The 272,399-nt window shown below is 46.8% G+C and overlaps 3 protein-coding genes across 12 annotated transcripts; 1 reads left to right on the plus strand and 2 right to left on the minus strand.

Annotated features, from left to right (window-relative positions):
- Window positions 1-25,101: 25,101 nt before the first annotated feature.
- Window positions 25,102-144,897, minus strand: SUFU (SUFU negative regulator of hedgehog signaling). Of its 3 annotated transcripts, none has more exons than XM_065552660.1 (12): window positions 144,554-144,897; window positions 139,518-139,652; window positions 105,297-105,433; window positions 78,660-78,802; window positions 76,820-76,905; window positions 73,704-73,776; window positions 65,379-65,535; window positions 63,651-63,762; window positions 48,252-48,386; window positions 46,221-46,359; window positions 33,266-33,334; window positions 25,102-29,498 (listed from the first exon to the last, which is right to left on the minus strand). In XM_065552660.1, exons 1-12 carry the CDS (start codon window positions 144,715-144,717, stop codon window positions 29,409-29,411), a joined length of 1,440 nt encoding a protein of 479 aa, XP_065408732.1. In that variant the 5' UTR covers window positions 144,718-144,897; the 3' UTR covers window positions 25,102-29,408. The 3 variants fall into 3 exon arrangements, with proteins under 3 accessions (XP_065408732.1, XP_065408731.1, XP_042701123.2); XM_065552659.1 differs by having other exon boundaries at window positions 65,379-65,532; window positions 144,554-144,862; XM_042845189.2 differs by lacking the exons at window positions 105,297-105,433; window positions 139,518-139,652; window positions 144,554-144,897 and adding an exon at window positions 86,024-86,400.
- Window positions 144,898-148,915: 4,018 nt separating this feature from the next.
- Window positions 148,916-171,698, plus strand: ACTR1A (actin related protein 1A). The gene is made up of 11 exons (XM_005303476.5): window positions 148,916-149,073; window positions 155,190-155,254; window positions 155,984-156,059; window positions 157,723-157,848; window positions 158,804-158,928; window positions 160,381-160,597; window positions 162,926-163,018; window positions 163,988-164,162; window positions 165,861-165,922; window positions 166,332-166,372; window positions 167,139-171,698. The coding sequence occupies exons 1-11, from the start codon at window positions 148,969-148,971 to the stop codon at window positions 167,239-167,241; spliced, it is 1,188 nt and encodes a 395-aa protein (XP_005303533.1). The 5' UTR covers window positions 148,916-148,968; the 3' UTR covers window positions 167,242-171,698.
- Window positions 171,699-175,099: 3,401 nt separating this feature from the next.
- Window positions 175,100-199,016, minus strand: MFSD13A (major facilitator superfamily domain containing 13A). 8 transcript variants are annotated; one of them, XM_065552638.1, is made up of 11 exons: window positions 196,538-199,016; window positions 195,846-196,440; window positions 188,293-188,510; window positions 185,847-186,119; window positions 185,030-185,109; window positions 183,848-184,297; window positions 182,151-182,268; window positions 181,114-181,210; window positions 180,003-180,174; window positions 178,934-179,127; window positions 175,100-178,288 (listed from the first exon to the last, which is right to left on the minus strand). In XM_065552638.1, exons 4-11 carry the CDS (start codon window positions 186,009-186,011, stop codon window positions 178,035-178,037), a joined length of 1,530 nt encoding a protein of 509 aa, XP_065408710.1. In that variant the 5' UTR covers window positions 186,012-186,119; window positions 188,293-188,510; window positions 195,846-196,440; window positions 196,538-199,016; the 3' UTR covers window positions 175,100-178,034. The 8 variants fall into 8 exon arrangements, 5 of the variants coding, with proteins under 5 accessions (XP_065408710.1, XP_065408711.1, XP_008178004.2 ...); XR_010589348.1 differs by lacking the exons at window positions 188,293-188,510; window positions 195,846-196,440 and having other exon boundaries at window positions 175,100-175,756; window positions 177,844-178,288; window positions 196,885-197,023; XR_010589347.1 differs by lacking the exons at window positions 188,293-188,510; window positions 195,846-196,440 and having other exon boundaries at window positions 175,100-177,463; window positions 177,603-178,288; window positions 196,885-197,023.
- Between the last annotated feature and the right edge of the window lie 73,383 nt (window positions 199,017-272,399).

A 272,399-nucleotide genomic window follows, 5' to 3' on the forward strand; every position in this document is an offset into this window, starting at 1 on the left:
AGCCGGCGTTTGACGCTATCCAGCACTGCACCCCAGGGCTAGCAGGTCACGGCGGTCATTAGAGAAGATGCACGGCAGGGGAGGGAAACCAGCATGCAGTAAGAAAAGAATGCCAGCAGGCCCGGGGCAAGCAGTGCGGCCTAGTGGCCAGGCTGCCTGCAGTGCAGTCTAGAAACCCCATACTGAGCAGAGGAAGAAGCAGGAGGGGAGCCTCTCCTGCCTACAGGCAAGCCGTCTGGCCACACCCCCGTGCAGCTGCCAATCATGGAGGCAGGCACTCACAGCTGCAGCCAATAGGGGAAAAGAAGGCCTGCTATAAAAGGAGAGGGCTCAAAGCCAGAAGAGAGGCAGAAAGGCCTGGGAGAGCAAAGGGGTAACAGTCCAGCAGCAGGCTGCCTCCAGAAACAGCCCAAGGGGACTGACACACACCACTAGGCCTAATTAGGGGCCTGGGCCAAGAACTGTCCTGACCAGGGGCTTTCCAGAGAAAGCCAGTCAAGAGGCAATAGAGACCCCCTGAAAGACCACATCAAGGACCAGTGTCACTGCTGAATTAGGCCTCAGGAGACCAGGGGGTGTAGTTCCAGCTGTGCGCCCTTGAGCAAGACACATCTGCTTCCGTGCCTCAGTTTCCCTGCCAACTTTTGTCTGTCTGGTTGATTTTGCTTGGAAGTTCTTTGGGGCAAAGACCCTCTCTCCTGCTCTGTGTACTGCACCTAGCCCAATGGGTCCCCGGAGCTCTTTTGGGATTTCTACGCACTCCTTTAACACAAACCATCATCCGCTAAAGTGCCAAGTTCAGACTGCAAGGTCTGCTGATGGTCCTGGCTGTATTTTCAAGAGAACTTGGCATCCACTGTGCAGAGCTATTCTGCAAATCTAACGGTGTACTCTGGCGCTCTCGAAAGGCGGGCGCTGAGCGTGGGTGTCAAGCCCAACCAAACATCCTGGTCGATGTGTGTCTATTCTGTTCAGAGCAAGGTGGGAATTCCCCTTACTTCCAGGCCAGGGATTGAATGGACCAGAGAACCTGAAATCAAGGAGGGGGGAATCTCTCCCATGTGACACACACTCCATCAAGGTTTCAGCCTTCGGGCCTATCCAAGCGGCTCCTGAACTGAGCTAAAATCACCCCTCGCCTCGCCCCGCCCCCCAGCTGATTTTGTGCAAATCCCGAAGCGTGGCAGCCCGCTCCTGCTTTCCCAAGTATTGTCCTTGGGATGAGGCAGGTGAACGGAAGCGGGCTGGGGCCAGGAGGTAAATAACAGGAAACAAAGAAAGCATTGGAGCTGACCCCAGCGGCTCAGCCTTCGCCTGTCTCTCGCGCTGTTTGAGTTAGAGTGAGTGATGAGGTGTTGTGGCAAGACAGAGACATTTTTTATCCAACACAAACTTTGCTGGACAGATGGAGCCGTTGTTATGAAAGATATTCGGAGAATTCGTCATTGCTCCAGCTTTTGGGCCTATCGGCGTCTCCGCGAAAGGTTTCAAGCACAGCGGGGGGAAGGGCACCAAGCACTCGGTTCAGGAGGGCGGCTGTGTATGGTTGTTTCATATGCAAAGCCAGCGGGCAGGCCAGGGCTCGGTCTGGGTTCCAGGTGCCCCCCCCCGGTCACTCCCTTTCAGAGGCGATTAGGGTGACCAGACAGCAAGTGTGAAAAATCAGGACGGGGGTGGGGGGTAATAGGCGCCTATCTAAGAAAAAGCCCCAAATATCGGGACTGTCCCTATAAAATCGGGACATCTGGTCACCCTAGAGGCGACTGACCCTGCAGAAAGGAAGGAGAGGGATCCCGGACTCAGCTGCCGGGAGGTGGGTGCTCCTCTCTGCCCCCCCGCACCATGTGAGCAGTGGGTGTGGCCTCGGGGGGAAGCAGCCACCTGGGGGTGGGGCCTCAGGGCAGAGCACGGGCCACAGGCAGGGCCTTGGGGGGGAAAAAGGCCGAGCATGGGCAGGGGAGACGGAGCAGGGGGCGGGGCACACAAAAGATGAATCCGGCCCTGTGGGTGCTGAGCACCTCCTTTTTTTTTCAGTGGGTGCTTGAGCCCCGGAGCACCCAGAGAGTCGGCGCCAATGGTCACAAGAGAGAGAATAGGGCAAAGGGGCTGAGTGCAAGAAGCACGGGCCTAACGAGATTGTGCCGAACTCCCCACCCCTCAACCACCTTGGTCCCCTTCCCTCGGTGGGTCTAATCCTGCAAGGTGCAGGACACCCCCTGTTGGTGACCGAATCCATAGGAATTGAGGACACCGAGCGCCTCAATTCCTATGGACTTAGTCACCAATAGGAGGGGCCCTGCAAGCAGGATTGGATCCCAAGATTGTAATATTTACTGAGCAGGGACTTGGACTTCTTCACGTCCGTACAGCGCCTAACACCCTGCTGGGGCTACCTGGACACGCCGGGGGCTCTCAGAGTGTGGTCTGCACAACCCTGGCTGGTGATCCCACAGGCAGTTGGCTCCTCCTCCTCCTCGCCTGTCCCAACAAACGGCGGCCGTGCAAGCAGTTCCTGTGGTTGGCGCGGGGACGTGATGCGACGGGGTGCCCACGAAACAGACCCCACATTAAAACGCGGCCAGGCTGAGAGAGAAAGATTCCCTTGCAAAGAAGACGTGGCTGCTACTTCGGCCCCCTGCTGATTTACCCCCGGGACGGAAGATGGGCCAAAGGGATGGGGATTTGCACTGGGATTTTCCTAGGAGAATTAATGCCCAGCTCCTTAACAGTAACACCGAGGCCTTCTCTAGCACCTCCTGCCTGAGCCCGCGTCCCTTTTGGGTTCCCCACAGAGAAGAGGTGAAAGGGCCGTAAAGGGAGGGGTGAGCTCTGTGTAATGGGGAGGAGCTCTGGGTTTATTTGATCCAATTGGTGTGGGGCAGTTTGGGCCCATGTGTACCCACTAGCGTGACCAGCTGTCCTGATATTAGGGGGTTTGTATTATATAGGCCCCTAGTCCCCCCACCCCATCCCAGTTTTTCACACTTGCTAACTGCTAACCACACAGCAAGCCGTGGGAGCATTTTTAGAACACGGGGCAAAAAAAAAAAAAATGTAATAAGCACTTTGCAAAGCTCTGCACAAACCTTAGCTGACCCCCCCCCCCCCCCCCGGCAGGGAGCATAAGCCCCACCGAGCAGAGTAGACGGGCGGTGGGGGGGGAGGTTATGTGCCCCAGGCCACGCACCGAGCCAGAGGGCGGGTCAGGTTTAAAACTCAGGAGGCCCTGGGCTTCCAGCCTTGTGCTTTGGCCACTACACCGTGACCACGCTGCCTTTAGACACAGAACAAGGGCAAGCTAGGAAGCACTGCCCAGTGCGTGTGGCCCAGACATAGGGATGAGAGCTTGGTCCATGAATGAGGAGCAGCAGAGGGGGAGGCCATGAGGTGACAGCTGAGCGTGGGGTGGGGGGGAGGTCTCAAGGGAGGCGGTTTTGGAGCGCTGAAAGCAGGCAGAGAGATCCTGGGATCTGTAGGGCAGTTTTAAGGCCCTGCGGAAGTACATGCCTCCTTTGCCGGCAGAGAGACCCTGGGGGGTTTCCTGTCCCTTAGCCCAGAAACTATAATGTCACCTGCAAAACAAGTGAGCGGAAAAGGGGGCCAGGGCAGAGGCCAGGGTGAAAGCAGAACAAATGAGTGAGAACGGGCATCCCACAGAGGTCACCTGACAGGGAAAGGAATTCGGTGTAAGCAACTGGGGCAAGGTGGACACCATGGCCAGGGAATGGGTGCACTTGTCCTGAGCAAACCCAGCACAGACTAGCGCTGGCGGGGGTGGTTCCCCAGGAACTGCCTGGCCACATGGACGTGGAGAACTCTCTGCGCTCAGGGACAGCGACAGGACGCCTGGAATCCTCTGCACCAGCCTGGGTCACGCCGCTACGTCTGCACGCGTTCAAACAGGAGCCCGCAGGCGCGCACACACACACACACACACACACACACAGAGCGGTGCACAGAAGAATGTGCATCAGTGACCAAAGCAAGTCCTTGCACGCCGAGATCCAGCCACAAAGAGGCCCGGGCATGTGACGGCAGCCATGTTGGATGACGCACCAAGGACCTGCCAAACTAAAAGCAGGAGCTGCTGCAACTTGAGCTAAAAACGCCAGGCTGCTTAGCTGAGGCTGGACCAGGCTCATCTCTTCGGTGGGTCACTCACAGAGGGGCCCCCAGCACACGTGCCCCAGCGGGTAACACACGCAGTGCAGACGGTATCGTCTCCCTCTCACACACAGGGTTTTGCAACCTTCCGCAGGCTGGCCTGTGATTTACCCATCACCTGTGCCGGATCCTGCAGCTTCCAGCACCGCCTGGGACTGACAGTTCAGAGCAAACCCAAGTTGGGTCATTTCTGGGTTCCAAGGTCCCAATCATCATGTTCTTCCTTAAGGCAAACCAAGGCAAATCCCACCTCCCTGGAAAGCGAACAGCCCCCTGGCGCTGCCAGTCCTGCCTTTATCCGCCACATGGCCAGAGATCTCCTCCCCACGGCCTGCTCTCCCTGCCCCAAACATAACCCGCTTTGCACCTGTCACAGCCTGGTCGGGAAATACCATCTTGGCTGGAAATAGCAGCCATTTCTCCCTCTTCCAGCCACCTCCTCCTCCCCCAATTCTCCCCCCAGCCCCACCCCCCCAGATCTCCCATGACTGTTACCATCTTGCCATGGACGGGATGGGTCTCCGCGTTTGGAGCCAAGGTTGTTCCGCTAGCCAGCCAGCGAAGGGATCGTGCTGCATAACGGGACAGAGCACTCCCTTCCCCCACCAAGTCCCAAGGCTCGGAGGTACAATTGGCGAGCCCTGTGGCATCAGTGAATCAGAGCTGGGCAGAGGGACTTGAAAGAGGCTCTTCCCAGGGGACTCCGAAGCACACGTCAGACGGTAAGCTCGTCGGGGTGGGGAACTGCACCTTCCTTTGGTTTGTGCAGCACCCGGCACATTGCGGGCACTGCCGGAAACGAATAACGAAGCCAAACTAAGCCCAGAGCTCGACCTCCTAAGTCGCTCCACAATCCTGTCATGAGCATTTAACAAACAAACGCTGACGTTTACATAGGGCCTACACCAAATCAGTGTCTCCAGGAGCAAAGAGCTAGTTGTCTCCTGAGGCCGGCGATCTTGAAACCGACACTTGGATCACTTCAGGATGACCAGGAAACCAGCCCAGCTTGTTCGTTAGTGTTAGAAGTTCACCTCTGGTGAAGGGCGCCCTGGAGACCTCAGGAACTCTGGAATATCCTTAGAGGAGGAACAATGGCAGGACAAGCCATTCCCGCCACCCCGTGCCACAGCCCGGGGCCGGAGGGGCCACAGATCGGACCTGGGAGAAGTCGGTCTCCGTGGCCTATTCAAATCCATGCTGAGGTTGCCAGCAAAGGGGCTGGTTAGTGAAAGCTCCTCAGACACCAAACCACCATCACACTCTGGCTCTGGGCTGTGAACCGGCAGCCTGCAGGGGAAACGCTCCCTGTCCCATGGCCAGTCCCTGGACCAGCCCGATGCCCCACCCCCTTCTGTTCTTTCCAAGGCAATGCGGCGGGGGGGGGGCAGCAGAAAATCCCATAGCCTGGGGCCAGTCAGAGAAGGGAGGTGGCTCACTGCCATCCCTCCACCCTGTGGGCTGGGAGAGCCGCTGAGAAACTGAAAGGCCCCCTCCTTTGGCACCAGCGCCAGGGTGGGGAAGGAGCACTGCCCTGTTCCCAGCTGGGTGACTCTGCATCTCCTGTTACGGTGGCAGTGGCATGACTCAGAGCCCCGCAGGAGTTCAGGGTGTTAATGTGTCAGCTCCTGCACGGGCGGGGAGGCATTCCTGAGAGCTGAGCCGCCGCGGCAGCAGACCCTGGCGCAGGCCCCTCCAGAAACACGGTCATAAAAAGCACAGCACACAAACTGCGGAGCAGACCCAGCAAGGCCTCAGCCACCCGGCCTGAGCAGCACGTCATCTGTCCTGTGCCGAGGGCTGACGCGTGGCCCCACGACACCACCGAGCCAGTCCGACTACCTCTTCTGCCCTTCTCTGGCGCCTTCCATCCAAGCATCTCAGAGCACTTGATGGACATCAGGGGATTAAGCCTTGCAACATCCCTGTTTTACAGGGGGAAACTGAGGCACGGGGTGGGGACTGGTCCTGTCCACAGTGCACAGTAACGCCGTTCAGTTCTAATCAGATTTTAGTACCTTCCCCAATCCCAGTATCTGGCCTACATTTATTGCCCTAGGGCAGAGCAGGAGTCGAGCACCTCCCGGGGAAATCACAAAGTCAGTGCCTCTGACCCTTGGAACAATTTACTAAGGGTTGTGGTGGAGTCTCCACCACGGACAGTTTTTAAATCACGCTTGGATGTTTTTCTAAGAGATCTGCTTTAATGGAAACAGGGATGCATTCAGGGAAGTCCTACACGTTATAGGGGAGGTCGGACTAGGTGCTCACATCTCTTCAATGTCTCTAGGAGAGAGAGAGAGTGAAATCCACGGCCTTAGCTGCTAACAACACGCTGATGACGCTCAGCCGTATCTCTCATTGACCGCGCACGCATCCGCTGCTACTGCTAAGATGTCAGCATGCCCCCAGGGATCAGCTGACCCAGACAAGTCTAAGGCTGTGCTCGTGGGAGGACATGCTGTGACGAACAGCCAAGAAGACTCTGTCCCCATCTTCCACTGAAGACGCCCAGCTCCCACCCATCGGCGTAGGGTGAAGTCTTGGGATCCTGTTGGGCTCTTCATTAAGCTGGAATGACCCTCTGCACGTATCCAGACCAGCCAAGTCAGGCGTCTTGGATTTTGTCAGCCACATCACAGACTTTGGACGTCCGTCCTAATGCGCCAGGGTCTTTGCTATTGTTGTTGATTTGATGTGGAAGGCGCACAGAGTCTACAAACCTTAGACCAGAGGTTCTCAAAGTTCATTGCACCACGACCCCCTTCTGACAGTAAAAATTACTACACGACCCCAGGAGGGGGGAACCAAAGCCTGAGCCTGCCCCAGCCCCCCGCCCCAGGTGCAGGGGCGAAAGCCCCAGCCTTGCCGCCTTGGGCAGGGGGGCCTGTAACCAGAGCCCTGCCACCCATAGCCGAAGCCCTCAGACTGGACTTCAGCCCCGGGCCCCAGCAAGTCTAAACCAGCCCTGCGGACCCCATTAAAACAGGATCGCGACCCACTTTGGGGTCCCGACCCACAGTTTGAGAACCGCTGCCTTAGACAGACAGGATCTCATGGGGGATCATTTTAAAGTTACCTTTTCCCCTTCCACATCATTAGCAGTGACATGGGCCCAGCTGGGGTCCTGATACCAAGGGAAATAGTCAAAATGGTTAGAAATCATGTTAACCGGCTCCCTTGTCCCGTCCTGAAACGGGGAAAAGGCCCTGGCCTGGGAGTCTTTTCAAAAGCAGCCCTTGTTCTTGTTGAGGAAGCAGCTCTCAGAATCAGACTTTAACAGCAGAACCTGTCTCAGGGCTTGTCTACACTTCCCGTGCTGCATGGGGAGGGCTTCTCGAGGTCGGAGTCGGGACCAGCCCTGAGAGCTGGTATCTACATCAATAGGAGACGCTCTCCTGCCAGCATAGGGCTCTCTACGCTGGGGGTTGTCGAGATACCTGCATCACTCGGGGGGGGGGGGTGGATTTGGATTTGCCACCCCCCTGAGTGACGTGTTAGACTGACAGACGTGCGTCGCATAGACCAGAGCAAAGACAAATGCACCAGGAGGGAGAGGAAAGGAAAGCAAGAGAGGGGGAAATGCAGCTTCCCTCTGCAAGGTTTGCAGTTCCGCTGCTAGACGCTCCCAAGCCTGGCACGACCTCACAAGCCACTTCTGGCCCTCGCTCTATCCCTCTCGGGCTCTGGTACATTGCTTTGACTTTCCCCTGTCCTGCAGGAAACAAACCATTTTCTGGAGCTCAGGAATTGTTTCCAGTCGAGCAAAGCGTTGCAGGGGCAGGTCCTGTTGTGGCCAGGGAAGTGGGACTCTTCTCTTCTACACACTAACCTGCGCTGGGTTAAACTGGTTTAGTTAAGCCAATGCAAGCACCTGCAGGAAGAGCCGATTAGATCAGGTTTAAATTGATTCGTTATCTGTCTGGCAGCAGCATCCAGGAGCCCCAGTCACAGACCAGGACCTGATTGCGCTAGGCGCTGTACAAACCACACCACGGTGGTCCCAGCCCCGAACAACGTATTCACTTTAAGGAGTCCACACACAAAGCGGCACTGACTAGGAACGACACACTGGCAGGAACAGCTCCGCACCCAGCCGTGGAAACGGGGCTGTTGTCCAGCTCATCTGGTCAGACCGTTGTCCCGGGTCGGGCGGAAGGCAGACCCCAAGGATCTGACACCCGGAGAAGTAAGGTAATGAGGATGCTGCGGCCAGTCCATCGGCCGTGCTGCGTAATCAGCCCCAGGGCTCCTCAGAGAGGGCCCAAAGGGCAGTAGAGATCACCCCAGCCAAACACGTTTGCAGCAGTTCCTCCGTGGACGCGTCCTTCCATGCAGGGCCCGCAGCAGAGCCAGGCTCTGGGCAGCCTAAGGAACAGAGCACAGCTGGCTGCCTGGTTGCAGGTCGGCAGCCGAGAGCGGTCGCCCACAGCCGCGTTTGACAGCACCTGGACCTGCTTGTTCCCAGCCCTGCCTCACGCCAGGTTCTGCCCCGCGGGGCGGATTTCTGACTCCGGCCTCTGACCCTGGGCTCGGATTTCCTCCTGCTCCTGCCACGGGGCAGGACTGCCCAGCTCCCAGTCACTGACCCGGGCGGGGCTTGGCCTGGCTGTGGGCTGGGGCAGTCTGACTGCGGTGGCGCTGGGGCGTTGTGTGGCAGGCCCCCCCACCCCCGAAGAGAGGCCCAGGAATCCCCGTGCGCAGGGCCGGGAGGCTGGTGTAGATCTGCTAGCCATTCCCTATCCCCACGTCAGGAGGAGAAGTGGGGCGGGGGGAACGCAGGAGCAGCATGGGGGATGCCTGCCCCACTGAGCTCCCTCCCAGCACACAGCCCTTGTCATTCAGGCCTCAGCGTGGCCTATGGGGCAGGGAATAAAGGGCCGGCTGGTCAGTTTGCCACTCAATCAAGTTCCCTCTTCTCCTCCTCCTCCGCTCCCTGCTGTCTCCCACGCTTCAGTGGGGCAGCCCCAGAGCGCGAGGGGCAGTTCAGAGCAGGCCTCTAACACCCAGCGCCAGAGCAGCCGGTGGAGGGTTTCCTGCCATGGAAATGGGGGAAGTGCCCCCCCACCCCTAATAAAGTACACGACCCCCAGGGAGCGGACTCTTAATTCCGCCCCATAGGTGGCTTATCCCAGCCCCTTGTTATTTACATTCCAGAGATAGGAATATTTATTTTGCTGATTTAAAAAAAACAAGCCACATGGCGGGGGGCTGGGGAGGAGGAGAAGGACCCCAGCTTGGCAGCTGCTCTGAGCCATTATTAATTAGAAGTGCGTCCGTTAGCAACGAACGGCTCCTAATGAAGATCAGAGCCAGGAGGGGATCTCAGACTCCTTTGTTAGAAACCTTAATTAAATTCGCCGCCCAGAGGTGGCTGTCTCCGGCCAGAGGACGCGTCAGGGAGGCAGCAGACATCTTAGACTGACTCCAAGAAAGGGAACTCTCCACTCAGGGAGGGGAGGGGAAGCCCTCAAATTCACCCAGGTGTTGGGGTGGGATTCCTCCCTCGGCCTCAGACCTCCCGCCGAGGCAGTGCCAGCTGCGAACCTGCCCGTGTCGAAGGCCAGCACTTCAGCGGCCCGTCAGGGAACACGTGCTAATGCGGAGGGATCTACGAGGCTGCGGCTCGGCCTTCCACGGGACGCCTACGAACGGGCCAGACCCCCAGCTACGCTAGGACAATGGTTGTCATCAATGGGCCCTCCCCTCCCCATCCAGGATCGCACACATGCTTTGTAGGGTGGTGCAGGAAATATTCTGGACCAGGGCAGTGAGGGGGTGGAGCAGAGGCAGCCATCTGCCAGCGGGCCACTTCCTAGCACGGACGGATGCTTGAGCATGGACGAGGACTGTGGCCCCTGCAGGACTGGAGACGCTCGGTAGGTCCCCCAGGGCTAGTGCAGGATGTAGTCAGTTCAGCCAGGCTTCCTGCCGTGGGGCTGGGAAGTGTTTGGGCCAATTGCCGGGCCATGACCCCATGTTACGACAGGAAAGGGCCCCATTATTCCCCTCCCAAAGAGGTAGGACATGACCTCTGAGCTAGCCCGAAAGCAAGGGAGGGTGGTCCCAACCCTGGGGACGTGGGATGCCAAGGCTTGAGAACTCTATGGGTTAAACTAATCGCATTAGTTGTGAAGGGTCTAATGATCATTATCAATAATATGTCCATTTCTTTCCCTCGACAAGGTGAAGAGAAAAGGGGATTAAATAGCCAGGGATTGCCGAAATCTTCATTTCCCCGCCTCTTAGTCGCTACTGTTGACAAAATTCCTTGCTCCCTTCCCATATCTCCACTGTGGGGCTGTGTGAGGGGAAGCCCCTAATAAAAGAGGTTTCCAATAAGCATTGAGTGTTTGTGCTTTTAAGGGAGGCAGTAGCAAGGTATAGGGCAGATAAAACTAATAACTAGGAGTTGTGTAAGAAAGATTATTAGATGGCCCCAAGCCCCACAGTTCCTCAATCAAGGGGAAAAAAGGCTTTAGTCGGTTAAAAAAACCCACACCCTGGTTAAGATGGGAAATGAAAGCAGCAATAAAAAACATTTAAATCAATGAAAAAAGGAGGAAATTTATAAAAATGGCTAAATTAGCAGTCATAAAATGCAGACAATTGATAAGGGAAGCTAAATTTATTAATGAAAAAAATCTAAGGCCAGTAAGCTTGAGGAGGAAAGCTAATGTGCCAGTATTTTTAAAAAGTTAACAGGATAATCTGGGTAACCCTGGCCCAGTTGCCTGACATCAATCTCAGACAAAATCATTGGAAGGCTACCACAGGATTCAATGAGTGAAGAATTAAAGGATGGAGCATAAATAATTCCAGTCAATGTGGTTTCATGGAAGAAAGTTCTTCTCAAGTAAACTTGATAAAGTATTCAGATGAGATCACAAGTTTGGTTGACAAAAGATAACTGTGTTGACATAATATACTTGAATACTGTGTGCAGTTATGGTTGCCCCACCTCAAAAAAGATATATTAGAATTGGAAAAAGTCCAGAAGAGGGCAACAAAAATGATTAGGAGTATGGAACAGCTTCTTTATTAGGAGAGATTAAAAAGACTGAATCTGTTCAGCTTAGAAAAGTGACAACTTGGGGGGAATATGACAGAGGTCTATAGAATCATGACTGGTGTGGAGAAAGTGAATAAGGAAGTGTTATTTATCCCTTCACATAAAAACAAGAACCAAGGGTCAACCAGTGACATTAGTAGGTAGCAGGTTTAAAAAAATAAACATAAGGAAGTACTTCCTCACACGCTGCACAGTCACCCTGTGGAACTCCTTGCCAGGGGATGTTGTGAAGGCCAAAAGTATGACTAGGTTAAAAAAAATTAGTTGAGTTCATGGAGGATAGGTCCATCAATAGCTATTAGCCAGGACTGTCAGGGATCCAACCCTATGCTCTGGCTGTCCCTGAACCTCCCAGAAGCTAGGACTGGATGACAAGGGATGGATCACTCAATAATTTGCCCTGTTCTGTTCATTCCCTCTGAAGCATCTGGCACTGGCCACTGGTGGAAAACAGGATACCAGGCTAGATGGACCCTTGGTCTGACCCAGTCTGGCCGTTCTTATGTTCCTACGCGTTGGGAAGTGTGATTACCACTGTGTACAGCGTTAGTGAGATCATAACTAGAAGACTGCGGCCGGTTCTGGTGTCCATGCTTCTAAAAGATGGTTGACAAATTGGAAAGAGTTCAGAAAAGAGCTACAAAAATGATGCAAGCACAGGAAGACGTGAGAGACTAAAGAAACAAGCTATTTAGTTTAACAAAGAGAAGGTTAAGAGGTGACTTGATCACAGTCGGCAAGTACCTATCTGGGGAGAATATTCTGATAGTAGAGACGAGAGCACGACTACAGCTACCCTCAGTTGTCTTTTCAAATGAGCAGGGGCTGGGTTAGTCTAATTCCTGTTGACACACTTGAGGTTGAGGCACATTAGGTGTCAGGCATCTGTACTCACCTAAACTTAGCAAACAAAATCCAGCGTGAGAAAGCAAGGTAGGTACTTGTAAATGTACATGTTATTTGCAGTGGTGGTGTATCCGTGCTGGTCCCAGGATATGGGAGCGATCCCGTGAAAGCTTGTCTCTTTCACCAAGAGAAGTTGGGCCAATAAAAGGTATCACCTCCCCCGCTTTGCTCGCTCCTGTACGTTAGACAGCTAACCACCTATGTATGGTGCACAGCTGGATGAGATCAGTGCAGAGTCAGCGCACGCACCTCTCGGAGAACATCCGTACGTTACAAGGCCATTCGCTGATTCAAAGGTAAGAGCAGTCCCCACAGAACGCTGGAGTTGCTCCTTAGGCACCTCCCCGTCCAGGTACCAGCCTGACCATTACCTTTCTTAGCTGAAGTCATCAGACAAGCTCACTGGCCAACGTAGTGTGGCCGCTTCCCCCCGACCAAGTCTCTGTAGCCTTCGCATGGTTGTCTGGCTGTGCAGAACTGGGTTTTAACTGTTTATTTTGCAGAAGCAATAGGGGATCCAGACATCCCGGGGTGGGAAATGGGAGGCTCTCTTGTTCTCCAGTTTGCTCTGTTGCTCTGCTGGTCACTTCCAAGCAGAGGAAACACTTGGGACTGAAATTCAAGGGGGTCACATGAGACCCCCCAACTCAGTGGAGAGGCACAACGGCTGAGTAAAGATGACAACAAAAAGGTAAACAAGGGGGAAAATATGCATCCAATTAAATCTCCAGCAAGATACAGCAGCCAGTGGTGCCCAGTGCAGTTAAACGTACCCTCGCCAGGCTAATGAAGAACCCACCATCCATGAAGCAGGTGGCTGGGAGCGTCCTATTAAACGCTCTCTGCGGATATTTACATACACAAGGAGAAGGCAGAGAGCTGCAGGATTCATGACATTAGGACTCAGTGTCCCCAGGGCCTGCAGCTCAAGGAAGCGTCACAGGTCCATTGGGCTGGGCGTCTGTGCTGATACTGTTAATTAGCCCACTGACATGTTGTGTTTGGAGAGCAGACAGGACTAACCTGAAAGAAGTGACACCTCGTTTGTTCGACCTGGGCAATTAAGGGAGCTGGTTTTTCCTTCCCAATTTTACTAACAGAAACCATCAAAGTCCAAACTGAGCCTCGCAGTACAGCCTCCAATCTGAATACCAAGGCAGGCAACCTCTGCCAGGATTTCCTCTGCTACATTTTTGAGATGCCTTGTCCAACGATCCACGTGTCTTCCCAGGCACAGGGCATCACCATCAATAGTTCCTTCCTCTCTCTCAGTGGATCTTGGATTATGGCTTGAATCTCTTCTCTCTTGGCAGGGGTTGGAGCTGGAATCGGTGTCCCTGTTGACAGTTTGTTTCCTCTTTAGGGATCTTACTAAAACAGGCTTTCTACCCATAACTAACTAACCACGGCAAGCTATTCGAGAAAGCAATGCTCTTGCTTTTCAGCATCACCAGGCATTTCCATTCCCTGAAATGACAATGATCAGTTTCTGGCTTCTCAACGGGGGGTTGCAAGCGGGTTCCATCAGCTTGTCGCCTCCCTCTTTATCTTTATGACTAGATGGGAGGGAAGGGATCTCAAAACATCTGTTGTACCAAGGCCAAGAATCACTGGACTAGCTCATTCATCTGGCCCACCCCTGGCAAACCCAGATCAAGAATGCTGCCTCCGGATGGAAGTGGGATTGCGTTCCCCACCTTCTGACGACATGACGTAGCAAGCCAGTTGCTACATAACGCTCCCTTAGGATCGTTGGGTATAAGGTGATCTATAGCTGCTAAGTATAATGGCATATTCTGCCATAATTTGGGAACTCTGTCTACATACAATTGATTAATTCGGTTTATTATGAGCTCTCTGTAGGGTTAAGCCCTTATGAGTCTGTCCTGTCTTCTCGCCTCATTCTCCTTGTGCTAAGGAGACAGGGAATGGTGCCTGCGTGTCTCTCTAGGGTACTGGTGTGGGTTGAATCATCCCAGTAATGAGCCACATGGTTGAGTGTCGTTGTGTGCCAGCCAATTTGATGGGAGATGAATGGAGCCAGACCGGCGCACGGTGGTCTGCTGCAGAGTACCAGAGGGCTAAACCAGTTGGTTGGAGACTTTGAGTGTTTGCTCCCCGTGAAGTCCCAGGCAATTTGCGTAGAAGGTTGTGACACAACCGCACCTTTGCTGCTGTTTTCCTCAGGCGGTTAAGATGTATGAATGATCTATCTAAGGCAGTGGTTTTCAACTTTTTTTTTTCCCATTTGCAGACCCCTAAAAAATTTCAAATGCAGGTGTGGGTCCCTTTGGAAATCTGAGTCCGCAGACCCCCAGGGGTCCACGAACCACAGGTTGAAAGCCACTGTTCTAGGGTTACTCCAAGGTGGGCTGGGTGGGATTTGTGTTTCAAGCGATGTCTATTGAGAAAGATGTTCAGTTCGTGGGCTGCTCTGGCACGGTCAGATACTCAAAACCATCTTGGTCACATTTGGTTTTATATACCACCGACTACAGGATTCGGCCACCTTAATCAAGTCAGCGTTTAGGGCAGGGGTGGCCAACCTGAGCCTGAGAAGGAGCCGGAATTTAAATTAAAAAATTAATTATATTAAATTAAAAATAAGGCACAAAAGTGTGGGTGGATAACCATTACAATGAACTACCCAGGGAAGTGGTGGATTCTTCATCTCGTGATGTCTTCAGATCGAGACCGGATGCCTTTCATAGAATCATCAAATCATAGGACTGGAAGGGACCTCGAGGGGTCATCTAGTCCAGCCCCATGGCAGGACTAAGTATTATCTAGACCGGGGTGGCCAATCTGAGCCTGAGAAAGAGCCAGAATTTACCAATGTACATTGGCAAAGAGCCACAGTAATACGGCAGCAGCCCCCCATCAGCACCCCACCCCCCACTCCAGGGCCTCCCACCCACTGGAAGCCCTGCCCATCAGTACCTCCCCCTCTCTCCTCGCACATCCCGATCAGGTGTTTCGTGGCGAGCAGGAGGCTCTGGGGGGGAGGGGAAGGGGGGAGGAGCGAGGGAACTACAGGCTCAGGAGAGGGGGTGGGAAGGGGTGGAGTGGGGGCAGGACCTGTGGCAGAGCCAGGGGTTGAGCAGTGAGCACCCCTCGGCCCACTGGAAAGTTGGCACCTGTAGCTCCAGCCCCGGAGTCGGGGCCTATACGAGGAGCCGCATATTAACTTCTGAAGAGCCGCATGTGGCTCCGGCCACCCCTGGTTTAGGGCACCTTCAAGTTCTGGGCATGCCCATGCTTGGATCCCTCACCAAATGTCTCCTGCGTGAATGTGCAGGACTGGGAAGTTATTTGTGTACAGGTTGAGAATCGCCCGCACAGAGCCTTGGGATAGATGGGTGGCTTGGCTTTTCCATGCACGGTCTCCCACGTACGCTCGGAAAAGTCTGTTGCAGAGGAGATGGTCAATCACGTTGACCACCCAGGCTGGGAGTGCTCCTGACAATTTAATTAAGAGCCCCGTGCGCCAGTCCATGTGATATCCCGCTGCCAGGACCAGAATACGGCTCCCATCTCCAGGTTTGTCTGAAAACCTTTTTTCGATGAATGCTGTCAAATCTAGCATTGATTGCAGGTGCTCTGAGCTCTCGGAAAGCCTGCTTGCTCAACGCTGAGTATTGACTCCACTTCCGAGGAGATACACTGAAGAATGCCTCTCCAGCACCTTAAACAACACAGACAACAGGGAAATCGGTGGATAGTTTGCAACATTATATGAGTCTTTCTCCAGTTTCAGGAGAACAAGGAGTTTTGACATTCGCCATGTCTTCGGAAGTCACTCTTCATTGACCCACTCGTGTGAAGAACCGTGTGAGCCACTGATGAGCACAAGTTCCAAGGTGCTTCAAGAGCTCTGGCGATATGTTGTCATAGCCAGCAGCAGCGCCGCTCCTATCGTCACTCAGAATTTTGTCTAACTCTGTGGCTGTGAACAGCTCTCTGAGTGGCGTTTCTCCGATGGAACCGACGCATTGCTCATGGACTTGTCGTCTGACATGTTTCTCATTTGGGGCCTTTGACACATTCAGCAGACAGCTGGCCGCTTGGCCTGGCATGACAGGTGGTTGGCTTAGGGTTGGTGGTTGCTGAGCTGTGCCGAGATGACGAATCAAATTCCAGCATTTCCTACTTGAGTGAGTGACGTCTCGATTCCAAGCCGTCTCTTCCCATTGTGCCCATCTAGCAGCATCTAGTGACTCGATTAGGCGATCAGCAATGTCTGGATCACCAGAGGATTCAGACTGGCTGAGCAGTTTAGCACGTTCACCATCAAGGCCCAGCGTGTAGACCGGATGGTGCCTGCGCAGTATGGATGCACAGACAGCTTTGAAGATGGCTCCAAACGCAGCAGCACCACCAACAAAGATGAGATGTGGGGGCAGCCCTTTGAAAAAACACAAAGCCTGGGTCAGTCAGATGGACAAAATAAGCTTGGGGCAGTGGACACAAGCTTTTCTAGCAGAGGGGACCTTTTGACTGCTGGACCAGCCAGGAAGTGGAGGACACTGACCGCTGGAGTCAAATACAGGGACTCCCTATTCCAGAGGAAAAGCCCTTCATAAGATGGTGTCGTGGGGTAGAAACACTCCATTGTGGGATGGCGGGTTGAGGCAGACAAAGGGGTAGCTACAGCTCAAGCAGCCCCGGACCTTGCCCTTGGGGTGGTTCAGCCTAGAGACCAGAGTCCTTAAAGCTGCCCTTGGGCAGTTGTGTCCACCGTATGGGCAGTGCCTGCACCTAGCAATAGGTGCAGAGGGGGGCAGGGGGCCCGGGCCCACCCTACTCCACTGGGTCCCGACCCAGGGCCCTGTTCAACCAGTAGTTCTGGGTTCGGGCTCGGTTTCCCATTTCAATCTTCATGTTCCCTGGGCCGCTTCCTAGCCTCGATTCCTGCTCTGTCAGTTCTCTTACGGGTAACTCCTGTTGCCCTCGTCCTCCGCGGCGAGGGGAGTTCCGGCTTAGATTCCTTCAGCCTCAGCAGTATGGAGCTCCAGCAGCTCTCTGGTAGGAGCCTGCAGCGAGCATCCACTCTCCTCCTCAGTCAGTCCAGACTGAGCTGGGCTGCTCCCTTTATATCCTGCTTCCAGTTAGAACAGCGGTTCTCAACCAGGCGTACCCGTACCACTGGGGGGACATCCATTCATCTAGGTATTTGCCGAGTTTTACAACAGGCTACAGAAAAAGCAGTAGCGAAATCCGTACAAACGAAAATGTCATGCAGACACTGACTTGTCTATACTGCTCTCTATACTGCAGACTGAAAAGTAAGTACACTATTTATATTCCAATTCATTTCTTTTATAATTATACGGTAACAGTGAGAAAGTCAGCCATTTTTCAGTAATTGTGGGCTCGGACATTTTTGTATTTTTAGGTCTGATTTTGTAAGCAAGGTCGTTTTTAAGCGAGGTGAAACCTGGGGGTACGCAAGACAAATCAGACTCCTGAAAGGGGGACAGTAGGACAACCACTGAGTTGGAGCATGCCCAGCAGGGGCGAGGGGGTGTGGTCTCTTCAGCCCACGGTGTGTGGTCAATCCTAGGTGAGCCAGCGTGGGGTCACAGAGGGCTAAGAATTCTCATTATTACATGGAAAGGAAGCCAGCTCAGAGTGGGGTGTAAAGTGATCAGAATGACCAACCAGAGGGCAGCATCAAGCATAAAGATTCTTATCAGGATGAGTCACAAGGAGTTTTTTTTAGCCCCTCTTTAGAGGCAGCTAGGCTCTACCGGACTGAGCACAGGGCTGGATGGAAGTCAGGAGACCCAAGTTGTCTTCCCAAATCTGTCACTGATTTACTACAGCCTTGGACAATAGTTTAATCCCCCCACCCCCGAAGTAATGGGATGGTGATGTTCAACCCATCTTTGTGTTGTGCTTTGAGGTCTATAGGCAGAAGGTCGGATTGTCAGTGCCAAGCCGTAGTAGAGCAGGAAGGGAGGGGTGAAGGGGATTAATCAAGGAATCAGTGTGTCCCCTTCCATCTTTTGAACCCCTTGTTACCACCGGAGGAACATAAGAATGGCCATACTGGGTCAGACCAAAGGTCCATCTAGCCCAGTATCCTGTCTTCCGACAGTGGCCAATGCCAGGTGCCCCAGAGGGAATGAACAGGGAATCATCAGGTGATCCAGCCCGTTGCCCATTTCCAGCTTCTGGCAAACAGAGGCTAGGGACACCATCCCTGCCTATCCTGGCTAATAGCCATTGATGGACCTGTCCTCCATGAATTTATCTAGTTATTTTTTGAACCTTGTTATAGTCTTGGCCTTCACAACATCCTCTGGCAAGGAGTTCCACAGGTTGACGGTGCCTTGTGTGCATACATACTTCCTTTTGTTTGTTTTAAACCTGCTGCCTATTCTTTTCATTTGGTAGCCCCTAGTTCTTGTGTTATGAAAAGGAGTAAGTAACACTTCCTTATTTACTTTCTCCACACCAGTCATGATTTTATAGACCTCCATCATTTCCTCCCTTAGTCCTCTCTTTTCCAAGCTGGAAAGTCCCAGTCTTATTAATCTCTCCTCAGACGGCCGCCGTTCCATACCCCTAATCATTTTTGTTGCCCTTTTCTGAACCTTTTCCAAGCCCAACGTATCGTTTCTGAGCTGGGCCGACCACATCTGCATGCAGTATTCAAGCTGTGGGCGTATCATGGATTGATGTAGAGGCAATCTGATAGTTTCTGTCTTCTCTATCCATTATCTATCTAACATGCCACGTCTGGGCCTCACTGAGGGGTTAATAGGAAGCAGGAGATCTGTTGCTTCTGGCTTGTCTTCACTGGAGGCCGCCCAGAAGCAGCAGTTGCGTTTCCTTGCAACACAGAACGGTTTCTCCCTTAAAATGTCCAATCCGCAGCAAGGCAACCAGGGCCCTCTCCCCCCGCCCCGAGGAGCCGAACGTCATGCCAGATGCTAACCTCATCGGGAGGAGACCAGGCCAAATTCTTTGTGCTGCCCAGAGCAGTTTATATGTAATGCATTAGTCTATGCCCCTGGCTGGGGTTTGCTAACAAGGCAGCGTGGGTAAAGGGCCATCGAACCAGTAACTTACTCATCAGCTCTAGGATGCGAACAGCAGCACATCCAGAGTCTTTCACCGTACCCCCCAAGAGAGCGCCACAGACAGTGGCTCTTGAAGGGCATCAGCTTGTATAAGAGAGACCCAAAAGGGGCAAAAAGACTCTGGCTCCCTATGTCTCGGGAGACAGAAACCCCGCCCCGGCGAGGAAGGCGAGCCCAGCAGCTTGGTTGTAGTTAATCGACATGTAAACTCCTCCTGGGTTTAAAACGAGCCTAAGCAGGAAACCAAAGAATGTGTGGGGGCCCAGCAGCGCGGCTCATGGGTTCCAGGAAGTGTTACTGACTAATCTGGTTAAGTCCACACTCAAACAAAACTTGTGTAGGCAGAGTTCAGCGAGCAGCTGAAAGGGAAGAAAGCAGCTGCTGCCGCTGCCTGGCTCAGGGGCCCTCCCAAAAGCTAGAACACAAGTGGGGGTGGAGATGATCTTGACAATTCCTTCCCGCCCCCCTAAGAAGCCAAGTCAGAGGCTTGGGGTTTTTCGGGCTTGAGCTAAGGCTGTAACCAAAGCAGCACATGGCTGGCCTCCCCTACCCCACCTCCGCCCATTCCAAAGGCAGGCTTTTGGTGACACAGGCAGACTTTTCCTTTCTGACCGGCCGCCTTCCTCCAGTGTTTGCACCTTCCCCACTCGCTGCTGTGGAAGGGTAGATCATAGCATCACCACCACACGACCAACTCATCAACGCTGTTACCCTGTCTTATATTTAAGCAGAAAACGCTTTGAGGCGTGGCACATCTTGTCATGTGCCTACACACACAGTGGAATGAGCACAAGGGAGCCCTGAATGCTGCTTCGGGCCTCTGGGTGCCCCCCAATACCGGTAACTTCCTTGGGGGTCCCAGTTTATTGGCAGGGCTCTTCAACAGAAACAAAACCCCAGCCACACCTCCGGGCACATCCCCTCCTGCAGCGTCTCAGCCTGAAATCCAGCCAACCTGATCGGAGCAAGACACGTTGCATGTCTTCAGAGCCACCTGCCCTGGATTCTGGTCAGCCCCCCGTTCTCTCGCTCCCTCCCAGATTAGCCCAGCTCCTTGAAAGCGGAGCGCTTTGCGATGCTCGGCGCTATCTCGTTCCCCCGCTCACGGACATTAACCACTGGAGCATCTGAAACCCCGATCGGATTTAACCCAAAAATCCTAATACCATTCAGGATGAGCAGTGGAAACAGGGTAGTCAATTTTAGTTTTTTGCCACGGTCAGTTTCACTTGCTGGTTTTTCTCCCAGTAGCAGGATGCTGCACTGTTTATAGGACAAAGGTTATTCCTGTAGAAATGAATGGTTTCCACGCTCAGACTTCAAAAATAACCTCATGGAACTATTTCTGCTGACAACAGGATACTTGTTTCCATTGAAATTAAAGGGTGAGTGGGGGGTGGGGAGATGTGACCCAACAGTATCTCTTCAAGGAGAGAGAGAGAGAGAGAATCTAGACTGAAAGTGGATTTCTTCTCCTCATCCATCTTTCTCCCTTCTTTTGTAGGCTGTCATTTCCCCTCTCCCAGGTCAGATATTCCACCCTCCCTCTCTCTGACCTTAAAAGAATTCATTACTGAAGAGTGTAAAAAGATGACTGCAAAATCATTCTGAATTACTGGGAAATCATTGCAACATTAGCTCAGTAATATGTTTTTCATAAGTGTTCTCTGGGCCATCTCTCCTGTCCCCCCCGATTTACTTGTTCCCTCCAAACATACCTGCAAATTCCCACTGAAGCCAAGGGGCTGATGTACCTGAGGACAGAAATTGGCCCTGAAGTACTTAAGTTCTCTTCTCCTTTCTAACTTATGGGCCGCCCTAACAGTTTAGAACAGGAGTTACCCTCCATAGATAAGACCTATAGTCTAGCTAATTCTAAGACTAAGGAGAGACTGGTTGATAAGCAAGGAGCTAACTGTAGCTCTGATAACGAACGTGAATCAATCCATCCCATTTTCTTTCTTTTGCAACCACACCGAGAAAAGGACACAACCAATTATGCAAATATGTTTAATGCACTTAGAATACACGTGAGAAAAAATGTTTAGTGATTCACAAAAATATTACAAAAGTCACGTGCAGGTGGACTGCACCGGCACTCCAATAACAAAGTAAGAATTTACATTAGGAACTAATATAAAATATTTAAAAACCTCTGCTAGTTTAGCTTTCCATTTGTAATTTTTTTTTTTTTTTGGTTAAAAAAAAAAAAAAAAGTCCAACTACAAAGTACTGACAGACTGACTGCAGGAACACAGGCTCCTTGCAGATCGATTCTGCAGTGTCCTTAGAATTCTAATAAGAAAAATACACACACACGCACGCAAAAAAGAAACAGACGAACTACAAAAACGTTCACCTCAGCTGATGGCTGCAAAAGCCACCCCAGCAGTCCGGGTTCTGTCCGGTTTATGTAACCCACAAATAAATGCTCATTTTCTCCTAGGTTAACCAGCTCAACAGCCTTCCAACAGTTAGTGTCGTCAACAACAACAGAAACAAAAGCTCTATCCCTTTACAAAAATATTTATAGGCAAGGAAAAGGACTTGGTAGCCAACCCGGGCCCTAGGGATATAAAAGAGTTTTGAAAAAGCAAGTCAATCCCTTCGTTGTGAATATGGCTAATCATTCCTTTAAACATCTCCTCCTCTGCTTCTGACTCCAGCTGAACCCAAGCCCACCGGGGCTTTATTGGAGGGTGGGAGCTGGATTTGAATGGATTTGGGCCAGTGAAGAATCCTGCATTTGGAACGGCAGGTTCCTGTGCACAGGAACCAGTCTGGTGCCAATGAGCTGTAAATTGCTGCTTCAAGGAAAGGCAAAAGGACAAAAATAAAAGGGCAAAATCCTCAGATTCTGTGATCAGTCCCTGCTTGAAGGACACAGTCGTTTAAACTCACTTCCCCTTTCTTCTGTCCCCAATGGGCTTGACATTCCGTAAGGCAGGTGGTAGCTTGAAATTCTGTATGTTGTTACAGAGGAAACTGGCAAAGGCATCTTGGGTCTAATCTGGACCTACTGGTATCAGGAGACTATTATACTGTGGAATATCCCCTGGATTCTAAACCACTCCACTGTCAAGAAACAACAGCCACAACTGTTTATGTAGGACCTACATCAAGGCAACGTGTTGCTCCCTCCACCGGCTCTGCAGCAGACGAGTATTTACAGAGCTGCGCTTACAACACTGTAGTTGGGCTTTGGGGAAGGGAACAAAAACCATTTTGCTTTAACAGCCTCCCTAGCAGAGAAGTGCAGAGAAGGAAAAAAAAAAAAAATCAGTGTTTGCAAAATAGAACAATCAGCAACAAAGGAAATTTTACTCCCGCTTTTAAGAGGGTGTTGAAGAAAAAAAAAAAAAAAAAAGGAGAAAAAATACTTTTAGGTCATTTAAAAAATAAAAAAGCATTTGACAGTGTCCTTTTAACATTTACCACACAGTGATTTCTGTATTTATGTAACACTGTTATCAGGGACCTAAAATTTCAACCGTGAATAATGAGGCACACAAGATTATTTAACACTTTTACCACCTCCCATTATCTCATGGAGGGAAGGAAATAGGCACCTTTATGGCAGACTTGAAATGACATTTCTAAGCTAATATGCCACTTTTTATGATTTTATGGTCTGTGAGCAATTTTAGGAGAAATAGACTGGTACTAGAAATGAATAAGTGGTGACGTGTATTACACGACAGGTTAATTGCCTGAGAGATACAGGTCAGTATGCGGGCTCAGTTTAAAACACACCGCCCGCCACAGGCTTATTCTCGGTTTGAAATTTTGGACTCGCACTGAACGAAAGCTTTACAAAAAAGGAAAGAACGAGCATATACCATTATGCTATGGAAGAGTCACAAAAATGATGAGCTGTTACAGATCTCGCTGGAAACTGCAATAGTATCGGAGACCTAAATTAGGCTTAAAATGTTAGGACGTGATGACTCGGAACAAAAACGTTCAATCCGGATAGATTCCTGCGGAAACATCTGCTCCCCATTCATCCCCCACTTCCCTTGCTTTTATTAAGCAGGGAGGAGATCTTTGCTGCTTAACAATTAATCTGCTCCTGTCGTTTAACTGAAACTAGAAATAAGGTGCATTTTATATACAAGTGCGGATGATTAGCTATTGGAAAAATCTACCAAGGGAACTAGTGGATTCTCCATCTAATGTCATCCGGCTAAAAGATGCTTCAGACACATTCAGGCTATTGGGCTCAGTGCATGGGTGACTGGGTGAAATCCTGTGGCCTGGGTTATACACGAAGGCAGACTACAGCAGGGGTGGCCAGTCTGGGACTCCGGAGCCACACGCGGCTCTTCAGAAGTTAATATGCGGCTCCTCGTACAGGCACCGACTCCGGGGCTGAAACTACAGGTGCCAACTTTCCAATGTGCTGGGGGGAGCTCACTGCTCAACCCCTGGCTCTGCCACAGGCCCTGCCCCCTCTCCACCCCTTCCTGCCACCTCCCCTGAGCCTGCCGTGCCCTTGCTCCTCCCCCTCCCCCCCAGCCTCCTGCATGCCACGGGAGGTGCAGGGAGGGAGGGAGAGGTGCTGATCGGTGGGGCTGCTGGTGGGTGGGAGGCACTGGGAGCCGGGGGTGGGGAGCTGCTGACGTATTCCTGTGGCTCTTTGGCAATGTACATTGGTAAATTCTGGCTCCTTCTCAGGCTCAGGTTGGCCACCCCTGGGCTGGATGATCTAACAGTCCGTACTCATTTAAAAAGTCTATTCATCTATTTCCCGCCCCCTGAAGTTACAGTCCCCACCCCAGTTGGGAGAGCAACCCTTGCTAGCAGCTAGTTACAAGGCAACAAAACGGGGGTTATGACTTTGGATGTGAACATGTGAGGCAGGAATAAACAGCAGGTGCAATAAACAGCAGGTGCAAGACGAGCTGTTAAGCAACAAAGATCCCTTTTCCATACAGGCCTTTCGGAGTAATAAAAAGGCCAGAGAAACGCAAGAGAAGACATCGCTTCTGCCCACCACCGGAGAAGAACGTGAGCGGCGGCCATGTCTCTAAATGGAGTGTCTGAAAGAGTTTTCCTTGGGAGGCGCTGCTGACTAGCTTGATGTGGTAAACGCACAGTACCTGAGTAATGAGAACCAAGCTCATTGAATTAAAGAGCCTGCAGAGTCACACCAGGGGATCGAGAGAGAAGCAGCAGTAACTTCTGCAAACTGTTAATGATTAGAACAGACTAAGAAGCAGCCACGTCATAATTTCACCTTCCATTTGCTAACAAGACAGCCATTTGTGGACAATGTCAGAGAAAACAAATATGACTATTTGCTCTGTCTATTATAAATGAAACTCTTGTAGATTTAAAAAATTCTTAATTTGCTGTTTACGTCAAGTGGTTACGCCTGGCGTTGACAATCAACACAGCCCGAGGGCCAGTCTCCATGCGAGCAGACCCGTGTGCCTGGCTCATGTCAGTAGGACTGAGCATTGGAACAAGGATTTGCTCACATGGATCCCGTTGCAGAATTGGGTCCCAAGTCAGAGTCACTTTCGTTTTAGTTAATTTCACTGCCAGGTTTGCTTGCAATAGCGCAATCTGCAACACTTGGGTCACAGACACTGCAGGTCAATGTCTAACAAACTGTGCATCAATTCATTATGTTGTTTAAATTCCATCCTCTAAGTACTTCTACTGGTCTCAAGTTTTGTAAACAAATGTTTATTTCCTCAAAGACAACCTTGTGCCCTGTGACCATTCAAGAGCTACAGATTATTTAAAATGAAGGGCTTTAGCCTGCCGTCTCAAATCATTCCTGGCAAATCTGTGTCCAATCAAACCAACCTACCACTGTCCTCAAAGCCATTACACATAGCAGATATTCTAGATCTAGGCCACAGAAAATATTACAACAGGTCACGCCAATTGCAACACTTAAGGTCTCTCTGGTTTGCTGAGAGCCTAGTTTCTTTAATACTGTAACTGTAATTTTTTTTTTTTTTTAAACAAGTGTGTGAATGGAAGAGTGTTTACAGCTCTTGGGATTTCCCTTGTTTGAAGGTGGCTGTCCCCATGATAGACTTTCAAGGCATCACAGGTTTGCCATAAGGAAGTATTCCTATCTATCTGCATTGGAAGATTTCTCTCTTTTTGGGGGGGGTAGGGAGAAGAGAAATCTCTACACACTTATTTTAAAATGCAATTTAAATCCAGATCGCTGCTTCCACCCAACACAAATTGCATGGCTTTGGTTTTTGTATAATCCCTGTTCAAATCTCTGCCAGCCTGAACAAATCTAAAAGCAGCGTGAGTGGAACTGCCATTCTCAACAACACTGGCCTGGAAAACCACCTTGGAATTAACATTTATGCATTTCCCTTTTCAAGCCAATTACTCATTTAAAAATATATATATTCAAAAGTTCTCTTTTTTCCATGTCACCCCTCCTCCCCCTGCCCAAGACAAAAACTAGAAAAGTATCAAAACTCAAGATCTCGTTTAGCTGCCAACTGAATAGTCTTTGGCACGACTGCAAACTTCAACTGCACACAGGAAAAATGTTATGGGTGACGAGTTCTCTAAATATTGATTAATGTGCAACTTTCTTGTTCTAAAAGAACAGAGACAGGAGTGGGACAGAGTCAAAAGGTTTCCTTTCACCAGTGAGTCTCTTGCAGAGAGGCTGGCAATAGGACGTAGATTGCTATTGTAGCAGTGATTTGTTTTGTTTTGTTTTTATTTGCTAAACTAATTAGGAAGACCCGACTTCCTTCCCTTGAAACAAAATGTAATTTGGCAGCCAGCGAGGCTTTAAGAATAGGGTTTGTGAGAAAGTGTCTTACAAATCAAAGGTACCTATCTTGCCAACTGGTCATAACTCAAATACTGATGACTAGATATAAATACATGACATATAAACAAAAACACATGGGTATAGCTGGGATTTCCAAAGCACTCGGGTCATGTCTACACTACAAAATTATGTCAACTGAATTTATTACGGCAGACAGCCACCGGAGTTATTAAATCACTCGTGAGTGTGCATTTGTGTTGGCAGCACACATCCTCCCCAGGAGCGCCTGTATAGATTGTATTGTCCGTGTGGGGCATTGCAGGACGGCTCCTGAAAGCCAATAACAGTAGACATAAGCGACACAGTGTCTACACTGACATTGGGTCAACCTAATGACATTGACTGTGACTCTACCCTGCTTGGGAAGGTGATGTTAGTAAATATGTGTAGACAGCCACTTACATCGTCAGGAGCCAAACTGGAGCGAAGACACTTCCACAGCTAGGTCGACACAAGGCAGCTTACATCGACCTACCTGTGTAGCGTAGGCCAAGCCTCAGTGTGGTCCCTTCACATCCCCCTCTGAAACCAACCAACATCCAACCCACAGCGATAAACAGGAGTGAATGCAGAACGGAAGAACAATCATGGGAGAGGCAGATTTGGAGAAAAATCCTGCAGAGAGAAAGTATTTTACCTACAGTCCGGCACTCGCTCATGTGTCTCGTGGGAAGGTTTCAAAGCGTCTCAACTCGAGTTAGGGCAGAGAGACAGAACTCAGATGGCCTCCTGGTCTCTGCCCCTTTGTGACTTCTGTGGGAACAGCAGCAATTGCTGACATGGACAAATCACTCTAGGAAAGTCCTGTGCTTTCAGCTTCTCTTAATGAGACTTCGCAGCTGGAAAGAAGGAAGAGGAGCCGGCCCTGTGGCAATCAGCCAGTTCTCCAAACACCACTGGCAAGTGTTTGGTTCATGGGCCGCTCTTTGAAATCTGTGGATTTAGGGCAAAGTCTTCATTGTCCGCTTTCCTCCTTTTCTGATTGGCATGATGCCACTATTTCTTCACAGTGAGGTGAGGAGGGGAGTCTATTTTGTGCCTGGGTTGGTAGATTTGCATGCCAATTTTCAGTCTCTCTCTAGTCCACTGGCCCCTGGAAATGCATCTACAACTCCCACCAACATTAAGGAACAGAACAGACCGGCACTGCATACACATTTCATACTAAATGGGACGCTGCAAGTCAGCCAAAGATTCTCCTGGATAAATGCAGACTGCCACAACACAAAAATCACTCTGGCTGGCCCGGAGATTGGAAACTCTGCTCTTAAAAAATATCATTTCAAGATGATCCTCTGAGTTCAGACAAAATGACAGACTAATTTACATCGAAATTGCTTTCATAGCTTTGTAAAAAGGAAGCTGTTAAGCAACGTAGGATCTGGATTTGGCTTTCCTTAAATAATAATAAAAATAATGGTACTTGTACCTCCCTCTGAGAATCTTGGTCCACTTCACAGATGCTAATGGTCTAGGCATCCCAACCCCCCCCCCCCCCCCCAGGAATATTATCCTCATTTGCAGAGGAGGAAGTGAAGTGATTTGCCTACACTCACACAGGAAATCCAGAGTCAGACCTCTCGGCTCCTAGATACATGCCTCAACCACAGGACTATACATCCTACAGCAACCAGCTCCAAAATAGATTTTAAAAATCTTGACAAAATCCCACTTTGTTGGGAAGAAATTAAGACAACAACAACAACCAGCTTCTGTGAGGTATGGGCCAGTTTTAGCCATTGCGGTTTGATCAAAGGCAGTCAGTTGTTAAAAGTTGTTGCCACAGCCATGTTAAGACCACTGTATTGTGTACAACCAGAGACGAAGAAACGGCCATGTTAGCTTGTGAGTGGGAAAGGGTGGGGGGAGAAATCTGCCCCCACATAATTAGAAGTGACTGTATTCCAGTGTGAATCTGTCTGAGAAAGCACTGGTGAATCTACTTTAGAGAACAATCCAGGATTGGCAGGGGAAGGACTCAAGCATGGGGTAGCCTGCAGCCCATCTGCAATGCACCCACCAACGGCCTGCTCTTCGGTACCAGGATGCAACCTGCAGAGACAAAAGCTCTCAGCACACATGCTCCATCTTGGTCTAAGGGAGGCCACTGGGACCAAGAGGGAGTGTCATGTTGGAAGCAGAACCTGAAGCTCATACTACAATATAACTTGGGGGCCCCGGTTACAGCCTGCTCATCCCCCAATCGTTAAAGCAAGGTTCAAATCCTTAGCACATGGCTACGGTCCCATGTGCACACAGGTTGTCGAACACAGAGTCTGGTAAGATGGAACTGTGCTAAGGACAACTGTGCTGTAAGCGGGTCCCCAGCAGGGTTTGTTTTGTAGTGCAGGTAGGGCTTTCTTCCAGGACTCTGCTGGTGGCTCTCTCTGTTGATGGGGAGGGTGGATCCGATCTCCATATTAAACAATTTAGAGCAGCCCTCTGGTTCCTGGAGCGTGGCCCCTCGGAACATACAGATCCTTTCCCACTTCTAGGATTCAAAGGGATTCTGTACAATAGCAAGGAAAAAATACTTGACAGCATCCCTTGAAAGATAAACATTCGGTAAACAGGAGATCTCCTCCTCTGCCCCGGTAGTCTCTCTTCCTCCTGCTTGTGCAAAAGCAGAGGTCACAACCTTCTCCGGGGCTCATGCATACATTCATACGCTAGGACAGGATGTGCAAGAAGAAAGTTGCCTCTGTTTGCAGCGATACCAGAGCTAATCAGACCGAGCTCAACACTCAGACCTTTCCGAATTCTAGCAGCAGGGAGGGTTTGGGTTTGTTTTTTGACTAAACTTGAGAGTTCATCTTTAAATGAAGCGTGCGAGCTTCTGGCCTCGTTAACACCATTCCGTTTCTGAAAAGACAAAACAGCCCCTGGAGGAATAGTTCTGCAGTCGGTAAAAGTTTGGCTAACCAAAAGGATTCCAAAGTCATGTAGAGAACATTTAATCCATGGGCTTGCACCCTGGCAGAGTGCGTATGTAAATATAGGCGTACAAGGTATCTACACCCTGGGCGAAGACTGCAGGGATATTTGTAGCCAGCTAGAACAGGGAAAAAATTCTTACCACTACTTTTCATAGTTAAATATTTCTCACTTGCACTCAAACATACGCAGGCTGTTCCCGGAGAGTTCAGCCCAGGAAAGGATGGGGAAGAAATGGCCCAGCACTGTCCAGTTCTGTCTGGGTTGGTGTTGTGTAACTCCTCTTCTGTTTGCAGTGGTTGTGCAGCAATCTACTTTATTTGAAGGCATAGTTCTTACTGCATTAATTATCCTGTGAGTCACTGAGCAATGTACAGTCACTTGGCTCTCCCAGATGTCAGAAGGGTGTAATTCAGCTCTAATGCAGAGGGTTGTCAAACACAGCATCTGGTAAGATGGAGACTTTCAGTTTCTTTTCAGGCCAGCTGTACTCTTTTGGAAGTTTAAACTACGAGGCAATAAAGGGAGTCAGTTAATGCATTTCCCTGCAGCCTAACCCGCATTAACCCAAAGCTATTCTGAAAGTAGGCAGCCCTCCATTTAAGAGCTAAGCTTTTTTATTTTTATTTTAAAGCGAAGGGCCACTAAGAAAGCGTTTCCCCCTCCCCCATCAGTATGTTTTGGACAGCAGTGGACATTAGATAATGCGGTTTGTGTCTCTGCTGCCAAAGTAAAGTTACGAGGTTCCAGCCCAAGCGTTGTTCGTTTCATTCGGTGAATTCTGCCAGGGTTACTGTTCCCACCACCATTTTCCCTCCCCTTCCGCATCTCAGTGAAAGTCTGCAATTTGCAAGAGTATCTCCCTTTCCACTTCACTGTGTTTCCTCCAACTGTCCCCAGGCCCCACAAGCCCCCTTTGTTTGCCTTAAAGCAAGAATCAGACAGCGGCTTTAAGATTCTCTGTGTCATGTGATATACGTGAGGCTGTATGGTTCTGTATGTAGCAGGCAGAACTGGCACAATGATTCACATGGCTAGCAGCTAGTCATGCTGTTCTGGTGGAGGACAGCCAGTGTTTCTGAATACCGTCCTTGGGCCACTTTATTTATGGCAAACCCCCCCCCCCCCGGAACAAACCCCTTGACTTTGCAGTGACTGTTCCCTGGCTCATGTCCACACACACAGCTGCCCTAACTATTAAGAAAGTGTTGGTTGCGATACCCAGCGTAGGAACTTGAGCTCAAGTCTGATTTTACACACCATTGCTTCCAGTGGCTACTTCTTCATGTGGAGGGGACGCCACGAATATTACAGCTGGTTCATCCAGTCCTAGCTCCACCCCAACACACAGACCCTCCTGTTGGAAAGTAACCCCAAAACTCCTGCTCTCAGAACCAGCGCTGGGCACTCCTGGACAGCTGTCTGAGGCGTCCTTAGAATGTACTGGGCTGACTGTGACTTTACCATGCCCGTGCCAGAATAGCTCTGTCAAAAACAGTTTTGCTGTGGGAAATATTGAACTGTTGCAAGGAGAAACAAGACGACGGGCCTGCTCAGAGAGTCAGTGTCCCTGCCTCAGTTCGTCTGAGCAGGAAGCAAATGGAAGGGTGTCTGCACTAAGGGTAAGCTGGGGGGCAGCGGGGTTTAGGGCTATCATGGAGTTACAGGATAAGCGTCTCAGAGGAGGAAAAAGACCCCAACTCAGTTTCATTTTTGCTCCCCACTGCTGGTTTTGCAGAGGAAAGTCAGAGTGGAAAAAGGATATCAAGAACAGAAAGTGGGGGGGGGGGTAGAGGGGGGAGGACGCAGGGCTGATTAACACTGCAAATGCCTAGATGTGTACAATGGCAGCCTATTTATTTAAAGCTGCCTCTCGTGTTTTAGGGCTTGTCCGGACTACACATTTGCCCCATTCATAAACACGCAAGGAACTGATCTTGAAAGTTGTTCCAGGGAATAGGATTGTCCCAGTCACCCCCAGCCTGTGCAGACAAAGCACGGGAACTTCTGGAAAATGAACTGCTTTGTTTTTAAAACGTTGCTGCACGCACAGACTAGCACCAGCTGACGGAAGGATTTGAACAGCAGCATCTACCCGGGGTTCTGCCTTGACTAGGGAGGATCGTCTAAACCAGAGACGTTCAATTCAGGACTAGTGCAATGAGTTCCTTTCCCATGAAAGTTCTTGGGCCAAATTCAGTGATGACACATGTGCCCATGTAAACTATGGCTACGTCTACACTGCAGCCAGGCGTGAGAGTAGCGGCTCCCACAGACTTACCCACAGTAGCTGTACTCCAGCTAGCCCGCTAAAACTAGACGCAAGGACGCCGTGGAGTGGGCTTCAGCATCAGCTGCACAAGCAATTGCTTGTCTATGAAAACACGAGCTGCCATTCCCCCCACCCCACCACAGCGGAGACTTGCCTATGTCTGGTACAAGTGTGTTGGAGAGTGGGCATAAGCAGTAAAGGAACCCTAAATTGCCCTTCCACCATTCCAGTAATTGTATTTTTGGGGCATCTGCCCCCTCAGTTCCTACGTGGACACTCAATTTTACTCCTCTAGTGAATAAAAACTGGTGCAAGTTACACTACTTTGCCAACCGTTTTATAAACCTCCGTATAACCTGCACCCATATTTTCGGTCACTATCTGATTTAGCCTATGGGCCCCCCTTCCATCTCTAAGGTCTCATGCACTTAACAAACAATCATTCTGACGTTAATGAAGAGACACAAAGACACAGCATGAGTTTTTGAGGTGCTCAGCCAGACGTGTGTGGTGTTGCAGTTGGTATTCATTTCACCTTCACCTGGCTCATTACACCATGAAGGAGGGGTTCTTTTCCTAGAACCCAAAATTGGATTTTCATTACCTAGCTGGATACCGGCAACAGCCGAAGGAAGTCTCTGGGGAATGTATAAAGTTGACCCAAAACTCTTTACAAACAAATCCTGTGACTTACGAAGTCCTGCAGGATTCTGGGTGATGGAAGACCATAACCATCTACAGTATCCCCTGCCCCTTTTCTTTTAAACTGGGAAGGTTCCAAAATGGTCACGTCAGAGAAGAATACGTCAGAGAACATTTTAAAATGAGTAATGTCAAAGCAGCGTGGAAGCCAGTGTCTCATCCTTTGTCTGGCACTACGTACTTCCCAATAAAGCTAGGGAACACTAGCCCTGGGAAAAGGGACTCAAAATGGTCATTTCTGTGCTAGCACAAATGATCTTTGGCTTAGGTTTAAATGGTTAAGAGCTGGCCTGAGAATTCACTACACTGCTAGCGAGGTGCTTGATCGCCTGCTGCGCTCCTTCACAGGGCATAGATGACCCTGGCATTATGTCAGCTCAGGGTTCAACAATCAGAGCACTGAGGTTTTTCTGGGAGGCGAAGCAGGGAGGGACGGAGGGACAGAGGGACAGGAGGGCTACTTTACAAGCCTAGGAAAGTTTCTTTAGAGTCCGCAGGGAGCTGTAAAAAATGGGATAAAAATATTACATGTCACGGCTGCTACTGCTCTCTGAAGCGAGGCAGGATATTTCTGTGGAGTGCAGGGGAGAGCTGGTGTTAAATGCGACTGGGTCACACGATGGGGAAAGTCCATTGCCGTGGTGCGTCCCCTGCTGCTGGGCTCAGCGCTGCCAGGCTGGCTGCGTGTATCTGTGCACCACACTCGAACTTAACAGAGTTTGGGAGGGAAGGGAACTAACAAGGGACAAGCAGCAGGTATGAAATAGCCCCTCCCTCCCCACCCACCCAAAAGCGGCTCTGAAGTGCAATATGAAGTGGCAGCAAATATGCTGGGTGTTCCGCATTGCTCTGCAGGCCAAAGGGGCCCTTCAGCCATGCTGCTGCAGGGGGCACAGGCTGCAGCCCAGTGCAGCGGCCAGGGCTGCCGCACAGCTCCGCTCCGCTGGGGCTTTGGCCGGGGGATGGCATTCCAATTGCTGTCGGGACCCCCGCCAGTGGAGGCTACCTGGGGAAGCGTGCCGAATCAGTGCATTCCGCAGCAGCAGTGGCCATGGCCTCCTCGCTAGCCAACACCCCCCACTCTTGGGGCAGTGTTGGATTAGCTGCAGGTCCCCGATTGCCTCTGCAGTCCCTTCTCTTCCAGGGGGCCTGGTTTATGCCAGCAGGCTCAAAGGGTGGCTGAGCCCTGAAGCTGTGGGAAGGGCTGGAAGCTGCCAAACTCCAACACTAACAAAACAAGCCAACTGTGCAGCTTCTCTCTCGGCCAGTAGATGCCAGATATGGGAGCAACGCAGCCTTACTTCCTCTGGAGAAGTCAGATCTTCTAAGTCTTCCAGCATTCTTTCTACGAACTCTTCAGTCAACAGGATCTGCAAGGGGGAGACACTAGTTTACTCTTTTACACTCCAAGCTTTATATAATTGCCAAGCAGCAGACCCCTTTCTTCTGCACAGAGGGGAGACTGTACATACTTTTCTTTGGCGACACAAAGGTTTGAGGCCTCTAGCTCCTGGCTTTACTCCCCCCCACAACCCCAACCACTGCAAAAAATGCTAAGATTACAAGGCAATCTTTTGCTACCATCAATTATCTTCCTACATCTAAAATTAGAGGCTCAGCTTCAGAGAGGAAGGGGGGAGGGAGGCAGGGGAGGGCAAAAAGGGGTCAAGCAAACAATTGCAAAGGAAGGCAGTGGGAAACAGACACTTTCATCTGGCACAGTGGAGTTAAGTCTCTAGTATAATTGGGCTACAGCTGGTGGAGGGGGACAGGGCGGGACAGCCTGGAACCTGCACAGAGTCTGCATTTTGGGCACCTCGAGGGCTCTGATCTGGAGACCTGGCTTGTTAAATGGTGTATCATTTAGAAAAACCACAGATTCAGCAGGGGAGGCATTCAGAGAGGTGCCCAAGCCAGGAGCAGGAGGGTGTGGGATATACAGCATGGCTCTCGGACTCGGCTCAGAAAACCAGTCCTTGGTCCTTCCCAAATGTGCAACTCCCCCCGCTCCCAATCAGAATTGCTCCTCCCTCCCCCCAGCCTTGCTAGTCCGCATGAGAATGTAGGGGTGTGGTAGAAGGGGGAAGGCTCCGGCTTTTTCCAGGAGAGGACTAGCAAACGTGAAGTTCCTTGGACAATAACTTCTGACTCCATGCCCCCCAAAGAGAGAGGGCCAGATCCCCAGTCAACATACTCCACTGAAGTCACATATGCCCACTGACATCAGCTGGTCCTGAATATTAAGTGGGGAACCAGCATCTTCCCTCGCCCTTTTCTTAAAAAGAAACGTGCCGTAGCAGAAGGTGCCCGCGCACACAGCTTTTAGAGGGCCAGAGATAAACGCAAGCCCTGCTGAGGTGGGGTAGCAGTCAAGGACAAGGAAATCACCTCCACACATGGGTCCGGTGAGGGGTGCTGGGTGTGGTGTTGCAGGGTTTGGGTATACAGCAGGCTATTCATTTTGCAAATTGCAGCTCACAGCTCTGTTCTTTCTCTGCTTCTCCTGGTGTTCCTTTTTCCTCCCTTCACTCCACCCTTTCCTTTTACAGTCTGTCTCCAGCACCTCTCCATCCTATAGTGACCGGCATTCCCGCTTCTCTGCTCTGCCTGCATTGCATTCTCCCTCCTCCCCTGCTCACTCCTTACTCATCCTCTCCAAATCCACTCACGGTTCCCCCACTTCCTCCCCTCCGGCCCCTCAGCTCTGCATTCCCTCTCCAAGAGCTCAGGCAACTCTCCCCAGCTCCCAGTGCTGAAAGGGAGCAAGGCCAACCCCCAGTTCCACCCCTTTTCGGCTCCCCTCCAGTTCCAAACTGGAGCTCATCTCAGTGCTGCTTGTTGACAGCCTCCCTTGCAGCACGGAGCTCGCTGGGGGAAGCGCATAGCAGCGCTGATGCTGCAGATTCCCTCGTAAGTTCTGATCTATATACTAGGAACCCATGGCTCACAGTCTGAGAACCCCTGAATCGGCTAGATGGACAGAAAAGGCACTGGCCACTCAAGCTACTATCATACATGGCAGTGGCACTGTACAAAAAGGAAGACCCTGTCTCTGCCCCGATGAGCTTTCAGTCTAACTTAGAGTTTAGATTCAGTCCCCAGTTTGTGGTGTGGCATGGAGCCACTCCTGAAGCCCAGCGGAAGCTGTGGCAATGTAATCAGCGGTATCACATCACAGACTCACATGCTTCACGAGGCTTTTTGGCTACAATCAGATGATTCCATGTCTATTATTGTCTATGTTGGGCCTTAGACGATCACATCTTTGGCTGGCACACTAAACCCAAACATCTATGAGCACTATAGCAGGGCTGGTTTAGACTACAGTGGGCAAGTTCTTTGGCAGAGATGGTAGCCCTGGCACACGTTGAACTGGAAATACCTGTGTGTCAATGAAAGGTTTGAAGAACCTAAAGGGTTGCTTACTCAGAAATACAACCAAAGCCATCCATGCTCAGAAACAGAACAGTCACCTGCATGGTTAACCCAGAAGATGGTGCAGCTGGCAAGGGTTGTCTGGGGAGGGCTCTGTATGTAGCAGATCAGCTTCTGTTCAGGTGTAGCCTGGCCGTGAGTGACAGGGCAGTGGGTGGAGAGTGGAAGACAGAGGATACGGCAGACGTAGCAAACTACACAGCAGTAGATAAGAGGAAGAAACCAGCACCCAAAGCAATCAGATGAGTGGGCAAGGAGGAAATACATATTCAGCAGTGACACAGATGAGCAAAAATGAGAAAAAAAAAGGGGAGTGGGGGGTGGCTATAGGGCAGTGGAGATGGCAAGAATGATAAAAATCAGATGTAGCAGTAGGAATAAAATCCAGGGTTAATAGGGAAGGAGCCCAAGGGACATTTCTAGGGTGTCAGAGGAGAGAAAGGAAGGAGAAATATATGCACAAATGAACCAATCTCATTGTAGGCCAGAGAAGAACAAGGTGGGGAATGAAAAAATTCAATGGGGGTGAGCAGGGAAGGATATTTACAGAATAAAGGGCAGAAGGTGCAGCCCCTAGGGTAAACCACCACGGTTTGGATCCTGGAACAAACGTATGTGGAGTATCTAGATTAGCATTTGCAATTGTGTTCGTTAACGTCAGTTAGCCAGCAAACAACTAACTCCAGTTGAAACAAGCGCATAAAGCGTCTAACCAGCACAGTTCTGGTCCTGGGTGAACAGCGCCTCCTTCCCTGTGAAAGAAGCTTTGGAAGCCCGGAGCAGCCAAATGGATAGTGTGCCCTTGTGTCTCAGGAATGCTTGTAAGCCAGCTTTTAAAAAATGGTTTGCTAGACCAGGTAGCTGGAGAAAATCTTCACCATCATACACTCTGGAGGGTGCTGGGGATAGGTACCCGTTACCGTAGCATTTGGGCACATCTAACTGCTGAAAAGATTTAGAGGCTAAAGATACAACTACACTGGATACAGGCTGAAACCAGGTTCCTCCCAACAGAATTAGCCCAACCAAAATGTAATAAAGGCATCAAAGCAGGAAGGCACAGACCACGCGGATCCAATCCTTGTGATCAGCAAGTAGATCTTCGTACAGAAGAGAGCTCTCTTTATTCTGATACTTACAAAGAGCCTGAAAATAAATTAAAATCAGTACCAACTGCCCTCTCACACACAATACTTCCTAGGTTTTTAGTCCTCTTAGCATGCCCGTGCCTGCAGATTACCGCATTAACACACACACATTAGATGTGCATGGTATTAAAGGTGACATTCCAGCAAATAAACAGGACAGACCGTCGTAGCTCTAGGCATCTAATTTAATTTCCTTTGGGATGTAAACCTTAGAAGCTCACACTGAACAAATAGGCCCTGTTCTTTGTGTATTTCAGACCTGAACCCAGAGTTTTCCTTTGAGAACGTTAGCAGATCTTATCAACAGGATACTGCAGGGAGATCATAAATGATGGAGCAGCTTATTCGCTCTCCAAAGAATAACACAGACTCTCTGTTGTGATGCAGCTATGGGAAAGTCTGTGCAATCTGGAGGCCAAATTAAATGGTTTTCTGCATATTCAAAGCTGGACGTGCCTCTCCTCAGAGCAGACCTTTCCTACGGTGAAATCTTTGGGCCATGACTGGGGAAGAAAACAAGCTCTGGGGGACCTGTTTGTGTTCACTCTGATGTCAAAGAAGCCCCATAGATTCATAACCTAGGATTTTCATAGTTCAGCAACTGTGTGCAAACATTCCACCCTATGGACCTGCTGCAACCAGTTTCACACACTGGAGTGTAGTTCTGCCTTCGTAATGGCTGTTTGCAATAGTCACAAGCAAGAGCTAAAGAGTCCAGCCGGGGTTTGCAAAACATTTCCTTCAACACCGCACAACCAAGGACATGCCAGGTGCTTTCTGGGTCAGATTCCCGCCCACAACTTGCAGCTATGAGGATCAGGCTCCATTTTATACACGTGCTGCGGCTCTGCAAATCCCTTGCTACATGGTTACACATAGTGCTTGCAAAACCATAGAAGAGAAAATCCACAATTTTATCACTAAACTAGGAATGTCAAAAGTGCAACTGCAGGTCCAAAGTTTGGCAACCCCTGTTGAAACTTGTGTGTGCCCAGCCGTGTTAAAAATGCTACATTATGTAAGGATTAACATCGCTATGGTTATGTAATGCACTGGCTTTGTGTGTGATGTCTCCCTCTAGAGCAGTGATTCTCAAACTTTTTTTTCCCACGGACCACTTGAAAATTGCTGAGGGTCTCAGCGAACCACTTAATGAACTTTCCAAATGTTGTTTGTACCGTTAGCTAACTATTGTAAAGTGATGGATGTGCCCTCTCCCCCCTGTCGTGGCAGCCCCCGAGCTGGGGCGGGGAAGGAGGGGGGTCTCGCCCTCCCTCCCCCCCCAGCAGCCACAGAGCTGAGACTGGAAGGGAGGGCCGTCTCCCCAGCTCCAGGGCTGTGGCTGCCGTGGAGAAAGTCGCTTTTCTCTGGCCGCCGCAGCCCTGCACATCCCAAATCCCCCCCGCCCCCTCTTCTCATGCCACTGCCTTCTCCCACCTACCCCCAATTCCCCCCAAGGCCACCACTTCACCTTACATGTGCGTCTTCTCCAGGGTCCAGGCACCGAATTAGTGGAGCCATGCCTGCGCAGTTCCACTAATTAGGTGAGTGGCCCTTCATTCTCTTGAGTGCGGCCATCCAGGCACGCACCTTAGAGGGAACTATCCGTGGACCACCTGAATGGAGCTTGCGGACCACTGGCAGTCCACAGACCAATCTGAGAACCTATGCTCTAGAGGTTAGCCTCAGCAACTATAACAGTCTGCTACTTACTAAATTAATGGAATTACTCTCATAGCTCAGGTGGGAGGAGGTTTGGGCTTTCTATAGTGAATGCCCAAGGTTTGATTCCCCACTGATGACTGAGCCACCTACACTGTTAGCATGATTTTTTTGGTACTTAACCAGTGATGGTATGCATGAACTGTATATCGTGTGTGTTACTTGGTGCCCAACATCAAGATTCAGTCTATTAACCACATCTGTCAAGTTGTACTTCAACCTACATACGACAATGACTGGCACCCAAAAACCACGTGAGACTAATCTAAGGCTATGATTTTAAGTCTACAGGTGCAACTGCATGACTAATGCACCATCTCTCACTTCAGGGGTTCAAATCTATTGCAAGGGCTTGAAATTCTTAACTTGAAACAGGCTGGCTCTGACCCCAGGCTACAATAGTACATTTCACACAGCTGTTTATAGTCTGCCACAGTTGGTAAATCTCTGATCAGGAAAGAGCCCCCCCAAATTCAGCTGGCAAGCAGACCACAGCACCTTTCATCTTCAGAATGCCTGGCTTGTAAAATGGTGTAATATACCCCAAAGTAAGTTATATAACAAGCCCTTAAGAAATCCTCCATCCATAAACCTGCTGCTTCTAGACTGGATGAGCCAGCAGATCCGAAGTTTGTGGCCTACTTCCTTTCATCAACAACATGGCTAATTTCCTGCAACTCTTGGGAGCAGACGGCACTGAAAGTGTGCCTGCTGAATTCCTGCCGTTAATACTGTACAGCAGAAGGAGGAATTCCTTTAATTCAAAATGCACCTAATCAAACTCCTTGTAAATAGTGCTCTGTGCCATGAGCAGACCCCCCCTGCTCTCTCATCTACCCTCCCCCTTTCATTGTGCTCTCTCTCATTTAGATTGCAAGCAGCTCAGGTCAGAAGCCTTGTCTCCTTATTTTCTGTGAGGCAACAGCACGATATGAAAAAGGACATGAGTTCTAACACCGTGCTGTAAGATTTCCATGATAGTTTTCACCAGAGTGTTACACATGTAAGTACTGTGAACAAACAAGGGGGATTTCTCTGGGGGGTGGAATCCCATTGCTATATTCCAAGAAACTACCAGGCCTTCCCTGTAAAGGAAAAGATAATTACCCCTGCCCCGGGCACCATATTGCTACATTCAGGGATCTTACAATTCTGCTGGAAATAGTACATGAGGATTCGAAATGCTATCTCCCAGGAGGATCTCTATGCACACTAAGGAGCTGCTAGGACTCCCCAACTCTGTTTCATCAGCTTTAAAACTCCACCTGGACTGGCCCTTGTTCTACCGATCTTCTGGATAGGATCACTGCTGTGTGACTATGTACAGCTTGGCTCAGCGATGACAAGGGTCTGAAGGGAGACAAGCTAACAGTCCATGCATTTTAAGGGGGCAAGTTTTAAGGAGGGAGAGGACTTCTCTAGGGTGCTACCCATGGCCGGGAGAAAAGCTAGGGAGTAAAGACCTGACATTAATGGATAACTTAGACTGATTGGCAGGAAAAGCTTCCCGACAGTAAGATGCATTAGGCTGAGGGATAGTCAGTTTCTCTAGGAAGTGGTAGAAGCATTTGAGTCATCCACAATGAGACTGGATGAAGCACTAGAAAATGTACCGCAGGAACAATCCTCCATTGGCCTCTAGGGGAGGATCTAAATCAGTGGTTCTCAAACTTTTGTACTGGTGACCCCTTTCAAATAGCAAGCCTCTGAGTGTGACCCCCCCCCCTAAATTAAAAACACATTTTTATATATTTAACACCATTATAAATGCTGGATGCAAAGCGGGGTTTGGGGTGGAGGCTGACAGCTCGCGACCCCCACATGTAATAACCTCGCGACCCCCTGAGGGGTCCTGACCCCCAGTTTGAGAACCCCTGATCTAGATGACCTAATAGCTTCTTCCATCTTTAATGTATGATCTTAATACGGTCTCATTAAACAATGGGAGGTGATAATACAATGTGCTTCATGGTTTGCTTGTACAATTTTATCACTTCTATAGTACTAGTGTGATGGATGCTCTAGACACAGTACTATACACGTTATATTACAGATACAGCTGGTAGCCATGGCGAGAGTTAAGGTTTCCTAATACTTATAAAGACCCTGTTTTCACCTGTTTATAAGTTGGCCACTCTAAGCATTCAGACTGAAATTTCCCATGCCAGTATCCGTGCCTCACTGGAAAGGTTCCAGCAAGAATGATGCCGTCATTTCAGAGAACAAAGTTTAGGAGCAATACTTTTTGACAAGGTTAAAAAATTCTTATCCTCGTTCTGTTGAGAAGCCCTACTGACTCCACGCTTTGGAGGAAGCACTAGAAATTTAGCAGGAGGTTCCGCTGGGTTCAAGGATGTGCCTTTGCTGACCCCGTGAAGATGTGCCTTTGCTGACCCCCCTCTGAAAATCGCCATTTGTATGTTTCGAAGAAGTTTATCAGTCACTAGTAACAAAATTCTCTGAAGATTCCATCTTCATTGAGCATGCTCCAGCCCCACAGAGCATGCTCCAGCCCAAGGATACTGGGGCTGGGCAGTACTTTTCTTGCCATTATACCTCCCTGCTGTGGGGGCCACGGTGGCACCAGAGCTGCCCACACAATATTAATTCGGACCTCTTGTGTACACATTATGATACGGTCTTCAATTACAGCAGAACCTCAGGGTTATGAACTCACCGGTCAACCATACACTTCATTTGGAACCAGAAGGATGCAATCAGGCAGCAGCAGAGAGAGACACACAAAAAAGCAAATACAGTACAGTACTGTGTTTAATGTAAACCTAACAACAAAATAAGGGGACAGTTTAAAGAAAGATGTGGCAAGGTAAGGAAACGGTTTCTGTGCTTGTTCCATTTAAATTAAGATCACTAAAAGCAACATGTTTCTTCTGCACAGTAAAGTTTCAAAGCTGTATTAAATCAAGGCTCAGTTGTAAACTTTTGAAAGAAAGAACCACCATAACATTTTGGTTTGGTGTGTTGCCTGGCCCTTTATTTTTTATTGCACACCATCTAAACCCTGCGCTGAATCTCTCTCTTAGATATGCAGATAGCCTCTAGCACCAAAGTATTGGAGCACCTCACCATCTGATGCATTGATCCTATGAAGTAGAGCAGTGTTGTTATTCCCCCTTTTACAGATGAGAAACTGAAGCATAGAGGTACTAAGGCCAAAATTGTTAGAAGTGTCCACTAATTTTGGGTGCCCAACTTGAGACTCTCTTAGGACCAGATTTTCCAAAGAACTTAGCATTATATAGCACTTTGAATATTCAGAGGACAGCTCTCATGGACCTCAGGTGCAGGTTGGGATGCTGAGTGCTTTTGCAAATCAGATCCCAAGATAGGTAGCCAGAAAATTAGGAACATACAATTAGTGACCACATGTGAAGGTTTTAGTTTAAGTGACTCGCCCAGCACCACACAGGAAGTCTTTGGCAGAAGCAGGGATAGAATCCAATTCTCCAGGGCACTGCTCATCTGCCTTCACCAGGAGACCATCCTCTCTCCCCACCTACAATCCCCTGCTTCATTCACTACACGCCTTCCGACTCGCGGAAACAAATGCTGCACAGGTCCTACAGAAAACAGCTGCATTCACTACACAGCCTTACTTCATTCCCAGAGCCTGGTCCACACGGTGCAGCGAGTGAGACGGGGCCCAGTGGAGAAAACCTGATCATGTAATTAGAGATTGTATCAATGTACATGCATAAGGGAGCCAAATTAAGGTTGTACAGGCAGTCTTCCTTCAGGCAATTCCTAACTTCGGGGTGCTTGACTGCAACCTAATGGACATTTTTACCATAGTGTTTTTTTAAATGTACTACGTTGATTGGCTTGTATGTTTAACAGGTACTGCAGCAAACGCTGATGGGTAACATTTACAGTGTGCTTGATCAAAGGCTCCCTAGAACAATGACTGCCCAGAGCAGCAGGAGCAGAAATTATCACCATCACTCACCATCTCTCTGGAGAGAGAAAGTGCTCCAAGTAAGCAAGACAGGGGTCAGGAGAAGTGTGCCTTGTGCTGGGCAGGTAGGGAATGCCATGGTAAAGCTGAAACATTTTGCATAAGCAAGTCCTGACTCCCAGCGTTTGAGAGCTGAGGATGGTAATTCCCAACGGCCGATGCATGCATGTTGACTAGCTTTGACACAAGCTATCCTAGGATAACATTAATATGTATTAAAGGTTCGGGCAAACTTTATTGGGACAGATTAATTTCAACAGTGAATCTCCGCACATACTGTCTAAACATACACCACTACCTCAATACAACGTGACCCAATATAACAGGAATTTGGATATAATGCGGTAAAGCAGTGCTCCCGGGAGGAGGCGGGGGGGGGGGGGGGGGCGCGGCTCTGCGCACTCCGGTGGATCGAAGCAAGCTCAATATAATGCAGTTTCATCTATAACGCGGTAAGATTTTTTGGCTCCCGAGGACAGCGTTATATCGAGGTAGAGGTGTACTCCAGTAAAGAGGGGGGGGAGCATATGTCACTCTCACTCACCTTGAGCAGGTTTAAAGATAGACAAGTGAGATTTCCAATGAGAGGTTCAGCACATCCAGACAATTTGTCCCAAGAACCTTTAATATATATTAACACCATCCCATATTAATTGTGTTGAAGCCGGTGGGAATTACCAGCCTTAACTCTCTAACCCTGGCAGTCAGGATGGGCACCTCTTCCTTATCTTTTCTTTGCTCACCTGGAGCATTTACTCTCCCCAGAGGGGGAAGAGAGGTTTTGCTCAGCATTATGGTCAGGCTGTTGTTGCTGTTGCCTTGGGACAGCCAAGGTGAAAGGGGAAGGGCCAAAAAGCCTTGTGGAAGTCTTTGGTCACGCGCAATGTTAGAGACTGGCACAGTAGCTAACACATAGCCGAAATCTCTAGTGTTAAAAAGCAGGACTTCAGGAATACGTCTGTACTTTTGTGAATCAAAGTAATTTTTGTATTCAATAATACAAGAGAGTGGAAGAAGCTAAGAAATAACCCAGCCTGACATGATAGACCTTTATGAGAATTTAGCTTTTATAAATAATTAAAAAGTTACTTTCAGGAAAAATATGCCAAGTGTTTGGGATAGGTTCCAGTTTGACAGCTCCGGGAGAATGAAATAACCTAATCATCCCCAGAGTGTGGACAGCAGCAGGGCAAGCTTCCCCATGTACTCCTCCCCTACTATGCCTTAAACCTGAGCTGGAAGGACGACTTATACAGGGCCAGCTCCAGGCACCAGCCGAGCAAGCTGGTGCTTGGGGTGGCAGATTGTTCGAGGCGGCATTCCGCCCAATCCTAGGGCGGCACGGCCGCTTTTTTTTTTTTGTTCCGCTCTGGCCGCCCTGTAGGGGTCAGCGGCGTGGAGGACGGGAGCGCCCTGCAGCAAGCCCGGCAGGGCAGTCCTCGTCCTTCCTTCTTCGCCAACCGGAGTGGAGCCCCCCCAGCAGGCGGTGGCGCGGCGGGAGGGGCCGCGTGGCAGCGCCCCCGCTGTAGCCCTGGCCACCCCCCTTCTCTCTCTCTCCTGCCCGCTCCCTTCCCCGCCCTGCCGCTAGCCGGTCCCCCTGCACCCACGCTCCGGCTACGCCGGAGGGTTTTTTTTTTTGCTTTGCTGTTCTGGCCGCCCCCCCCCCCCTTTTTTTTTTTTTGCTTGGGGCGGCCACAAAGCCAGAGCCAGCCCTGGACTTATATAAACTGTTCCTTCCCCATGGTATGGAAAAAAGTCACCATCAAGAGAGGCTTGCTGCTTCCCTTCCTCTCCACAACCCCCCAGTTTATACTCCTTCACAACAAGCCGTCACACCACAGTGATCTGCTTTCAGCCACCGACCTACCCCCTCTGGAGCCCGTCAATGCCTTTGTGTGACTGAGGTCTTGGCAGCATGATGTGAGGATTCCCCTCCAGGATTTACTTTGATGACACCAGTGCTCTCAAGCCCTCCTACTCCAAAAGCTAAGAGGAGAAATCCAATTTGGAAACTGCCACTATGTCTCTTGCATACCACAACTTCTCTTGCCCCTTAGGCTGAAGCCAATGGACTTGTCTTTAGGACCTCGCATCTTCACTCCCAACCCCTCAGCTGCTGTTCATTCAAAAAGTGATCCTTCCTTCCTTACATTAAGGCAAGAGTCTCAGGCACCCCACCAGCTCTACACAATGTTGGCGGGCCTGCCAGTGTTCCCTGCCTATCTGCAGTCTGACCACCTTACCTCTGCTGACACTAAACTAAGGGACAGGGCAGTGGCCGGCAGCAAGGGGAGCAGGTCCCAGCAGAAGTGAAGACCAAAGAAGTTCCCCAGTGTAGGAAGCAAGGTGGGGACTTGCTCCTGCAAAGGGCCCCACCCTACCTCCCAGCCACCAGAAACCTTCCTTCCTTCCCAGCAACCCCATGTGACCCCAGTAAATCTGCAGGTCCTAGTAACAGACGTTTGGGAATTAGCTCGTTCCAGAAGGATTAATATTAGTTATATGCCTGAATGATGGCATAATTATTGCCATTCTCCACCCTTTAGAGGCTACCTGGCAGCTCTACACATTAATACATTTCAGGACGTGGTGTAAACTCAAACAAATACTGTTATGTTTGGGGTTAACACAGTCACAAGATCTTGTGTGTCATGTGTTGGTGAGCACAAGCAAACAGTGAATGACCCACCTCTTAAACCGACCATTCCCTGTTAATCATTGTAAGAGTGCCGTGCTACCCAATCAGCTCCTTTAGGAGTTACAGATTTGCATGCCTGGTTTCCTGCACATTTGTGAACATATACATTGTGATGCCTTGAATACTAGCCATAGCCAGCTTAATTGTGATACTGGAACAGTAGGACCCTAAATCGTGTTCAAACAGAAGTGCACCTTGGAGGAACAGTGTACAATAAACAGAGAGAGAGCGTGCACCAGGCGTCTAATTCTTTAGAAAGGGAGCTTTCCTCCCAAAGCTATTTTATTTTTGCTTGGCCATAAACACGACTAGGAAAGGTCTATGACATCCCACCACTGGTGGTCTTAAGCTAACCAGGTTTGACCCTTGTGAACATGTGGATGGGGAAACTCCAAGGGAAATCCAGGGTGCTGGTGCAAGAAGTTGTGTGGGGATTTGAGGTGGTGAGGGGGCTATAGGATGATGTGCAGCGGTTAGTGCCCTGTTTTGGGGACAATGTAAGACAGGGTTCCGGAATACTTCCAATCACTAAAGAGCCTATAACTTTTCCCAAAGATTAAGCTGTTCACCCTGATGGCCCTGGCTTGCTTCGGCAGCACATATACTAAAATTGGAACGATAAAGAGAAGATTAGTTTAGGTAACTCCATTCTGCCTCCCTGAATTCCCCTATTAGGTTTCACCCCTAAAGTATTTGCACTGTTGTGGCAGGAACCACTACAGTGGGGGGGAGGGATAGCTCAGTGGTTTGAGCATTGGCCTACTAAACCCAGGGTTGTGAGTTCAATCCTTGAGGGGGCTACTTAGGGATCTGGGGCAAAATCAGTACTTGGTCCTGTTAGTGAAGGCAGGGGGCTGGACTTGACCTTCAAGGTCCGTTCTAGGAGATAGGATATCTCCATAAAATTTAATTTAATTTAAAAAAATTTTAACTTTTAAATTTAAAATGTAACCAAAATATGTAGAATTTGTAAAGTGATCCGGGCCTCTGAGAGATGAAAATTGCTGTATTCATTTAAGAAATTAGAAATTGCCAACCAACGTTTTATATTTCAAATTCCATTCCCCTAACGAGGACTAGTTCTACGTTTTTAATCATTTCTGGAGCTACTGAGAGTATCATAGGAATCAGGTGTTGATGGTCAGGAAAGCTGCAGCAGGATTTCTAGCTTTGTTGTAAGATTTGTAGGCCAGAGAAAGCTGTACACAGGGATTGTTTTTTGAAGGAACAGAAAAGGAAGGAGGTCAAAGAGGAGGAAGAAAAAAAGAGGCTCTTACTTGTAACCAAGGCCCATGGGCTGCATAAGGATGCTCCTCGGTAGCAAAGGCTCCTTCTACTCCTGTCGATACAAATGTGATTGCTGTATCCCCTGTAATACTTTTATATGTAAAGTGCCGTCCATGTAACAGCCTGCCCCTGGAGAATAGAACACACATACATAAACGGAGGTCAGAAGCAGGTCAGTACAGACCCACCACAAGATATACACTGGAGCATCCGTGATCACCCTTAGGAATACGTCACACCCCAGTAACCACTAATTCTCAGTGAACGTACGAAGGACTTTCACAGCCTTGTCCCTTAGTGCGGGTCACAAGTCTCTTCTGGAACTCTGGAAGTGCACATGTGCTCTCACACCCTCAATCCCAAGGCTCCACTTCCACATTACAATGCTTCTAGCCGAGGAAGACTGATTGGGACTTTATTAGTATCCCATTTGCACCAGTCCCTGCCACTGATGCATAAGGCACAGTACTCCCAACTCCATCAGCTCAGAGAACACCAGCAGGACCGAGTCCAGAATCCACATCTCTTCTGTGGTGGCACAAAGCAGTCCCACTAGGATAATAACTTCTACAAATTAATAGCTCATGTTATATATTAATCCATTACCTTGTAACTTATTAAATTTAGTCTGTGCCAGTGGACTCATGTTAAATAAAACGTTTAGGAGAAGAGATACATGTTTGTTCATCTATAATAAATAATAATTCATTGCGACGGTGCTTTCCGTGTGGGAATCTCAAGTCACACCAAAGGCATTGAAGTTCACAGCCTCAGGGAGATGTGAATATATTATCCCCATTTTACAGCTGGAGCTAATTAAGGCACAGAGAAGTTAAGTGACTTCCCATGTGACCTGGTGTAAACAACTAGGGATAGAATCCGGATCCTATTCCCAGCCCTGTGCATTAGCCACAAGTCTATCTTTCCTGGACATCCAGGAAAAATAATCTGAATTAACAATAGGCGTGAATTTGAAGTGGATTAGTTAAATCGTATTAAATCCCTGCATGGCTGCTATTAATTAGAATTAAAGTGACCTTAATTCTGAAGGAGGGTGTTTACACAGGTGTTTAATGCGGTTTAACTAATCCTCTGCAAATTCACACTTTTTGTCATTTGGATTAACCTTCCTGGATGTACCCATGTAGACAAGTCCTTAATTTATGAGGTTGCACAATTCAAATCATAAATATCTAGTGATGTCAGGCTGACCAGTACATCTGAGAGAAAAGAGTTTAGAGGCAAGTTACTGCATCCTTTATTGCATTTTTAATTTTAAAAGTAGTCAACAAAAATTATTATTGTTAACTCAATAAGAATTAGTGGCCTTCAGTTTACTCTGAAACTCAAAGACCAGAACTCTCTTACAATTTCTGTCAAAAGCATTTAAACAAAAAAGTCACTAGCTGAATTTTCTGGAGATTTAGACAGGTCACTGACTGGTCAAAACCCTGATCCCCTCCTTAGGTGCAACTTCTCAAGATACAGCCTTTACAGTACAAGTGCAGGGCAACATGTGGATTTAGGGATACCAATGACAGAATTTGCATATACAAAACTGTGTGCACAACTGATGGCAAATGTTTGTCCTATAACTGCACAAGTTAAAGTTAATGTCTTAAGGGATTTATGTGACAGGACCGTAGGAGCCATCCCTTAATTTGATAAGATACTTAGCAGCATTAGTTTGATCAAAAAACTCTGCTGTTTCAACCCCCAACATAAAACATGGGAAACAATTTTGGCATGATGAACTTATGTGCACAATAGAAAGACAAGGTGGATGAAGTAATATTTTTCATTGGACCAACTTCTGTTGGTGAAAGAGACAAGCTTTTGAGCTACACAGAGCTCTTCCTCAGGTCTGTGGATAGTGTCATCTGTTTCTAATGTTTTTGGCAAAGAGTCTCAGCTCTGGTCTTTTTAAAATCTATATAGGATCATCTGTATGAAGAAAGAAGGCCACAAGGCAGAATTGCAGCCATTAAAGCAGAGCTCAGAAAGAAACCAGCTCCTCTCACCTTAGACAAAGTGGAATCAGTGCTCCAGACTCCTGGTTGAATTTCAGGTGCACGCTCTCAAGCTGTCTTGTGCGGATTAGCTCGTGAGGAATGATAGCTGCTGAGCTCTCGCTCTCTAAACTATCCTTACGGCTTCTAAGAGAAAAAACAGTGTACACCTATTTAGAACCTGAGACCCACGTTCCAACTATTGTCAGCCTTGCGAAAAGACAGCAGAAAAATTCAGTGATTATTTAGAGCAGTTCCGTGAAAGCTGTCTAACGGAAGGACACCACAACAGCTTGCCAGAAGGACATAGCTAATCTGCAAGCCACCCGTGTCTCCATTTTACAAGTGTGGCCCACAGACTACTGATCCTAGCATGCAATGCTTCATTTTGATCTAGTGACCTTAAAAGTTCTGGAAATAAAGTTTAATAAAGAATGGGAGTAAAATTACACCATGAAGCCAGAAGCATGACAAAATGTTCTATAAGGTACAATGCTGCCTGGGCAGAGGCAAGCCTGCGGGACCTAGCAGGTCCCCCCACGCCCCATTTCTTATTCTTTAAGAAACGGGGCTGTCCAGAAAGCTCTGTGCTGTCCTGACTCACTGTTATAGCAGCTTAGCGTTAGAGACCTATAGTAAAGAGACAATCTGAATCAACCCAACCCTTTTCCTTCATCAGACCAACCACAGGCTTTAGATGTTGCATAACCAGTTCTTAAACCCTCTAACTTCTGCTAGCATTAAGTACAATATTCAAAGTACAAAAGCCACACACAATTCACAGAATATTTGTAGACCGTTTTCCCTTTGAAGTAGAGCTGCTTTAAAACAATGCAGTCTTTATACTATATTTTACAAGGGCAGGACATTACACACGGTAATGTTGTTTAACTTAGAGGTTACATTCTGCAATTACGAACTTCACAAGACAGAATCTTCAGTATAATCAGGTAGATATCTCAAAATACCGGATCATAAACTAAAATACTTTATATGTTTAAAGAGTAGCATTATAATTCCTTGTGTGTTTGTAGAGAACACAGGAAAAGATGGTGCCTGATCCAAGGATCTTACATGCAATAGGAAAACCCCTCCCCCCAAAACACATCAAACAAAAAGCACTGAGTGAGCAGAAGGACTGGGATCAAGGACAGGAAGGGGTGGAGACAGCAAAGAGGCCAACTGGCTGGAAAGGGAGGCACATATCGAGTGCCATCAACTTACATGATGTCAGCAGAGACAGGGTTTACATTTCTCTTATCTGTCAATCTTGGTTTATAATATATGGAGAGATACCTATCTCATAGAACTGGAAGGGACCCTGAAAGGTCATCAAGTCCAGCCCCCTGCCTTCACTAGCAGGACCAAGTACTGATTTTTGCCCCAGATCCCTAAGTAGCCCCCTCAAGGATTGAACTCACAACCCTGGGTTTAGCAGGCCAATGCTCAAACCACTACACTACAGAATCATTGTATTTGGTTGGGGAGAGGAGAGGAGAGGAGAGAGGATAGGGCTACCATATGTCCGGATTTCCCCGGACATGTCCGGCTTTTCGGTCTATAAATAGCCGGCCGGGGGGGGATTTTTAAAAATCTAAAAATGTCCGGGATTTCCACCCGGTCGGCTATTTATAGACAGAAAAGCGACGGCCAAGCGCCGCTGGGCACCCAAAGCCCCTTCCCGGCTCCCCCCATCCCCTGCAGCCTTACCACACTGTCCGGCCCCGCAGCTGTCTTCCCCCTCCTCTCCTCCCCTGAACGCTCCACCCCCTGCTCCTCCCCCTCCCCGCGAATCAGATCTTCGCGGGAAGTCTGAAAAGAAGCAGGCGCAGGTAGGAGGCAGCAGCAGGTAAGCTGGGGTGGGGAGGGGGGGGAGGGACGGGGGAGGAGAGCTCCGGGAAGGCACGGCCCTGGCCGAGCGGCGCCCAGCGGCTCCGGCCCAGCTCGGGCCCCAGCGGCTCCGGCCCCGGTTCCGGCTGAGCGCCTCAGCCCGGCCCTGCCTCCGGCCCGGCTCGGGACCCAGCAGCGCCGGCCCTGGTTCTGGCTGAGCGCGCCGGCCCAGCCCCGGCCGAGCACGCCCGGCCCCAAGCCCCGCAACCCCCGGACGAAGCGCAGCCCGATTCCTGGGCTCTTTAAAGCCGGCCCTGGTCAGGGGACAGGGAGGGGGGCGTTGGATGGGTTGGGAGTTTGGGGGCGGGGGGCTGTCAGGGGGGCGGGGGGGTGTCGAGAGAGATTGGGACAGGGAGGGGTTAGATGGGCCTGGGGTTCGGGGGGGGGGCTGTCAGGAGGGCAGGGGTGTGGAGAGGGGTTGGGACAGTCAGGGACAGGGAGCAGGGGGGGTTAGATAGGGTCAGGAGTTCTGGGGGTCCTGTCAGGGGGGTGGGGAGCAGTTGGATAGGGCATGGGAGTCCCCAGGGTGTCTGTCTGGGGGCGGGGGTGTGGATAAGAGTCGGGGCAGTCAGGGGACAGGTAGGGTCAGTAGGGGGGTTCTCAGGAGGGGGCAGTCAGGGGACAAGAAGCAGGGCGGCTTAGATAGGAGGTGGGATCCTAGGGGGGGCAGTTAGTGGCAGGGGGTCCCAGGAGGGGGCAGTCAGGGGACAAGGGGCGGGGGGGGGGGGGGGGGGTTGGGAGTTCTGAGGCAATCAGGGGGTGGGAAGTGGGAGGGAGTGGATGGGGGCGGGGCAGGGGCGGGGCTAGAGTGGGGCTCCTCCCCCCCATCCTCTTTCTTGCTTGTGGAAATATAGTAACCCTAAGAGAGGAAGGAGACTGGCTGACAACACTCCAAGCACCTGTCCCTGACAGTTAAAACGTGCTTCTAATTTCATCCTGCAGGGCAGACCAAACAAACAATGTTACCATGTCACAGCACAGTTCAGGAACATCATTAAAATATGGCTTGACCCTTTCTACGCTGCAAGATGGAGCCTTGTCTCAGATGCAGAATGGGAGAATCATGATGTAACAGCTTGTCCACCAATGATGTTGATTTGGGGTGTGTCTTCGCTACAGAGTTACCCAGGGCTCTCACGCCCCGCCCCATCCACATCCCTCTCACCCGAGTTTGATGATACTTTAAACCCGGGCTAGCTGGCTCAACTAGGGCTATCAGCTAAAACCTAAGTGAAGCTTTCACAAGGGCTGGTAGCCTACTCCCACTCTGCAGTGAGGAAACAAGCTAAACCACTTGAGTGCTGACAGTCTTCCAATGCCTTCCAAAATTCTAGCCCGCCCACCGCCCTCTTGGGCCCAGAAGGGCAGACATGTTCTCCCAGGTTATTGGGAAAGCAGCCAAGCAACACAAAAGACCATGGTATGTGTCCCCTGCAGCTAGGGTGACCAGATGTCCCGATTTCATAGGGACAGTCTCGATTTTTGGGTCTTTCTTACATAGCCTCCTATTACCCCTCACTCTCTGTCCTGATTTTTCACACTTGCTGTCTGGTCACCCTACCTGCAGCCCTAGTGACACACACATGGGCGAGTGCAGCACTGGTGAGGACACAGGAACTGGGCTTTGCTAACCAGGTGTTGATCATCTGAAGGCCAGTCACCAGATTAACTCTGCAGTGAAGACACATCCCTTTGTAGGCTACCTGGCATCTAAACCTGAGAGTTTAAACTGGTTCAGCAAACACATTTTACAGCTCCATATAGGTGGGGCCTTAAAGCAGTGGAATGGGCCAGACACTGAAGAAAACATTTTACAGTTTGATTACCCAAGAAGTGCATGGTTGATTAATGATCAATTGACCTTAACCTAAGGTTTACCTGAACTTCCTTATCAGATCTTATATACACATTATGCTGTGGGAAAGTTAGGCTTTGTCTACACTGCCAATTGAATGACAAAACTTTTGTCTTTCACAGGTGCTTAAAAAAGTCCGCCTCCCCCCCACTCCCCAAAGACAAAAGTTTTGCCGCAGCGAGTGGCAGTGTAAATGGCTCGTTGTCGGCTGGAGCGCTCTCCTGTCCACAACGTGAACCCTGGGGTGCGTGTGGAAGTATTTTTGTTTACACTGCCCGACTTTTAGCGACACGGATGTAGTGTAGACAAAGCCTTAGCCTGTCATCTAGAGTTTCCAATTATTCGTTACCAAGCCCCCCAACAGGATGTCAGCCACCAGAAACATGAGAGATTTTAGACTAAGTTTATCAACTCATACGTGCAACTGCAGAATTTGTGTACATGTGGGCATATCCAGAGTTATTCAGCAATTTAGTTAGTAAAGATGAGAGACTGGGTATTGGCCCTTTTCTACCCAGACTGGTTAATGTTTTTTACAGAATAGAATTCCATAGAGTTTGCCACAAACCTAGAGCATGCAAGCTCTCTGCGGTTGGGGCTGTTTTTTTGTTTTGTTTTTAATTCACTAGTTGGTACAATGCCTAGCACAATGGGACTCTGATTCCTGATCTGCCCCGACAGGCTCCAATATAACACCACCACAACACTGTGAAGGCAAGGGCTGGACTTTGTAGGTCATATCGAAAACTCTTGTTTTTAAATGGCGAATGCTGCTTGTGCCTTACGTGCTCACCAGATGACACTAACGTACGTATAACTTGGAAATACAACTAACAGTTTTTTTTCAGACCCTAAATAGTTAAGACTTTACATTAATTAGTAACCAGCCATTCTGTTAAAAAGGTGAATGTGTGAAGCAATATGGCAGTTAACACTTAAGTAACATCAAATAATTAGCAATCCCTTCAGCTAAAAGCCTTTCCAAAATAGTGACCACTGCCATGTTTGTTGTTTCTTTGAACCGTGGGTTGTTCCTCTGATTGTGGTCTGGGGAGGGATCTGTTTATGTTAAAAGAGTAAAGCTGGGGTAGCTGAATCGAGGTGTAGGCGCTCTCTACACTGAAACTTTCTGAACACTTTGTGACATAGGTCGTTCAAGACATGTGTGTCCACACATGAGGTAGTGAATACAAGTCACTAGCCACAGTAGCTATGTGGCCTACATCACTCTATTCCTAGAATCAGGTTGTAACATGCCTTTTGCTGTATAGATGTAAACCCACAACTATGAATGTGTAGCAGAGCTTGCCTATCCCCCTCCTTGCACAATAAGGTACCCCCAAGTGCATTGCCCCCAATGTGGATACTGCTGTTGCTCTGTGCACGCATCCCCAAGGCACTAGCGGGGACAGTTGCCCAGATAGTCCCAAAATGCACTGATACGAACACAGGTAGGCAGCATGATGGGTGCAGACATTGTGGGGGCTGGGTGACAAGGCAGCTACACTGAAGACACAACTCAACCACGGTTTGTTGTAACTGGGTCAGATGAAAGTCCCGGCCTGTTTACAACACTCTAGGAAGTCCATATGCATTTCTAGCAATGGTGCAGCTGCACCGATGTAGTGCTTCTAATGTAGACCTGCCCGCAGTTCTCTCAGTGTAAAAACCTAGTGGATGCACAAGTAGTTTTTACCTTGCTGTAGCTAGTGGAGGTAAAAAACTATCCATGTCTCATCTCTGCTACGGTTTTACCTCGACATAGTTAACTCAAGGTACAAAACAACAACAAAATGCCTCACCTTTTTTGCAGAGAAAACAAAGCCTTGGATTTCTTTTTAAATTCTGTCTCGGTTTTCCCATCTGAGAAGTGGAGCTACCTCCCTCAATTGCAATAATTAACAGAGTGGTGTTTGTAAAGTTCTTTGAGATGCTCAGATGGAAGGCGCTACAGAAAAGCCAAGAATTAAATCTGACTTTCAGATTATCAAGTGTGCACTGGACACACAACTCTGCAAGAGACATTAGCATTCTTTCAGCAGGAATGGAAATCTTTGTTCTGGCCCGTAGAAAGGGTGACGGTCCAGATGAGAGGTTGATGGAATTGCTGGGGCGTTATTAAAAAGAAGTTCATGGCGTGGCTTTCCCTGCCATGCCTAGCTCGTAGTTTCAAATTTTAAAGGAGAGTTTAGAAACACTTTGGTTTCTAGCACCAATATCTCCAATTGTTGTTTACCCATAACCTTTCACTTCTCCACCCATCACCAAATAAATCAGGAGCAAAGGCTGGTGTAATTTTTAGTGTTATGACTTAGATCAAGCTGACTACTACGTACATTGTTGCAAACTTGGTCTATTCCAGATTTAATACTTCATCCAACCCACATAAATAATTCTTGTTTCTCTATGTCCAGAAAAAACAAGTCGGCAAAAGCCAGGGCTGCAGTGTTTGGAAAGGCAGCACATTTAAATGTAAGCAGTATACCGGAAATGCCCCAGTTTGAGGATTGCACATCTAGCATTTTATGAAATTGGAGGGGAGTTGGAGGAGATTAAAGCACATTTCCAAGTGATTGAAGACTTGTGGGAGGTGTGAGTGTGGGCAGTTGTCAAATTAATTCTTTAGATGATTAAATTCTTTTTGTTTCTTTAAAGCTGTTTGTAGCTGGGTTTGATGTCTCCTTGTTCCGGGTGAGCGTATTGCAGCAGTTACCAAGGTGACTTTAGCTGACTTTTAACTATTTTTTCCCCCCAGCTTCAGTTTCTACCAACAGCCTGAATCTGTTTTTTTCTTTTTAAAGCTTGTGAATGAAGATTAACAGCAATAGTTAGCCAAAGCCACGTCAGATTTCTCAAGCTGGGCTTCTGTAGCACGAGTGGCCAAACACAGATTGCAGTCTCATCCTGCTTCAAGCAGGGAGAAGACGCCTGGGGGAGATGACAGGTTCCAGCATGCGAGGCTCCATCTTGATCTGAGTGGCCATGAGTTGGGACCTGTAGTCGCCCCAGGCCCTCGGTCCAAATTAAAAAGGGGAGGGTGACTGCAATCTGCTTCAATTTATGCCAATTAGCAACCACCCTTCGGGCTCCCAGAAAATGGCCAGTACAATCATTGGGTTGCACAAGTTTGGATGTCCCTTCTTTATGAAACAAGTCATGTTTATAGCAACCTCTTCTCAAGCTGTCCCAATAGCTATTTTATAGGTTTGGTTGGGGTAAGGGGACTTTCTCTGTGGGACAGCAATGCCTAGTGGATTGGGTGCTGACCTGGGACTCAGGATTCATTCGTGGCTCTGTCACTGACCTACACTATGACCATGGGCATGTCCCCTCAGCTCTGGACTTCCAGTGCCCCTCCAACCCTTTGTATGTCTTGTCTATTTAGACTAAGTTCCAGGGCAGGGACTGCCTTAGTATGGCTTTGCAAGGTTCATAGCATAGTGGGGCCCTGAGGACATCAACCGAATGCAATACAAGCAGCAACAAGCCACCCCAATCCCCAAATCCACTTTGAAAGTTGTATGATAACTCTGTTAATACACTGAGGGTCACTGATTCTCCCTGTAGCTAAAACTAGACTGGAATCAGGAGATCCAAGTTGTATTCCTGGAGCTGCCATTGACTCCCTGAGGGATCCTGAGCAAATCACACAACTTCTCTATGCCTCAGTTTCCCCATCTGTAAAATTGAGACAGTGCTTCCCACACAAGAATGTCATAAGGATTAGCCACTTAATGTTTGTCAAGTACTTTTTGATTCTCAGATGGAGCGAGCTATAAAAGAACAAGCTATTATATCGGTGACAGCAATATACTACAACAGGCAGTGCATTTCCAGGTGTTCGCTACACTATGTTGCTAACTAGTCACTCCATCTTCGGGCCTATGCCTGATGATACCCCTGAAATGTATTAACACCCCAAAATGCACCTGCTTCTGGTCTGCGCTGCATTCATTACTCAGGCAAGACTCTCACTGAAATCGATGGGAGTTGGGTTAAGTAAGAGTAGTAGATTGAGAAAATAAGCTGTGAGATCATGGAGGACTTCAATCTGAGTGACATGCTAGAGGACTCACGCTCCCAGTACTAAAGCATCCTTGGAGTGCCTAAATATTAGAGATGACAGTTTCCTAACTCAAAAAGCGTTCCAGCCAACATCGGGGAATCCTGTATTAGATCTCCTCTTGACAACCATAGAGGAACTGATCACAGCACTAAAACATTAATGGCAGCTTAGGTACAAACGATTATGACTTGATCACATTTATAATGTGCAAACAGAACGAAGTCCAGACGTGTGTGTGTGTGTGTGTGTGTGTGTGTGTGTGTGTGTGTGTGTGTGTGTGTGTGTGTGTGTGTGTGTATCCACACACACACACAAACTCCTGTAAAGAAAAGCTGAAAACAATCAGCTGGAGGGACAATTTAATCAGAAAAATGTGAATGGTAATTGGGTATTGTTTAAGAACACTTTACTAGAAGCCCCAAAAACCTCAATCAAGGAAAAAGGTCATGCTGGTTAAAAAAAAGTGCAGGTTACCTGCTGTAACTGGAGGTTCTTAGAGCTGTTGGGTCCTTATCTGTATTCCACACATGGGTACGCATGCATGCCGTGCGCCCAAGTCCAGAAATTCTTCAAAGCAGTGTCCATTGACCCGCACATGCACAGTAGCTCCCCTCATGCTCCCAGCCAAGGCTATAAGAGGCAGTGTGGGTCAACACCTCTCCAGTTCCTTCTATCACCGCACATCCAACAGGATCTGAAGTACAGGGGATGGAGGACAGGTAGTGGAATACAGATAGGGATGACATCTTGAAAAACCTCCACTTCTTCAAGTGCTGGCCCCTAGGTGTATTCCATACATGGGTGATTGGATTGGCAAGCAATGTTCAGACTGGAAGAGGGTGTGAGGAAGATGGCAATAAAAGATACTTGCAATACTGCCATTCCTACTGCTGCATCCACAGCCAATGTATCCACAGCCAATGTCGCAAACGTGTGGACAGAACTCCAACTTGCTGCCCTGAAAATGTCCTGCGGTGGGATGTCAGATAGGGATACCATGGAGGCAGGTTGTGCTCATGTGGCATAAGCTGTGATACCTGCAGGGGGAGGGATTCTTGCGATTTTCTAGCTCTCTTGGGCCTGGTCTACACTAAGGTGGGGGGATCGATCTAAGTTACGCAACTTCAGCTACGTGAACAATGTCACTGAAACCGACGTACTTAGATCGACTTACTGTGGTGTCTTCACTGTGGTGAGTCGACTGCTGCTGCTCCTCCGTCAACTCCGCCTGCGCCTCTCGCGGCGGTGGAGTACAGGAGTCAACGGGAGAGCGCTCGGGAGTCGATTTATCGCGTCTAGACTAGAGACGCGATAAATCGACCCCCGCTAGATCAATCGCTGCCCGCCGATCCGGCGGGTAGTGTAGACGTACCTAAGAGGCATCCCGAAACCCATTTAGAAATCTCTGGGAGGATATGGCTTGCCCATCTGACCTTTCTGCTATGGCCACACAAAGTCTCCGATTTCCTACTGGGATTGGTTCTGTTCAGGTAGAATGCCAGGGCGCTGGACGGCAAGGGAGTGAACCCTCTTGTCTTTGGAGGAAGTGTGGGGTTTCAAGAAAAACACAGTTAAGTATAATTTGATTGATGTGGAACTCAAACCATCCTGGGGAGAAATTGGGGGTGTAAATGAAGAGAAAACTCTCTCTTTGTGGAACACTATACAGTTGGTCCGCCATGAGGGCTCCTAGCTCACTAAACCCTCCAGGATGAAATGACGTCCACTAAGAATGCAACCTTCATGGACAGGTGGGCCATGTCACCATATGTTCAAAAGGTGGACCTATGAGTGTTGACAGAATGAGGGTAAGGTCCCATTGAGGCATAGGTATAAGGACTGGCGGGAAGGTCCCGATCAAGCCTTTCATAAACCATACAGTAGTTAGGTGGATAAAGATGGAATGTCTTTCCACCAGAGGAAGGAAGGCATTAATCATTGCTAGGTGTACCCATAGTGAACTAAGAGTGAGACCTGAAGCCCTCAGGGACAGAATGCCTGCAGAATCTGGAGAATGTTGGAGGAGTCGTGCCCAGGCCAAAAGTCATCTCCATTTGGTTGGGTAGCAGATTCTAGTAGAATCCTTTCTAATTTGGATAAGGTTTCCTGAATGGGGGCAGAACATGAGCCTTCTAGTTCTGATGCCCATCCAAACACCAGGTCCCGAGGTGGAGTGAGCCCAGGCTGGGACGTTTGATTTTACCTCTGTCCTGGGTTAGGAGATCCAGAAATGGACAGATCCTGATTGGTGGGTGGGCAGACATTGTTAGTCATTCCATGAACCAGATCTGTCTGGACCAGATGAGTAAGTAATGTAATGATGAGTAAGTGAATATACAAACGGTTTTTCAAAGTCAAAGATACATGAACAGAGTACTTTTCCTGCTGCAGTGAGTACTGCTGCTCTAATTCTTTATGCTATTTAAGGTCTCTGGATGAAGAGAGCTAAACCCAATACTAAGGAGTAGTATAGTCAGGCAATAATTCAGTCTCAGTAACAGGATGCCTCACTCAGTTGCTTAAACCTTTGTTGAGAAATGGGTCAGATCACTGGGGAATTGGGTGAAAGGTATCGGAGCACTGGCACAGTGAGTTGTAGCCAGCAGTATTTTTAACCTTAGCGTGTACATTTCACTAGCTGTAGATTTATATTCTATCCCTTAGTTGACGACTTCCCCAGAAGGGGAAGATGATTGTGGCTAAGGAGAGGAGCGAGAGAGGGGCCGCAGAACGAGTGATTGAGGCCAGGGGCTGAGTGATCACTGGACAGAGCACAGACAGCGGCGAGCGAATTCCCCAGATGAGCCACAAGAAGGTGCCGCCAGGCAGTGAGTAGCTGACCCTGTTACACCCTCACATAGGGAGAGTGATCTAGAGGGTTCAGGAAGGGGGCTAGGAATTAACAACTCCCAGGTTCCAATTTTGGCTCTGCTTAGGACTTCTGGCCTTGGGCAAGTTAGTTATCCTCTATTTCCTCCTCTGTAAAGTGGAGAGAACACGTACCTACCTCCCAGCGGTGTTGTGAGGATTAATTGACAGTGCTGTTAAGGTCTCTGCCCAGGATCTATTACGTTAGGAAATTAAATAGAAAACAAAGCTTGACTCTACGAATGCCACTGATCTTTTAGATCAGGAGTCTGAGCAGTATCTGGCTCCTGCACGGATTCCTTGCGGCTTTGATTGCGAACATCATGGAACGGGGACCATCCCTTCTTGTCTGTCCGGAAAGCACTTACCATGCTGCAGGTCCTAACCAGCAAATAATGCACACTAATGAATATATTTATGCATATAAGCCCCATTTTCCCCAAGCAGCACAGCAGAGTATTCTGTTATCATGGTCCAAATGACAAAACATTTCCGAAGATTACTAGACACGTGTTTATTTAATTTCTATGAACTGATTAATGGGTGTTTATGAACGGAACGAACAGTCATTTTGAGAAACAATTGTTCAGTGCACTTTTAAACCTCCGGAGTGTTTTCAGTCATATCTTTAGAAGAGGAACTGCACCGTCTCCACTAAGAACTACAAAAGAAAGTCCAGTCTTGTGACTCGTGCTACAGCTGCTCTGAAGAGTTTAGACCGAAACCAATTTTTCCCTGAGGAAGCTTTTCTTAGGACTTTGGGACAAACTGAACTGGTATTAAAATCAGTGGAATTACTCACATACTTACAATTAAGAACGTGCTGTGCTGGATTGGGCTGCAGTGCTGAGCACACTGCAGGATCAAGCTCTCTCAGCAACCGAAAAAAAGAGTTACCTTTTCTGTAACTGGTGTTCTTCAAGATGTGCTGCTCATGTCCATTCCATAATAGGTGTGTGCGCTCGCCACATGCACCGGTGCCAGAAGTTTTTCCCTCAACAGTATCTGTAGGGGCTGGCTCTGGCGCCCCCTAGAGTGCCACACGCATGGTGCGGTATAAGGGACGCTGCTGGCTCCCCCCACCCTCAATTCCTTCTTGCCAGAAACTCCGGCAGTGGGGAAGGAGGGCGGGTCGTGGAATGGACATGAGCAACACGTCTCAGAGAACACCAGTTACAGAAAAGGTAACTTGTCTTTTCTTCTTCGAGTGCTTGCTCATGTCCATTCCATATTAGGGGACTCCAAAGCAGTACCCCTGGAGGCGGATAGGAGTTCACGGACGTGTAGATTGCAACACAGCTCTGCCGAACCCAGTGTCAACCCTGGGCTGCTGAATGATGGCATAAGGAGCAGTAAATGTGTGGACAGAGGACCACATTGCGGCTCTACAGATGTCCTGGATAGGGATGTGCGCCAGGAAGGCCGCCGAAGACACCTGCGCTCTCGTCGAGTGGGCTTTGACAATTGGCAGCTGCAGAACCCACGCCAGGTCGTAACAGGTCCTTATGCACGAGGTGATCCAATTGGAAATCCTCTGTGAGGACACCGGGTGAGCCTTCATCCTATCTGCTGTAGCGATGAAGAAGCTGAATTGATTTATGGAAAGGCTTGGTATGTTCTAAGTAAAAAGCCAAGGCTCTCTAGATGTCCAGGGCATGAAGACGCCTCTCCTCACTGGTTTTGTGTGGTTTGGGACAAATGTTATGACCTTAAAGTCTGTGGACTTCAACATGCAAAGTGGATGAGATACACTTTACCCTGGCTGAGAGAATACTTCTGTCACGTTCCTGAAGAGCCCCCTAAAGCATTTATCCACACGGCTTTCAAAAAAGCCACAATTTGATATTTTACGGTCTGGGTAAACAGTGCAGTGTATGATCACACACTAGTCCCATCAGTGTAGTTTCTGAGGACCCTCACAATAGTCAATATATCTAGCCTCACAATATCCTTGTGAGGGAGGGCAGAGCTACTATTCCCATTTTACAGATGTGGAAACTGAGGCACAGAGAGGCTAAGGGTATGTCTACACAGGAAAAAAACCTGCAGCTGGCCCGGGCCAACCGACTCAGGCTCACGGGGCTCTGGCTGTGTAGACTTCTGAGCAGAGGCTCTCCCACCCTGCCGGGTCCTAGAGCCCATGCTCCAGCCCGAGCCCGGAAGTCTACATAGCAATGAAACAGTCCCGGAGCCTGAGCCCCACAAGCCCAAGGCAACTGGTGCCCAAAGTCACACAGGAAGTCTGCAGAGAACCATGCACCCTGTCTTTCAACCTTGCTGTTTATGCCAGTATCTTAAGTGACAAAGACTGGATATTTGATTTCATCTACACATGCAAAAAAATGGAACTGCCACCAGGTGTAGCAGTTTTATATCAATGCTGAAGCTCTTCCCACCATTTGATCTAACACTGCTCAGAGTCCAAGGACACTTTGTGATGGTCTCTTAGGGCAGGAAGTTGCTCAGTCAGGTGGATTTCTTTAGCCTTGTCTATACTGGGAAAATGTGTTAACTAATATGTTTTAACTAGCACAACAATAAACACAACTGCCCCATGTCTTAAATGAGATTTACCATTGTGTTAGTTAAAATGTATTAGTTAACATTTTCCAACATGAGTCATTTTCCCAGGACAAAGAAGACCTAGTTGAGATTTCCACAAACCTAGGTGATTCGGGGAAAAAAGCAGCAGCAGCATGAAGTGAAAAGCTCCGCTTTATAAATCAACGTCTAAGGTGGCAGCAAGAACGCAAGACGTGGGGGGAAGCATATGGCTGTTTGATGTGGGGGGTGGAGAGCTCTTTCAGCACTGAGGGTGCTAGCTATCATCAAAGTGACTCCAGGAAAAAGATACAGCATTCTAGAAGCCTAATGAGATCCGCTATTCTGGAAAAATAGGGTCGCTATCCGTTTCCAAAGTGGTAACTATAGTCTGAGCAAAGCAACTTATTGATCTTTCAGCAAGCAGATACTGGGAAGCAGTCATTCCCTATCTTTTTCGCTTTGGGGAATTACTGATAAGATAAGGAAATGAGATACATTCATTACAATGGGCACTGTCAAGGTCAGGAGGTTCCATATTTGATTCACCGTCCTCCTTGCCTTGAGCTCTTAAAAAAAAAAAAAAAAAAAAAAAAACACATGTCAATATTTATGCAGGTGTTCCACCTCTCACCCTTGTTAAAGTCCCCCTCCAATGCTTCAGTGCTCTGTCTTCAGTAGAGCCCTGTTTATCTGATCCCTGAATGCCTGTCTTGTCCGAATTATAGCTGCCGTCCCGTATTAGTGCTTGTACGTCAGACACTTTCTCAAACTGACAATGACCCTAAATATTTTGCTGTCCCTGAAAAGTTGTGAACATAGGAGATGTACTGCCTATTTAATTCCACACCAGTAGCACAGCACGCAGGAACAATCCTGTAACAGATCAGCATACATGCATGATGGGGGAAGATTTCTGGTAAATTTCAACCTTCCAAGGAGCAGTATCTTATCCCACAAGTAGTTTAAAAAAAAATTTAATTTCTGTGGGACCACTCTTCATGGAGCAAGATATTACTCAATATCAATAAAGATGTCAGAATCTGGCCCCATAGTATTATTTTATACTGAATCTAAGAATGATTTTTAAAATGATGAAAAAATCTCAAGTGCCTTTTTAAAAAACAGCCACACCACATCTATTTCATGTTACTTGATATTTACATAGCATCATGAATTAAGAGAGAGACCCATCAGCCGAACAGGGAACAGAGAGGAAGAAACGGGAGAAAGGACGAGAGGACTATAACAAAGTATTAAGAATGATATTACATTGGCTACGACGCATCAGTTAAGAATGAACTAGCACAGGAATGGCAGCGAACAGTGGGAGGTGAAGGGAAAGGAGCAGTTTGAAGGACAGTGAGCATTTCTGACACTATGGAAAAAGGAAGATTTCATGCGACCTCTACTCTTTGGACAAAAGCATCGAGTCTGAAGTGGGAGAAGGGAAAAAAAAAAGGTAACAAAAAGATGAGAACTGTGCAGTAAAGGTTAAATGTAGATGACAATCCTCTCCCATTATTTATTGCTTTTAATAGCTGCTTTAGAAACCCACCCCCACCAGCCACGCCCTGCCCCCTCCCCCTAAGAGAAAACATGCACTGAGTCCAGAAAGTGAGACCCTCCAGATACAACCATTCAAGGTAGGTAAACTGTGGTGCTACTAGCTTGACAGCATTGCTAAACTGTCTTCTTCCACTGCTCTCTCTCAGGGCAAACAGTACCAATGGTAACTGAAAACGAGGTCTCACGTTCAGTGGGTGGGAAGCCCTCAAAAGGCAAAAATGCACATGCTGCACGTCTGAGCAAGTAGGCCATTTGCCATGCACTCACCAACTCAGAAGTTACGTAGGAAAAAGATCTACAGTGTTATCTAGTCCGGCTAACTCTCTGGATGATACTGCCGCTTTGTTCCCTACAATACATTCTCCGGTGCTTTTTCCGGTCCCGCTTCAAACAACTTAAGCGAAGGGGCTTCTTTTGGAACACTACTGCACAGTACAAGATCTCTCTTTATTTACTATGCCATTAAACCACCCTGAAAAATTCATCTCCCTCTGCATTTCTAGGCAGCAAGTACCCACTGTTACCCTTTCCCCTACTCCCCATGCAATGGTCCCACCAAGCCATAATCTTGTCTTCTACTCTCCCCTTTCCCCAAATCTGAAGAGCACGGGATCCTACTTACGGTGCTCGATCATAGTTCAACCCATTCTGTCTTTGTGCGTTTATTGGAGGTAAAACAGGTTTGCTGTTAATCTCAAGCCCTCTCCGCAAAGTCTCCCTGATTTGCTCTGTATCTGCAAAGAGAGTTTGTTTGAACGTGGTTTAGTACACACACACACACACACACACACACACACACACACACACACGCTAATGAGAACCTGAGGGAGTCAGCTTCTTTTGGTGTCTGTTTCTATAACAGGTATTCAACTGAGCTCACCCCCTTTGCCTGGGTGCAGAAAGAGGTGCTCTCCATGACACCTCAGGCTTATGAAGTTATTTCTCTGCAGTCCATTTCAGTTCTTCCATTTTGGTGTCCCCAATGTATATCCAACCTTCCAGCAAGGAAGGATGGAGCCTTTGGCAAGAACTCATCCAGAGGGGGAATGCTGCTAAGCAATTAGGTATCTCATCCACCCTTTTTCATAGGGAAAGGGTTCTCCCAGAACCGCCTGAATCCAAGACACATCTAACTCTTTGATGCTGAGAATTTTCCCAACCAGGTGATACAATGGAAGTTTATCCCTTTATCAGATTAATTAAAGACGACTCCCATAACTTCTACATTTGCCTTTGCAAGCCTGTCAGTTAATTTAAACACACTCATGTGAGTGGGCTCCAAGAAAGAAAGGAACTGAACTGAATTTTACACAGGGCAAAAGTTCATCCTGAAACTTAATTTTCACATTTAGCTTCATATACACTTTAAATGCAGTCCTTAACCTTTACATTTTTTCAATAATGTCTGATAGACAAATATATTACAGGGAAATTTGCATGCAAGCTTTCCTAAGAAACTCCCACTACTTTTGTGAAAGGTTGGAGTGAAATATTCTATATAAAGCATTTCAGAATCATCTGAAGGGCATAACATAAATATGACTTTGTATAGATCTCCCAGATTTTTCATTTGGGGGACCGGGGAGGAGGGGGGGAAATGGTGTCTTATGTACTGTGACTTACATACCCCCAAGACTGCATTTTTCAGTTTAAAAAAATTAAAGACAAGAAAAATATTAACTATGTCTACAGAAACCATCATTACTTGCTTTTAATGTCAACTCCTATAAATCAGACTTCCCCACATTTTATTGTAATAAATCTACATGGATTTGAAAGATCTCATTTAAACAGGACTTAAATTACACACACACACACACACACACACGTGTGCACCACATCTACCCCACTTGTAACCCAAAATGGCACCTCACTATAAGGTCTCCAATGTTCTCAGCCCGTTCTCCAGAGCCCCTTATTTACAGGTACCATTTGAGTTATTGTTGCGACAAGCAATGTCAGTCCAAGTCGACAGCCAATACTTGGAAATATTATATTAGAATTAGAGCCAGGTGGGGGAAAACAACTATAGTACACAGGTGTCTGATGAGCCTTTTTGGTTTCATGTGACATGGGCTTGCTTCCTGAGTTTTACTCTGGACTTTCAGATTGGAATTAACCCCAAAACAAAGCTAAACTCAGACAGTCACCTGAAAGAATAAATTCCCTCCTTCCCTGAAGAGGGTGAAGTTGAGCAGGGTTGGGGTTTGCAATGAAGTTTGGGCACAACTTTAATGTGACCTTTCAAGCTCTATAGAATAGTCCTAAGGCTATGCAAACCAAGTGCTTCAAGTACATAGGGAATGTCTTTGGGGGAGGGGGGAAACTGACTCAGTCAAGTCCCTCTTACCTTTCCCAGACAGCCGTCGTGGCTGCGTTCCAATGCAAATGCTTCTACTATCTTCGTCATCCTCTGGGGGCCGGCTCAGATCATCCCAGGCACATTTGGCGCTCACTCCACTCAGGTTCGAGCCATCTGTCTCAATCCCTTTATCGACTCTCTCCTGCTTGAAAAGATCCCAAGAGCCATGACTTTTTCGGGTGTGGTTTGGATCTAAGCAGCTGTCAGAAGCACAGTCTTGCGGTCCACCTGTTACCAGCTGAGTGCAAAACAGCTCCTTTCCAAATCAGCTCCTGGGTGACTAAAGCTACGATCTCTGACACGCTTCTAAAAGACCCAAAGCACAAGCAGCATGGATATACTATCTCTGCAAAATGACCAGATTACTTCCGCTCTTCATTCAATTCTTAACCTTGTATCAATGTTACAAACCACAGATAAACTCAACGAATGTAGCAATGAGCAATTACTTTTTGTGCAATCTTCTCTGAGGTTTTGCATAACCTCCCGTTAATTACAAACACATGAATGCCGTGCACCTCTGGAGTCAGAATTTCCCAGCACACAAGAGACTACTCTGGTGAGGTTTACACAATGGGTATGTCCACACCTGACTTTTTGGACATCAGATAATAAGTGCTGACTAACACTACTGTTTATTCTTAGACACCACAAATTTTCCAGGACACACACAATTGTTGCTAGCAATCTTCAAACTTTGAGCCGCAGCCAAAAATTTAAGTGTAGGCCTACCTAGTGAAGGAACTATTTTTAGTCTAGATTTCCAGCTTTCACCACTAGGGGATGCTGTTAAGCTAAACCACTTTGAGGTTTCAGAGTGGTAGCCGTGTTAGTCTATATCAGCAAAAACAATGAGGAGTCCTTGTGGCACCTTAGAGACTAACAAATTTATTGAATTGGCCTAGTTAGCACTGACCTCCCACTTGGTAAGGCAACTCCCATCTTTTCGTGTGCTGTATATATATATATATATATATATATATATACACATATATACACATATATACATATATACATATACACATACACACACATACACACACACAGCTTACTGTATTTTTCACTCCAGGCATCTGATGAAGTGGGCTTTAGCCCACAAAAGCTTATGCCCAAATAAATTTGTTAGTCTCTAAGGTGCCACAAGGACTCCTCGCTGCTTTCACTTGAAGGTTGAAATACAGAGATGAACTCCGCTTCTATTCATTGTACGCATTTGAATGCAAATGTGGAGCTTTCTTCCTGGTTTCAATTTGTACACAGTAAAAGTGACAGTTTTTTCTGCTCCACCCACGTTTTAAATAGAGAAGTTTTTGCTTCAGTGTACTGACTCAAGCATGCTTGGATGTTAGATGATCTGAACTTTGTATTTCAGTCATCAGATTTTAATGGAAACGTACATGCGGTATTTGTATCCTCAGAGTTTCCAGATTGTCAGTGCAAGCCCCTTTGCCGTTGCAGTGGTTTAAAAGGGGTGGTTTGTTCAACATCTTTATTAATGGAGCCTGTCTTGTTCAACAACTTTATTACTGATCTGGATGATGGGATGGACTGCACCCTCAGCAAGTTCGCAGAGGACACTAAGATGGGGGGAGAGGTAGATATGCTGGAGGGTAGTGACAGAGTCCAAAGTGATCTAGACAAATTGGAGGATTGGACCAAAAGAAATCTAATGTGGTTCAACAAGGACAAGTGCAGAGTCCTGCACTTAGGAAGGAAGAATCCCATGCACCGCTACAGGCTGGGGACTGACTGGCTAAGCAGCAGTTCTGCAGAAAAGGACCTGGGGATTACAGTGGACGACAAGCTGGATATGAGTCAACAGTGTGCCCTTGTTGCCAAGAAGGCCAACGGCATATTGGGCTATATTAGTAGGAGCACTGCCAGCAGATCGAGGGAATTGATTATTCCCCTCTATTCATCACTGGTGAGGCCACACCTGGAGTATTGCATCCAGTTTTGGTCCCCCACTACAGAAGGGATGTGGACAAATTGGAGAGAGTCCAGCAGAGGGCAACAGAAATGATTGGGGGGCTGGGCACATAACTTACAGGCTGAGGGAACTGAGAGGTTATTTAGTCTGCAGAAGAGAAGAGTGAGGGGGCATTTGATAGCAGCCTTCAACTACCTGAAGAGGGGTTCCAAAGAGGATGGAGCTAGGCTGTTCTCAGTGGTGGCAGATGACAGAACAAGGAGCAATGGTCTCAAGTTGCAGTGGGGGAAGTCTAGGTTGGATATTAAGAAAAACTTTTTCACTAGGAGGGTGGTGAAGCACTGGAATGGGTTACCCTAGGGAGGTGGTGGAATCTCCATCCTTAAAGGGGTTTTTAAGGCCCGGCTTGACAAAGCCCTGGCTGGGATGATTTAGTTGGGGTTGGTCCTGCTTTGAGCAGGGGGTTGGACTAGATGACCTCCTGAGGTCTCTTCCAACCCTGATATTCTATGATTCTATGAAAAGGCTGACTCCAAGCTAAAGTAAACATCAACCACCAGTGTTTCTATCCAGTTTTACATTGCATTACTTACGTACCCCATCCTCACCTTCAGAGGTACCTCAAGTTTAATGTCTGCAATTACCAAATTCCTGCTTATGTTGCCAGGTCCCTGCATGCTCTGGACTGGTGACATAAGGATCAGGGCTACAAGTCAGCTCAATAGGGGGAAGGTCATTCTATTTATAGGCAAAACTGACGCCATCTCTAAGAGTTCCACTAAACCAGAGCAAATTTCTCAGCACTGTGTAAAGTCAGGTTCACCCTTCCCTTGCTAGCATCCTTCAGTGGTGCTACCAACGCCTCTGCTTCAATGCATACCTCAAGGACATCTCAATAGGAGCGAGAAGCCTAGCAAACTGTGAAGCAGCGACTTCAGGCATTCAGTGAAAAAATGATTCTTCAAGTGGTACATACACACTCCAGTATCAGCAATGACGACTCCTTATCTCTACCTTAGAGCTCTGCTCTAATCCTAATCTAATCTAATCCTGCTAGGTGCTTGGCGTACTCAACTCTCATTGACTTCAGTGAGACTTGGAAGCACTTAGCATTTTGCAAGATTAGTCCCATAACAAGAAGCATCTCTGCTAATCCCTGATGTACCTCTGTCACCCACACTCAACTGCATATGCTGTAACCTACAGTGTGGACTGTTCTTGTGATTGTGAGATGGATTCAGAGTAGTCCAAGATCCACACAACTCAGCTGGAGGCAACCAACACTGCTGAGTATATAGCTGTCCTCTTAGGACCAAGTTCAGCCCTGGCTTCACTGGGCACAATGCTCATTGACTTCAAACAGAAAGCATGTCTGCTTATGCCAGGGCTGCATTTGGTCCCAAGCCTGGCTAAGACATAGTTGTCTGGAAGAGGTTGGGAACCACTGTGCTAAAGACAAACCTCTCCTCCCACACAAGACAATGCAATCTAAACACAAGCTAGACCCCTCATTAGTTACTGGGCAGCTGGGCATTACCAGCTCTCAGGAAAGTGGGGAGGTTTTCTCCCGAGAAACATTTCCAATCACTGTCACCACCCAATGCAACTTCAGCCTCCACACCCCCATTCTGAGTATGTAGCTCAATGAGGCCCACCACTTGCTGTATGTGTCATAGAATATCAGGGTTGAAAGGGACCTCAGGAGGTCATCTAGTCCAACCCCCTGCTCAACGCAGGACAAATCTCCAACTACATCATCCCAGCCAGGGCTTTGTCAAGCCTGACCTTAAAAGCCTCTAAGGAAGGAGATTCCACCACCTCCCTAGGTAACCCATTCCAGTGCTTCACCACCCTCCTAGTGAAATAGTGTTTCCTATCTAAATCTATCCAATCTAAACCTCCCCCACTGCAACTTGAGACCATTACTCTGTGTTCCGTCATCTGGTACCACTGAGAACAGTCTAGATCCATCCTCTTTGGAATCCCCTTTCAGGTAGTTGAAAGCAGCTATCAAATCCCCCCTCATTCTTCTCTTCTGCAGACTAAACAATCCCAGTTCCCTCAGCCTCTCCTCATAAGTCATTTGCTCCAGCCCCCAATCATTTTTGTTGCCCTCCACTGGACACACTTTAATTTTTCCACATCCTTCTTGTGGTGTGGGGCCCAAAACTGGACACAGTACTCCAGATGAGGCCTCACCAAATGTTGAATAGAGAGGAATGATCACGTCCCTCGATCTGCTAGCAATGCCCCTACTTATACAGCCCAAAATGCTGTTAGCCTTCTTGGCAACAAGAGCACACTGTTGACTCATATCCAGCTTCTCGTCCACTCTAACCCCAAGGTTCTTTTCTGCAGAACTGCTGCCTAGCCATTCGGTCCCTAGTCTGTAACAGTGCATGGGATTCTTCCTTCGTAAGTGCAGGACCCTGCACTTGTCCTTGTTGAACCTCATCAGATTTCTTTTGGCCCAATCCTCTAATTTGTCTAGGTTCCTCTGTATCCTATCCCTACCCTCCAGCGTATCTACCACTCCTCCCAGTTTAGTGTCATCTGCAAACTTGCTGAGGGTGCAGTCCACGCCATCCTCCAGATCATTAATGAAGATATTTAACAAAACCGCCCCCAGGACCAACCCTTGGGGCACTCCGCTTGAAACCGGCTGCCAACTAGACATGGAACCGTTGATCACTACCCGTTGAGCCCGACAATCTAGCCAGCGTTCTATCCACCTGATGGTCCATTCATCCAGCCCATACTTCTTTAACTTGCCACACATGAAACATGGGCCTGACACGGTACTCAACACAGCAGCAGCCGCTTATGCCTGTGCAGCCCTCTGCCAAGCCTCTGTTCTGCAGCACAGCGGGAAACATACAGAAGCAGATGAATGTATGCACCTGCATAGGACAGGAGACCCGACGATGTAGACTGTTTATACCCAAATAGATCAGGGAAAGCACAGTTAGAGCCTGATGGAAAAAAAAATAGTACTTCTACACCTCAGCTTGTCATGGCTGACTTGCATGTCAGGAAGTTCGGTTCCCACCCCCAAACACACTCTTTTACTTAGAACCTCTATGAACAAACATGTGGGCACTAGGGGGCACTATTGTGCAAAGAATAGTCTAGCACTGTCTCAACATGGAAAGCACAGAGAGGTAGAAACTAAATATTACAGACAAGCTTTTAAAAGTAGTAATCAAATCTTGCTAGCTGGAGTGGAAGAACAAAAACAATACCGAGGTAGAACTATACTCCCATACTTCAGGCTGTGACCTTTTCAGATCTTGTCAGCCCTGATCAGCACTTCATGGGAGGCCAGGATAAAAGGGTGCTGGAAGAAGTTGAGTTTGTGACTCAGTAAAGTGGCATTCTACCCCTCACCCTACCAAGTTAATACTGAACCAACACGCCAGCTTGGGGTTAACCGTGATGAGCTGCTGGTAGTGTTGTGGAATATATAAAATGCAAATCTGAAGTTCACTTGGGCTCATTCAACATCCCATGGCATTTCCCGTATGAGTAGGGGTGTTAATCTTTGTCTTGGCCCAATTCCTGTTTGGTTCATTTCATCCTGCCTCTGTTCTCTATAGATTCTAATGAAAAAGGATTCTTTACAATCTGCCATAAGCTTCTGTGTAGTGTTGCTTTCACTGTTAAACATCTAAGTTTCAGCCATGCATTTCCATGGTAGGAGATTATGTATCTTTCAAGGTTTTGTATTAGTGCCTACCGCTGTCAAATCTGAGCGCACAAAAAAACCACACGAGTTTGTTGGATTTGTGGAACTATGTTTCTGCCAGATTTTGATTAGGGTTTTAAATGTACATGCCCCTGGGGAAAAAATGAATATAATTTGGTTTTAATATACAAGCTTTCACATTAAAGATACTGAAAAGTTACGTAGAACAATTAGACACAGATGTATGGACCATAAGACAAATGGAATAGCCAACGTAAAACGTGTTATATTGGGCCAAATCTTGAATTCTTTACTAAGGCAAAATTCTTACTCATGTCAGAGAAACACAGAATTGTTATATTGAATCGTATCTATGGCATAGCTAGTCCAGTATCATGTGTCTGACAATGACCAGTACCAGATGCTCCAGAGGAAGGTGCATCAGGGTCTTTTCCTGATCTCTAATAGTTAGATTGGCTTAAATCCTGAAGCCTGAGGTTTAATATCCTTCCAAATTTTGTTTTACAACAACTTTCTTGATAGTCTTGAAATCCATGTATCAGAGGGGTAGCCGTGTTAGTCTGTATCCACAAAAACAATGAGAAGTCCGGTGGCACCTTAAAAGACCAACAGATTTATTTGGTCATAAGCTTTCGTGGGTTAAAAAAACCCACTTCTTCAGATGCATGGAGTGAAAATTGCAGATACAGGCACAAATATATATTGGCACATGAAGAGACGGGAGTTACCTTACAAGTGGAGAACCAGTGTTGAAGGCCAATTCGGTCAGGGTGGATGTGGTCCACTCCCAATAATTGATGGGGAGGTGTCAATACCAAGAGAGGGAAAATTGCTTTTGTAGTGAGCCAGCCACTCCAGTCCCTATTCAAGCCCAAATTAATGGTGTTAAGTTTACAAATGAATTGTAACTCTGCAGTTTCTCTTTGATGTCTGTTTCTGAAAATGTTTTTGTTGAAGAACAACAGATTTAAAAGTAGCCATTGAATGTCCAGGGAGATTAAAGTGTTCTCCTACTGGCTTTTGTATGTTACCATTCCTAATGTCTGATTTGTGTCCATTTATTCTTTTACGTAGAGACTGTCCGGTTTGGCCAATGTACATGACAGAGGGGCATTGCTGGCACATGATGGCATATATCACATTAGTAAATGTGCAGGTGAATGAGCCCTGATGGTGTGGCTGGTGTGGCTGGGTCCTATGATGGTGTCGCAAGAGTAGATATGGGGACAGAGAAGGCAACAGGGTTCGTTACAGGGATTGGTTCCTGGGTTAGTGTTTCTGTGGTGTGTAGTTGCTGGTGAGTATTTGCTTCAGGTTGGGGGGCTGTCTGTAAGCGAGGACTGGCCTGCCTCCCAAGGTCTGTGAGAGTGAGGGGTCGTTTTTCCAGGATAGGTTATAGATCATTGATGATGCGCTGGAGAGGTTTTAGTTGGGGGCTGTACATGATGGCCAGTGGTGCTCTGTTATTGTCCTCGTTGGGCCTGTCCTGTAAAAGGCGATTTCTGGGTACCCGTCTGGCTCTGTCAATCTGTTTCCTCACTTCTCCAGGTGGGTACTGTAGTTTTAAGAACACTTGAAATCCATATCCAATTTTGTTTTGAATCTTTCTAATTTCTTGGCCTCAATGACTTCCTGCAGCAATGAGTTCCACAACCCCAGTCACATGTGAGAGTTTCTTTTATTGGTTTTGAATGTCGTACACTGAAACTTAATTGACTGTCCCCTTGTCCTTGTGTTACAAAACAGAGAGATAAGAAGTTCCCGATCCATGTTCTCTATACCATGTGGATCATATACTTATATCCCCTCTTATTCATCCCCTTACTAAGATAAAAATCCCAAATTTTTCAATTTCTTCACATACGAGTTTCTCCATGCCCTGGATCACTCTTATTACCTTTCTTTGAACCCTTTTCTAGTTCTGCACTACCCTTTCTGAGATGGGATGACAGTACTGTCCACACATGTCCACACCACTGATTCACATCAAGGCATTGTAATATTTTCCACTCTTTTCCTTAGGTACCCTAACATCTTGTTTGCTCCTCCCTCCCAAAAAAGCTGTACATTGAGTAGAGGACTTCAATGAGCTGTCTACAATGACATCCTTTCCTGAGCTGGCAACTTAATTTAGAATCCTGTAAGGTGGGAGAATTTTTTACCAAGACAGTACTTGGACAAACTGAGTAAGGACTTCAGGATTTGGCCCTTCATCAACAACTGTAGCACCTTTTATCTTGAAGGATCCTAGAGCAGTGTTTCTCAACAACCAGCCTGTGGACCAGCGCTGGTCCCTGAGATCTCCCTGATACAGTTTAGGAAGGTAGCAAGCCGGTCCCTGGTATCAAAAAGGTTGAGAAACACTGTCCTAGAGCATTTTACAGCGACACTTAAAGGAATCAATTCATTCATGTCTGAAATGCAGCCATCTCTAGGGTGGAATGCAGCAGTTCAACACTGCACAGCAACACTAAACAGATATATTCAATTTTGTGCCTGACAACAGTTGATCATGAGAACTACTTTTCCTGAGAGAGAATGTTAATGAGGACACAGGAATTATCCCTAACTAAGAAGTGCTGTGGGACGATCCACTTGAACGAGTAGTTCAACTTCATAGAAAATGGGAGGGGCTACCAACAAAAGGGCGGACTATATTTACTAACTAAAGACATACTTGCAGATGCGGATCAATCTCAAATATGGTCTCTCCTCTTCGCATATCGGTTATCAGCCACAGGCCTCCAGCACTACAAAGAAAGAAAGGCAGTGAACCAAAGTTACTCACCCCGACCAGGAGCTCCCACCATTATGGTGCTTAATCAGAACAGGTGCCTGGACGAAACAGGTAATGGACGAACTGCTTGTAAGACCCGGCGTGCCCAGTCACCCTTTAAATCCACGATTACATCATGAAAGTTCGTTACACTGCATGTTACTGCATGGCTGTGCTCAACACTCCTCAGCCTTGCATTGGAGACTCTCTCCCATTCTTGAATCCTGCTGAAGTGTTCCAAAGTTCAGAGCTGCTGCACAGCTCAGGAAGACAGTTAATATGGTTTGATCCCATTTACATTGCAAGACTGAATTAAGTTTTAGCCTTGCTAGGCACTGAGTTGTAACCAAGTAAAATTTCAGTGTTTACACATAGGCTACATTTAACAAGATCAGGGCCCAAATTGACAAAAATATTTAGGTGCCTATTTGCAGCCTTAGGTGACTAAATACCTTTGTCAATCCATCCTAGATCAGCAGAGTCACATTCAGTATCATAATTAGCTTCCTACCGTGGCTAACGTTCCTTCATTTTGCCTGGTTAGTATCCACGGTGCACATAAATGGTTCCGAGCAGCCTTAGCTTTTGTTAGCAATGAGGGTTGAAAGGCTCAACACCTCTCCTAGCAGAGGTGACAGGAGACAGTTTATTGCAAAAAGAGGCACCCTGAATTTTCACTTTGGGTCACAGGCAGCATAGATGGACTACGTCAGTTCAGAGCTGTATTTTTGAACTGATTTACTAGAATTGCTCATCGAATATGTTATTGCAACCAAACATCTCTTCTTGCCTTAAATGTTCACCTTACACTTTCCTTATAAACTAGATGTTAAAATGGTAAAAATTAGTATTTCATATTTTCTGATATGTATTGGTGATCACTGGTTTATCATATCACTTTGGGATTGGCAATTGTTAACTACAAAGATGCTATTCACTGCAATCCCTGAAAATTGTGATACTACAGATGCAATTCCTGATTACCTAAAATCAAGGCAGCTTTTGGCTTCAAAACACGGGTATTTCTTGGTTTTTGCCCTATCCTTGGAGATATATTGAAAGAAATGCCCACTCTGGTAGAGCTGGTCAAAGAATTGCACTCTTTGTTTTGTCTTTTTGAGTATTTAACAAGGAGAATGAAACCGCTCCACACAGCCTTTGAGCAGTCAGGGGTCAGACACTGTTTCAGTGTCTTGGGGTCATAGGAAAAAGGCTTGCATCCATGCTAAAGTTTTCCTCCCTGGGGCATCCGCAGGGACTGTCTGCACCTGTGCTGAGAGGAAGGGTTCAGAGTGAAACAGAGATATCAGCCTAATTCTGGACTGTCCCAGATATCTAGGCTGGACTTTTGAAAATAAAGCACTTTTTGGGGGCTAGAAAAGCCTGAGAAGTTTAATGGAGCCCTGGCATGTGCATGCAAAAACATTTAATATAAAACCTTTTGATCTATTACTATACCGCAACACCTTCCTCACCTTTAAAGATACGAGAAAAAGGTTTGACTAAAACGTCCGGTGACGTGTATCCTAGCAAACAAATACCGTAACAGTGATCTGCTGCTAATTCTTATATCTTTAAAACCACATCTTTCTTTGCCCAATACTGACTGTTTTTTTGCAAGAGGGAAATTACACAAAACCAGTCTTACTAGGAAAATAAATACCATTCCTCGTGTGAATCAGCCCACCTGATCGGACTCAAATAGTTCATTTATAGAGATGCAGTCCAAACTTTGCTAGTACTCTAGTAAACTAGGCTCCTTCCCTCTTATTTTGAGCTGTATTGAAAGGTCACCTCAGTAAATTATTCTGGCTTAGCATCTGGTTCTTTTAGGAAGAACTAATGAGAAAATGCCACAGGCATAAGAGGAAGGAAATTAAAAGTCGAATATCTCATTCTACAGTAACTCCCCACTTAGCATCCTCTCGCTTAACGTTATTTCGATCTTACACCCCTGCTCAATTACAGAACATGCTCCATTTAAAGTTGTGCAATGCTTTGCTATAACGCCGTTTGGCTGCCTGCTTTGTCCACAGTTGACAAGCCCCCATCAGCTCCCCTATGCCCCACCCCCCCCTGCAGACCCCACGGATCAGCGCCTTCTCCCTCCTCCCCCTGCGGCAATCAACTGGCTTGTGGCATTCGGGAGGGAGGGGGAAGAAGCGAGGACTTGGCGCACAGGCTCCCACTCCCTCCCCTGCCTCCCAAACGCCGCAAACCAGCTGATTGCCACGGGCAGCAGGCAGGGGGGAGGAGCGAGGACTTGAGGCACCTCCCCTCTCCCTCCCCCTGCCTCCTGCCCGTGGCAATCAGCCGGCTTGCGGTGTTCAGGAGGCAGGAGGGGGGGGGAGGAGCGAGTACATGGTGTGCAGAGTAAAGGGGGAGGAGGAGGGGAAGAAGAGGCGGGTTACGGGTGGGAGCTTGGGGGAAGGGGTGGTGTGGGCGGGCCGAGGGTTGAGTCCCCCGCCCTGGTGCTTGCAGAGTAGGGGAAGCTGCCGCTGCTGCTGTGCAACGTGCTTCTCCTAGCCTACAGCACCTTCAGCCTCCTTGCCTGCCTCACTGTCTCCAGTGCCATGGACTGTGCCTGGGTGGGGTAAGGCGGGGGCACCTCCCAACTATAGTACTGTACGGGGGGGGAAAAAAAAATTTCCCTGGAACCTAACCCCCCCATTTACATTCATTCTTATGGGAAATTGGATTCGCTTAACATTGTTTCACTTAAAGTCGCATTTTTCAGGAACATAACTACAACGTTAAGCGAGGAGTTACTGTACTCTATTCTGAACAAGTGGATTCTCACATGTGTTAATAGCCATCTCAGTCTCTGCAGCTAAGGAAAGACTTGCACTGGGCTCTCACCTCCCACAAAGCACGTTTAAATAAACAATCTACACGTTACAAATAAAAAACAAGTGACAACATTGCCTCCTATTGGGCACCATTTCTGCCAGGCTGCTTGGGGTGATAAGCATTTATGAGCACTTGCTTCAGAAGTCAGGTGGGGGTGCTGTACTTACACGGGCACAGTCCGAAGCAACTCCAAGATCCCCTGTCCATTCCACTGCTGTGCTGCATGCAGCTCCTCAGTGCAAACCCCAACGATCTAGAGCAAGAACAAATGGACTAAACGCAAGGCAACAGGTGCCAATGGAACGAGTGTTGGCTGGGTAAGATATGGGGGTGCGAGGCTGGTCCTTTAAGCTAGTTGTAGCTATAAAACAAGCCTGGGCTTGTGCAGAAGAACTACTATGCAGCCCTTTAAGCTGTCGCCCACATGAGCCCTGATGGCCCCCGCCACTCTGTTTCAACATGCCCCTCCTACATGCCCTACGACAATTAAGCTTTAAAAACAGAAAAGTATCTCATTAATTTCTTCATTTTCATGATAATCTTTTCTTATGGATCAAAAGAAAACCACAACAATAAACCATCATACAAATGAAGGGGAAAAAATAAATGTTCTCATTGGGAATAGGGTTGGAGGGCTAGGATCCATGAACGTGGGGAGGTGGGCTGTGTACGACAGAAGGGATAGGGGCTGCAGAGCAGTGAAGAGCAGGGAGTTAGCTAGGAGCTCTATTGCTTAGCCTTGCTCCCCTACCCCCATCTCACCCATGACCTTCTTATTGATCCCCCCATTATCTATCCCTTCCCCAGCCAGTCTTCCTCTTATACAGGAAAGCCCAAAAGTCAAGTCTTAATCTGACAGACTTCCTCAGGCCCATCACATGGGGACTCCCTGCTGATGAACTTCAGAGATAGCCAGTGCCTTTGCAGCAGAGTTGCAAGGTGTGGGTCTCTGATTACATGGGCTTCAACATTAGGCTTCTCTTGGTCTCATCCTGGACCCCCTCCCCGTTAGTAGCAGGGGATATGGACAGGAAGGAAGAGAGCTCTTCCTACAGGAGAAGCTGCTCCCTGTAGCATGGGAAAAATCAGAGCAGCTGGTGGGTCTGAGCAGCAACTAGTTTTACTGGCATAGCTCAGTTAGGATCTCCTGAATAAGGGGAAGAACTGTTTCGATTTAAAAAATTAATAAGTGATCTAAGATGTGAGCGAGAGAGACGTTTGGTGAAGGGGGAAGACTGTTGATTAGCTAGAACCCAAAGAAATGAGATTCAGGGCTATGTTTCAAGGAGTCTTTTAAAAAAAAAAATGTTTCTTTTGCACATCAATACTTTTCTTAAACATTAGCTTGTTAGATGGAAAATTTCACTGGCCTCCGAAGAGCGTTTTGGATCAAGTTTGCAGACTAAAATTCAACCATTAAGTATAAAATTAAAATTCAACCAATAAGTGTCTTCTGCTTTAAGTGCAAATCTCAATGCAACCTTAACTACGCTGCCACCTACTGACGCTCCCATAATATTTTAAATATAATTTAGGACACCAGTGTAAGCAAAGCATACTTTGTGGAAGTATTTTTTCTCACTGTGTTTTATTTTCCCATTGATTTTCCAAGTTTTATTGGACCAAATACGTATTATAGTTCGTTCAACACCTGGCTGCATTTCAGTGGGTCAAATTACTTTTCTATCAGCCCCAGAAAGGGGACAGCTCCACTCCTGATCTGAGAGCTAGAGTGCAGGGGATGATACCTCCTGGTTATAAGCAAAAGAAGAGTGAAAACCCAGGTAAATCCCCATCTAAAAACCTGTTGTGACTCCTCAGTGACAAAACCTCTTGATCATCAAAGCTGCAGGAAGAAAGGTGGAAATCAGACAAATAATCATCATTAAGCAGAAGATGCTGCAGAATGGTGCTATTTATTATCAGGGAAGAATGTGAAGTCAGCTCTGTACGGTAAGTATTAGTTCCCAGAAAATGATGACCAGAACAGCCATTACTTTTCTATACCTGTAGGAAATTAACAACCCCAAAAGGGGTCTGTACTGGTTGCATTTGAGGATCTTCAGTCAGCAACATATGCTGGATTCTGGATTCACTGTTGTCCAAAGGACTGTGCCATGATACATGGTCGCCACTACAGAAGGTATTTTCTGTGGAGGGGGAAAAAAAACAAAGATATTTAGTAATAAAACTGCAGCCAGTATCCACCCATCCAACTCATCCTTAGAGAAGGAAGGTTATCTAGCAGGCATTTGAATTTACACTTAAAATTGATCTGTTTCTGATCACAGACCTGCTGCAAGAACAGTGCTCTGGACTGACCACCACCACCACAGGAAGACAGGCTAAGAGCATGTGTCTTGCTTCCATCTATTATTATATAACCCATTTAATTTCTCTTGGAGGGACATACTAATGAGAATATAATACACGAAGACATCTAGCTATATTGTATGATTACTGAATGGCAAATCATGGCCATAATGAAGAAAAGATGCCAAATGGCAGATGAAGTTTATCATCTGCAGAAGGTCATAGCTAGGCTGTTGCAAGTCTGGCAGGAAAGCTAAAATCATCTTCTCCCGCAACTATATGTTTTAACTACTCTGGTGCTGCAATTTGAATAGCAGAGTGCCCTCTGACCTCACTCCACAATGGTGGAAAAGCCTCTAGATGGCTATAACCGTCACTGTATGCTGGGATAACTGAAACAGATTAGGATCCAGAAATTCCTCCTTATCCTTCCCTGCTATGAGTGTGTGACAATTTCTCTCCTCTCTTGCTCAGACAAAAAGAGGAGGAAGAGAGAAGATTAGCTCCATGCACTGTGTATCTGGCGGCTGTTAGGCAAGGTATTCCAGGGGAGTGGCACAATGGAACCTATTTATATAGGAGAAAACTTCACGGTAAAGGTGACACGCTTGCGAAAACCAGAGTGAAGTTCCCTGAAATGCAATGACAACTCAGACATTTTCACTTCAATAGAAGCAGGTTCCCCTGTGAATGCCACCAGAGGTAATTCTGTACCTTTTGTAAACTGAGGACCCTATGTTTGGTTCTCGTCCTCATCCCATGCTTGTTGTTCTCGGTACTTTGACAGTAGGTACTAATTAACATTCCAGAGACCAAGTTCTGTCCTTTAACGCAAATATGGGGTTTCCAATCTAGTCAGTGGATATGGGCACTGTGTGCATGCCTCTGAAATCACAGTCTATCACACTGCCTTCCCTTTCTTGAGGAATGTTTTATAAAGCCAGCTGTCCCTCAAAAAGTGGGGAGCCTGCTGTCCTCACAATGGAATGTTCTAATGTCACAGCTGTACCAGAGGTGAGAGGAAGTGTTTCCCTTTGTAATTAAAAATCACACAACACTAATCCTGCAGAAAGGAAAACGTGAATGGTTACTATAAAGTAGTGTTCCATCTGGGATACTGCCTGTGGGATCAGAGCGTGATCCCATTCAGAAGAGGGGTGTTGTCTGCTCTGAAGTTCTCTCACCCCCACTATTAACACAGGCATACCTTTTTGTACCATTAGTGGTATCCACTCTCTACCGCACTCTCCAGCTGCATGACCACCATTCTGAACATTTCCTTTGAAATAAATATCTCTGTGGCTGACCTCTCAGCTCTTATTCACTGAGCAGTCCTGCCGACTTCTATGGCTCTCTTTGGGTGGGTATGAATTAATCCGGTTGAGTAAAGGATGTTTGCTTGTAATTGTGTCATCAACTGACATTAGACAATGATGGATTGAAGAGCTCTGGACTAATTTACTGTGACAATTCTTAGTTTCTCCACCAGATGTCCCCACTGTTTATTCGAAAGTTTAGAAGTCATCTTTTACAACTGCATTTACTGATTTGATAAAAAAAAAAATCAAAATAAACTCCAAGTACCAAGGGCAACTTGGCCAGACAGGTTGGGTGTGGAACAGAAGTGTTGTAATAAGTAAGGGAAAAGATTTCACACGTTAAAACTAGAGAAGGAAAAAATGCATCAGATAAGAACTGCTTAAAAACAGAGTAACACTGTACACAATAAATTAAACGCCCTGAGCTCTGCAGCTGAAGGGAACGAGGGATACACATTTTAGTGCCTGGCTCTCACGTCCCTTTCTTTTAGGGTTACTGAGACAACAAGAAGATTGCAAAATAAAAATTAAGTAAGATTTCCAAGTATCAAAATTCAATGCGTTTATTTTTAACTATAACTTGAAATAAATAGTGTTTACAATTTCATGAACGAGCCTTCCAATATTTTCCAGTGAGCCAGCCTATTAACCGAGATCTGGCCGATTAACGATTTTTGTAATGATAAAAGCCTTTTGGTCACAGTTTTCAGGCATTAAACAAAGCCACAAAAGAGCTCATTCTTGGGCCCTGTCTTTATGCCACAAGATTTTGCACATCAAGTGCTCACTCAATTCTATGCTGATCGATCGCTAAGTTTCACTGCTGGTACTGCTTCTCCTGGGAAATCCCAGTCCATTTAGAGCAGGTTTTCAAATGCAAATGTCTCTGCTGGAAACCCACCTGTTTATGTCTATTCGAACTCTGAACACTTAGAAAATGTTTTTCTCTCTCTCTCTCTCACACACACACCCCACAAAATTCACATTGACTGCTCAATTAATCCACAAAAAACCTAATGTGCAAATAACATGATCCCCAATTTAAACCCACAAGAGCCAGGAAATTCAGAGTTTAGCCTTGAAACTCAGCTCTTAATTCACTGCACTGTAATTGTAGCCCATGCGAGATGAGCTCTTGTACAGAAACCATCACTATACCTAGGCAAGTTTGAATTAGAGAAGTTTCAACAGCATGAGCAAAGAAATTATAGGAACAAAAGAGGGCCAGATACACCATCTAGGTTCACTTCCTTGTGTGGAGGTAACAGCTGATGCTACCAACCTTCTCCCCTGGCCCCCTTCAAACTTACCACGTTATGAAAAAGTGCAAGAACAATGAAAGTCTTTATTTGTGTGAGTTTAAGATGGACAAGATTTAAAAAAAACAAAAAAAAAACAAAAAGCCCTACACCACACCTAGAAACCCCAAAGCTTGATTCTCCAATCAAAAGTTAAATTAGATTCAACAAACTAAGTTTTGGCACAGTCATGGTTGCATCAGAACACTCCCTATCACCCAAAACCTTAAAAGTATGGAAATAAGAAGTTAAAGGAAAAAGTCCGCTGCATCGTTTGCCCCCCTTCAAATGGCCTGTAATACCACTGATGAGACACTCCAACACTTCATAAGCCTTCTCTCCCCTCTCCAAAGGCATGCCAAAAAAGTGATACATACGCCAGCTTCATGAAGTGCGCATACTCACGCAAACCCAAGTGGGAACAGGTCACGGGCACTACACCAGGTAAATGGGAAACACATGAGGTGCAGGTTTCAGAGTAGCAGCCGTGTTAGTCTGTATCCGCAAAAAGAAGAACAGGAGTACTTGTGGCACCTTAGAGACTGTGGGAGAAATACCTTTCCTGCCCAAATGTGAAGTCTTGCATGCTTGAGGGGTCTGCCTCACAGAATCCGAAACCTTCAGGGAGGGACCTTGGAAAGGTCATCTACTCCAGCCTCCCACACTGAGGCAGGACCAAGTAGAAGAGTAAGGGAGCTGACCTGATACCCGCTCCTTTGGACCGAACAGCATCTTTCTGCTACAGTGCACTTCCATTGTTCCCATACTACAGGAATCAACGTAAAGATGCAGCAATTCATCATCTCAAAGTCATTTTTACGATCTTTGGTTTGTACTCAACTACATCTCTAAGAACCTTTTCTCAAGCTGGCTCTCACCAGACTCCCTCCCTCGGCCAATTTTTGTGATTTTGCAGCCACCACTTCCTATTCTTTACATGTTTCTCTCCATACTAGTGTGTGACTGACTTACTATACCAGACACCAGCTATACAGGAAGTGCTGGCAAATGCATAGAATAATACTGCAAGAGAAAGATTTTCATAGGTGTTATAAACTACAGCAGGCAAATTTTCAGAAATAAGTGAGTTGTTTGGTAAATCATTGATACCTCTTAAGCAGGGGTTGCCATGTCCTTGTAGATTTTCTGGAAACTTCCATATGGTTGAAATAGTCATTATATTGCACCCATTGGCATGATATCTAGCCCCTCTAACGTGCTCTGTCATGGCTCCCTCTTAACCATTGACAGGCTATGCAGATTAGCATTATTTAGATATACTTTTTCCTATTTGGGTGGTTTCAAATTTTTTTTGCAACTGCTGACTACAACATACCCTAAGGGGTTCTTTCTTGCATCTTGCAGTTTTGTTTACACATGCTTCCTAACAAGGCAAAATGTAAGAAATATTTATTTGGGGCTGGAACCTAAACGATAGATGGCGGGGTTTATAATAAAAGTGGGGAAAAGCCATTAGTTACCACAAAGCAAACGCCTCCTTGACTACCACCACTAGAGAGGAAGCCATCAATCACAGGACAGTCATACTAGCACTGAAAGCTAGAATCATGGTGGGATTGCCGTTTCTTCTTTCACCTTCCACTTTAACTCTCTCCCTACAGGAAGCTAACAGGAGCCCCGTTGTGGCCAGAGGAAATAATTGTATATAGCAGGTGAGGAATTTGGTCTGCACTTGCAGTAAGAATATTTTACTTAAAGATTGTCCTGTCAGTTGGAAAGAAGCCAGTTGGAATGTTCATGGCCCAGGAGATTTTCTGGAGGCTTCTTTTTTTGGGGGGTGGGGAGGATTTAAATGGAGGAAAGCATCATTGGTTGGCGCGACCATGTGAGGTGTGCCAATTGTGTGGGATGGGGGCTCAATGAGCTCGGAGACACAGATGGGAAGGAGGGCAGGGGGATGGGACTCAAAACAGACCAAGCTTTAAAGCAAGACGGCTTTTGCTCTCAGTAATTCAAATTGTACATGCAACACACCGGAGATTTACCTTGGGTACAAATAAAGAAGGATGGGGATGGAGGAGTGTTCCAAATGCTCTGTTCTCTGCCAGCACTATATGTTTTAAGCACATTATACAATCCACTGACACATCAAAAACAGCTAATTTACAAAAGAAATTTATTTAACTTTAACAAAATAAAATAAAACTAAGTAACCAGAAAACGTTAGAAAAGTCTCTTTAAGGATGAATCAAAGCTGCGCACTTAGAACAAAGCACAGGAAGGGTGCTGGGAGTTTGTTAAATGGAAAGCTGTGGCAAAGACCCAAAATACTTTGCACTGGCAGGTGGATTTGAATAATGAATGGGGACTGGAAAGAAAACATTTGTTTAAAACTGGAAACCAACATTTCATGTTAGTGATTTGGGGATCTTGGAAATTCCTGAGAAACCATTTAACAGAATAATTTTTATACCAGGCTGGAATGTGCTCAATTTCTATTAGGTATTTGTATTGACTAGAGCTGGTTGAAAGTGTTTGGTGCAATGTTTATTCTGACAGAAAACACTGATTCTATGAAATCAGAACACTTTCTATCAAGTCCAAAATTTTTGATGGGAAATCATCAAAACATTTTATTTCAATAAGGTCAAAACATTTCATTCAACTTTATAATATAATATAAAAATCAAACCATTTTGATTTCATAATAATTTGAATGTTTCAATTTTTGTATTATCAATATTGACAAGTTAGAAACATTTCAATACGGTAGAAACAAAATATTTCATTTCACAAAAAATTCAGATAGTTCTACTTTTCATCCCAATTGGGACAAAACAAAATGTTTGAAATTTCTATTTCCTGTGGGATGGGAATTCCCTTTTTTGACCAGCTCAGTGTTGATGTTTTGCAATGTCTAAGACAGTAATGCCAGATCTACCCCACCTTTCTCTATATCAGCGGCTTTAAATTATCTGTACCAAACTTGGTTTTACAGCCACATTAAGCAATTGAACCCCCTTTTTGGAACAGTGGTCATAATTCAGGGGTTTGGTCTGTCATATTGACACCATGCAACAGCTCCACAACTAGAGCTGGGAACATAATTCACAGTGAATTGTTCCACACCTTTGTTTTTTGCCCTTGGTCATTAATTGTCCTTGAAGAAAATTGGTGATTTTTCTCCAATATATGTTATTTGAAATTAGCCACAATTTTACAGGCAATATTAATGCCAGCAGAAACAATTCAAAGTCACAACTGTGGCTTGGCAATATTTTGTCAACAGTCTGTTGAACATATTCAACATTTAACAGGTGCCAGTTCTAAATAGGAAACAGGTAGCGTCATTTCAAGTTTGCTTTTCCACACCCATTCTTCTGGATCTGCTTAAAAAAACTGCCATTTCCACAAACACTCCGGCTAGTAAACCTTTTTCACTAGAATATTCACATAAAGTAAGTACAAAAGGAGAGGAAACTCAGCTGGTGCAAAACAAGTGAATAGAAAACTTGTCAGTCTAATCTAACAAAAAGCTTTAGAACAAAGAAGTGTGGTGCTTTACACAGAGAAAGTTTCAATCCCGGGAAATAGATTTCTACCCTGCCCTTCCTCCCAATCTTTTCTCAGCCACCTCCTCTTAGGAGTTTTAGATTGAGAGCTGCAACATGATTAGCAGCTAGGCACTAAGGATATACAAAATCTCTCATTGCAATTAGTTGAGCTGTCAATTGCATTCAAATCAGTAACTCCCTCCTGCCAAGTCAATTTAATAATGCCAGCCTTGTAGTACCGCTTGTCATCAGGTGATACTATTTCAAGGAGACTGAAAAGTTCCCTTTACACAAGTGTAATTGGCAGTTAGATCTTGGAAAAGCTGCTGGGATAGTTTATAACGTAGTTCGTTTAAGAAGCTGGTGCTTTGAAGCAAGTCAAATGTTTGTCCGCTACCTGAACATTTCTCACTATAATAACTTTTATGGTCAAAGCTACTGCTTATCAGATACAAAACAGAAATGTCACATTCTGCATTTTATTGTTCCTCAACGACAGCCCCGTTGCGGGGCTGATACACCCCGTCACTCTCTGTGGGTGGGGGAGAGGTGCATTATAGCCCAGAGTTGAGGCTGTAGGGCTGCCCCCAGTCTCAGGCTGCATGGCCCTCTGGCCTTAGTTCGTAGCCTGGCCCTTGCGCTCAGAGCAGTGCGGCCCAGTGGCCAGAGTCAATAGTGTAGGGGAGCTGGGCCACCACCCCGGGGTGGGCAGCGACCAGAATAGGGAGACCCGGACCCACGCTCTCCACCGGGTCCCAACCCATGGCCCTGTCGGTGGCGGGATTGTGCACCACCAGCTTGCAGGGAATCCTACCAAAACTCGCAGAGCCTGTCTCCGGTTCTACAACCGCTTCCTCGCAGTTTCCCTGGGTTGCTTTCTACCCGATTCTTTGCAGTTTGCCACCTCTGGGTCTCCACAGTCTCACCTCTCTGCGGTGTCCCGAGCCGGTAGTCAGGGTCTACCTCTGGCTGGCTGGCCTCCGCGTCCTGGAGTGCAGATGTTCCTCCCCAAGGAGTCAGCAGCGCACCTCCTTCCTCACCAGTGGTCAGCCCAGACTGAACTGCTCTGCTGCCTTTTATATCCAGTCTCCAGCTGGAGCAGGCCCAGCAGAGCCAAGGGGGCGTGGCCTCCTTGGCCAAGAGAGAAGGGTTAACCCCTGCTGCACCAGTGTGGGTCTGATATGCCCTGTTACACCCCCACACTTGCATGCCCCTCAGTGTCACCACTGCCTAATCTCTACTAGTCTCCTGCGCTCATATCCTTCATTCACCATGGGCATGTTTCACAAAGACATGAGAGGAATGGAGAAAGTTCAAGTTAAATTTAACTTTAAAACTACAAAGTGTATAAAAACCAGAGACATCAAGGTGCCATCCAGTCACCCAACTGCACAATCTTACACTGCCCTTTAGCCTCCTTTCCCCCTTCCGCTGTTCTCTCTCATCATGCTTATTCTAAATTTAGACTAAATTCTGCAGAACAGAGTATCTTTCATTAGTCTAGAAAGCCCTGTGCACAGTTCTGGTGCTGAATAAGTGTTGCTCAATTAGTCACTCTTTGCTTTTATTCAAAATTGATGGAAGTTGGTTGAAGGGCAAAAACATTCCCACCCCTTTTCTACAGGCAGTGAGTCGTTTCTCCATGTACTTAACAGGGTTAAGGATCATCTATTCTCCTTCTACTTTCCATTTTCAAACTCTTTTTAGGGTCTTGGTCATAGTTGTGATGGATGGACTTTTTTGAAAATAATCAAACCGCACTTAGAGTCTCATAGGGCCTGCTGTTGAGTTGCACAGAACATGATTGCTCGTCAGGTCCTGAAAATCTTTGAATTTTCAGCAACACAGGCCAATGATAAATTTGTCTTATATTTTGATCTCTAGATCTAATATTACTTAGTTAGAGTTTAGCATCCTCCATTTCTTTGTTGTCTTAGTCTGGGTACAAGACATTTATAATAAATATATGTGATGGGGTGTGGTAGCGATGGTTACAAGATTACCACATTCCTCCCAGGGGCCAGATAAACACTGTCTGTATCACAGGAAAGTCTGGAATCATCTCTCCAAAGTGTGTGTGTGTGGGGGGGGAAAACATGTTTCTAGTTCTGAGTTGGGACATTTCAGTGGGGACTAGTCAGGCACCTGAAGCCAATGTCACTTTGGGAGAAAGTCCATCTTTTAGGGAGTGTTGAGGAGGAAGTATTGTGGCAAGATTTTAAGTAGTCTGAGGCTAAGACATTGTGGAATGTTAAATGGATCCCTGATGCATGAGAGCAGAGTGCAGGTGACGCAGCCAAAACTTGAAATTAAATGCAGTTTAACATATAGTTGCAGAAGTAAAGGAATTTTTCACATTGATCTCACCACCACTACCACCCAGAATGTGTCATTTATCTCCATAGAAGTGGCTTTTCTTGAGCATGGTTTTAATATTCAGTTTTGTTTTGTTTTTTTTAAATGTGGCAGTTCTTCATCTATAAATCAGATTTATTGTAGATTTTCAGAAGCGATTTGCCGTTTTGAACAGCTACCACCATTTGGGAAGCATTAAGTACAGATGAAAGGCGCAACTCTGTAATATGTTAGCCATAATTTAAAAAAACAACCTGCACTGTATTTCCAAGTATGCTCACTAATAGATTAAGGATAATCTTATGACCACACCTGATATATGAACTAGACACCTAATATTAACTCTAAAACAGTTCAGCAAACACAGTCATAGCAAATTGTTACTCAAAGGTAAATAAAACTGTAGTATAAAGAATAAAATCTCTTTCAAGTCCATCTGATGGCCACACTAATTTAAATAATTTAGGGATGATGAAATTAACCCTAATGATGGTACAATGTATACGTGGCTGTCTAGCATTTAACAGATGGACTGGTAAGAGGGAAAGCAACAATGTCATCTGCAGGGTTTGTTGGCAGCATTGGTCTATAATTCCATTTTCAGCTTGAGTTGAATGTATTTTGGGAACAGCTCCCACAACGAATTAATAGAATTTAAAAAACATGATGTATGTGCATTACGTAAAAAATAATGAGAGCTCTCCCTCCAGTGTGTTTCTCTTCTGCAGTTTGGTTTTGCACTCACCTTCTGTCTGGAAAATGGAAACAGTAGGGAACTGCCATAGCTTAGGGAATATAAAGTGGTACAAAACTGCAGAATACGTCACATTGTGCTGCCTGCCAAAGACATGCACCGTAGACAAGATGCCTTAGGAAGAATTAAATCCCAGGAGCACAATTAAACAATGCCTCCGCTGCAGGGATTCAAATTGGGCTCTTAGAAAGAAGGGGGCCTAGACAGAAGGTTCTCTAAGAAAAATGTGTGAAAAAAACAGATCAGCAGTACCATAAGTACTGCTGGGCCTTTGTGGTTTGAAAACTGAGTTCCTAAGGACAGAACAGTGACTGATCTTGTATTTTCAACCTGCTGGTCAACTAAAAAAAAAAAAAAAAAGTTCTTTATTGCACAGCTCAAGCTTAATGACTTCAGAAGTCCAGTCTGTTTTTATATCCAAATTATGTTTAATGAGCCTTTCAATAGAGTCCAACCAATTCATACAAATTAAAGATTATAAAGACCTCGCTGATCATCCAGTTCGCCTTGACAGCAGGCTCAAGGGATAAGGGGTGGGCCCTGTAATACTCTACCAGCAGAAAGAGGATTCAGGCTTTCCCTCAGCATTAAAAACTGTCATTCAATTCTACTCAGAGTAGGGTTAGGCAACATGGGAAAGCGACCGAGGCGGATTTATATTATAGCTTCCATGGGTAGACAATTAAAGATACTAGTTTTTCTAGTGCAGAGTAAGCTCTAGATAATACGACAACTTACACATTCCTGGAATAGCAGTGATAAGAGTGCAGCTAATATATTCTAGCATTCACATCTATTCTACTGTAGAATTTTAACCATTTCCTAAATATATTAAAAGTAATTGTCTTTGCCTCTGTGCCTCCTTTACCCTTTCTCCTGCCTGTCAGATCTTTTATTTCTTTGTTAAGCATCTTGGTCTCTTTGCTGGTTTGTTCATTTTTCCTTCTTCCTCCAACCCTGTTCCTCTTTCCCTGGCTTGTGTTTTCTTCCTCCTTCCCATACATGGTCTATCTAGGTGCTTTTACAATCCTGCATCGCTGTAGCATCTGATCACCTCCCATTTCTGGATTTATTCTCACAACACCCATGTGAGGGAAGAAAGCATTACCCCGTTTTACAAATGAGGAAACTGAGGCACTGAGAAGGGTAATGGCTTGCCTGAGATCTCAGAGCAAGTGTGACAGAGCCAGGAACAGAACCCGGGGCTAGACTGGAAACCAGAAACTGAATGACTATTACAGGAATACCAAATGTCTGCTGATTGGAACACTGCAACGTCCCTACCCGAGCCACTGAATTTAGCATGCCATCAAAGTCGGATTGACACAGTGGAAGCTGTGGACTTCACTCACTCACATACATGTTGGCTATTATTGTGACAGCTTGGGGCTGCAAACCCAGTGAGACACTGAAACCAGGGCCGGCGCTACCATTTTTGCCGCCCCAAGCAAAAAAACCACAAGCCACCCAGACTAGGCCGCCCCAAGAATGGACGGAATGTCACCCCTTAGCGTGTGCTGCCCTAGGCACGTGCTTCCTCTGCTGGTGCCTGGAGCCGGCCCTGACTGAACCCCTCAAGTCTCAGCTGAGACGACTGCAAGAGCACTTTATATGAACTCAACAGCATCGGCCCACTAACCTTCCTTCACCTCCTGCCCTGTTCCCAACCACCACCTCCATGCTCTGTCTTCTACCCCAGCCTCAAAAGCCACTCAGCCTTACTCCTACAGGCGCCTCTGAGTTTGTCTGCTCAAGTGTCCTTTGCTTCCTACCATCTGGGCTTGGGGATATTCTCTCATCACACACCGCTCCCTAAAATAACCAGGTGAAAGGGGTTGGCAGGACACCGTCCCCTCTCCTTTCCATGGACAGAAAGCGAGGCGTCTGGCGTGGCCGCAGTTAATAGGAGCCCTACTCAGGCTCAGACTCAGAGAGCACTTGGCTCCCCACTCTCAGGCAATGCTAGTCATGCCTATTTGGCGAGGTGTCCTGCAGTGCACCAGCACTACAGCAGATCCATAGGATTTCCCACCGGTGAGCCTACAGGAAACAGCTGTGCATTGTACAGTTAACAAGGCAATATACTGAGGTCATGCTGTCACTTTTTATGTACCACTTTACTTAACACTGGACCTCGCACCCACTGACCAGCTGGGGGGCTGCAGGCATTTTGCATCTGCACTATTTGGAGAAAGAATGGAACATGTTTTAAAGTTACCCCTAAAAGGACAGTATTTTAATGTACTAATTAAGACGTAAGGACTAAACCGCCTCTCTCCGGTGGGAGAAAAAAGGGTAATCCCACATGAATCCCTTAAAAAAAAAAAAAAAAAAAAAAAAAAAAAAAAGACGACTGTTCAATTTTACATTTTTCTTCTAGTTTTTTAAATAGATTCTTTGGATTACATGGATCAGTCTCTCTTATGTCTGCAACTTAGGTCTGAAGGAACACACCTTTTTTCTGATCTAGGATATCCAATGTTGAAAATTATAAAGCGAGTTATAAAGTAAGCTGCATGGACACTTTTCAAAGACGCCATAATAGAGGCCCAATTTAAATGTATACCCCAAATTAAAAAACACAGTAAAAGAACTAAAGAAGAGCCACTGTGGCTTAACAGCCATGTAAAAGAAGCAGTGGGAGATAAAAAGGCATCTTTTAAAAAGTAGAAGTCAAATCCTAGTGAGGTAAATAGAAAGGAGCATAAACACTGCCAAATTAAGTGTAAAAATGTAATAAGAAAAGCCAAAAAGGAGTTTGAAAACAGCTAGCCAAAAGCTCAAAAGGTAATAACAAAATACATCAGTAAAATCAGAAGCAGGAAGCCTGCTAACCAACCAGTGGGACCCCTGGACGATCGAGATACAAAAGGAGCACTTAAAGACGATAAAGTCATTGCGGAGAAACTGAATTCTTGGCTTCAGTCTTCACGGCTGAGGATGTTAGGGAGATTCCCAGACCTGAGACGGCTTTTGTAGGTGACAAATCCGAGGAACTGTCACAGATTGAAGTGTCACTAGAGGAGGTTTTAGAATTAATTGATAAACTAAACAGTAACAAGTCACCGGGACCAGATGGCATTCACCCAAGAGTTCTGAAAGAACTCAAATGTGAAATAGCGGAACTATGGTTTGTAACCCGTCCTTTAAATCAGCTTCTGTACCCAATGACTGGAAGATAGCAAATATAACGCCAATATTTAAAAAGGGCTCTAGAGGTGATCCCGGCAATTACAGACCGGTAAGTCTAAGGTCAGTACCGGGCAAATTAGTTGAAACAATCGTAAAGAATAAAATTGACAGACACATAGAAGAACATAAATTGTTGGGCAAAAGTCAACATGGTTTCTGTAAAGGGAAATCATGTCTTACTAATCTATTAGAGTTCTTTGAAGGGGTCAACAAACATGTGGACAAGGGGGATCCCGTGGACATAGTGTACTTAGATTTCTAGAAAGCCTTTGATAAGGTTCCTCACCAAAGGCTCTTACTTAAATTAAGTGGTCATGGGATAAGAGGGAAGATCCTATCATGGATTGAGAACTGGTTAAAAGACAGGGAACAAAGGGTAGGAATAAATGGTAAATTTTCAGAATGGAGAGGGGTAACTAGTGGTGTTCCGCAAGGGTCAGTCCTAGGACCAATCCTATTCAACTTATTTATAAATGATCTGGAGAACGGGGTAAAAAGTGAGGTGGCAAAGTTTGCAGATGATACTAAACTGCTCAAGATAGTTAAGACCAAAGCAGACTGTGAAGAACTTCAAAAAGATCTCACAAAACTAAATGATTGGGCAACAAAATGGCAAATGAAATTTAATGTGGATAAATGTAAAATAATGCACATTGGGAAAAATAACCCCATCTATACATACAATATGATGGGGGCTAATTTACCTACAACTAATCAGGAAAAAGACCTTGGAGTCATTGTGGATAGTTCTCTGAAGACATCCATGCAGTGTGCAGCGGCAGTCAAAAAAGCAAACAGGGATTTGTAGGGATTAATTAAAAAGGGGATAGTGCATAAGACGGAGAATATCTTATTGCCCTTATATAAATCCATGGTATGCCCACATCTCTAATCCTGCGTACAGATGTAGTCTCCTCATCTCAAAAAAGATATATCGATATTAGAAAAGGTTCAGAGAAGGGCAACTAAAATGATTCGGGGTTTGGAACGGGTCCCATATGAGGAGAGATTAAAGAGGCTAGGACTTTTCAGCTTGGAAAAGAGGAGACTAAGGGGGGATATTATAGAGGTATATAAAATATAAAAATGTGGAGAAAGTGAATAAGGAAAAGTTATTTACTTGTTCCCATAATATAAGAACTAGGGGCCACCAAAATAAATTAATGGGCAGCAGGTTTAAAACAAATAAAAGGAAGTTCTTTTTCACACAGGGCACAGTCAATTTGTGGAACTCCTTGCCTGAGGAGGTTGTGAAGGCTAGGACTAACAGGGTTTAAAAGAGAACTGGATAAATTCATGGAGGTTAAGTTCATTAATGGCGATTAGCCAGGATGGGTAAGGAATGGGGTCCCTAGCCTCTGTTTGGTCAGAGGGTGGAGATGGATGGCAGGAGAGAGATCACTTGATCATTACCTGTTAGGTCCACTCCCTCTGGGGCACCTGGCATTGGCCACTGTCGGAAGACAGGATACTGGGCTGGATGGACCTTTGGTCTGACCCAGTATAGCCGTTCTTATGTTCATGTCGTTCTGCTCCCTTATTAACATTAAGAATGGCCTGAGAGCCCCCAGGAGCGGCGCCAAACATGTTCAGCCCACTTCTGTTCCCTTTGGACACTCCTGCCTCTTCAGTTTCAGCTTTGCTGTTACAGATCCAGGGAAGAACACACACAAACTGAGCATGAGACAGGAAGTGTAAGTGACTCAACTAGGGCTGGTTAACAAAATTAGGTTTTCAATTAAAATAAAATATTTTGACCCAAAACCCAAAAGAATTTTGGTTTGGAAATGCTTCCCTGGCACATCATGGGAGCTGTAGTTTGGTTACCAAATGTCCCTACTCTCCACCGTGTGTCAGGCTCCCCAGATCGAGAACATCTTCCATCATGCACCATGCTAAGACACTCCCACTATATATCAACTCCCCTTTCTAAGAGGGGAAACCATGGTGCACCATGGGAGCTATAGTGCAACCAGGGGCTGCAGGGGAACATGAGCCTGACACACACAAATTACAACTCTTACAAGGCATCACAGCAGCCTTTCCAAAAAAATAAATATTTTTGGTTTTGGCCAAAATGTTTGTGATTTCAAGTTTCCACAGAAAAACTGAAATCTTCCAAGGGAAAAAACAAACATTTTTTAACCAGCTCTACTATCAAACCAGAGTGTAGCTGTCTTCCCACCAAATTCTTTCAAAAAAAGTCTAAATATTTGGGATTAGAAATTTTTCTAACTTTTGGTCAGCAATGTTTTTAAAATGGCACACGGTGAAGGTTCATCCCTGTAGAAATCGAAAGAACTAATTCTTGAGCCTCCCTTGAAGAGTAATCAAGCAGATTTAGGATTTTGCTCGTTGTTAAAGTCAAGAAAGATGTTTCCATGCAATTATAAACATTAAATGAAACCAGATTTAAACAATTCTGTGCCACAATGTTCTGCCATTAGGCTTGTGCATAAGAACCTGAAGTTACCAGGAACGAGAAACTATAAACAAAGGTGCACGCGTAAGAGGAAATGCAAGAAGTTAGTAGCTGTGTCAATGAGATCTAATTTTTTCCTGTTAATCTGGTTGATACATAAAAATGATTAACCGGACCACAAAATATCCTTTGAGAGTCTGTCCCAAGTGTCCTAAAGTTATGTCCACAAGCCACTATTAAAAAAGAAAGCAGAAAAGTCCAGTTTGCATTAACTCTGTGGTTACAACCTCAGAACACAAACTACTGCAGTTTCTCTCTGGATGAGCAAAAAGAACGAGGAGTACTTGACTTGTGGCACCTTAGAGACTAACAAATGTATTTGAGCATAAGCTTTCGTGGCCAAAACCCACTTCATCGGCTGCATGAGGATGGATGAAGCGTGTCAATGCAGACTAGCAGTTTTTCAGGGCTGCTGCTGCCACCATTTGCTCAGTCCCTCAGTTTCCTGGTGTCACGGAGTCACCGGCCAATGCTCTGGAACTACTCCATACGAAGCCAGTCAGGACTCTGGGGGAAGCATGCCTCCTCTCTGTGAGCATACTGTCTGCAGGGCAAGAAGCTTACGCAGCTTCAACCTTCCTGGGCCTGACCTTGGAGCATTCACCCCTTCTCACACCGTGCGCTTCCCACAGCGAGTCCGCACAGGCAGGGCTCCTGGGAAAGCCAGAGGACCCTGCACCCCCAACTTCGCAGTCCAGCCCCCTGCCTTCACAAGACCAAGTACTGATTTTGCCCCAGATCCCTAAGTGGCCCCCCTCAAGGATTGAACTCACAACCCTAGGTTTAGCAGGCCAATGCTCAAACCACTGAGCTATCCCTCCCCCTATTCTGTGTTGTAACTGAAATCAATATATCTGAAAATGTAGAAAAACACCCAAAAATATTTAAATAGTCTATTAGAAAAATTAATCGCGCGATTAAACAATAATCACTTGGCAGCCCTAGTTTAAACCCTGTTTTTACACAGCTCACTCATTAACAATATGATCTATTCTACACCCTTAAGAAGGGTAGGAAGTGCTTGCTTTTTTTTGGACCTGTGGCTTTTGGAGTTTGCTACATTTACCCCAAGCAGGCTGTGAGCAGTTCTCATCTGCTTGGGAACCCTTATACTCCTAGTCAATCCTTTCCCTGGATTTGAGTGGCTGGCAAAGCCTCAACACACCAGTTCAACTCAAAGCCCCAGGTATTGGCAGAACGAAGACTCACTCAATAATGTCCCTGAAAAGCTGCTCCTACTGCCTCTTGGACTTGACTTTATGCCTGCAGGGCTTCTCTACTGCTGAGGCAGAGGGAACCCCCTAGAGAGATGCGATAGTGGAGGACCCAGAGGGTCAGAGCTTCAATGCTCAGCTGATTCCTCAGCTGAGAACGGGAGGAGCAGAGCCAGAAGATGAAAGGACCTTGCTACTGCACAAAAACAAATAAAAGTTAAAACTATAAAACCAAGGGGCCGAGAGAAGTTGAACTGCCAACTTGTTCTACCAATGGAGGTAGAACTTCTGGTTTTCTGAGCTGATGGGTGAGTTTAGAGTCCTGGAGCTTCAAGCAACAAGACTGGTGCCCCCCGGGTGACAGGCATTACCCACTTACTATGAATGAGGGAAGCTGTGCAGCAGAAAGTGAACTTAATCCAAAATCCTTGATAGTTTAATTCAGAGGTCCCTAAACTGAGGGGCATACCCCCCTAGGGGGGCACAGAGGAGTGTTTGGGCAGGGAGGGGGCACAGCAGGGGCAGGGTGCTCCGCTCCCAGCTCTGCTCTGGCCCCGCCCCCAACTCAGTCCCCAGCCTCAGCCCCAGATCGTGGCCCAGCCACGGCTCCGCACTTTTCCCTGGCCAGGTCCCAGCCCCACCTCCAGCCTAGGCCATGGCTCTGTTCCCGGCCCAGGCCCACCCCCAGCTGTGGCCCCAGCCTCGTCCCCCTTACTCCTGTCCGTCTCCTGTCCCCCCACACCCCACAAGCCATGGCCCCACTCCCGGCACGGTGTGGACGGGGTAAGGAGGCACATGAGCCTGAAAAGTTCGGGGACCACTGGTTTAATGGCATTTATGCTCTCAGGAATAGCAAAAGTGGCAATATTGCATGAACTGCAAAATTCTGTGAGCAACATTCTCTGTGTAATCTTATACAGTGTTTAAATCTATATTTGTTTGTGATTTCCTGATTAGCATCTGACTAAAGTCTTTGAGATGTATCATCAAAATCAATATGCTGCTGTAAACTAGTCATGCTAAATGAAACAAGAAGGATGGCCCAGCGGCTAGGGCGCTAACCTAGGACTTGTGGGGCCTGGGTTCTAAGTCTCAGCTCCACCACAGTCGGAGATCCCTTTGACAAATTGCTTAGCGTCTCTTTGCCTCAGTACCCCATCTGCAAAATAGGGGATCAGCATTTCTTTACCGCCCGGGGTGTTCAGATGATAATTACAGATTGCGAGGTCTTCAGAGAGTGAATTGTTTCATATATCATGTCTAGAGGTAACTCAGAAGCAGTCCCTGATATTGTATTTTCTGTTCCAGGCATGACTGTTACGATTACCTGTATTATGGTAGTGCCCAGAATGTGCTATGTGCTGGCTGCACAAAGAAACAGTCCTTACCCTGAAGAGTTCACAAACTAGGAAGGAAATCTGACAGTTGTCACTGCCATTGCACCTTCTTATCTGCCATCTCTTCATGGACAGTGAGACCAAAAAAAGCTAGAAGACTACAATTGCATGGGGAGAGAGGAGGGGCAAATAAATAAAAAAATTTTAAAAAGCAGAGCTGTAATAAAACCCCCTTCGGTGCGCTCTTCCCAGAAAATTCACAATGTCAAAACAGTAGAGAAAAATGTTTGATATCAAAGACTAAACGCAACAGTAATAAGGCTTCATGAGAGTCCTATAGTAATTCTATCAGGGAAGCAGATAGGTGTTTAGCCCCCTCCCCAACTCGGACCTCTGTAAAAAATAAATAAATAAAATATGCAGAACTGAATCCTGGGACCCAAATAGACACCCTAAGGCTTTACCTACTCTCAACGTTCTTAGTTTCCCCACCATTACTACGGCAGGGCCAGCTCCACTGGTGGGGATATTAACATAGCTAAGCCTGTGGTGTTTTGACCACCATCTCATCTAGACTACTTCGAGCAGGGTTAGATGATTAGTTAAAATGCCAACAGGCAGTCTTTTCATCCCTGGAGCTTCATGGGTAGTTGAACCAGTGGGAAATTAAGAGAAAAAGCTTAGCACAGACATAGCGTAAGTGTATTGTATATGTAACTCTTGGAATCGTTTATTTTGGGAGAATGCACATATCCATCCTTACAAAATTTAGACTCTGAATCATTCTACATATAGCCAAATAATTTTTCTTTAGTCTTTTTAACGCTGTCTGCTTGATAACTCTGGAGGCAGAAATGCTCTATTCTAGATCACTGGCAACATTAACACAAGCTTCCCTCTATACTACCACACAAGCCTAGTCTCATATATGCAGGGAGCGAGAGGGTAGTTCTATCTGCATACAATCAGTGTTTGGCCATCTCTCCTGCGAGTCTCAACAACGATGTCAATATAGGATTTTTTTTGAGGGGGTGGCGGGCGGAGAGATGTAAAACGATCCCTCTAACAGGAACTGGGCTTTGACCCAAATGATTTCACATGGACCACTACATAGCTATCAGTAGGGCAGCCTGTGCAGGGGCTCAAGCCCCCACTCCCCACCCAATAGTCAGCAGGGGCACAGAACTAGCTCTCTCGCTCTCCCCGACGCAGCCAAGTCCTTGTGGATACATTTGTTGAGGTGGCTCCACGGCCCATGGCTTTTCGTTGAAATGGTGAGTGTACTGCTGTTTACTTCTATGCATATGATGTGATGTACGTGCGAGTGTTGATATGGTTTAATGTGTATAGTGTGTGTGTGTTTACTATGCCCCTCCAAAAGCAGTCAAATTTAAATTCCTGCGCACGCTCCTTGATTGTGATCGGTTTTGGCCATGACCAACTTGGGCTAAATTGGAAACAGGGACTTTAACTTATGTTTCCACACCCCTTCACAGAACTGAACCGTGGAGTCTACTTACACGGCTGAACGCTACTCACCTAAGGCAAACAACTGGCCCACAGTATATTTTATAAGAACTTCACTGTGTAGAAATTCCAATGTTTATGTGCAAAGTTAACTGCATAACTGGTTTGTTAAAACAAAATGTATAAGTAGATTTATTCTTTTGTGGAGTTGAAACACAGCTAATCCCCTCCATTTCTAATCTAAAATTCTGAAATACTGCAGGGAAGCCAGGGCCAGTTCTACACTGGAAACTGAATATATGTTTCAGAACCATAGCAACCAGTAAAAAATGATAAATGAGTCTGGGGTTTATATATGCCTTTAAAAAAAAAAAGTCAAAAATAATACGAATAATTAGGCAACTCTTTGGCTTTATTCATCCTACTGGGAGGAAATAAACATTTTATAAAAGCTAGACAAAACTCATTTGTATTCAGGGAAGCACCATTTTACAGAAGAATGTGCCTGCATAAAAGAGCATTTAAAAACATGCATGTAAGGACCCAGTCATTCGGACAGAGCATAGACTTGTAGATACTAGTGACTATGAGGGGAAGTGTCTAGTGATTAGAGCAGGACTCTAGGAGCCAAGATCTTATGAAGTCTGACTGCTTTAGGTTGTATGACCTTAATCAAATTACTTAATCTAAATGAGTCTCTTTCAACAGTAAAAATTAACATGCCCACCATAAAGCAGGTTGAGATAGTCAAGTGATGTTACTACTCATTGGAATTGGGATGAAGATGAATTTGGGCAATCCTCATTTTAGTTGTATTTGTTGTTTTTAAAGAGATGCTGAGACAGCTCCCATTGACTTTAACACAGTTGTAGGAGTTCTGCACCTCTGGGGAAAAAAGAGCACCTTACATTATACCTAAATAGTCACTCTATTCAGATCCAAACAACAGTGATAACTTCTTAAACCAGTTACATGCACAGAAGCAAAATTCTCCACCTTGCTAGTATGAAGCATGTTCTGCCAGGCAGGTAAGTGCCATGGAAGCTCTAACTGTCAGTTCCTCACATCGCAACATTTGTTACCGGCAGCTCAGAGCCACCCAAAGCTGTGAAATTCTTTCCTACAGTAACTTTGGAAAAGGAGAATCTAATAAATTATTTCTTAATCTTTTAAAAAAAAAAAAAAAACACTAAAAAGGATGAAATTCTCACTGATCACTAGAAACAAGGGCCAAGACATGTCAACAGGATAGGGTTTTCTGAATCTGAATTCCTTTGTATTAATTTTTGTGGTAGTCCGGATGACACTGTTATTGACATGTGTGATTGGTATGGTAGAATCAATTCTATGTAGTACATTTTAAGAAATGTAACAGTTTAATACATATCAAAGAATAATTCAGTGACAACAATAATCTAAGTCTTAAGAGACTAGAGCTCTACTTATAAAAGCAACTTCCCTCCATGAGGTAAATTAACAACCAAGATCCACATTAAACTTTAGCACAGAAGCACAGGCTGCCCTACTTAATCAAAGTCTTCCTTTTTATCATCACTTATATTAGCCTAGGAGCCCCACGCATGGGCCAGGACTGCAAAGTGCTAGCCGTTGTACAAACACAGAAAAGACAGTCCCTGTCCCAAGGAGCTTACAACCTAGTGTTTATTGCAACAAAGAGCTTGTACAAAGAGACATACTTTGTCCATCATATGAATGACTAGATACATCATAAGTCTTAAATACTAGTGTTCAATATTTAAAATAATTATTTTAAAACTGTCATTTACAGATATCAACTTTCAAACAATTGGCAAGTAGGAAAACCACAGGGAAAGTTTAAGTGTGCTTAATCCATAGAGGTCTCCCTTTTAAAAACCTGATTTGCTGCTAATATTTTTGAAGTCAGTTTGATTTAAGAAACTGACAAACATTCATTGTTATAAACTTCACAGACAACTAGTATGATGCATGCTCTCCCTTGCTGTTTTTATGTTGTGTTTATGGATGTACCATTTACTGGCAAATCTTTCCAAAATCCAACTGCTTGCATGCTGTAGGACTATCAATGGTTTTCTCAGGCCAAAAAACATGGAAACTGTACAAGTTCTCAGATAGCCAATAGGTTAATCTTTGTGCTACATGAATACAGTGCTACTTTCATGTGGCAATTAGGTAGATTATTGAAAACAATTAGACTTGACTTGAGAATGAAGGTATTGCATAGTTTCATTTAAAAAACAAAATCACGTTCAAAACTGGTAAACTATTTTATAACTGCAGCATAAAGTTAACCACAAACCTAAAAGGCCTTGAACAGATTTTCCATTGGAGCAGTGTTCCCTCCTCTACTCCCCCTCAGTTTGGACTGAGGCATAAATCTGTTCTACCATGAGATATTCCCAATGTAGCCATGAACCATGACGAGTTAAGGTCACTGAATGGTGAACAGTTTCATTTAAAAAAACAAAAACAAAAAATCCTAGAAACTTTGAAACTAAAAATAACAGAGTTGGAATTTGTGGTCATGGTCAAACAGTGATAAAATCAAGAACAGATAAAGCCACAAATAGAACTAAGATTTGCAGACTTGGTTTTGTTGAAGCAGGGGAGCCAGTGCTATTTAATCAGAAGCACAAAGCATCAAGTGTTTGTTACAGTGAACAGAAAAGCCAAAGCTTGAAGAATTCTAAAATTCAGTGCAGAAGACAGATTGTCTAAAGTAATGCAGAAAAAGTAAAAGAAACAGAGAAGTGCGACACTTGTGTGCTTAAAAGTGTTCATCACAAAATCTAATGCAACCCGGGTGAGAGCACAGGTGCGAGCACAGGTGCCACCTGTGATAGGTGTTCTAGAATCACAGGTAATGTGGCAATGCTATTTTAAACAGTAGTTGGTTGAATTTTTCCCCCTCTATCCTTCATATGAAACTACTCAGGAACAGTGAGAGTATAACATCATCCCATGCCCCCACACCCTATAGGATGTGGTAAAGTACACCTAAAACAACAAAAAAACTAACTTTTATTCACAGGTATGATCTAGCGTGTTGTGCACTAACATGCCTGTGGGGACCCTATTGGGGTCCACAAAGTTCCCTAGTGTGGGTCTGAAACATGACTGCATGCACAAGGGCCAGTTAGCGTGCACTAAAATTTATATCCCTCTAGTGCAGACGAGCCCTAATTCATTAACTGGCCCAATAGCTTTGGAGCCCATTACCAGATGTGGCTTTGAGACCACCATCCATACCCTGGGCTAGTTTTCATCTTTTCTACTTATTCAGAGAGTGAAGGGCGGAGCATTAATCAAGTTGTTTTGGTTCAGCAAATGCTTTAAAAGGTCATTTGTAAATTTAAAACCTCCATAGGTTTACAAAGTACTATTAATTTGATATCCAGGTCCTTACCCATGCTGATCCCAGTGGCATTTGACAGCCACACCATGCAACTGGGTGGGCAAAGAGTTCTGAGTAGGAAACATTTGAGCATAAAAGAAAATGCTGTTAGTGCCATAACGTGCCTCGGGCAGATTGTGTTTCAAGGAGAAAAAACCTACTCTGAAATGAGTGTTTTAATATTCAGTGTATGGCATTAAAGTTTTGCCCAAGACCAAGGAAGGGAGAAAAGCAGGACAAAGCAGAATTATCCATTTCAGCTTTGCAAAGTGATCAGGACAAGCTGAATATATTCTCATTACCCAGGGGGGGAGGGGGGGGGGGCAGCGGAAGGACCATTAGTGTCAGTTTCCCGCTCCTCCCCAAGCACCACAGAGGAGGCTAGAGGTAGGCTAAACGACACGAGATACAGCTGCTCTGAGCTGCCAGTCATCATTATTTGTATTATCATATCGCCTCGGAGTCCCACAGAGGAGGTGGCTGGTGGGACTGAAGCAAAGTACGGAGCTGTATCAGGTGTAGGGGCAAGAGACTGAGCTGAGAGGGGAAGGGGCGGATGCATTTAGATACACAAGTAATACCTGGGGAGACTGGTGGGAAGAAGAAGAAATCCACCACTGAGCATGCCCTATGCCAAATCCATTTCAAATGTGTCTGTCAGCGCTCTGACCTGATGTCTAAGATTGAGAGAGATGGGTCTGAGCTTTTCAGCTACAGTAAGGTAATTCAGAAACCGTTATTTACGCCAGAAAAGCAAGCGATAGACTTTGCAGAACAAGCTTTGTAGCAAAATAAACTCTAGTTTGATTACTCATTGAGCAACACACAATTTCCTTCTATTTTGGGAAAGGGATGGCCTCTCTAATGCTTAGTTATAGCCTCACAATTGCAAGCTTAGCTGCTACCACGAGGGACCGTTTACTTTGCAAGTTAATCCTTGATTTACATAGACAATTAAAAAAAGTAAGACCCCCAAACACAGTCTATTAAAAATATTTGAAGCATGTCTGGAACACAAGTCATGAGGGCTATAAAGACAGCACCAATCTGAATCAACACAGGATAATGCTGTTAGTCTGTATCTACAAAAACAACAAGGAGTCTGGTGGCACCTTAAAGATGCATCTGAAGAAGTGAGGTTTTTACCCATGAAAGCTTATGCCCAAATAAATCTGTTAGTCTTTAAGGTGCCACCAGACTCCTTGTTGTTTTTACAGGGTAATACTGAATGTCATGGACCAATTAAATGTGAAGTACGTGGCAAAGATGAAAAACAGAAATTTATGAAGACATAAATGCTCTTTCCAGAGAATACTGAAAGCTGGTTTTATGGTTTCAGGTCTGAAAGATGGAGTTATGTCTCTTGCAGAAAGCATGAGAAGTCCTCTTGTAGGGAATCTGTTCTAAATGGCTTACCACCAATTACACGTACACAAGCTGTCTGCTGCTCACGCGAAATGCACAGAAACAGAAAATGTCACTTTGTCCACACGAAATTCCTATTACTGGATTGCTCCAAGAAATGCAACATGAAGAGATTCAGAAGTTTGTCTCTTTGAGTAATATGGTTTACATGGCCAGTAAGTATTTTTTTTTAATCGTGTCAAAACACTACTGTGCACACTCCTCCTGGGGAGAGAATAAGAACAAACAAGTGACGGCTATGAGTCACATGACTTAATGCACAAGTGAAAGCGCTCAGACACTACACTGATAAGCATGGTATGAGAACTTCCAGTGTTTAGGGATTTGAAATGCTGCAAAAATGGCCTTAAATCTTGGACCAAATAATATTAACATCGATAAGTGAGACATTAGAGGCAATTGCAAAGTCAGAGGCAAACATCTCAGAAATGCACGGAAAAAAAAGGTAGTCTTATTAATGCATCCCCTGACAGCAAATGCTTTAGAGTTGCGTATATCAGATTTAGGTAGGGAATCGTGTACTCTGACCCAGACTCTGAATCTGGGACAGCTGATGGGAATCACATGGAATAAAACTGCTTTAGGAGTTGTGAGGAACCAAGGCAAAAAATCTCAACTAAGAACAACTGGACCGGAATTTCAATGGCACAACAGTGAAAATGGGCCCGCACACCTCTTCAATAGCCAAATTTAGAGACGGTGTCTTCATTCCACCCGGCATCAAGCAACATTCTTAAGATCATGATAAGTGATTTGTGGGTAGATTGTTCGGTTGAGTCAGCATTTGAAAGAAAGCGACCATGTGAGTACTGCCACTGAGTGCAGGGGTGTTGCACTCATGATCAGCAGCAATGGAGTTAACGGTGATCATATTTTTTCTGGACTCCTCCAACTTAAAAAAGTCACTCATCTGACTGAAAAAACAGCACAGAATCAGAGAAGTTACTGAGCAATTTATTAACTGGCAGAGAAACAGTTACAAATCTGTGCGTGCTTAGCTGCTTTGTAATCACAGATTTAGGAAGCTACTTTAACAGGGAAGAACCCCCAAACTGGATCAAAAAGGCAATCACTATTTGCACAATCGCTCCACAGAATCACATGTATAAACACAATGTGAATTAATAGTCTACCATACAGGCCATTCGTAGAACTGGAAGGGACCCCGAGAGGTCATCTAGTCCAGCCCTCTGCACTCATAGCAGGACTAAGTTATCTAGATCAGGGGTTCTCAACCTTTTTCTTTCTTTCTGAGCCTCCCCCCCGACACCCCCCACACAACGTGCTATAAAAAATCCACGGCCCACCTGTGCCACAACAACTGTTTTTCTCATATCCAGTAGATTAAAAGACAGGGCCGGCATTAGGGGGCAGCAAACAAGGAATTGCTGGGGGGCCCCATGCCACAGGGGTCCCCACAAAGCTAAGTTGGTTGGGCTTTGGCTTTCTGCCCAGGGCACCAGTAAGTCTGATGCCAGCCCTGCTTTCTAGTTTATTTTGGCGGACCTCCTGAAACCTGCTTGCAGCTCCACAGGGGCCATGGACTCCCCGGTTGAGAGCCGCTAATCTAGACCATCCCTGACAGGTGTTTGTCTAACCTGCTCTTAAAAATCCCCAATGATGGAGATTCTACAACCTCCCGAGGCAATTTATTCCAGTGCTTAACCACTCTGACAGTTGGGAAGTTTTTCCTAATGTCAACCTAAACCACCCTTGCTGCAATTTAAGCCCATTGCTTCTTGACCTATCCTCAGAGGTTAAGGAGAACAACTTTTCTCCCTCCTCCTTGTAACCACCTTTTATGTTAAGTTCAGTTATATTGTACAACATAGGAAAGTTGACATTTCCTAGGAGATCTTCTATATCACTGACACAGCCCTGAGGATTTCCATTTGTCTCAGCTTTAACCCCTGCCTCCGTAAGACCTCATATCACAGCCATCTTCTTCCATCACTGAGCAGCTCCTCATTTGTCTAGAGGAGTAACTAAAAGGTAATCCCAAAGACTCCCTTTCCTATCAAGGCCTAACCATTCTGTACCTTCAAGCAGCTTACGGCAGGGGGAACCTAGATCACCTGTACAGTAGCACAGAGATCTACCAATAGGCTGGTGAAAGCAACACATTTATTTTGACCAAACAGCATTTTCACACAAGACCGATCTTGAGACTAAAATGGCAGAGATTTACTTGAATAAATACAAGATTCAAATCCAGCACTTTGACATTCACGTAACCCATCACAGTTAGGGTATGTCTACACCCAGCCGCTAGTTCGGCGGCTGGCAATCGAAGTTCTGGGTTCAACTTATCGCGTCTTGTCTGCACGCGATAAGTTGAACCCGGAAGTGCTCGCCGTCGACTGCGGTACTCCAGCTAGACAAGAGGAGTACCGCGGAGTCGACGGGGGAGCCTGCCTGCCGCGTGTGGACCGAGGTAAGATCGAACTAAGGTACTTCGAACTTCAGCTACGTTATTCACGTAGCTGAAGTTGCGTACCTTAGTTCGATTTGGGGGGTGAGTGTAGACCAAGCCTTAGAGTGATAGAAAACAAGGCAGGAATTGTTTAATGGTACAGTACCTGACTGGAAGACGTATCTGGCTAAGCCTTGCATTAACTCTGCCGGCCATGTAGGTGGCGCTGACTCCCCCGTTTCTCTCTTTAGTCGAAACGTCAACTCGAATCCAAAACCACTTGGCCCATCCGTTCCTGTAAATCTGGAGGGAAGGAAAAGCAAAGAGGTCACATATTTCACCTTAACAAGGGTGGACCTAAGGATTACGTAGATGTGAGCAGCAGCAGATATGCTTGGCGCTGGTTTTCTAGAGGTTATGCCTTTTCTTTTCTTCCTAGGACGAATAAGGAGTTCAGGGCTTCTCTAGTTGTGTTTAAATCTACATGCATCCAAATGGCACAGAATCATTAGGTTAGCCAGCTAGTTTCTGCATAAAACTAATACAGTAATTCAGAAATTTAAAAATAATTTTTCTCAACACAGTATTCTGGGATATGGCATGGAATATTCTATCCTGGAGACAGGTCAACGGAAAAAAAGTGGAAAAAGGTGAAAACGTCTTACTATAAGCACTGATTTAATCCCTTCAGCTACTTCAGTGTGTTGTGGATGTCAGCAGTCCATTGGAACTAGCACTAGAGGTGCATTTTGTGCAGAGTCTCCAGATAAGGTAGGCAGCACTGAAAATGTTAAACAGGAAACTGACTACAGAAGAACCAGGGTGAATGCTTGGCTAATTACTTTTGTAGGAGTTAGGTGGCAGGTTTATTGGATTGTATTTTGCAAGCTCTACTCAGGAGAGTAAGGCCACAATGGCAGAGGTGGGGAGATCAAGTCTGAAATGTAGGCAAGACTGTCCAGTGGAAAAGTAGTAAGGCTTTTGATATTGTCTCACATGACCTTCTCAGAAACAAACTAGGGAAATACAACCTAGATGGAGCTACTATGAGGTGGGTGCATAACTGGTTGGAAAACTGTTCCATGAGAGTAGTTATCAGTGGTTCACAGTCAAGCTGGAAGGGCATATTGAGTGAGGTACCGCATGGATCAGTTCTGGGTCCGGTTCTGTTCAATATCTTCATCAATTGTTTAGATAATGGCATAGAGAACACTTATAAAGTTTGTGGACGACACCAAGAGGAGGATGTTGCAAGTGCTTCGGAGGATAGGATTAAAATTCAGAACAATCCGGACAAACTGGAGAAACATTTTGACGTAACAGGATGAAATTCAATAAAGGACAAATGCAAAGTACTCCACTTAGGAAGGAACAATCTGTTGCACACATATAAAATGGGAAACGACTGCCTAGGAAGGGGTACTGTGGAAAGGATTCTGGGGGTCAGTGGATCACAAGCTAAATATGAGTCAGTCACAGTGTTGGCCAAAAAAAAAAAAAAAAAAAAAAAAAAGAGAGAGCAAACATTCTGCAATATATTAGTGGGGTGCAGTAAGCAAGACAAGAAGTAATTCTTCTGCTCTACTCTACGCTGACTAGGCCTCAACTTGAGTATTGTGTCCAGTTCTGGGCACCACATTTCAGGAAAGATGTGGACAAACTGGAGAGAGAGTCCAAACGAGAGCAACAAAAATGATTAAAGGTCTAAAAATCATGACCTATAAGGGAAGACTGAAAAAACTGGGTTTGTTAGTCTGGAGACGAGAAGACTGAGGGGGGAAATGATAACGGTTTTCAAGTACATAAAAAGTTGTTATAAGGAGGAGGGAAAAAAATTGTTCTCTTTAACCTCTGAGAATCAAGCAATGGGTTTAAATTGCAGCAAGTGCAGTTTAGGCTGTGGAATCTCCATCGTTGGAGGTTTTTAAGAGCGGTTATAAAAAAAACTGTCAGGGATGGTCTAGATAATACTTAGTCCTGCCTTGAGTGCAGGGGACTGGACTAGGATACCTCTCCAGGTCCCTTCCAGTCCTATGATTTCTGGCTTTAATATCATTAGTCCTTCACTCTGAGTTCTACATTTTACACTCACACAGAAAGGAAAATGTCTGCTCTCACAGATGCAGAAGACTGACAAAACATCAGACTTGCTGTGAAATTTCTAAGCCACATGTACAAATATTTAAGTCCACAAAATTTGAGACCAGTTAGTGACGCTAGCCTCCTTCATACTAGTGCCATCACATCCCTTACTTGCTTGTTATGACTGTGCCACGAAGTTCAAAGCAGGCATCACACAGAAACAAGCCTTCATAAGCCAGTGCCATTCTGTAAGTTGCATAAATTTGCAAGAAACTTTATGTAAATGGCAAAGTTCACGGAAAAAGTGAATTTCTTGGATCCAGGTCCCTTGCTGACATCTATGAAAGATAGAATGTTAACACCTTCTGCATTATATTTATATTAAAAACACCCAAACAGGGCAGTCAAAAAGCTCACTAGAGTATTTCCCAGTTCTGGTGCAGGGACCACCCGGGTGCTCAAAGCACTTCCAGGTGCCATAATGGCAAAGAATGTGTCTCTTCACATAGAGATACTTCCCAGAAATTCTGGGATAGACAACGGCTCTCAGGATTTTGAGACTAACAAAAAAACCCAAAATCCAAGTACTACTGTGTACTCTCCAGAGCTGCATCATCATTAGGCTTGGCAGAATTCTATTTTTTTTTTTTTTTTGTAATTGCAACAGTTAATATTGATTTTTATTACTAAACACTTCTTTTATTTTTATAAATTTAAATTTACAGTTGTAGGAAATTACAAGGGAGTCAAACAGTAGAGTATCAGACAATTATTTAATGACATTAGATAGTTATAAACCTTTAACTTTTGAATCTAAACATTAAAAACACAAATTGTCAACATCACATCAAAATATACAACATAAATATCCTTAAATCACACTAAGTTCTTAAGCAGCCTTAAGTTTTTCTTTGCCTATCTGTAAATTTCGATTATTGATGGAAATATTTTTCATGGGTTTGTCCTACAGTGAAATCAACATTTACTGACATTTACAGATAAAAGTCAAATCATGACAAACCTAAACATAACTATCTTTGTTGGGGTTTCTTTGATGCAAGTTTGATCCAATTTGCAGATGATGAAACTGGAGAGGCAGCAAATATACCCAAGGACAGGGCCAAGCTATGAAATAACCTGAAGAGATTAGAGCAGCTGTAATTGCAGGCAATGAGAGAAGTTACTGAAAGACTAAGCACAGGGGAGAAAAGAAACAGAAAAGAAAAATTAAATATCTAACTCACCAGCTCTACCCTGCACACTCAAGCATGTTCGTTTTCATCTTGACTACCTAATTATTAACACTCCATCACTGGCATAGAGAAAAAGCGTATCTGTATTGAATGGGAAGAGGCTGTCTAGGAAGCAGTACGGCAGAAAGGGATCTAGGGGTTATAGTGGACCACAAGCTAAATATGAGTCAACAGTGTGATGCTGTTGCAAAAAAAAAAAAAAAAGCAAACATGATCCTGGGATGTATTAACAGGTGTGTTGTGAGCAAGACACGAGAAGTCATTCTTCCGCTCTACTCTGCGCTGGTTAGGCCTCAACTGGAGTATGGTGTCCAGTTCTGGGCACCGCATTTCAAGAAAGATGTGGAGAAATTGGAGAGAGTCCAGAGAAGAGCAACAATAATGATTAAAGGTCTTGAGAACGTGACCTATGAAGGAAGGCTGAAGGAATTGGGTTTGTTTAGTTTGGGGAAAAAAAGAGAAGACAGAGGGGACATGATAGCAGTTTTCAGGTATCTAAAAGGGTGTCATAAGGAGGAGGGAGAAAACTTGTTCACCTTAGCCTCTAAGAATAGAACAAGAAGCAATGGGCTTAAACTGCAGCTAGGGAGGTTTAGGTTGGACATTAGGAAAAAGTTCCTAACTGTCAGGGTGGTTAAACACTGCCTAGGGAGGTTGTGGAATCTCCATCTCTGGAGATATTTAAGAGTAGGTTAGATAAATGTCTATCAGGGATGGTCTAGACAGTATTTGGTCCTGCCATGAGGGCAGGGGACTGGACTCGATGACCTCTCGAGGTCCCTTCCAGTCCTAGAATCTATGCTCAAACAAGACAGACCTGGTATTCAAGAATGGCTAGTCAAGGGGTGCAAATACATAATTCCAAGAAGCTAATGTTGCTTGCAGTAACAAGCCACAATACATGCATAATTACAGACTGTGCATAAACCACGGAAGTGCTTATTGGTTACCCAGACAGATTGGGTATGGAATGGAATTTTGATTAGTGGAGCCTGTCTTAAGTGAGCACTTATGAGGACCAACCAAAAAGGCTGCTTTAGGGAGGGAAGGTGGGCGAGGTAATATCTTTTATTAGACCAATTTTTGTTGAGGAGATAGAGAAACTTTGGAGCCAAAGAAAGCTCTTCTTTAGGTCTGGCAAAGGAACTCACAGGATACAGCAAAAGCATATATGCATCCGAAGAAGTGGGCTGTAGTCCACGAAAGCTTATGCTCTAATAAATTTGTTAGTCTCTAAGGTGCCACAAATACTCCTGTTCTTCTTTTAGCAAAAGCATAAGTAGTTAACACATACTGTAAGAGACCATTCAAAGCGGAGTGGCCCATTAACACCTCTGCAGTCATTGGACAAAAAGAGGGGGTTAGTGGATTACAGACTGTTGTAATAAACCATAAACCCAGTTTCCCTGTTCAGTCTATGATTTTTGGTGTCTAGCAGAGTAATGAATTTAAGCTCTCAGGCTTGCCCTTTGAAAGTGTTGTGCAGGTATCCTTTGAGGATGAGGCACCATTTGGGAGCAGTAAATATGTGAATTCTGTGAGAGCCCAGTGGACCGGCCAGGGGTTCGACACTCCAGGGAGATGCTCGCAGGGCTCGGGTGTGCTGTAGAGTGTCAGTGGGGCACCGACTTGCACTGCCCATGGCTAGGGCAGGTGCTGATGCAGGGCAGAAACAGACAAAACTTCCTCACCTTAAGGGGAGGGGGCAGTGAAGTGTCTTGCAACTAGCTATGAAGAATATTCTCTTCAAGGCCACTTCCAAGCCTTACATCAACTGTCATGTTCAATCAATCACTTAAAGCTACCATATAATGTGATCATCTGAATTAACATATTTATTGTTTTAGGGCAAGATGCACAACCCTCTCTCAAACTGGTGAGCGCTTACACAAGCAGTTCCACTGAAGACACTGGGACTATTCGTGTGAGTGCTCACCAACATGCGTAAGGTTTGCACAACTGGGTTCTAGTTTGTTCTCACTCTGTAGATATCTAGTTCTAATGTATTTTAAGATTCCCATTGTTTACAACTATGAACTCTACTGAAACAAGCACAAACAAAGATGTTCTTCCATATTTTAGCATGATGAAAGTTTATTACTTGAGTATTAAAGGAATCTCTCTGGCAAGCAAGGAGATGGTTTTGCATGTTTAAGCATGAAATGGGAATAGTGCAAAGTTCTGAAGAGAATTAATTAGAAAGTCTCATTTTTGCCTGAAAATTTGGTTCCTTCTAGGATTAGTTGTAGCACCCAAAGTTATAGAAATTCTCATTTTTTTAAACCAGTTTACTTTGCACATTTGAAAAACACTTTTGTATAAAAAAATTAAATGCTTCCATGTATCAGTTAGCAAAGGGGAAATTTACAGAAGAAACCCTTATAATAGGGAAGAGTAGAAAAATTACTACCATTTAGGGATTTTTTTTAAATTCCAGGATATATTACTTTCAAAAGGTGCTGTATCAGCAACTGGAGTTTGCTTAAAAAAAAAATCAAAAAAAAAAAATCAAGTTGACATTGAAATTTCAAACTGAACTTACACAGTCAAAATTCTTGTAAAGCAAGATAGATCGCTGCAGGATTATGTCCCCAGTACGTGAATTCCAAATACATACTCTGAAGTGTGTTATTCAGTTGCTCAGCTTGAAAAAGCTGCTATAAAGCGAAGTGCATGATTCTAGCTACAAATAATTGTTTATCAAAAGTCCACACACACCATCAATTAATCTGTGAACAAGTTATGCAGTAATGAAAGTAAAAAGAACAGGAGTACTTGTGGCACCTTAGAGACTAACAAATTTATTAGAGTATAAGCTTTTGTGGGCTATAGCCCACTTCTTCGGATGTAGCCCACGAAAGCTTATGCTCTAATAAATTTGTTAGTCTCTAAGGTGCCACAAGTACTCTTGTTCTTTTTGCGGATACAGACTAACACGGCTGCTACTCTGAAACCTGTCAGTAACGAAAGTGTTCACATGTGTGGCTATGAAGTCTACACAAAGGGGACTGTTTAGACCACCAGTGTAGGCTAGCAACCCAACTGTTACCTTCCAGTGGTATATTACTGGCAATCAATTTTACTACCAGGTAATTTTACAGGATAATTATCAACCTTACCAAAAGTTATTTGAGGCTAGTTACTAGGAAACATGAAGAAAGAATCAACACCATTCACTTGACCAGGATAGCAAACCCTCCTTTCTCCCCAAGTTTTTATTCTGCGCTGTAGATTACACATTTTAGGTTTTTTTAAAAAGTTAAAACTTTAGATGAAACTTCAGTTATAAACACTGACCAGTTAGGAGTTATCTACTTTAGGAAACATGCTCTCTTTTTGCAAAAACGCGACAGCTCATAATACTTAACATGGATGGTTCTCAAGTTCTCATTTCTTAACTCAGCATTCAATTCTTTAAATAAAGCATGCAATTACTAAGAAGGATGACTATTTGCATAGGTCTTTATTTCACTATATAAACTGAGACAGTGATAACAGAGCTTGTATTTGAAGGCCTGATTCAAATGGTTATATACGTACTTGACAAGTGGTCACTGAAAAGACACATTGTACTGAAATGGAACATATGTGATTCACCTGTGTTCTATTAACATCCAATAACAATTTATGAAGTGTAAATCTTTAATCTGAAGCTTTTTACTTTTAGCTTTGTAATTTGTTAAAAAATTAATCCTGATCAATGTGTAATTTCAGAAGCCAATCTATGATTGTGATAAAAAATCCGTACATATTTACTGACTTTACTGAAGGCCTATTAAGAATTTTGTATAAGTGAAATCTCAAGTTAATTTTCAAAAATAAGCAACTCTTGTTTAACTGCCAAAACATAAATTAGGAAAAATAACCAGGAATTTTGAATTGAAAACCACTTTGATAAAATGGCTAACAATCTTGAATAAAGTCAAAGTTGCTGCTTCTACTTTCCCATGAACAACATTCCCAAATAAATCTCGTATAGTCACAGTAGTTGCTATAAAAGTCCATAATAAGCGAAAGCACTTAAATCCTGTAGACACTGAGATCCAGCTACACTATTTAAGAAGTGAATTTTCTCCTCAACGGATGACCGTACCATTGCCATGTATAATAAGAGTCCAATTCAATCAGAAAGTAACCAGATAAATCCTTAAGTCAGTGAGAATCGGAGACAACGGAAGACCAGGAGTTCAGCAGTCTCTCATTTGTTTTCTACTGGTTTATTTTCTCCAACTCCTCAATCATTTTCATATCCTATTCCTCCCCCCAATTTCTCTCCATGGGTATGTCTGGACAGGCAAACACTTTTTCTCAACTGATATAGATTAACATAAAAGTACCCTTAGGTTACAATACAACCAGCTACAATAAACTTCAAACATGTCAGTCTGAGTCTTTCCAGGGCTTTTCAAGAACATTAAGCTAACTTGCCTGAGCTAACACGGTTTGAAGAATACACCATTTTTGCCCCTCAAGACAAAGTTCATATGTGTGAGAGCAAGGTGAAATTGACAGGACATTATTCCTTCACTACAGAAGATTTGACACTCACCTCACTGTACCAACACTGTAGTTCTATTAATTTCTTTATACTCCATCAGTAGGGGAATCGCTGTACATTAGTTGGAAGGTGTGTTTCAGATTTACAGTAACATTAAAGTTCCAGTCTGACCAATATTTAGAAATTAAACACTGCAGATGGGGGAAGGGGGAGGGAGGAAACAGGGTGGGAACACAGAACTAACATTTTGTATCTATCCATAGACCCCAGGTACATAAACTGAGAGCTCCAATACAGCATTAAGTTTCTATACTAACAGACCTCAATACCTCACATAGTTTGGTTTATGCCTTGTTACTGCTGAACGATGCACTACTGAGTGAAAGACATTTTACCAGAAAATAAAAATGCTAGGAAGAAGGAATATTCATACTTGTCCCAAATTCCAGAGATACTAGATAGGAAAAAAACCCTCTAGGTACATCCCATTATTTTTGCCTCTTCCAATAAAGGAAGCTTATTACGGTTACAACTATCCTGATTCTTAAGCATTCAGCTAGCCATATTTTCACAAAAACAGACATTGATGGGGGAATTCTTGGCTTGCTACATGTCCACTGGCTAGCACCAGTGACATACATCAGGCAGTTTCATATTTTAACTATAGCAGTAATGGAAGGCTCTTATATCTGCCAAGTCAAATCCAACCCCATATTTAATAGTAAAACCTTATTTTGTCATATGAATAGAAATAAACCTTTTGAAAGGCAGAATCATATACTACATGCCATTCTTTGGTTAAGAAATCCCTTTATCTGTTCAGCAAATCAGACCAACGGAACAGACCACATTTTGCACATACGCTGCAGAAGTCTGGCGTGCTCTTTTAATGAGGTAAGAGTTTCACTGATCATGACATTTAGTTCCAGCAAAGGAATCCAAAGAAATAGAGGCCCCTTTATTTATAGATCAGCATAGCCAGCTTCCCCGAGTCCCCTGCCACTCAGTGGTCTGCCAGGACTTCTCCAGAAGCCACACACAGAGAACTGAAAAGCTGCTCCCCTCCTCAGCAGAATATCCAGGGTGTTTTTCACATCAAATAACCCAGCTTTAAAAGGATCAAAAGCCAAACTAGCACTCTGCATTAAATCAGCTCTAAAAACTGGAGCTTTTTAGTTGAAAGCAAAGCTGCTTGCCAAAGTGCGTATGTTCTCCCTGTAGCAAGAAACAAGCAAAGCTTCTTTTCATTCCAGTGCAAAGATGGCAGGATTTCAGTCTGCTTTTAAAAGCTATGTGAGAAAGACACACATTCCTGGACAAGTAGCGGAGTGTACTGGGTGTTTACTTTTGAGAGTGAGTGTATAAACATATCAGGTATAGGACACCCTGAAAACGGGAGTTTACAACTGGAAACACTGACCCTTAGCTATAGCCACACCAGCTAGCAAATGAGAAGCACTTCAGAATAATGTTTAATTATAGCTTCACTTTCGTAAGTTACAGAACAGTTCTAACCCACCGTTTCTGGGCCCAATAATATGATCCGTCTTTCACAAGAAAGCTGGGCTAGCAGACAGGGCGCAGACCATTGACTCAGAAACCCTGGGTTCAATTTTCAGCTTGGCCATGTACTTCCTGTCTGACCTCGGGCAATCATTTCAGCTATTCTGTGCCTCTGTAAAATGGTGATAGCACTTCCCTACTTCACATGGATGTTGCAAGGATTAAATCTTACCATTAATTGTGAAGCACTTGGATACTATGGCATTGAGGACTATATAAATTACCTAGACAGAGCTCCCATGAGTCTGACACCAGCAGCAGCTACTGTTCCTTCCTGGGCAGAGACAAAAAAAAAAGTGTTCCAAACTCTGCCCCACAAGTGAACTGTAATCGCCTATCTACCCTTTTGCCTTTGTAAGTATTAATTACTATTAGTCTGTCATTTTCAAAGGATTTTAGTTATTCATTGAAGAAGATAGCTATGGTACAAGGTCATTGACAGGGAGTTCAGTTCACCTCCCACTTAAGTCAATAAAAGCAGAACTGGGCCAAAGTATTTTAAACTCCAAATTCTGGTTATGTGAATAAGTCTTACAAAAAGATAAACATGACATTAAATGGAGATTTTTCTGATGTGCCAGTGTTGGTCTTACTTTTGTTAAAACACTAGAAAAACCCCCCGAAGTGTTGTGCTAGTGCACGGGAACCAGAAAGGAACACTAACCTGTCTTGATTCACAGTCCCAAACTGCGTGAAGGCCAATGTTTTAGAGATCTCATTTACATTTCACCATTTCTGCCAAGTTAACAGTAATAATAAAAAGGCTATTTAAAAAAATATTTAAGGGACCCCTGTAGGCCAGGTACCAGTATCTCAGTTAAAAGATCATCCTACAGTCTTCGTTCTCAGCAAAATATTGGGCAAGAGCTTATTTGCTAACAAAACGGCTCAGATTCAGAGGGTCACCCTCCTAAAATAAAGCCACAGAGGCACTCTATATGCTTTTCCACAGGAAGTGATATACACTAAAATGAATACACATTCCAAAGGTAAAAAGCTACCCCATCTTGCTTCAATCAGGAAGTGAAATTTTGTTTTAAAAATGCAGCTGTGGAACTGTGCAGAAAACTGATTTGAGAAACTTGTCAAGATTCTAAGAAGCACAGCCCTCCCCTTGTGAATAGATTTCTTAACACACGCCACAACCCCTACCCCAAAGACTTAAGCATCCAGAAAAAAATCACTAACATGGCCAAACAACTTATTTGCACAACACAATTCTCGAACTGCCCCTAAATGCATCAGTATTTTTTTAAAACATAGAAGTTACCATTTATTTTCTGAATGTACAACTGGCTGCACTGGAATATGAAATTTATCTGGACATTACAAGGAAATCTTTCCATTAACACTGCTCTACAGCCAAAATGCTTCTGAAATAAATGTAGTCAAACTTTACTAATTCTGGGTCACTGAGAACGAAAATGATGCTTAAAATTGTTGATTGGCTCTAGTTTTCAAGATATGCTATTGGGTCAGTATATACGACCCTTGACTTGGGAATGGCGGAGGATAAGAGAGTTATAAAGGGAAGGGATCTCAATTTCAACCAGAAATGACTAAAATACATCTTTGACTGGATCTATGAATAAATCTATGACTGGGTTTGGACAGTACTTGCTTTTTAGGCAAAACAATGAATGATGCAATCTGAAGCTGGTATTGCGTCATACATGATATGAATTGCATCATGTTATTCCTAGAAGTCACGGATGATGCAATCATAACGAAGCTTACATCACTCTGCTGAACAAATTGCCCTATCTCAGCTCTAGAAATCATACAGTGTCATACTCTCTTATTTGTCAGCGTTTGATTTTGCAAAGAGACACATTTCTGTTTAGCCAAAGTGAGCAGAGATGCCTCGTACTTGTGTGAACAGTGCAGACAACTTCTGCTATGTCTGTGGTGAAGTGACTTTTGCATCACAAAAGCGCAGTATAACCACTATGGTTAAGAAAGCCTATCACCTTTATTTTGGCTGCAAAATTGGAGATCAGGACAAGAGGTGGGCCCCACACATATGCTGCAACACTTGTGCAACAAATCTTCGCCAGTGGTTGAACAGGAAAAGGAAATCTATGCCTTGTGCAGTGCCAATGATTTGGAGAGAGCCAACAGCTCATACCAGCAATTGTTACTTCTGCATGGTGCCTCCAGTTGGGAAAGGTGTGTTAAAGAAGAAAAAGTGGACTGTGCATTATCCAAACATTCCATCAGCTATATGCCCAGTACCCCACAGAGAAGGACTGCTGGTTCCTGATGCACCAGAATCATTCTCACTTGAGTCAGATGAGGAAGAGGATGAAACTTCTGGTCCTGAACCATCAATGTCACAGGACCCACATTTTCTCCCATCCTCCTCCTCTGAACCACACCTCATAACACAAGGTGAACTGAATGACCTTGTCAGGGATTTGGAATTACCCAAGAGTAAGGCAGAGCTGTTGGGCTCCAGACTACAGCAGTGGAATCTCCTGGCAGGTGATGTTAGGGTTTCCATGTTCCGTGACCGTCAAAAGGATCTTGTCCCATTCTTCTTCATGATTCGTGAACTTCTTCGAGATGATGCATTTGACCATGCACTGCGTGGCAAGGAAAAGACGGCATGGAAAACCTTCCAGTTAGTGGCAATAAATTTTCTCGGAAACAACAAGGCAGACAACTACAGGTTGTTGGTGGGAAACCTCCTCAAGGCATACAAAAGCCTTGGTTGCAACATGTCACTAAAACATTTTTTGCACTCTCATCTAGATTTTTTTCCACCGAACTGCGGAGCAGTGAGCGACGAGCACGGAGAGCTATTTCACCAGGACGAATGCTATCAGGGCAAATGGAGCCCATCAATACTTGCAGACTATTGCTGGTCAGTGACAAGAGATGCTCCATTTAATGAATACAAGAGACAAGCCAAGAAGCACCGAGTAGACACTGAATAGGACTAAACTATGTACATAATAGTTTTTTGCCTTTTGTTTCATAATAAATTTTATTTACATAACCCTTTTGCTGATTTTTAAAGTGTTACATAAACAGGACAGGTGAAATATTATCATGTAAAGCAACCATAAACACATGAAAAGACCTAGGTTTACAATTTATGATTAAAACTCTACTATCTACACAGTATACATAAACATAAAATGTAAAAACTTAAATATCTTAGAAACAGTAGCCAGTTGTTTTAATTGTCATCTTTGAATTCAGCACATCAAAATACATAATAAATAGCACATTTTATCTCTGAAGCAGACGACTTCTCAAAAATTGTAGACCCATGTAACCTTCAATAGGAAATTCCTCAAAGTCATACAACCAAGAATCTATGAATTTTTACTGGACTTGTTACTACCCTAATAGCAGCAGAAACTTCATAGCCAAGCAGAGAGAAAATAAGAGTGCTAAAATCCACTCATAAGGATTTGGTTTAACATAAATCATACTGTTGCAAAGATCAGATGACAAACACTGCCTCACATTTAAACTTTTCCTGCTACACTAGTCTGTGCCTAAGAAACGTCTTCAAAGGGAAAGGCCACACTTGAAGTCACTAAAAACACTCTTGAATATTATACATTTGTAATCAAATGTCAGGGAAGTCTTTTGTAAACAGCTTTGCTGCAAGTTAAATAGTTTTCATAAAATCATTCCAACAGCTAAAGCCAAACATGCAGAAGCATCCAAAAATCTTTAATATTTCTATCTATATCTATATTTATTTTTTAAAGAACCTACTTAACAAATTGACAGCCAGCTCCCCATCTCTCCCCCTCCCCCGCCCCCCATTCAGACAGCACTAAAACAAGATTAATAAATTGTTTCTATTCAAAGCAATGTGCAAAGGGTATTTCTGGTTACAGCGAACTACCATTTAGGGAGTGAAGTTATTCAATGGAAAAAAGACTTCAATGCGAGTTCCACTCTGTTGTATACATTTATTGATTACACACATTTCACGGCTAAATTTTCTGCCAAAACTCATCTGGTAGCAATCTTGCACGGAAGGTTGTAGATTCTTCCGCCCAAATAAATGGCTTAGTCTTTAAGCTGCCACCGGACTCCTCGTTGTTTTTGTAGATACGGACAAAACACAGCTACCCCTTTGATACATTTTCTACTAACACTCAGAAAACAGGATTCTAAATGTTGATACAATGGATAAAGCAACTTGCTTTTTAAAAAGCGTTCAGGCTGCATATTGAAATAGGGGGAGGGATGGCTCAGTGGTTTGAGCATTGGCGTGCTAAACTTAGGGTTGTGAGTTCAATCCGTGAGGGGGCCATTTAGGAATCTGGGGCAAAAATCTGTCTGGGGATTGGGCCTGCTTTGAGCAGGGGGTTGGACTAGATGACCTCCTGAGGTCCCTTCCAGCCCTGATATCCTATGAAGTCATGAAGTTACAGTTGCATGCACAACCTTCTGTGGCATGCATTTTGATATAATGTATTTACACAGTCATAATATATCATTTTTTTCCCTACAACCATAGGCATGAGAAGCATATTGGATTTTTAAAGGATCAATGGAAGTGCTGGGTGCTTAGAATCTTTGAGAGGCAAACCACTTTTTAGGTGCCTAAATTGTGCACCTAAATTTGTAAGGTTGTTGTTACCATATTAAGTAATTAAATGGCAAAAACCTTCTTTAGTGCTGAGTTAAGGTTTCCCAGTAACAACTCATGTCATTCCAAGATGTCAAGTTCAACAAAATTCAAATTTCAGAAAACCAGGAAATACAGAGTTAAGGTACAGCCCATGTAACCTTGACTCTGCCCCCGTGAGCATTTTGTCACAGATCTTTTTAGTAAAAGTCAGGGACAGGTCAAGGGCAATAAAGAAAAATTCATGGAAGCCCAGGACCTGCCCCTGACTTTTACTAAAGAGATCCCTGACAAAATAGGGAGCTCATCTGTGGGGTTCCCCCACCGCCTGCAGTGGCCCAGGAGCTGGGGGGTTCCCCTGCCACCTGCGGCTCCCGGTCTCCGTGGGTGGCGGGAAGACCCTGCAGTTCCCAGCCACTGTGGGCTGAAGTCATGGAAGTCTCGGGAAGTCACAGATTCCATGACTTCTGCGACCTCTGTGAGAAAAATCGTAGCCTTATCTATGAGCAGATTGCATGGGGGATGCTGGAGAAGGGGTATCACAGGAACCAGTGAGAGCCACGTGAAAGCCTAGGAACTGCAGCAGGCATATAAGGCCAGGGAAGCCAATACTCGATCCACAGCAGAGCCACACACCTGCTGCTTTTACAAAGAGCTGTGCGCCATACTTGGTGGAGACCCCATCACATCCCGCAGAGCGCCGGGGATACCTCCAAGGAGCATGAGTCACAGACCCCTGGCATGAACAGCGAGGACGAAAATAGGTGACATGAGCCCAGGGGATCCAGCTATGCCACGAGCCAGCACCTCTTTGAGACTCCCCCACAATCCAGTTGCAGTGGTACAACAAAAAGAGGTAAAGTTATCTGCTTTTCGTTCCCCTAGACAGTTAAGCGGGGGTGGGGCAGCAGTTTGTTTATATACACAGGGATGTCCTTTTAGTCCTCCTGAGAGATCTTGATTAAAAAAGACTTTCAGGGAGGTTCTCTGCAATCCTCTCCCAAAGGTTTCTAGGGATGGCAGCTTTATTTCTTCCTCCACGGTAGGACACTTTCCTCATGCCAATCAGTGATAACTTTAGCAGGCACCATTGCAGTAAACACGTTAACGGCATACGGGCCTGGACAGGCTTCAGGTCGCCAGGAGCAGCGGTGCTCTCTGTGCTCTCGTTCCCCTGGAGTGGATATATCGGCTAAAATCACCATCACCTGTGGAAAACAGGGCCAGTATCCAGTGCCATTGCCCGACACTCTCCACGTCTTGCAACCGAGCAATTCCCCCCTCATTCCCCTCGCCTCTGGTGGACCATACTCACCGTGGCCAGTACCGCGAGTGGTGCCGGGCACAATCCCTCTGAAGCAGAAGCGTCAGTAAGCAGGTCTTGTTCAGAACTTTAGAGGAGCAAGAGAAAGCAGTTCTGAACCCCAACTTTCGCTTTCCCTTGTGACTATAGTGATAATGGTATCTCTGGGTGTTTTATCTATAGCTGCTGCCATTGCAGCCTTGAGTGGTTCCCTCTCCACACCCATGGAACACCTGAGCCAGACAAGGAGAAGAAAGAAGAGGACTTGAGGTGACACGTTAAGTGAGATCCTACAAGCCGGTGCTGCATCAGACCACGAACAAAGGGCTGGAGGGGGAATATTGCAGACAGCCTGGGGAAGGAATTCGTGGACAGAAGAATGGCCCAGGAGTCCCAGCAGGACAAGGATCAGAACACAATGGGGCTTCTCCGCCAGCAAACGCAGATGCTGCAGACTCTTGGGACCTCCAGATTCAATAATCCTGGGCTTGACTCCCATTGCAGTCCCTACACACACACCCCCCCCCCGCCGCCGCCCGCGCCATTCCATATGGCCTCAGGGCCTACACGCCTACCCCTACCAACCCACACTAAGAGAAAGCGCAGACAGACACAGCTTCACATACAGCAACTATGGCTGTCACAGGTCAGTGTAAGTGTAGACTAAATGGCCGTGAGTGTTCTTTCCCCTTGTTAACTTTGCTTGTAAATTGCACAGATTTTTCTATGCCCCGGTTTTGTTACCCAAAATTCTATTGTTTGGAAAATAATTTATCTTTATTCATTCCCAACGTATGCTGCAAAGAGCAATGAAAGCACCCACTTCAGTACTTGTTACTGTGCAGTGTGACAACTAGAGTATTAGTGACAGTAATAATCATAAATGTACAGCAAGTACAACAAAATTATGCAATGCATTGACGGTGTTATATTCATACATGTACACCAAGCACCACACAATTCTTAACACGCCCCAAAACAGCAGGGCCAGGTAGAGCAGAGTCCATCACAATGCATTACTGTGGCTCACTGTTAAAGTGCTCTTGAAACCCTCCCTGAACTGTATCACTCAGTGTTGAGCTCTTCTAATAGCCCTTACGTCTGACTGTTCAAACTCAGCCGATAGCCACTCTGCCCCTTCCCCACACCCCAGGGGCAAGTTTTCCCCCTTTGCTTCACAGACATTATGCAGGTCACAGCAAGCAGCTATAACCATTGGGAGTTTTTTTCACTGAGATCCAATCTTGTGAGTATACAACGCCAGCGTCCCTTCAATCTACCAAAAGCACATTCAGCTGTCATTCTGCACCTGCTGAGCTGGTAGCTGAATCTTTCCTCGATGCTGCTGAGGTGGCCAGTATGCGGTTCCATGAGCCAGGGGAGAAAGGGGTTGACTGGGTCCCCCAGGACCATTATTGGCAGTTCAATATCGCCAATGGTAATCCGCCGGTCAGGACGGAAGGTCTCTGCTTGTAGCATTCTGAACTGTCCTGCGTTCTTAAAGATGAGAGCGTCATGCACCCTCCCTGACCAGCCAGCCAATGTTCATGTCAGTGAAGCGTCGCTGGTGATCCACCAGCGCCTGCACAACCATGGAAAAGTCGCTTTTTCTGTTGACATACTCTGTGCAAGGTGGACTAGTTCCAAAATAGGCATGTGAATGCCATCTATTGCTCCACAGCAGTTCAGGAACCCCATTGCTGCAAATCCATCCACTATGTCCCACACGTTGCTGAGACTCTCAGTCTGGCATAACAGGTGGTGATTAATGGGCCCATGTGCTTGCATGACAATGGCCCCCATAGTGGATTTTCCAACTCCAAAATGATTCCCACTGACCGATCGCAATCCAACGTTGCAAGTTTCCACAGTACGATTGCCCCTTGCTTCTCCACTGTCAGTACAGCTCTCGTTCCGATGTCCCTGTGCTGGAGGGCTGAAGCGAACTTGGGACACAGATCCAGGAACGTGGCCTCCCACATCCAAGAGTTCTGCGGCCACCGTTCATCATCACAAACCTACACTACGATGCAATCCCAGTCAGTGTTCGTTTCTCAGGCCTAGAAGTGGTGACCCACCATGTGCTGCTGATCTGTGAATGCCATCAACAACCTTGAATTGGTTCTCTGTCTGTCCCCCAAGCAATCATCATGTTCCACGCTGATTCCGTTCTCATTGTGGTTTTGTCAGGGCCGGCTCCAGACACCAGCCTGGCAAGCAGGTGCTTGGGGCGGCCGCTCCAGAGAGGGGCGGCATGTCCAGGTATTTGGCGGACGGTCCCTCACTCCGCTGGGAGCAAAGGACCTCCCGCCGAATTGCGGCCGCAGATCGCCATCGTGGCTTTTGGGGGGGGCGGGGCGGGGGGCTGCTTGGGGCGGCCAAAACCCTGGAGCCGGCCCTGGGCTTTGTAAATACTGGAGAGTTGTGTAGGAGGGAGGATGGACAAATAATCCAAAATGAAGAGCTGATCTAATAACTAATTAGTTTATTACGGTAATGCCTAGAGGTTTCAGCCAGTGATCAGGGCTCTATCACACCATGTACTGTACAAACATTGGTGTCTGCTATTAGTTTTCCCATCAGCTACATTATGTCGGTAAAATAAATCATATAGGAAGCATCTTTAGTGTACCACTTGGATTCAACCTAAATCCTTAATTATCACGAAGAAAAATTACTTCAAAGCAAGGAAAGAGAGTCCTGTTAAGGCACTGACTGGAACTCAGATTTAGGCTTTAGTCCCAGCCATACCATATACTTCCTGAATCCTGAGTGATTATGAGAGCTGTTTCCCCATCTGTAAAGGTTGGGATAATACTCCTTTACCGCCCAGGATGATGGCAAGCTTTGTTCAGAAAATGTAGCAATGAGCACCAGAGAAGAGTCTATACATTAAACAAGGAAAGAAACCCCAGGCTTAGCCTTGATCTCATTAGAGCAGGGAAAGGGAAAGAATTAGACCAATAGTGACAGTAGAATACCAGAAGGGAAATTCAGACAGCTGAGCTACATTTTATCCTTAAATTTTAAGCCTCTCCTGAAAGTTTATCCTTCTTGTAACTCTTAAGCTTTCAGGGGCATGGATTCTGCAGTGTACTTACTGCTTTCAAAAAGCTGTCCTTAGTGCATTATTTTTGCCACAACCTTAAGTGACAGTTTTTACACAAAGGGTAAAATCCTGGCCCCTCAAAGTCAATAAAAAGATTTCCAATGGAGTCGGGATTTCCTCCAAAGATTTTAGTCAAGACCAAATAGCCTGGTCTCTTTGCCAAGCAGTATTAGTTTTGGAGATAGTTTCTTGCTGAAAGAGAAATAGAGAAGTTTCATGGAGATGCACATCAAACAGCTATGTATATTTATAGCACATTTCAGTATCACCTTCATCATCATAATATTATAATCATAACTGCACTAATCCAGAGTGTGTTTACCTCAGGGAGGCATAAACTATACTGCAAAATATGGAAACCTAGCATGCAGCTTCTCACACCCATTTTGCTAAACAGAACTCCCCATCCATCTTTCAACAGTAAGTTCTCCATTACCCATAAAAAAGATTTTAGATAGAGAAGCGAAGCACAGCCAAACATACAGATTTAAGTAACGTAGGAAACATCAATTTAGGGGTTATTCACATGCGGCAATTTACTGGCATTAGTATCATTAGGTCAAAATAAGCTAAACCGAAGAAAGTCCACTGTGATTCCACATAAGAGTAGCTACACAGTGAACAACATCAAGATAGCTATGGAAGGATAGTTATACTGGTACAGTAGTGCTGGTAAGTTTTCCTGTATAGACTAGCCTTTAGTCACTGCAAAAAAATGAAGAGTAACTGGAAAATTAAACTGCAGTTCAATACAGACCTCTTTCAAAGCAAGTTATAAACCAGGTTTATGCCACAGAATAAGCAGTAATAGAATATCTATCATGGCACGGGATCTAGATGAAAAATTGTGTTTCTACCATACCACTGTGTCAGGACAAACAACACAGGTGTGATTCAAGACACGCATATCTTGCATTATTTACTTTGTTAGCATCATTATTTAGGCGCGAAATAGATAAAGAAATATATTCCCACTTTGATATTGGAACAGGAGTGTCCACACAACAAGAAAAGCTGAAGTAACAGCAAGATCTGGGAGTGGTTTAATTACACCAACAGGAGAGCTCTCTCCCATCAGCTCAGAGCAGCTAGATGAGAGCTTAAAGAGGCCTACCTTCATCTGTGCAGGTGCACCGCTGTAAGCCCTCTAGTGTAGACATCGCCTAAAATGCATCACATGGACAGTGCCTGCATTCTATTCACCACAATTTATCCTTTTGAGAGGTTTCCTAGAGTGCCTGTGATCAGACACATCCAGAGGCTGATTCTCTGTTACTACACAAAGTATAGGGTCATTTTCACCAGAGCAAAGTGAGCGTAACACAACTAATCAGATATGGTAGACTGTGCATTCACTTTACACGGGTATAAATAACTTAAGGCAAAGGGCAACAGAAAATCAGGCCTTCAATGTCTAACAGAGTGTGATCTACCTGCACCAGAGTAAATGCAAAATTTGATGACAGTCAGCTCCCAGACTGCTGCATTGGGCAGCACAGTATGGGGAAAAGGTGACCAGCCCTCTGTGGAGAAAGAAGTGGTTCGGGATTATTTAGAAAAACTGGATGAGCACAAGTCCATGGGGCCGGATGCGCTGTATCAGAGGGTGCTAAAGGAGTTGGCGGATGTGATTGCAGAGCCATTGGCCATTATCTTTGAAAACTCATGGAGATCAGGGGAGGTCCCGGATGACTGGAAAAAGGCTAATGTAGTGCCCATCTTTAAAAAAGGGAAGGAGGAGGATCCGGGGAACTACAGGCCAGTCAGCCTCACCTCAGTCCCTGGAAAAATCATGGAGCAGGTCCTCAAGGAATCAATTCTGAAGCACTTAGAGGAGAGGAAAGTGATCAGGAACAGTCAGCATGGATTCACCAAGGGCAAGTCGTGCCTAACTTAATTGCTTTCTACGAGGAGATAACTGACTCTGTGGATGAGGGGAAAGCAGTGGATGTGTTATTCCTTGACTTTAGCAAAGCTTTTGATACAATCTCCCACAGTATTCTTGCCAGCAAGTTAAAGTAGTATGAGCTGGATGAATGGACTATAAGGTGGATAGAAAGCTGGCTAGATCGTCGGGCTCACCGGGTAGTGATCAACGGCTCCATGTCTAGTTGGCAGCCGGTTTCAAGTGGAGTGCCCCAGGGGTCGGTCCTGGGGCCGGTTTTGTTCAATATCTTCATTAATGATCTGGAGGATGGCGTGGACTGCACTCTCAGCAAGTTTGCAGATGACACTAAACTGGGAGGAGTGGTAGATACGCTGGAGGGTAGGGATAGGATACAGAGGGACCTAGACAAATTAGAGGATTGGGCCAAAAGAAACCTGATGAGGTTCAACAAGGACAAGTGCAGAGGCCTGCACTTAGGACGGAAGAATCCCATGCACTGCTACAGACTAGGGACCGAATGGCTAGGCAGCAGTTCTGCAGAAAAGGACCTGGGGATTACAGTGAACGAGAAGCTGGATATGAGTCAATAGTGTGCTCTTGTTGCCAAGAAGGCTAATGGCATTTTGGGCTGTATAAGTAGGGGCATTGCCAGCAGATCAAGGGATGTGATCGTTACCCTCTATTCGACATTGGTGAGGCCTCATCTGGAATACTGTGTCCAGTTTTGGGCCCCACACTACAAGAAGGATGTGGAAAAATTGAAAAGAGTCCAGCGGAGGGCAACAAAAATGATTAGGGGGCTGGAGCACATGACTTATGAGGAGAGGCTGAGGGAACTGGGATTGTTTAGTCTGCAGAAGAGAAGAATGAGGGGGGATTTGATAGCTGCTTTCAACTACCTGAAAGGGGGTTCCAAAGAGGATGGATCTAGACTGTTCTCAGTGGTACCAGATGACAGTACAAGGTGTAATGGTCTCAAGTTGCAGTGGGGGAGGTTTAGGTTGGATATTAGGAAAAACTTGTTCACCAGGAGTGTGGTGAAGCACTGGAATGGGTTACCTAGGGAGGTGGTGGAATTTCCTTCCTTAGAGGTTTTTAACGTCAGGCTTGACAAAGCCCTGGCTGGGATGATTTAGTTGGGAATTGGTCCTGCTTTGAGCAGAGGATTGAACTAGATGACCTCCTGAGGTCCCTTCCAACCCTGCCTGATATTCTATGATTCTATGACGGGGGTTCTGTAATTCTTATGGTAATGTCCAGCAAGTATACTGTTGGGAGCAGCAAGTTTTCAAGCCACCAAGCCATCCCAGACTTCTTTAGGTTGGGATTACAAAAAGTATTTGAATAGTGAAACCGTTGACAAGAATGAAGTCATACTTTGGGGAGCTAGAAGAGAAAACTATTCCCACCTACAACAAATGCCCTTTCCTTATGAGCAATGGTGGATATTTTCACAAGACCTCTGTTTTTAAAATGAACTACAAAGAAAAACTAAGCAACAGCAATAACCTCAGAAGTTTATGCAAGTTATTGCCACAAAGTAGACAGAGGCATTTAGAAGAGATTTGAGGTTATGGCAGTTGATTTTTCCTTTGCACTTTAATGAAAATGTCTTACTTCCTCCTCTATAAGGAAGAGAGACTTTCCTTCCTGTCTGGCATTTGTGTGTGTGTGTATATCTTTATGTGTGTATATATCTATCTCTCAAATCAAGCCCATCCACACAACTGGAGAGTTTAATATGAGCCACTGTCCAGCAATGGAAGCTGAGCATCTTGTTAGGTCCATTCTACCTTTTAAGCGCCTATAAACCTTCTTATTCAGTTAGTGCTATTCTTGTTCCTCCATCAACATCCAAGAGAATCCAGCTTTACAAGTCATGGGTATGACTGGGTCTCATCCTTAGAGATTATTCATTGTGTTCCACCTATTAGTGCTATTTCTCTACTAGTATACCTAGCTCTCCCTCCATCTCCACTCCTCCCCGCCAAAAAATTTCCCTTCACATCTTTTCATGGAAATCGAGCCATCCCCTAAGTATTCTTTTCTCTAACATGCACCAAATCCACTAGACTTTTTCTAGTTGACATGGACCTGGGTCCTAAAGCTCCAAGCTGTCATTTGAAGAAGTTGGATTCCCAATCTCTTGCCCTGGGCTGACAGATGGAGCATGTTGAATGAGATGGGACAGCTCTGCCTCTCTGCACCAGTGACCCATCAGAGAGATTCTGAAGGAAACCCTGCCTCTCTCAGAGGGAAAGCATTTTGGATGAACACACACAGGCAGAGGATCTGGTGACAAACATTCAAGTCGAATTTTAAGGAGAGAAAAAAACGATTTAGCAACGTGCGGTCTTTCTTCAGCCCCCTTCATTGTGTGTCAGGAAAATGTTTTTGCATTGTAGAGAAGATGCTTATCCTACCAGGATGCACATGCAGATGTGCTGCTGATTGGGAAGCTGGCTTTGCCTCCAGCAATGCACAGCTATAAACCTAGTTACATTCATTTGATTGAAAACAGACCACCTTATAAATTCAAGGACTGGGCTGTAAATGTTATAATTTCTCTCCACACTTCAAAAAAAAAAAGTCTAATTTCCAAATCCAACACAATAAGAATGTGCTTTGGTTCCAGCCTCTGCACGCACACTTACAACAGCACAAGACAGACTTCTCTGTAGGTGGCCCAAGACGTCTGCATTATTAATGGAGCTAGCTACCTCAAACAAATGAGGTTTTGAAACCAAATACGCTTGGGGGGAAGGGAGGGGGGGAAGGGGGATGTTTCCACATGGTGACCATAGCATCAAGGAAGGTCTACCTCCAACACAGAATCAGAAGTCTTAAAAAAGCCCTAGTGCATTACCTCAGTGAGGTATCTGAAAAAGTTATTTACGGAGTGTGTGCAATGGTAGGTGTGATGCTTGGTTTAAATGATTTTTTCAGATGTATCAGATTTGCTTAATTAAGCAAACGTACAAAGAATAAAAACGATAATTCATTAGGCATATGGATTCCGCCCTCCCTTGCCCCACCCCTCAGGCAAAAGCCTGAATGAAAAGAAGAGCATTACCTTGAAGGTCAATATCCGATAGATAGGCAGGGGAGGAAGGGGGAGTTCCAGAGTAAGATGCCCTCCTCCATAAACTCAGACTCCTTGCCTTCAGTCCCATTAACTTGGATGTAGGACAAATGACTCAAGCTCCTCCCCCTCAGTTGACCTTAATACTCATCTCTACATTTCCCCCTCCTCTGTAGCAGATGCTGTCTCAGGTGAGGATACCCAGAAGAAATACATTATTGGATGTACTGGCTAAAGCTCAATTCATGACAAGACAATGCGATGGTGGTAGAAAGTGGGAAGCATTTGAGAACAGGCAGAAATCTGTCAGAGCAATACTGAGCCTCCAGAATTTTACTAGACTTACTGCTTTTCTTTAACACGCATATCTCAACATACTGAGCAGAAACATCTTCCATTTTTTTGCCAGCCAAAAAACTGCAGCTTCCTCAGATACGAACCCAGTCATGACGCATCATGCTCTAGTCATCTCAAGGCTGACTACTGCCGAGTGGTCTACCTTGGCCTGGCTGTGATCATCACAGGGTAAAATGGAATCTTGACAACTTAAGCAGAATGAATGACTCATCTTTCCCCAAGGCCTTGCTGTAATAATGGAGGCCACCAACCGGCCTACTTTTTTTTTATTTTTTTTTATTATTATTATTACTACTATTCTATCCCTGCTATCAATGGGAAGGAGCAGAGAATTTGGTTCCAGTGGATACAAAAGATGCTATTCTTTTAATGAGTGCTCAGAAATTCCAGCAGTGAGCACATTATGAAGCCATAGATCAGGAGTGTCAAATCCCATAACGAAAACCTTAAATTCTGCACTCTCCAATTAATGGGTGAGGTGGAACATAAGTTCAGGACTTCATGCCACCTTAACTCCCCAACAGATTTCCCACTGATGTCAACAGCACGTTTGCACAAAGACCAAGGATAGAATATGGCATGGACTTCATTTAGTAACTACAATGTATTTGGCCAGTACTTTATATGTTACAGTTCTGGGCAACGGCATTTATATTCCCCTCCATAGTCCCTCCAGGGCACCCATTCTAGGCTCCCAGCTGTCACCTCCCTTGGGTAGAGACCTGCTGCATAGCTCCCCACCTACACTACGATATCCCCAGCAAGCCAGACTGCCTAAAAGACCAGCCAGTATCTGTGCTTTGCTTTCTCTCCAGAAGTTATAAACAGGATAATTAATGTGAAATTTCTACGCTGCAGTAAAAGTGTTCTTAAAATCAACAACAGGTGCTGGGTCATCATCTGAGACTGCTATAACATGAAATATATGGCAGAATGCAGGTAAAACAGCAGGAAACATACAATTCTCCCCCAAGGAATTCAGTCAAATTTAATTAATGCTTTTTTTTTTTTTTTTTTAAACGAGCATCGTCAGCTTGGAAGCATGTCCTATGGAACATGGCCAAAGCATGAAGAGGCATATGAACGTTTAGCATATGTGGCATGCAAATACCTTGCAATGCCGGCTACAAAAGTGCCATGCGAACGCCTGTTCTCACTTTCAGGTGACATTGTAACTAAGAAGCAGACAGCATTATCTCTCATAAATGTAAACAAGCTTGTTTCTCTTAGCAACTGGCTGAACAAAAAGTAAGACTGAGTGGACTTCTAGGCTCTAAAGTTTTGCATTGCTTTGTTTTTGAGTGCAGTTATGTAACAAAAAAATCTACATTTTTAAGTTGCACTTTTATGATAAAGATTGCAGTACAGTACTTGTATGAGGTGAACTGAAAAATAATATTTATTTTTATCATTTTTACAGTGCAAATATTTGTAATCATAAATATAAAGTGAGCACTGTACACTTTGTATTCTGTGTTGTAACTGAAATAAATATATTTGAAAATGTAGAAAAACATCCAAAAATATTTAATACATTTCAATTGGTATTCTATTGTTTAACAGTGCAATTAAAACTGCCATTAATCATGATTAACTCTAACTCAAATTAATTGCAATTAATTTGAGTTAATCATGTGAGTTAACTGTGATTAAATCGACAGCCCTAGTTTACACTAGTGTAAGTGATGGATTCGCTAACTTGAAGTCTTTAAATCACAATTAGAGGACATCAGTAACTCAGCCAGAGGTTACAGGGATCTATCACAGGAGCGGGTGGGTGAGGTTCTGTGGCCTGCAACGTGCAGGTCAGACTAGAGGATCACGATGGTCCCTTCGGACCTTGGCATCTATAAAACCCGCCACTGGGTTTTCCCCCTGGTTTCAAGTTCATAACGGTCTCTGATTCAGAACCAGAACAACTGAGGATAATTCAGTCTTGGGCCTTTGATCTTGGCCTCATGCAGCAGGTGATCAGCAGACAATGGCCCATGCCTCAGGGGATGGCTTCAAAAGGCTGGGGTTTTACATAACCGGAGGTGGCACATTTGCCTTCACCTGCCCGTAGATATTCTCTAGGAAAACCACTAAACACTCAAAGTCCATTCTTAGCTGGCACATTGTTCAATAGAGTCCTTGGAACCTTGAGGTCTCACATGTGTCATATCTTCCCCCTCAAAAGCTTACATACAAGACCAGTCCACAATAATACATAAACCATTCACTTAATACAATGGACTCTAAAGATACTTAATTAAGGTCCCAAAGATATTGCTGGTAATTGCCATATCTGTCACACTTTATTATTGCATTCGGCAAGGGAAGTGTGCCCAACTTTAGAACCAGCAAAATTTCTATCCTTTTTCTCCCCTCCTCCCCCCCCTTCCCCAAGTCACTCCTCTGTCTAACAATCTTTATTTCCTCCCCTAGCAACACCTGGCTCTTTACTCAAACCACCGTCCCTATTCAATCCACTAAAATGGTTACCAAAGAGTTAATGCTCAAGTGTCATTTGACTTGAGAGCTAACACCCTAGTGAAATGAGTTGAAGGCAGAAGGAAGGTTGCATCTCTGGACTATTGTTTTAAGGCAAACTGAGGCAGATGTGGCTGCATTGGTTAAGCTCAGTTCACACATTTGCACATCTTCACAGCCATGGAAGCTAGAAATTTTCCTGGAATCACAGGCTTGAATCCAAACCAGACTAACTTCATTTTTCATGATTTCAAGGCAAATACTGTACAATGAATTTCATGAAGTTTGTGGGCAGATCTTTCAAATGTCAAACAAATTCTAGTGTCTTATCTGCTCTAAATGGACATTTCTCCAACACCACTTTTCATGGGTTAAGCCAATCTCACTACCTTTCGGTGTCCTAGCTGTCAGATTCTGAATGGCACGGTCATAACTATAAAGGGAAGGGTAACAGCTCTCCTGTGTACAGTACTATAAAATCCCTCCTGGCCAGAGACTCCAAAATCCTTTTACCTGTAAAGGGTTAAGAAGCTCAGGTAACCTGGCTGACACCTGACCCAAAGGACCAATAAGGGGACAAGATACTTTCAAATCTTTGGGGGCGGAGGCTTTTGTTTGTGCTCTTTGTTTGGGAAGTTGTTCGCTCTTGGGACTGAGAGGGACCAGACATCAATCCAGGCTCTCCAATCTTTCTGAACAAGTCTCTCCTATTTCCAACTTGTAAGTAAACAGCCAGGCAAGGCGTGTTAGTTTTTAATCTTTGTTTTCTCAACTTGTAAATTAGGGTTACCATATCTAATAAATAAAAAAAGAGGACCCTCCACGGGCCCTGGCCCCGCCCATTTCCCCACCCCTAGCCCCACCCCAACTCCACCCCTTCCCCGCCCTAACTCCGCCCCCCCTCCCTCCCACTCCCAGCCACGGGGAAAGGGCTGCCCCAGCACTACCGGCTTCAGGGTTTGCCGGGCAGCCCCCAGACCCTGCGCCCCCGGCGGGCGCTTCCCCAGCGCAGCTGGAGCCCGGGAGGGGAAGCACCCAGCCGGGGGCGCAGGGTCTGGAGGCTGCCCGGCAAACCGTGAAGCCGGTAGCGCTCGGGCTTTGGGCAGCCCCTATGCCTCCGGACCCTGTGCCCCCAGCCGGGCACATCCCCTCCCGGGCTCCGGCGGCGCAGGTAGGGTGACCAGATGTCCCGATTTTATAGGGACAGTCCTGATTTTTGAGTCTATTACCCCCCACCCACTGTCCTGATTTTTCACACCTGCTGTCTGGTCACCCTAGGTGCAGGGTCCGGAGGCACGGGGGCTGCCCGAAGCCGGTAGCACTCGGGCAGCCCGGCTCTTAAACAGAGCCGAAGAGTCGGGGGAGGAGCAGAGCCACCATTTTCCCGGACATGTTCGGCTTTTTGGCAATTCCCCCCGGACGGGGGTTTGACTGCCGAAAAGCCGAACATGTACCTTTTTGCTAGAGTGTTTATCTGTTTGCTGTAACTTTGAACCCAAGGCTAGAGGGGATTCCTCTGGGCTCTTTAAGTTTGATTACCCTGTAAGGTTAGTTTCCATCCTGATTTTACAGAGATAATTTTTACTTTTTCTTTAATTAAAAGCCTTCTTTTTAAAAACCTGATTAATTTTTTCCTTGTTTTTAGATCCACGGGGGTTGGATCTTGATCTACTAGAAGTTGGTGGAAGGAGGAGGGGGAATGGTTAATTTCTCCTTGTTTTAAGATCCAAGGGGTTTGGATCTTGATCTACCAGAAGTTGGTGGAAGGAGGAGGGAGAATGGTTAATTTCTCCTTGTTTTAAGATCCAAGGGGTTTGGATCTGTATTCACCAGGAAATTGGTGAAGAGTCTCTCAAGGCTACCCAGGGAAGGGAATTAGCATCAAGAGTGGTGGCAGCAGACCAGAACTAAACTGGTAGTTAAGCTTAGAAGTTTCATGCAGGCCCCCACATTTGTACCCTAAAGTTCAAAGTGGGGAAGCAGCCTTGACAGGCACCGTTTAGCCAGAACACAATGGAACAGTATTCCGGTTCCACTACACCACTATTCCCCACCCCCTGAAGTATGGGGGTGGGGGTGGAGTACCAGGCTGGTGGGCTGACACTGCAGTTTAAGACTACACCACTGCACAGTCTCACCTCATCGTTTGTTATATTTCAGTGGTGCTTTATGTAGTTTGTAAAGCACTTGGGGACTCTTTAGGACCTAAATGTCAGACTCTGGGCTGCCAAATTGAGGTCAGAGGAGTTATATGAGGGGTTCCAGAACTAAGAGGCCCACTAAAGAGACACCTGTCAGCGCTATCATAATGTACATTCAGGCAAACTCACAAGGGGAAGACAGTTCTCACTGACAGGAGAGTGTACTGATTGCAACTTTCAAAATACCAAAATTCCGATACCAAAACAAAAACCCCATCAAATTCAATAAGAGCTTTAAAGAAAAATTCTTCTCCTCAATCCCATATTTGTTACCGCTTCCAGTTTTTGCACCTTTAATAGCTGTAACTACCCTATCAATTCACCTGCTCTGTATGAGCAACTAGTGCATGCCATGGAGTTCTTAGAAGCTTGCACATACCGTTACCTTTAAGTAGGGAGGTGCCATGCACAGAGACAACATGTTGTCCCAGCATGCAATGCTCCTTGATAAGACTGGAGAACAGCTCAAATCAAAAGGAGCATTGCAAACTGGTACCTGTAGTCTCAGCAGGTGGTGCTGTGCATCTGTATTAGAGCTGATTAATTGCTGCAGCGAATTTGCATAAAACAGATGAAGGCAGCTGCAGACTTCTGCCAAGCTGCCAGAACAGTCCCCCATCTGTGTGTAGATCAGGACACAAACTTCATAGTTTAGGAACTTGTATTAAAAACACCTGAATATGAGAGCAGTATTGGAGTTCTCCTCTAGAGACAGCAAATGTTAAATAAAAAAAAAAAAAAACCACACACCCACAGTCCTGATATAAATTTTGTTTTCTGCTGTGACTCGATACTATTTCTTTGCAGATTTCATACCAGATTTCAACCCCTTCAGGGTTTTTACAGAACGCAGGTCTCTTGAGGGGATAGCAGCATACCCCCAGTAGTTTAACAAGCACTTGAAGAGAGGATAAGGGGAATCTTGTGCTGAACTGCAGGCCTGGAAAATGGGAGATATGGCTCCGCAACAGATCCTGTGTGACCTTGGGCAAGTCACCTCCCCCTTTGGGAAATGGTGATCATCTTCTCTTTTTTCCACCCTTTGTTTTGTCCATTTCAATTATGAACTCTTTGGGGGCACGGCCTCTCTCTTACTATGTCTATACAGGGCCCTAAACTCAGCTAGGTCTTTAGGTGCTACTATAAAAAAAGTAATAATAATCCATATGGAAAGAAGGCAGTGTATTACAAAAAGGTAGATGAATTATTGGAATAGAGGTTATTCCTCTTTGAACAGGATGTAGATTTGTGTGACCTTGCAGTAGACTGAGAATGAGATTTAAATAACAGATAGATAATACCAATGTCTATTTATGCATTTTTTAATTTTTATTTTACATTTTCACAGCTGCAGGAAATTATGGAGGGAATCAGACAACGGGTGACAGTGAGGCAATTTAATGACAGCGGATACTGAGATTCAAAAAGTTAAAGCTTTATAACTGTTAAAACACAAGTTTCAGCATCACATCAATATACAAAATATCCTTTAACCAAAATCTCATAAGTCCTCCAGCAGCATTTTTCTTACTTTGCCTTTGTAAATTTCAATTATTATTGATGAGGAAATGTCCACTGCACCATACACACACAAACCAATGAAAAGACATTTATCAGCATTCACCAATACAAGGCTAATCCTTCCAGGCTATCTTTAAGAGGGTTTCAGATACCTTTGACAGGTTGAATCTTATACATTCATAAATACAGTTCACCATGCCATTTATAGACTTCAAAGTTACACATCCAAAAGGATTGGACTCTCCAACATTCTATGGATTTGCTGCTTTCTACAGCAGCGGTGTCCTCCCCTGAAACAAGCTACAAAGAAGTCTGAATTTTAAAGGCCGAGAAGTTAAAGAAAGGGGAAAAACCTTTTCAAAAGATTAGGAAAGGGGATCTCTGCTGCCACTCAGGTAGTGCTGCACAGCTATTTAGAAATACCTATTTCCATAAATATAGTTGTGTGTGAAGTCCCAATCAAAGATCTCTGGTTCCATAACACTGTCATGATCTAATGATTTAGGATGGTGAGGGCAATCAAGCCACCACAGCTGGTGTCATGGTTGCCATTATACTATGAAACACCGATTGTTTTTCAAATGAAAAACATTCTCCCACTTGAAATTCTTAAATTTCTTCCATGTTATTCCGTGGCTCCTAAAAACAGACCTGTTTTCTAAGCAGAGTATAACCAATATTTAAACAGTGCAGGAAATAGTGCGATTTTAACTGAAAATAAATCTGTCAGCAAGGAGTCACAGGGAGAGCTACACTTGAGACTTTTCAGGTTCTTATTAAAAAATATAAATTAAAGTCAACATGTTCACTTCATTTGCAACATCTGCTTGCTATTTCATTATTAATACACATACAGGGGGCCCCCCAATTCAGGCTGGGTTCACTCCTAAAAAACCTTTCAGCTATATTGCATTATAATTGGTCTAAATTGTACAGAATAACAGACGTATTACCAAAAAAGTCGGAGTGCGCTACACTAGGTCACAAGCAGAGAGATTTAAAGGCTTGCACAGCTTTTGGATTGGGGCAGATTTTGTTTAGGAAGAAGACACTGTATTTTATAACAGGTTAAGCAGGGCGAAGTTATGAAAATGCACACTTCTTAAAAACCTTACAGACTGCTGTGATCTGGTCAGGTCCAGTTCTCTCTGCAGCCTATGGAAAAATTCCATTTGATTTCAGTGGGCTTTGGATTTGATCTAGAGTGTACTACCGCAGGCTCCACCTTAAAAAAGGTCTACAGTTGTGTGGCAACAGTGAAAGCCATCCAAACTTTAGTTCTACTTTATACCACTGCCAACCTCTTCCATGTGACCATTTTACCCTCTTGAAGGACTCTGAACAGAATTCTTTTGAAAATATTTTCATAAGGACTTTAATAAGTTCACTCCCAAAGAATGAGAGGCTCTTTAAGGCAGGGAAGCCACTATATTTGTTCAGATTGCACACCGAGTGAACTACAGCATACCAGGTTTATATGTTTGTACAGACACTAAAAGAGTGTTTCAACACCCAGCAGCAGCCACTGAAAGCTACTTGGTGCTGATCTCTTTTTAAAATCTGGCTATATATGTGGTCTTTTGCACTTAACTCCACTGTGCTCTTACCATGTCAATGTGATCATTTAAAGTTCTGTGTTTAGGAGATTTGTATCTTTGATACAGTTACTGTATTTCTAACAAAAGGTATGTTTGGAGATGTGTACCAGTCATGGCCTCTGTGCATCCATGGGAATTAACACAAAGGTGGAGTTTGGTTTAAATGATATTGTAGTGTCTGATTAAGTATAAGGGAGATTAGTAAACTGTTACTTTTTGGAGTTGGTGATTACCCCATGTTCTTTGGGGAGAAGATTGTCAGTTTCTGGCTGTTCTTAGTGATAGAGCTGAATTGTTAATATTAGGATCATTAAGTCTTTCATCTATGGATTTTGAAGGGCTTTACAGAGGACAGCAAGTATCATTATCCCCATTTTACAGACAGGTAAACTAAGGTACAAAGGTGAAGTGACTTGCCAGGTAGGGTTGCTTGAGGGTCCTTGACTGTGCATGTCCTCGCTTCGTAGTGTTTGGAAGGTTGGGTTTAAATTGAACCTTAAAAATCTGAAGTTTGGGATTGAGGGGGTTGGTCCCCAAAGGGCACATAATATTAAGGATTTTTCACCAAAAAAGAAAAGCTAGCTCTCAAATCAATTTGAGAGGGGGGGGGGGGGGGAGGAAATTGCTCAGAAGCCTTACTGGAGTGTGCACACTCCATAAAGAGAAAGACTGCTCCCCCACTGCATACCACAGACCTCACCAGACATGGTTCTCTATCACCTTTCATTTGAGCCACAAGAGCTGAATATCTCAATAATCCCCCTGAACCGCAATCCGCAAAATACATCTCTCCACTGAGATCAGCCAATTTGGAATTTCTAGGACAAGTCGTTTGACCAGATAAAAAGTTAGAAGGTTTCACTTTTGGAAACTTCTACTTCAGATTCAGAACACTATTTACTAGGTTGCTTCTGGGAAGTTTAGCCCACGGTAGATAGCTTGTCCTAAGAATGGACATTTGATGTTGCAGGTACATCAGCTTGGTTTAGGTGAAGATAGGGTAGGTGTTAAAGTCAGGTTTAAGGCTGAAGAGAGTAGGGTCTTTACGTAATGTACTTTTTAATGGATAAATGCATTTATCCAACACATTAGATATCTTTAAGAGGTATGTCAACTCCATACCCTACTCACTACCATTCCTTTCAGGCAGGAGTTTGAGCAAACTGATAAGCATCACACTGACCTCTGAAGGTCAGACCTGGGCTCTGACAAGACAACAAGCAGCAGCAAGACACCTCTCTGTAGAACATGTTAAGGTTTGTGTGTCCAGGATAGGGTCTCTTCTGCCCCTGAGAGAAATAAGTCTCTACCTCACCCTCCCTTTCTCCTGATTTGCCCTTGCTTTCTTCTTGGCCTACATTGTTACTGAGTAGCTAGTAGAGTAGAGTCAATTGGGTCAGTACCAGGCTGGTCAAGGTTTCCAGCCAGGTCTCAGAGATGCAGATGTTTTGTCTAAATTCAGCTTGTGAAAGATACTAGCTGAGCTGACAAGCAACTTTGCATTCCTCAGCAAGATCTTAAAGTGTCTGGCTGTGGATACCGCCTCACTTTGCTTGCTGCCTTGTGGATGTGGGGGAAGTTAAAGGAGCTGGCTGTGTGCCTGCTTTGGCGAGACAAAGCACCTGAGTGAAAAACAGCTGGCTGAAGCTTAACCCAGGCAAGAAAGAGGTGGTAAGTTTAGATGAGCTAGTTTAGACCCCCCACAACGACACCAACAATCAAGGGTATTTTGCCCTTCAACTGCAACACACTACAATTCAAAAGATTCACTAGATCAACTGTCCCTGTTCCATAAAAGCCAGGTAACAGGAAGGTTTCTCCACCCCTGACTAGTTAGAAGACTAGGCCTTGGTTACACTTGGGAATTCACAGCGCTGCCGCGGTAGCACTGTGAAGCACGAGTGTAGTCGTGCCGCCAGCGCTGCGAGAGAGCTCTCACAGCGCTGTATGTACTCCACCTCTCCGAGGGCAGGCTCTGATTACACTGGTGCTTTACAGCGCTGCACTCGCTGTGCTCGGAGGAGGAGGGGGCGCTTTCACACCCCTGAGCGCAGCAAGTTGCAGCGCTGTACAGCGCTAGTGTAGCAAGGGCCCTAGATACACTACTCTGAGAAGACTTAGCAACCACAGCCCATATGTTTATCAGCTACTGTTGCTTGCTCTACCTATAATTAATGGTCAAGACCAGAATGAGAACAAGCCTGACTTTTCTTAGCCTGATGCAACATACCTGACAGAAGCCTATCCACCATATCAGAAGCTAAAAAAAGAGGAGGGAGAAGGAAGAAAGTAGCAGGAAGAGAGGAACCATCTCCATGTGTGAGCAGCCCAACATTAGGGGAGTGAGAACAGAGACCAAATGATTATTTTCTTATGCTTCTATTTCTGTATCTTGGCACCTTTATATTGAGTGGGATGGGGTCCCAGCATCTACAAATGCCTCCTATGCTCACACACGGATATTAACATTGCCTTCCCAGCTCAAGGAAAGGTGCTCCAACAGCATTTTAAGAAGGAGGTTCTTAACAGGTGATTGGTGAGGGTTTAAGAGGACCACAGTGGAACAGTTTAAATATCAATAAAGTATCAAGCAGAAGAAAAAATAAGAATTTTATCAGAAGTTAAAACAAATAAGTTCACCAATCACATTCTAAAGTAGGCCCTGGTCTTGCAAGGAGAACTGCATGGTAGATTCCTGCACCCATGAGTTGCAGTTCCCTTTGCACAGTCTTAGGCTACAATGCAAAAAATATGTATGTTTGACCCACAAACAAGATGCTGTTTTACTGTCCCTTATGCCTCCTCATCCACAACATAGACAAAGCACAACATGCAGCAATAGAATCCATAAGGCACTCACTCGTGAACTCTGTTGTCTCCATACAAGTCACTTAACCCAAAGCTGACATAATGCCAGTGCTCAGGAACATTCAATGCTGGGTTTCCCAAGTTCCTGTACATGCTAACGTAGTCCAGAGGATCTGGTCCCCCCAACCTGTAAAAAAACAAAACAAAAGGACGTTCCAGTATAATATTGGAGAAAGAATTTTAACTCTTACATGCTGAGATAAAGGGAATAATCTCAGTATCATTAGTCCCATATATATTTTTTTTCTTTTAAAGAAAGCTATGCAGACAAAGGTGAATTTTTCCATGTATTATCACAACTGTCTTGTTCTGACGCTTTCAGCTGTGCTTTTTATTTTCATGGGAGTCTTGAAAGACTGTCTTATGCTAAATGAATATGAAGTCTGCACAGATGCTGGTATGGGCCTTTTAGACAAAGGCCTGCTTCAAATCACTGCAAGTGACAAAAATGAAATTAGCATATCCGAATTCCCTCTAGAGAAAGTAAAGAATAAGGCCAAGTTAAATCTAGAGTTTTAAGCATAGGAAGACAGGGTGCACGTGTCTCATATGTTGAGTGTTTTTAAAGTTGAAGTTAAAGCATGAAACTGTCTGGAGGACCGTTACTAAAAGTTTCCACAAAACACCCAAAGATGATTGAAAAATAATAGAAAAATGGTGATAGCAATACTCACACTGCGAACCTTTATCTCAATTCAGAAATGTATACTCCCACTTTTACTAAGTCATTCTATTTCTTAAAGTAGAATTAGAAAAGATTGAGTTTTAAGAGAATATTGCCTATGTTTGAAAGCAAACAAAATGTGAATACTGGAGACAAGAGTCATTCTCTCTGCAAAGTTATGTTATTAATGTCTTCTTAGTACACTAAGAACATCAATTTAGAATGACTTAAAAACATATCCCACAGCATCAAGTTAAATATTAGAATTGGTTGCATAGTGGAACACTACTTACAGTCAGAATATAGCAACTAGCAGACTATTTAATGGAATAATCCATTTTATATAAAAATGGAATTTGCAGAATATTTTACTGCTGTAAGACAAAAAACTAAATTTGGTTGACACTAACAAGGTTAGTGGCCTCATTAGCAATTTGTAGTCACATCTGGCTGTGCTGAGAGAAAGGTAACTCCCCCAAATATGAGAAAACGTGCCAAACTATTTTCCTTGGTATTTGTACTATCATAAAACAGAAAGGACAGATGAAGACAAGAAGAGACCAGAGGTAAGCCACGTTTATGGAACAGAGCAAGTAGCCGTTCAACAGTTTCCTGTCTGACTGCAGGGCCAGCTTTAAGCCAATTCACCCGATTCCTTGGAATCGGGCTCTGCGCCTGCAAGGGCCCTGCTCTGGGGCTCTTCAGCGGTGGTGGGTCTGCTTCGGGGGTCTTTGGCAGCATTTCGGTGGGGGGGGGCGTCCTCCGGTGCTGTGGAAGACCTGGAGCGGACCCCCCAGCCACGAAGTGCTGCTGAAGCCCCGGACTGCCGCCGGGTATTGGAATCGGGCCCTGCGGGTCATAAAGCCGGCCCTGCTGACCTGCTTTCTGGTCAAAACAAAAATTCTCTGTTATCCAAAACAAATGTAAAAAGATCCAAAAGACAAGGAACTAAAATGGCCACATACAATCATACCTCTTTATTATACCCTAGCCCCCAACCCTTTGTATGTTGTCTGGTCAGGCCCCAATCCTGTAATGTGTTGCTCAGAGGCGTATCAGAGCCCTAGATTGTAATTTCATCAAGGCAGAGGCTTGTCTGTAAGTACACTCTCCATACTATACAAATAATTCACCAGAACAATCCATATATTCCATAAATATCTGAATCGTCATTACTTTCAGCCTTCCAAATACCTCTTCAAATATTGTCCTCGGCAGGAGTTTGCTATAATGCACACTTTGCAATTGTACTGTAATCTTCATTTCTCTGTATAAAGGTTCTGACACAAAGTTATGATAAATGTAAGTGTTTAGAACTTTTTTGAAAAATTAGAATTGCATGAAGTTACAGCGTTAGCACAGGAAATAAATGTGTTACACCACATTCAGTTGGATAGGGGATGTGAGCAATAAGGTTAGCCTCAGGGAGAAACTGTACTTGCATGAAGAATTCCCTGTTGACCAATGTTAAACTTCCTGAGCTTCCGTCATGGAGAAAGACCTGACAAAGTATTCAGCTAGAGCAGTGGTTCTCAACCTATTTACCACTGAAGGCCCCAATGTGTTATGTGGGCTGCATCCAATACTACCTGTACGGCCCTGAGGATGTCACATAGGCCACAGCTCTGTGCTGCAAGTTGAGAACCACGGAGCTAGAGCCTCCTAAGGGATGATTAGTGAAAGGAGGGAATATGATACATTCATTAGAAAAGGAACTAATATAGCACTACTAGAAAAATGCCTTGAAACTATAAAATGTGTCAGGAAACAGACTGGTGAAAAAGTGAAGCTGAAACAGTCACCCTCAATTCTACAAACTTTGAACACTTTTCTACTAAAGCAAGGAATACACCTAACAATGCTGCTCTATTGCTTGAAGTTTTATGTGCTAAAGGAATGTTCCTTCAGAAATATTTAACCACTTCTCTTAAGAGCAATCATCTGAAGATTACAAGAAGAAAGTTTCCACTCACATAGGTACAGGAGTGCTTCCAAAAATTCTGATAGCTATCTGAATTAATTTCCAAAAATATGCAAATGAAACATGTTAAAAGAACACCTGTTGCATGAAATATTTTTCATCCATAAGTCCCTGCCCCCCCGCCAAGAGGTATGCATGTCACTTGGTTTTGCTGCATGTTTTAAATAGATACTTGCCTTGCTTTGCAAGCCAGAAAACCCATCAACACTGCAATACTTTTTAGGAAAAAAAAAGGTGGGATTTTTTTATTTAAAAAGAGACTGATTATACATAATTAAAAACTGATTAGGTTTGCAATATTATTCCTGAGGCACTGAGCTATTTCTTCTTTTAATCTAAACCAGTGAGACTCAGACCTCAAGGGTTCAGGAGCTAAGTTACAGATCAACATTACCCAAAAGAACCACAGTGCTGTGAATTCTTTGTTCCATTTACTATTAAATTTTATTTTTATATAGTAAATGAAACAATTATTCTCACAGCAAAACTGACCAAATAATAATTTTATGAACTACAGGTGGTTAATAACATAGTAAAAGCATCCTGATTAATTATTAACCAGCCTAAGTTATTAATAAATGTGCACATGATATTAAAACACTGTGTGATGTAAAGAGCCACTTGCAACGCACGCGCCTCAATCTAACTATCACTGATCTAGCTTATGGCCCAGAGGAATGAGGGCAGAAGACAACAACATAGGCACGAGTGACCAACAGCAGTGAATTCAGCAAAGTTTTCACAAATGTTTAAAGACTCCCATAAATAGGTCATCTCCCCTTCATTACGCTGTGCTAAAATCTCCTCTGGGAGGCAGCTGTGGTGTATACATTGCACCACTGGTGCTCTGTGCTAGAGGAACTCCCACTGTTATGATGGCCACCATTGAAACTGCACGGGTGGTAACAATGGTGATAAACATTAGAGCCTGCCTCAGATTTGAGTGCAGAAAAGCAACGGTATCATCCCTGCCACTAGCTCCTTTCCCAGGATCTAGGAGGTTAGTGCACACAGATCTCAATCAATCAGTACCTTGGGATTTATTTATTCCTAAAAACCAAAGAGCTTCATCATCATCACAGATCCAAATCTACCTTCGTCTCACACAAATCTTGTGTCATTCCAGTTGACATTGGCATAAACTGATGACAGAAGAGAAATGCTGACTCCTAAACAGAAGTGACTGGAAATTCTTGTCGCACTTGAACACTTAAAGGAAGGCATCTAAATCTATATTGCTGTAACTGTAGTGACCTGATCTGCCCACTTACATTAGGTACCAAACTTGGAAAATGTTAGCCTGCACTCACACAGAAAAAAAAAACAAACACACACCACCATTTTTATTCCAAGCTTCCTCAGATATTCAACAATTTTAGATCTACATCCAAGATTTGGATTAGCAGCCAATGAACCTACAAGAATCAGACTCTTCTCCAAAAAGCACTGGTCGCTTCTCACAAGAGCGGTGGATCTTTGCAAGGATACCAGTCACTGCCTGGTTCTGTCAGAGATGGTTACAGAAAGAACCACTTTCCTATTTCTACCTAGCCAGAGGCAGACCTGATGAAATTAAAGGGAAAAATGCCAGAATGCGGAGAGCCTTAACTCAACTTTTTCAAAGCACCAGAAAAAGTTCTGTAGGGAAAAATCCTAATCCTGCACCGACCCGGATGACCCGCTACCAATTTCCAAACTGGGGTCTGTGGATCCCCAGCTGTCCACAGAGGGTGGACAGTGTGCCTAGGCCTGGCTCTCTCTGGTGCCAAGTGAAGGCAGATTAAAATGAAGAGCAAGAGTAGATTGCAAAATTAACTCCCTTGAGAACAATGCACCACCTCAGGACCCCCCCAATCCTCTCTCACAGACCCAACCAACTCTCCCCACGTGGGGAGCCTGGAGGCCCAGGCAAACATCTCCCAATTTCCCACCCAGGGAGCCCCCCATTCAAGGCCCCCTAGCCTGGCCCAGCCCCCCAACCAGGATCCCCTCTCAGGGAGCCCAGCCACCCCCCCCCCCAAATGAGAATCCCCCCAACCAGGACCCCCTCTCAGGGAGCCCAGCCACCACTCAGGACACCCTCCGCACGCAGGATCGCCCCCTCCCACTCAAGGCCCCCTAGCATGGCCAAGCCCCCCACTCACCCAGAGCCCCCCTCCGGCCCTCCCCACTCTCAAGGAGGCCCTCCCCGCTCAGGGAGCCCCCCGCCGTCCGCAGGATGCCCCCCCAGCTCAGGGAGCCCCCCTCCGCGCCCAGGGAGCCCCCCCCGCCCGCCCCCAGCTCAGGGAGCCCCCCCCCGGCCCGCCCCCGCTCAGAGACACCCCCCCCCGCTCAGGGAGCCCCCCCGACCCGCCCCCGCTCAGGGAGCCCCCCCGGCTCTCACCAGTACTTGAGGATGGCGGTGACCTGCAGCGGGTTGGGCTGCTCGGGGTAGAGGCGGCGGCACTCGCCGTAGATGCCGTGCAGCCCCGGGGGGAAGAGCGCGGGGAAGGAGCCGGAGCCGGGCCCGGCCCCGGGGGCGGCCCCGCCAGGCCGCGCGCTCTCCATGGGGCCGCCGCTCCGAGCGGGACGGGCTGGGGGGTCCCTGCGCCGAGCTCTGGGAGACGGGGGGAACCGGCCCGCCCGGCCCAGGCGGCTGCTCCGGGCTCCGGCTCGCCACACACCCGGCCCAGGCGGCTCCGTCCACCGGCGGCTCCTGAGGAGGCGGCGCCGGGCGGGCCTAGTCGTCCGCACTTTGACTGGCGGGCGGCTCCGCCAATCGCAGCGCAGGAGGCCAGGCCTCCTCGCCCAGCCCGGCCCCACCCCCTGCTGAGGCGGAGGGAGGCGCGTGCGCGACCCCTGGTGGCGGCGGCCTGCGGCTGCAGCAGCGGGAGGGGGAGAGTGAGGTCCTCTGGGGCGGGGGGCTATGGGGGAAGCTAGGGGAGATGGGGCGCTGTGGGGAGGAGGGAGCTATAGGGGCCCTATGGAGACAAATAGGGGAGGAGAGACGTTATGAGGGTCCTATGGGGGGAGAAGAATTGGGGGCCCTATAGGGCAGAATAGGGCAGGAGGGGAACTATGGGGACCCTATGGGGGGACACTGGGGCCCCCATAGAGGAGGAGGAGAGGTGTGGGGGTCTTATGGGGGGTGATTAGGAGGGAGGGGAAGAATGCACCCTATAGGGAAGAACAGGGCAGGAGTGGGAATTATAGGGGCCACATGCTGGAAGAGTGGGGCCCTATAGGGCGTGAGTAGAGGAGTGGGTGGGGAAGCTATAGGGACCATTTGGGAAGAGGAATGGACCCTAGGATTGGAGAACCGAAGGAGAACCCTTAGAGGCTAGTGAGGTCCTAGGCAATACTGGTGGCTACCTACTAGAGCACAACTAAAAGACTGTATTAAGGCTATGGGAGACCAACTCATAGTTTTCAGTGGTGGCCCATTCTTCCCCCTAATCCCACATGGTGGCCTACACTAGCAGCAGCTGGGCAATTTGTGATACACACCCTGTTCTTTTGACGTGGACATTCAGAGTGGGAGGAAGATACCCAATGATCCCCGATCAGGTGTTAATTTGGGTGTCTGCTACAGAGTAGCATAGGCAAAGACTTCATCTCTGCTACCCATAGCCCAGGGGTCCTAAGTGAAGCTACATGGCATCCTACACATCCTCCTCCCCATTCTCCCTCATAGAACCCCATTCTTTCCCCAGAGGGCCCAGATAACTCCCCTCCTCCCCTCTGAGGGCCCCATTGCATGCTGAGATCAGAGGTTGCATCTCTGTATTAAAGTTGAGGGCAGTTACAAATTGCTCCTGGAACACTGCCCAGTGTGTAACAAGTTGGTAACTCTTGCCATAGATGATCTGAGTCAGGGTCTCTCTGAGATCCTCCCTCCCTGTTGTCAGAACTCACTTGCTAATTGACACACCCATAGAGATTATTTCCCCTCAGAGAAGTTGTAGACTCCCAGACTGCTGCACTGTGGAGCACAGTTTGGGGAGGAGGTGAGCATCCCTCAGTGGTGAAAGAACAGGCTAAAGACTATTTAGAAAAGTTGGACATGCACAAGTCCACGGGTCCAGATCTAATGCATCCAAGGGTGCTGAGGGAGTTGGCTGATGTGATTGCAGAGCCATTGGCCATTATCTTTGAAAATTTGTGGCGACTGAGGGAGGTGGATAGAAAGCTGGCTAGATTGTTAGGCTCAACGACTTGATGTCTAGTTGGCAGCTGGTATCAAGTGGAGTGCCCCAGGGGTCGATCCTGAGGCCGGTTTTGTTCAACATCTTTACTAATGATCTGGATGATGGGATGAATCGCACTCTCAGCAAGTTCACAGATGACAGTAAGCTGGGGTAGATACGATGGAGGGTAGGGATAGGGTCCAGAGTGACCTAGACAAGTTGAAGGATTGGGCCCAAAAGAAATCTGATGAGGTTCAACAAGGACAAGTGCAGAGTCCTGCGCTTAGGAAGGAAGAATCCCATGCACGGTTACAGACTGGGGACCGACTGGCTAAGCAGCATTTCTGCAGAAAAGGACCTGGGGATTACAGTGGACAAGAAGCTGGATATGAGTCAGCAGTGTGCCCTTGTTGCCAAGAAGGCCAACGGCAAATTGGGCTGTATTAGTAGGATTGCCAGCAGATCAAGGGAAGTGATTATTCCCCTCTATTCGGCACTGGTGAGGCCACATCTGGAGTATTGTGTCCAGTTTTGGTCCCCCCCACTACAGAAGGGATGTGGACAAATTGGAGAGAGTCCAGCGGAGGGCAATGCAAATGATTAGGGGGCTGGGGCACATGATTTACGAGGAAAGGCTGAGGGAACTGAGGTAATTTAGTCTGCAGAAGAGAAGAGTGAGGGGGGATTTGATAGCAGCCTTCAACTACTTGAAGTGGGGTTCCAAAGAGGATGGAGCTCGGCTGTTCTCAGTGGTGGCAGATGACAGAACAAGAAGCAATGGTCTCAATTTGCAGGGAGGAGGTCTAGGTTGGATATTAGGAAACACTATTTCATTAGGAGGGTGGTGAAGCACTGGAATGGGTTCCCTTGGGAGGTGGTGGAATCTCCATCCTTAGAGGGGTTTTTAAGACCTGGCTTGACAAAGCCTTGACTGGGATGATTTAGTTGGTGTTGGTCCTGCTTTGAGCAGGGGGTTGGACTAGATGACCTCCTGAGGTCTCTTCCAACCCTAATATCCTGTGATTGTAAGAGCAGCTGAGTCAGGGTGGATAGTAAGTATTAGAACATCAGCAGCCTCAGCAGCAGAGGATTTTTTCTTAAGCCCCTGCCTGCACACCCAACTTCTCTCATGTCTCACTCTTATGCCGAGCACATACAAACAGGTTGTAGGTATTCAAAATTGGGGAACAGGACACAGGAACCTTATTGTCACTTAGCAACCTTAACGTTTTTGTTTTTGTTTTAGAATTTCCCACCTTTAATTACATTGCTCCTATTTTTCCTTGGCAAAATTAAATCAGACACTTTTAAAAACATGATTTATCAACTGCCTAACCAAGGCTTTTGCCTGCATACAACACACACTGAAGTACCAGTCTACACTAGAAATTGGAGCCAGGGCCCCTATCCTGCCAAGTCTTGTGCATGTGCTTAAGTTTATACACTGTGAATAGTCCCATAAGTAGGGCCCTACCAAATTCACAGCCATGAAAAACGCATCATAGACCATGAAATCTGGTCTTTTGGGTGCTTTTACCCTATACTATACAGATTTCACAGGGGAGACCAGGGTTTCCTAAACTGGGGTCCTGACCCAAAAGGGAGTTGGGGCGGGGAGTCACCAGGTTATTTTAGGGGGAGTTGCAGTATTGCCATCCTTACTTCTGCACTGCCTTCAGGGCTGGGCACCCGGCCAACAGCTGTCGCTCTTCAGCCGCTCAGCTCTGAAGGCAGCACCTTGCCAGCAGCAGTGCAGAAGAAGGGGTGGCAATACCATACCATGCCACCCTTACTTCTGCCCTGCTACCTTCAGAGCTGGGTGGCTGGATAGTGGCAGCTGTTGACTGAGGGCCCAGCTCTGCAGGCAGCAGCGTAGAAGTAAGGGTGGCAATACCATACCATGCCATTCTTACTTCTGTGCTGCTGCTGGCAGCGGCTCTGCTTTCAGAGCTGGGCTCCTGGCCAGCAGCTGCCGCTCTCCAGTGAATTTTTTTGAGTTAATCATGTGAGTTAACTGCGATTAATCGACAATTCTAATTATTAGCAAATAAAAACAGTTGCTAAGAGATTAGACGACGATACTATGAAGGACTGACTAAGGTTGTCTACACTAACACTTTTGTTGGCAAAACTTTTGTCATCCGGGTGTGAAAAAACCACACCTGACTGGCAAAAGTTTCATCAACAAAAACACCGGTGTGGACAGCACTGTGTCGGTGGGAGAAGCTCTTAGTTTTGCCTACATAAGTGGTAGTGTAGACAGGAGCGCTGCCAGCTTTTCTGCCGCTCTAAGCGGCAGAAGGTCCCACCGCCAAAATACCACTGTGGTCGCCGCCCCCCCAAATAGTAGTGCCCTAGGCGACTGCCTAGGTCGCCTAATGGGTTGCACCAGCCCTGAGTGCAGACGTGGCCTAAGTCTCCCTGGTCACTTATCTGGGTGAACATACGGCTATGTCTACACTACAGCCTATGTCAGGGCAAAACAGACCCCGCCCCTACGCACCAGAACCCACCCACAGACTACAATTCCCAAGATGCCCTGGGCCTCCCCTCACGTACAGACTACAGTTCCCAGCATGCAGTGCTCATAAAGCGCACAGCGCCCAAGCTGCCCCGCGCTCCCTTTCCGCGCATGCGCCCCGCAGCCCGGGCTGTCGCTCCCTGGCTGGCGGCTGCGGCGAGTCCCGCCATGGAGTCCTACGATGTGATCGCGAACCAGCCCGTGGTGATAGATAACGTGAGTCCGGGCCCGGACCCCTCAGGCCGGCACCAGGGACGGGGAGGCGGGGAAGACACGGCCAGCACGATCCCTTTGTCACCGGGGCCCCGCCCTGCCGCTCCCCCTCCCCGGGCGAGTCCCCTCAGCCCCGCCCCGTCCTGATTTCGGGCCCGCCCAGACTCAGCGACGTGTCAACCGAACTCAATGAACACTCTCCTTCCCGCTTTTTCATTGGCTCCCGCGCCTGTCAATCACCGGAGGAGAGCTCACCCTAACCTGCTGGTTCGACGGGTTTTACCTCCGCGGAAGTGCCCGGCCACGGGAGTGTTTTGATGGCCTGATTGGCTCTCTCGGCTGTCACTCGCATGGGATGCCCTATCCCTTGGCGAAACCTGACGAGCCCGCCCCTGAGTAATATACCTGCAGTGATTGGCTGCCCTGGCTGTCTATCATAGGCATAGGCTGGGACCCCTCAAGTTCTATGGTCCAGTGCCCTGCCAGGACATCTGAGCAGACTGGGCAAGTTTGGGGTGAAGGGCTTGGAGAGGCTCTGCCCTGACCCGGCACCCGGCACGCACTGCTCCATGCTGAGAGCAGAGAAGTATGCCATCTTCATGGGGAGAACCGCTCCCAGCATGCACTCTGTGTCCAGTAGGGAGGTGGACCCCAGTGGGGACAGCTCCCAGCATGCACTGCTCCATCTCCAGACCAGTGAGAAGTGAGGCTCATGGGGATGACTGCTCCCAGAATACACTGCACTGCCTTGAATTTAACAGTCGGGGCATGGCCTGCAGAGATGATAGGTTCTAGCCCATGGCCCTTCTCATCGATTCAAGCCAGAACTGTAATCTCTATGGGGGACATCTCAGGATTATAGATGAGGTTGGCTCCATGCCTTAGTGATGTACTTCAGAGTCCCATGCAGACAGCAGTTTTGTTAACTCTGATCCACAGGGCCTCCCAACAACAAGGACTATCCAGTAAAGGGCGAGAGAAGGAGGGGGATGATTTAGAGACAACCTGATTTGTTACAATGGGTCACGTGCTCTCGGTCTCCTCCCTTCAGCCCTTTGATGCCAATATTCCAAACAAATTTTACTGTTCGTGTGTCGAATGGGGGGATCCTGCCTGTGCTCTCATCCTTCTCCATCACCTTTGACAAAAGGATTCAGGAATAATAAATGGGCTTGCTTGCCTTGCAGCTCTGACACACTCCCTGTTTTCTTGTACCTTGCAATTTTAGAACTTTTAGGCTCACTCTAGACATCCTAGCATGTCTGCCCTTATATTGGGTGATTCCTAATTCCCTCTTATTGCATTTTTACTGTCCATCCCAATTGCCATCTGGAAATCCACCCATCTCTTGAACTCTTTCTTATCTCTTTGCCAACGTGTCTTTCCCAGTAACTAATTCCAAATATATTTCAGTGTTGTGACTTGTATGTGTCAGAATGGAAGGCATGACTCTTGTTTCACTCTGAGGGAAGCATCTCAAATTTCCTGAGGCTCCTGCCATAGTTTGTATTGCTGGCTTTTACCCCCACCGTTGATGTTTCCCTTTAGGATCGAGGAGAAATGCTGTCTAGAAGTTAGACCAAGGGTTTGACTTGGTAGGCCTGGCTTCTTTTCCTTGTAGAGAGATTTTCCTGAACTGGAATACCATATCTTAACCCTTCAAACTTTGAAACCTGATCCAGACAGTTTGGTCCCCTCATTCCCTATTCTCCCACTAACTCTGTGTGACCTTGGGCATGCTGCTTAACCTCTCAGTGCTTTTGTTTTCCCATCAATAAAATGGGAACAGTGGTGCTTACCCACCTTGACAAAAGGCTTTTGAGCTCCTAGGATGAAAGGCATGGGAGAAATGCCAAGGAAATATTATTAGAACTTAGTGTTAATAATATGCAGACACTGCTAAGGGTTGAGCAAGGTATAAAGAGGCATATTAGCATATCTGGTTTCACTGTGTCCCTGACTAGTTAAATTGAGATTTTTCGCGGTATATGTGAGAGAAATAATTGAGCGATTTATGTTGTGAGATCAGCATTTTTCACAGGCAAGGCTCCCAGATCAGGATCTTATGGTGACATTGCAATTTTGGGGCTGTCCATGAGTGATAGAGGAAAGTGCTAGGAGAGAGAAAGTGGAAATAGTGCAGACAATATACTACTGTTCTGCACTTCTTTGTAGTGCCTTTCATCAGAGAGTCTCGAAGGGCCTTACAGAGTTGGGTATTATCCCTGTTTTAGGCATGTAAAATGAGGCAGTGAGAATCGAGAACAGACCCAGAGAGTCCCGATTCCAGTCCTGCTGTTACCACTAGTAATACCTACTCTTACCTATTACTGTTATTTATTGCCAATTATAATGTTTCCAGCACCAGGTTTTTGTTGTACAAAGCTGGAGGTCGGGGTTGCTGCCCAATACCGGCTTAACACCCCCTCTTTTTCCCATAAGTAAATTGTAAATGACTTGAGTGTGGGCAGATCGCTGCACCCCCATGGAGCGTCGCTGAAATCAATGGATGGGTGGCCTTGGTGAACATAAATGAAACCAATCGAGGTGAAGAGCCAGATTCAGCACTGACTCCACTGACCTCCCTGTAGTCGTCCCTACTTACATAAGGCCTGGCCTGAGAGAGGAGAATCAGTGTGTCTTTGTGATCTTAATGTTGTTGTTTTCCACAGCTGATACAGCACTACTGGATATTGTTTCTTTGAGTGAGTGTTTTTTTTATGCTCTTGACGTTAGCAAAAGAATATCTTATCAAAATGGAGGTGAAAGAGGATGGAATGTGTTATTTCCATAAAGAATGAGACCAGAGTAGATTTAATCTGTCAGTGAATTCCATGTTTATTCAGATCATAAACCCCTTCAAGATTAGTGAATCAGTTTTGCAGTCCACTACAAAGCTAGTGAAAGGGGTGTGCTTAGGTAGCATGCTCCCAAAGTTTAGGTATTGTAAACGAAATATATTATCACTGACTTCAAAACAATCTCTAGTGGGTTTTTTAATATTTAAAATGCAAAACCAATCTGGATAACTGATAAAGGAAGATAGATTTATTAAGACTCATAGATTTTTATATCTAATATGCTTTTGGTGTGCAGTGTTGTTGTAGCCAGAGAGGAGGTCACATGTTTTTGCTGTACTTAAAATTGCTTCCACCACATTCCTTGAAATGAATTTCACTCCAGGGCAACAAACCCCCCCAAAATATTTATTTTAAAACCATGATGCTTAACCTGGCAGTGTCCTTTTAACCACTTAAATTCTTTTCTGTGTGCATCTACCGGGACAGTGAGCAAAGATTAAATAGATCCACCACCTAGTGCACGCAAGTGTAGCTTTGTTTAGAAAGATTAAAGCATTTTACAGGGAAGCTAAATAGACTGGAAAGCATTGTCGACTCTCATAATAGAGAGATGGCTAACAATTGCGATTGGATGAGTGCCTGGTACTACTGCATTTGGGTCCAGTCCTACAGGCTTGTGGGTTCCACTGAAGTCCAATGTATGATTTTGAACTTTAATAAGTAAGTTAAAAATGCATCCCTTGCTGGGGACCTCTCAGTATTCAATAGGAGCATCATTGTTCTACAACTGTTTCTCTGGAGCCAAGCATGCTGGCCGTGTATTGAGTTATTATCTAGACTCAACTATTAAATAAGAACTGGCTTTGGAGGAGTTTGCCTTACTGTATTTATTTATCCTGCTATTTGCTACGGTGAAATTGTGAATTGCCAAGTATGTGTTAAAGCTAGTGCTTAGGAAACTCAACACTGTGTTTTGTAGACTAGAATAATGGCTTTGCTCTGAAATGGTGGTCAGAAAAGAGTCCACGTCCCGCTGACCCCATCTCTTATGTCACCGATCATTTCCATGTGTGAGTAGGTTAGTGCAGCGATCCGACAAAATTGTGGGCCACCAAGCAGGAGTCTACTCTGGGTCACACAGGACGTCTTATCTGGGCTCTGCTGGCAGGATGGGGATGACTCAGTGCTCCAGCATGATTCAGGGGGTAGGGCACTGGCCTAGGAGGCAGGACCCGAGTATTAATCCTACTCTGCCACTGATTCGCTGAGTGGTTTTGGGCGAATCAATTTGTCGGCCTTCCTGTCTGTAAGGTGATGACAGAGATACTAACCTGCCTTTTGGGGGTGCTTTGAGATCTGTGGGTGAAGAGCACCTAGGGTGACCGGATGTCCCAATTTTATAGGGACAGTCCTGATTTTGGGTCTTTTTCTTATATAGGCTCCTAATATTCCCCCACGCCCTGTCCTAATTTTTCACATTTGCTGTCTGGTCACCCTAAGAGCACCATTGGTTGTCTGGGGTCCTGTGTGGCCGATAGAACAATCCTTTTGACCTGTAAACCAAGAAATCACGCTGTGGAGTCACTGAAGGTGAATAGCGAACCCCATTATTAGAATCACTTGGCTTCAGCATGTGTCACATGCCTCACTCCACTCTCATCTTTTAATTACATGCCTTTCCACAGAAGGCGCTCGTTTTCAGTGTCCTGAGTGAGCAAACCTTGATTATCTGACACAGAGAGAGTGTGTGTGAGTGAGTCTGCTCTTTAGACTAAAAACCTGGGAGTTTCCCTGAGATCACCCTTTGTTTCAAGCTGGCGCTCCTACAGAAAGGGGAAGAGGAAGCGGAGGAGGGGAGAGGCTCTCCAGTGATTGTGGTAGGCAGCTACGTTCCCAGGATGTACCCTGAAAATATCCACGAGGAGAAGTGCACTTTGCTGTTTGGTCTGAGAGATTTCCGCAGCTCCAGGAGGTCAGCCGCCTGGCACAACTGTTACCAAAGAATCAAAGTGCTGAATTTTTAACTACTCTACATGCTCCTGTGGGGTTTTGCTGCTTTGAATAGTGCTTCCTTGCAAAAAAAAAATCTACCGTCCTTGCAGTACCCAGCCTCTTCTCACTGGCTTCCTCTTGAATCTGATCTAAATTCCTTGTTGCATCCAAAGCCCTGTGCAACTTAGCTCCCACGTTCCTCTCTGCTCTTGTTTCCTTTTGCTCCCTGCTTGTCCCCATAGCTCTGCCGAGGCTGCGCACCGATTATTATTAGCCCCAGTCATGACCCAGGATCCCACCGTGCTAAATGCTGTATTGACACAGAACTACAAGTGTGTCCCTGCCCCAAAGAGCGCACCCCCTTAGCTTCTTCTCTCAGCCTCAACTCCAGTCGGTTTTCCACGGGGTTATTCTCCCCTTAAAACTCCTCCCTGGCTCAGTCAGCCACGCCTCCATCCTTTCCTCCAAATCCCATCCTAAGGCATGCTTCTTCTGAAAGGCCTGTGAACCCTCCGGCTTCCCTTCTAAGCAGGGCCGGCTCCAGGCACCAGCTTACCAAGCAAGTGCTTGGGACAGCCACTTTGGAGAGGGGCGGCATGTCCAGCTGTTCGGCGGCAATTCGGCGGACGGTCCCTCACTCCCGCTCGGCGCGAAGGACCTCCCGCCGAATTGCTGCCGCAGATCGTGATCGCGGCTTTTTTTTGTTTGGTTTTTTGTTTGGCTGCTTGGGGCGGCCAAAACCCTGGAGCCGGCCCTGCTTCTAAGAAATGAAACCGGCACGGTTTTTGCTAAACTCTGCCCTTTAATTATTTGCTTTGTGTTGCCCTCTCTGCCATCTGTCTATTGTTTAGATTAGACCCGCCGCCTGTTGGGGTTGACGCCTCTTTTTCTGTGTCTGTTCAGCCTGTAGCATACTTCTGATGCTAAACAGGTGACAATGTTTGGATCTAAACTACTCTGCTGTATGAAGCAGACTCTGTGTTGTGCACCAGTGTGACGGCCGAGAGGAGCGGATACTTTCTGCTGAGATTCCTCAGTTTTCACACTCCAGGCCTGCCCAGCAAGGTGTTGTCAGTGGAGGGTGGAAATTACTCCCTCTGAGGATCACCTTCGCACACTGCAAAGCACATCTTCTGGAGGAAGAACTTGTCTGGATTTGGATCGTCCGGGCGGGGGGCTTCTTTTATGCTGGGTCGAAGTGATACAGGGGAGGGCTGTTTGTGCTTCATTTCACATGCTGCTTGTTTTTTAAATTGTTGTGAGCACACGTGCCACGTGACTGACATTATTCAATATTTGTCACACACTTCTCTGTTCTTCCCACAGGGCTCGGGTGTAATCAAGGCAGGTTTTGCAGGTGACCAGATACCGAAGTACTGTTTTCCAAACTAGTAAGTACCCTAGTAACTCTGGTGGGGGGTTAGTTGCTCTGAGTATCCCAGACCATGTGCAGTCTACATAGGGGGAGGAACAGTCTTATGGTTTAAGCAGGTGTTGGGAATCTGAAGAAGTAGGTTTTATCTCTGGCTCTGCCACTGAGATAATACTCTCCTTCCTGAGGGGTCCTGGTTCTGAGTTCAGTGATGTTAAATGCTTTGAGATTGCCGAAGTTGCTAAAAAAACGTGTAAAGGATAATTATGTATGGCTTTGAGTCAAGTCCTGTGGGCTCCCAGTAACTGGTTGTAGTTATAGAATTATAGAGAGACCAAAGGTGGAATTAATTTAACCCCAATACAAACATTGGTCATCCTGCTATTAGACAACTGAGGTCCTCTGGAAAACTGAGAAAACAAAAACAGGATGCGTAAAAAATACCTTTATATATTTATTCTGAGCCCAGTTCTACCATCTTTACTCATGTAAAATGGCTGTGGAAGTCAATGGGAGCTCTAGCTGAGAAAGGACTCCGGGATCCGGATGCCTGGGCACCACTGACAGCTGTTAGCTCACCAGACTCGCTCTTCCCCAGGGGTGTATGTGTGCTCACCCCGGTGAAGTAGTCCCTCCCACCATTGCTAGCAATAGCTTCTCAGGGAATAGAGAAGCACTGACTAGTTAGTGCTCAGGTACGTATCCTGTCTTGCATGAGACTCTCTAATACTTGTAACCTCCATTGTAGTGTGGGCAGACCAAAGCACGTTCGTGTCATGGCTGGTGCTTTAGAAGGGGACATTTTCATTGGGCCAAAAGCAGAGGTAAGAGCGCCTCTTTATCATGGATCCCCATGTGTCTGGGTGTAGGCTCCACGGGGATGTCATGGTTCCCAGCTGAGAAGAGTTGCAGCAGTAGTGGAGGGCAATGTTACCACTGGGAGTGGAAGAGCTGCGAAGGGGAGCAGTCTAGACCTTCCAGTCCAGGGTGCTGCCTGCAGCAAGCTGAGGTTTGTGCCCTGCCCCTGGGTGGTAACGTTAGTTGTTTCAGTTAAACACGTTTTATATTTGCTCAGACACTACGGAGCCTTTCTCTGCTCTCCCTGGTCTCTGTGCCCGTAGAAGGATAGTGTTTCTTTTAGATTATATCCCTGTCAAAAGGGACATAAAACTAATGCCCTGGGGGGAGGGATAGCTCAGTGGTTTGAGCATTGGCCTGCTAAACCCAGGGTTGCAAGTTCAATCCTTGAGGGGGCCATTTAGGGATCTGCGGCAAAAAACTGTCTGGGGATTGGTCCTGCTTTGAGCAGGGGGTTGGACTAGATGACCTCTTGAGGTCCCGTCCAACCCTAGTATTCTATGATTCTTTGATTCTAATAATCATATCTGGAGTCCATAGCCCTTTCCTAGAGTGGGATTTCCACCCCCCAGTGTCCTGGCTTGATTCCAGTTGGACAATTACCTCCTCCCTCCATAATCTCCCCTGCCGTTTTGATTTGGATACAACATTCATTGACTGCTGTGTGGTGGTGCAGTGGGGTGTTAAACGTCTGCTGTCCTCCTCCCCAGAGGTGGCTGCATTTCAGTGGGGACTGATGGGATTCGGTAGCAGGTTCCTAGCTCTCTGTCACTGGGTATAGTTGTGCCTCAGTTTCCACTCCAGCTCTGTGTTTCAGCCTCCCGTGCTGATCTCTTGTCGTAGGCCAGTTGATTATTTTTTTTTTTTTAATTTTTTTTGACCCTCTGGCCAAAACAAGAGAGTCTTCCTTGGGCTAAACGCTTCCATCCTTCACACATCCAACTTCACCCCCTATTGATGCAGGGCTGATCAGTACCAATAGTAGTCCTTTCCTCCAGCATCTGCCCCTGTTTATGCACAGGATGGAGGTGGATTTCTTTCTACCCTACCTGGACACTCCTGTTGCAGGCCCAGAAACAGGAAGCTAGCCCATAGCCTCCTCCATCACTCACTTCACTCCTCCCTGGGTCCTCCTATTTTTGGCTTTTCTCTAGCCAACTCACAGTTCCTTCTCATGCTGCATCTCCATCTCTCCTGGTCGAGAACCTTAAATACCAGATCTTCCTTCACTTCTGGTTTCCATAGCCTGAGCAAGACGATTGCCATATGTAGTCCTGTCTTGCACAGCACACGGCCCCATGAATCGCTCCAGACTACAGCCCCCTTAACGACCTTGTCTGGGGCTGAACGTGGCCATTAGACTCTCCTAAAAGGTCAGTGCACACCCCATTGGAGCTTCCCATCGTGCATAAACTAGAGAAACAAACATACCCGTTTATGGATATTTGTATATCAGTTTATGATCTCCTATCCTTTATAATTAAATACAGACAGTCAGTGTTATTCCTTGGATTTTACACCAAGCAGATGCCTCTGTAAGAGGAGCAGTGTCACTAGTAAGGGGCAGTGAGGAGTATGTTTGGAAATCTCGCTGACAGGCGTGCTGCGTTGTCTTTTCTGTGTGGCTAGGAGCACCGAGGTCTGCTCTCGATCAGGTACCCCATGGAACATGGCATAGTGAAGGACTGGAATGACATGGAGCGCATCTGGCACTACGTGTATTCGAAAGACCAGCTTCAGACTTTCTCAGAAGAGGTGAGATTCCACGCAGGCCCCGTGTGTAAGCTCTGGGGTAGATCTGGCACCTTTCCTTTGCTTTTCCCCGCAGAAGCTCTAAAGGTACCTGTTCATTAATCAAAAATTATTGCTTCGCTTTAGCCCTCCGCCAAGAAGTACGCAAGCAGAACGGCCTAGTGCTAATCTGACACTGTAGCTTTACTGCTGATCCAGCATTCAGCCCCTGTGCACACATTCTCCCCAATGCAGCATCCCCTTATTTCTGAGCTGGGCCGGGTGCCTCTCATCGTTCCTGTCCTGCTTTATCCGCTCACCAAATGTTTACTAATGAGATTGTTTGAAAGGAAGGAGGCGTAAACCCTGTGCACTCAACCTGGAGGGAGAGAGAAATAAAATAGGGCAACGTCTGCGAGATGTTCTGTGAAATGGCTGTGGAAGTGGCTTAGCAGCGTTTCTGCACCATGGTGATGAACTGAAGCCTGCAGCCCCTAGTCAGGGCCTGTGTTTTAAAGGCGGCCCTGCTGGAAACTTAATGATGTGACTTCTGAGTGGACAGAGGGAAAAAGATCCCTTCGGTCACAGCAGGATAGTCCCCGATAGTCTGTCCCCCAGCGCTCTGTCGAATTTAGCTTGAAATGGCCCAAGTCCTGAGGATTCTCGAGCCCTTCCAGCGGGAGATTATTCCCCAGCCTCTGAGATCTCTCTGGTTGGCAGTGTTCCCTCATTCCTTAACTTCATCCCACGTTGCTATTTATATCCCCGCGGTTCCTAAAGTGTACGAGTAAACAGAGTTCTTCTGGAACACGTTCCCAATCACGCCCCCCACCCCCAGTCCGTATGGACACTCGCAGCCTGTGGTGGGGACAGAGCCCCACTCCTACGTCTAGCTGTGATCGAGCATTCCCAGCCGCAGCGGGTCAGAGCCGCAGAACGAACCCCTCTGCTGAGTTCTGTTTTGTCTCGATTAAACCAGCATCCTGTGCTCCTGACGGAGGCTCCCCTGAACCCACGGAAGAACCGAGAGCGAGCCGCTGAGGTTTTCTTTGAGACCTTCAACGTGCCAGCGCTCTTTATCTCCATGCAAGCGGTGCTCAGCCTGTAAGTATCTTCCCCTTTCTCTGCACAGCCTAAGCAGAAGGGCAAAAATAAAACTCAAGTGAGGTTGTCCTGAAAACCAGCCATTCCTTTGGAGAATGACTATTTCAATGGAGACGGATCTGCCCATCCCAAAACCACGGGGGCGTTTGGGTCCTGCTCTGATGTTTGCAGCTTTGTCCCATGTCGAATTCTGACCTTAACCGCCTGGAAGGAAGTAGAAATATACAGGCTATTAGGCTTTATTTTGAAAAATCTCCAGTCATTGCTAGTGTAACAAGGTCCACCACGCTCAAATCCCTGTACAGGCCACAGTCTGCAACTCTGCACCCTTGATCAGCAGCGGGGCTTGAACCTGGGGATCATAAAGCGGGAGCCTCTACTGCCTGAGCTAGAAGACCCAGGGCTAGAGGGGGCAGAGCGCCACACTGAGTAGGTGTCAGTTCAGCTCCACTTGTGGGCGTGCTGGTGTAAACAAGGGCAGGGATCTCGCCGACATTTGTCATGTTACCACCACTCCTCTAGGTCTGCCTGCAGGAGGGGGCCGTGGTGGTTAAAATGCTGGTGGCTGCTGGTGCCTTGACTAAACTAGTGCCCCACGGTTGTTGTTGGCAATGGTTGGGGCAACGGCTAGTGTATCCAAAGCAGTACCTCTCGCCCCACGGCCTGGCATTGCAGCCATCTTGTACCCGCTGTGGAAAGCTCCGGGCTCGTGCTTCCTGCCAGAAGCTCTCTCTAGGCAATGGGAGGCACCAGAGCTGGCCGACGTAACGATTCCTGCCCCTCCAGCTGCCTTAGAGTGTGGCATTTTGGGAGATGGGGGGGCAGGGAACTGTGTGTGACTGGCTGGCTTAAAAAGATTTGCAGAGTTCATCTGCAAGGACTTCCATCCTGGTCTTTACCAAGCCATATTAAACCAACGGAGGCTTTATAAAATGGTCGTATTTTGTGCGCGGTTCAGTTTCAAATGGATCAGCTAGTGACACTGGGATTAATCCTATTTCTTTTCAAATCCTTCCCTTTTTTATTAGTAACCCACTAGATTGTGAAATGCATTTTTTAACTCTAACATCGTATTCTTCATTCCGGTCATTTACTTTCTGCATCTCACTTATGAAATTGGACTGATCTAATTTTACCAACGTTGACATAGATTAATTATAACTACTTATTTCGATCCATATTGCATTTTGTAAAATCTTATTTCAAAACAACCACCCCAAATCCTGCATCAAGGCCAAAATTAAACAGAGTTCCTCAGAACTGAAAAAACTTTACTTAAAAAAGTAGAAATGCCCATTTCAGAAGTAAGCTGAATTATTCTGCAGTTACTTGTTTCTCTCTCGTTGCTTTATTATTTGTCTGGAGTGTAAACATGGCGTCAGTTGGGCCAGGTAACACTTGTGAAATGCGCTGCCTGTCACTCAGATATGATCTTTCCCTCCTTTGTTGCAGTTACGCTACAGGGAGAACCACAGGGGTGGTGCTGGACTCCGGGGATGGCGTTACCCATGCGGTTCCTATTTACGAAGGGTTTGCTATGCCTCACTCCATTATGCGGATCGATATCGCTGGCCGCGATGTATCCCGCTTCCTTCGCCTCTATCTCCGGAAAGAAGGCTACGACTTCCACACGTCATCAGAGTTCGAGATCGTCAAAACCATCAAAGAGGTGCCTCGCTGTCTGTGATTGGTGTAGGGTGATTTCTGCAGTGATGAGCCAAGGAGTCTATGAAATGGGGTGCAGAGCCTTCGTGGCCAGCTCCTTGATGACAGTCTTGGCAGCGGGCCCCCTAAAAACTGAATAGGCCATTGAGCCAAAACTCCCCTCTGATTCCCACAGAGGATCTCTTCATGTCAGGGCTGAGGCACGTAGGCCGGTCAGCCTGGGGGACACTTGCATTGCCAATGCCTGGGCTGTACCGGTTGTGCAGATAGATGCAGAACTCCAGTCCCTAGGGCTGGCAGGGTGGCACCTTCCATTAGCACTAACGTAATCTGCTGAGGAAAAAAGACTAGTGAAATCCATGCCGGATCAGAATGGGAAGTGTGAAATATTCCATATGGCATTATTCCACTATCCACAATGTTAACATTTAAAATGCAGCGCCCAGATTAGAGACCCTCTTCTTAGGAGCCCAGTATTTTGTGATCATTAGCGGCAAAGTCTCTCACAAATATGCACACTCAGGGCAGTAAGCAAACCAGAGCCATCTTGGTGACTGTTCTGTTAGAAACACGGAGGAAGGCAGCTCATCTCGGCCAAAGAGGAGGACAAACCTGGGGGATGGGAGATGAATATTTTAACTACAAGAGTGACTGATTCTTAGCAGTAGCTTTGCTTATCTCTTTGGACCTCGCCCACCATTTCTTACACACACGGGACTCCCACTGGTGGATTTCAATGGAGGCTTTGCCTCTCTAGGCGCTGAGCTGTTGCAGTGACTAGCATACAAATGCTCATAAATACATACAGGCGTTCAGACTGCAGGATCAGTCCTGTAGTGATTAGAGCCCAGAGCCCTGGAATTTCTGACTGTGGTTGCTGTGTAGTGACATCTGGTGGATGACTCCCATACTGCATAATCCCTTCAGTTAATTGCTGCCTGCACAGTTGGTTTAAGACAGATGCATGTGCCTGGTCTCAGTGAGTTTTTTCACAGTCTGTGATCTCCTGCCAGCAAGAGAGAGTGTGAGGAGATAGAAAAGGTGCTAGTGGCTTGGGAGTCAAATTCAAGTGCAGCCGCTTAGCATGCTAAGCGAGAGGCACCCGCACTTGGTCACTGCAGCAGGTGAATGGCTTCAGCAGAATGCACAAAGCTCTGGAGGTGTGGTGGGTTTGTGAGTGCTGATTACAAGGGAGGAAGGGCTGGCATTTCAGTGGCTAGAGAGAAATATAGAAGATTCTCTTCAGCTCCTCAAAAGTGGATAGAAAACATCCTGTAGCTTCCGTGCCTTGCAAGATGCCGGGCTTGATAGGATGGGGAAAAGCGAGAAACATGCACGCGTCCAAATCGGTGGTATATTGCACCTTGGAAACGCTCGTACAAATGGCCACAGTCCTTGGTGCGCTTAGAAAATGAAACCGGAATTCATCATTCTCCGACAAATACCGGGGGTTGCAGGGAGATTTCTGCTATTTGTTTTCACCAAGGCAGCCGGCAGTGTTGCCAGCTCACGAATTTATCACGAGCATTACTGTTCGATTTCCTTAAAAACCCAGGTTGTGGAGACAAGGGATAAATATGAGAATCTCTGCTTACTTTTTTTTTTTTTAATGAAAGTTTGCTCCCCTCCTGGTGTGGAGAAAAGCTTGAAAATGCTCCCGGAGTGTGACCTAAAGGCTTAAAACCAGGAAGAAAAATAGAAAAGAAACAGTCATTTATTATTTGTCACGTGATATTTAAACCAATAATGAGTTTTTCGGTGCCTGACGTGATTTTTGAAGGACCGGGCTTGGCGGTACTGAGGATTTCAGAGGGAATCATTTTAAAAAAGATTTTTAACTGGCTTCAGTCAGGTCAGCAGGGACAGTAGCAATGGATTTCTGGGCTTAACCCTTTCATATTTTATTCGTTGCATTGTGACTTTCACACTGTTTCCTTCTTAAGTAGCTTGTGGAGCTGCCTGGAAAGCATTTCCATCTCTGCTACGTGTGTCCCAAACAGGGACCCAGTCAAAATAGAAAAGCTTCTTGCAGAACAAAAAGTTCACAACATTTCTATTTGAAAAAGTCAGAATGTTTTTGTTTCCCCATGAAGCCCTATAGTGGCTAAGCTGCCAGGAGACTTAGGTGCATCATGGGAGATGTAGCCCAGCTAGCGAGTGGGGACCAGAATGAGACACCTCAGTGGCTCAGAGTAGACTAACAAACGTTTCAGTTCAGATTGATCTGAAATATTTGTTTGTCCCGACAGAAAGTTCTGCTGAAAATTGCTCTCTTCCCAAAGAAAAATGTTTTGTTCAGAGCCCTGCTCATCTGCCTGCGTTCCCTTTGCAGCGTGCCTGTTACCTGTCAATAAACCCACAGAAGGACGAGACGTTAGAGACCGAGAAAGCCCAGTACTACCTGCCAGATGGAAGCACTATTGAGGTGCGTAAGGACAAATGTTACATTATTCTTCATAAGAAACTCAGTGTTAGTAGAATGTCCTGGCCCTCTCACTGCTGGGAGCTGGGACGTTTTGGTAGAATCTCTTGCTAAAATGTAGCTGCAGTGGGGACAGGATTTCTCTTGCAAAAGGTTAGAATAGTTCCTTATCTATTTCTTTCTAAAGACCTACAGTGATTGAACCAATTGATAAACGGTTTCTGATAAACATAGCTTCCCTCTAAGGATCCCTGCGTACCTGACCCGTAACTCATTGAAATCCCAGTGATCCAGAAACACGTGCTGTTCCTGTGACACGGAGACCTCAAGTCCAGGGGTCTGCACTTGCAGGTTCTGATGCAGGATCAGGGACAGGATGAATGGGTCTCAGCTTACTGCAAATCCAGCAGCAACCTGTAGATGGGGTTTATCTTCTCTAGCAGCACAGAAACAATCCCTTTGAAGAATGACTTAGAAAGAAACCTAAAGGTGAAACCTTCCAGATGAGGGCTGAAGGGGAGAGAGTATGGGGGTTGTTTTGCCCTAGCGCACCAGACTTGGAATTAGGAGGTCTGGGTTCTGCTCTAAGCTCTGTTGCTCATTTGCTGTGGGGCTAGGAGCAAGTTGCTTTCTCAGTTCCCCCTCTTCCCCCATCCATAAAGGGGGGGTAATAATTGACTTAGTACTTTAGTGGCATGTTGAAGCTTGCTTCATGTTCATGAGGTCTTTGAAATCTTCGGCTCTATGAAGCTACATGGGTTATTATGTGTTAAAGGGAGCAGCCTATCAGCCTTGTGTTCCTCATCAGGATGTTAATGATGTCATACAAGTCTGTAGTAGGCCAGAGAGACTCTTTATAGCTCAGTGATGTTTCGGTCATTGAATGGTTAAGGGTCTCTGCTATACAGGCATAGGCCACGCTGCTGCTTGTGCCGCACTGGAAGCTAACCTGTTCCCTCGTGTTGTTCGCAGATCGGCCCTGCCCGTTTCCGAGCCCCCGAGTTACTGTTCCGGCCTGACCTGATTGGAGAAGAGTGCGAGGGGCTGCACGAGGTGTTGGTGTTCGCGGTTCAGAAATCGGACATGGACCTGAGGCGAACGCTCTTCTCCAACATTGTGCTGTCCGGGGGCTCCACGCTCTTCAAAGGTCTCCTTGCCTTCCCCCTGGGCACGACGCCCTGAGCCAATTCCCCTGCACACTACTGGGGGAGAGGGGAGGTCATGGAATCCTAGGAAATCCCTGTTAGATCCTCCAACTGCTCTCAAACGGTCAGGGCAGGAGTGAGGCTTTGTCCACCACTTCCCCGGGAAGACGATGCCACAGCCTGAGACTTTATTCTTTTCTCCAGAACTCTACCGACATCCAATGTCATCCCGTTACTCCTAGTCATCCCCCTGTGCCCCCCTAGATAATCCCTCCCCTGCTTGGAATCGCCCCTCAAGCTTCTGTAGACTGAAGTAGAGACTTCTTAAAGGCATCCGGCTCCCACATATGTCATTGATGCTCTCCCCTTGCTATCCTGTCCTTCCCCTTCCCCCATCATCATTTTGCCTAAGAAAGCCTGGACAGCCAGGCTCTCTGCTCTTCCGTTGCACCGTATTAGGGCAGTTTCTTTATTAAATCCGTAGAAGGCTGGTGCACGTCCTGAAGTTCCCTTAGGTCTCTGCTTTGGTGGCAGGGCTGTTGAAATCCCCCCGGGCGTGAGCTGAGCATGTGCAGTGATTGTAGCTACATCCCCATCTGGATGTCCATGCCCACCTCAGAATGGGGGCGATAAGAGAAGGATGTAGAGGGAGAGGTTGTTCTTAAAGCCAAGGTGTGTGTGACACTCTGAGACGATGCTAATGGAACAACCAGCTTCTAGTTGTAATAGAAATCCCAAGAACTCTCTCACTCCAGCAGGAGTCAAGGTACAAACACTACTCGTGTAGATGAGTCTCTCCTGGGCCCTCCTGACCTGTGCTTCCCAGGGGTCACCCACAACCACTTCCTCAGTGCAAGTCTCCCTGCAAGTCCCTCAGAAGCAGAGCCTGTGTTATAAAGGCCACAGACTCCTCCCACTTCCCAGCATGCTTTGCAGTGAAATGAGTGACAGCCAGGCTTGCCTTTCCCCCCACTTTCTGCTCTCACTGGGACTCAGGAAGGCTCATGGGGCTCACTCCTTCCACTTTGTGGCAGGGCTGCTCTGCACCATGGCGTGAGTCCACCCCTCTGGTAAGAGGATGAAACTCTCCTGGACCCGCTTCCTGGTCTTCCACCCCCATCTGGTAGCACTGGAGGGCCAGGAGTCGAGGGGAGAAGGGTGCACCTACCCACCCTTTTCTGAGCTTTGTAGTTGGGAGACTCAACCAGATAGAAACAGGAAGCCAAGCCTACCTAGCTCTTCTGAGACTTCTCCTTTCTCCCCAGGGACAGCTTGTCTTCTCACTTGTCCAGATAAAGCCATTCCGCCGATCCAGGCCAGGAATGGTTATCTTTGGAGGGAGTAGGTTGGCTAGGAGGGTGAATCCAGTTATTATTAGCACGAATCTTGGTTAGTGCGTAGGGACCAACCAAGATCTGGGCCCAGTGTGCTAGATGCTGTAAAAATACAGAGTGGGACACCTCTGTAAATTATACAAAGCCCCTACATCCGCCGTATCAGGATCTTCTTTCTGGTTCTGCTCTGTGGGCTCCCCGAGCCTGCCGAGGACTCTGGGAAGGGACTTTACGGGCATTGGCTCAATGGGCAGGCAGGGCCGTCACCCCGCAGTATTTTGCGCGGAGCGTCACTGCATCTGTAATAACTGGTCGGGGGCCATGCTCAGGGGCCCAAACTAAAGGCAAGTTTCCTTTTCTGTGCAGGCTTTGGAGACCGGCTCTTGAGCGAAGTGAAGAAACTAGCACCCAAGGACGTCAAAATAAGGGTAGGGGCGCTCTCCTCTCGAGGCTTCCTGGCCTGCCTTTCCCCTGCGGTGGGCTGGCGAGGTTCAGCAGCCTTGAGTCCCTTGGCGACACCAGGCTGAGGTGGCCACTGCCCTGCCCTTCAAACCAATTCCAGCTTTTCCGGAACAGCCCAGGCACCCCTGTGGTGGCTGCTCTTAGAACTGAAACCCATTGGGGTTCTGGAGAGAGGCTTCCTGCTGGCAATGCAGCCCGCCTCCAGGATCTCTGACCCTGACCATGGTCGTCCCCTGGCAGCGCAGCTTGAAGGGAGAAGCAGTCCCAATGCATGTGTCTGATGGGTGGGAGTGACTTGGGGGAGGAGGGTGTAAGTGGGGAGCAGCTTGTATCCTGGGGACAATATTAATCCGAGTTCCCTGCTTCTCCTTTCAGATATCTGCTCCTCAGGAGAGATTATATTCCACGTGGATCGGGTACGTACTGCACAGCAACACCGTAAAGCACTGTCTAGCTCAAACCTGGGCCCTGCCCCCACTACAGTTAGAGCCAGGGTAGCCCCGACCGTATTGGGTCATGTTTGTTGTGAGCAGGGTTCTGGTCTTGTCCCTAATCCTCGGCCTGGTCTGTTTCATCATAAAGCCACGCTGGATTCTGCACAGTCATAAGTGCAGCCTCTGCCAAGGAAACCCTGTTCACCATGTTATCCTGGTGCTGTACCCAGTGGTCTCCTCTAGTCCTGCCATTCTCGTCTCATCCTGCACCATCCCGGTCAGTGGGAGCAGGCCCTTGGATGGTAGAGTTTGGGGCCGGATTCCCCTCATTGATACCGTTACTTCAATGGAGTTACTGCTGATTTAGACCAATAAGTGAGAGGGAATCAGGACCGGAGGCTCCTATCTGACTGTGCCTATTTAAGGTGTTGAAATAAGAAAATCCACTTTGCTGGCAACGCCTGTGTTTTGCAACTTGCTGGCTGTTGGTGCAGTTTCAGCTCCCCCCCGGACAAAGCATGGATGATGGCGGCTGAAAGCTCAGCATGGCCCTGAAGCTAATGGGGATTTGGTTTGTAAGGTCTTCGGGGCAGGAACTCTCTCTGGGTGTTTGCACAGGGGTTAGCACCCTGGGGTTTTGGCCCCTGACAGCAGCCTGGAGGTGCTGCCGCAGGCCAGATAACACATGAGGGAACAAGACCCACTGGCTTGTCCCGCTTTGCTAACACACTCACTTGTTCCCCCCCAGGGGCTCTATTCTGGCCTCGTTGGACACCTTTAAGAAAATGTGGGTTTCAAAGAAGGAATACGAAGAAGATGGAGCCCGTGCCATCCACCGAAAAACCTTCTAACCCTGGGACCCGTCCTACACTCGCTTTTCTGAGTCAGAGTGTCTGTGTGTGTGTGTGTGTGTGTGCCGAGCATGGCCCCGGAATGTCATGGAGCAAAGAGGAGAAGAAGGATTAGATCACTACTTCTTCTTTCTTTTTTTTTTTTTTTTTTTTTATTTTAAACTGTAGGAGGAAAAATAACCAGGCCCCATTTCTCCGGTTGGTCCCATTCCTTTTACCTTCACTCCTCTCGCGGCCACGTCTGTCACTAGGGAAAGGGAATGGCTTAGAAGTAGAACAGCTGGACAGAAGGGATCCGACCACTGTAGTCACGTAGCCTAAGACTCCAAACCTTGGCGTGTCCTTCCCCTCCGGCACTCCACAGCACTGTCTGCTTCGCCCTTCGTGGGTGCCCAGCAGTGAGTCTCTCTCGCTGGCCAGTTCATCTTTTTTTTTTTTTTTTTTCATATATTTTTATACAGAAAAAACACTTTGGGAGCAGTTACAACTCCCCCCCTTTTTTTGTTTGTTTTGTTTTTGGTGTGTCTGCGTGTGTGTGTGTGTGTGTGTAAACTCTTAGCCTGCTCCGTGGCTATGGACCACGATTGCACAGCTGGAGCAACTGCTGACAGGACTTAGTTTGTATTGCATGGTGTAGGTCACAACCGCCCCTCCGCCGCTCTGATTGTACTAGACGGTTATGATCTTAGGCTCTTGTTCGCTGACGTTCTTTCTCCTTGTGAAGCAGGTGCCCAGGGTGGGTACAAAGGCACTGGGGTGTTTGCTTTGATTTTGTTTTGAGAGGTTTACAGGGCCGTGTGCTCTCTCACTCTGTAAGAGAGGAGGCTGCATTTCCCCCTTTCTCCCACAGCAGGGTCAAGGAACCATCCATTTTCAGCCGGACAAAACCTCTTCCATTTGATCCGTCCTTGAGCGAAAAAGCACATTGTAACTTTTGAATTATTTTATTTATTGAAATGTTTAATATCTAAGTTACTAACAGAGCTGCTGGTTCCAGGGGCAGCGGCTGCCCCTCTCCTTCCAACACCCTTGTACTGAATTTTCCATTGTTTAATGCGAACACTAATGTTTACAGCACACATGCTTAGCATAGTAGCCAGCTAGCCAACCCCGCAACGCTCCTTGGTTATTGTTAGCGAGTCAAGGTTCTCTAGGAATGCACCAAATGAGAGGACAATAAACTCTTAGTACGCTGGCATTATCAGCAGGGGCCTGAGCACTAGTTCTTCATTCCACGGTAGTGTAACGCTAGGCTAACCCTTCTGGAATGACACAGCTATCGCGGCTGTAAGGCCACGTACCTGCGCTGGGTGGGTGTGTTCTGTTGTGAGGGAGCAGCTGGTGCTTTTTATGTCTGTGTTTTGTTTTTTAAATGAGGTTGCTGCTGAGAACCAAATATTTTGCCTGGTTTAGCCACTTAAGTATTAGAGGAGAACTCAACAGAGTTGTGGAGTCAGGGTAGTAGCCTTATCTCTATATAGAGCCAAGTCTAGGTCTTTGAAAAGAACAAGATTGGAGTAGGAGGAAAACAGCCTGGGGAAACCCAGAGCTTTTCCTGCCTCCTAACAGATTTGCACCTCTAGGGGCATGGAGGGGGTGTGGAGCCTTCCAAACCTTTTTTTTTTTTTTTAAACCACCTGTTTTTATTTTAGATGCTACATGGATAGTTGGAGATTCAATCCCTGGATTTAGAATATGCAGTTTGCTTTATTTCTACTCTAAAAGCCAGCTGCCTCCATCAGACCTGCAATGATGCAAATGCAGCCGTTGTGCTTATCATTCAAGGGAAAAAAGGGTTAAAGCCTGCTCGGTTCGAAGACAGTCTGGAGCGTGGTTTGGTTTTGGGGTTTTTTTTTAAGTAACATGCCTGTGGTGAATCCCTGCTTTGGGTCTTGAAAAGGAAGCTGTAAACACCAGTAATTCCTACATGTGCTATTGCATCCTTTACTTCACCAGCTCCCCTTCCCCTGTGCGGCATCATGCCTGTGGTACTGACAGGCTGCAGGGTGACTGCTGGCTGGTACTGCCTGTGCACCACAGAAGGCGGTCCCCGCAGCTCGGCAATGGAGTGATCCTGTGTGTTGGGGGAGAGAGAATTTTCTTCTTAGCCTGCCGAGGAATAAATTCCACGAGGAGGCTGCTCTCCGCTCAATTCTACAGCTTGTGTCAGGGCATTGTCTGTTTAGACCAGCAAGAACGTGAGTGGGACTCAGTCTCCCCTTCCACCCCCACTAAAAAGAGCAAGGCTGGCAGTGTCACCCAGGGCAAAACATCAGCAGATTTGACCCCCGTTTAAGAACCATGAAGCTAGAAAGGGAGAGGTGCAAGCTAGGACCTTTCCCTGACAGTAGCACCTGCTACACTGATTTAATGTGATAGAGTGCAGCTAGTGCCATTAGTAGAGAGGGGCAGGGACCACCTGTTTAAAAATGCACAGAGGCCCACGAAGCCTGAGCCAGACCTTAATGCAGCTGGGGTGTTGAATCAAGTAAGATCAGGGGCCTCCTGTCTCAACACGTGGTCCTCACTGGTGTAAACTGATAATGTCTTAATAGACAGCCTGCCACTATGCCTCATTAACACCAATTAGCACTTACTGTCCAGGCGTGAGATGTCCAGGCCCCTGGCCTTAGCAAAAATCTCCTGCTAGAAACACCTCAGTGGGGGGCAAGATGCAATTTCATTTGGGCGTGAGACTTTGGTGACATGACGATTTCTAGGCTAGCAGCAGATGGACTACAGAGAATTTTCTAGGGAAGGTCTCACTCAGGTCAGGGGATTTCGCAGTAGCAGGGGGACAGTGGGCAGTAGTCTATACAGTGTTAGCAGCAGGTGTGTAGGCTGCAGCTCTGCGGTAGTTTGTTATAAAAGCCTACAGCAGACAGCACAAAAGAGAGCGCTCTGCAATGAGGGCCTAGTCTCCTAGGCAGCTGATAAAGTCCTTCCCGTTTCCCGCCTCCACCAAGGTAAAAGTGACCTAGGTTCTAATTGTTAGTATGATTATCTTTTCCCAGCCTTGTAAGTCAGTTGCTTATTGATTCCCTTTCTGTATCCCATCTGTACACTCCACACTCAAGCCTGCCTGCACCAGGTGGAAATCAATTTGTTCCTAATTCACCTTTGAGCTGTACCAGTCTCCTTCCCTTGCAACTCGGGCTAACTCTCCTGCTGTGAGGCCCTTGGCTCTTGAAGGGCTATGCACACCCGAAATCTGATTTAAAGAGTTGCTTTGGAATAGGCCAAGGAGCTGGAGGAGGGTCCCCCTCAGCTGAAAGCAGCTAGTGCCACCCATGGAGCCCACCCCCCTTGCCAATCTACTGCCTCCCCAGAGAGCTAAACCTGAGTTTAAAATCTTTGCTATATCATCGAACATGAGCCTAAGAAATTACTGTGTGTCTTTTCCAGACACACAAGGCAGAAATAGGCTTATATAATTCCCAGAGGTCTTAGCGCTTCATGTTTTGATCACCACCTCTAGCAAATGTTACACCTCTATTACAGCTTCAGTGGTTGGCAGTTGCTGGTGTGGAGAAAAGGGAAATGAGAGGATTTAGACACCAGACTTTAATTTGCATGTAGGCAAATTCTACCTGGCCCCCATCCATTTGCTTGCATGACTTGCAGCACATTCGCTTTCTACAGTGGGAGCAGGTTCAGCCAGGCAGGCTGCACCCTGGCCCAGAACTAACTTACTCAAGCTGCAAAGCACCGGAAGGGGCCTCTGGCCTTGGCGAAAGCTGCCAGATGTGGTTGTACAAAGCAATGGGATGCAACAGTCCACTTTGGGAGAGGGCAGTTTGGGAACATACTTCCCTTCAGTGCCATATCGTCTGCATAGTGCCAGCTTCCCACCTGGACAAGGCAGGGAGGTCAGCTACCCCGTTAGCAGTGCACGTTCGGTACTCAGCACTTCTCAAGCAGCAACACGTATTATAAAGGGTTAGCCACTACAGCTGGTGTTGCAAAGGCTCCACCGTTTTCCCTCCCCACTACCAAATTCCTTTCCCCTGCAAACAAATCGGGGGAAACGGGGCTGCTATTTAGCTTCCTACTAATCCCAGTTCTAAGAACAAGTTTTAAGTAAGAACCTGTAGAAGCCCATTGTTGAGGAATAGCTGCTAACACAAAGCCTGTTCCATTGGAAAATAAGCTGTACTGTATTCCCATTGTCAGACAGTATCAGATAGCGGGTGATGCGTGGAAAAAGGGAATGATTCTGTGTTAAGGGCAGCTCACAAGACTGTTGCCTCTTCTCTTGCCTGACCCCATGTTCCTCATCCTGACTTGGAGCTGGCAGGAGCAGCAGCTCTGGGCAGTGTCCTGTTTGTGACCAGCCAAAGGCACCGTCTGCAATTTAGCATTTGTTCTATCAGCCTGACGCTGTTCCTCGCACACCTCCCCCCACCATGGTGCCTGGTGGCGCCCAACATACCGAAATAAAGTTGTTCAGATACAAACCTGCATCTCTCTGTCTGCAGGGGGGAGGGCTGGATGGGCTCTTAGAGCAATTGCTCGGGAGGCAATTTCTCCCCTGGGAATGCTGGTGGTCGTTACTGTTGTGGGCTGTACACTTACTTACACTCCATAGCATTCCAAGGGGGTAGGACAAAGGGACCAAACAGACACGTTGAGGGGGAAGAGGGTAACTGACAGACGTATTTTTTTTTAAAAATCTCCCTCTACCCTCACCCCAGGCAGCTGGGTAAGTTACTGTAGCCAGCATGGTAGAAGTGGGGCACTTAGGAGGAATCCAACTCCAGAGAAGGTAACCACCTGGTGGAACAGTTCACAACCGGCTACTCCACAGGTAGCCATAGGCTGAAAGGAAGGGGGCAGACGCTCAGCAAATGGGTCTGCAGTTGGAAATTTAAGACTTCGTTTCACAGCACGACAGTGAGCAAGGATTATCGAACAACCTAGCAGACCCCTGCTGACAGGGGAGATGTGACCGATGGTTTGAAAGTAATAAAGGTGAAGTCCCAGTCATCACAGCTGGAAGACAGGCCAGAACAAGTACCAGACAGTGTTTTACAACACCAAACTTAGTTTCCATCTGGCACCTGCTTCTATTCTGCGGAGCAGGACTGCTCCAGACAAGCCCCCAGGGTGTTAGCTTGAGGCTGAAGGCCAATGGTTCTAGAGCAGAACACACATGAGCCAGACCAGAAGTTACTTCAGAGGATCCCAGCCCTTGCTCTGCATTTTCATTTCCTGTTTTGTCTGAAGCATCAGTGGTTGGGGCAGTCGCAGGTGGAGCATGCACTGAAAGTGTCAGCCCTGAACTGTATTTAATTCAGTCAGCGTCCTGCCGTGGAGCTGGGTGTGAATCACGATCCAGGGTTACTCAGCCACCGGGGGCTAGTTTGAGCTCAGCTGCTCATGCACTGACTTACTTAGAAACAGTCACTTCTCAGCTACAGTTGTTCCTTAGGGGGCTGCCCCCTTCCTACCCTGTCACAAGGTGGCCTTGAGGGGAAGGGAACGCAGTTCCTGTCTGGGTGGAGCATAGAGGCAGTAGGGTGCTACACAGAAAGCTATAGCCGAGGGAGATTACCTACCGGTAGCTGATGGTACAACGGCTAGGGTCAGGGGTTACCCTTTGCACAGGGGGCCCACTCGTGTTCACACCAATTTTGCTCTAATAGGTCAGCCAATGCTGCCCTGAAGGCACTTGTGCCTGAAGCTTTAAGATGGTGTCCAGGCGCTCCAGCTTTCCCAGAGACTAGAGTGCTGCAGCAATGGAGCTGAAGGTGGCTGTGATTCATTCAGTGCCTGCTGAAGACCAATGTCTGAGCTTTTTTTTGGAAGAACAGACCACGGAGGAGGCAAGGGAGGGAACCCAGCAGGAAGGGGAAGTGGTAAAATATCAGAGTAGGTCCTAGTCCTTGCACACACACCCCTCCCGTGTCACATTGACAGTACTGTGCTCCCTCTCCGTGGGCAGAAGTACACATGCTCAATGGATTCAGCTACTTTCCAACCGGAGAAGAGAACTGGTCCAGGGGAGTGGCTGCTCCCTCACTTCCAGGTGTGCAGTAGAGCAGAAAGGCGACCAGGAGAACTGGCTGGTAGCAGAACCACGCTGGAAGGGGGAGCACTGGCTCCAGCCACTAAGTGTTTATTAGCAAAGGGGAATCAGAGCAGATGGAAGAGCCATATTAACACTGATGGGGAAGGAGCAGTCGGCGGAACGTTCCCTCTAATTGTATTTGCAGGAAGGAGGATTGTGCACAGATGGGGCTGCGAGTTCACTCACGCTCAGAGCCAACAGACGAATGTAAAATGAGGGAGCCAGACACCAGATCCGACACCATTGAATTCCCTCCCTTCCCCCGTGGCCCTCCTCCCACATAAAATTGATAGCCACTGCAAAGAACGGAAGAACCACCAGAGGGATGCAGAGCAAAATATTAGGGAAGGGGGACTGTGAACCTCAAACAGATACAAACCAAGGCAAGAATTTTCCATGGGCCAATGTCTGCAGAGTGCGCTATTCACACAATCCGGTTTCTCTGGAAATGGAGACCAACGCCCAGCAGCTGAAGTTCCCGAGCAGTACCTTGGAACGGAGGACTTGCCAGACTGACTCCAGGTCCATCTAGCCCAGTATCCTGTCTCCAGCAGAGGCCAGAGAGAGTCAGAGGCAGGTGTAAGATATTTGCTCTCCACATTAGGTCTCCTCCTGGTCTAACAGCTAGCGATCAGCATAAACCCTGCAGCATGAAAACAAAGGAACTTGTTTGTTTGCCCTAATGGTGTTTGGGACAAAATTAAGGACCCATAATTTTCACGTCTGCCAGCAGGGCTTCCCCAGGATTTGGGCATGGGACCTCTGGCCCCGAAAGTGAGTCCTACCCCTGCACCACTGATGAGAACGGATTGATCCTCCAACAGTGCACAACCCCCTTCCTGCTCAGCACATGCTTCCCCCTGCCCACTTCCGCCCAACTCCTGAGTTATTAGAATACCAATAACGCCTCACCTCAAAACTATTCCTTTTGAGCGCTGGCAGGGGTAGCGTGGCGAACGGTCTCTTGAGAAGCAGGAGAATTACAGGCAGTTCGTTATTGCGTCTTTGAAGATCCCCTCACTACAGGGCAGCAAGTAGCTCAAGCAATGCCCCAAATCATTAACACTGGCACCTGCACGTGCACACACCGGCCCAAACCCAACCAGCCGGATTTCATTCCTCCAGACCACATCAACAGAGCCTGAACTCCAGTAACGGAACCCTAAGGAGGGAAAGCCGAGGGCCCCTAGTCCAGCAACAGGTTCTTCAGGCCAGAGAACCAAGTGGGCTAAACTGAAGCAACAGTACCGTAGGCATTTGGAGCGGGGACCATATGGCTGCCGTGCCTACGTCCAAGACTGAAAAGTGTGCGGTTTACAGATCACAGCAGCACCTGGGGGGTGATGTTGGCCAAGGAAATGGGCTTGGAAAGAGACTGGTGCTCCGAGCCCGGCAGAACCTGGAACAGGTCAGATACCAACGATACAAAAACCCAGTCACAAGCAAAACCAAAATTGGCCCGGTCTGCCACAAGGGCTGCAATTCGGATAGGGAGTGCCTGCCCGGGCGGCAGTCAAACGAACTTGAGGGGAGCATTTGGGAGGACGCTGGTATTTGGTTTGTGTGCAACAGCTACTGGTAATGCAAAGGGCCAAAACCTCAGGAACTACAGATCCCACTTGGCTCATGCTGGGAGCTGGAGATCCAAGAGGAGCAATCTAGTCCAGAACGCTTCAGACCAAGCTTAGCAATTGAAAAAGTGATTCTCCAGCGCTAGCTGGTTTGTAAAGCACTCCAGAAACTGACATCATTAACACACCCACCCCAAACTGAACCGCAGAACAACAATACAGAAAAGGTCATTTTTAATCAGCTCATTAGGAAATGAAGAATCTGTCAAAGTTTGTTAAAAATTACATAAATAAGTTATGAGTTAACCGTCAAAAGATACAGATGCCTCCAGGCGGTAACTATTACAGCTTTGTTACATCTTGGTCTGAGACCCAAGGCGGCTGTGTCCTGAGGTGAAACGGCAGTAGTTTGGCTGGCTCCACCTTTAACAGCAGAACAAGAGGAAGCGCCAACGGGGGCACCTAGCTGGTGTCTGTCTGAATACACAGCACATACATGATGGGGGAGTTTGGCCTTCACATGCTCCTGATGCTTTCCTTGTTCTCCTGCAGCTGTGAGAGTAGGTGGGTGCTTGTCCACCTCCAGCCAAAACTGAGACTAAATCCCAAAGTGCTTTGGCACGATGCAGCTTGGTCATGATCCAGTTTTGCCGACTCAAGCAGAAATAGACTCAGCATAAACCATTCTGAGACAAACCAATTAGGGGATTTCACAGATCAACATCTCCTGCATGCAACCTGGATCAGAACTGTGCTAGCTACAAATGTGTGCTTGTTCTGACCCCAGCGTGGTCAAGGTCTTCTGTAGATTTCAACCCCTCTTGCTATCTCGCTCCAGAACTTCTGTTTGGCTGCTGAGTTAGTCAGTCAATCACTAGGACGTGGTTTAAAACAAGACAAGACAAAAAAAGCTAAGCAGTTTATCATCAGAGCTGCCATTCTCACTGGTTTAGATACCGCTCTACATTCTCAGCACGTATACTCTCTTGATGACACAAAACTAACGTCTGTTTACACAGATGGGGTGAAATCCTGCCCCCACTGCAGTCAGTGGGAGTTTTACCATAAACTTCAGTGGGGCCTGAATTTCACGAATGGTAGAAGAGAAGAACCAGGAGTACAAGAAGAACCTGGTAGCAGGGCAGGGTTGGGCTTCCCCTCCCCAGCAGCGGAGAGGGATGGGCTCAGTCTTAGGCTCAATCAGGTTTGTCAGGATGATTTAAAATAGAGGCTCCGCTGCCCCCAGACTGGGGTAGACACAACTATTCCCCTTACCAGGTACAGTTTGGCTGCATGGAGCTCAATCCGACAGCTCCAGGCTAAGGCAGCTCTGTTGATTTCCGGGAGATTACTTGTGGTGCAGGGATGAATGTGTGAGAGAGCACAGGGCTTGTGTGGTAAGGCCCTGGGCTGTCTTGCAAAGAGGAGGGGTTACGGTGCTCAGCAATCGCACCGGTGGACAGGTCCCCAACAAAGCTGGTGTTGCTGTATCAATTCCCTTTGGGGTGGGGGTGGCTCTAGAGCCCCCTCCCCACAGCAGGCGGTCCTAAACTCAGTTTAAAAATGGGCTTCAAGAACCGTGAGTCATTTTGCAGAGAAAGCAGCAGATAAGCAACCCCCGGATGAAAGGCAGTAACACGAGGAACGTGGGCTCTCCCCCACCCTGCCCGTTCACTGCAGGGAGTCCGGCATCACGTTCACACAGGCCTCTGCAGGTTGCGTGAAAGCAATTAGCGTTGGGACTAACCCGACAGAATGGGCTCGATCTAAGAACCGTGTCACTTCTCTGCAGTGAATTAGGGGTAAGGCATTATGTCAGTAGGGAGTAGCTACACTGAAGAGTCTCAAATCCCAATCCCAAACACCTAGAAGATTCCCCCATCCCAATTTTTCATCCTGTAAACCCCCTTGTAACTCCAGAGCCCTGCCTCAGAGTCACCCCTTCTTCCAGCCCTCCCCCGCTGGAGAATATCAAGCCTGCCCCCTAACTGGCTGCAGGGCCTGGTGAGGAACAGCAGCCGTTCCCTGAAGGAGATGACCACAATGCCTCTGCCACCCTACCTGCTCCTGCTGAGTTCGGGAGCGAGAGCAGGGCAGGAGATAAAGGCCTAGTCTAAGACTGCAGGTAAGGCTAGGTGGAGATGCAGCTTATAGCCACACAAGAGTGCTTTTGCCTGTGTGGCTTATGCCAGTTCCCTGAACTGAATAAGCTTTATCCACAAAAGCTTTATTTTGCTGGTATAACTGCATCTACACTGGGACTTTTGCCAGTAAAAAATAAAACTGGTCACCCCCTTAACTAGCACACTGGTCAAGTGTCTAGTGCAGAGCTGCCCTGAGCCCAGGTTTCCTGGCTAACACTGCACAAAACCACCACTGGGCTGGCCCAACAGCATCTGCTTTCCCACCGATGCCCCACGAGGTGAGATATTGCACTAGAGACGGTGTTAGAATGCCTGTCTCCTTTACTCTAGGCCAGTGGTCTCCAAAGTGGGGTGCGCAAGAGGATCCTTAGGGGTGTGCGGCAAGAGGAGCGCTTTTTTTTTTGGCGCTTTGTCAGGCGGGAGTCCGAGCAGCCACTCTATATGCATCCGAAGAAGTGGGCTGTAGCCCACGAAAGCTTATGCTCTAATAAATTTGTTAGTCTCTAAGGTGCCACAAGTACTCCTGTTCTTTTTGCGGATACAGACTAACACGGCTGCTACTCTGAAACCCGTCACTTATTTTTTTGGCGCTTCGGCGCGGCAGGGAGTGCGTGCTCAAAAAATTTTTACTGATAGGGGTGTGCGATCAAAAAGTTTGGAGACCACTGCTCTAGGCCACTGTCACCCACCCTCCCTTGAGATCAGCAGCACCTCAGTGGGCCCTGGGTGCAAAAAGTGCAAGCGCTAAGACTCCATCTGATTGCCTGAGCAAACCCCCCCACTCTGAGCACACACCAGTCACCCCTGTCTGATGTACCTGCCTTCCAAACCGACTGCCCCCTGGAGCGAGGAAACGTCTGCATTGTGAGCATTTCACAGTTGAATTGTAAACACTTTCAGTTCTTAGCCAGCAAGCCCCTTCGCTTCAGTCTGCATCCCCCGGACTGTAGAGAGGCGGAACCACACCCCCAGCACAGAGTCAGTGAGAGCCGAAGGGCTCAGGCACATCTAGATCATTTTGATCTCTTGTGATCGACTCTGAGTCAGGCTCTGGCGCTGGGACTTGACCGTCTGGAGGCGCCTTCCATGCAGGCTGAACTGCGACCAGCTGAGGAGCTGCAGTAATGCACATGTGATGGGGATGAAGACGAGGAGGTAAAAGCAGCCCTGGCGCAGAGTTGGTTCCCAGGCTCCGTGGGACGCCAGCTTCGGTTGGGCGCTCACCACGTTGCTCAGAGGGGCCCGCTGGAAAATGTCATAACCTGAGACCAAAACAGTGAGTAAGACTCAGCTAGAAATTGTAAAAATTCCATGCACCCTCAACCACCATTGTAACCTGGAGCTCACCACACCTCCCTCAGGGGTCTGTGCACAGGCTTCACAGCCACCGAACACAAGGTCCCGTAGCCCAAGCAACGCTCAGTGCAATTCAGACACAGTGTCCCTGGGATAACAATGCACAGATCTCGCTAGGGAGGAGTTCAGCACAGGAGTGGGGAGATGGATTAGCATCAGATCTCGATCCCACAGGCCTGGGTTCAAATCGGATGTCTCTCAACATGAGAGGTGGGCGGTGGTGTCAAGCTAATCCTTCGCTGAAATGCAGCACGTGGAGCCGCACTGGGACATGGGACAGTACGAACACCCACAGTGCATCACTACAACCACTTCCCACCAGCTGGTCTCCCACACAAATACTGCCCAGGCCTTCCCCTGTTCAGGTTATTCGCTCTGACAGGCACCGCCCCAGGTGGCCTGGGTGCAAAAGTACATGGAGCGTTAACGTAGGTAATAAAACATCCTGCAAACTACGTTGCCAGTGGACCTTGTCCAAGTATTTCACATCACGAAAGCCAGCAGCGGCACTCATCTCAGCCCCACCCTGCTGCTTTCCCCACGCCACGTACCAGTGTAAGTACAGAGCAGCCAGGTGCCAATCAGGGGGGCAAAGGTCTGGCCAGGCTTGGTTACCAAGGCAACCATCCCAAACAACAGTGCTGAGGCCGCCTGCTTCCTGCGGTTCAAGACAAAATCCTCATCCACCAGGTCAGTGACAACCAGGTTCAGCAGCTTACACGTTCCTTCCGTGAACACCCGGTTACTGCGGAGCATAGCAGAGAGGGCATTACACAGCAGCACGTGGAAACAGGGAGCACTTAACTACAGAACAATGCTGCCTTGCCTCTCCCTGGCACCTGCCAGCCACTTTACATGAAGTTTATCATCAAACACCCCTCTGAGCCCCATTTTACAGATGGGGAAACAGGCCCACAGGAAGGGGAAGTGTCTTGCCCATGTCACATCATCACAGAGCTGGGAGCACTGGTTTCAGTTCCCAAGTATCAGGCTAGTGCCTTAGCCACAAGCCCAGCCTTCCTCCCACCAACCCAGAACTACCAAAACGCAGTTGATCCAGAGAACAATCATCTGCCTCGTCTTGAACACGAGTCCGTTGTACAGCCTGCTGCCTTAAGGAGGTTCACCTGCCAGGAACAGGTCACGTGGCAAAGCCTACCAGTTGAGTTCACACACCAGATGACAGTATGTCATCCCTGCTTATGTGAGGAGAGTCCCACACGCCAGAGCCAAGCCTGCATTTGCAGAGACAGCCTGATTTTTGTGAAGAGCATGTTATTTCCTCATTTGTTCTTAAACAAGGTTTGCATGAAGTGTGGTGTAATCATGGATTGTTCAGTTCATCTTGCTCAGTCCATTGGAGGTGAGGGAGTTCTTCACTAGAAGGGACAACATGAACTAGTGGTTGGAGCACTTGGTCAAGAGTCAGGTCTTCTGGGTTCCACTCTCAGCTCTGACAGTGACTTGTTGCATGACCATGCCTCACCTGTACGCCTGACATTCACCAGCTGTAAAATGGAGATGCCTCATGGCCTCCCTGGGGTGGCTAATCACCAGGACAGCTCCCACCAGCTCACCCACAGGCACAGAGGTCAATGAAACCCTAGATAAGCAACATACCTGGCTATGAAGATGCAGAGAAGATGCACCTGGTCGGCTCCAGCTAGAAGCATGATGATGCTGAGAGCCAGCTTCAGGAAAAAGAGCCCTCGCACCACCGCGTAAACCCCCCATCTTTGACAGAGAGACAGAAAATAGAGGTTGTTGAGATGAGGGGCGATGTAGGAAATACCTGTGGAGAGAGGCAGACAGTTCAAGGGAGTTTCAGCATCTGACAGTGCCTAGAGACCGAGCAGAGACAAGACAAGGCTCAATTCATCCAGCAGGGCATTCGGAAGAAAACCACAGAACAGCTATACACATTTAAACTGAGTGAAATACTCAGCCCTTATACGGCACTTTCTACATCCAAGCACTGCACAAAGATCTTCACAACTCTCCCGTGAAGGAGGCAAGTGGTATCCCCATTTCACAGATGGGAGCATTGGGAGGTAAGTGACTTGTCCAGTGACACACAGGCAGTTAGCATTAGCACCAGGATTGAAGCTGCGAACTCCCAATTCTGTGCTTACCCGACTAGATTCCACCCAGAAGCTGCTTGAGTTGATGGAAGTCAGACGACATGGCAGTGCCAATGCATCTCAGCCCTGACCCAGAGACAACCCTCGTATTCCAGAGCTGAGTCGCCACTGAACCTTGCACTGCCCATCAGGCAGATCTGGATGGCAGCTTGGGCATGTTCCAACAGCAACTAAGAGAAAGTGACTGAGCTCATGGTCTCATCCCCCACATCTGGAGTTGAACCCAGGTTTGCAGAGCTGACCAGATCTAGGTCTCTCTCTCTCTCTCTCACACACACCCTTACATCTGTGAAACCCAGGTTAGAAAGCCAATGCCTGCCTCTCCCCCTCTGGCCCCTGAAAAGCATTAAAGATAATTTCTTGTGTGTCTGGGAAGGGAGGGGAAAGTCTAAGATCCAAGATGGTTGCAGCAACGGTCCCATCTGGGGACAGGTGGGCCAAGTGCCACTCCTGGAGGCCTGAGAAAAGAGTGCACCTTTCTCCCGAGTCTCAGTGCTTTCAGTGTTTGCGAAGAAAGAACTCAGGCCTGAGCCGAGTACCAACCAGCAGCTGTGGGGTGCTGCTTACTCCAGTTCCCCACGCAGGCTCACCTAGTAGGAAGGATCCGGTAGAGAGAGAGATCCGATCTGACAGCAAGTGTTCCAAGAAGAGAGGGAAGAAGTTGCTGTTAAAGTGGCAGTGAAAAACCTGTGACAAAACAGCACGAAGATTAACTGACCAGCAATACTCAGAGCAAGAGGAGGAAGGCTAAGCCAACAGCGTGCACGGCTCCGCTCCACTAGGAGTCCGGTGCCAGGGTAACATGCAATTCTTACAGGTAGGATCTGTAAAGCAGAGAAGTTGGTTCTGCAGACAGTGTGCTTTGTTTATACAAGTGCTCTGATGCCATCTGCACTCACCTCTGAGAGCCATCAGTTACACCCTTGTACCCCATGAGAGGCCCGTAGTCAGCCCAGCCCAGCAGCTTGTCTGTGCGTTACTATGTGGGAGAACCAAACACTCAGAGGCAACTGCGATGCTGTGGAGAGTGGTGTGTTGTTTGGCAGTCATCTCTGTGGGCACCTAGCTGAGGAACCAAGCACTAGCTCTGAGCAGAGCCCAGTGGCTGTGACATGAACCTTGGGAATGTTGGGGGGGAAGGGGAGGATTCAGTGCTCTCACAGGAAGGCTGGAAAAAAACCACGTTTCCAAGCTGTTCTCAAAGGCATTCGATGACAGGAACTAGGATTTCTCTGGCTGTTGCTTTTGCACTAGTAATTCTCCCCAACAGCCATGATAAGGCATTCAATGGCAGCATCCTTGTTAAGCTGCACATGATGGTCTCTGAAGGGCTGAGAGTTTGCACTCCTTAGTGAAGCAGGAGCTGAGCCTACACTTAATCCCCCTCCTGGCCGTAGATGGACGAGCAAGACCCCCAGACTCCGCAGGGAGTCCCTGCGTAACAGAACAGCTGGCTGATGTGAAGCCACACAAGCATGTGCAGAAAGCACCAAGAGGAGTTACGGCATTACTCAGACACCACCACTTTTCTCAGAAGGAATCAATATCCTGGTGAATCAGTTTCAGACTGGCTTGGCTAACAGCTCACCATCTGAGTCATGGGTTAGAGTGTCCGTGTTAGACCTACCTGGACTAGGTTCATACAGACGAACCAGAGGAAGTTGCGGTGCCGGGACAGCTGTTTGAGGTATTCTCCCAGTGTAATCCTCTTCTCCAGCGGGGCAGATGGTTGCTCAATGTACAATCTACAGGGACAATGAAACCACTCTAATTGTTTCTGCACATGAGAGAATTTCTGTTCTCCCCCTTCCTCTGCACTCCCAAGGGGCTTGTAAACTCAGTGCTCCCTGCTTTGCTCCGAAGCACTGATGCAATGCTGGCTACTTTCCGCATCCTACCAGTTCCTATTATTCATCTTCTCTGTTCATGGAGCAAGTCAGAAGCTGGCATGATAGTTGTTCCTTGATGGAAGCAACAACCAGAACCAGGGTCATCAAAACTTGAAATATTTGCCTAGTGAGTCAGCAACTCAAATCTGCACCAGTAAGAGCATCCCTCCCCCGGGCAGCGGTTACAGTTCAATGCAGATTCCTACTACTCCAGTCCCAATCTTTATTGTTAGTTTTATTGGGGGAACACCTACAGGATGCGAGGCACTGCACAAACAAAGACCGTCCCTGCCCCAAAGAGCACTTACAGTCTAAGTGTGAGAGACGAGACAAGTGGATACAACAGAGGGGGCAGCACAAGGGCACAGTGAGTTATGAACACTGGAATGAGCAGTGCGCACAGACGCCACCTGCTTAGCCAGTAAGACAGACAAGAAAGATGCATTTACTTTTTCCATCCTCATGGTAAAGGGAGAGCAAGTACATTTCTATGACCATGCTGTGTTGACATTTCAACAGGTACAGGCCTTTTACTATTAGTGTATACTCTAGAAATTAAAGGATGGAAGCTACAGGTAACTTTTTGTCCATCAGCCACCAAGAACAGGATTACTGTCAGCAATATATTCTCTAGCGCTATGCCCCAGTCTAGTTTCAGATGTCCCATGAGATGGGGGCTGCCTATTCACGGCCCAGGAGATCTCAGCATTAGGATACCTTTCTTGGTCCTCAGCCTAAATCTTCCTTTTCTTAAATTCATCCCATAATTCCCAATTATTGCTCCATACACAATTCAAGTAATTCCCCTTTTCCTCACTGGTATTTACACATAGATACTTGTAAGGAGACATGAAAACCACCTACTAGTTGTCACCTAGCCAAGCTAGACATGAAAAGCCCATTTTTTAGTGAGCCAGTCACAACTGTGTGCAGAACTACACATGCAACTACTGAAGCTCTGTGTAGATGGGCTCTCAGGCACTTGTAAGCAGGATACTCCCAACACCACATGCACTCAGAATAACTGCACTCAGATTAAATGCGCTTTCTGGCATGTGAAATGGCACATCTGACTTTAAGGGACTAGTTAGTGTGGGCCAGTTTTCTGAGTCTTTCCTCCGGACTCAGTTGCTTTAGGTTGTTTGTTTGTTTTTGGCTACTCTGAATTTTGAAGGGAGGAAGCTACAGCTGTCAGGTAAAATTTTCAAAAATGCCTCCGTGACTTGGGCTTCTTAGGTTCCCGTTTTTAAAAGTGATGTAGGAGACTAAGGGAATAGCTACACTTGGAACTGCAGGTACGAGTCCCAGCTGTCTGAGCTAGCACGCTAAAAACAGAGTGTAGCCACAGCGGCAACAGGGACTAGCCACCCTACGTACGAACCCGTCCGAGACCCAGACCCACAGCATCAGATGTACGTAGTTTGGTGCCACTTACTCTTTTAAAGTTGACTCTTGGTCCCATTTCACTTTCACTTCAGTCTCAAATCGTTGTCTGAGCAGCCACGTTGCCAGAGTAAATCCAGCAACAGAGCAGAGAGCCAGCACCACACAAAATATCCGGAAAGAAAAGAAGTCTTCTTTGTTCCATACTGCATAGGACATGAAAACAGAGAGGGAACCGATGGCACTAAAAAGCGAGCAGTAGAAATTGAGGCTAGTCCTGTCCTTTGCAGAAACAGCAAGGTCTGCGAGCAAGGCATTGTGGTTGAGATCCACCACGGTAAGAAAGCTGTCATAGAGGCAGAGGCACAGGAGGAACTGTAGACCTGGATGGGCCCATGAAACCCAGAAAGCCAGGAAAGAGATGGCAAAAAGGGGCCCATTGCGGCTCAGTGCCTTAAGTCTCTTAAGAATGACTTCTGGTGAGGAGATCTCCACCCCTGACCTGCAAGAGAAGAGAAAAACTTTGATCACAATCCCTGGGAAGTGTCCCTGCCACCCCCTCTATTCCCTTATAGGAAAGGCTCAGAGGGCAACAGGAGTGATCTCAACACTGCATGTGTCAGGGTAGTAAGTGTCTTTGTTTGGCTCCTGTCTCTCTCTGCTAATGTGAGGAGATAACAGGCCCCAACACGAGGAACATGAGCAAACACACAGGAGTGAACAGAGCCCGTCTTGGCAGGCCAGCACTGTCTGCTTCACAATCCCAAGGTAAGTCTGCGGCAATGCAGATTGTTGAACTGGTTATAACAGCGTAGCTCTGTCTCTCTCTAGTGACAGACCAGGTAGAGAGGTTAGTACATCAGCTATTGACTCCAAGTTTAATGGGACTTAAGCAGCAGAGGCTTGTGCTTTTCGATCCAGAGTTCCAGACTCAGTCCCGCAAGGTGACTTGCCTGGGGGCATTAGTATAACTACACCTGTGGATGACCTCCTCCTCCGTACATTCCAGACACTGAAATGGTGGACAAGCAGCACCCCACCCTGAAGCCACAACAGCAACATCCAACTTTTCAGGATACCATCAGCAGGGGAGTTTAAGATTTTCATACCTAGGTAATATTCCTCTTCTAACCATCAGTCTTTTCAAGGTGACATTTTCACAATCTTTTCCAGCCTACTCTGAAGATATTAACTTTTCAGCATTTAACGCAGGATACAAATGGCACAAACTTACTGTTGTGTGCTAAGAAATACCCGGTCACTCAACCAGCCGAAGAGAGGGTCATTGAGGCTGTTCCAAATTAGAAACACGGTCTAGAAAAGAGAGAGACAATAGCGAGACAAGCCACAATGAATCACTTCAGCAGTCGAGTCTTGTTACTGAGATAACCAACATCCAGATGGGGACCCATTACAATTCCTTGGGATAATAACCAATTGGTACTGGATAGTGATAATGTACCACCTAACACATCTGCCTTGGCACTATACTGCAAACCCCCTTTCTGTGGCCATACTGTGCCTTTCCAGGCTGAGAGTCATACTGTTTAATGGCTTTATGTTGTATAAAAAAATATCTACTGGCAAATAGGGTTACACCACCCATTTTCATACATGACTCAAAGTCACGTTTGAACTCATGCTTTGGGAGGTGATGGAATAATGCACAGAGGCCAACATTTTCAAACCCGGGTGCCTAAATCTAGACACAGGCACTCAAGACGTCTGATTTTCAGACTCATTCAATGCTGTGCTTCATTGCTGCTGTGTGTAGTTTGAAATGCGTTGGGATTCTCCAAGAGGAAAGGCACTCTTTAAAACGTAAGTTGCTGGTGTTTAGACCCCCGACTCACTAGCTTTGTATATTTGTATGAGTGAGAAGAGCTAGGTCACCCAATTTAGCCGCACTACTACTAGCTCCTTTATCGCTTCCTGCCAAAAAAGCAATTGAGCTACCAAACTGTTCTCCCATATTCTAACATGATGCTTTGGTTTCAGATCCTACTGCATATCTTGAGAACGGTAGGAAAAAAGAAGTCTCAGAAACTTACCTCCCCAATCCAAAAGGACAGTTTATCAATCTTGTAAACAGAAACAAAGGTGTCCACGTAGTATAGGAGGAATACATTGTGCAAAATGGAAACAAAGAGCGACAGGGACCCATAGATCACAGCAGTGGGTAAATTAAAGAGACAACCCAACAGTCGCAAACCCATGTTGGTTCATTCAGAGTGCTTCAGCTTTCCAGATCATCTCCATTTCAGGTGGGACACCTTCCCCCAGCATCTGTTGACTCTTTGTTGGGAGCCAGTCCATTGTTCCTCCTGTTGAAAAAAAGATTATAGAATTAAGTCAATCAATTTCTTTAAAAAACCAAACAAACCACAAAACCCACCCACAGGAATGTAAGCTTTACCAGCCAATACAAATCAAGTCAGAATTAGATTGCTTTGCTCAATTGTTCAAAAGTGGATTTAATGGGATTTAAAAGGCTAAAGGCCATCTGCTGTGGTAAAGCCGTTCCCTTAAGCTGAGTTGTCATTTGGCCCAAACTATTGGACTAGATCAAGGGCTATCCGCGGTTCAGCTGTTTACTAGTAGGAATACTGACAGGTTTTATATACTGTACTTTAATGCTCTTTGTTGTCTGGCATAGAGTAGATTAGCTATTTCCATACTCTAAGGCAAGAACACAAGAGGAAACATGATTTATGGTTGCATACAGAAACAGTCTTCAGAAGACAGAACTAATCGCAGATATTTTTAGATAGGCAAATTGAAGGAGAAGAGTTACCAGGGTGAATTTTGGACTCAAAAACAAATGTCAGGAAACGGGCAGGAATAAGCCCTCGTTCAAGCAGGTGTGATACAGCCTGACACATGCACACTTCTTTCACAAAGCACCTCAGTCATGACTTGCTGCAGCTGGTCTCTCTCAGACAGACGTTACTTCATTTGAATTATATTGTAGTTTTGTGATGTGGAAAGTCAATACCAGACCATTGTAATACCTAGTAGACACCACGATGTTACATGACAAACCACTTTGGAATCCAGATCCCCAGAAGTAGAAAACAGAGGTTTCTGTTTCTCACACAATGGGGCCTTGAATCTTGATTAGGGCCTCTAGTCACTACTGCGATACAACTAAACGCACTGGCACGTCTCATTCCCTTCCAAAAGGAAGTTAAATATATTGACAGTTGAGAGAACTGCATCTTCAGCACAAAAAGCTGAGTCCCAGGGATTGCCTGATGGCACTTACAGAAAGAACTCACGTTTGATTAAGCTAACTTGCAGATGAACACAGGCACTGTCAATTCTGTAATATTAGCATAATATTCATAAGAAGTCCCCTAATAAACAGTGAGAGTAACTCATTTAAACAGGGCCGCTGGGGGGGAGGGGGAGCAAGTGGGGCAATTTGCCCCAGGCCTCGCAGGGGCCCCGCGAGCCCTGGCTCAGCGGCGGTCCGGGTCTTCGGCAGCAGGTCCTTCAGTGCTGCTGAAGACGTGGAGTGACTGAAGGGCCCCCTGCCGCCGAAATGCCCCGTGAGCCCTGGCCCGGCGGCGGTCCGGGTCTTCGGCGGCAGGTCCTTCAGTGCCACCGAAGACCCAGACCGCCGCCGGGCGAGTACAAGCGCCGCAGCTTCCCGGCTTTGCCCCAGGCCCCCTGAATCCTCTGGGCAGCCCTGCATTTAAAGGCCAGGCCAACTCCCACTGGAGTCTGGTATCTTCCTGTTGACTTCACTGGGAGTTGCATCAAGCCTACCTAGATTAAGGGAGGAAGGGGAAAAAAAAAAAAAAAAAGTCAAGGGCCAGGATGAAACTTGATGGCAAAATTCCAGACCCATTCAACATTTACCAGAAGTCAGGAGTGCAAGTACTTTATTGCAAATGTGAGAATAGCCATCTGCCCAGCCCAAGGAATGCTCAGTCACTTCCTTCTAACTCATTCATCCTAAACAGCATTTATTCCAGTTACATTGTTACATAGAGGTTTAAAATCCCACTTGGAGTCAAACACTCAGTTTTGCAATTAGCTCTAACTTCAACATAGTCCATATCAGGTGTTAGGAGTAAAAGCTGTAATTCTGTATTGATACCAAAAAACAATATATTGATATATACAATATTGATATAAAAAAAAGCCAGTGCACCTCCAGAGAGGAAAACAGATATTGGAAGGACATTCCACTAGAAAATAAGCATTTATTTATAGACAGACATGCTGACAAGCCTCAAGTGGGGATTTTTTTAATTGGGGGCGGGGGGATTAACAAGGGATCGAAGACTGTATGACATCTCAAATTATATCCAGATAAAACATACATTGCCTCATTTAATCTAGCACTGTTTTTCCCAAAAACGTAATCTGAAAGAAGAGGATACGTTGGTATCCTAAAAGCACAATGTGCTTTACCTGTGTAATCAAGGAAGTGGTTTTTAAAATAACAGGGTTAAAAGCTATAATTTAGCTGTCCTTTGATTGGCATACCTTGACTTTAGGATGCGTACAGAATCGCACAGAAAACACTGAATATGTATAATGCCAAAGTCAAAGGTTTGCCTGTCATCAGAAGTGAATCCATATTTCAGGTCACCCTATGTCAAAAGAGATTAGCAGAAACAGAAGGGGTCCAGTGAATGGTGACAAAAGCGACTGACGATCTGGAGTGACTTCTGAGGATGGACTAGAGATCAGGACTGTTTAGTCTAGAGGAGAGATGATTAACAGGGGCATGGTTAACATACATCAAATAAGGAACAGAACAGAGAAGATAAAATTGGATGTTTCATTTTATCATCAACACAAAAACATGCAAAGAGATTGAAAAAACAAAACCATTCAAACTAAGCAAAAAAACTTTTCTTCCCCTCCCTCCCACCCCCCAAACTACACACATGGAACCTATTAACCCGCGGAACTCAAGAAAGTAGAGGCCACAAGCACAGTAGGATTTCACGGTTATACATAGAGGGAGAACTTCTGCAGTTACATTAGATGAACTAAAGCGGGACATCTTTCTATCCCATCAGTCCCTCAACAGCAGTTTGGAAGACACTCTCTCTGTGGATGGGTTATTCCATTATTCCCCCTACTGCAGGGGTTTCTTTTGCACCTTCTGCTGAGACATTTAGAGTGAAAACGCTGGTCCATGAGAGTCAATGGGCCCAAGATTTCACCCCTGGCACTGGGCACTAGACTTACTGGACCATTACTCTGGTAATTCCTGTGTCCTTCACTGAGAGCATCCTGAATATTCTTGATTACATTTAATCAAGTCACTGCACTTTCGCTAAGAAATCAAAGAGGAAGTCATCCAGGATCCCTGCTGGCTCTGCAGCAGTTAAAGATCTGTAATATCAACCTGTCTGCTGCTGCACAACAGAAGCAAGCAGAAGACAGCCATGTAAGTTACAACTCTCTCATGAAAGTTGTTTCGGGCATCCGGAGCAGCAAGCGAAGAGGTAAATCACCGGGGGGGGGGGGGGGGGGGGGGGGGGGGGGGGGGGGGGGGGAGACTGGGGACACCCCAGCCAGTGGCTCCTACCCTGTGCCAGGCTCAGCTGCTAGTCACAGCAGGGCTGGGGAAGATGGGACTTCCTCTTCCCCTGCAAGGGGCAGCCAGAGCTGGGTCAGACCCCCCCCCCGCCCTCGAAACCTCTTCAGCCGCAGGAAGCTTCGCACCACCCTCCTTCCTGTCTCCATTGCTACTCTGCCATGAGGGGGGGAAGGAGTCACTGTACAGGGAGCTGCTCCCCCCGTCTGCCCAACCCCTGTGCATCCGGATCCACTTCATACCCAGATTGCCCCGCCAAGCCTCACTCCAGGCACTCAGAAACCCAAAGCCACACCACAACAAGCCTCACCATCTGAATCTGGAGCCCTCTGCACCCACACACCCCTGCATCTGGACTCCACCCTCCCCCCCCTGCATCCAGACCACCCCACAGCACTTGAACTCCCACCCCAACAAGCCCTACCCCATCTGCACCTGGACCACCCTGACTAGCCCTCTGCACCCAGACCCCCCCCGCCCCACTGAACCCCACCAAACCAGTACCCCATTTAGCCATCACCCGGGCCCTCACCCCCTGAGCCCTCCACACCCAGACCCCCCGCTGAGCCCCAACCACCTTCACTTGGACCCCCCTGCAGAGTCCCATTGCCTCTGCACCCAGAACCCCCCTACCAATGAGCCCTTGTTCATCCAGATCCCACCTGGACACTCCCCTCACACACACACACACACACACACACACAGCTGCCTGCAACCAGATTGCCCCACACAAACCCTATTACCCCACAATAAGCCTGGATCTCCCCACAATCAGCCCCTCCACACTTGGATCCTGCTGGGCTGAGCCTGCCTGTCTACATCTAGTGTGCCTGGCATGGACCAGGCAGGCCTGGCCTTTGTGGTGTGTGCAGCCTCACTGCTGAGTCTGTCACCGGGTGGGGGCTGCAGGGTGATCTCCACCTCTGTGCAGACAATGGCCTGTGCTTCCCACTGCCATGCTGGAGCCTCCACATATATTTATTGACAAAATCTGCAGAATTTTAAAATATTGTGTGCAGAATTTTTAAATTTTTGGCGCAGAATTCCCTCAGGAATAATGAAAGAGAAACAGTTTGTCAAATGTAAGAGGAGAGAATCTGGAGGGAAAACATGCTGCTATGGTGTGCAGAGTAAAAAAACCCAAAACAAATGCACTGTGCTTGTTTCTGATCTCATTCACATCAGTTTTATACTGGAGCAATTCCACTGAAGTCACCCTAGTTATTCCTGATTTACCAGTGCAAGCATAGCCTCAGAGCTATTTTCTCCGGCTATGCAGGATATCCCCACTGAGCCCAAAAAGATGCTGTCCACCATTCTAAGTTTTACTCCCAAGTATTCTCAGACTAGAAAATCTCCCTACTACTTTGACTCAATAGAAGGCAGTACTAAATCATAAACATTTAGTGAGAAAACAGAGGACTTAAAGTCTCCAGTGCTGTCAGCATCTTTCACAAGCACTAACAGAACTGCCTATCTTGAGAAGTGAACCCCTGACCCAAAGCCTGTATCAGACAGTCAATCTAACACAGTACATTACCCTGAATTCGTAAAGGCCACAGAGCTACCGGAGCTTCCACAGACATTCCATTTTGCCATTTACATACCATACTGTTGATTTAAGTAAGCAAAGTTTCTTTTACTCTTTTTCCCTGTGACTCCACCACAGATGTATAATCTCTCACAGAAGGTTAAAGAATTGACATCTGTAAGCAATTAAAGTTTGTTCGGGTAGTCATGAGGTCATTCATTTTTTCCATTTGTAAACGTATGGATGAAAGGAATAAAATTATAAAGAACTTGCATGTAAAGAACTTAATTGTGCTCCGAGAGCCGTAAGAGCACTATGTTTAAATTTGCTATTTTTAAAGTTGGGTAAAGTTTCGTGTGACATATTTCAGAACTTTTCAATATTCAGCATCAAGAAATAAGGGCCACAACAGTTTCAAGAGAGGTATATCTGTCAGTTGGTTATTCTGAATCTCATAAGCACAACTACCGAGCTGGAATTTTAAGTTAAAAAGCAATATACACAGCAGTTTCAGAAACTTTAGCTTTTGCAAAGTTTGCATTTAGTACATATGCTTCACTCCTGCCAGTTACAGTCTACTCTCGAAGAAGGTGATGTTCATACATAAGACACCTAGAAGGAACTGCCTTTGTTACAAAGGATGTTAGCAGATTGTAGCTGACATTGCATTTTAGGATTCCTGCAACATCTGGCCTGGATTCCTGCAACATCTGGCCTAGTTTTCTAGCCGGTCACAGCTGGAGCGCGAACAGGTAACAACCATTCCATACACCCCCTTCCTACCCCACACATTGTTACCTTGGGACTCTCCAGAGCATGGAAGGCTTCATACAAGCTCTCCATAAAGGGCAATTTTCACCTTTTACTATAAATTTACCTTTATGGTATTAAATGACTTATTCTTCACTGAACAGCAGTTTATACTTTTTCTAAAATCTATGGAGATTTCTAGGCAAAAAACGCCAAACCTTTAAATTCTGCATTAAGGTTGAAAGAATCAATCACATCAGTCAAAAAAGCCTTGAATTTGTTCTCCCTTCTTGTGAGAAAGATACAAGGTTAAAATCCCCCGAGAAGTCCACAGCAAAGTTCCTCCTTTACAAAAAACCACCACATTTAATAGTTAACTTCACCCAAACAACCTTAGCTCTTTCCCTGAAGCACCACCCCCAGAGCAAAATGAAACTCCAAGACAGTCTGGTCCATCTTCCACAAAACCCAATACCTTATTCTTAATCTTCATGAGCCCGTGGGATGGATGGATAAAGCTGTTGCAGAGTTTCTAATTGTTCTCAAGGGGGCACTAGGGGTCAAGTGCTAGGATTGTGGATTCAGTTGCAAGTCATCCGAGAAATCTTAACTCCTCTATGTTTCTTCAAGAGTCCATTGGGCAGTCATTGCTAACGCAGGTAGATTTTACAGAAAAGTACTGATGGGATACCAATTGACAATACTAACGAACTCTCAGAAAATGGATTCGTACTGTAATTATATTTTTATAAAGCAATGGAATGTGTGTGCAATAATGTGATACCAACTGGCTCAGACAAGGGACACCACAAATAAGGAAACATATCACATGCACTTTAATTGTTAAGCACAACAGGGAGGCACCCAGCTGGTTTATTTAGCCAGCCATATGACACCCAGATATTGGAGGAAATTGAACATCTCCTTCCTTTTATAACTTTGCAATTGTGCTTTGGTCAAACTGGTTCACACCCTTAATGACGTTCATTGGTGTATATACGCAAATATAACTTTGTGCTACACAGATTATATAATTCACACGATTTGTATTAGTTGATGCTCTGCATTAACATGGTTTTATGGAAAAGAGGGCTTGTCAAACAAACCCATTTCATTATTTGAAGAGATCACAAGTTTGGTTGATAAAGGTAACTGCATAGATACAAAATACTTAGATTTTTGTAAGGCATTTGACTTCGCACCACACGACAGCTTGATTAAAATTAGTACTACATGACAAAAAGCACATGTTAAATGGATTAAGAACTGGCTAACTGACAGATCTCAAAAAGTAGATGTCAATATAGAATCCCCATTGAATGGGTGGGTTTCTAGTGATGTTCCACGAGAATCAGTACTTGGCCATGTTTTAAAAAGGATGTTGAAAAACTGGACAGGATGCAGACGAGTCAAAAATGATTCAACGGCTGGAGAAAATGTCTTGCAGTGAGTAATTTAAAGATCCTGATCTGTTTAGGTTATCAAAAAGATGGAGTAAGATTGAGCACTGCCTTGATTATAGTATATTGGTAGCGTCACGGGGAGAAAAAAAACAGGTGCTGCTAATGCAGAGAAATCTGGCAAAGAAAGGCATAACAAGAACAAGTGGCTGGAAACTGGCACCAGAAATTTTCAAATTAGAAACAAGGCACAAGTTTTTAAACAGTGAAAGTGATTAAGCTTTGGAACAAACTACCAAGGGAAGTGGTGAATTCTCATCTCTTGATATCTTCATATCAAGATGGAGTCTTTCTGGAAGATTCGCTTTAGCCAAACAAATTACTGGGCTCAATACATTTACAATACTTTAATGACCTGTGATATACAGGTCAGACTGGATAATCTAACAGTCCCTTCTGGCTCTAAATTCTGTAAATGTATGAATCTTCTATCAGAGACAGAGCAGGTGAGGTAATATCTTTTACTGGACCAACTTCTGTGGTGAAAGGGACAAGATTTTGAGATCCCCAGATCTTTAGGCCTGAAGAAGCTGACAGACATTCAGACCCAAAGAAGAGCTCTGTGGAGTTCAAAGGCTTGTTTCTTTCACCAGCAGAAGTTGGTCCACTAAAAGATGTTACCTCACCCACCTTGTCTCTCGTATCCTGAGACCAACACAGCTACGACACTGCAAACAATGAAGCTTATTTTGACAGCCACAACCAAGGGTTTGAGAATGTCTTTAACACATTCAGGTGTGCCTATGTAATACAAAATGAACTCACTATTTGAGGAACACACGAGGTACTGTAATACTGGGAAGCTTAAAGGGACACAGTCATCTTGAAAGCCATTTCTGTTTGACTTTTGTACCTCCTGTTATTACAACAACTAGACTTTCTAAAATAAAGCAGCAAGAGCCTCCTAGGATCCAGTTTGTTTACTGTGTACAGTTAACAGCAGTTGGTGCATAGTCAGTTTCACTGTTTCCCTGTGTAATCAATTAGCAAAGGAGAAACTGATTGCAACTTGTCAGTGAGAGAACAGGGGAAAAACTCATTTTAAAAGAGTAATTGGTATCAAAAGACTGACGTTGACGGCGTGCCCTTAAAGATGAGTTTATGGCACAGAATCACATATCTCAGTCTATCTGCAAATCACTCAGTGGCCTGGGCCCAGCATATCTAAAAAACTGCCTCATGAAGATCCTTCTATAACGCTTTGCTCCTCAGGCAGGATGGAACTTTGTACCAGAAGGGTAAAGCTCATCTGTGAAAAAGTCTGAGATTTCTTGGGGGCCTATCCCAGACAGCAGGACAACCCCCCCAGGAACTAATGACCATCACAAGCTCCACCTTCTGCTCCAAATGCAAGGTGCTTGTCTTCCAACTGCCTTCTCTAGCAAACACACAGCAATGTGTACATGTTAAAAATATATTAAAACAATCCCCTACGGAGACATAACTGCACACAAAATTCTTCCTTACAGAGAGGACGAGAAAGAGACTGAACCAAACCCGACAGATATTAGTCTCCTGGCTCAGATACTAGTGATAAGGGTGGTATAAGAACCTGAATAAAACATTAGGTTGACAGGTTCACTCGCAAGCCAGCTATTTAACATTACTTTCATTTTGTTTTTTGTGTTCAAGTTTAAAAAATACACCAACTACTCCTGTGCTGAAATCCTGGAGGTATAGCACTTCAGTACCTGCCCATTATTCTCATTAGCATTAGTAGGAAGCGTACAGCAAGCTGAGAAGCATTGATGCCACTTTTCATGCTGTTAAAGAGAACATCTGTGTCTAGGTATTTCTTCTTCACTCATCATCATGGTATCGGAGCAGGATTTTCCCACAGAACTCATTTCAGTATGGACTGGTCAGTGAGGGGTTTTTTGTTTTTGCTTACAATCTTTTTAAAACTGCAGTTATTCCCTCTCTCCCACCCTGGGGTTTCAATCACCAGATCATAAGGTGTTTCTTGAAAGGCTTATTGAAGCCTGTCACAGGGCCCAAAACTGAGGCAGTCAGGAACCTTTGTAATGTTTCAATCCTGAAAGATACCACTGGACCACTTTAAGCAGATTCACCTACACTGTTATGAGCATTTCCCCAAGCAAGAAAGAACTTCAAAATACTGAACAATGCAAGTTCTTTTACCCACTCACACTATTTGTGCAGCATCTGGATACAGGAATTGTTTGCTTTGTCGCAAAGGGGGATGGTTCAAGAAGTGGTGACAGCATCATCTCCACTTGAAGTCCTAGTTCAGATCAAGTTTTCACCTGGTCATTTAGACACCCTTGAAACTGAATTTTGAGAAGAGATTAGTGACTAGAGTAGGGGATGGAGAAGCAGGACTCCTGGGTTCTAGTCGCAAGCTCCACCACTGACTTCTTGTGTGATCTTTGTCAAGTCACTTCCCTACTCCATGCCTCCATTTCCTGATCTGTGAAATGAGGATAACACACACCTACACTTCCCCAGGGATAGGAGATGTAATTTGTGTTTGTGAAATGCTTTGATGTGTTCAGATAAAAGTCACTAGAGAAGTGCAAATTACAATGGAAACTGCTACCAGACTGTAGCTTCCATGCAGGGGAGGGAGAGAGGAATCCTTCACTAGTTGGCTAGATTTTTAAGATTTCCTAGGTGGTCATGGAATAATAAATATATAATAAAACAAAACAAAAAGTTGCCCACTTCATTTTAAGTGGTCTCCTACAACATACGCGAACCTCTTATGCTTAACAATCTGTCCCACCTTCAATTTAGCTTGATCACTTTGGTTTCCTTCTCCAGAGGTGAAGAGGAGCTCTGTGAAGCTCAAACACTCCAGCAGAAGTTGGTCCAACAACAGATATTACCTCCCCCACCTCATCTCTCAGATAGTAAAACAGATAGGAATACGAGGGATGGGGCACCACGACTCCGGACTCAGCTGTTTACATAACGTCCCAGCAAGGGATGGGGACTGAGACACAGAACCAGCTATGGAGGTCAGGGAGCCCTGCTACAGGTACTCCCCACACTGTACTCCCCACCCTGCAGGCACCGACCCTGAATGGGCGGTGAGGGGAGACATCTGACAGTGCTCTGCATGGGATGGATGCCGATGTGGCTCTACCTGGGATGGACCCCTATAATGGGGGGCAGAGACCTCCCCACCTCTACCCAGTCAGACCCCTATAGAGGAATGGGGATAGAAACCCCCCCTCACACACAGTACAGACCCCTATGATGGGGGGCAGAGATCCCCCCACCTCCACCCAGGTCAGACCCCTATAGAGGAATGGGGATAGAACCCCCCCCTCACACACAGTACAGACCCCTATGATGGGGGGCAGAGATCCCCCCACCTCTACCCAGTCAGACCCCTATAGAGGAATGGGGTTAGAAACCCCCCCCCTCACACACAGTACAGACCCCTATGATGGGGGGCAGAGATCCCCCCACCTCCACCCAGGTCAGACCCTGTAGAGAGGAATGGAGATAGAGACCCTACTCCCCCCACAGGACAGACCCCACCCCCACAGCACTGTACCCAGGACAGACCCCAATGACGGGGGGGGGACACCCCCGGCCCTGGCACGGAGCCCTGGGGGACACCCCCGGGCTGGGCACGGCAGAGACACAGCGAAGGGGCACGGGGGGGGGGGGGAACAGCTCCCGCTCCCCACAGGGCTCTCCCCGGGAGCGAGCGTTAGAACCGGGCACCCATCCCCCACACCTCCCCTGGGGGAGGGGGGAGCGCTCAGGCCCCGCCCCGTGCACCCCCCGAGAGCGCGCGCGGCGCCTCCTACCTGCCTCAGATCCCAGCCCTGCTTCTTCCCACTCAGCACCAGGCGCGCGCGCGTGCGCACTGAACTACCGCCACCCCGGGCGCTCGGCCCCGCCCACGCTGCCTGAAGAGGGCGGGGAGACCCACCGGACCTGGGGCGGAGCCCGCGGAGGCCATCTTCACTCCGGGCAGACGAAGCCAGCCAGCCCCACCCTTCCGGCCATTTGGGCGAGCGCTGTTTCTGAAGGTGGGAGGGGGGTCTCTCAGCTGAATGACATAGCGACGAGCCAGTCAGAAAGCAGCATACCTAATTTACATAGTCACGCCCCCTAACGCCGCAAACTGCAGAGATCCGGATTCGGAATGGGGCGGGGTCTCGCCAGGGGCCCTTCTAGCCGGGCCGCTCTCCCTCTCTATGGCCCGTGCGCCTGACCTGGCCCTGCTGCCACTGGGCCAAGGCCTCGAGACGGTGACAGCTGGCCCGGCCCGCCCTCGAGTGTGACCTGCGGCCCTTCCCCACAGCCCGTGAGGCCTGGCCCTGCCCCTCCCCCCCTCAGCCCGTGAGGCCTGCCCCTGCCCCTCCACCCCAGCCCACAGCCCGTGAGGCCTGGCCCTGCCCCCCCCCCCCACAGCCCGTGAGGCCTGGCCCTGCCCCTCCACCCCAGCCCCCAGCCCGTGAGGCCTGGCCCTGCCCCCCCCCACAGCCCACAGCCCGTGAGGCCTGGCCCTGCCCCCCCCACACAGCCCGTGAGGCCTGGACCTGCCCCTGCAGGACATCTCCCCTCCCTCCCCATAGCCCTCAAACGGTCAGGCCTGGCCCTGCCCTTGGGGGGCCCTCTGGGCCTATGACCCTGAGACTGTGAGATCCCCAGCCTCCTACCCAGGGCAGGCGCTCCCACTAGGCGCTTGCCTCGGGCACCAGGATTATGTGTGATCCCCACCCCAAACCTAGTATTTAGCAGTGACACTTTTCCAGCCCTGGAGAAGAGCTCGGTGTAAGCTCGAAAGCTCGTCTCTCTCACCCACAGAAGCTGGGCCAATAAGAGATATTACCTCACCCACACGGTCTCCTTATCTCAAGAGTTATTATAGAGGGAAAAGAAATAGGAGTTATTTACAAGGCTAAAGCAGGTACCGTAAACCTATATACACACACACACCCCCAAGGGGCTCCTAGCTTCAGTTTCACACAGTAATAGAAGTTTCTCTAATAAGCAAACTCTGTATGTCCTTTAGAACTAACCCAGGCTCAACCCTGGGGATCTTTTGCTTATGATTAATAATTCTTGCCACAGCAATTCCAAGCAGCATAAAGATACAGTTCCTCCTTGGTAGGGCCTTTCATTCCCTTCTTCCCCACCCTGTGCAAACTCAGCTGATGGAAGGAATCCATTTGCAGACTCCTCTCCATTTGGGGAGGGGAGGGGAGGGAAGAGCAATCAGCAAAGTCTTCCACATCTGGTGTCAAGAGAGCAGGACATAACACCTTTGGTTGGAGATCAGCACTTTACACTAATTAATGTCTCTTTCCTGTCTGCAAAAAGAAGAACAGGAGTACTTGTGGCACCTTAGAGACTAACAAATTTATTAGAGCATAAGCTTTCGTGGACTACAGCCCACTTCTTCGGATGCATATTTCCTGTCTGGTGGTTTACACAGTCACAGAGGCTTGTTATACAAATGCTTAAACCTTACCTTACAATGTGGGATACAGATGTTATAAGTGAGATTAATGTGTGCAGCAATTTATAAGCATTCAATAAAATCTAAACACTAAGCACATTTTTATAACTCTAATACTTATTGTAACAATACCGACATACTGGTCAGAGTGGTTCCAGCTATGTATGTGTCTCTGTTCCACAAAGGCCTGGGGTCCTTGGCATGAGCTGGCACCTGGTCTGCCAGCATCACATCTTCTACGGTGGGGAGCCCTGCTGGGGATCTTGTTCCCCTGAGACTCTATGTGAGATCCCTCAACCCCAATGCCTGTCCCTTCCGCCCCTGGGACCATGTCCCCTTAAGACTATGTGATCCCTAGCCTCCACCCCTTCCATCCCCAGGGAACCCAATTATGACCCAAGTACCCATGAGACTCTGTGCAGGACCCACAGCCCCTGCCTTCTCTTTTCAAAGATTTTCCTAATGCTTTTTGGATTTATATCTCCAGAACAAGATCAGCAGACAGATAGCCCAGCTGTGGACTGCAGGCCATTGCTGGTCTATGGAACACATGCCAGTGGTCAGCAGAGATCTGGCTGGTCACATTGTGCTGAGTCCAGCTCCTTGTGTCTATCTGAGAAAGACAGAATAGATAGGAGACAGGTTGAAATAAAGAGCAAACACTGATGCCATGACTAGTTTTTCTGAGAGGTCAAAATACGTAGTGCATTAAAGACAGCTAAATACATTACCATTCTTACCAACATCACTTATTTTCCCATGTATTATCAGGGGGGTCTCATGGGATTACAGTCTTGAGATGAATCAAGACTGGACACCTTTCTGAAAGAGATGCTTGAACCACATAGGAATTATGCATTAGTCAAATGTAAGTTATTACTCTCAATACAGGGATAACTGGATGAAGTTTAATGGGCCTGTATTATACAGGAGGTCAAACTAGATGATCATAATGGTCTTTTCTGGCCTTTAAGTCTATGAACTACGTTTTTAAAACCTTCACAGAAACACTTTGCAGAGTTTCAAAATTATAAAGCAAATATCAGAAAGTCTGGAAATGGGCTGTTAAGGTATTCATCAACATCACCAGCTTCAAACAACCATCACTGTCACACCACACATGGAAATTTACCTTTCCTCCTAAACTAGATCCATAAAATACACCAGTGTCTAATATATATATCAGCTATTCACCCTTTGCTCTAGAGATAGCTAGTCTGACCTATTTTTCTCATTAGCTACCCCAAATAGCCCACAAAAGCTTATGCCCAAATAGATTTGTTAGTCTCTAAGGTACCCAAGTACTCATTCTTTTTCCCAAATACTAAGATATTACTGTACTTGTGTATTAATACTATTTAAAAAAATACCCTTCAGGCCTCCTTTACTTCTCACAAAGAGACAACTAAACATGGGGACCTATTTTGTCCCCATGCAAGTCACCTTTATCTTCTCCCTACAGCAATTCATTTAACTGTTAATGGTATTCACCTAGGGAGGTGATATAGGAAGCTTTAAGAAGAACAGGAGGACTTGTGGCACCTTAGAGACTAACAAATTTATTAGAGCATAAGCTTTCGTGGACTACAGCCCACTTCTTCGGATGCATAGAAGAAGTGGGCTGTAGTCCACGAAAGCTTATGCTCTAATAAATTTGTTAGTCTCTAAGGTGCCACAAGTCCTCCTGTTCTTCTTTTTGCGGATACAGACTAACACGGCTGCTACTCTGAAACTTAGGAAGCTTTAATTAGTGTTTGTAAAGGGCTTTGTGAGCTTTAAAGTATCATCATCGTTTGCTTTATATTTCCTAGTCATTCTCAAAGCATTTTCTCATTGTATTATCGTCTGACATTCTATGAAATAGGATTACCAGCATCTTCACAAATAAGTTCTTTTTATAAAGTCACTAACCACAGAAGTTCACGTATTTGCACTCAACAACATAACTCCAGATTGTGTAATTGAAGAGTGATTCACAGGCATACCTCATCAGACATTGAGATCACCTGTAATATTATAGAGCATAATTTTATGTAAAAAGCCTCTATCACTACCATGTTTGGTAATTTGCCATATATAACATAAATTATTCAATTAGAACTAAAAAAGCAATTTTGACTCATAGCAGGACACAAGCTATCATTGGAAAGTTGTTTCTATAATATCAGTCAGGCCTGGTAATGGAACCATCACCTTTTGGGTTTTAACTTTCTAGCTCAATTTATACATTTTAAACTAATACTAATATCCAGTTTGTTGTAAGATTTTTTTATGAACAACTGGGATTGCAACATAATACTACAGGTGCCTACAATAGTAGCTGATATGGGTCATTCCAATTGTAACAACTGGAATTATCACAGTGATTACAAATAGAAGCTGTGCTTGAGTATTCACTGATTCTGACTGATAAACTGGGGAGTAGGCTTGTTCTTCAAAGCAGTAAATGGTAATTTTTTTTTTTAAAGTTTGTTCTTGATGCTGTTCAAAGTTATGATCTTCTGAGGAAGGCTGGTAACTGTTTATCTGCTGCCTTGGGAAGGGGTATGAAGTTTTAAGATGTACTTTCATAAGTTCTTCTTTTTAAGAGAGTTTGAATGTATATAGATGTAAGTCTCCTTTCTCCTCTTCCCTCACCTGACTTCATTATTAACTTTTATTTTCCTGTACTGTGACTATTTTAAAGGACAAAGAGTGCTTTTTTGCTTTATCAGTTAAGTTATACTACTAACAGACAGCTAGCTTCTGTTGTATTTTATCACTTAAATGCTGTATGTAACTTTAAAAAGTCTCTTTAGATGTTTAATTTTTTTTTGTTTTTGTTTTTAAGCTCTACTTGCAGGTAAAGAATGTTTAAGTATAGATTAATTGTAGGATTTTTAGGTCATCTAATGGTATTATAAATCAGTAAGCAATTTAAGGGTGGGGGAAGGGGGGAAGATCCTGATCTGAAACCCGAATCTGTCCAGCTACTATCTACTTTTGATAGAGTATTTAACCCACTTTTTCAGTCTGAGAGTAGCTATAGTACTAAATAAATATCTGCTTCCATTTGAGGGAGGACAGAAAAAAGCAATAGATAGGAAAAAGTAAGACTGTTGAAAGTTAAAAGCAGTTTAATGCTGTGGCTTATTTAATGAACTGTACATTAGCAATACATGTGTGCCTCTTCAATTGTATTACCTTATTTTAACAGACAGCCTCCCATTTACACTTATGTGAACTTAATCATAGCTACCTAAAAATGTATTGGCTTTGCTTAGCATAATCAGTATTTTCATATACATAAGTGACCCAAAGCTTGAGTAAAAATTGGCAACTACTAACCAATAGCTCTTGTAACTCTTATCCCACAATAAGAGTGGCTTTTTCAGTTTAGTTAAACTCCATCCAAGACAACACTAACTCTTCTTATTCCAAAATAAGTGTGTCCACGTGGTGAGTTATATCCATATAATGACACTGGTCAAAATTCACACTTTCACTTGTACCAGTCCAACTTTCCTGTGTGAACCGTCCCTAATTCTGAAGATCACCTGAATATAAAATGTGCTAATCTTCTATTTAAAATGCCACCGTCATTGTCGCATTGGCCTCTGATGCAGAATTTTGTAAAATGTAAGATCTAGAGCAGCAGTTTTCAAACTGTCAGGACCCCACAGTGGGTTGCAGCCCCATTTTAATAGGGTTGTCCGGGCTGGCTTAGACTTACTGGAGCACAGGCTCCAAGCCCCAGAGCCAAAGCCTGAGGACGTTAGCCCTGGGGCTCAGATTATAGGCCCCTTGTCTGGGGCAGAAGCCCTGGGGCTTTGGCTTTGACCCCGGGTAGGTTCAGACTTTACTTCCTCATCCTGGGGTTCTGTAGTAGTTTTTGTTGTCAGAAGGGGGTTGTGCAATGACGTTTGAGAACCGCTGACCTAGAGAAACCCTCCTATGGCCTCAATCCTGTGAACATTTACATTAGTCCCATTAAAATCCATGGGATTGTTTTTGTCAATCGGGTGATGCATGTGCAGACGTGTTTACAGGATCATAGAATTAGAAAGGATCACAAGGGTCATCTAGTCTAACCCCCTGCCAGGAGGCAAGATTTGTTGTGGCTAAACCATCCAAGACTGATCGCCATCCAGATCAGAATGCTCCAGTAGAAAGTGGGATTATTTAAAAATCAAGTAATCATGTCTCAGCAGTGTTTGTAACATACAGATTATGTTACTGCATGAGACCGTACAAGTCACCTGAAATTGGCTAATCAGTTTTACTGTTCTAATTAACTAAGATTCTGCAAAATACATTTGAATGCTTCTTGCATAGAATGCATTTTAAAATTATTTAGACTTAAATAATTGAAGATGTTAGTGCGATAATACAATTTTTCTTTAAATGTTAAAGGGACCCTATTTTAAGATTAATCTTATTTTATATAGCATATTTTATAACTTGGCACCCACACAATTGAAGTAACAGTAAACATGCCAACTGCTTCTCATTCTAAAATATCCTCTGCAAAGATTAAACTTGCCACCAGCTATTCATAGGTGAAAAGTGGCACATAAATGTAATTCTCTATCATCAGGGCTACAGTAGGCATGGCAGAAAGTCGCTGCTAATAAGTGGTTTCAGAGTAGCAGCTGTGTTAGTCTGTATCCGCAAAAAGAACAAGAGTACTTGTGGCACCTTAGAGATGCTCAAATAAATTTGTTAGCCTCTAAGGTGCCACAAGTACTCCGGGAAATCTCTGCTAGGCATTGGGGCTGGAATTTTCAAAAACACTTAAGGGAAGTAAGTACTGAACTCTCATTGGATTTCAATGGGAATTGGGCACTAACTTCACTAAGCCCCTTTGAAAATCCTGGTCTGTGTCTGTGAAATAAATCTGCTGTCTTAGTTTTAAAAAACCCAAACATGTCTAAAGCATGATCTACTGTAATAAGTCTTAACCACTAATTCTACTGCAGGGAGGGATAGCTCAGTGGTTTGAGCATTGGCCTACTAAACCCAGTGTTGTGAGTTCAATCCCTGAGGGGGCCATTTAGGGATCTGGGGCAAAAATCTGTCTGGGGATTAGTCCTGCTTTGAGGAGGGGGTTGGACTACATGACCTCCTGAGGTCCCTTCCAACCCTGGTATTCTATGAAATCTGCACCCACTTAAGTGCACCCTGAAGTCTACAGGGAGTAGGACTCAGATCATCCTGCAGGCCATCACCTGAGCTCAAGAAATTGTTAGCTGCGCAAGGCCCATGACCACGGCTGAGCAGACCCGATTCCTTTGATGAGAAGGCAGTGAAGATGCATTGGCTAGTCCACTACCAGGTCAAAGGGGTAGGATTTTGCTTGACTAATTGGGATGTGATGAGAGCCAGCTGCCTAATTCCTGTGGGAAACACCTGGGGGCCTAAGCAGCCTCTCCAGGTTTGCGGGGTTTTGCAAAGCAAGTCATGGATTGCAAAGCAAAGGAAGATGCCTTCCTGCAGCCTAGACTTTGATACCTTCCATGAGTGTGGCAGGTTATCCACATCTCCTATTTGCTTAGCTAGGTTAGGGAGCTCCCTGACTGGCACGCTGGCTTTTGTGACTCTCATTCTTAGACACCCCTCTCTCCCCATTCACTGTATAGGGAGCCTAGATCACAGTGGTGTTCCTGTGATTTCTCCCCTCCTCCCCCCAGGTGCTGTGATGCTGAGCATTGCAACACCTAAGACTCTTTGTGGATTCCACCCTTTGTTCCTTGTTCCTGCTCCTCTTTGAGGTGGTGGTCTGTTGATGAGACTCCTTTGACTTGTATCTGCGGCCTATCAACCAAACTCCAGCAGATCTGCACAGTAGAGCTTCAAGGCTGTGCTGCAATGGTAAAGGACAAAGCCTTCTGGGAGAAATGTCCATTTCTCTGTGATTGACAGCACCTTTCTAACCCAAATGAGCTGAACCAAACTACCCAGAAGCTAGTCAAAATAGCAGCACAGGGCCTAGGATCTCTGGACAAGCATGTCAATGTACATAGTCTGTTTGGTGTTTAAAACCCATTACTGGAAACTATTCAGCTGTATAGCCTGTATTTCGAGTATTTGCTCATTTGTATGCAAAGTCGTATTCTCTTGTATGCTGCTATCATGCTGTCAGAGAGACCGTTTTCTTTTTCAGATCTTAATCCCTTGAGGCTACAAGGGAGTATATCAAATATCCTTGCAACTTTTCTGAAAAGTAAAGAATAAGCGTTTTCCAGGCCAACACCATCTTTCAATCGAAACCTGTCTAATGAAACATTGTGTACAAGCCTTTGAGCATAAAACAGTTGCTGTATTTGTAAACCATCACCTCACTCCCAGTATCTAATGCACTTGAAAGCATTTTGGTTAAGATTGTATATAAAAGGCAATGTACCTAAAATCAAACTTCATGCTATACTAAATGGGGGGGGGGGGGGGGGGAATCAGTGTAGTGTTAAATTGACAAATTTTTAACAGTCAAATCAAAATGTTAAGATATTTTACTGCAGTAATAAGTAGAACACACTGCACCTACTACTTTATAAAGGACACTGCCTTCTCTCCTCTCCCCTCTCTAGATTTAGCTTTGTAAAAGCAAAAACATATCCTAGGCTCTTGGAATCCTTAAGACCGTAAAAATATAAGTCCTCCAGTAAGAGAGATCCGGCAGTCAAACCTCCCCAGGAATCAGAAATAACTAACAAACCATTTAAAAAATGTAATGGGTTGTGCTTATATATACATTCCTTCCCCCCCCCCCACTTTGATGATGAGACTGCACTGAAGGATGATGGTTTTTGCCCATGTTGGACTAAAGTTTGGGGCTTGAGTTCTAAGGATGAGAATGTCCTGCCAGCAGTGTCTTGTGAATATTTTGGAGAGTACTTTGTGGAATGGTGGGAGTGGGAAAGGATAGTGTGCAAGATCTGGTTCAGGGTGGGAATTAAAATACCCCTGGATACTCTAGTTTAGAAACCTTCCCTTCTCTTAGGCCTGGTCTACACTATGAGTTTAGGTCAAATTTAGCAGCGTTAAATCCAATTAACCCTGCACTCGTCCACACAACGAAACCATTTACTTCGACACAAAGGACTTTTAAAATCGATTTCTGTACTCCTCCCCGACAAGGGGAGTAGTGCCGAAATCGACATTGCCATTTCGAATTAGGGTTAGTGTGGCCGCAATTTTAGAGTGGTAGCCGTGTTAGTCTGTATCAGCAAAAAGAACGAGGAGTCCTTGTGGTACCTTCGAGACCCTTCTCTTGGTTCTCCTTTATCCTACCACTTCTAGCACGAGTAGGGGCACCTGCTTCACTGCTTTGGCAGCATTGCATCTCTCTGGGTGGAGTTGGTAGCTGGTGTCTTGCAGTTGCCTGCTTGGGTTATCCAGGAACAGCTTTGATATTCTGAAGTTAGTCTCCATCTAGCTTTCAGTCCCACTGGTAGCTGTTATGACATCAACAAGAATTATACTTGCTGGTCTGTTTACTTGGATGCCCTGTCTCTGACAGTGCCTGGTAACTGTACCTTCCTCTGAAGGATCAACCTCCCCACCCACAATATACTTAACTATGCCAAGTGGAAACTTCCTGACTCCATCTATTGATAGTCTTGGGCCCTGAAGAAGTGTTAGCCCTCAATTCTTATCCTGCTGCAGTAAGTTCCACTTGTTAATGATATTGTTCATCGTGACTTACTAGTCTCTATCTTTTTTTAAATCCATTGCCTCTTCTTACTGGCCTTAGTTCCGCCTTCTATTGTGGGACAGGACCAAAAGGATCAAGGGTTATACCAAATAGGGGAAGACATGATAGGTTCTTTTGGGAGTAGTCTATAGATTCCCTCCTTGATCCCAAAATGACAAAGATTATAATGCATAACATTAGGTTCTGTCTTAACTTGCGTGTTGCTAGCTTCTTGAGTTAGCCTACCTCAAGTGAGAGCGGCCGCGCTGCAAAATGAAAATCTGTACAGTGTCCGTGTTAGCAGGTGGTGAATTGCACTACACCCCTGATGAGCCACTCAACTTGAGTTAAAAGTAGTGCTTAATCTGTGCCAGTTCAGAGCCCCTGGCACCTCTGGGCTGGCTCTTTCAGTTCTGAAAGTGTGTGTGTTTAAAAAAAAAAAAAAAAAAAATTGTCTGAACCCTGGCACCTCTTTCATTACAATTAAGCACTGGTGAAAAGTCCCACAGTCCTGTTAACATTTTTGAGAGTGGCTGGGATTCAAGTTAGGGGCAAATTTTGGGGGAGGGATAGCTCAGTGATTTGAGCATTGGCCTGCTAAACCCAGGGTTGTGAGATCAATCCTTGAGGGGGCCACTTTGGGAGCTGGGGCAAAATCGGTACTTGGTCCTGCTAGTGAAGGAAGGGGGCTGGACTCAATGACCTTTCAAGGTCCCTTCCAGTTCTAGGAGATAGGATATCTCCATTAATGTAGTTATATTTTATAACATGAGTTAATGCTGCCGTGAAGACAAGCCCCCAGAAAGAATTTATAAATCTTTGGACTGGCGTATGCTGAAAACTTGCGCTGAAATGGCTGTCTCTTGGGGTGTGGATTTTTTTACACCCTGAGACCTAGCTGACCCAATCCTGGATCTACAGTGCTAGGTGAACAAAAGATTTCTTCTGTTGGCCCAGAAGATTTCTCCAGTTGACCTAGCTACTGCCTCTTGAAGAGGTGGATTAAGTACAGCGATGAGAACCCCTCCTGTCACCATCATGAGTAGCTGCACTGCAGTTCTGTTGTAGTGTTTGAAGTGTAAACGTACCCTCATATATGGGGGTGGCAGGGAACTACTCACTCATGTAGTCTAAGCCATTGGCCTTCACCTCAGTCAGTGCAGGGCTATTCCCTGACAGACCATGCCCAGGGCGCTTCTCCAAAAGGTTGCTGGTGAACAGAGACTGGGGTCTCTTCCCTTTAGGGAACATTCTCTTCTGGAACTGATGAGGAAACTTCAAAATGTGATTCTCCAGAGGGCTCTACGTTAAGATACCAATGGTACACTAACAGTGACTTACGTTCTCCTGCAAGAAAACTGCTATTTATATCTTCCCCCTAGATTAGTTGATCATCGAAGTGCTTAGTCTAAGAGCACAAGCTTGTTGTTGGATCAAAGACGATGAGTACATCTACACTACAGAGACTATACTGGCATAGTTATGCCACCACAGTCCCATGGTGTAGACCCAGCCTACGCTGACAGAAAATGTTTTTCTTGTTGGTGTAGGAATGTCACCTCCCCAAATGACATTAGCTACGTCAATGGAAGCCCTCTTCCGTCCGTATAGCTGCATCTACACTGGAGTTATGTTGGTATAGCTACATCAGTCAGTGGTGTTGGTGGCTTTTTTCTCTTCACACCCCAACTGACATTAGCTCTGCTGATAAGCTTTTAAGCGTAGACCAAGGCTATATAGCAACTCATTTAGCCCTACGTTGTCAAATCCTGGTGGGGCACAGGAGGTAGAGACTGTGACTGTTGACATGACCAAGTACTGATGCTTGTTACTGCCTGCATCTGCTCTCTTTGCCGTATGCTGTGTCCTTGTAGCCCTGACAGTCCCAGGATATCGCAGAGACAAGGTGGATGAGGTAATCGCTTGGTAACAGGAGTTGGTCCAATAAAAGGGATTACCTCACCCACCTCGTCTCTTTGTCATAGATTTTTTTTCAGGCCAGAAGGAAGGAACCATTATGATCTACTCTGACTTCCTGCATAACATCATAGGACATGGAATTTTTCACCCATTCAGTTCCCACCCTGAGCCCATAGCTTCCTGGGTGAACTGGAGCATCTCTTTCTAGAAAGAGAGAGCCAGTCACCGCTGCTTAGCTAACTGATGCTAGCTGTGGAAGAACAAAACAATGCTGCTCTTTCCCACTTCCCCAACAAACATGTTGGCTAAACTCTAAGAAGGTCAAGATTCCGGAGTATTGCTGAAACTAGACTGTTCTATAGGACATTCAAGGGCTTTTTTTTTTTCTTCAATCTTGCATTGGTCAGAGGAAGTGAAAAGAGTGGGTAGAAAAGACAAGCTAAGAAAGCTTCCCCGCTCCATCTCGGATTTCTCTGATGCTATGTCTTGTTGTGCTTGGTAATGAGGTATAAAGGACTCTGCTTGACACCAGCAACAGTTGGTGGGAAAAATCCTGTGTTAACTTGTTAATGCAATGCACTTGAGCAAAAGCATCACTGAGGGAGAACAAATCTGGAAACTCCCGCTCTAACATGATTGTTTGTTTGGTTTTCCACTTGTGCTTAAGTGACTCTGTAAATCAGTGGGACTTATGCTACTAAGCAACAGTGTTTTGGAAACCTCCCCTCTTAGTGCACTGGTCAGAAAACTAAAGATTTATTTGAAAACTCTTAAGTCAGGCACTGCTTCGGATGCATAGAAATTTTTTTTTCTCCTGCTGATTATAGCGCATCTTAATTAATTAGCCATATCAACTCTAAGAGGCTACTTCCACCTTTTCATGTTGTGTGTGTGTGTGTGTGTGTATATGTATGTGTGTATGTGTATATATATATACACACACATATCTCCTTACTATATGTTCCATTCTATGCATCCGAAGAAGTGGGCAGTAGCCCACGAAAGCTTATGCTCTAATAAATGTGTTAGTCTCTAAGGTGCCACAAGGACTCCTGTTCTTTTTGGGAATACAGACTAACACGGCTGCTACTCTGAAACATGCATATAACTAGTTCTTTCTCAGAGCTGCAGTGGAAAAGGCTCTTCAATTTGTAAGCACCTAGGGGATAATAGGGTTAAAAGTAATAGCCAACCTGGATTTGTCAGGAACAAATGCCAAACCAACCTGATTTCCTTCTTTGGCAGGGTTACTGGCCTAGTAGAGAGGGGGGGAAAGTAGAAGGTGTGTGTGTGTGGCTTTTGATAGTCTCACATGACCACAACCTAGGGAAGTGTCGTCTGAAAGAAATTACTATAAGGTGGGTGTACAACTGGTTGAAAGACTGTACTCAAAATAACTACCAGTGGTTCTCTCTCAAACTGGCAGGATGTATCTGGTGGGGTCCCACAGAGTCAGTTCTGGGTCTTGTACTATACAGTGTTTTCACTGACTTGCTGATGGAATGGAGAATGTGCTTATGAAACTTGCAACCCCTCCCAGCTGGGTGTCACCTGCAAGCACTTTGGAGGGCAGGATTAGAATTCAAAATGACCTTGATGAATTGAAGCATTGGCCTGAAATCAACAAGATGACATTCAGTAAAGATAAGTGCAAAGTACTCCACTAAGCAAGGGAAAATCAAATGCACAACTACAGTACTGCTGAAAAGGCTCTGGGGGTTTAGTCAGTCTCCGATTGAATGAGTCAACAATGTGGTGCAGTTATGGAACAGGATAATATCAGTCTAGGGCATATTAACAGGAGGGTCATATGTACAGCACTGGAGCTAATGGTCCTGCTCTACCTGCACTGGGGAGGCATCAGCGGGGGTATTGTCCAGGGCCGGCTCTAGGTTTTTTGCTGCCCCAAGCAAAAAAAATTTTGGCTGCCCCCTGCGCCCCCTCCCCCCCCCCCACTGCACCCTCCTGCCGCCCCAGCCCTGGGTCACTGGTAACTCGCTCCCAGGGTGAGTTATTCAGCAGGGATTTTGGATATGCTCAGAACACAGACAGGATTGGTTCCCATATGGTTACAGAACTGCAGTAAAGTGGAACAATTTTCAGCTTGTGTGATTGGAGGATATCTGGATGCAGATTATAAGACTGTCCTCCATAAATGAGGAAAAGTTGAGGTGCCTTTATTATTCTTTTGTTCCATTCTTTGTTTCTATGGGGAATTTGCCAATGCACTATCACTGTCTTCCTTTTAAACAAATACAACTAAAACTTAATAATAATAATTAATAAAGCAATGGCTGTTGAAAATAGCAATTCCAGGCCTAATAACCACTGGGCAGCATTTCTTGCTCAATTTATTCTTTTTCTACAGCAAGTTCCAGTGGATCAGTATATTTGATTTGGGGGAAATGAAGTAACAGCTGCCCAAACTGAGCTTGAGCACTCCTGAATGTTGAGGTGTTCAAATCTGGAAGGCAGATGCTGGATTCCCTTTCTGAATATTAGCTAAATCTGGAAAAGAAAAGTCAATTTCTGCTTCCATGGCTCAGAAGTGTAAATCCTCCTACGTGCCTGGTACTGTATCTAAAGCTGCCCAGTCTAGTAGAGCCTCCGCTCCCTTACTTTTCATTTTAAATTCTAGTGGGATCCACGTACCTCCCTTGCTAGGCTTCAGATAGAGAGGTGCAATGTCCATTTAGTCCCCCCAATTCTTTCTTTGGGGGAGAGCCCAGGGCTGGGGCGGCAGGAGGTGGGGGGTGGGGGAGAGCCCAGGGCTGGGGCGGCAGGAGGTGGGGGGTGGGGGAGAGCCCAGGGCTGGGGCGGCAGGAGGTGGGGGGTGGGGGAGAGCCCAGGGCTGGGGCGGCAGGGAGTGTGGGTGCGGGGGGGGGGGAAGGGGGGGGAAGCCCAGGGCTGGGGCGGCAGGGAGTGTGGGTGCGGGGGGGGGGGGGGGAAGGGGGGGGGAAGCCCAGGGCTGGGGCGGCAGGGAGTGTGGGTGCGGGGGGGGGGGGGGAAAGCCCAGAGCTGGGGCGGCAGGGAGTGTGGGTGCGGGGGGGGGGGGGGAGCCCAGGGCTGGGGTGGCAGGAGCCCAGGGCTTGGCTGCCCCAAGCACCTGCTTGCTTTGCTGGTGCCTAGATCCGGCCCTGGTATTGTCTGATTCTGGATGCTCCACTTTAGGCAAGATCTAGACTAATCGGGAGGAGTCTAGAAAAGAACAATGATATTTTAGAAAACCTGACGTATGAGGAAAGATTTTTAAAATACTGGGTGTGTTTCTTCTTGAAAGAAGAAGACTGAGGTGTGGGGGGAGAAATCTGATAAGTCTTCAAATATGGTCAGGGCTGTTTATAAAGAGGACCGTGATTAATTGTTCTCTGTGTCCACTGCAGGTTGTACAAGGAGCGTAATGGGCTTAATCTGCAGCAAGGGAGATTTGTTAGCTACTGGGGGAAGCTTTTGAACGATGAGTGTAGTTAAGCTCTGGAATAAGCTTCCAAGGGAGGCTGTGGGAATCCACATCGCTGGCAGTTAAGAACAAGTTGGACAAACAGCCTAGACCAGGGGTAGGCAACCTCTGGCACGTGTGCGGAAGGTGGCACATGAGCTGGTTGTGTTTTTGTTTTGTTTTGTTTTTTCCCAGCGGCACTCACACTGCCCGGGTCCTGGCCACCGGTTCGGGAGGCTCTGCATTTTAATTTAACTTTAAATGAAGCGTCTTAAACATTTTAAAAACCTTATTTACTTTACATACAACAATAGTTTAGTGTTATATTCTAGACAGAGACCTTCTAGAAACGTTAAAATGTATTACTGGCATGCGAAACCTTAAATCGGAGTGACTAAATTAAGACTCAGCACAACACTTCTGAAAGGTTGCTGACCCCTGGCCCAGACCATCTCTGACCGATTACTTTGTCCTGTTTCAGTGCTGGGGGCTGGACTTAATGACCTCTCAAGGGCCCTTCCAGACCCATATTTGAAACTCTGGGCTGGTCCACACTAACCCCCCACTTCGAACTAAGATACGCAACTTCAGCTACGTGAATAACGTAGCTGAAGTCGAAGTATCTTAGTTTGAACTTACCGCGGGTCCACACGCGGCAGGCAGGCTCCCCCGTCGACTCCGCGTACTCCTCTCGCGGAGCAGGAGTACCGGCATCGATGGCGAGCACTTCCGGGATCGATTTTATCACGTCTAGACAAGACGCGATAAATCGATCCCAGAAGATGGATTGCTTACCGCCAAACCCGGAGGTAAGTATAGACCTACCCTCTGACTTGATTCCATCAGCAGTAGCCAGATATTGTGACCGGTTTAGAGGAGGCCTATGCAAGATGAATGGATGCAGAGGGAGAGGAGCAGACACAATCCATGAGGTGGACTTGGGCAAGATAATGGAGCATGTGAACTGTCCTAATCTCTTCCAAGCAGAGATGGTGAAGATCATGTGTCAACTAGGGGGGGTGGGTGTTTGTTTGTTTAAGGCAGTCTCTCCATTTTGTGGGTGGCCTTGACTGCAACACTAGCTGGGTTGGGGTGGACATCCTCCTAATTGGGGTGGGGGGCATTGGGAAGGGCACACTCACAAAGTTGGGAAGAACAACAATTAGGAGGGGGGAACAGACTAACCTCTCTCAACATGTCCCTTTTGCCAGGTTAGTACTTGTTACTCGTTGTCTAGTAACCATAGCTGCCTGGAATGTGCCCAGGCTTGGGCGGAGCTTGGAGTGGCTACTAAACCCTGCAGGTTAGCTAGTCTGAGAATTCCTCTGGAGATAACCAGAGCCTTTAAAACTAAAGAATCAGAGGCAAGGAGTGGAGCTTGGCATGAGTCTCCAACTTCAAGGATTATGCTCCAGTGTCTCTCTTCATTAAGCGAACAACCTGGTTGACTCCACTCTGGGTGTGCCTGATTTCCGAAGAGGGAAGCATAGCAGAGCTTGAAATCTTTGCTAAGGAAACCAAACACCTGCCGCTGCCTACAGAGACAGGTAATGGCCTCTTTCCTAGCTGCTTGAGGTGCTAGCTCACCACCACCCTTTTCGGGCTGGGTGTGCTTGCTGTCTAGAAATGGCCATGTCCTAAAGTGTCTGTTTTGCACTCTTGTTTATAGTGACTCTGACCTGAGGGCCCCAGGGTTCCTTCTTCCCACTGCTCCCTAAGATACAGGAGGTCAAGGTGTGCTTCTGTGCTGAGTGCCTGGTAACATGCTGTGTACTGTTTAGACTGTCACCTTCCAGCCCAGAGGTGGCTGCATTTCAGCAGTGACGTGGACCTACTGGGCATTAGGAACGAAAGCGGCTGTATCCACGCTGGGGCCTGGTGCATGTGCACCACTTGCTTGCTGTTATCCAGCAAAGCAGTCGCTGGCCATAGCCAGCTCTAGGCTTTGTCCCCACTTACATTGTGTCATTTCTCTTTCTTCCCCCTCCCCCCCCCCCAGGGTAGCCCACCACCACCTCAGCAACTTCCTGCCTGCACCCCTGGGAGTTAGGGGTGCAGGCAGGAAGCTGCTGAGATGGTGGTGGGCTCATCCCTGGCAGGTCTGCCATACTCTGCTGCTTCACGTGACCACCCTGACATGGACCATGGGTTGGAGTCAAGGCCCCACTTTCCAAGCAGGGAGCCAGAGTGCAGTGAAAGAGATTCTGGGTGTGACTGTAGATGGCTGTCTCTCCTGCATGTAGAGCAGGGTCCTATGTGGGCAAACAGGTTGCAAAGGCCTGATCTAATCATTTAGATGGAATAAATGGGCCCAAAGAGTTCAGAGGTGTCAACAAGACCCCTATCACTGCTCAACATTGTTAAACAAGTTTCCGGGCTTGGTATTGGGAGGCCCTCCACCTGCTTAGTACCATGGCAAACACTCCCTTAAAAATCCTTTCACTAAAGATACAGAAAAGAAAAATGGAGCCTTTGAAATGCAGAGTATTTATTAAATAAATTTGATTTTTTGATTTTTTTTTTTTTTTTCTTATTTGAACAACATCTCTCCTTGCTTTTCCCTGTAGCTGGAGAGCTGTTTTAAAAGGGATGAAAACACCCTTGTCTGTCAGTCTTTTTGCTGGTATCTAAGATGGTAAAAACTGTTTTTATTTGTTTGGTTTTGGAGGTTGGGGGCAGGGGGTGGGGGGAGATGTTAGTTGAGATGGGCTGGACCTTATTGTAAGTTGGTTCCCATTTCCTAAGAAGACAAAACCTGCACAAAAGGGGAGAGCGAGAAAATGCATTTCCTATCCTTGCTAGCTTTGGTCTCCAGGGCATTTCTGCCATGAGGACAAAGCTGCTTGCAGTGGTGGTTTGTAGACCACTGCTTCTATTAATTTTTTCCCCAAAAAGTTGTCTTTTTAAAGATCCCCCAAAAGGGAGCATTTGGGGGGGGGGGGAGGAATGGACTTTTCTGCCCATTTTGTTCCCCAATTAGCCCTAATTTCTAACATGAATTTTGGCTCACTACCCCCTCCCCCCCGCCCCCAGTCTCGCATTGTTTGTGTGTACCAGGCATGACCTTAACACAGTTGTTGAGTTATAGCAAGAGGCCTTTTTGTTTGGACTAATTGAGTCCATCTCTTTCCCATTATCATTTGTTGCGATCTGTTATGACGTTTTATGAATTTCCACCTACTTCTTACAGCTGCGCTTACAATTAAGGTAAATTTGTAGGTCTAATTATGCCAACAGGCCTAAGGCCGCGACTGCCATTAATACAGACTCAGACAGCTGGGATGGGTGTTGAAGCTTCTGAGAGATATAGCCTCGTGGAAGCAGTGTTTCTCAGTGCATTGCATTAGCTACCACTTCAAACCCCCTCTTCTGCAACCCCCCAAAAAAGGAATGTGGAAGAAACAGGAGGGTCTACAACATCAATTTATCCTGTGCCCAGCAAATGCAGAGATGGGCCAAAAGTGTGTGTTGATTGTCCATGATTTAAGCTCTTTTGGGTCAGGAGCAGTCTTACTGTCTGTAGACCAGCTAGCACAGGGTCTTGCTTCTCATTGGGGGTGCCCTCTAGGTGTTGCTTGTATTGCAATAGCACTATTAGAGAAATACTGCACATGTAACACCGACAGACCCCAGTCGCCGGCGGGCAGGATCGAACCGGGGATCTTTGGAGCTTAGTGCATGAGCCTCTACCACATGAACGAAGAGCCAACTGGGGCAGAACACCACACCCAGGAGGTGTGTGGGTTTACATACACACACTTGGCAAACTGGGACTAAGACCTCCAGATATCAGTGTGTAAAAAGCAAGTCTCTGCTATGGCTACCTTAAGAGATTTCTTCTGTCTCAGGGAAGAGCCCTACTTGAGGAGGTGATGGAGCAGGGCAGCACTAGACAGTTGCAGAATGTGGGCTTGTGAAAGCAAAACAAGTGTACATATTATTCCAGCTGGCAAACATGGGCTGGCCCTAACAGGCTTCCAAACAGCACAATACAGACAATACACTACAGCACTGTGGGGAACGCCCTATTGCTGAGTGATCTGTCTCAGTGGGAAATGGTGCCTGAACTTTCTGTGGTCTGGCACATGATCTGCTGCTGTGCATCCCTCTTGACTCCTTGGGAGTCTCCAACTTGCATAACAGCAGGCTTGAGCCAGTTCTGAACGCTAACAAGCTGAAGTTAGTCTGGCTGGCTGTAGAACAAGGAGGTCCTCACTCTGGTGTTGCAGCTAAGGAAAAGCAATTTAGTCTAATTTTACCAGCCATCTTGGCAACTTTCCATCTAGTGCTTCACAGCCAGGGTTACCCAAAACAAAGGCTGTGATGGCCACTTGCTAGGAACCCAAGGGCGGCAAGACCCTTGCATAAAACAGAGTGCAGTCAAGCTAGTCTCTGCTAGTAGAGGTCCCAGCATGCAACGCTCAATCCTGATCCAAGCATATTTCCTCAACTCCATCCCTGTTGAGATGCTTATCTAGCCCTTCAGCTCACTATTCTGACAGTTCTAGAACTTGCTTCTCTGGCCATTCCAGACTCTGGCACGACCACGTCACAAGCTATTGTCAGACACCTCCACAAGCTCCCAAGTCACTTCAGATCCACTTGGGAGGAGGGAATAAAAATCTCCCTTCATTGTGTCTAACTCTCACTGATTTATTGTGCTCACTGCATGGGCCTGGTTTCTCTCTGCCCCCCTCCCTGCTCTTGCCATAATCTCAACCAGGAGGCTGGTACTCTAACTGTGTGTGTGTGTGTACACACACACACACACACACACACACTCTCTCTCTCTCTCTCTCTCTTTCTTTTTCTTAGAGGAAGCAATACTCTTAGAGTAGGACCCAACCAACAAGGAATTGGAAAGATCCATTCCAGGCTGACCAATACAGCTTTAATTCCGCATACTCCATCTAAAGACAAGGAAACGTGTAGAACTTGAACTAAAATGCTGATCATAGGCATGGGGGGTAGCTTGTTGTGGAGGTGACAATTGTTGAATGAATTTGGTGTGGCTAACCTGTTCAGCTGAGCGAGCATTGCAGCTAGTGTCCAGGGATGTGATAGAGTTGGGTCTATATGCACTGCATCTGTTCCTAAATGGGAATCGATATATCGCAGCATGAACAAGACCCGGTTAGCGTCCAAGGGGGTCAGAATGATGCAACCGGATCACTCTCTAGGAAGTGAGTCTGGGACCCTCTACTTCATCACACCTGTTGTAGTTAAACAATTTTCAAGTCACCGTTCCTCTCCTGGTTCTTTTTACATTCTTTGATGGGTGCATTAGAAATAGGTTGCTTGGTCATTCGAGTTGATGGCCTCAGATCAGTTACTAGTGTGCACTTATGGTACCAAATAAACCACCAGTCTGTCACCTTAAGTCTGGATGGGATGCTTTCTGATGTTTGATCTCGGGAGCTGCTATAATCATCTGCTTAGGTTTATACTCTGCCTATCACTTCAGTAACTGCATTGTTGGAAGGCAGGCAATGGGGTAGGTCCTGTCTAAATGGGGTAGGTCCTGTCTAAACTGGGGATATCAGCACTAGTGTATTTACAGCACAAATCCCTTGTGCAGAAACCCTGCACCAGTGTAAAATGGTTGTGCAACTTATTCCAGTAAACTACAGGAGCAATTTGTGCTGGTATATTGCATTATCTCTCCAGTGACCTGGGCTATGGTACACGCACCAACCCTTTCCTCTGCTCTCCATGCTAGCTTCCCAAGGAGCCCAGTTCAAGAGAGTCTGAGTGCCTTGAAGAAAAGGACAATGCCCTGGACGCAGGATACCTAAAGCTCTGGGCTGAGGGCCATGCTTAGCCCCATTCTGCTTGAGAAGCAGAATTGTCATGTCACCTGGGCAAAGCAGGTCTGTGCAGGAGATGGGAGCTTTTCTCACACTAGGGAACAATCCTCACCAGGCCCCACAAACATGAGAAGCCTCACCACCTTCTGTTCCAAGGGCAAGTTGCACTTTCATACATGCTGGAACTATGGGTGCTACCACACTCCTGGCTTCAATTGGTTTCCATCAAATGCAGGGTTTACAGTTTGGTTCAATGGCTCTCAGCACCTCATTATACAAATTGTTCCAGCCCCCCTGGGCCCTTCTCTGTCCTGCCTTCACTAATATAAACATACAACAGTGTATACATGGCACATTCCTTTCCCTCGGGGAGAGGATGAGAGAACGAATAACGTGTAACAGATGTTAATCATGTTGCTTAATACACTGCTGGTACTGGTGATGCGGCTGGTTGAGGAATTGGAACGGCATTTCACTGGTGATGTCCTAACCTAGACAGGCATGTTCAGACCTAACCAGTAACTAGAGAAAGGTGAATGAGATTTTAGAAAAACCCAAACCCTTTAAACCTAACTTCTACAGGTTAAGGTAGGTTAACGCTTCAGTTCTTGGTTTCTTCCAGAAGCAGGCATGTCAGAATAGTTAATTGGTGAGTCATGTGAAAAAACCAATTACAAGATGGCTGATGGTTTGTGGTGGGGTTTTTATTTAATTATTTTTGCAACACTTACTCCTAATCCTGCAGCTCCAAGAGATCTGGGTAAATGTTGCATGCGAATGGGTGGCATCTGACCATACATTGGAACTAGGGTTACCATCAGTCTGTATTTCCCCGGACATGTCCAACTTTTGCGTCTCTAAATAGCCGTTCGGGAGGAATTGGTAACAAGGTTAAAAGGTCTGGGATTTTCCCTCTCCCCTCCCTCCCTTCCATGCAGAGTGTGGCTGCTGATTGGGTGGCTGGGCCTGATGGAGCCGTTCCCATTGGCCTCTAGCAGCCAGAGCCCTCCCCTGCTGCTTGCAGCGTGTTTTTTGCCTACACGTGGACATGGGCATGGTAAGGGGAGTCCCGGGGGCAGTCAGGAAGCAGGGGGTGGGTTGGATGGGTCCCTGGCCTCCACCTGCCACCCCCCCTCGCAACCCCCCCCCCGTGGGTTCCCCCCCCTCCCTGCCCGTCTCTCTCCCTTGTCTGCTTGTACTGCCAGAGCCAGCAGCAACTGCTGCCCCTGGGTCCTAGTGCCCCCCATCCGCTAATGGCAAGACAGGCTGCCCTTAGCCCTGAGCCTCTCCAACACCCAAACACCTCATCCTCAGCCCCGCCCTCATCCCCCTGCACCCTAATCCTCTGCTCCATCCCTGAGCCCCCTCCTGCATCACGAACCCCTTATCCTCAGCCCCACAGCCCTCACCCTTGCACCCCTTCCCACACCCCCTCCTGCCCTCAAACTCCCTCCCAAAGCCTGCACCCCCTCCCTTTGTACCGCCTCCCACCCCCAAACTCATCCCAGAGTCTGCACCCCTCACCCCCTCCTGCACGCACACCCACCCCCCCTGCCCCAGCCCGGAACCTGCACCCAAACCCTATCCCAGAGCCTGCACCCCTCCTGCACCCTAATCCCCAGCCCAGGACCTGCACCCCAGACCTCCTCCCCCCCACCCAACCCCCCTCCCAGAGCCTTAGGCAGGTGTGGAGGATGGGTTCTGGGCACCACCAAAATTTCTACAACCCTGCCTGGATAAGGGTCGGGGCAGTCAGGGGACAGGGAGGGTCCTAGGGGGGCAGTTAGGGTGGGGGGTTCTCAGCAGGGGGCAGTCAGGGGACAAGAAGCGGGGGGGGTTGGGGGTTCTGAGGGGGGCAGTCAGGGGGTGGGAAGTGGGAGGGAGTGGATGGGGGCGGGGCTAGGGTGGGGCTCCTCTCCCCCCCGTGTCTTTTTTTTTTTTTTTTTTTTTTTTTTTTTTATTGTGGAAATATGGTAACCCTATTGGAACTGCTGTGGTGTTTGTTACTTTTTTGTTGTTGTTGTTGTTCCTCTAGGCTACTTAATTGCTCGGTACCCTTTGGTTATATGAAAATCATTTGTTGTCCAGCATGCTGCATGAACAATGCTGGGACCGAATATGTATATATAATATAAACTCCTCTTTCTCCTGTCCTCAGTATCTTCTGTTTATTTCCACAGCTCAGGACACAAGTTGCTTTGAAGCAATGACCCCTGTTTAACACAAGGATCTGGACCATGTACTATGGTTTTGTGCCTCAAGAGCATTATCCAAGCATGAACCAGCCCTCCCCATACACCTACCTGCCTCTTGGGCCTGGCAGATTGGCTGAGTCTCCAAACACCACAATGTTCCCTCCTATCCAGATGCACAACTTCTATAGCCGGCCTGTCACCACCATCATGGACTGGAACAGCCACCATGACTATGCAGGAAACCAACTAGAGTATCATCATTTCTACGGCAGCAATCCATACTTCCATCCTCACCCCTTCTGGCACTTCTCTCAGGTGACCCCCATGTCTCTGTACAACCCCTATGCAAACTATAATCCGTATGCAGCATACCAGAGGCCAAGCCAGGGTCAGGACATATGGCCTCAGGGCTTCACCATGAGAGGAGAGCTTCATTGGGGGAAACTCGAGAGGGTCTTTGGACCTAGACGGGAACTTCCGGAGTTTGTGAAGGAGGATCTCCGTAGGGTTTATGGCACCTACCCAAGGACTGATGTTTCCATAACCTTCCAGAACAGGGAATTCCTGGTGAAAGGAGACCCCAGAGTGGGAGAACAGGACTACACAGTCGAAAAGAGAGTCATCCGAAGGGATCCCACCCCAACGGCTAGCGAAGCGGACGACGACAGCGAGGAACGAAACCGGAAGAAGAAAAAGAAATCTAGACGTTGATGTAGCCAGCTCACCACAAGACTGGTGCTCCTTGTCGTCATGGCCAAAGAGTTAGCAGCTGAATTTTGGCACTTGGGAAGAATACTGGGAACTAGCACGGGCATACAACGCTGTCCACTCCCCTTGGCAAGTTTTGAACTACTGCCAAAAATGTAATTTAATTCCTCTGCTTACTTTCCCCACGCTCCATAAACACGCTGACATAGCTTATACTCCAGCTGACTGACACTTACTACACATTCTCCCCCCCTCCCCCATGTGCACCTCCATATCCGTTGGTCTCTCAGATGTTGGCTTTGAATGAGATTGTATAGGCTTCCATTTGTGACTATATTTGGTCAGCCAATCTGCTTGTGCCTTTTTAGAAGAAGAGTTGGTGAGTCTTTTTTTTTTTTTTTTTTTTTTTTTAAAGTAGGGGAAAGAGACCCATCCCACAAGTCACTAACTTGGCCTCTTGTTGGCAGTCCTCTGCAGGGTGAATAGCCAGGAAGATTGGACTCCCTCTATCTCTGCCAACTTGCCCCACTTCTGAGGACAGTGTGGTGAAAGTGTCTTGTTTGAACACTATAACCGTGCAGCTGTCTTTGTACACCCTGTAATTACTGCTTCATACCGATGATTGTTGTGGTTATTCACTATGGAATTCTTGTGTCGACTCTTCACTGAGGGCTGGAAGAAGGTGATGTCAAGAGATCCCCCTTGTACTCACTGATGGGTCTGGTGATCCCTCTTTCTGACTGCATGTCCTCATTCTGAGGACAAGAACCTACTGTATCTTCCTTCGCCAAAGAACCTAACTCAGATCAGAGTGAGCGCAGCTGTTGCCAGGTGGGCCCTAGAAAAGACACAACTGTGGATGCCAGTTTACGAGCGCTGTTGACATACTTCAAATGTCACAGCTGTTGTATGATCCACAGCGCTAGCCTTTTCCCTTTGCCAGGTCTGAAGAGGGGATCTGCTGCTTGAAGGATACGCTGCACTGGAAACATACCGCAGGCCCGAGGGCAGTCCCTAAGTTGCCTGCAAACATATGTAGCTTTTAAATAATAAAAAAGTAAAATGTGAACCCCTATATGTGCTTGTCTTCATTGCCAGTGACTAAAACTGCTGCTTGCTGGAGTTGTATAGTTTTGTGTGTGTGTTCACACTAGGGTTACCATATTTCAGCAAGAAAAAAAGAGGATGGGAGGAGCCCCGCCCTAGCCCCGCCCCTGCCCCTCCCACTTCCCGCCCCCCCAGAACCCCCAACCCTCCCCCTGTTCCTTGTCCCCTGACTGCCCCCTCCTGGGACCCCTGCCCCTAACTGCCCCCCAGGACTCCACTCCCTATCTAAGCCTCCCTGCCTCTTGTCCCCTGACTGCCCCAACCCTTATCCACACCCCCACCCCCCAGACAGACCCCTGGGACTCCCACGCCCCATCCAACCACTCCCCACCCCCTGACAGCCCCCCCCAGAACTCCCAACCCATCTAAACCCCTCTGCTCCCTGTCCCCTGACTGCTCCGATCCATCTCCCCACCCCTGCCACCTGACAGCCCCCCCCAGAACTCCCAAACACTCCCCCCCTGCTCCTTGTCCCCTGACTGCCCCCTCCTGGGACCCCTGCTCCTAACTGCCCTCCAGAACCCCACCCCCTACCTAAGACTCCCTGTTCCTTGTCCCCTACCTGTACCCTGACTGCCCAAAACTTTCTCCACTCCCCCCAAAAAGCCCCCCCCGTTTCTTGACTGCCCCCTCCAGAACCTTCCTGCCCCCCTGACCTCCTTACCCTGCTGCTCAGAACAGGGTGTTGGGCTCTGTGCAGCCGAGCCGGACACGTGGCTGAGCTCCCCTGCACAACAAAACCCGGTCCCTGGCCCTGCACAACAAAACCCGGTCCCTGGCCCTGCACAGTGCTGCCGGACTGGGCTGCAAGGGAGCTGCCGGCTCAGAATGCAGGGCGGATCCGGCTCCTCTACAGCTGCTCCTGAGTCCAGCCCGGGACTTCCCTGCAGCCCTCCCAGCCGCTCGCTCTGCTCTGCCGGGGGGGAAATCCCAGACATTGTGAGTGCTTTACAAATTCCCCCCGGACGCTATTTTTAGCACAAAAAGGAGGACATGTCCGGGTAAATCCGGACGAATTGTAACCCTAGTTCACACACATTATGCTTGCAAAATTAAGCACTTGAGTTAGGTAATGGCTGAATTGGGGTTGCAGAGGCAGCCTTAATTTGCCCTCTTTGTGAGGTATGCATGATGAGGCAGTCTTTAATTACAGGTACATGATGGCATACACTCCCCCCCCCCCCCCCCCCCCGAGCCCTGCCTCATTCAGTGTGCAGGATGAATCTGCTATTGGGGGTGGAGCAGGGCTGTGCCGCAAAGGAGGCTGTTGTCTGTAGAACCCTTGCTTGGTTTGTTGTGGAAGTTGGAAGCTGCATAGTGAAAGAGAAAGGAAGGTCTCCTGGTAAAGGCAGCTGAACTGTGCCCTGAAAAACTTGATCCTATTCCTGGCTCTGCCAGAATCGCTGTGCAATTCTGAGCAAGTGACTTAAAGCAATCTTCCCAGACACTAGGGTCTGATTTGCAGAAGTGCTGAGCGCTCACATGGCAAGTGAAGTCAATGGGAGCTGTGGCTTTGAATGCAAAGAAGTGCTGGATAATAAATTCTCTGGGATTGGGGGACGGGGGGGGGAATCAGTCAGGTCCCAGGTTTCAAATTGGGTACCCAAAATTAATAGATACTGGCCCATGGAGAGATTGAGCTTGAAGGTTAGTGCACAACATGCTAATACAGACTAAAACTTAGAGCCCCCCCCCCCCCCCCCTCTGGTGCAGAAAACTGAAGCTCTGTAGGCCAGCTCTTAAATACTATACCGCTAAATGCCATAAGGAAATTATTAAATTACCCAAACTCCCTTGTGAAGACAAGTGTGCAGTAATGAGGCATGAGACCATCCCCTGAACAATGAGGCTAAAACACGCTCTTATATAGCTGTGCATTAAGAGAGCACCCACCATCCTGTGCACTAAATGAGGCCGGAGTCCTGTAGGAGGAAAATAACATGTGATCATGTAATTGAAGACTGTATCCAAATGCATAGGCACGAGGGGGCAAATTAAGGTTGCACGGGCAGCCTTAATTCAAGTGTCTCAACTTTTGAGGGCTTGACTTTGCAACCTTAATGTTTCTAGTGTAGCTTTTTGTGGGTCTGTTTCCTTTGCTTTAAAAAGGGGGAAATTGTTTGTTGGTGCAGAATGAGGATTTTATTGGGGGTGGGGCTGCCACCCACACTGTAACCACTGGTGGGGGGGGGGGGGCAGGGGAAGCTTTCCACTCCCTGCAATGGGCAGTCTCAGCAGCTGGGACCCGTCTCGCTCCCTGTGCAGGTGAAGCAAATGGGGCTATGCTGAAGGGTCAAGAGGGGAGCGGGAAGGTGCCCCCTGCCAGACACTCCCTCCCCCAACCCAATGAAATTCAATGTTGATAAGTGCAAAGTAATGCACATGGGAAAACCATCCCAACTACCCATACAAAATGAGGGGGGTCTAAATTAGCTGTTACCACTCAAGAACTGCCAGCCTGGGTGAGACTCATGGTTATCTAGCCGAGTATCCTGTCGTCTGACAGTGGCTGGTGCTGCATGCTGGTGCCAGGAGCAAAGAACAAGGCAGTTTATCAAGTGTTCCATCCCCTGTCATCCAGTCCCAACTTCAAGCAATCAGAGGCTTAAGGACACCAGAGCATAGGATGGGGTCCCTGACCATCTTGGCTAATAGCCATTGATGGACTATCCTTCATGAACATTCAGAATTATTTTTTGAAGCCAGTTTACATTTGGCCTTCTCAACATCAACAAGAAGTTCCACAGGTTGACTGTGCATTGTGTGATGTATGTACTTGTTTCTTTTTAAATCTGCTGCCTATTAATTTTGTTGGGTGACTCCTGGTTTGTGTGCCATGTGAAGGGGTAAATAACACTTTCTTATTTGTATTCTCCACACCAGTCATGATTTTCTAGATCTCAATCATATCCCCCCCCCAGTTGTCTTTTTTGCAAGCTGAACACTCCGTCTTTTTAATCTCTCCCCATATAGAAGTTGTTCCATCTCCCTGATCATTTTTGTTGCCCTTCTCCTGTACTTTTTCCCCAATTCTAATAAATATATAATATTTTTGAGATGGGATGATCAGATCTGCATGCAGTATTCAGGATGTGGGCATAACATGGATTTTTATATAGGGGCATTATAATTTGTCTTACTAGCCATTAGGAAAAGGATAGATAACATTGTAGGCTTTTTTGACTGTTGCTGCACATGGACCAGATGTTTTCAGAGAACTATCCACAATGACTCAAAGATCTTTCTTGAGAACAGCTAATTTATCACTATCACTCTGTGTATATATCGTTGGGATAACATTTTCCAATATGTATTACTCTGCATTTGTCAACACTGAATTTCATCTAACATTTTTCTTGCCAAGTCACCATGTTTTGTCAGATCCCTTTGTAACTCTTTGCAGTCTGCTTTAGACTCAAGTAATTTTGTATCATCTGCAAACTTTGCCACCTCACTGTTTAACATTCATAAATGATCTGGAAAAATGGTTAAACTGCACTAGTCCAGTACAGATTATTGGGGAAGCCCTGCTATTTACCTTTCTCCACTGTAAAAACTGACCATTTATTCCTACCCTTTGTTTGGTCTTTTAACTGATCTAGAAGAGGACCTTCCCTCTTATCCACAACTCCCTACTTTGCTTAAGAGTCTTTAGTGAGGGACGTTGTCAAAGGCTTTCTGAAAGTTTCAGTCAATATAATTTACTTGATCATTCAGGTCCATGTTTCTTTAACCCCCCCTCAAAGAATTCTAAGAGATTAGTGAGGCATGATTTCCCTTTACAAAAGCTGTACTGAATCCTCCCCCAACATGTTGTGCTCATCTGTGTGTCTAATGAGTCTGTTCTTTACTCTAGCTCAAATAATTTGCCTGAAACTGAATTTAAGTTCACCAGTCTATAAGTGCCAGGGTCAGCTCTGCACCTTTTTTAAAAAAAAGTTAGTGTCACACGAGCTATTCTCTAGTCATCTGCTGCAGAGGCTGATTGAAGCAATAGGTTTTTAACCACAGTTTGTTCTGCCATTTCATAGTTGAGTTCCTTCAGAATTTGAGTGAATATCATCTGGTCCTGTTTACTTATTAGTGTTTAATTTATCAATTGGTTCCAAAAGCACCTCTCTTGACACCTCAGTTTGAGACAGTTCCTCAGATCTGCCCCCTCAAAAGGGCTCAGGTTTGAGAATCTCTCTTCACCCTACAGTGAAGATGGATGCCAAGAGTTCATTTAGCTTCTCTGCAAGGGCCTTAGCTCCCTCCAGTGCTTGTTTAGCACCTCAATTGTCCCAGTGGTCCTAATGATTGCTTGGTAGGCTTCCTGCTTCTGGCAGGAAAAAAGTGATGGGTCCTTGGGGAAGAGGCAGAGGGGGCCAGGGGCTGTGGGAGGAGAAGGGGGGGCAGGCAGAGGCTGAGTGAGAGGGGGCCTAAGGGGAAGAGGCTGAGCAGGGGTGGGGCCTTGGGTGGAGAAGGGGAGCACAGGTGGGACCTTGGGGCCACAGTCTTAGCATTGCTTTTCTTCCCCCCCCACCTCCCTTTTCCAGGGAGTCTCAGATGCTCCTGCTCCCAGGGCACAAAGGTGGCAGGCTAGCATGCCTCCAAAGGGAGGTGACGTGCATTCAGCCTTTGCCCCCTGCAGGGCCAGGCTTTTTTAGTTTGGCCTCTTATCCCTGCTACCCATGTAAAAATTCTATTACCTGCCCTTATCGTACAGAGGAGACTGTCCAGTGCCCATTTCCTTCTCCCACCTCTTTCTTCTCTGCTACAAGCCTGTTTGGCAGAGTAGTGGTTAAACACTGCACAAAATAAAATGGAGTTTTTTTTAATCCAATTGGGTGTAGAGAAGTAAGCACTTCTGCTCGAGGAGGGGTTTGTTCTGCACACTAGATCTATCACAGCAGGGGGAATTGCATCACCAGAGGGTGATTGTTCAGAGATGGTGTTTTCTGGTCTGTGCTGTGAGTGGAGGCACGTTGCCCCTGAATGGGCACATGTTGCAGCCCTCAGTCCTACTTCCTTACAAAGGGAGGGGGAAGTGGAAGGTCACAATCTGAGCTGCGTTACTTGTGCATAAGTGGGATGGCGATAAGGCAGAATTCCTCTTGCAGAGGGGTGAGAGAGGAGATTGCGATTCATCTGGTCACGTTTATTCATGCAATACAAACAGTAATAGACCCAGCACTGAATTTGACCCAGATTACACATTTGTGCATAATAAACTAGTGGCCTCTTGTCCTGTGCTGAGAGAGGATGTTGTTGAATCCAAGGGCTACAAGCAGAGATGGCTCTGGGAGGTATAAGGTTTAAATAGACAGCAGAAAAACTGGTAACAACAATTAGTAATTGTTCACATAGTCACACAGACCTGTTCCCGCAACATCTACCGCTGGGCTATTCTACCCTTAGACTAGGCCTCTCTTTCCACTGGCTATTTCTCCTGGGCTGTGGTTCCCAGGGGAATCTCTCGTGGCTATTCTAGTGGTACGTGTCCACTTCAAGCACAGAAAGACCCGGCACACCTCTAGGCCTGTTCCACTTGTACTTTTTGTTCGAGTTTCCCATCTAGGCTGTGCAGGGGAGACTTGGCTGGTCCCACCCAGCTTGTTGCTAGTCTATTTGTATTTTTAGCACAGGGATACAGTTGTATACAATAAATCAGCACACAAACAAGTTTGTTTTCTTAAAAGTGCCTGTCAGTTTCCAGACAGAAGAAACATTGTGTTATAAGTTTCCTCTCTCCGCCTCTTCTGCTTCACCAGCCCTGTATGCAAAAGAGGAAGATGTAGTTAAAGTCTATCCTCTAGCAACTTTCTAGGTTAAACACAGATTTCCTAGTATAGGCTGCAAACTCCCCTACTTTTAACTTTAGTTCCCCCTTCCTCCTTTTGCCAACTGGCAAATAATTATTAGTTCTTAACATGGGTGATCCAGGCAGCCGTAGTCCACTAAAGAGGCTCCAGTAGGTTTGTTCGTCAACCAGGCACTCGAGAGAATCTGCAGGTTATTTGCTACCCAGCTACAGAACTGAAGCCACAGGGCGTTTTCATTATTTTAAAGCCTATGGAATTCAGTTCTCAAAGCCAAGCAGCTCGGTTCCCAGTCCAGGGCCCTGGGCCACGGCAGGTTAGTTTCCACCTGGAAGGAAAAGTAGAATAAGCTTTTATTAGTAAGCAGCACAGACAATATTGAATTGACACTGATTTTGCAATGGATAGAGAACAGTACTTGGGCATCTTTCTATCCTAGAGGTAGGATGCAGCAGCCATGTCTCCTAATTTCGTAACTTTAATCAGTGAGTTTCCTATTCGGTGCTCTTGGGTTCTCTGTTCCATTATTAGGAATACAGGAGTTGCCACACTGGATCAGCCTAGCTTGAGAATGTCTTTTCTATAACATCAGCCATCTTGTTATCCCCATCAACGTGAGCTCTTCTTCAAAATCCTGCTGAGATTTTTGCCTCCGTGATAGCTTGTGGAAATGAGTTCCGCAGTCTCACTCATCCATCTTTGATCTGTAAACACTTTTAAATAGGAATAATTGTGCACCAAGTGTTGGAATTAAGCAAGTTCCTGTATTTACATCTTGAGCTGTCACCTTTAGATGCAGGCAACATGTTCTACAATCGCTTGAAGCAACTCTTTTTCCTTTCTGGCACAATGATGGCTTATACTGCATGGGGTCCACTGGTCCAGAAGCCAAATGGAGATGGAAATGATATAGAAAATGTCAGTGAAACTGAAAGGCAACACATTTAAAATGAATGAAGGGAAATATTTTTACATAGTTCCACACACAAAGCACCGGCTAACTACTTTAAAGGTATCAGGGAGCCCACAAGCTTAGTAGGATTAATAATTTGATACTTGAGGGTAAAAATGTATCCCCTCCTATCATCCACTAACGAATGGGAAGAAAATTCCCCTGTGGCCAGGTTGTTCCATAATTGTGCCCTCTTCTGAAGAGTCTGATGCTGACCCTGCTCACGCAAGATAACTGGCCCAAGCTCTCACGGAAGTCCCAGTATGAGTGTTCTTTATACCCTAAAGCTTGTTGGTATCCCCCCAAGGTTTCCAGTAAAATTGGTTTGATCTTCAGTTCAAGGCCATTCACTAAAGAATATAGGATTTCAGCGTGAAACCTTCCTTAAGTGACTGCAAGTACAGTTCTGGGAAGGAAGATTAATTTCAAAAGCTTTTCTACAAAATACTGTTCATTCCGCTTTCTCACAGTGCAAAAATGGCAGGTCCAGGATGACCTCTGAGCCCTGCCAAGGATACATAGGCACGTTTTCACACACAGTGAAAATTAACCCTTCAGACAGTTGGTTCAAGAGTAACAGAAGTATTGGGAGCATAAGCTTTCGTGGATAAGAACCTCACTTCTTCAGAAAGCTTATGCTCCCAATACTTCTGTTAGTCTCAAAGGTGCCACAGGACCCTCTGTTGCTTTTTACAGATTCAGACTAACACGGCTACCCCTCTGATACTTGGTTCTAGAGACTTTTCAACAGATCCGCTGCCCATAATTCCACTTTAAAAAAAATCTCTTTCTGATCCTTATTTCCAAACACTTAGTTTGCACCGTCTAACGCTCCAGGGCACTGCTGCCTCTAGCCATGAGCCTGTCCTTTCAGTGTCTAGATTTAACTTGTGTATGAAGTTGCGAGGAAGAACTCTGCTAGCACGCCACAGGGGCACAGTTTTACTCACTAAAGCTTCTGTCCGCCCAGTACAAGAATTTAGAGGAACTAAGTTTTCATTCTCTTCTCTCCCCTTCAGAGAGGCGACAGCAGCTGCCCAATAAATAGATTTTTTTTTTAAAGCAACAAAAAAAATCGGATTTATTGCATGCCATCTGAGATGTGGCCATTTGGCAAGGTATGGTTAGCATGACAGGCTTAATGCAGAATCATAGAAACGTCAGGCTGGAAGGGACCTCAAGACGGCATCACATCCAGCCCCCTGCGCTGTGGCAGGACAAAGCAAACCTAGACCATCCCTGATGGGTGTTTGTCCAACTTGTTTTTTAGAGTTTCTAATGACGGGGACTTCCTGACCCCCCTGGCCGGCCTATTTACACTGGCGCTTTACAGGGCTGCAACTTGCTGCGCTCAGGGGGTGTGTGTTTTTCACACCCCTGAGCAAGAAAGTTGCCGTGCTGTTAATTGTCTACACTGGCAAGCCCCAGATCTTTCTCTTGCTCCTACTGTCATTAAAGGACCTCTTCTTATTGCTTTTTATGGCCCTTGCCAGCTGGAACTCATTTTGTACTTAGCCTTTCTGATTTTGTCCCTACATCTTTTGTCCGTCTCCTTATCAAGTCTCACCACGTTTCCACTGGTGTGGAATTCCGTTTGGATTTTCAGGTCATTAAAGAGCTGCTGATAGAGCCATATTGGCCTCCTATGAATCTTCCTGTCTTTCCTTTGCGTGGGAAGAGCTTGCAATGGTGCCTTTAATATGGTCTCCTTGAGGAACTGCCTGCTTTCCTGAACTCCTTTTCCCCTTAGATTTTCTTTCCCTGGGACCTTACCTACCACTTCTCTGCGTGAAGATGTCTGCTTTAATATAATTGAGTTTATGTGCACCAGACTGGAGGCTAAGTGCTAGCAGGAGAGAGAGAGAGAGAGAGTTTTTTGTTTTTGTTTTTTTCTAGTAGAACAAGCTTGGGTGCGTGTGTGGGGAAATTAGTAGAATTGTGATAGCATCTTTAGGCCTTAGCCTCATGGCCCTAGTCACTGCACAAACACAGCTAGTCTGTGCCCCCAAGAGAAATGTACGTTGCTGCTACTTGGTATTTGTGTTGCATTTTCTCTGCTATTGTTCTGCAGTAGCATGGCCTGGGGGAGAGATGCAGTGAGACCATGTGGAGTCCAACTGGCAGCCATGTGTGCTCTGTGCAAACATCGTACTAACTGGGGGAAGTGATACAGCCATCTCTCAGGGGAGCAGCCCCTACGACTGGTCATTTCTGAGATGACATTCGTAAGCCAGTTGTGCAGGATGGGAAACCCCCTGCCGCCTTTCCAATCTGGAACAATGGCAAGGAACTGATCAGATACGATAGTGATAAAGAGGGATCCAAGCTCCTAGTAATAAAAAATGCAGGGGGCACATGCTGCCTAAAGCAAATCCATCTTCTCTCTTTCTTACTATCTGTCAGCCCCATGAGATTTATACTTGGTGCTCTGATTTTCAGTAAAATAGGTGGGAAAGTATAAAGTAGGTGTTTGTAAAAGAAAAGTCTGTTTTGTTGTTACTCACTAGGCCTGTGGAGATCATGTCTCTTGGTGCCTGATTAAGATCGCTCTGGGAGCACGAACTTGTCCAGCGCTACTGTTTATTCCTGCTGGTAGGGTGTCGCTGCACTTGACATTTTGCCTCTCTGCTGATTACTGAGGTATATATTACTGGGGGGGGGGGGGGAAATCGACCTAAGATACGCACCTTCAGCTATGTGAATAGTATAGCTGAAGTTGCGTATTTTAGGTCGACTTACCTGGCTGTGAGGACGGCGGCGAGTCGACTGCTACCGCGCCACCGTCGACTCCACTTCCGCCTCTTGCCGCGGTGGATTTCTGGAGTCGACGGCCGAGCGATCAGGGATTGATTTTTATCGCATCTTCACTAGACGTGATAAGTCGATCCCCAAAAGATCAATTGCTACCCGCCGGATCGGGGGGTAGTGAAGATGGGCCCTGTGACCTTTAGCTGGATACCTTGGGAAAAGGAGTTTATAGTACAGGGTTCAGCCTACACCCTCCGAGGCAATGGGAGCCGCATTAGGTCCTGCCTTGGAGGACAGAGGGAGGGGTGGGTAGATGTTTTGAAAGCAGTGAAGTCCTGTTTTCAAGAGCGACTTTGGTGCCTCAGTCCATGGGTGTGAGAGCCCACAGGGCCAAGTCATTTTTGCAAAGGGGATGAAGCACTTTTGAAAGTAAGTGTGTGTGTGTGTGTGTGTGTGTGTGGCCCCCGTGGATGGAAATGAAGGGGGCAGGCTAAGAGCAAGTAGGATGCGTGGGCTGTTCTTGAGGTGGGTTCTCCTTCCTTGAGGCACCCCCAGAGAAGCGCTGCCTCCTCTGGGCTCTGGAGATGAAACTCTCCTTCCAGCAAAGGTTTGGGCTGCAGGGCGGAAAATGGGCTTAGTTTGAATGCTCCGAGGAGACTCGCCCCAGCCTAAAGCAGTGACCCGAGTGAGGAAGAAGCACTTTTCATACAAGGATCTCAAAGCCCTTTACAAAAAAGGCAATAGGGTCACTGTCAGTTTAACCCCCCCCCGGTCTCTGCCTTTACCCTCCGTCGTTCCATGTAACAATTACGATTACGAGAATTGAAAGCGATTAGAAGGGGTGGAGGGGAAGGCTGCAGTTTAAACTTTGTGCATTTGACTATACTTTGCATAGAGTCCATTCCCCTTTGCTGTTGTAGGAGAGACCTACACAAAACAACGAGGAAGAGAAACATTTTAAAAATAGGAAAATGTGGTTGTAAAACCACAAAAATTAACAGGGCGACTTGGGGGAAAAGATAAGATCTGAAACTACTTTCAACTCACTTTTTGAAAGTGAGAAATTTCAAGTTGGCTTCCCTTTCAATTCTTCTCTCTCCATAAAAAAAAAAAAAATACAGATGGGGAAACTGATTCACAGAGGTGACGTGACTTGCTAAAGGCCACCCAGAGAGTCAGTGGCAGAATCAGGCATAATGTAGAACTCAGCCATCCTTGCACCCAGGCTGCTGTCTTTTCCTTTAGAGGCAGTTTTGTCCAAATCTAGGTTAACTATATTTTTTTTGCTAAAATTTTCAAACACACATCCTGTTAGCACATGCTCTGCCTCAACACACCCAGCTGAAAAAGGTCAAGAAGCCACAGTCGGCCTAATGCACAAATTAACTTTCACAGTAATAACGGAGCATCTGTTGAACCAAGATTGGCGATGCCGACATGCAGAACTGATGTGAACAATTCAAACTATTCATTGACTGAAGGCTAGAGTTACAGTTAGCCTGAATCACCACCACCCCCAGCCTGAATCACCACCGCCCCCAGCTCCACTTTCTATAAATACTTCCCCTTACTGTAAGTCTAGTGCCGATTTAGATGTCATACGCACCCATGAAACCAAACAGGACAACTCCCAGTCCAGAGGGCATTTAAACAGAATACCTTTGAACAGCAAATCAAGCAGCCCGGCGTGTGGCTGGTTTTGTGCTTTGGTCCTGCTCTTCAGCTTAGCTGTTTGCTGGGCTGATGATGCTCTGTCTAGTTAAACTTTGACTGGGATGAGTTCTGATGTTAGAGGATCACAGAGTTGAGGGAGGAGGGGCGGGTGGACGGGGATGATGCGCAGAGAGTCCTATTTTGTGGGGGAGCACGTTTGAATGGGTCACGGAGGCAGCACTCCTGCATTCGATTCTTGACTCAAGCACCGGCAACACAACGCAAACGGAGACATCACAGCCTGTGTCAGTTTCACTGTCTTTAAAGTGGGAATAACGTTACTCACCTATTTCACAGGGACCATTATGAAGCTTTTCGCTTAGGGCTCTTTTACAGCTTGGTGTAGAAGCCTGTGCCGGAGACGTGGACTATTTGCTCAAGGATCCTGGCGCCTCGATTCTACCGCCATGCTTTCCGACCCAGCAGCATTGAAGGGGACCTGGGTGATGGGCACATGAACTTAGCGGGGAACGCCCGCCATCAGTCGAAGAGAGGTTGGTTCCTGCGCTGGCTACAAGTGATTCGTTTCTAGTAAGTGAAATGAGGAACCACATCAGCTTTGTTAGCAGAATAGGCGTTGCTGACCCAGCTCTGTCTAGGAAGAGACAACTGCCACAAAATCAGTGCCGTCAGCTACCCCTACTTCATACATGTTGTGCATGCACACACACACAGGCTATTCTAGGTGTCCTGGATGCTGGCTTAGTCCAGTAAAAGGCAGGCAGGGGAATACAGGATTTGCCATGCAAAAATCAGACTCTTTAATCCAGCTAGTATCTTAGTTATCCCCCCCCCCCCTCCCCCCCCCGATTGCCAGTCGCTAATGCTGTAGAGGACAGTAAAGAGAGGCGGTGGTACTGGCCGGTTGTGCAACTCTGCACATGGAAGGAAAAAGATTCTTCCTGACCTCTACAGGCTGTCAGCTGGTGACCTGAAGCAGGGAGGTGTGCCCCATGCTTTGAAATCATGCAGAGACCCTTGCCCTACACGGCTTCTGCTCTAAACAGAGAGAAGGAGGCAAGGATGTTACACACGCCTTTATTTTAAGTCCATTCTCTTTTGTCCGAAGCCTGGAGGATGATAAATATATTCACAAGGCACCTGTCTTTCCAAAGTAGCTACATGCACTGCCACCGATCATACATGACATTATTCAGCTGCCATTTCAGACCCTAGAACAGGCCTTGAAAGCCACGGCTGGGCAGAGCAGTGTCTGTCCTTTTATTTGTTCTAAGTTACAGCCCCCCATTTTCACCTTCTGTCCCTTTGTTCTTATGTTACGGGCAGCATAAGAATTGACAGACGGCTGAGTTTTCTTTCTGTCCATCATGCTGCTAGCACCTCCTTCCTAAAACAACAAGCTGGGTTTTAGTCATTTCTAGCCATGTAAAGTCACAGCTCTGTTCTTCCCTGGACCATTTCCATGCATGCTATGGCTTTCCGAAGGCCTGGTGTCTGGTTTTGGTCACGCTACTCCAGGCAGGAGAGCGGAGCAGGCTGCTGGATAGGCCATGACTGAGCCACCAGACCGTCCTTGCCTATAACCCAGGCCTGAGAATCAGGAAATTCAGGTTGTAATTCTAGACAAGTTTCCTTTGGGGCTGATCATCTCTGTCCAAGGTAGAAGTCCCAGGAAGGGACTCTGAGACGGGATCTCTGCAAAGGAATCCTTGCAAAGATTTCCAACCACATTGTCCCCTTAGTAGGTTTGTTTGCCTCCTCCCGCCGTAGGGAAAAGGCCACAGAGCTGCTCCCACACGAGGAATCCATCCACAGGAAGCCAGGGTCATCTGTGTTGAGTGTCTGGTCCCCACCCCCATTCTTGGCAACGGAACCATGCAGCCAGAAGCGAATCCCTGGTGGCAACTGCCCTGTCTTCCTCAGGGAATCTCCATGAGAATGGAGGGAAGATAATGTGTCCCTTTCACCCTCCCCAGTTCAGTCTCTGCCCCCCCAGCGTGGGCGCTGGACTTGCAGAGCAGCCTTCCAAGGCTTTGGAGAAGGGATGAAGAGGCCAGGTTCTTCCCCAGGGTCATCTCCATGCTTTGGTGTCATAGGGACACCCCAGGCCTCTCTTCCTCCTCTGTGCCATTGGGATAACAGGGATCTGCCCCCTGGGGGCGCGGTGAAGCTTAGTATGTGCAGAATACGGTCACAGGGAGTATTTTTGATGAGCATACAGACCGTATGCACGCACACAAAGATGTAAATGCTGCCCAGCGCTGATGAGTCAGGAAGGGACAGTTACTGGTAATCTTAACTCTGCCCTTTTGTGGTTTTACTTTTTATTATAGGCTTTAGTGACATCAAACACAGCTTTTCAAATGAGACAATTTCTTCTGAAGATTTGCAATGCAGATGCCATCGCACTGGGGTGCTTGCCCCCCAGAACCCCAAGGTGGGGGAGAAAGACAGCTGGCTGTATAGACTCCATCCCTTCCCTTCCTCCCATAAGTGGGGGCTAGGCATTCAGACTGCACCACAGTATAGGTTTGAGCTCATCAGACTAGAAGTCACACGGTTTAGATTTGATTCAGTTCCTGGGCAGGTTTTACTAGACCGTCCACACAGCCTGGATTGGGACAGAAATGGTAGGATCAGGGAAGAGGTCAGCTAGCTCAGTTGGTCATCCCCTTTATTTAGTTCAGCTTCCCTGAATTCCCCAACAGAGCCCTCAATCCCAGATTTCGTCCCCAGACAGCAGTTTGGGGTTTTGTGCACAGTGTGATCAAACATACACTTGCTGTATTTGTTATTCAGATACCAAATTCAAATATCAGATATCTCAGTCTGATCAAAGCGGACAAGTCCCACCTCTTCTGAGAATCAAGCCACACACACACACACACACACACACACTTTGCAAGATTATAGCATTAGTTCCCTTCACAAGCCAAAACTCTGTTTATACATAGTAAAACGGACGAGGAGTACTTGTGGCACCTTAGAGACTAACCAATTTATTTGAGCATAAGCTTTCGTGGGCCAAAACCCACTTCATCGGATGCATGCAGTGGAAAATACAGTAGGAAGTTATATATGCAGAGAGGACATGAACAAAATGGGTATTGCCATACTGACAATAACGAGAGTAATCAGTTAAGGTGGGCTATAATCAGCAGGAAACACCCATTTTTTCATGTCCTCTGTACATATATATCTTCCTACTGTATTTTCCACTGCATGCAGCCGATTAAGTGGGTTTTAGCCCACGAAAGCTTATGCTCAAATAAATGTGTTAGTCTCTAAGGTGCCACAAGGGCTCCGCGTCCTTTTTGCTGATACAGACTAACACGGCTACCCCTCTGAAACCTTTATACATAGTGTTCCCCATACAGTTTTTCTCCCAGTGTGGCCAGGGATGTTAACATTTTGAACTCAGTTATACTCTGTGCTTCACTCCTTTCAGTTCAGCCCATGTGTGCCATACGCGTTTCCCAGATTCACTTTCTAGATGATCCATTTACTCATGGGGGTAGGAGCAGGTAGGCAGAAGAAGAATCAGTCTACCCGATCCAGCTGTGAAGATACTGTGCTGTAAGTGACAAGACGCACAGATTCCCTACTGAGCAAGAAGCCAACAAGAGGAGGAGCTAGAGAGGTGGTCTGAGATTCACAAGAAGGGAAAGAGAAGGATTCAGCTAACTGCTTCTGATTCGAAACTGGAAAGATTCCTGTTCAGATCTGGCCCAAGGCCTTCAGAGAGAGATTTCCAACAGACTGTTTATACTACACAAGAGGCCAAAAAATAGGTGAGATATTAGACTGAGAAAGACAGTTCCTGACCCCAAAGAGCTTACCATCCGAAGCTGCAAAAGACAGAGGCAAACAGAGGAAAGCGATATAACCTACAAGCAAAATGATTGGCACATGTTGAACAAGTCCCCTGAGGTCTCTCCTAACATCTGTAATAATCAAACCCGAGGCTTGATTCAATTTCAAAGCTTACCCTAAACCTGCCCCATATTAACACATGAACTCTGCCTCCTCCGCCCTTTTTCACAGAAGGAAAACAGAAGCATGGGGTGGCAGGAGCCATGTCGTAGTTCCCCACACCACACAAACGGCGTTCGTTTGGCCCTTCACCTGCACTCCGCTCTCTAGCCTCAGCTGGGATTCCGGACAGCCTCTGAAGAGCCTTGAAGACAATCACCAAGCAAAGCTGCCTCAGGAGTGTTTCCCTCTGTTCCCATGCGTAGGAGCATCGGGACACTCCACAACCTCATTGATCTTTGGAGCAGAACTTGCATTCTCAGCCCCAGGCCAGGGACAGTTTTATTATTAAACGTTTATATCACTGTAGTGTCTAGAGGTCGGGCACTGACTGCTGCACGCACCGTTCCTAGCTCTCACCTTGTGTTTTTCCATCAGTACTTCTCAAAGTGCTAAATAAAAGTCAGTAGTAAGTGGCAGACCCTACTCCAAAGAGCTGACAATCTAGACCAGGGGTAGGCAACCTATGGCACGCATGCCAAAGGCGGCACGTGAGCGGATTTTCAGTGGCACTCACACTGCCCGGATCCTGGCCACCGGTTTGGGAGGCTCTGCATTTTAATTTAATTTTAAATGAAGCTTCTTAAACATTTTAAAAACCTTATTTACTTTACATACAACAATAGTTTAGTTCTATATTATAGACTTCTAGAAAGAGACCTTCTAAAAACTTTAAAATGTATGACTGGCACATGAAACCTTAAATCAGAGTGAATAAATGAAGACTCGGCACACCACTTCTGAAAGGTTGCCGACTCCGGATCTAGAAGGCTGCATTTCCCATGGCCAAGCTGAGATTCATTACTGAACAATGTGTATATTATCCTGCCTAGGATACATGTGACTCTCACAGTTACTGGGCACATACCAGAGAGCAAAATTTGCCCTTCTGTATTTCTGTGTGTGACTCTACATGCATTTCCACGCTGCTGCCCCCAATGTGGGTATAAAAACTCAAACAAGATACTACATGTCATGTGACTATAATTTAACGAGAGACCACTTGTCTAGTTAAGGTTCCTTTCTCAGCCCATTCTTTTTAGCTATTTTCTTAGCGGACAGAAGTGTGTCAACAGCAGAACGGTAAGTGGGATTCCAGATACAAGGCACAGGGGTAAGGAATGGAGGATCATATGAAAGATGCTTTGACTTGGGGCTTTCATTCTTATGTCACTGAAACCCAGCATCTTAGCATCATTCTCGCATATCTTAAAGTCACCCCATAGGGTTGAGACTGTTAACATTTGAGGCCTTAGCAGCTCTATGAATATTTAGATAGCTTTAATCTGCAGATGGAGCCCTTACAGTCCCTTGGGTGCCTGGCATAAAACGAGACACTACCCCCATGCACAGCACAGCCCGGGGGTTATAAATTCCCTTGTGCTGTCAGAAAGAAGGCAGAGTCCAAGGGCTGCAGTAACTCGGCTACCAGGACAATAGGAACACGGAGACTTTGCACGGAAGAGAAGAGTTGCTTTCTCGGGTTCTACTAGTGCAGGATCCACGTAGTGTGGCTATTCACCCCTGTGCAGAGGGCCAGCATGAGGCAGGCTAAGTGAACCACAACCTTGTGCTGGCCCCCTGCACGGGGGTGAATTTTACTGTGTTCCTAGACCCTATGTACACAAATCAGCCTCCTACAGAGAGCGACTTGGGGAGCAGTTTCATCAGTCTCACTGGAATGGCTAACCTGGCTCTGCCGCCTCTCACACCGAGCCTCACAAGCCCTCACTGGAGAACCCTCGACACCCAGAGATGGCCAAGTTGCCATCGCTGCTCCCCACCCGGGCTTTTAAATCTTCCTTTGCTGGGACGGGCCTGAGAGATGTACACCCCGCACAATCCCCCTTTCAGCTTTGTGTCTACAAGGTGATGAAGAACCCCACGGGGCGGTTTAGCTCTAGGGATTCAGAGCCAGACACCCTCACAATGTTCATTTTGTTTTTAAGCATTTTGGCTTCAAGATTCTTCTTTTGACTTCCCTCTACTGCCTTCGGGCCTGATCCAAAGTCCATTGACTTCAATCATCTTTGAACCTGGGTTAGAGATGACTTACAACCAACCACACACAATGGCCATTGTAGAAGGATCTCCCCCCCCCGGATAAATACATACGTACTACCTATGCACCCGGGCCCTTCAGGCCTGACCCAAATCCCACTGAAATTAACGAGTCTTTCCACTGACTTTAACAAAAGTTTGATCAAACCCTTAGAACTGTTCTAAACCAGCATGTCCCCCAAGGTAAAATATTTGGGTTTTCATTAATTTGGTAAAGGTCATATTTTCACCATGTCCATCAGCAGATATAGTACTTGTCCTGAAAAAAACCTCATTTAAAAAAAAAAAATTCGCACAGTATTATAGGCAAAACACAAAACAAGTTCTTTGTGAAAAGCAAGAGAGAGTTATTTTCTGACTACAAATCACTTATCTGTATTGGCTTAATGAGTCAGGATTTAATGAGGTTGAAGAGAAACGCCTGGTAGAAGTATACAGTTACAGCTGAGATAGGTGCAGTATAAATTGTGAACATATAAGTCTTACGCAACTGAAAGTAATAAATGAAGTTGTCACCTTTAGTTTTCTGTCTGCGCCTTTTCCCCACATACAGGGCTAAGCCAGGATTTAGAGATGTGGGGCCCAATCCTCCTGTCACTTATGGTGGTGTAAATCAGGAGTGACTTCACTGAAGTCAGAGTTACACTGTTGTAAAACTAATGTAAACCCACAGGTTTGGCTAATATTTAAAGTGTTTTGCTACAGCATACGGTTAATGGAACCTAGAGATCAGAACGGGCATTGGACATGTTAGAACTGGTTTATTAAAAAGGGCACAAAACCCTAGATTCCAATGTCCACCACTAATTACCCAAAACGTTATCAATTGGAAAAAAAGATTCTAATGAACCAGACATCAGAACTTGCATAGGGCAGGCTGTGTTTGGAGGAAGGGCAGTACACCTATAGGAGCATTACTGCAAACTATTCCATTTTATATTCCAGAAAAGGAAACAGAATATCACACACACACACACACACACACACACACACACACACACACACACACACACACACACACACACACACGTCTGAAAGGTTTTTGAAAGAGCTAATCTGGTTTTACAGTTTACAAAAGAAGCTCAATGTTCCAACCAGAGTGTTCCCGAGATCCTGATAAATTTAGCATCTTGCCGGACCAGTCCCCTCTCTCTTCCACGGCTATGGTTGAAAGTGAGCACGCTTTGGTTGTCTGTAAATGTCATCGGGTGACAGCTGAAATGAACACACTGCTTAGAGGAAAACCCAAGCTCTCTAAAGCTTCTGGAGCCATAAAATCAAACTGATTATTGTAGGACAAGATCTGTATTATTCAGAGATGTGCGTCTCCCTGGTCCAGGAATGGATCTCTGTTCACTACTGTGACTCTTTCAAAAAGCACTTACCCAGTAGCTGTCTTCGCAGAGGCTCCAGCTGTTGTGAGACTGAGAGAGACGCAGCCTGAGATACTTTTAAACATTACAGCCAACTTACGCACTTCTCTTCCTGGACTGAAGTGTGCACATGAGCTGCGCAGCTTCCACCACCCACCCCCTCCTTTCACCTTTGGTTTCCAGGCTTTTCTGAGAAAGGAGGAAGGTGTGGGAGGGTAAAATCGGCATCCCCGTGCCAGTGACACAATCATTACCAGGATTTGATTCAATTCAATTCTTGAGAAACTCCCCAGCACCAGCCAGACCAGCCTCCTGTTCCCAGGAAAGGAAAAATGACAGGGCTTCAAAGGGTTCTGCTTTCCTGGGAAGTTGAGGGGGAGGCAGGGGAACAATTTCTGAAGTTACCAGGATCGTGGGCAAAAGGGCAACACATTTTAGGCACTTGTGAGAGTTGATGAGTAGCCTCCTCTCTTCCCAAGCCAGGGATGCCTGGACTTTGTGACTCAGGGGCCACACTGGCAGCCTGCCAGAAAGGATGCACTTTTTGAAATGCACGAAACCGCCATGGGACTGTATCTACAAACACAGCTGTCGTTTCGGCTTGCGCCTGTTCCTTCCTCAGCAGGGGATTAGAGGCTGAAAGAAACTGCTCACCTAAGTGAGCTTGCACAACAAGCAGAGTGAAACATCACCTGGCAAGTTGGGGGAAGGGTGAGTCACTAGAAACCTCTGAAAACTCTGGCTCATTCTACTTTGCTCTTACACAAACACTTTTCCTCCATAGATCTCAAAAACACTGTACCAAGAAGAGTGAGAAGATTATTATTCCCATTTTACAGATAGGGAAACTGAGGCAGAGAGGGAAAGTAACTTGCCCAAGGTTATCCGGAAGGTTTGTGGCAGAAATCTAGGAGCTGACCCCTGGTCTCTTGCGTCCCAGTCTAGTGCCCTTTTCACCAGGCCACTCCATCGCCCCTGGAGCGCAGTGGCAAATACACAGTTTAATGGCGTGACTTGGTTTTATAGCTAGGGACGTGAAAGTGAAGCAGCTCATTCAGATTAACACCGAGGATGACAACTGCTCAGCCAGGCACCTACAGCCTCTCAAAAGCCACATGCGACTGCCCACACAACCCCCTAGAGCAAAGTTGCCAGTGGATGGAGTGTGCTGGTAGTTTTCAGAAAGCCACTTTTTTTTGGGTGTTAAGTCTAGTTTCTCATGTTTGTATCCCAGCTTAGCAAGAGCTCTGTCTCAGAGTCAGACTACCCCGGAGACTGGCAGCAAGGCGACATCTTTAAGCCCAATCAGTTTTGCAGGGTGACTCAGACCCTTGGGCGTATTTCTGCAGAAATCTATTTTTAGAGCACCTGGTTCGGAATGAAGTCACTTCTCTCAAGCGCCATACGTGCACCTTTAAAAAAAGGATACAGACCCCTAAGGAAAATCAGAGACAATATCGCAGGCTCAGAAGAGATGACTTGGGAAGATGGAACATTTCAAGCTATTAGCAGAAGAACAGCAAAGGAAGAATTGTTCAGTGGTTAGGGTTCTAACATGGACTCAGACGAAATACATTAAAGATTGTGAGGCGCTCCTACTAGGACACCATTACAAGTGCCTCAGATAGACCTTACTTTTCCCTGTTCCGTTCAGCAAGACCATCCAGGGACACGACTGCTTTGGTGTCAGATGTGAAAGAACCACCAGAGTAGTGCACTCTGCACACAAGGATGTAGAGAGTTTAAGGCCAAAGGGAACCATTAAATCCAGTCTGATCTCCTGACTAGCAGGCCATAGAATTTCACTATGTTCCCCCTGTACTGAACCCAACAACTTGGGTTTGGTTAAAGCACATCTTCCAGCAAGGCCTTCAGATCAAGACTGAAGGCTCCAAGAGACAGAGAATCCACCCCCTTCAGTTTGTGTTCCAGTGGTTAATCTCCCCGACTGTTAAAGACATGGGCCTTATTTCTCAGCTGAAGTGGTCTGAATTCACTTTCCAAGCACTGGTTCTTATTCTGCCTTTTCCTACTAGATTAAAGAGCCCTTTGATATTTGGTATTTTCTCCCCCACGAAGCTACTTCTACACTGTGATCAAGTCAAGAGATAAACAGACTGAGCGCAAAGTCTCTCACTACAAGGCTTTTTCTCCTGCCCTCTAACCATGTGGCTTTTGTTTGCTATTTTTTGGACATCCTTTTAAATGTTGACACCAGACCTGTATGCCGTGTTCCTGTACCCACATCACCAATGCCGTATGCCGAGGTAAAATCACCCCCTTACTCCTATGCTTTGTTTATTATACAACTAATGATTGCATGGGGCGCTTTTTTTTTGGCTGTAGAATCACACTCACACTCGTGTTGAGTTCCTAGTCCACTAAGACCCCTAAATCCTTTTCAGAGAGTCACTGCTGTCCAGGAGACAGCCCCGCCCACCCCGTTCCGTGGGTGTCACTTGCAGGCCTTGTTCGTAGATGTATAGCTTTGCATTAGGCCATATTAAAATGTATGGCTAGAACAGGCCCATCTTACCAAGCAATCAAGATTGCTCTGTACGACTACCCCGCCGTCATTATTTACCACGTCGCCAATCTGTGTGTCACCTTCACGTTCTATCAGGAGTGATTTCACCTTTACTTCCAGATGGAGGACAGTATTGTTCAGTGTCTGGCCAGTGCTGATCCCTGCAGACACGCACTAGAAACACTCCCCTGCATTTGATGAAGATTCCCCTTGGACAGCTACTCCAGTTCCTCAGTTCTTCATCCACTAAACGTGGTTTGATATGGCATACTGCTAATCAGAGTGATGTGCGGTACGCAGGGCCGGCTCTAGGCACCAGCAAAACAAGCAGGTGCTTGGGGCTGCAAATTTGCAGGGGCGCAAGAATCCAGCATGGGAGCTGAGAAACAACAGGGAGCCCTGGGAGCTGTAGTTCCTTGGTTAGCTCCCTGCCTATAGAGCCAGCCCTGGAGCAGGGAAAGAACTACATTTCCCAGCATTCCCTCAGCTGCAATTAACAGGAAAGGGAGCGGGAAGGAGTGTGGAACTGAAACCTCATGCTGCAGCTTGCTGTGAATGGTAGGGACAGAGCCAGCTCTAGGTTTTTTGCCGCCCCCCCACCCCTGTGTTGCCCCAGCCCTGGACTCTCCCTCCACCCACATCTCCTGCCACCCCTGGGCTCTTCCCTCCCCTGCACCGCACTCCCTGCCGCCCCAGCTCTGGCCCCCACCTGCACCTCCTGCTGCCCCAGCCCTGGGCTCTTCCTCCCACTGCATCCGCACCTCCTGCCACCCCAGCCCTGGGCTCTCTCCCCACCCCCTCACATCTCCTGCTGCCCCAGCTCTGCCCCCCACCTGCACCTCCTGCTGCCCCAGCCCTGGGCTCTCCCCCAAAGAAAGAATTGGGGGGACTAAATGGACAGTGCACCTCTCTATCTGAAGCCTAGCAAGGGAGGTACGTGGATCCCACTAGAATTTAAAATGAAAAGTAAGGGAGGGGAGGCTCTCCTAGACTGGGCAGCTTTAGATACAGTACCAGGCACGTAGGAGGATTTCCACTTCTGAGCCATGGAAGCAGAAATTGACTTTTCTTTTCCAGATTTAGCTAATATTCAGAAAGGGAATCCAGCACCTGCCTTCCAGATTTGAACACCTCAACATTCAGGAGTGCTCAAGCTCAGTTTGGGCAGCTGTTACTTCATTTCTCCCCAATCAAATATACTGATCCACTGTAACTTGCTATAGAAAGAGTAGAATAAATTGAGCAAGAAATGCTGCCCAGTGGTTATTAGGACTGGAATTGCTATTTTCAACAGCCATTGCCTTTTTTTTTTAAATTATTATTATTATTTAAGTTTTAGTTTTATTTGTTTAAAAGGAAGACCGTGATATTGCAATGGCAAATTCCCCATAGAAACAAAGAGTGGAACAAAAGAATAATAACGGCACCTCAACTTTTCCTCATTTATGGAGGACAGTCTTATAATCTGCATGCAGATATCCTCCAATCACACAAGCTGAAAATTGATCCACTTTACTGCAGTTCTGTAACCATATGGGAACCAATCCTGTCTGTGTTCTGAGTATATCCAAAATTCCTGCTGAATGACTCGCACTGGGAGCGAGTTACCAGTGACCTAGGGCTGGGGCGGCAGGAGGGTGCAGTGGGGGGGGGAGGGGAGAAGGGGGCGCAGGGGGCAGCCAACATATTTTTGCTTGGGGCAGCAAAAACCTAGAGCCGGCCCTGGCGGTACAAAGTCAAATGTCTATGTATATCAATCCAAAACAATCAGTTGCACACATACAAAATGGGAAATGACTGCCTAGGAAGGAGAACTGCAGAAAGGGATCTGGGGGGGTCATAGTGGATCACAAGCTAAATATGAGTCAACAGTGTAATGCTGTTGCAAAAAAAGCGAACTTCATTCTGGGATGTATTAACAGGAGTGTTTGTAAGCAAGACACGAGAAGTAATTCTTCCGCTCTACCCCGCGCTGATTAGGCCTCAACTGGAGTGTTGTGTCCAGTTCTGGGAGCTACATTTCAGAAGAGATGTGGACAAATTGGTCAAAGTCCAGAGAAGAGCAACAAAAATGATTAAAGGTCTAGAAAACATGACCTATGAGGGAAGATTGAAAAAACTGAGTTTGTTTAGTCTGGAGAAGAGAAGACAGAGGGGACATGAGAACAGTTTTCGGGTACATAAAAGGTTGTTACAAGGAGAAGGGAGAAAAATTGTTCTTCTTAACCTCCGAGGATAGGACAAGAAGCAATGGGCTTAAATTGTAGCAAGGGTGGTTTAGGTTGGATATTAGGAAAAACTTCCCAACTGTCAGGGTGGTTAAGCACTGGAATAAGTTGCCTAGGGAGGTTATGGAATCTTCATCATTGGGGATTTTTAAGAGCAGGTTGAACCAACACTTGTCAGGGATGGTAGATAATACTTAGTCCTGCCTTGAGTGCAGGGGACTGGACTAAATGACCTCTCAACCTTGTCAGCCACACTTGTGATCTCAAAGAAAGAAATCGGGTTTGACAAGATCCATTTTCCATAAAACCACGTTTACTGGCATTAGTTCTAGTCCTGCCTTTAGTTCTTTATCAGCTGAATCCTGTATCAGCTTTTTCGTTATTTGCCCTAAGACTGGTGGAAGCCTAGAGATACCAGCTCAAAAAGAGCAAGCAAGATGACCTGGGTAGAGCATCAGCCTCTTAATTTGAGGATTCAAGTCACTGTTTGTGCAAAGGATACGCCGAGCAGATGAAGAAGAGCGCTGCATGAGCTCAAAAGCTCTCATCAATAGAAGTTGGTCCAATAAAAGTGGTCTTTCTGTAGTCCCTTATGACTTACTCGTCCAATCTTTTGCTTAAAGACCACACTAAAGAACCCTGCATTGGGTTATTCAGTTCCTCTTAGCAAGCCTGTCTGAAACAGTCTTGTCCAACACCAGCAACAGTCAAACGTATTTAGATACCTTTGCTGGGTGTTTCTTTTTTGTGCCCATTTAGATTTCTGGGGCAGGACCAGCTGAAAACAGGAAGTCCTGGAAGACTGTTCGCGTGAGATTAGCAGACTATTTTTGCAAACCCAAAAAGTTCAGGCAGTTTTCTGAAGCGGCTGAACTTCTGAGTGTTTGTCAAAAGCAAACCCAAACGCTGACACTCCGAAGGAGGTGGATTCTGTAGAAGGCTGTTAGATTTAAATCTAATTTCACACACCCACAAAAGAAAGTGACTGACCTTGATCCAGGGGTTTAAGGGCAGATTTTTGAAATCAGAGGACAACGACTGCTCCAACTCCCATTTGGGCCTTTGAAAATCTGCCCCTAATTTTTTTTTTTTTTAAACAATGTCAGGTTGATCTGAACACCCAGTACTTAAAAATTCCCCACCCAGCATCTTCAGGATTATGGAATGAACAACCACAGGATGTAGAGAGACAGTCAGCACATAAAGGGACATGAAATTTTGATTGTGTGTTTCTCAGTGTTCAGCTACTCTTGAGCCCCTTAAGTAAAGAGTTACGCAAAAAGATATTTTCCCTTCAACCTCTCTGCAAACATCATCCAAATATCTTATGAAGCCTGGAAGTTATGGAAACCCAGGGCTGGGCGTCAGGGTTTCTAGTTTCTAATCCCTGCTCTACCATAAACTTCCTGTATGACCTGGGGCAAGTCACTCATCGCCCTCAGTTACTTCCATTTCCTTTTCTGTACCAAAGCAAGGAACATTGTAATGCCTGTTCAGGAGAATGGATGAGTAACAGGGTTTTACCTCATTCAGCGACAGACCCTACAACTGCCACCGTTTCTACACAAGTTACTTTTCCCTGCTTGGGATCTGTTTAATATTATTATAACATTTTAACTAAGAGCCAAAATCTCGCAGCGCTCTGCTCCTGGCTTACCAGTCCACGGTGCCTTTCCCAGCTCCCGATTTCCTCTAAAGTGCTTTGTGCCTTCCCATCACTGCAGCTAGCTCCAGACAGGACTTTCCCTCTGACTAAGAAGGAAAACTTTTCCCACCGTCCTCTTTAACCCCAGGTCCCCGCCCATCAGTACCTTCCTGCAGCTCTCTTCTCTTTACCAGTTCAGGTCATCTACTCTCCAAACCACACTAGACTGCTCCAGAGATTCTCTCCCCCCTCCGTCTTTCCTAATCCCAGATGGATCTTCCTGTGTCAGGGCGCAAGTTCTTATATGAATCTCAACCCTAGGTTATCATGTGATGCCTGCCAAAGCCCAAACCCATCGGGTGCGGCAGATGATTCCGCACAGCTGCAGCTGAGCCCAGCTCCCCTTAAAGGGCCAGTCTCCCCCCAACCCCTGGCACACTCTCTCACCCACCGTGTACTGGGCATTGTACAAACACAAAAGAAGGCACAATGCCTGCCCCAAAGAACTTACTTAAAAGACCTGTTGTAGTGAGGTTTTGTGTTACCACTCCCTAACTTCCAGTGCAGTGAAAGAGTGTTATGTTAGAGTTTAATGGCTGGGTGCCAAAGATGGGTGTGCTAACCATCCTTCTTTCAGGCTAAATGGAAGAAGCAATTAAGCCTCTTTATGGAGTGAGATTGCCTTGGGCAGTAGCTTCTCTTGTCTCAGGCCATCTGTACATGGCCAAGCCTGAGCCGGGCTAAGCAATGTGATCGGAGGGGTTGCCCCTGGAGCTGGTTGCAAACTCTGAGCGAGGTGAATGTTTGGCAAGCTGTGCGTGTTAGAGTCAGAGAAAGCCAACAAACAAGGAGTGTAGCCCCGATATTGAGCAGTAAGACAGAGCTCCCTGGGACACAGGACTGGCTGGAGAAGCAGGCTCGGAAACTGTCTGCAAGGAGACTGCCTGCTATTATTGGTTTCTACTGTTCAGGGGAATGGGACTTTGGGTACGTTCTTGGTAAATAAACAGGATTGCATCAAAGAATTACCTGACTTGTATCATCAGTTTCTCCTTCTAACAGAAACAACCTGGCCAGCCCCCACAATATTAGCTAGCCAGTCAGCCTAAAGGGCAACCGTAAAATACTAGAGAACATTTGCCACAGCAGTGTTCACAGAAGTTATGCTTATCAGTATAATGGGACGCGTGCATTTCTGATGCGCCGTCCTTGTTTTTTTAAAATTGCATTTGTTTGCCAGTTTGCAAAATCTGATAAATTGCACTGCACCTCCCCCTTTTTTGCCTCTAGAGGAATGAACTGTGGTCTGAGAAGAGGGCTGGCAGTGGTCAGAAACAGGGATGTGGACAGTCATGTCTAGTGGTTAGTGCAGGAGACAGTAGCCAGGAAAAGAAGCCCAGCGTCAGAGCTGGAAACCAGATGCCAGAGCCAGGTTACCTGGAAGAAGGCAAGACACGAGCTGGGCTCAGAACAAGCCCACACACAGGCACTATCACTGTCCGGGGCAAATGCTTTGAGCAGTTGTCAAACTACTGCTGCTGTTGCCCTGTGGTTTGGAGATGATCGGCTGATTCTTCCCACCAGTCAGGTGGTGAAGACAACCAGGCAGCCTACTGCACCCTGCTGTGCCCATTAGGTTGCCAAGAGACTGACTCCGCTGCAGACCCTGATTTGCATCAAGTGCCCTGAGTTCAAATGCAGACTCTGTCACGGACTCACTTTGTGATGGTGAACAAGTCACTCCACCCTTTAAAACTGAAATAGCGACACTTAGGCCCAGACTTTCAAAGGCATGTAGGTGCCCAACTCCCATTGGTTTCACTTTTGCGGATCTGGGCCCCCCTCCCCTGCATAAATTGCTTTGAGATCTACAGATGACAGGACTATGGAAGAGAAACAAGGTGCGGGAGGGAACATCTTTTACTGGACCCACTTCTGTCAGTGAAGGAGACAAGCTAGTACAGGGGTTCTCAAACTTTTGTACTGATGACCCCTTTCACATACCAAGCCTTTGAGTGCGACCCCCCCCCCTTATAAATGAAAAAGACTTTTATATATTTAACACCGTTATAAATGCAGGAGGCAAAGCGGGGTTTGGGGTGGAGCTAGCAGCTCTCAACCCCCCATATCATAACTGCGCGACCGCCTCAGGGGTCCTGACCCCCAGTTTGAGAACCCCGAACCAGTACTATATCAGAGCAAAGTATTATACTAGGAGTGTGATTTAATGTGGTTCTGCTCATAGGGGCCAACTTTCCCCAGCGCTGATAGATACTCGCGCCCCCCCGCCCCGACTCCACCCTTTCCCTGCTCCTGCCCCACCCCCATTCCAACCCCTTCCCCAAAATCCCCACCCCCAACTCCGCCCCCTCCCTGCCCCTATTGGACCCCTTCCCCAAATCCCTGCCCCAGCCCTGCCTCTTCCCCAAGCGCACTGAGTTTCCCCTCCTCCCCCCTCCCTCCCAGCCACGCGAAACAGCTGTTTTGTGGCGCAAGCCCTGGGAGCTAGGGGGAAAAAGTGGCGTGCTCAGGGGAGGAGGCGGAGGCGAGCTGGGCGGTGGGGCGGGCGGGGAACTGCCGGTGCACCCACCAATTTTTCCCCCGTGGGGGCTCCAGGGCTGGAGCCCCCACGCAGTCGGCGCCTGTGGTTCTGCTGCAATATTAAAATCAGTGGCCCCGTTACTCTTTTGCTAGAGAAAAGAATGAAACTTTCAAATGTCCCCACCCCCACACACTACTTAGTGATCAAACAGCACCGAGTGGACTTGACTCCTGCCTCTGAATGAGCTAACTCTCCTACGCAGGTCCATCTGATTGCCCCACTCCTTCTCCTCCCCCGCTGCTTTCCCCGACAGCCCACATGAGTGATCAGTCTCCTTCAGGAAGTGCAACAGCAGCTCAGCACTTCTCAAAGAGAAACCAAAAACTTCCTGGAATCTCATTAAATTCAGAGCCAGCATATTGCAGAATTCTGGGTAGGCACAGCCTTCCGGGAGGGGATGCCGTGGTAGGGGAGACACTGAATTCTAACCCTGTCTGCTTTGGGGGCGGGGGATTTGCCGTGAGGAATATATTTTATCCCCAGTTCCGGCGAGTCTGGTTCTGATTTTAGCAACGTTGCCAACTTGCATGATTTTGTCATGAGCCTCATGATTATTGTTCTCCTTAAAGCCCCAGCTCCTGGAGTCAAGCGGCTATATGAAGAGATGTAATCGTAGCTGCTGTCAGTAATACGCAGTGTCACCAACTCTCTCAATTTTGTGGTGAATCTGCCAGTTTTCTTAACCCTCGGCTCCTGGATCCATGTCATTGGAGGAGAATCTCAGCTTTCCTTTTAAAAACATAAGTGTCTAGCCCTCATGGGTGCAGAGAAAATGTGACCACAGTGAACTCTGCCTTCTCATTTCCGAGCCTGTAAAAAAAGAAAAAATCGTTTAAAAAAATCCCTTTCTGGGGAACATGACTCATGATTTTTGAATGCTTGACACCAGCAGTACTGAATATGGCTAGTCTGCTCATTATTCGGAATGATACAGCTATACCAGCTGGGAAATACCTGGACTGAGAAGTGATGAAATGGCTTTAGGGTGCAAGCTGTGCTTAATTTACACCGGGCTTGCCAGGGCTGGCAAGTTATGAAAGTAAAAAATATTGCTTGAGCCCCGGTACCTCTTTCATTACAAATTAAGCACTGGATGCAGGATGCATGGAGCTCTCCAATTGACTGGCAGTGGCGGCCAACTGGAAACCACTCATGCCCAGATGACATCATTTTGCCTGAACTAGTTGGGGGGAAAAGTTTGAGTTTTGAGGCTTGGCCTGCACTGCAAGGATAACTCGGTGTTTGTAACCGGCTGGCAACATTCTCAGCTGACTTGATGACATGACTGTATCAGAAGGAGCAGACTTTGGCCTACGTGGTTGAGTTGTGAAAGAGCTGCTGTGTTGACACCTGTACCCACCGCGTCTCTCAGCTGTGTTTATATCAGTGCATCCTATTCGCCCATAGTGCCTCCCCTTCTTAAAGCCAACCAAGGTTGTGGAATCTCCGTCACTGGAGGTTTTAAAGAGCAGGTTAGACAAACATGATGTTTGTCCTCACTTTGTCCCAAGGGAAGGGACATATCCTCCTAGTAGTGTAAACCACAGGTAGAAGCCCCAAGCTCCTCACCCCCCCAGTCTGGTAAGCGGAGAATGGGGGGGGGGAGTGGCAGGGAGCTCCACTTTAAGTGTAAAAGAGTCGCATGAGGCTTGTGAGCCATAGTTTGGCCACCCCGGATGTAAAACATCCCTAGCGAAAGGGCATGGTCCATGCTGAAGTCAGGTGATTGTGTCTAGCAAGCAGTTAAACAGCATTAAGTTGCAACAGATTACAACTAGGGAGGGGAGGAAAACCACAAGGCTGAATAATATGTTACAAGCCATTTGCATTGGGCAAGTTCCAGACGAATCCCCCATGACACAAGGCGAGTTACAGGAATGCCTTCGCCCGGCTTTAAAAGATCTTGCTGCGATAACGGCGCTATTGCCCTTGGCTCATTGTTCTGAAGCTCTTGGGTAGGTTGAGTCATTGCATTGCTACCCGAGTCACTCAGCTGTAGGATGCACATCAGATTTTCTATTCCAGAAGGTTTCCATGACAAGGTAGAAACTCGCTCAAATAACGAAAGCTGCACTTTTAAGCAGAACTGAAAATGGGATGAGTGCGGCGCAAGAACCTTTAGGGTAGCAGTCAGCAGTTTATTCCATTTACTGAATCCAGATCATTTACAAGAAACAGCCAGGTGGGTCATACGCGAACACAGCTACCGTGTCCCCCCGGTAGACCTTCCTTTGAAGGTTACGCTCCCCGGGGTTTCCCCGCTCCTTTCATTTTAGGAAGGACACTCGCTTTGATTAAACAACAGCACAGACCAGTCCAAAGCACAGAAGATATTATCTGTGCCCACAGCTTTTCTACCGGCTTCAGTAACTAGCTGTCTCCTCCCTTTCTGAAAGGCCACATGGCTGGGGAGACAGGAGGCACTCTATGGGTGCGAATGCCCACAGATGGAGGTCTCCTCAGCAAAGTGCTAGGTCTGGGTGGGTCTGGGGCAGGGGTGGGCAAACTTTTTGGCTTGAGGGCCACATCTGGGAATAGAAATTGTATGGCGGGCCATGAATGCTCATAAAATTGGGGTTGGAGTGTGGGAGGGGGTGAGGGCTCTGGTTGGGGGTGTGGGCTCTGGGGTGGGGCTGGGGGTGAGGAATTTGGGGTGTAGGAGAGTGCTCTGGGCTGGGACCAAGGCGTTCGGAGGGCAGGAGGGGGATGAGTCCACAAAAAGAGAGAGCATGAAAACGAATGACGGACTACACACACACACACATGACAATAAGCAAAAGCTCCTCCCTCTTTCTTTAGTTTTATTTCAAATTCCCCTCCCCCACTCCTCTTTTTTTTTTTTTTAGAACCTTCTATTCACCATCAGAGAGCCAATCTATTTCTTCAGCCGTAGGACAGTTATTCAATTAAAAGAGAAGGCAGGCAGGCAATTGTAACAGTCCAGAGCATCCAAAGATCAGGGGACATGTTTCCAGCTCTCTCCAGGTGCCTGCAGCACCCTATATGGCATCCCCCCGTACAGGAAGTAGGGTTGGTTTTCGTTACTGTTGGCCAGAGTGCCCATCCTTCTACAGCAGTGGTTCTCAACCAGCGGTCCGGGGCCCCCTGGGGGACTGCAAGCAGTTTTCAGGGGGGCCGCCAAGCAGGGCCAGCATTAGATTTGCTGGGGCCCAGCGCAGAAAGCGGAAACCCCACCGAATGGGGCTGAAGCCCGGGACTCTGAGCCCCGCCACCCAGAGCTAAAGCCTGAGCAACTTAACGTTGTGGGGTCCCCGGTGGCGTGGGGCCCGGGCAGTTGGCCTGCTTGCTACCCCCTAACACTGACCCTGCCTTTTATATGCAGAAAAACAGTTGTGGCACAGGGGGGCCGTGGAGTTTTTATAGTATGTTGGGGTGGGAGGCTCAGAGAAAGGTTGAGAAGCCCTGTTCTACAGGCCTTTAGGAAGACAAAAGCCCTACCTCAAGCCATGTCCACTCTAGTTCAGGCACAATGTGTTTCAGGCATACACAAAACGTGGTTGTACAACCAAGGTTCTTACTTTGAAAGTCAGTCTGACGTAGCCTTTCAGTGCTTAAGAGTGAACTCATTCGTGGCCCTGGCAGGTACTGTGCAGATAGCAGTCAAGGTTGGTCAGAGTGCTTGAAAAAAGCAACACATTTCATATCAGTAGCACAGCAATTAGGTCTACAAATACAGCCGCTCTTTGAATGTCAGGGCTAGGTAAGCGTACAGTGGAAGACAATTGATTGGCACAGGGAATGGTGGCTAGCACATGTAGGTGATCTCCTTTCAAAATCTTGCTATCTAGGGAGCTACCAGGAGTCCCAGACAATTGCCTTCAGAAATGAGGACAGCAGGGAGTGGGTTAGAGGGGCTAAGCGGTAGGCGAAAACCAGAAGATCACTTCAGGGATGTAGGAGAGAAGCCACTCTACACTATTATAGAAGCACCCCATAGTTAGGATCTGGCTTTCAAACGTTCCCACCAGCCCCAGTTCGTATACAGGCTAGTGGGTCGGATCCGTACCTATACTAATGCCATGTTAACAGTATATTCAAGCACAATATTGTTAGAGATGGCAACTGTTACAATCCATGCCTCCCTAAGGAGCATCCCCACCCACACTATGGTTTTATTGCTGATGGTGCTACTCATATACAAGCCCCACCTGGTGGGTGATTACGCCTTGGTTGCTGTGTATCGAAGGTATATAAGTCACTCACTAAACACGGTTATCCCTGCAGAAGCTCTAGCTTTGAATGGAGCTTGGTGGGCTCAAAAGCAGGCATGATGAATTGATGAGGGCGTACTGGCTTTTGTGTCTGTTTCACATGAACCACAAACCTCCACTCTCCTCCACCCAACGTCTGGGAATGAAGATTTTCACAGCAGCAAAAGTGATGAGTAAGGTTGGTGTGTGGTTCATTCTGAACAAAAGTTCTATTTAAAGCGGGATTAAAGGTGGCTGGGTGCAACGTGCCCTAATCCTCTCCTCTGCAACACCTAAGGAACAAAGGTACACCAAGTTATGGGGCCCCTTGTAGATAAACCTGTGATAATTTTCATATGACTTTACATTGTGCCTCTTCATATAACCTTGTGGTGGGTCTACCCACGTGTGACCTCTGTTTTCATGGAACTTTGTATCAAAGCCTCATTTAGAAACTTTGCATTGCCCTTGGTATAATATTATAGCCCCTAAGAATAGAATAAGATAGAAGAAAAATTTATTTTTGCTAGCAGTAGAACAAGAGCTCTCCCCCCCCCACTCTTAATCAATTGCCCTGTTGAATGAATGAGGTGTGGATGAACAAGGCATGGAAGGCAGCACCTCCAGACAGCCTCAACTGTTGGAGAGGGGCTGGGAGCCAGACCCAAGGACAATAAAACGTGTCAAGTGGGCTCATTAAAGACAAGCAGACATACCGATGGCCTCGGGGGTTAGAAGCAAGCACCTTCTTTTGGAAACACCCTCTTTGCAGCATTGGGACAACACTCAAAAGAAAGCAGCACAAAGGACCAATGGACACAGACACAGAGTTTGAATCTGGTATAGATTTGCAGCAGAGGAAAGCTGCTATAAAAGTGAGGTGTCTTGCAGAGGACCCCGGGTCTCGTCTTGTCAACATGGGAGCATCGATCCGGATCGGCAGAAGCCCGGCTCCACCCCCTCCCCTATCTAACTCACCTGGCCAGTGAAGTTAAGGGGTGCAACTAATTGGTAACAACAAGACGGAGTGTGTTTGTGTGTGTGTGTGAGTGTAAGTGTAATATATTATATGCATATAATACAGTGTTAATGAATACATGTATCACTAATAAATGTGGAGTATTGTCTTATTCCCCCTGAAAAGATCCTGTGCAGTACTTTAAGTACAACACCCTTAGAACTGGGCCCAAATACCCACAGAGCAAATTTCAGGTGACAAGACTCTGCCTGATCACAAGGCACTTCCTTCTTCCGCCAACTGATAAGGAACATTAACTACCACCTCAGCAAATATTCAGGGTTGGTGTGTGTGACAGCCAACAGCAAGGATTAAACTGGGGACCTCTAGAGCAGTGGCTCTCAACCATTCCAGATTACTGTCCTTCTTCCAGGAGTCTGATTGGTCTTGCATACCCCAAGTTTCACCTCACTTAAAAACTACTTGCTTACAAAATCAGACATAAAAATATCAAAGTGTCACAGCGCATGATTACGGAAAAATTGCATTTGTTCTCATGTTAATCATATAATTACAAAATAAATCAATTGGAATATGAATATTGTACTTACTTTTCAGTGTACAGAGCAGTGTAAACAAGTCATGGTATGAAATTTTAATTTGTACGGACTTTGCTGGTGCTTTGTATGTAGCCTGTTGTAAAACTAGGCAAATATCTAGATGATTTGATGTCCCCCGCGGAAGACCTCTGTGTACCCCCAAGGGCAGTGATTCTCAAACTTTTGTACTGGTGACCCCTTTCACATAGCAAGCCTCTGAGTGCGACCCCCCTTATGAATTAAAACCACTTTTTTATATATTTAACACCATTATAAATGGAGGCAAAGCGGGGTTTGGGGTGGAAGCTGACAGCTCACAACCCCCTGAGGGGTCCTGACCCCCAGTTTGAGAACCCCTGCCTAAGGGAAGGGGAACCTCTGGTTGAGAACCACTGCTCTAAAGCTCGTTATATGCATCACTACAGTCTGAGTAGAAGAGGCAGCTATAACAGGCCCACGTCCTCTGTATCAGAGGGGGACATGATGTAGCGCACACAGAAGATCTGTCGGTTACCTGCACACAACAGTATGCAATACGTTATGTGTTTGAGTGGAGGCGGGGCTGGAGGGTGGCGAATAAGGTTGTACGTGAGGTCATGGACAGTAGAAACATTCTATGAAGGCATCAGCCTACTGTTACAAGAGGTCTCCTGGAACTTGGTATTCCCCCGCTTCAGAGGTTGGAGTGCTCCCAGCACTGGAGCTTGTAACGTCCATCTCCCAAGCGCCTCAGCTGGGCGAAGGTTTGTAACACGGATTCTCTCTTCACAGTCCCCTAACCACAGAGCCTAGGGGCCGCCTTCAGCTTCCATCCCATGCGGCTGTCATCTTGAGTAACTGTATCCGTGTCTCCCAGGATATTAGAGAGACAAGGTGGGTGCGGTAATCTCTTTTACTGGGCCAACTCGGTCCCCCATAAAAGATATTACGTCACCCATCTGGAGTCAAGGCAGTCTCAGCTTCACATGGCAAGCAGAGCTCTCCGGCCTACCCCACTGCAGCTGAATCAGGCGCCCGCTGCACGGAACAGTTGTTATTGTGCAGTGACGCGGTGGTAAAGACCAAGGATCTTCCTTCGGTTTGGAAGGCGGGATGCTGGAGAGCAGGAGGCGGAACAGTCGAGGGCAGGCTGAAGCTTGCCCCAGGTTCTTGGAGCTGTGCTAGGTATTGTTTAAATAAAGAGAGGTTTAGAGAAAAGCCTCCGCTGCTTTAATGCAAAGGCCAGTGCCCCCAGGTTTGTTTGCTGGGGGAAGCAGGGGAAAGGCGAACATGGCATCAGAATACCTTTTACCATAGGCAGCATTGCCAACCCTCAAAGTCTTACAAACAAATCAAGAGATTTCAAAACAAACAAAAACAAAAAAATCACAAAACCCCAGAGTTTGTCTTCTGGGCTTTGAACCTTGAGGGGATTAATTTTCCCCGCTTCTCTCAGCGAACATGAGAGACAGACACTGTTTTAAAATGGAAGCTGAGAGCCTTATGTAATCACTGGCCCTCGGGAGGTGAGGCGAGGTTTTAAGAAAAACAATAAAAACCAAAACAAAAATGCCCATCACAAGAATTAGCAGCACCAGTTAGGCAATGACACTTTGAACTGGGAGTCAGGAAAGACATTAAGAACAGGAGTTCTTGTGACACCTTAGAGACTAACAAATTTATTTGAGCATAAGCTTTCGTGGGCTACAGCCCACTTCTTCGGATGCATAGAATGGAACATATATTGAGGAGATATATATATATATATATATATATACACACACACACACACACACACAGAGCATGAACAGGTGGGAGTTGTCTTACCAACTCTGAGAGGCCAATTAAGTAAGAGAACAAACTTTTGAAGTGATAATCAAGATAGCCCAGTACAGACAGGTTGATAAGAAGTGTGAGAATACTTACATGGGGAGATAGATTCAATGTTTGTAATGGCTCAGCCAATCCCAGTCTCTATTCAAGCCTAAATTGATTGTATCTAGTTTGCATATCAATTCAAGTTCAGCAGTTTCTCGTTGGAGTCTGTTTTTGAAGCTTTTCTGTTGCAAAATTGCCACTCTCAGGTCTGTCATTGAGTGATCAGACAGGTTAAAGTGTTCTCCTACTGGTTTTTGAATGCTGATTCCTGATGTCAGATTTGTGTCCATTAATTCTTTTGCGTAGAGACTGTCCGGTTTGGCCAATGTACATGGCAGAGGGGCATTGCTGGCACATGATGGCATAGATCACATTGGTAGATGTGCAGGTGAACGAGCCCCTGATGGAATGGCTGGTGTGATTAGGTCCTATGATGATGTCACTTGAATAGATATGTGGACAGAGTTGGCATAGGGCTTTGTTGCAAGGATAGGTTCCTGGGTCAGTGTTTTTGTTCAGTGGTGTGTGGTTGCTGGTGAGTATTTGCTTCAGGTTGGGGGGTTGTCCGTAAGCGAGGACAGATCTGTCTCCCAAGATCTGAGAGAGTGAGGGATCATCTTTCAGGATAGGTTGTAGATCTTTGATGATGTGCTGGAGAGGTTTTAGTTGGGGGCTGAAGGTGACAGCTAGTGGTGTTCTGTTATTTTCTTTGTTGGGCCTGTCTTGTAGGAGGTGACTTCTGGGTACTCGTCTGGCTCTGTCAATCTGTTTTTTCACTTCAGCAGGTGGGTATTGTAGTTTTAAGAATGCTTGATAGAGATCTTGTAGGTGCTTGTCTCTGTCTGAGGGATTAGAGCAAATGCGGTTGTATCTTAGAGCTTGGCTGTAGACAATGGATCGTGTGGTGTGTCCTGGATGGAAGCTGGAGGCATGTAGGTATGTGTAGCGGTCAGTAGGTTTCCAGTATAGGGTGGTATTTATGTGATCATCGCTTATTAGCACGGTAGTGTCCAGGAAATGGACCGCTTGTGTGGATTGATCTAGGCTGAGGTTGATGGTGGGATGGAAATTATTGAAATCATGGTGGAATTCCTCAAGGGCTTCTTTTCCATGGGTCCAGATGATGAAGATGTCATCAATGTAGCGCAAGTAGAGAAGGGGCGTTAGGGGACGAGAGCTAAGGAAGCGTTGTTCTAAGTCCGCCATAAAAATGTTGGCATATTGTGGGGCCATGCGGGTACCCATAGCAGTGCCGCTGACTTGAAGGTATACATTGTCCCCAAATGTGAAATAGTTGTGGGTGAGGACAAAGACATTGTTCAAACTTCATCTTTCCCACTCACTGCTGTTTATATTTCTGTGAATTTTGCTGCCTATGGTACTTTGCAGCCCTTTGGCTTTGGCTCAGACATCCCCAAATGTTGGCCATGTTCAGATCTGAGTTTTGGGGCTAGGGCTCCTCTCTAGATATAATTCTGAGCCTTGACAGAGGAACAGCTCTGAAAATACACTGAGCAGTACATCATGCTGCTGATTCGTGCTGCTCTGAAGAAGCCACTGAGGCCATTATCATATTCTACAGCACCCTCTAGTGGCTAAACCATGTTGAAGCAACTGGCATCCAATTATTTTGTGATACTGGAATGGATACAAGCAGGCTGAATTCATCCATGATGTAACTCAGGGCTTGTCTATACTTACCGCGCTGGTTCAGCGGCAGGCAATCGAACTTCTGGGTTCGATTTATCGCGTCTAGTCTGGACGCGATAAATCGAACTCAGAAATGCTCCCCGTCGACTCCGGTAATCCTGCTCGCCGAGAGGAGTACGCGGAGTCGACGGGGGAGCCTGCCTGCCGGGTCTGGACGGCGGTAAGTTCGAACTAAGGTACGTCGACTTCAGCTACGTTATTCACGTAGCTGAAGTTGCGTACCTTAGTTCGATTTGGGGGTTTAGTGTAGACCAAGCCTCAGTTGAAATTCATGGACTGCTGATGAATTGGGCCCAGTATGACTATGTAATAATTTATTTGGCGCCTTTCCTCATAAGAAGGAACCCAGCATGCTTCAGAGACACCACCACTGAAATGCAGCAGCTGTTACAGTAGACGGCAACAAGCACTGTGCCTCCCAAGCTACACAAAGCATGTGTTCTTTAGTGTATGCACAATGTGCCTCAGGTGGCATGAGACCAGGAGTCATCACCGAATTTGGTCTGCTGGTTGGATCATTAGCTTCCCCGGCTTGGGCCAGGTACCGACGGGGAGTGCGTCATGAACGCTGACCCATGCCCCCCAAAGCATGTGTTGAAAGGAAGGAAAAGAGGAGAAAGTTTTGACTAACACCTCAGCAATCAATCCATACTCGCAAAAGAAGCCACAGGTTCTCAGCAGCCCAGGCAGGTGATACAGGCCTCATATGAGACACGTGACATCGAACTCTGATTTCTTGACCGTAGCAGGATGGAGGACTGAAAGGAAATTTGTCTAGATATAAACCTCCCACTCCAGGAAGTCTAGTTATTTACAGCTAGAGGCTTAGCTCTCAGGCCCAGCATCATATCCTGCACTTCCTTCAATTCCCTTTGGAGGGATTCTCTGTCATGTGGTTTGGATGAGAGGTTTCTTGCTGCTCTACCTCTCCCATTAGATTAGAGAGAAAACTAGGTAGCTAACAAGGAGGGAGGAAGAAAAGGTTTCCTTTGTACTAGTCCATTTGTCCAGCTAGGTTTTAAAAGTGTCAGCATAGAGTAATGCAATTTATTAGAACAGGAGCAGCAGTGACTGCTATCGTTAAAATGTATGTAATGTAAAGGGTGTGTATGTACAGTAACACGCATGAAGATATCTGTCTTCGTTAGAGCAAGTATAGGCTAGTGATAAGTGCAAGGCTGGGGGGCGGTGTAATGAACTTGCTTGGTGTATGAGTGCGTGATGGCCTTCAGTGGTTGCTCCACAGAGCAGAGAAGCAACAGTTCTTTTAGAACAACTAGTAAAAGTTTATTTTAATCGGAGGCTTCTATCATAGCAGGCTGTTATAGTTGCTGAAGCTGGCCACTGGATGGTTAGATGATCACATACACTAAGGCAGTCACTTGCACACCAAGTAGGAAACCTCTTCTGAACATGGTCACTACCGCACACTAAGGCTGTCACTTGAATGCCAAATAGGAAAGAAGTCTCCTTAAAATGGAGACTGCAGTGTGCTAGACGGAGTACATAGGTGGGAGAACTCTCACTGTGAAAAGTTGGTTTTATAGTGGATGCTGAGTGCTAAGTCAGCTGTTTTCCATATGGATTTAAGCAGGAGTATTGAATATATTAGGGTTACCATCCGTCCGTATTTCCCCGGACATGTCCGGCTTTTGCGTCTCTAAATAGCGGTCCGGGAGGAATTGGTAACAAGGTTAAAATGTCCGGGTTTTTTTCTCCCTCGCCTCCCTCCCTCCCTTCCATGCAGAGTGTGGCTGCTGATTGGGCGGCTAGGCCGATTGACCCACTCCCATTGGCCTCCAGCAGCCAGAGCCCTCCCCTGCTCCCCCCTCCCTCTCTCTGTAGTCCTCTGTAACACACAAACAGACCCACGTGGAGCCAGAATGGTAAGGGGAGTGGGGGTGCGCAGTTAGGGAGCGGGGGAGTGTTGGATGGGTCCCCAGCCTCCACCTGCCATCCCCCCTCTGTGCATTCCCCCCTCGGTGGGTCCCCCATTCCTGTCTGCCTGCTGGCTCGGCAGTACATGCAGACAACTGCTGTCTGCTGCCCCTGGGTCCTAGTGCCCCCATCCACTAATGGGAAGACAGGCTGCCCTTACCCTGCCCTTCCACCCTAGCCCTGAGCCTCTCCAACACCCCAAACCCCCCAGCCTTCATCCCCACACACCCTAATCCTCTGCTCCATCCCTGAGCCCCCTCCTGCATCATGAACCCCTCATCCCCAGACCCACAGCCCTCACCCCTGCATCCCCTCCTATCCCCAAACTCCCTCCCAATCCCCCTCCCTCTTCCCACACACCCCCTCCTGCCCTCAAACTTCCTCCTAAAGCCTGCACCCCCTCCCTTTGCACCGCCTCTCACCCCCAAACTCCATCCCAGAGCCTGCACCCCTCACCCCCTCCTGCACACCCACCCCCTGCCCCAGCCCGGAGCCTGCACCCAGCACCCAAACTCTATCCCAGAACCTGCACCCCTCCTGCACCCTAATCCCCAGCCCAGGACCTGCACCCCAGACCTCCTCCCCCCACCCAACCCCCCTCCCAGAGCCTTAGGCAGGTGGGGTGGGGGGTTCTGGGCACCACCAAAATTTCTACAACCCTGCCACCCATGCGAGTGGATAAGGGTCAGGGCAGTCAGGGAACAGGTAGGGTCCGGGGGGGGGGGCAGTTAGGGTAGGGGGTTCTCAGCAGGGGACAGTCAGGGGACAAGAAGCAGGGGGGGTTGGGGTTCTGAGGGGAGCAGTCAGGGGGTGGGAAGTGGGAGGGAGTGGATGGGGCGGGGCTAGGGCGGGGCTTCCCCCCCCCCCCAGTGTCCTCTTTTTTGTTTGTGGAAATATGGTAACCCTAAATATATTAAAAGTAGAAAGACAAGTGTGGGTTTTTTGGTGAACTGGAAATGAAGTTTCATTGAGAAATGCACTGGTTAGATAGGTTTAATGAGGACTAACCCTTGTTCTCCGCAGCCACCCTGTAGTATAGGAAGAATACTGAGGGGGTGCTAGAAAGCAGATCTGCCTGGTAGGGCAGAGTGAAGATGGTGGTGCATAGTGGATCGGTGTGTGCCTCCAAGTGGATGAGATGAACCATTAAAGGTTCAGCTTTTCGTTACCTTGCTTGTGTTAGGAGGGGTTATGTGCAATCACCAACAGCTATGCACCAGCTCCACACCATGGGGTGTTGTCCTAGTCGTTCCCTCGGTTTGGTTCATTTTAGAGCACTCGGATGGAGCTCCTTTCAGGCAGGACAGCACCTTTGCAAAAGCAGCCGCTGCTTTGTTGGAATTGTCCTCTCTGGTAGAGCACAAACGGTGCTAGATGAGGAGAATGCCTGGCCCCACAATAGGCCCCAGGTTCAGAGACGAGGCAAGAGGGGTGAGGAAACTAAATGGCTCCTGTGATCTCCCCTCTTCTTTCAGCCATATGGGCCTTTTCCTCATAGGAGATCTTTGACAAAGCAACACCAGCATGGGACTAGAGGCTTCTTTAGCTGAGGGGAGCCACCAGGATGGAGCCAGAAGGCTACAGGGCTCTGCAGGCTGGGGTTACGTGGGCCAGTCAGGCAAAGTGAAGGAGCCAAGCAGCTACAAGGTTTGCTGTAATTCCTCTGGTTTGAGAAAGAAGCTCCCCAGGTATAATGATGCCCCTGAACCAGTGTGTAGGATGTAATATGTAGAATGTACACCTTAGATCAGAGGTGGGCAAACTACAGCCCGGGGGCCACATCCGGCCCACGGGACCCTCCTGCCTGGCCCCTGAGCTCCTGGCCCGGGAGGCTTGCCCCCAGCCCCTCCCCCGCAGCCTCAGCTCACTGAGCCGCCGGCACAACGCTCTGGGTGACGGGCCTGTGAGCTCCTGGGGCAGCGCAGCTGCAGAGCCTGGCCTGACCCGGAGCTCTGTGCTGCGCGGCGGTGTGGCTGGCTCCAGCTGGGCGGCTCAGTTGTAGCGCCGCCAGCCACCGGTGCTCCAGGCAGCGCGGTAAGGGGGCTGGGAGCAAGAGGGGTTGGATAGAGGGCAGGGGAGTTTGGGGTGGTGGTTGGGGGTGTGTGTGGATAGGGGTTGGGGCGGTCAGAGGGCGGGGAACAGGGGGTTGAATAGGGGCAGAGGTCCTGGGGGGGCAGTCAGGAAGGAGAGGGGGGTTGGATGGGGGGCAGGGGGGCAGTCAGGGGCAGAGGTTCTAGGGGCAGTCAGGGGACAGGGAGCGGGGGGGAGCCCAGGACCCCTGCCCCATCCACATCAGGGAACAGGAGGGGTTGGATGGGGCAGGAGTCTGGGGGGGGAGCATCGGGGTGAGAAGCGGGGTGGGAGGGGGGGGTCGGATAGGGGGCGGGGCTGGGCCACGCCTGGCTGTTTGGGGAGGCACAGCCTCCCCCACCCGGCCCGCCATACAATTTCCAAAACCCGATGTGGCCCTCAGGCCAAAAAGTTTGCCCGCCCCTGATTTAGCCCTGTTTCAGTGGGCTTGTCACTCACTGAAGCAGCAAATACAAGACATTACTTCTTTAGCTCGAGAGTCTGTCGGTGAACCTGTGCATTCTGGGTAGCGGGGAAAAGAACCGGTCAACACAATGACAAGAGGGTAGCTCCTAGATCTTACTGCTCATCCACCTCTCCAACACTCCTGCCTACCAGGAATGGGCACCAGAAAGTAGCTTCAAGCGGAGGAGTGTGGACAGCAAGCAGACGTAGTCCCGCTGACACTGGGGGAAGATGCAGGTGCATTGATAGAATCAACAATGGCTCTAGTGCGATGCCTTTTTCCATCTTCCAGCCAGCTGGGCACTTTCACAAAGAACTAGACTTCCATGACAGTAGTCATTGCTTTGTGTCAAAGGAAAACCTTGGATAACTCACATGGTGCTGCACTAGAAAGCCATTTCCCTTGACTGTGGTAGGCAGCCCAGGGGAGGCAATGTTGCATTGCCTACCTAAGGTACTCAAAGGGTCTTCAAAATGCTGCATCAGAAAATGGAAATAGCCAACATAAAACCTGTTCTGTCAACTACTCATTGCCCAGAAGTTGTGACATCAATAAAACAAAACAAAAACAAAACCCCATACTTTTTTCTTGTTCGTTTTTTTTACATATTCCCAGAGATAAAACTTGTCTCCTGTGAGCGCTAGAGTGATTCTGTAGTTTTTAAAAAAAAGAGGAATAAAAAAAAAATTATGAGACTCGGTATCAACTTTATACCTTTGTGAATGTGGGCCTAAGCACCCAGTGAAATTCAACCATAATGTAGGTAGCTGCCATAAACCTGTCACAGCACTGGACAGAATCCCTAGTGGTAGGAGCAAAAACTACCTATGCTGAGAGAGACCAACCCGATGCTACTTCCTTAGTGCCAACCATAGCTATAAAACACCCAGCATTTATAGGTTGTTTGGAGAGAGGAAGCGACAGCTAAGGAGAAAGTAGAGAATTTTAGAATGAGACATGCCCCCAGCCTAGGATTAAGATATATACACATATTAAAGCACCACATGTTTACATAATACTCATAGTATCCCAATTAAGTACAATTCCTGTCTTCAGCAAGCATCAAAGGGTTAGCTAGACTCCTCCTAGGGATCTTATTTAAGGTTACTTATAATGAAATAAACTGAACAAAGTGAGGGAACACAAGGCCACCTAGCCTCATCCCCTGAAGGAGTAAGAGCTATTTAGGAGAAGGGAATTTCAGCCAGTATCTCTTAATGAATACATGGAAAGAAGAAGAAGAAGAAGAAAAAAAAAATTCTGGGGCCATTTTTTGCTTAACCTTTAAAGCAAACCTGTTCTAGATACAAGATATGCCTATTAGGAAAAAAATGAACAAAATCAACCTCAAAATACACAAAACAAGATCTACAGCTCTATTTAATGTTTTATGCTTGCAATAAGTAAGATAGGGCCTTTACCATAGCCTCATGGTTAGCATAACTCCACAGATTAATAAAAAATAAACCCTAAATTGTTTCAATTTCTTAAAGTTCAAGACAGAGTAGTATGAAGAGCAGACATGATAATCACAGCTATTACCTTGTAAAAGTTCAATAATTTCAGTTCCCCACTTACCTTTTATATTTATAAGTAGTATAAGGGCCCTACCGTCAATCAAGCCTGAACCCCGCCCCTTGGTTCCTCCCACCTATCAGCGGAAGTCCCACCCCATGGGGGTATTACTGCCGGGGTCAAGGTGCCACCTGACCAGAAGCAAGGCATGTCATGTGACCCCTCTAAGAACTCCCCTCACTACCCTCTACCAATCAGGAGGGGTTTCGTCCCGAAGGGTCTGCCCCGAGAGGAGATTTTGACCAATCAGGGTGACTTCTGGGGTGGGGGTGACTCGTCCGGAAGTGGGTCATGTGACCCCTCTAAGAACTCCTCCCAAGGGCCTCTGCCAATCAGAGTGCAGCACCATTACCCCATAAGTCCCAGCACCAGACAGAGGAGGCGCCCATCTCTTACCAAGGACACGTGTTTTCGAAATCGTGGAAAGGCTGCTGAGAGGAAACATGGACCCCTTCACCACCCCCGTGAGAACTTCGGACTTTGTTTTAGCCCTGAGGGTCTTTGACCATCCATGGAGAAAACACTACATCAGCGATAGTTCTGAGGAGGAGGAGGGAGCAACCGAGGGGAGCCTTTTGGCCTAGCCGTTGCTGGATACGCTGGAATCCAACCCTGAAACCCTTGTGAGGCAGCCCGATGAGCGTGGCGGTCTCTCTTTGTCCACCCCCTCAGAGGTGGAAGGCGATTGTGGCTCGGGGGAGTCACCGGCAGACAAGGCGAATGGAAAAGACGGTGCTCAGGTAAATGAATGATTAAGAAGCGGCGGTCGAGAAGGGGTGGATAATGGGTTAGGAACCGGGGGTTGCGTAAATTAAAAAAACAAGCAGTGAGGGGTGCTTACATGTTTTCTTTTCTGAAAATTTCTCAACAGCTCGATGATGCCTTTCTAGAGGACCCGGACAGCGTTGCATCAAGCAGCGAAGATGAACTGGCCCCACCATGTTTTTGCTCAACGCCAATACAAGTTGTTGAAGAGGACTCTGAGGATGATGGCTATGAGGAGTTTAGGAGGTGGCTTGGCATAGAACTAACTGAGCCAGTGCCATGTCGTGAGCGTAAAAAAGTCATGTGGACTATTGTACGTGTTGCTGTTTATGCTATCCTTAAACACTGCAAAATCTCCTCTCGGGGTGGTCCTTTCGGGACGAAACCCCTCCTGATTGGTAGAGGGTGGTGGGGGGAGTTCTGAGAGGGGTCACATGACACACCTTGCTTCTGGTCAGGTGGCACCTTGACCCCGGAAGTAATACCCCCACAGCGGTGGGACTTCCGGTGATAGGTGGGAGGGACCGATGGGCCAAGGGGCGGGGCTTAAGGGGTCAAGGGGCGGGGTTAGGTTTGATTGACGGTAGGGCTCTTATACACGCGCACACACACGCGTAATTGGACTTTAACGTGCTCAGTAATTAGAGCTGAGATGCAGCTACATTCCTTAGTCATTGAAATAAATTTAACAAGCTTGTTAAGTATTAATCTTGTACATGAAAACTGGGCTTCTAAAAGTTGCATATTATTCAGCATGTAGTTTAGAGCGTCACTCAAACGTACAAAGGTTTATTTTGGAACTGTACCAGTCCCAATCAGCTCAGTATTTGAACTATGGATTGGGTGGTTCAGAACGAGAATGCTATCTGAATAGTGATATCAGAGTCTGTAGTTCATTATTAGTTTTAGATAAGTAACAAAGAAAACATTGTAGGCCTCCTTACAGGTTCTCACAACAAATTTTTTGGTGGCCTCAGAGTGCGGCCACTGCTGCTATGACAATTTTTCCTAAAATACTTTAACTTTAGGAAAAACAAATAAATATGCACATAAACATTTTCAAACCAGTGTAATTTATTTATGTAGGTTTTTTTTGCAGAATCAATAATAACATACAGTTGTCTCTATTCTTTACTGGACCTAAACAGGATAGAAACACAAATGAGGTGCTTTACATGTTCTTCTCTGTTGTTGTTGTTGTTTGTTTGTTTGTTTTTTTCCCATTTGCTAGGTAGTAAGCCACTTCTGTGAAAAGTGATTCTTGTATGATTGTTAATATCACTTTTCACAGCATCAGACTTGCTAGCTAGCTGGGAGGCAGTGAAAAATGATATTAACAAACATACACATCGCTTTTCAAAGCAGACTAAGCCTTGGCTTGCCAGGGCTGAGTAAATTTGTTCCTTGGATGGCAGAGGTGGGTATGGAGGCAGTAGGGGCTACGGGTGATCAGGTGGATGGGTGAGGGGCCAGGGGTGGTAGCAGGGCCTGGGGTGATGAGGGGGGTGGTGAGCCTAGAGGCCGGGGTCTGGTGCCCATCGCTGGGCAGCCAAAGCCCGGAGTCCAAAACCCATGGTCGGAGCCCGCCGCCACATGGCCAGAGCCTGCTGCCTGCCACCCTAGAGCTGAAGCCAGAAGCCTGAGCCCCACCACCCTTGGGAAGGTGGGAAACTCACACTGGCTGTTTGTGCCTCCGTTCTTTTGTGGCTCCAGAGGGGGCAGGGCCCAACCTCTCCTTGCAGACCCAGGGGAGGGGCCATGGGTAGCGGGTATCATAGGCCAGGAGAATCTAAGCCTACCCTAACACAGACCATGTCCCTGCCCACGCTCTGCCCTGAGGCCCCACCCTTGCTCCCCCTCTCCCATGAAGCCAATGAGTGCTCTGCTCAGGCCGGCATCCTGGAGCTCGGGGTTCATCCAGCTGGGAGTCAGGCCAGTGCTGGGGCCAGCCAGTGGCCAGGGGTTGGCCTGGGTGTCGGCGTGGCCAGTGGCTTGGGACTCAGGGCGGCTGGGGCTGTTTGGCCAGAGCTCCTCTGGCCAGGGGGGGTGAGGAGAAGGGTAGGGGCAGGACCTCGGGTGGGACTGGGGGCTAGCCTCCCTGAAGTGGGGGGTTACATGCTGCCCATGGGAAGGGCCACTGCTTTGCAGTTTCTTCTCTCTTCCCCCTCCTCCCCCCCCCCCAAAAAACCCCAAAAAACTGCCCAGGAGGCTATGGCTGCAAGAAAAGCCTCTGGTGGCTGCATTTGAGAAACACTGCCCAGTAACCCTTTACTGCCACCCTGTGTCTCAAAAGATGACTGCCAGAGAAATTGATATGAGATCCTGACATGAGTGGAAGTGGGGAGAACAAAGGGGCCCAAGCCAGCTTCATTAAGTAACCGGTGCAAAATAACAAACCCTTACAAACACAAAATGCAACATTACGCATTCCTGTTCTCTCCATTCTGCTCACTGGCAAGGGTGGAGTACAGTGAGACTGGAGGGGAGGCAAAAGGCAAATTCCAATAAAAGCCATTACTGTACCATACTAAGACATTGTACACCAGCTGTTTTCATGCAGTAGTGCTTGCATTGTTGGCCTTAGTCAATTTTTTTGAATATATACATACCTCGTAACTGGTTTCGTTTTATTACAGTTACCATAGGAGTAACCCAGTCATGGTTACTGAATCTATTCAGTAAAATCTAACTTTTACCATCCAATGAAGTTCAGGTTTTACTTAACCTCTGTGTTAAAGGGACTCCGTAGCCATGTAATGGATGAATTAAGGATACAATACCAGTCCATTAAACACCACATCATATGCTTTAAGAATCTTTCTGTTGCGTCTTGGTTTAGTCGATAAGCTATACTGTACATAGATGATTTGCATTTATAAGCTACTCTTCCACACAACCACACACTGGACTTCCTGTTCAGTTATTTCAAACTCTACCCAGTGGCATCTGTCCTTATGCAAATATGCCAGTGTGGCTTTGCCACATAAACTCATGTTGGGATTGTTATATAATACTTTTGTATATGTTTGCTGTTATCCTTTTGCACTCAGTTACAGTATCCATTTTGAAATTCACTTTTTTCATTTATTTCCAGTGTTACAACTTGATCTGTTTTACAACTGTGTTTTGTAAATATAGAGATTCAAAGATATATATATTTTTTGGTGTCCTGAGAGATTTCTCCTTAAGATGTTTAATTACTGTATTTTGCTTTCATATTTCTTTGCAGTTTGTGAAGACTGATAGGCTTTTGCAAAACACATCAATTAAAAGCAACCCTGACTCTACACCCTTCATGCTGGACACCTTTGTGTTGCAATTATCTCCATATTCACTGCAAATAAATCTGGTCTTTGTTCTTCATGTGCCCTTCTATCTTTGCCTTTTTAATTAGATGTACTTCTGGTTCTTCACTGATTGCTAACACTTTCATTAGGGAAATATGGTTTTCACTAGCCCTACAAATATCCTCTGTTAGCACAATTAGTTTCTTGCAATAATGTTGCTTTGAGTTGTTATGAATTTATCACATAACCTAGTTTCTAATTAGTCTATATGATCAAATTCACATCTTATCTTACTTCATTTCATTGCATAGATTTTGTTTGCATCTTGTAAAGCAAACAGTCCAAATCCTCTAAAGTGTGGAAGTTAGATGCAAAAATAGCATTGATAATCTGGGACCATGAGCCTTTTCCCAGTGTAATCCTTTCACGGATAAGTGTTCTTAAAAATTCTCAGTGACTATCTAGCTATCTCCCTCCACATTCCAATAGAATGTATTGTAGATCTCATGTGTCTCTAGGCCGGGGTAGGCAACCTATGGCATGTGTGCCAAAGGCGGCACATGAGCTGATTTTCAGTGGCACTCACACTGCCCGGGTCCTGGCCACCGGTTCGGGAGGCTCTGCATTTTAATTTAATTTTAAATGAAGCTTCTTAAATATTTTAAAAACCTTATTTACTTTACATACAACAATAGTTTAGTTATATATTATAGACTCATAGAAAGAGACCTTCTAAAAACATTAAAATGTATTACTGGCACGCAAAACCTTAAATCAGGGTGAATAAATGAAGACTCGGCACACCACTTCTGAAAGGTTGCTGACCCCTGCTCTAGGTCTTACACATGTAAGAGTATGGAGGAGTTCACCCCATACTCCCACAACTTCTCTTCAATATCGCCATTCTTCCAGGGAAAACTTGGAAGCATTGCAATCACTTCCTCTAGCTCTCTGACAGGTTCCCTTCCATACTGAAAGAGTTGAGTGACTTTATTTGCCTCACTTTTGCCATAAGTCATTTCTCTTCAGACACCACATAAGAATATGACACACACCAGTGCTGGGACAAGACTGATCTTTGTTTCTTGGCCCCAGTCATGTGACATGGTTTTACTTGTCACATGGCAAAGAATAACCACAAGTTGCAGTGCTTACTGTTTTACCTGCTGAAGGGCCTATTAGGATTTAGGGTTGCCAACTTTCTAATCGCACAAAACTGAACATCCTAGCCCTGCTCCTTCCCCAAGGCCCCGCCCCTGTTCACTACATTCCTCCTCCCTCGGTGGCTCACTCTTCCCCACCCTCACTCACTTTCACTGGGCTGGGGCAGGGGTGCAGGAGGGGGTGAGGGTTCTAACTGGGGGTGGGGGGTCCAGCGTGGGGCCAGAAATGAGGGGTTCTGGGGGATGGGAGGGGGCTCTGGGCTGGGGCAGGGAGTTGGGGTGAGGGCTAGGGCTGTGGGCGCTGGGGTGGGGTCAGGAATGAGGGGTTTGGGGTACAGGAGCAGGCTCCAGGCTGGACGGTGAGGCCAAGGGATTTGGCGTGGGGGAGGGGGCTGTGGGTTGAGGCAGGGGATTGGGTGTGGGAGAAGGTATGGACTCTGGGATGGGGGTATGGGCTCTAGGGTGGGGCTAGGGATGAGGGATTTGGGATGCAGGAGGGGGATCTGGGTTTGGGGGCAGCCCCGGGGTGGGGCATGGGGTTGGGGCTCGGGATTACCTCAGGCAGCTCCCAGTCAGTGGCACAGCAGGGCTAAGGCAGGTTCCTGGCACTGTGCTGCGCCCTGGAGGCGGCCAGCAGGTCCCGCTTCTAGGCGGGGGGTCTAGGAGGCTCCACACGCTGCTCTGGTCCACAGGTATCGCCCCCGCAGCTCCCATTGGCTGTGGTTCTTGGCCAATGGAGTGCAGAACCAGTGCTAGGGGCAGCATGCAGAGCCCCGTGGCCCCCCTGCCTAGGAGCCAGACCCGCTGGCCTCTTCTGGGGCACAGCACTGTGCCAAGACAGGTAGAGACTAGCCTGCCTTAGACTCGCAGCACCGCCAAACGAACTTTTAATGGCCTAGTCGGCAGTACTGACTGGAACAGCCAGGGTCCCTTTTTGACCGGGCGTTCTGGTGGAAAACCGGACACCTGGCAACACTAACTTAGGATAGTAGTGCTTGTATACAAGGGCGAAGGTAGCTATTGTTAGCTAGGGTTACCATACGTCCTCTTTTTCCCGGACATGTCCGGCTTTTCAGCAATCAAACCCCCGTCCGGGGGGAATTGCTGAAAAGCCACACATGTCCGGGAAAATGGCCGGCACTTCCTCTCCCCCTGTGGCTCTGCTCCACTCCTCCTCTCTCAGATTTACAGAGCCAAGCTGCCCGAGCAAGCGCTACTGGCTTCGGGCAGCTCCCCCCCCCGCCTCCGGACCCCGAGCCCCCAGCCAGGCACTTCTCCTACCCGGCTCCAGCTGAGCTGCTCCCACGGTGCAGGGTCCGGAGGCAGGGGGGAGGCTGCCTGAAGCCGGTAACGCTGGCTCCTGCAGCTCTGCTCTGTAAGTCTGAGGGGGCGGAGCCGAGCAGCTCAGTTGGAGCCGGGGAAGGGACGTGTCCAGCCAGCTCTGGGTCCTGAGGTAGGGGAGGGCTGCCAGAAGCCAGCAGCTCGGCTCTTACAGTCTGAGCTGGCAGGAGCAGCTCAGCTGGAGCCCAGGTAGGAGAAGTGCCTGAAGCCGGTAGCACTAGGGCAGCTTGGCTCTTAAACAGAGCCGAAGAGTCAGGGAGCAGCAGCAGTCGCCAGAGCCTGCTCTAAGGTAAGCCAGGGATGCCAGCAAAGCTGGGAGTACCATGCGCCGCTGATTGCACAGGTGGGGGGCAGCGCTGGGGGAGCTGCTCCGGGGAGTCGCCAAAAAGCACTGACTGGTGGGGGAGGAGGGGAGGGCAGTGTGAAAAAGGCAGGAGTGTGCAGAGGGATCAGAGCTCTGGCTGCGATGGGCATCGGGCTGCCTTGCCTGCAAGTGGATCAGAGCTCCTGGGGCTGGGGTGTGCTGTATGGCACTCAGCTCCCCATTTGTGATGAGACACAGCAGTGTGGTGGATCACTGCGAAATACCTGCCCAATCAGAGCTGCGGGGGCAGGGCTTGCAGGGGCTGGCTCCGACAGCTCCCATTGGAGCTTTTCCCAGCCAATGGGAGCCTCTGAGCTTGGCTTGTGGCGGGCCCAGCACGTGGAGACCCTGGCTGCCCCTGATCCTAGGAGCAAACACAATGCCAAAACGAAAATACAAAGTTCACTACATATAAAGAATTACATTTTAGAATTAAAGAATTAAATAGCTCAAAATGTCCGGGATTTTACCGGGCAGGGAGGAGAACTGGGTGCTCCAAGGCATCTGGGGAGCTGGGAAACAGAACAGTGTGAGCTGCGTGTCCTGACCGCTCCCAAAAACTGAGCGCCGGGGCAGATCCTCCACTGAGCAGCTTCATTAAAGTCATGGGAGTCTATACTAGTGGAGTGCCTGACTTTAGAATTGGTGCAGCTGTTTCGTGTGGCTGGGAGGGAGGAGGGGGAATGTGGGGTGCTCAGGGGAGGGGGCGGAGACTTTGGGGAAGGGGTTGGAATGGGGGCAGGGAAGGGGCGGAGTTGGGCGGGGCCGGGGGTGGGGAAAGGGGTGGGACCGGGGGAGGGGAAGGGGCGGAGTTGGGGCGGGGGCGGGGCCCCATGGAGTGTCCTCTTTTTTCAATGTTCAAATATGGTAACCCTATTGTTAGCCAAATAGGGCCCGTTTCCCCCCGGAGCTTACCTAATTACACCAAGGAGGCACAGAGAGACAAGAAGACGGGTACCAGGTCCTTTATTTGTCAGTCAGCTGAGAGGGTGCTCCTCGACTTATGCCAGAAGAGACACACCTTACATGGGCAACATAGGCCCTTTTTATAACCAGTAA

This window comes from Chrysemys picta, chromosome 7 (genome assembly GCF_011386835.1).
Source record: "Chrysemys picta bellii isolate R12L10 chromosome 7, ASM1138683v2, whole genome shotgun sequence".
Taxonomy (NCBI): Eukaryota; Metazoa; Chordata; order Testudines; family Emydidae; genus Chrysemys; species Chrysemys picta.

Excerpts from the sequence above, each read along its gene's own strand:
- SUFU (XM_065552660.1), bottom strand. The coding sequence starts at position 144,717 with ATGGAGAGCGCGCGGCCTGGCGGGGCCGCCCCCGGGGCCGGGCCCGGC. Across the intron at positions 76,906-78,659 it reads GGGTTGTTAATTTCCTACAG|ATCGTTGGGGTTTGCACTGA; the intron begins GTATAGAAAAGT and ends TTCTTGCTCTAG. Across the intron at positions 29,499-33,265 it reads ATCTGACTTCTCCAGAGGAA|TTTAAACTTCCAAAAGAGTA; the intron begins GTAAGGCTGCGT and ends ATTGCCTCGTAG.
- ACTR1A (XM_005303476.5), top strand. The coding sequence starts at position 148,969 with ATGCGCCCCGCAGCCCGGGCTGTCGCTCCCTGGCTGGCGGCTGCGGCG. Across the intron at positions 164,163-165,860 it reads GGGCTCCACGCTCTTCAAAG|GCTTTGGAGACCGGCTCTTG; the intron begins GTCTCCTTGCCT and ends TTTTCTGTGCAG. Across the intron at positions 165,923-166,331 it reads CCAAGGACGTCAAAATAAGG|ATATCTGCTCCTCAGGAGAG; the intron begins GTAGGGGCGCTC and ends TTCTCCTTTCAG.
- MFSD13A (XM_065552638.1), bottom strand. The coding sequence starts at position 186,011 with ATGGGTTTGCGACTGTTGGGTTGTCTCTTTAATTTACCCACTGCTGTG. Across the intron at positions 180,175-181,113 it reads TACCGGATCCTTCCTACTAG|GTATTTCCTACATCGCCCCT; the intron begins GTGAGCCTGCGT and ends CTCTCTCCACAG. Across the intron at positions 178,289-178,933 it reads GCTGCTCTGTACTTACACTG|GTTATGACATTTTCCAGCGG; the intron begins GTACGTGGCGTG and ends TTTTGGTCTCAG.